Source organism: Carassius auratus, unplaced genomic scaffold, assembly GCF_003368295.1.
Source record: "Carassius auratus strain Wakin unplaced genomic scaffold, ASM336829v1 scaf_tig00215878, whole genome shotgun sequence".
NCBI lineage: Eukaryota > Metazoa > Chordata > Actinopteri > Cypriniformes > Cyprinidae > Carassius > Carassius auratus.
Window position 1 is genome coordinate 397900 of NW_020528288.1, and position 248885 is coordinate 646784.

General features: G+C 36.5%; 12 protein-coding genes across 23 annotated transcripts; 5 read left to right on the top strand and 7 right to left on the bottom strand.

Annotated features, from left to right (window-relative positions):
* Positions 1 to 37620: 37620 nt before the first annotated feature.
* Positions 37621 to 46781, bottom strand: chst3a (carbohydrate (chondroitin 6) sulfotransferase 3a). 2 transcript variants are annotated; one of them, XM_026261515.1, is made up of 3 exons: positions 46217 to 46781; positions 41403 to 41588; positions 37622 to 41318 (listed from the first exon to the last, which is right to left on the bottom strand). In XM_026261515.1, the coding sequence occupies exons 2-3, from the start codon at positions 41480 to 41482 to the stop codon at positions 40154 to 40156; spliced, it is 1245 nt and encodes a 414-aa protein (XP_026117300.1). In that variant the 5' UTR covers positions 41483 to 41588; positions 46217 to 46781; the 3' UTR covers positions 37622 to 40153. The 2 variants fall into 2 exon arrangements, with proteins under 2 accessions (XP_026117301.1, XP_026117300.1); XM_026261516.1 differs by lacking the exon at positions 46217 to 46781 and having other exon boundaries at positions 37621 to 41318; positions 41403 to 41483.
* A 2355-nt stretch (positions 46782 to 49136) lies between these two features.
* On the top strand, positions 49137 to 61450 carry cdhr1a (cadherin-related family member 1a). 2 transcript variants are annotated; one of them, XM_026261512.1, is made up of 17 exons: positions 49137 to 49636; positions 50331 to 50426; positions 50735 to 50880; positions 50967 to 51017; positions 51091 to 51180; positions 51324 to 51428; positions 51515 to 51634; positions 51792 to 51935; positions 52515 to 52593; positions 52712 to 52812; positions 53073 to 53276; positions 53769 to 53921; positions 54382 to 54546; positions 55628 to 55695; positions 58511 to 58739; positions 58823 to 59077; positions 60132 to 61450. In XM_026261512.1, exons 1-17 carry the CDS (start codon positions 49576 to 49578, stop codon positions 60678 to 60680), a joined length of 2616 nt encoding a protein of 871 aa, XP_026117297.1. In that variant the 5' UTR covers positions 49137 to 49575; the 3' UTR covers positions 60681 to 61450. The 2 variants fall into 2 exon arrangements, with proteins under 2 accessions (XP_026117297.1, XP_026117298.1); XM_026261513.1 differs by having other exon boundaries at positions 49138 to 49636; positions 51324 to 51410.
* Positions 61451 to 62776: 1326 nt separating this feature from the next.
* lrit2 (leucine-rich repeat, immunoglobulin-like and transmembrane domains 2) lies at positions 62777 to 66421 on the bottom strand. Its single transcript, XM_026261565.1, has 3 exons — positions 66185 to 66421; positions 65011 to 65786; positions 62777 to 64214 (listed from the first exon to the last, which is right to left on the bottom strand). The coding sequence occupies exons 1-3, from the start codon at positions 66397 to 66399 to the stop codon at positions 63412 to 63414; spliced, it is 1794 nt and encodes a 597-aa protein (XP_026117350.1). The 5' UTR covers positions 66400 to 66421; the 3' UTR covers positions 62777 to 63411.
* A 772-nt stretch (positions 66422 to 67193) lies between these two features.
* On the bottom strand, positions 67194 to 70373 carry LOC113096123 (leucine-rich repeat, immunoglobulin-like domain and transmembrane domain-containing protein 1). Its single transcript, XM_026261564.1, has 4 exons — positions 69884 to 70373; positions 69120 to 69580; positions 68472 to 68777; positions 67194 to 68297 (listed from the first exon to the last, which is right to left on the bottom strand). The coding sequence occupies exons 1-4, from the start codon at positions 70195 to 70197 to the stop codon at positions 67255 to 67257; spliced, it is 2124 nt and encodes a 707-aa protein (XP_026117349.1). The 5' UTR covers positions 70198 to 70373; the 3' UTR covers positions 67194 to 67254.
* Positions 70374 to 72080: 1707 nt separating this feature from the next.
* rgra (retinal G protein coupled receptor a) lies at positions 72081 to 77632 on the top strand. Its single transcript, XM_026261533.1, has 7 exons — positions 72081 to 72562; positions 72801 to 72957; positions 73643 to 73764; positions 74569 to 74722; positions 74965 to 75082; positions 75778 to 75891; positions 77289 to 77632. Exons 1-7 carry the CDS (start codon positions 72484 to 72486, stop codon positions 77430 to 77432), a joined length of 888 nt encoding a protein of 295 aa, XP_026117318.1. The 5' UTR covers positions 72081 to 72483; the 3' UTR covers positions 77433 to 77632.
* A 10832-nt stretch (positions 77633 to 88464) lies between these two features.
* Positions 88465 to 91086, top strand: slc18a3a (solute carrier family 18 member 3a). Its single transcript, XM_026261582.1, has one exon. The coding sequence runs from the start codon at positions 89005 to 89007 to the stop codon at positions 90547 to 90549; it is 1545 nt and encodes a 514-aa protein (XP_026117367.1). The 5' UTR covers positions 88465 to 89004; the 3' UTR covers positions 90550 to 91086.
* A 775-nt stretch (positions 91087 to 91861) lies between these two features.
* On the top strand, positions 91862 to 99687 carry chata (choline O-acetyltransferase a). 2 transcript variants are annotated; one of them, XM_026261569.1, is made up of 15 exons: positions 91862 to 92062; positions 92372 to 92483; positions 92861 to 93052; positions 93168 to 93286; positions 94092 to 94145; positions 94237 to 94417; positions 94567 to 94744; positions 94953 to 95122; positions 95222 to 95322; positions 95607 to 95735; positions 96658 to 96780; positions 96851 to 96989; positions 97123 to 97185; positions 97331 to 97468; positions 97603 to 99687. In XM_026261569.1, the coding sequence occupies exons 2-15, from the start codon at positions 92436 to 92438 to the stop codon at positions 97879 to 97881; spliced, it is 1914 nt and encodes a 637-aa protein (XP_026117354.1). In that variant the 5' UTR covers positions 91862 to 92062; positions 92372 to 92435; the 3' UTR covers positions 97882 to 99687. The 2 variants fall into 2 exon arrangements, with proteins under 2 accessions (XP_026117354.1, XP_026117355.1); XM_026261570.1 differs by having other exon boundaries at positions 92375 to 92483.
* A 449-nt stretch (positions 99688 to 100136) lies between these two features.
* On the top strand, positions 100137 to 101286 carry cunh10orf53 (chromosome unknown C10orf53 homolog). 2 transcript variants are annotated; one of them, XR_003288463.1, is made up of 4 exons: positions 100137 to 100283; positions 100406 to 100525; positions 100619 to 100738; positions 100981 to 101286. XR_003288463.1 is itself a non-coding variant. In XM_026261519.1 (3 exons), exons 1-3 carry the CDS (start codon positions 100190 to 100192, stop codon positions 100681 to 100683), a joined length of 279 nt encoding a protein of 92 aa, XP_026117304.1. In that variant the 5' UTR covers positions 100137 to 100189; the 3' UTR covers positions 100684 to 101286. The 2 variants fall into 2 exon arrangements, 1 of the variants encoding a protein (XP_026117304.1); XM_026261519.1 differs by having other exon boundaries at positions 100619 to 101286.
* A 91-nt stretch (positions 101287 to 101377) lies between these two features.
* Positions 101378 to 127902, bottom strand: ogdhl (oxoglutarate dehydrogenase L). Of its 2 annotated transcripts, none has more exons than XM_026261517.1 (23): positions 127685 to 127902; positions 126853 to 127066; positions 125817 to 125984; positions 121175 to 121277; positions 118054 to 118169; positions 117658 to 117812; positions 117323 to 117469; positions 117146 to 117236; positions 116871 to 117050; positions 116615 to 116743; positions 116335 to 116514; positions 114829 to 114981; positions 114074 to 114176; positions 112661 to 112789; positions 110069 to 110219; positions 108311 to 108438; positions 107880 to 108058; positions 106425 to 106496; positions 105832 to 105957; positions 103093 to 103165; positions 102848 to 103011; positions 102612 to 102763; positions 101378 to 102434 (listed from the first exon to the last, which is right to left on the bottom strand). In XM_026261517.1, the coding sequence occupies exons 2-23, from the start codon at positions 127054 to 127056 to the stop codon at positions 102311 to 102313; spliced, it is 3027 nt and encodes a 1008-aa protein (XP_026117302.1). In that variant the 5' UTR covers positions 127057 to 127066; positions 127685 to 127902; the 3' UTR covers positions 101378 to 102310. The 2 variants fall into 2 exon arrangements, with proteins under 2 accessions (XP_026117302.1, XP_026117303.1); XM_026261518.1 differs by lacking the exon at positions 127685 to 127902 and adding an exon at positions 127453 to 127511.
* A 2553-nt stretch (positions 127903 to 130455) lies between these two features.
* On the bottom strand, positions 130456 to 162334 carry parga (poly (ADP-ribose) glycohydrolase a). 3 transcript variants are annotated; one of them, XM_026261577.1, is made up of 20 exons: positions 162139 to 162334; positions 161491 to 161554; positions 161283 to 161386; positions 161016 to 161079; positions 160290 to 160934; positions 159434 to 159566; positions 158905 to 159027; positions 158255 to 158335; positions 157965 to 158039; positions 154186 to 154278; positions 152944 to 153098; positions 148348 to 148427; positions 148162 to 148222; positions 147592 to 147667; positions 143030 to 143177; positions 134188 to 134266; positions 133899 to 134007; positions 133573 to 133678; positions 132097 to 132225; positions 130456 to 131409 (listed from the first exon to the last, which is right to left on the bottom strand). In XM_026261577.1, the coding sequence occupies exons 1-20, from the start codon at positions 162329 to 162331 to the stop codon at positions 131216 to 131218; spliced, it is 2712 nt and encodes a 903-aa protein (XP_026117362.1). In that variant the 5' UTR covers positions 162332 to 162334; the 3' UTR covers positions 130456 to 131215. The 3 variants fall into 3 exon arrangements, with proteins under 3 accessions (XP_026117362.1, XP_026117364.1, XP_026117363.1); XM_026261579.1 differs by having other exon boundaries at positions 131216 to 131409; positions 161225 to 161386; XM_026261578.1 differs by having other exon boundaries at positions 131216 to 131409; positions 162143 to 162323.
* Positions 162335 to 162882: 548 nt separating this feature from the next.
* myofl (myoferlin like) lies at positions 162883 to 187889 on the bottom strand. The gene is made up of 53 exons (XM_026261581.1): positions 187659 to 187889; positions 186999 to 187054; positions 186807 to 186898; positions 184120 to 184228; positions 183911 to 184010; positions 183281 to 183438; positions 183074 to 183202; positions 182744 to 182806; positions 182356 to 182406; positions 182158 to 182188; positions 181904 to 182019; positions 180728 to 180854; positions 180501 to 180637; positions 180372 to 180428; positions 180149 to 180192; positions 179854 to 179936; positions 179641 to 179679; positions 178715 to 178839; positions 178319 to 178432; positions 177982 to 178159; positions 177776 to 177900; positions 177587 to 177696; positions 176903 to 177095; positions 176607 to 176762; positions 175798 to 175929; positions 175518 to 175681; positions 174151 to 174265; positions 172310 to 172412; positions 171960 to 172096; positions 171629 to 171793; positions 171413 to 171500; positions 170826 to 170903; positions 170564 to 170745; positions 170315 to 170473; positions 169406 to 169507; positions 169164 to 169325; positions 168276 to 168441; positions 167887 to 167960; positions 167526 to 167628; positions 167279 to 167406; positions 166686 to 166841; positions 166505 to 166596; positions 166245 to 166415; positions 165983 to 166131; positions 165463 to 165602; positions 165270 to 165358; positions 165097 to 165192; positions 164411 to 164552; positions 164225 to 164324; positions 163913 to 164091; positions 163709 to 163818; positions 163470 to 163617; positions 162883 to 163355 (listed from the first exon to the last, which is right to left on the bottom strand). Exons 1-53 carry the CDS (start codon positions 187744 to 187746, stop codon positions 163320 to 163322), a joined length of 6147 nt encoding a protein of 2048 aa, XP_026117366.1. The 5' UTR covers positions 187747 to 187889; the 3' UTR covers positions 162883 to 163319.
* Positions 187890 to 189186: 1297 nt separating this feature from the next.
* unc5b (unc-5 netrin receptor B) lies at positions 189187 to 243207 on the bottom strand. Of its 5 annotated transcripts, none has more exons than XM_026261508.1 (17): positions 242550 to 243207; positions 204203 to 204427; positions 203527 to 203670; positions 203150 to 203253; positions 202654 to 202834; positions 200491 to 200658; positions 200221 to 200385; positions 198889 to 198921; positions 196133 to 196327; positions 195489 to 195824; positions 194454 to 194541; positions 193512 to 193680; positions 193172 to 193411; positions 192933 to 193082; positions 191936 to 192100; positions 191673 to 191851; positions 189187 to 191589 (listed from the first exon to the last, which is right to left on the bottom strand). In XM_026261508.1, exons 1-17 carry the CDS (start codon positions 242635 to 242637, stop codon positions 191424 to 191426), a joined length of 2796 nt encoding a protein of 931 aa, XP_026117293.1. In that variant the 5' UTR covers positions 242638 to 243207; the 3' UTR covers positions 189187 to 191423. The 5 variants fall into 5 exon arrangements, with proteins under 5 accessions (XP_026117293.1, XP_026117292.1, XP_026117295.1 ...); XM_026261507.1 differs by having other exon boundaries at positions 195489 to 195851; XM_026261510.1 differs by lacking the exon at positions 200491 to 200658 and having other exon boundaries at positions 195489 to 195851.
* Between the last annotated feature and the right edge of the window lie 5678 nt (positions 243208 to 248885).

Consider the following 248885-nt stretch of genomic DNA (forward strand, 5'->3'; position numbering starts at 1 on the left):
AATGCTGTTTCTCTTTTGGTAATCTGTGCAGGGTTGCTCTGCTATACGGGAGCGCGCCTTCTTCCAGGAGAAGTGCCCTTAGGACCCATATGAGGAAATTCCACTCCATCTAACGTCACACAGAGCCATACTCGAAAAAAACTTTACGAAACTCGTGACAAACCGGAAGTAGTATTTTTGGAACAGAAATACTCCTTCAAACGTACAACTTAATTTTGGAAACTTTGTCCATGTTTAGCATGGGAATCCAACTCTTTAACAGTGTAAAAAACTCAGTATGCATGAAATAGCATTTCACCCCCCCTTTAAGGTAAAGATTTTGTTGCACATGCCATTTCTAAAACCAACACAGAACGGAGCAAGAAACCAAAGAAAGAAGCTACAGTAAATGTGCTCATTTTCCTTTGGTTGTTAACAAGCTTTAATCACTAAATATTGGTAAAATTAGACCAGAAACCGTATTGAATGTCTGCAATAGCCAACCGTGTATTAGGAGGATTCAGCCTGCATGAGAATGAGAAGGACAGAGTGAAAGAGAGCTAGGGGAAGGGAGGGACAGGGATGGAAGGAGTGGGACAGGTAAACAAATTCCTTGTCATTTTCTGTTGTTGTCTTCACTGTGCCACTTGGCATTTTAATGGAAGCGAATCTGATGTAACATACAGTGGTATGGCGACCGCGGCATCATACAAGCCAAGAAAACTTAACTCCACAGACCTATGCATTAAACATATTGTAGAATAGAGTGTAACATTTATCACTGTCAATGGCAGAGAGTTTGTATAAATTTAAATGCAGTCAAGCGTGCTGGTCCCCCCCTCCCCACTGTATATGTGCACAAAAGCCCATTTTCCTGTGTTTTCCATTGTTCTACAGCCCTGTGCCAAAAATACCACTGGAGTATTAGGAATGTGCAAAACCATTTCTCACCATGCAACCGGCTTTTAGTCGTCAGTGTCATAAAATTTCCATGACATTATACATGTTCGTATATGTCACGGTGCATGAATTGCACTAATTATTGTGATCATTTAAAATTGCACTAAATGCTTTGCATGTTATCTAGATGTGTTATATTTAAATATAACAAATGGTACATATATTTAGCTGAACTTTTTATGTAAAATATGATATGCTTAGCACCTCTTTCGCACTATTTTGTCATCTTGCAGGGCACAACACTTTGGTGTGGACAGTGGAGAGCAGGACTGCTGAATTAGAATGTGAGGGTAATTTATGGGGAGCACTTTTGCCAGAAATAAGGGCTGATTTAGAAAAAACAATCACGCCTGTAAGTGTGGAATCTGTCGGGGACCAGTGCATGACAGCAGTGGTAGCTGACACTTTGCACATTAAAATAAATTACCTAACCTTTCCACTTGCAGTGACAAAAACAGGAGAAATGAAAGATAATGGGTTATTATTCACGGCAAGATCCTATACAAAATAATGATATCATCAATAATGGCCATGATACCACAGCTCCTGCGGCTTTTAAAAAACATTTAATGGAATTACTTTTCGGAATCATCACTCCTCGTCCAGTCCCCAGTTATTCAGCTGGAAAGGAGCAGGCGAAGGGAAAGTCTGTGTTAGAGAAAGAGAGGGAGAGAGAGGGGGGAAGAAAGAAAAATGGAGAACATTATATTCCTAGAAGCCTGTTACCAACCGCCAGTCATGAGTCAATTTGCCCAATAATGCAAGCAGAACTGGAGAAAAAGAACCATTTTAGGACCTGCTTGACTTTTTTAGGCAGTGAACGGCCATTAGTCTTAGCCAATACTTTCAACCAACTGTCTGCAAAATGTAATGAAGACAATTGGCTGGATTTCAGGGACAAATATGTTGATGTTCAGTTTGGAAACTTCAGGTACGAGGCACAGACTATAGGACAAGATAGCGTGAGCTGAAGCTGGGCACATTTTGGAGGGCAGGAGGCAAGACTGGCACAGAGACCCAGGGGGCTAGAATGCTCTGCTGCCCGTCACTCTTCACTGTTGCCCTGCTTAATGAGAATAAATCCTTTGAGTGGAACACAGACAAATTGTCCTTAGGTGTTGGGCAGTAGTTAGGCTTTATTATTTCTTTGATATTGGTTGAAATAAGGAGGATAGTTTTTTGTGGAGCTGATTTTGGATCATTTAAAAGAATGAAATTGGATTCTGTGGAGCTCAATTATAAACCTGGCACTTTCAGCAAAACAGAATCTTGGAAGTTAAAAGTGATTTTAACATTCCCTACAATTATATAAAAAACATTTCTTAGTTACTTGAGTACATTGATCTTGTTTGTTTTGTGGTTTATGTTTGATGGACCTAAAGCAAGTTTTGGAGCCATATCTCATATATGCACATATAGCGAAAGTGATAGTTCATTTTTAATAATTGACAGAATCAACAGAATCTGACATCTGTATGATCAAAATGTTTGATGTATGCAAGCTGTTTTCTTAGCTTTGGATTTTTGATTTAAAATAAAAACTGAAAGTTCATGTTAAATGCATAATAGAAGCATTATTTAAATTTGAGTAACACTGACATGCAGTGATGAAAATGTATGTTGTATTAGGAAAGAGCAGCTTTGTCTTTTTATTTTTGTGTTGTTTTGTGAGTTTCAAGCAGTATGAGTGTGGGAAAATGAAAAAGGGATAATTTGCCCCAAAATGTCAAATTCTGCATAATTTGTAAGAAAAAAACTATAGTCAACAGCTTTAGTCAGTGGCTAACATAAACTGTTGTTGTGGTTACCCACATTCTTTGAAATATCTTCTTTTGTGTTCATCAGAAGAAAGACATTTATACAGGTTTGGAACAACTTAGAGTGAGTAAATGATAACAGAATCTTCATTATTGGAAGAACTATCCCTCTAAGCAATTTTTGTCATTATATTATCTCTATGCATATATGTATAAATATATGCATGTCATTGCTAGGAGCCTTGTTTTGTTTTGAAAGTGACATGTTTGTTTGTGCACATTTGCACAAGCTTGTTTATCCTGAAATTGAATACAAAGTTAAGAGTAAGTTCCTACAATAGATAAGATGTCCTGAGCCACTCTTCTCTGAAGAATCACAGTGATTAGCTCTTTTTAATTAACATTAGCATTATGGCATATGTGCTGTGACTGAATACCTTCATTTCACAGAGCATGGAGAGTGGAGCAGTATACTCTTACTAAAGTAAATTTAACTGTCTGCATCCAATATAGTCCACTGGAGATTGCTTTATGCATTTGACTTCATAATTAACAGGTTTCAAACCCATAAACTTAAATCATTGAACACAGATGGCGACCTGTAATTAAATGCATTAAATATTTGAATGAACATCTTCCGCAAAACAAGACAGCAGTGTTGTTACACAGCTTAAACTTCAGTTGGAAGAGTTCATCATTATAGAGATGGTAATTTGAAATAAAAGTTTGTTTCTTTTATAAATCAATCAAACGAGCAGTTTTGAACAGTACCCACGATTCAAAAGTTTGGAATAATTAAGATGTTTTTTTTTGTTTGTTTTTTAAAGCAGTTGGGGGTTCAATGCCTTGCTCAAGGACACCTAAGTCGTGGTGTTGCCGGCCCAAGATTCGAACCCACAACAGGAGTCAACCTCTCTAACCACTAGGCCACGACTTCCCCACTTTTTCTTTTTTAATGCTGTAAAACATTATCATATCATGATTTAAAATAGCTGTTTTCTGTTTAAATGTATTTCATATTTATTCCTCTAATCTAAAAGCAGCCATTATTCCAATCTCCAGAGTCACATGATCCTTTAGGTAAACAAAAATCTAATATATCATCATCCAGCTTACTGCATTTTGCTGTATTCTTCTCAGTTTTTCCAAAACCATTTTGTTTTTAAAAATGTGCGGTTGTTTGCACAGTCTTCTCCTGAATAAGAGCCCTAACAAAAGCTGTGTTGATGGACCACCGCTGTTTGTCGGATCTTTTATTTTTTCTTTATTTTTTTCTGTCTTTCCCCAACCCACCAATGATGCAGGACTCAATGAGATGTGTCCTGGATGCAGTGTGAGATTGGTTAATACAAACGCTTGTTGGTGAAAACAATGTCCTCTCAGTGGTGACAGAGACAAAGTAGCTCCGTTTGGGGGACGCGTGCGCTGGAGACAGGTGATGGCTGCTAGGGAGCCTTTGAAGAGAATTTGAATTTCATGTGCAGGAGGAGGCAGCTCATCATTAAAAAACCTTAATTTCTATGTCAGGTAGTCTTACAGGTAATCGATCATCTTGTCAGATGGAATTTATTTTTTCCACTCCTTCAAAGTGGCCTTTACAACTCTCCAATTAAACTTGCAGGTGAAATGGAAAAATGTCTGATGCTGTTAAAAGAAAAGCCTGGGAATTTACATCTGCAATAAAATATAAATGCACAGGCCCTGATCAGTCAATACAGAGCATCTAATCCTAAATTAGTGCTGATATAAGTCGTAAATGGAGTACCATCTTTACCTTCCATGTTATCAGGATCAGATCATTTATGAGGAGGAATTTCCTTTGCGCACATTGTATTGCAGAAGCGCTGTGTGTTAGAAAGATCATATGAGGTTTTTCTTTTCAGCTCCCATTTTAGTTTACAACCCGTTTTCTACGACTAAGACGTACACTAGGTTCACCACCATTGCCCAGAATATCTCCACATGAGAGCCATTTATTGGTAAATTTCTAAACGTTAACGCTTGTCAGCTCCAATTTCTGTCCCAGACCTTCTTGTACCTGGGGAACAAAATGCTTGTACACTTCTGCTGGAGGCTCTTTGCCTCCCAAGGCACACATTAGATCAGACAAGGAATGACAAAAACCACCAACCGACAGTATTGGACACTCTAATGCCCTTAAAAGACATTTATGGCTCTTGCGAATTTGCACCACACTGAATGAATGAGTATTTGGAAGAAACCAATAATGCTCATTGAGTAGAATATAATTTGGGTCTATAATATATGTTTTTTTTATTTTTTTATTTTATTTTATATCTATATATATAACTTCCAAATTGGTTTATTAATACAGTTTACACCTAAAAAAAATAAAAAATAAAATACTTTGAATAAGCAATATATCATTGCTGCCTTGTTGGTACTTGCATGTTAAAAAGTTAAATTAAAAGATCTTACAATTGAATTCAAATTAACTTATTACTAATTAAGCTTTCCTAATTGACATATGAAGTCGTTTAAAAAATTGCAAGTAATTTGCTTCTATGTTCAGTGCAACAGCATGCAAAAACAGCCCTGTAAAAAATGAACCGAGCATGTTGAGCCGTAGCTATAAGGAACCTTAGAACATGAATGCTCTTATAAAGCCTAAATGACAAAAATGCCAGTGCAGCAAAAATAAAATGGTGGAAGAAATAGAGTTGATTAGCAGAACCTTCCCAGCATGCTGTGCACTGACAAATGATTGACTTGGAACAATATCTAAGGCGATCAGGATAAAGCACCGGCCATTTCAAGGCTCAGCAAAATTCAAATTCTAATTAGACTCTATACCACATTCCAAATAAAAATTGTTCCCTTGGTATTTTACCCTATCAGGTGTCTCTCTCCGACCAGTGAAACAAAACGAATAAAGAAAATGATTAAAGTGATAACAAAGGCATAAAATTTAAATTATTGCGGCATCACATCTGGGATCTGTATGTCACTGGGCTGCCATTTTTGCCCCCACACTCAGCACTCCATTTTTTCTGCATGAGGGCAACTGTGAGAACAGAGGAGAGGGAAGGAGAGAGAGAGCGGGAGGGGAAAAAAGGGTATGAAATTAAAAGGTAGAAAGCGAGAACGCAAATAGGCTTTCAGCTTTAGCGTTATTAATGACTCTTCAAAAATCTCCGACTTTTCCAATCTCTCCGAGAAGCGCTTGAAGGAGCTTGCAGATGAAGCTGACCTTCAAAATGTTCTTTGGTCTTTAGTTAAGAAATTCACTCACCATTATGGCATCATTAGGGAAACAAGGATAAAATTACTCCATGGTTAATGACCTATAGGATCCCCCACCAAAATTTGTTTCAGATCTAATAAAACTGCGCTTAACACACTCGAATGAATTATGAAGACTGTTACGTGGGGTATTAAAATGTGGAAAATAGATTTTCTGAAGCTAGGAGGACTGGACTTTTCAAATCAGATAGTAGAATGGAATTTTCTGGGCAATAAATTCTACCATGTCTCAATTTCATTTTTTTCCCTGCTCTGAATTTTTCAGGCTGTGATTGAATCTCTGAGTGGGATGGCCTCTAAAAATTCATTGCCAATAGCCAGACCCCCCACCCCTCCAAAACTCCTCTTATGATCGAGAAATTGACGGATGCACGGGCAAATAAGTGTAGTGTGTTTATCTCCAAGCAATGAAAAGTATTGATATGTGATACGTGAACATGGATATGGATAAAATGGGAGTTTAACCTCCTTTAACACGCTATGTTTTTTTCTGCCAGAGGACCACTGCAGACGCGTGACACATGTAAAAAGAGCAGGAAATATAGAATAAAGAGTTTAATTAAGAAGATCTGTGTTACTGAGCTTGATAATTTACCATGAAGACCTTTATGAAATTGGATTTGCATGTACATTTACTCAGCATGCTGGCCAGATTAACGAATGCCAAGGTGCTAATTAGCAAAATGTGTCCTAGAACTGAGAAAGCATGCAAAAAGCTGTTAGGGAGGAAAAATGAGGCTGCAGGCTATTGGACCTGTTCTCTTGCACACACACATACACACATGCACGTGCACATACACACACAGTCATTTAGGCAGATATTATGTTATTCTCTGCAGTCTTAATGTCAACTTATTTTGAGAAAAGGGAGGAGAAGTGGAGAGTTTGGCTTAGCGAGAGCTGTGCTTATAGCCACTGAGAGGTGGTTTGTGCAGTAATGGCATTTGCTCTCTTTAAACTTTAATCTTTCCTATTAATTCCCTGCAACTGGAGAATGTGCAAGAGTTAATGTTCCATGAACGTGTTGCTCACTCTGCAATCTCTTCAAGCTAATTACCTTCAGGTGCTAAATGGAGGGAAATTGCAATCCATTTGGATGAGAGAAATTTCACCTCTCTGTCCCCTGTGCAAGATTTTTGGGTGCTTTATTGAAGGAGGGTGAAAAAGATGGGGGGATGGAAGGAAATGAAGTCTAAGTAGAGTAGTTTTCTGGATGTATCGTTTAGTGTGAGTGTTTTTGGGGCGTGCTGGTGCTGTCTGTCTGGTGTGACCCTAGAGATGCTGTGATACTTACCTGTGGAGGTCACTCAGAGGTCAACAGGTGTTGGCTGTGACATGTGGACAGTTTAGCAGATGTTTGATTGACATGAATCATTTGGATGGCCCATTAAAATCTTGTGATGGGGAGAACTGATAACACAGCCATTCTGAAGCGTAAACAGTGAATGACTCTAAAGGTGAAGAGCCTTTCTATGGCTAAGATGTTCAATGCAATGATTACACCTGAAGGTTAATATGAACGCAATTATCATCTTCATTTTTGAGCTCTAATCCTAATCGACCTGCTTCTGTTGTGTGACATTTACTGTATATTAGACCCATGCAATCTTCTTCCATTCCATATGTTGTGTTGTAATGCATATATGAATCAATACACACAAAATAAATAAATATATATATTTATATATATACACAGTGGGGCTCGAAAGTTTGGGCACCCCTTGCAGAATCTGTGAAAATATGAGGACATTTGAGGGACTCAAACACAACTATTTAAAAAAGATTCAAACATTCACTGATGCTCCAGAAAGGAAACAAGATGCATCAAGAGCTGGGGGGTGAAAACTTTTGAAATTTGAAGATCAAGGTAAATTGTACTTAATTTGTGTACCGGGAAACATACAAGTATCTTCTGTTGCTTACGAAGGGCAGAACTAAATGGAAAAAAAAATATATTTCAGCAAAATAAGACAAATTTGGCCATCTTCATCGTGTTCAAAAGTTTTCACCCCCCAGCTCTTAATGCATCTTGTTTCCTTCTGGAGCATGAGTGACTGTTTGAATCTTTTTAAATAGTTGTGTTTGAGTCCCTCAAATGTCCTCAGTGTGATAAGATGTATCTCAAAATCATTAAGTCAATGCTTGAAAGGGTTCAAATATGCAAAGATGCTGGAAAACTGAAGAATCTGCAGGACCTTAAAGATTTTTCTGAAGAACGCTGGTCAGTTTAACTGTTCAGAACAAACAAGGGACTCATGCACAACCATTACAAAACAGAAAGACAGTCGAGGATCATCAGGTAACAGAGCACAGTACTAAGAACCAAGGGTTCCCAAACTTTTGAGTGGGGTTATTTTAATAATTTCAGCTATTTTTTTGTCTTGTGGACTAAATGCTAATATCTTTTATGTACAATATATATATATATATATATATATATATATATATATATATATATATATATATATATATATATATATATATATATATATTTTTTTTTTTGGCAACAGTTTTGCTTTGTTTCACATAACTAATATATGCTGGCTTTTGCTTAAATATGCTTTTGTGTCATAATCCTTGCCTGGGTTGCATACATATGTGTGTGGCGGAGCTATCAAAATAGGGGCGAGACCCTGGGTAGGGGCTTGTTTGTTTTGTTGATTTGAAATATGTGACCCTGGACCACAAAACCAATCATAAGGATACATTTTTCGAAATTGAGATTTATACATTATCTGAAAGCTGAATAAAGCATCTTTCCATTGTTATATGGTTTGTTAGGATTGGACAATATTTGGCCGAGATACAGCTATTGGAAAATCTGGAATTTGAGGGTGAAAAAAAAATCGAAAATCGAAATACTGAGAAAATCGCCTTTAAATTTGTCCAAATGAAGTTCTTAGCAATATATATTAATTATCCACAATTAAATTTTTATATATTTACAGTAGGAAATGTACAAAATATCTTCATAGAACATGATCTTATGTCCTAATGATTTTTGGCGTAAAAGAAATAACAATAATTTTTACCCATACAATGTATTTTTGGCTTTTAGTGACTTAAAGGGATACTCCACCCCAAAATGAACATTTTGTCATCAATCACTTAACCCCGTGTCATTCCAAACCAGTAAAAGCTTAATTTGTCTTCGGAACACAATTTAAGATATTTGGGATGAAACCTGGGAGTCTATGGGACTGGGTCATATTGGCTACCAGAAATTACTTACCCCACCCTTAATTATAATTTTATTTAAAGTTTAGTCATTTTATTGTGTTTGTCATTTTAGTTGTTTTTTTGTTTTTTTTCTTTATGTCTATATACTTTTTATTCATTTTTATTTCAGTTGTAATTATTTTAGCAAATTTTTAAACACAAGTTAACCTAAATTAAAGTTTGAAAGCAACTATAAAAAGTTTTATATTTCATTTTATTTCAGTTAATGTTTTATTTCAAGTAACAATTTTTTATGGTTTCACTTTAGTTTTTTAGTTTTAGTTAACTATAATAACCCTGGCGCAGAATTATTTTTGGATTTATTTTATTACATTTTTTTATTTTTATTTTTATTTTCATGAAACCTTTGGAATTCGACACAGTATATTTAAATGTAGTAGTACAATCTATGCATTATATACAGTTTTTATATACAGAACCTGCAAAGGATGATGCATATAAAATAATTCCAAATCCTGCAGAAATCTGAACTTCCTGAAAAAATATTTTTTTCTTACTGATTCTGTCTGAGCCTGCTGATTGGGTCAGCATGAGGTTACATAAAATGAAAAAGTTGGAAGAGTTTATCTGATTAAAATTAAAAATTAATGTTTTGTAGTAAACAATGCTTAAAGCATTTTCATTCATAAGCATCAGATCAGTGTCTGCAAGATTTTTGACCCAGAGTGACCCAGCGCATCAGGTATTTTAGAGTCAATCACAGAGACATCTCACATCAGACATGTGAAAGGGCCAGCTGGGGAGGGCTGGTCACATTGTGATCACCTTCATCCTTAATTTGTTGTCATTACCTTTATGAGCATTTCAAGATCAAAAACGGGCAGAGAGGGAGGACTGCCATGTGACAGAGTGGGATTGAGGGCTTCAGCGGGAAAGTAAGAGAGTGAGAAGACATTTTGGAGACCCTCTGCTTCATTATGTCTTTCATTATCCCAGTTAGTGATGAACAAAATGCTCTTTCCTACCCAGCATGCTCTCCTCATCTCTCCTCTTTGACACTACTGTCTGCACATGGATCCAAATCCTGTATTTCTAGTGTCTCAGAATTCCAGATTCCTGTGGTGTCTGGGGGCAAATTGCCTTTCTTGCGCTTGCAATAAACCCCAACTGCTAGCTATTGACAGATCTCCCTAAATGTTTGCAGGAGGGGGATGTAATTATCTTTTATCAAATTTTTTTCTCCACCTTGCGGGAGGGTCCTCGGGAGGGGACTAAAGGGAGAGGAAGTGAGGAGATAAGAGCAGAGGGAGGGGGGTGATTATCTGTAATAGAAGAGCATGGAGGGACACTTTGTCCCCTGTTTGATCTGTCCCTATAGATGACACAGCAGGAAATTAAAGATGAAAGAGCTTTACCACCACCGTCTTCTAAGCGACGGGAAAACACGCACTCATTTGCTGGTCGTGCACAACTCCTGCGACGGACCTTAAAGCACGAGACATAGCTGTCTGTCATAGTTATGCTTCTTCTTATTCTATATCTATGAGGTTAGCAAATTGTGTAGAATCTTTTTTTTTTTTTACTAATTTCTCTGTATGCTGTATATATTGTCTGACACATACTGCATATATATCTTTAACTTTATACACAATATTTTAAATTATACATTTTATAATGACATTTTTTCACACAAATACCTAATAAACACATTTACCTTGTCACTTTATTTTACTTAATAATAATAATAATAATAATAATAATAATAATAAGTATTATTATTATTATTATTATTATTATTATTATTATTATTTTGTGTAGGCATATACCTTAAAGTTATGACTACATAAATGTGGGGCATGTTTTCACACTATTAGGGGTTAAGTTGTCACAGTGGAACCTGTACCATTAAACAGCCTATTTAAGGTTATTCAGCAATATTAAACTGGTAAAACAGTTGGGAAACAGCTAAAATTTTAAAGATAATGTACAAAAGTATCAAATTATATTGGTGAACTTTTGATACGATTTAGATCAAATGGATTAAGAAACGGATCTTCATTCATGATCATGTAATTATTGGAAGTTTGTGTGTGTGTGTGTGTGTGTGTGTGTTCTCTTGTTTTTGTGACATATCAGGACACAACTCTGTATAATGACATGGTTATAACACAGGTATTACAAGGAGAGGGTGACTTATGAGGACATAACCCATGTCCCCATTTTTCAAAACGCTTATAAATCATACAGCATGAGTTTTTTTGAGAAAGTAAAAATGCACAAAGTTTCCTGTGAGGGTTAGGGTTAGGTGTAGGGTTGGTGTAGGGCCATAGAATATACAGTTTGTACAGTATAAAAACCATTACGCCTATGGGATGTCCCCACTTTTCACAAAAACAAACGTGTGTGTGTTTCTTTCAAAACACTTCATATATATATATATATATGAAAAAATATGCATGTATGTTATTTTGCACTTACCAAAAGTTAAGCGTATATTGGTATTTAAGTGTGTATATTAGGTCACACTTATATTATGTATATTACTTATATTAGGTGTATTATTCAAAATATTAGGTCGTATTATATTTTAAAGGTCCAATTCTCACTATTAACTTTGACTTTTGTCTCAATAAACTCCTAATTACTGCTTATTAATTGTTATTAACAGTAAGGTAGTAGTTAAGTTTAGGTATTGGGTAGAATTAAGAGATATAGAATATGTTCATGTGTGCTTTATAAGTACTAACAAACAGTACGCTACTACTGTAATTATTAATACGAATTAGTCCTCAAACTAAAGTGTTACTAAATATTATAATTATTAAAATGCATTAAAAAAAATTTAATTCAAGATTTTTTGGGAACTGGGTGTTTTAAATCAACATACATAACCATTGTTTAAGAAAACAAGTTTCATGTTTTTGGACTAAACTTTTAAAACTTTTTTTTTTTTTCTTACATGTTAAGAATTATTGTTGTGTTTTTAATTTTAATTTCATCTAGATTTTTCCAGAGAGAATCTGATTTATGTTACTCATTACACTAAAAAACTGGCATGACGTTCAGAGCAGCCCTCACATTTTTCTTTGGCCATATTTCACTGGGGTAATAATAAATGAATTAGCACAGAGGAGGTTTCCAAACAGCCTGTATCTTACACAAACATGTTGAGTGACAGGGCAAAGCTCCCACTGTGGCAAAGAATCTCCCACAATTAACACTCCCCAACATATATTTCAACAGCTGAGAGGGGAAAGAGAGTCGGCCATCAAGACGGCCAACTTCAAAAGAGAATCATTCCAAATCATCATATATCTTTTCTAGCTTAAGAAAAAAAATCATACCATATCTGTCTTAAATTTTGCAAACTTGTAAAATGATTAATTGGTCTTATGAGCTTGCTAGTAGCTAATCATTGTTGACAATCGCAAAGCTTTGATAAGGATCATATCTCTTTCTCATGATAAACGGACAAGCGGTTTTATTTAAAGAAAACATTCTGAATGGTTTATGGTAGAGGATGTATCGGCTTTCTGGGTATTATGACGCATATATGCCCTTTGAAAAACATACCAGCCACTGATCCTTTGCTTTGAAAAACACTGACATTTTAAGTGTGAGGGGGAAAAAAAACGCTCATAATCTCTTAGATTTTTCAGTCGCTTGCCACTGTATGTGTCAAAGAGGCAAATATTTCTGCAGAAAGCCCTTTGTGTTAGCCTGTGTGTGGATATGAGACTCTTGAAATGAATTGCTCGCTAGTGTCTCTACCCTAGAGCAGTACTTATCCTTCAATGTAGCATGAAATATCAAATAAGAGTAATCGGCTTTGTAAAAAAAAAAAGAAAACACTGAAAGTTAGTTGCTAGAAGTCTTCTCTATCTCCCTCTGCCCCTTTTTCTTTTTCTCTGCATTCAGTTAAAGCTTTGTTTTATTTTAGAACTTTTTCTCATAATGTAGATGTAGCCGTGCAATGTATAAAATAGTTATGTATAATATTTATTATAGATATGACTGTCGTGTCTGTATTGTTATTTTTAAAAGAGATAGTTTTACAGTCAAAACTTACAGACATAAATGAACTTGACTTGATTCATCATTAGTGATACTGAAGACAAAGAAGTGTCTTGTTATTTGATAGAAATGCTTAATATGGTGGATATTAATAAGTTGCTCCCTCTGCTGGCACAGACCCTCTAACAATGTGTAACTGGAAATAAAAGATGATTTGGCTTACAGACGGCTACTTATGGAATACCATATCAAATCCAGCCTTGCACTATATTGTTTTTAAATTCCTCTTACACAGACTGTGTATGTAAAACTGACCAATGCTTTCATCTACAGGTATTAAAAAATTCAGCCAAATTGTTATACATTTCTTGTCGTAGCATTTGGGCATGTGAATAGGCAGGTCGATGTAAATGGAGCAGCTGGCAAAGACTGTGAGTGACTCTCGCAGCAATACTGGAGGTGGCTCACAGCACTCAGAAACATAGATTTACTATTTCACGCTCCAGAGTCCATGCTGTCCTTAAAGACTTAAAGGCATTTCACACCAGGATTACAATTTTACAATCACAGAGAGTGACCTATCACTCACTCCCAGGTCCCACTACTCCAACCAAATCACCTATTCTTTCTTTAAAAATGAGCTTGCCCTCTATCAGCATTATTCATTCTCTCCCTGATGGGAATTAACAAACTTTGTCATGAGAATTTCACTTACGAGATTCCAGCAACTTGTTAAATCAAAACCAGCCAGTAACTCTGTAATAAGTGAAATGAATAAGAATAAAAATCCTTTCTTTTGTAAGATTGGACATAATAAAAAGCCACTGTTGACCTCATAATAATCTTGGATTGTAATTCCTAACTATAAATAAATAATATATATATATATATATATATATATATATATATATATATATATATATATATATATATATATATATATTATGTATTTCCATTTTCAAAGATTTGGGCCAGGGTTCCCAATTACAGCCTTTTTATAATGCATGCAAAACAAATGGCTGTTTAATAGCATGTTTAAAAGTCTTTTTTAATATAGTTTTTGTCCAAAGTTTGGGGTCAGTAAGATTAATTTATTCTTTTCTTTTCTTTCCTATTTATGTGAAAGAAATGAAGAAATAACTTTTATTCAGCATTAAATTGATCAAAAATGACAGTAAAGACAGTTATAATGTCACAAAAAGATTTCTATTCCAGATAAATGCTGTCCTTCAAACTTTGTTCATTAAAGGCTCCTGAAAAAAAAGCCCTTTCCACACTTCATTATGCAACACAACCATTTTCAACTAATAAGAAAAATAAGAAAGCTTTCTTAAGCACCAAACCAGCAGTATTTGAATGATTTCTTAAGGATCATGTAATTCTGAAGACTTTAGTAATGGCTGCTGAAAATTCAGCTTTGCTATTTAAATATAAATAGTTATTTTAAATTGTAATCATATTTTTTTATTACTACTGTATGTTTAATCAGAAAATCTACCCATGGTAAACATTATTTCAACAACATACAATCTGACCCTGAACCTTTGGACTTTGGACTTATTTATATATATTACATTTTATTAAATTTTTTGTTGTCAGCCTACTCTATTGTTTGTTTTCTTTTGTGATTTTCTTTTTTGGTCTGTGACTCTCAGCATTTTTTAAATGATAAGTGGGAACTATTTGCATGTGTCTGATTTAATATTATTGATGTTTTGTGTTGTTGGTTTGTTTTTATATTTATACTATTAGCAGCAGCTATCCCCGTGTCTCTTTCTTACTTTCATCGTCAAACTAAGAAGTTTAACTGTGTAAACCCACTGTCAGTAGAAGACTGCCATGTAAAATAGTACAGTCAGGTGGCTTGAGCAGGTAGACAGACTTCTGTGCCAAGCTGTGACCATTTAGCCACCGATAACGCAGGTAATTGCATTTCTGGAAGAGCAGAAGCAGATGAAACACGACGCGAACAGATACCACTGGCACACCGGCCCCTTCTGTCGGAAAATTTCATTTCTTTCCACGAGGAAGCCATGAATGCGAAGGCTGAATCCAAATCCGTTCCCCCTGCACGTTTATCAGGCCTGGCCCACCAAGTGGGGAGATGGAGGTAATTCACTCAGCTGAGACTCACCACTTTAATCCAATTTACAGCCTCCCCCAGCAAGAGATAATTACAAGTCTTAAACCAGTTAGGAGAGGGGTAGAGGGGGAGAGGAAAAACCTTCGCTCTCCCAAACTGCTCCCGGGTCTGCAAAATATCGACAGAGAATGGGTTAGAAGATTTCTGCTGGGAGGACTCAAGCAAAGGCATTGTTAAAAACTAAGAAAGTGTGCAACTAATGAGGCAAAGTGAATTCCACTGCAAATGGAAGCCTGGGGTAGAGAGCCGAAATACTCCCCGGGTCATGTTTGCACGTTTATGTGCACCCTGGCAAAGGGAAAGCTGCCTTTAAGGTCAACGCTTCGACGCTCAATGTGTTTTTTTTGTGAAGAAAATGGCTGGAAAGCACAGCTAGATGTCGTTTTTTCTTTGTTGTAGTACATGGATTGCATCAAGTGCTTTGTTAGCAAACTGCTGTCCTCACTCAAATCTCATTCGTGACTTGTTGCCTAGTGTTAAAACATAAAATATATACTTTTACAAAATACAAAAAAAGCAAAGCTTTCCACTTTGAAACTTTCCACTCTCGAATTGCTTGAGAAAACCCATTATGTCATGTTGTGGTAAAGTCTTTTTCCACTCTTAGTCTGCACAACTACTTCAGCTGATTATGTGTTCATGCCATCACCTCGCTGTGATGAAATTTATCACTCTGCATATATATTCAATTTTCAATGACCTGTATCCCACTAGCATCTCAAAAATGTCTTTGTAGTGAGCCTTATCGATTTTCAAAAAGACGTTATAACAAAAGAAAGGGCAGGTATTGATTTTTCTCCTCTGAAAATAATGTAACATTTAGCCCTTTGTAAACAGAATTAACCTGGTATCACTGGGCTATCCATGGGAAGTGACACTTGCACTGTCACATTAATAACCATACAGATGGAGTGTCATTGCGTGATCCTGGGGTCATGAATTGTCATTATTCTTTGCAGTCAGATCTTCTGAGTGTCCGTCGGAGAGTGTGTACATGTCTTTGTGTGTGTGTGTTTTTCAGGATGATAAAGCCCCCCCCGATATTCCAGATATCTGGGTCATTTCAGCTGTGTCATATATTTGAGAACAATCAGCACATAATCAGAATTAATCACATGCATTCATTGATTCTTTTTGTGCATCCTTGTGAAGAGATGCAATTTACATTCTGCAGCATTTTACTAGGAACTACAATGGAAACGCATTGTATTGTATAAAATAAATGATTTCATAAGGTATATTATGCTGTATTAACAGTTTATTCATAATATGAAGACTATAGCTGAAAACTATAGTCATGGAAATCTTTTTTTTTTTTTTTTTTCAGATCAGATATCCTGACACATCAAAAATCACTTGTGGGTACCTCAATTGCATAATATTTACGGCAGCTATTTTTATTATTGTTATTAAAGACATAATTCAATATAAAAAAAATGTAAACATTTTAAGCTTAAGTAAATCATAAAAGCAATTCATGGCACCTTTTGAAAAGTATACCCCGGATGCAAATTATGAAGTGGGGAAAAGCATAATATTGACATTCTGTATATGGAATTATATTTAATAACAGCTAATCTAAATATGTAATATATAACAACTGAGGTACTTATAAATGACTTTTGATGCCATCAGGATATCAGATCTGAAAAAAAGAGAAATCAGAATCAAGTATTTCTGATAATTCCATTACAAAAATAAACATGTAATGTGGTCTAATAAAATAAATTAAATTGTATACAAAATTCAATTTGTATACATTTAAAATGTATTTTAAAAAATGCTTTTCCATTGTAGTTTCTACACAAAATCATATATAAAGCAAAATGCCACTCTTTTATAGATGGGCAATTTCTTCTTAATAATTAGTTTTCCTATATTTAGTGAGATATTTTTGTGTAATGAATTCACATCAGGGGTTCTTTTGCGATAAGTTCTCTACATTTATATCTAACCTATGTTTATTTGTTGATCATGTACGTCGGCGGAACTGAAGGATTGAAGTCAAAATAAAAGTACAGTGGGAGCAGCTTTTTAATAAGTGATTGTATACATGCCTGTTTCAGTATTTTTACATCGTAAAATGTCAGCTATGCTACTGTATTCATCTTCTCTCCAAATAATCCAGTCGCCAGGGCTAAAACATGCACAGTATGCAACTGCAGCCAAACCAGTGAGTGACTGTGGGTCCTCTTCTGTTCTTTGATGTGAGAGCTGAGGAATGGGGTTAAGTTGTGTTAAAGAATGTGAGGAAATCATAATGAGGCGGACTCTCAGGGAGCGGAAGCGTCAGTGAGCCCTAATTAATGGAGGCAGAGACACTCCTAAAGTCTCCCATTCAGCGCTTCACAATGGGCATCTCTCTGAAGCAGAACCTGCGGTGGAATATTAAAGAAATGAATGAAAACGGGTGCAAATGCCGGACCCTCTGCCACCCCCGCCCCACCTCCCGTTCCTTTGGCACCCTGGCTCTCATTGTGTGCCTGTTCTCGAGTGTCTCCTCCAATCTTCTAGGGGAGTCCCATTCAGTGCAAACTGCTTCAGAAGATCCAGCCGCGCCGTTTTGTAAATATGGCCCCGGACAATACACACAAAGGGAAGGCACATTGCCAACAAGGATCCAATTTAGTGCTTAAAAAAATGTTAACTCCTCAAGCTCCCCTTGACTCTTTCAGAACAGGCACGACATGAAGAGCGACAGTGCTGTCGATGCAGAGGCGAGTCAGGTCGGGGGGTATTTGAGAGGGGTTGCTGGAGAAGTGTGGGCCCACCTGTCACTGATTATCCCTCCTGTTAAAGGGTTTAGTCTTGACCTCTCCTCCTCCTATCTGCCCCTCACCACTAATCTGTTCATTGCCACCAGCAACAAAGACTAAGAGTTTTGAAGGGGTCCGTGCAATGTGGCAGTATCCGAGGCGTGTGTATGTGTGAAATATGAACACTGAACTTGTGTGTAACCGTGAATGTGAATAAAGGTGACTGTGTGGCCCACCAGAGCGCTAGTTGTGAATGGCTACGTCTTGTTAGTAACATATGGCTTCATTTTGTTCTGTTACTAGTGAATTCCTGTGCTTTTTTAACCATGTGGAGAGCCATAATAGACAGGACATCACCCTTGACCCTTACTGTATTATGGTGGGCCTACAACTGAAGAATGTTTGGAAGGCTTCATTATTGTTGAAGTTCAAAGTGCAGTTCTTTGTTTAAAACAATGCTGATTTAAGCCTTTTAAGTACATATTGGGGTGTGAAATTATAGAATGTATTTTGTGAAAATATAATTTATAACTTAGAATTTTTCATATAATATTTAGAATTACATATTTCCTACAACAACAAAAAAATTACCTGTGCCAGTATAGTGAACAAAAAACTCACTTGTTTATCCTAGACTCGATAAAAAGAAGAACAAAGAGCCTTTACATCATTCTCTAGCTTTTTTTTTACTGAAAGTGTCTCAGATTTATAATGCTGCACTGCCTACCTCATTATTTGGTAAAATTCAATTAATTAAAATAAGTGTTTTATATTTGAATATAATTTTCTTCTATTTTCTTTTTACTTTTATTTGGCCATTAAATTCAAGAGTAAGTAAACCTCCAAGTCCAAAATTCTTCTAGAATAGACACATTCATGCTCCTAATCTTCACCTCAATTTTTTAAAATGTTTTGTGTCCATTTATAATTGCTACTTTTGTTGTCCCTGCTGTGCTGAATAAGCGTCTAAGATGTTAGCCACTTTTTAGCCACTTCCTTTGTTTTTGGTACACTGTAACTCACAGACACCCTCTGTTGTTCTGGAAATTCCTCCTATCACCATTTGTTTGAAGATTTTATGTATATTGTGTCATTTAGTGGTTTTACTTCCAAATCTGTCCTGCGATTGAGAGAACATGTTTCTATTTTTGAAACCCACTTTAAAAATTCACTCACTCACACTCTTGTGTTGTTCCAAACCTGTATAACTTTCTTCCTCTGTGGAACACAAATTAAGATGGTTTAAGAATCAAAATGGGATGACCATTGACTTCCTTCGAAAAAATAAAAAAATAAAATCATTTTATTCTCCACAGAAGGTTATTAAATGATTACAGCATTTTGGGTGAACTTTTTTCGGTAACACTTTAGAATAGGTAACACTTGTTAACTATTAACTATGACATTTTTCTCAATAAATTCTTAATTTGCTGCTTATTAATAGTTAGTGAGGTAGTTGTTAGGTTTAGGTATTGGGTAAGATTAGCGATGTAGAATAAGGTCAAGTAGAATAAGGCATTAATATGTTCTATATGCACTAATACATGGCTAACAATCTAGTAATATGCATGCTAATAAGCAACTAAGTTGTGTTACCACAGTGTTACCACTTTTTTCCTTCTGGGAGGGATGAGACAATCCATATTTTAATATCTACCTTCTGTATTTGTGCAAAATAAATAAATAATAAATAAATAAATAAATAATAAATAAATACATAATAATACAATAAAATACATACAAATTTGTAATCAAATTTTTTGTGGTGTTCCAATAAAAACTGCTATATGTTAGCATGAAGTCCTTGTTATATTTATTTGCTAGGAAGCTGTAAAAGTCAGTTAGTTGTGTGTTTATTAGTTTGTGACAGGCATAAGATTAATTCATGACCCCAAGAAAAATTGGACAACAATTACTGCCAAACGTGTCTGTCAGAGCAGAAAAGTAAAGGTAGCAAAAAGATGACAAGAATACATGCTCAATTCATTATGTGTATTAATGAAGTTCTGCTTGATTACTTGTAGGTGACATTCAACGCCAGTGTTTTTTATTTCACTTGACATAATGGACACTCACATGTAAATAATTGAATCTTCAATGATGAAGCATAGTAACATTTTGAGTTTTATTAATGTCCTCACTGATAGGTCTAGTAATTAAACGCAGTGCAGTCGTTGGTCATAATTAAACTATTAAGCATCTCAAGGTTTGACCTTTTCGCCTCTGACCAACAGTTAAAGTAAATGTAATGACTCAGAGAAACTCGTTTGTACAGGCATGGTGAGGTGACCTTTTAGTGGCATAGGACAGTGGCTTTTATGAGGTTTATACAAAAAATTACTGAATTATTGAGCAGATAGGCTTCTACTAAATAGTTTTAATATAATAGTTATAAAAGTATTTTTTAATAATGATTAGAAATTATAATTAGAAATGTTATATATATATATATATATATATATATATATATATATATATACATATTAAAAATCTTTTAGCTATATATATATATATATATATATATATATATATATATATATATATATATATATATATATATATATGATGCATACAATATATAAATGTTGTATATTAATAATTTATAATTATATATATATATATATATATATATATATATATATATATATATATATATATAAACATTCCGAAAATATATACACATTCACTTTCAATATAAAATATAAATGTGTTTATGTTTATATATGGTATATATAGAAGTGTGTGTGTGTGTGTGTGTGTGTGCATGCGTGCGTGCGTGTGTGTGTGTGTGAATGTACATGTGTAAATAAATGGATGGATAGAACTTTTTTACTCTCCCATTAATTCCAAAGTATCATTTAGAATTCTTGAAGGTAAACTTAAAAATGACCGCTGCTTTGAATCTTGCAGCACCGTCTTTCCTCCATTTCTTCTCATTCCTTCGGTCCAGTAAACAACATCTGCCATTCCATTTGCCCACCTTACACTGTAACCTCTGTCTAGTATAGTTAAGTGAATGCACAATGGAGGGTAATGATCTTCTACTAATGTCTGCTATTACCAGCACTCTCACAGTGATAGATTAGAGTAGATACCTTGTATATTTTCCCAAGGCCGCTGTTGTCTAATGTGCTTGCATTGATGTTTTTCATGGAATGTTTTTGGTCTTTTTTCTGTTGTTTATTTAAGGTTTTAATCAATGAACTGAATTAGGATGCTTGCAGTGGTATTTGAGTAGTTTTCTGAGGACATCCGATTTTTTCACATTATAGGATTGGGCTGTGTTAAGCTGTTGATATAGATAATTGCCCTCGACCCCCGGCTGCATTTGCTTTATAAGTATGCCACTGTGGCCGAGCCGTAGATCAGCCTCTTGCATGCAGATCAATATGACACTACATCCTGACCCCGAGACCTCAGGTCAATACTCCTTAAATCAGTGCGCTCAGAATTAGCCATCATCAACCTCAGTTAATGGAGATGCTTTATCCATGCCAGTGAACTGAATGGCAGTGGAGTTTTTATTTTTCTTCTTTGCTTTGATGCAAGTTGTAGCAGCCCTTCTAGAATGCTTTGTTCCTATTTGAATTCTGATTTAGAATTTTTTTGTTTGTTTATTTGTTTTAACTGTCATGGCAGTTCAGTTAAAGTAGGATATGTGTCTCATCTGATTTTGGCATCTATATTTCTATAAAAAACATGTTGAGAATGTTTTCATTGTGGCTCCTAGCATTTCCTTAGGGAAGTAGTATTAAATTCAAAATATGATGCACTCTTTGAACTCATTTACTCATGGTTACTGTTTAATCCACAGGCGTTTCATTTACACTGGTGAGTAGGAGAAGTCTGAGGGATATTGTTTCCCTGAGGAGATCATTGACTAAAACACTTTGCGTTCCATTCACTGTATGTAAGTCATTTTCAGAGGTTATAACCCAGAGCCGGTGAAGGAGGACACAATTGCCTTTATGGTCCGAATCAAAAAGTCTTTTCAAGTTTGCTTTCATGACTTGATGAATTTTTTCTGTTCTGTGTAAAACAAGTTTTGCGCTTACAACAACTAGACATTTACACTTTGAGTGTTTCACTTCTTTGACTTCTTCTTTTTAGATAAACATTTGAAAAAAGCCAACTGATCAACAAGTGCACGGGATTATTCCTGCCTCACTTAGACTTCCCCGCAGGTGAACAGATCTGAGAGCAGCCATGCGGACCCTGCTGCTGCTCAAACTGACCATCACAATCCCAGCCACAGCTGAGACTTTAACTGAGCAGCACAAACTGTTTTCTCAACAAAGGGATTGGCTCAAACAAATGTCATAAGCCTTTAATGAGAGAGCTGATCTCTCTAAAACCTACTTCTATTCACAGGCCCTATAGCCATTGGAGTCAGTGAGACCAAACAGAGGCTCTCTCTCTTAGCAACCCACTGCAACCAAGCCACATGACAATGCAGGTCAATTAATTTGTTTAAAAAAGTGGGAATCCAATTAATGTGTATCAAGCTGGCATTTTTGCATGATGATAGCTCATTAGTGGGGGTGTTTTGCTGGATTATCCCCCCCTCATTAAAAGGCTGTCTTTCTCAGTAGGGCTTTAGGCAGCAGGGAGGGGATTCTTTATGCAACAGGTCTGAAACAAAAACTCTATGTTATCCTCATTTAACGGATTTAACGGTGTTGAATTTTTAAATGGCTTGGGCAGATGCCTTTTGACAGGGCACTGCAATTCACATTCACTTTCACACTGTTCCTAAATTACAGAGGGGCGTTTAGGTAAAAAGGGAAAGCATACTTCAGTGTACTTTAACCTGTAACTAGTGTGGACTTTTTCAAAACTAAGTAAAATGAATTGATCTACCCATGTTTGGTCATTTTTGTGACATCTCGTCATGGAAAGCTGCTATAAAAGTACAGAAACCTACCAATGAACTGCAAACCAATGTAGATGATCAAGTCCAAAATAATATTATACCACAGTAAAAAAAAAAAAAACTGTTACCAAATTTACCAAGAAAGCTAACTGAGACCAACATCACAGCGATGTGTAGGAATGCATTTTCTTTTCTCTCGCTGCTTTACACATCCTTTGCAAATGAGTAAATGCCATGCAATGCACTGAATTAAACATGAATGATACTAAGTATAAAAACTAAATTGGTATTTTCTTGTAAAACCAATCCAAACCAAATAACCAAAACAAAATGTTATGTTTAAAATTATTTTTAATGCATATATGCCAGGTAAATGTATACTAAATATATCTCATCAATTTAAATGATACTCACTTCATTATTGAACATATAGTGTATTTTTCAAAATGAAAAAATAGCATTTTTCACATTTTGGTCAGTTGTTTTTAGTTTGTCTCTGAGTAGAAGATTGATATCCTTGCCATAACTTCACTTTAATCTTGTTTCGGGCAAAAATTCAAGTGGAGTGTGTCTAGTTGTTTCCGAGATTACTTCATCTTTCTCTCTGCAGCCACTTCCGCCTTTGTCCTCTGGCATTCAATGTCCCATTACCCTTCACAAGCAGCTAGTTTCTGCTGTTTGCCCAGTGCTTTCCACTGAGGCCAACATCACGGCGATGTGTAAGAATGCCTTTTCTTTTCTCTCATCGGTGCCCTCCTTTACAAACTTTGATTAATTGATGATTGTTTGTCGTGTTGGCCATTTTTGTTATATTCACCGCCAGAAGGAAATTAAATAATAAAGCTTTTAGGGCAGTCTGTTCTTGTCTAGGTCAAGTGTTTGTTTTGAGCCATGTTTTTTTTTTTTTTTTTTAGGAAAATCCTGTGTTAGTATCATGTGACATGTTCAGGGAACTGTGAGAAGGACAATTAGTCCAAAGTCATGCGGTGTTGGGAAGTTACTGATCTTGGGCACATGATTTAGGTCACCAGGACAGGGAGTAAAGTTCTTGTTCTTAGAAATGGTGAAATAGAAATGGGTTGTGCTAGTTCTATCCTGAGCTATCCTGTAAGCTACCGTCACCCGTGCATCAAGCCACACCCATGATTCAACCCCTTTGTACATTCATAATTGTTTTAATTAGTTTTCAGTTCCTTTTCCCTTTTCCCCCTATTTTTCCATCATGTTCAACAAACAATCAGTTATCAAATCAAATTGCTTCCAATGGTTTATAATTGAAGTCAGTAATTATAGCCTTAGAACATTAAAAAGTAGTTTTGTATATTTGTATAATATGTGCCCTGAACACTATGCAAAATATAAAACAGAGTGTCTATTTCATGAGGGTATCAAAGTTTAGATTAATTCAGCCTCAAGTCATGGCAAATGTTAATTGTCGACGAGTAATGATGAAGTGGGAAAATAATTAGGAATATGTTAATCATAGTGTTTACTATGCAACCCAAAGCATCCTTATTTTAGCCTTAGATTGCACTGAATGTTTTCCCCCATACATATTTGATCTTTATTGAAAATGTATAATGTGCCGGAATTTTTTTTTTTCAACAATCTATTTCGACAGGAAGTAAGCTCTTTTGTTTGTTTGTGCAGTAGTAATTGAACTGTGTTGTTGACCCACCAATCCGATCTTAAAGACAGTCTGACACATCACAGCATAAAAGACTTTACCTTATCCTTAAGGTTAAACATAGAGCATCAGCACGTGGTACGATTACATCTGTGCAATGTTTTCCCCCTTTTTTTTCCCTTCTCTGAGTATTAGGCCATTTATCCAATTTCATAAAAAAGTTCATTATATTCTATTCTGTTTTATATGTTATTAATTTTAATGTTTTTCCATATTTAAGTTTTTCCAGTTATACCATTCCCTCCACATTTCTTAGATTTAAAATGCTGTAGAAAGAATGTGTTCATAATTTAATCATCTTTTTTAGATGGACAGTATAATGGCAGGAAAAAAAAATCTTTAAAAGAAAGAGGTTCAGTAAAAGCTGACTTTTTATTTTGCAAGTTAATGCTGTATTTATTTGTTTATTTATTTATTTATTTTTTTGGCAATATTTCCCTCTCGTTCATCTCCTCATCATCTATTCTGTGCACCCAGGCGTATACACTGACAAATGTCTCCAACAGTAGGTATTTACCTAGCATAGAAAAAGAATGTTAAGCATTTCCAGTACCTAAAGCATTAGGCAAATCTATAAATGATGTTAGTTATGTTCAAGTCTCTTTTTCTAACTGAATCATTTAAGAACCATGGTTGTTTTATGTGCTGATAAAATGATGTGATTTTGGGTTAATGTTTTAAGGGTTTTAATGCTTTCAGACATACTGTAATAGATGTGGAGTTTCACATGGCTACATTCCACCTAAAGGCCCTTCAGACTGGTTGGGTTATAACCCTAAAAGTAACCGCTGATATTTAAGCACTGTTTTTACCACACAGACCATATATATCCATTTCGAAATCAGTTTAGACTCTAGCAACTAGTCTAACAGTAGCCGTGAGGTTAAATCCTTTTCATTCATTCCCTGTAATATACTGAAACACGGTACAGTATGGCAGTGCATCGGGGAGTTTGATTTCAAACAGATACTGACCCCAACAATGAACAGATTTAATCTGATTAGAAAGCGGCAGTCCCTGTAAAGCAGGGTGCTTGTGCGGGACCAGCCAGTGAGTTTACCCACTCATGCCATCTGTTAAGAGGCTGCTCCAAAGTTCAGCTTGGATTCACAAGCCCCAGGAGTTCTACCAGCTTGCTTACTTCTCCTGTCCGCTGGATCGTGGCGCGTGCGCGTATGTGTGTGGGTTATGTTTGTATGTGTGTACGTGTGTTCATGTGTGCATGTCTGGACCCACCTCTGCTCCACATACCAAACCGATTGTCCCTGCATTCACACAGACAGGTACGAGGCTGGCTGTCTTCAGAACAGGGTAAGCCTGCCGTGATACAGCATACTGCAGAATATCTGAACCATGGTAACATTATTCTGAGAGGAAGTTTCGTTTTATTGGCTTTCGGTGTATTTTTTGTTTCTCAGGTGGTTCAGATGAATTACACTTTTCACTCTGGCTTTGAAGGACAGCGTTGTTTGTGGCCTTTAGTGCAAAAAGTCAAAGCAAAGTCTCTCTTGCCCTGTCATTCTCTGATGTATAGCGCCACCATCATGCTGAGACTGACTAATGAAATCTTTGACAATGCGTTAAGGCCGTATACTGTGTGTTTCAAGTCAAGTTGAGCCTCTGCCCTCTTGTTTTTTTTTTTCTAACCGCTGATAATCACCTCTATTCACAGAGTAGATTTATAGGCGCACTATTTAATTTTTGACTGAATTTATTATGCAGAAGAAACAGTGACTGACTTTTTTATTTTTATGTTTTGGAATGCTTTCAACAGAAGTGACGCACAGAACTTAATATATACACTATGCTTTTGGCAGATATATGATTGTTTTTTACACTTTTAAAGAAGCGATCTAGATGCAATTCACTACATTAATAATGAAATAATTTACTTTACATGGAGGATTGCTTTGGAGGCTGTAGAGATAGGGTTTGAATTATTAGTCTGTGTTGGAAATATGTCTGGATAAGGTTAATAAATCAGAATGGATCTAGAACTGTTATCTCTTACACATAATGTACAAGGTACTGTAGTACGTACTGTCTTTTATATACACTTAAAATTAGCGCATTAGGCTCTTGATTTAACATCTTTATTTTGGATTCCTTTGACTCTCCCCTGGGTTTTTGGGTTAATAGATAACCACAAACAGCTTGTTGAAAAATGATTTAGTTTGACCCACAAAATCATTAAAAAGTCTAGCCGTACCCATACATACTTTACTATTGAAATGCTTTGGGGTTGTGTGATTGAATTTCTGACCTTTATTTGAAACGAGCATGAGTTTTTTTTTTTTTTTTTTTTTTTTTTTCTGCCGTTGAGACAAAGCTCTCAACTTGACTTGTGTAATATGCAGTGTGTAGAAGATAAGGGTGGCCATTTTAGACATACCATTTATGAATGACTTGCTTTTTGTGGCAGATAAATTTTGTAGGTATTAATAGGAATTAATAGGAATAGGTAATTAATGGGAATAGGAAAGTAGGAATTTCTATATAATATATATGATATGTAAATATTATATAAATTCCTACCTTGAATGCCCTCAGTTCATATACATAATTTAATTCTAATAATAATAAATAACTGATTCATCTTAACTCCAGGTTGTAATGTTTGCTGTACAGAATTTAGAAAAATGTTTTTTCGCTTACATTGCAATTCCAGTTGTAACTTTTTGCGTTATTGCATTGTTGTATGTGTTTAGTGTTTTTTTTTAAAGGTACTTGTATGTTAATTATGATAATCCAATAATTCTAGTGGAATATAGAAGAGAGAGAGAGTCCGTAAAGAGTCATTCGGTCAGTAAAGTGTGAGTCACTGGATTGAAGATTTGAGGGTGACTGTAGGAGACGGGATGGCGGGGAAAGTTCGGAGAGGAACCTGGCAGGGCCCGCCAATCAATCGCAAAGTTCACATTAAAAAGTGCTGACAGCAGTGGGAGAGAGAGTTCCCACTTTCATCTAGCTCGAGACCTCCAGCTAACCTTCACGTCACACTTTTCCTCTCAAGACCTTCTTTCTTTATTAAATTGTGTTGCATCCCACATAGGAATTCAAGGCACCGCCTGCTTTGTCACTTATCACAAAACTTTTGACTCATTGCATTTTTCATATGAAAAACAATTCATATGATAGCCTTGAACCAGGGCCTTCTTTTGTTTTTGTTCAGCCCACACACACCACTCCAGTTCAAAACCCCTTTGCTTAACTGAGTTTGCTGATCAAAAGTTAGAATCTCTACTGTAGATCTCTAAAATGATTGTGTGTGTGTGTGTCAGTTTTTACCATTTTAATCTGTATCTTTTCTGTCTTGTTCACAGCAAAATTAGTTTGTCTGGGTTGAGTTGTTTTATATCCTCATCTACACTCATTTTCCAGTTCTTTAGTTTAATGTGACTGAAGGGAAGAACCAACAAGAAACTCTGAAAATCTCAAATGTATAATGTGTGTATTACGGTTTATTTTTATGTCATATTTCTTTAATTGCTTTCTAAAGGTGAGCTTGGCTCTTGTGTTTCTTTACAAAATCTAGATCAATCATTTATAGCATTCACATATTATTTTTAAGATAATGAAATAGAAAGGATATCACTAACAGGAGTATAAATAAAGTCAATATTAAAAAGTATTGTAAATACATATTTTAAATATGAAATATTGCAAATGTCTTATTAATTCTTTAATTTAAAAAAAAATGGAAAAAAAGATATATCTTATATTTAGATAACAGGATAACTTTTTTCCTCTTCTTAAAACAGCATTTCAGCATTTTTAACAAAAACGTATTGAACTTTAGCCTTTGGCGCTTAAGCTCGATTAGAGTGATCTGCAGGAAATGTTACGGTAACTTCTAGTTAAACAAAAAATAGAAAACCACAGTCTTTTGGTGCCCCTTAAGGCTGTATGGAGGGTTATGTCAACATGACTATATATTTAGCTCTCTGTCTTTTTAACTAGTATATTTAATTTTGCTAGTTAACTTAAGCTTTAAAACTAAAAAAAAAAAAAAAAGAAAAGAAAGAAATTAATACAGTGAGAGTTAGTGTGTTTATCTTACCATAAGCATATTTGCATATAAATATCTGTTTAGGACCAGCTTCAGAATTACTTTAGACAAACCACATATCTTAAATCTACAGTGCTAAACTGATTCTTATATTAAAGGACGTTATAAAAAAATGTTGAAAAGTGCTGTGCTACAAACATTTCAAGCCAGTTATTAACAAGACTAGTCTATGAAGTTGTTTTTGTCAAGGGTCAGGAGAGAATATGCATTATATTATAGACATTTTGGGTTATTTATTTTTAATATGTTTTTGTTTTTTTTACATATTTACTGCCTAGCTAAACATGATCAAGTATATATTTAAATTCAAGCAAGAATTTGGGCCAGCGTTTGGAGAAAAGGAATTCGCTGGAGTTGCAGGAAATACTGCCATCAGGTGGTGAAAATGTACTACAGCAACAATACTGTATGGCACATATTTTTCAAGATTAAATATATTTTAGTTAAAACGTTAAATGTACACTGTTAATGTGGTTTTTATGTATATCTAAATTCATTCATATACATTATATACATTATTAAATATGGTTATGTATGCATTAAATTAAACAGTGCTCTTCAATATATTTCATAAGTTACGTTTTTTTTTCTCTCTATCTAACATCTTCACCATATATCTATAAAGATAGATTTAATTGTATAATGTGCTTTATTTAATATGGCTTATCTTAACTGCTCAGGAAGGTTTTTGTGTATAAAATCTCCATATATTTAGTTTGCATGGCTTATATTGATATATTGAATATATTGTATATTTCAGATATATTTTTGACTTTAGCGCACATTTCCTCAGTGCACTTAACCTTGCTTCAATGAGGCGGTCACTTTAGTCTTGTTACCTGTAAAATATGTCTTCTTTTTCTCTCTTTTCCCTGAGCCCCCTGCAAGCTGTCAAGTCTACACAAAGGAAGGAAGTAGGATATTAAGTTGCTGAGCTTTGCTTGTGTGCTGTGTTTATTTGCTGAGAGATTACACTGTTTATATGTGGGGTGGCTGGAATCTGGTCAGGTGTCTCCTCAGGGCTAAAGAGGCAGCTCGGGAGCTAGAGATGCACTGTTGACACTGCAATTAAGAATGAAAGTTTGACTGGACTATTCACTGCGAGTAAGTGGCTGCCATCAATCATTCTGGGAAAAAGTGGATGTATACACTCATTGCCCAGTGGTGTTTGTGGCCGGAGAAACAAGATCCTGCTTTTGGAATTGAGCTTGTGTGATATGATATTTGTTTTCATACACATATTCAAAGGACATATAAATAAAAGGGGAGATGAAGGCTACTTTTTACTTTTAAGTTTTGACTACAAGTATTTATTGAAAATTTCCACTGCTTTTGCCAGGCAAACAGGGATATAGTTCATTGATCAGACTATGACCTTTTGACCCTATATCAAGCCATGTTGTCATACTATAGTAAGGGTAATTAACAGGCTATAAAGAGTTTATGTAATGTAGTTATAAAATAAAATAAATAAATGGAATCTACCATACAAAATATCAAACCACTGTTTTTGCATTTTCCATTATGAAAAATACCATTCTTGTGAACACAGTTAATTAAACCTTTCAGTTAAAAACTAACACTTATTAATATAATTTTTTGTGTGTTTTTTTAGTTAATTTTACCAAAAGTTACTGACAAACTAAAACTAAACTAGGTCTTTTTTGAGATTAGACTTGGGGTGCATTTTAATAAAATCCATTTCCCGACTGAAATGGATCTTGTGCAGTCAGTAATACGTGCTGTAATAAAATACAAAACAGCTTTTTTTTTTCTTTTTTTTTTCGCAAGAAACTGTTCTTATTAAAATCTAAAACAATAGCTTTTGTAACAGTGTTACAAAAACAAATTCTTGCCATTCTTCCTCTATCATTGTAGCAGCATCATCAGAAGCTAAAAATGTTGCTGACTGTGTAGAAAGTTGATCCTGTAGACCGGAACCCACGTGAAAAATTGAGGGCAAATGTGAGCATCTGACTTATTGTCTGTAGGAGTAAAAACACAGTTAGCAGCCTGCTAGTGCTGTATATAACCTGAGGGCAGTATAAACAGCGGAAGTGCCGGGATACTCTCCCTCAGTCCTGGTCTAGCCCCTGTCCTGGCTCCACTGTCTCACTGATGGGAATAGATAGAGGTTTTTGCTTGACATGCTATCAGAATGAATACAAATGTGTATGTGTGTTGTTTTGAATCGTCAGCAAAGCGGGTCTTCAAGGTCAAAGAGGCTGCCTGTTTTTTTCAGGGTGTAATTCTCTTTATATCCTTGCTTCATGTTGCAAAAAGGAAATAATTTAACTTGGCAGGTGCTTTTGAAACTGTCGCGCTGTGAAAGAGGTTAAGAAACAAAAGCATTTGCTGAATGAGATTTCCTCTTCTAGCTCTGTCATTTCATTGTATTTCTCCCTTAATTAAAACAGTCACAAGTTTCACTGAGCTGGATATCAAAGCCTGCGACATTTGGAAATGGACTTGGTGAAGTGTGCTTTCTTTCATGTCAGGAAACTTTACAATTTGCGCACTGACATTCCCTGTGACTTGTAGAAACGAGAACTAAACTTCAGATTTTCCCATTATCAATCCCTTAGGAGCGCTGATCATCTGCATGTCAATGTACACACCAATTAGGGTCTGATTTCACTTTGATTTGGGGACAACAACAATAACGTGTTATTATCAGTGACAAGAAAAGAAAGAAAAGTGTCCCAAGAGTATGTGTTAGGCCAATTATTGTTTTAATCGTATATAATAAAGCTTATATTACAGAGTTTAAATAAACGAGCACTGATTGTTAGAAATGATAACTATTTATTTATTAAAGTATTATAGAGATGGCAGTTTTAAATAATATAATTTTGTTTTTTACATTTAAATATTTAATGTAGTTGTTTGTTCAATTTTTGAATGTCTACTTATTAGTTTTATTTCAGTTTAAGTCTACTTAAGTTTTAGTTTTAGTTATTTTGGTACATCAGTTAAAGCTAAATTAAAATGAGAAATGTTGACTTAGCAAGCAGAAATTTTATTTAGCATTTATTTCAAGTAAATGCAATTTTTTAATATCCGTATAGTTTTTATTCATTTTTATTTCTGTTTAAGTCTACTTCAGTTTTAGTTGTTTCATTATCTAGTACATATAAGCTAAATAAAAATGACGAATATCGACATGGCAAGCTGAAATAGTTTGAAAAAGGTTTTTTTTTTTTTCGCATTTATTAGAAGGAAAAAATCTTACATTTAGTTTTGTAATAACACTGTTATATGCACAAATTAATTTTCTTTATTAGTGTGGGAACCCCAAATCATAATTTCTGCAATAAAAGTTGTTTTGCGTGCATTATAGATGAGTACAAGAAGGAGGTTCTCCGTGTCAGATAAATAGTGATGGATAGAACTCAGCGTATTACTCCACATTGTGCTGACGATGCATTAGGCAATGCTAGAACAATTAAAAATGCAATGTTAATTTAGTGGGCTAATATGCCCTCTTTCTGAGGCTGGTGTGGGATTCCCTCAAACACTGAGGAAAAAAATGTCATGCTATCTGTTACGGAGAACATGAATATTACAAGAGTAGAACAAATAATCCAGAAATTACTAATCATAGTTCAGGTCATTTGAGAAGGTTCTCCCAGGAGAGTGACTGATGGGTCTGCGTTTACGAGGCGCTTTTGGATAGAGTGTCAGTGACGAATAAACTCTCCATTATTAATGTGTGCAAAGTCTTGACCTCACAGCATGCCACTAACCTTTAGAAGTCCTCTGGAACGGTTTTAAAAAAAGGAAAAGTGATGCTCTTGTGGGAAACTGATGTACATCTGTCTCTGTTCTCCTTTTTGGTTTACGTGAGGATTTCTGGAATTTCCCTTTGATTAATGGATATTCTAAATTCTCATTAGGACATTATTAATAAATGTTTTTTTAAAGTTCTTTTCGAACAAAGGTTACAAAAAAGTATGAGCAAAATCCAAAATTGAGAAACTTTTATGTTCATAAAATGTAATCATTTGTAAATCTAGGTAAAGAGATTGACATTGGAATCAAACTAAGTCACAGGGTTATTATAGTTAACTAAAAAGAAAACTAAAACAAAACCATACAAAAAAAAAAAATCCAAAATTCCCACTTCATTCCAGTAAGTTTACTAGAGAAGTTTTCTCAGTTAGTACAATTATTTTTTTTACTTGTACTAAAATAACTTAAACTAAATCTGAAATAAAAATGTGTACTGATGTAAACTACATAGGCTATATATTAAACAAGCAAAGTACTTGCCTGACGAAATTATTAACTAAACATTAAAATGAAAACAGAAAAATTAAACCTAATTCAAAATATAAAACTATAATTAACACTTGGAAAGCCATGGAAACAAAAATATTAAAGTTGAACAAATGTTGAATAAAAGCAATTGGATTGGGGAATAAGAGCAAATCACTTTTTGTCAAGAGTTAAATTATACAGTCAATTGGATGTTCAAGTATGTTACAAATGTTAATGCTATTCGATTTTTTTAATTCTATAACTTCTTAGTGGTTACAAGTCCCCTTTTAGATTTAGGAGCCACAGGTTTTGCAGCACAATGGCAGAAGAAAGCTGGTGTAAATGATAGGGGGTTTATATTATCAGAGAACTGTGTAAAGCTCTTCCTCATTCAGCCAGACGCAGATGTCCAACATCTCACATTACAGTGGAATCCAAAGGGAAAGGTCCACAGCCCACAGGTAGATGATGGACAGCACGCCACTCCTGTGAGGGACCATAATAGACCTGACATGCCATTTTCCTGACAAGCTGCCAAGCATCTCCTTTACTTCTCCCAGTTTGCTTAATTAAAAGAACACAGCCGCATAGACACAAGCGTCAGTCCAACCAGTATTCATGAAGAGACAGCTCAATAAAGATTCCTATGTAATAAAGACAATATCAATCTCGCGATCTTCACACACATAAAAACGATGAAGTTTTGTGTTGTTTTGAAGATGGCCTTATGAAAGGAGTGATCAAATTCCAGTTTGTAAAGGTTGCAAACATGTACACTGCCAGTCAAAAGTTTTTGAACAGTAAGATTTTATTTATTTATTTATTTATTTTAAGAAGTCTCTTCTTCTCACCAAGCATGCATTCATTTGATCCGAAGTACAGTAAAAAAAAAAAAAAAAAAGTAAAATTTTGGAATATTTTTACTATTTAAAATAACTGTTTTCTGTTTTAATATATTTTAAAATGGATTTTGTTCCTGTGATTTCAAAGCAGAATTTTTAGCATCCAGTCACACGATCATTCAGAAATCATTCTAATATTCTGATTTGCTGCTCAGAATCACTAATTATTATTATTTATTTTTTTTGAAAATGGCTGAGAAGATTTGTTTCAGGTTGATGAATAGAAAGTTCAACAGAACAGCATTTATCTGAAATATATATATATTTGTCACTTTTGATTGAATTGAAAGCAGTGATCCTCAAATCTGGCTCGCGAGATCCACTTTCCTGCGAAGTTTAGCTCTAACCCTAATCAAACACGCATGAGTTTGCTAATCAATGTCTAAGGATCATTAGAAAATCACAGGCAGGTGTGTTTAATTAGAGTCGGAGCTAAACTGCAGGAAACTGGATCTCGCGAGCCAGATTTGAGGATCACTGAATTAAAGCATCCTTGCTCAATAAAAGTATTAATTTATATAACCCCCCCCCCCCCCCCCCCCAAAAAAAAGGAAAAATTTACTCAACTGTTTTGAATATTGATAATAATATTGTTAATAATAATAAATGTTTCTTGAACAGCAAATCACCATATTAGAATGATTTATGAAGGATCATGTGACACTGAAGACTGAGGTAATGATGCATAAAATATAGCTTTTTAAAATTAGCCTACATTAAAATATATGAATATGTTATAAAATAAATATATTCAAATAGGGAGTCATTATTTTAAAATAGTAAAATATTTCACAATATTACTGCTTTTGCTGTATTTTGGATCAAATAAATGCAGGCTTAGTCAGCAGAAGAGAATTCTTTAAAAATATTAAAAATCTTACTGTTCAAAAACATTTGACTGGTAGTATATAAATTGGAGTTATTTGCTTTTACATCTAAATACAAATTCAAATCAAATGGCATCATCTTATAATACAAATAGATCTCCCCGTGACCGACATCCGTAGTTCACTGCCCTCAGATTGTGGGCTGGTCTGATTTGAGGACATGCTTGACCTCTCAGCGCTTGGTTTCTACGCATCTCTTTAAAATATTCATAACTGTCTTCCCTGCATATGTCTTTCAGTTGGAGGGTTTAGAGGTGGACCAGGGCTGCTTGGGGAAGCGTTGATGTTTGTCATTCCTCCTATCAGCACACACATGACCAAGCCGCTTGCTTTGAGCTTGTAATTGGTCTCCAGAAAACAGGATCTCCAACCGCTCGCCCCAAGCTACCTTTATCAGAACTGGCCGTTTAAAGAGATGCCGCAAAGAAAATAATCAAAAAGCATATTATCTGAGAAGAGGACATGAACCATCTGTGTTTGCCCTGCCAGCTCATTCTGGGATGGAAATGTGAGCTGATTTGTATCTGTGTATTTTGATTGTTTGCAGTAATAATGAGAAGGACAGGGTCACTGCCACACATTCAAAGAGGCTGACTTCTGCCAAACTTGTAAACATTTTAAAGCGGTAGTGCAAATAATTTATGTATCAGTGACCTCGAATGCTAAAGAAAGAGTTTATAAAAAATAAAAAAGGTCTAGCTGGAGCCCACACAAAACCTCTCTGTGAACAAAACGTTCCCTTCCATGACACTCGCTGATAGAGGCTGCTTCCTTTGGCATTAAATCACTCATTAAAGATCAGACATGAAAGTGCTCACAGAAAGCTACAATGTTTAGAGCTAATATGCCAAATAATAAGAGACGAACAACTCTTTCAAGAAAAGACGAGTGACTGTTATGGAAGAGGACATTGTCTGGATGTTTTTTTCATTGTGACAGTGGTACCGAAGCTTGACCCCATTTTATTAGTTTTAAAAGGCAGCCACAGACCACGGAAATGCTTGTTAGGTCTTTTATGGTCTGCGGTCTTGAGGTTTCTTTGATCATTACTGTGACTTCTTTTCAGCCTCTCGAACAAATGACTAGATGTTAGTGAGCGTCTGAAATGAGCGTTTACAAATGTAACTATCTTTCCTCCTTACCAGAAAATACAAATTTACATTCGTAATTAAATAAAATTGTAACAATAACAAAGAATCCATATTAAAAAGTAGCAAAAAAGAATAAAATATATTTGTTTATCTGAGATTTATAACATATACAGTCAAATCAAAAATTATTCAAGACATGCAGATGCTAAACTAGCGATAATGTGAGAAATGTTGAAGGTGACTGAATAAATGTAGGTTGTTACTAGTATATGTATATATATAATACACACACAGCCATCTATTTGAAGTGCTTTCTGCAGGGGATGCTGGGTATTAGTGCGGTGTGCCCATTAGGAACAGAGCGATAGGGCTGGGCAGCCCTGTCCACCATTAACTGCGGATTAGTGCTGGACCTCACACCCGTTGATGAGCGGTTTCTTCACATCCGCTCTACTGAAAGTTGGCAGGCAGTCACGCTCTTGCACACACACTTTTTCCAAACCTACTGTATTGAAAATACAAACGGTGTGTTTGTCATATTCATTATTCCGTGAAACTGTAACTTGTTTGTGACAGACAATTCTCAATTCTCTGATTTGAGATTAATGATGCCACAAACGCTTAAAAGGAGTGTCAGTGTCAAAGCTTAACTTTTAAAATTTGTAGTAATACTTCTTTTGATGCATGTGTTTAAAGGAGTGAGGTTATTTTAAGAAGCTGACCTGTCTGATTCAGAACTGCTCTATTTTCGTGTGCACACTGCCCTCTACTGTCACAGAGCTTAAACAACTTGACAACCAGCATATGAATAGCGACAAGATGCTGAGGCATTAGGGTGTTTTGTAAAACTGAAGGGAAAAAAAGCATATTTTTTACCAATTATAGTCAAACACCTGGGATAGAAGAAGCTAAAGGCATAATGCAGAAGCATCTCCACAATAAAGTGGCATGGTACACTGCCATTTATAAGTGTGGTGGATTTTTACATGCTTTTTAAAGGAGTCTCTTCTGCTCACCAGTTTCATTTATTTGACCGAAAGTAATCAGTGAAAAACAGTAATATTGCAAAATATTATTATAATTTTAAATAACTGTTCATTATTTGAATATAAATTTAAATGATTATTTCCCCTTGATAGTAAATCTGAATTTTCAGCAGCCATTACTCCAGTCTTCAGTGTCACACAATACTTCAGAAATCATTCTCATATGCTGATTTGCTGAAACCAGTTGTGCTGCTAGATTTTGTTTATGTTTTTGTGTTTATTTATTTATTTATTTTTTTGGAAATCGTCTTACATTTATTTATTTATTTTCAGAATTCTTTGACACTTGGTAAGTTCAAAAGAAAAATATTCATTTAAAATAATTTAATCTTTTTTTAAATTGTCATTACTGAAATTTTTATCAATTTAATGCATGTTAATTGAATAAAATTATTACTTTAAAATTATTTTTACTGATGCCATTTTTAAAGTAGTGTACAATCTTAATGAACTGGTTCAGTGTACTTAATTTTTCTGAATGAAAAAAAGTTCAATAATCTTTTATACAGTAAGAAAAAAAATCCATCAGAAGAATAATTCTGTCATTTACTAACACTTACATTATGTCATTCTTAACTTCATATATACTTTATATACAGTTTGGGCAGTTATTTTGTTAATATGTTGTAATGTATTTTGAATATTGCGGTTGAAAGCACAACTGCACAATACACAATACATCACAATACACTGTAATTAACAGCAATTTTAAGCAATATACTGTAAGTATTTAAATCATGAAGAATGGAAATTTAATCATTTGGAGGGTTTTCCAGGCCCTGTATTTATTGTTTGTTGATGGTAATTATTGGCATAAGCAGACAAGTCAGAACTCTCTCTCACACCCTCACTCTCTCTCTCTCTGGTCCAGCCACGTATTTCCCCCACTTTTCCAGTGCTGTTTTCGACCAGACACTAAAGATAAACATTAGCAATGAGACGCAAGATTGCATGAATAAGCAACAACTCAGAAATATCCTGAAAGGGATTTTTTTCCATAAACACATCCTATTTTCCCCCCTCACAAATACCTTTTTGTCTGGTTTGAGACGTTATTTTTGCATTAATGAGTCAATTCGAGTCAGTGGAATAATCCCTCTGTGTTGCATATGATTAGTCAGCTCAGGCTAGCAGGCCTCCGAGCCGTAAACAGGCAGTGCTGTGTGCTTTAGAGACTGGAAGCTTTGGAAAGACAGTATGAAAGGCCTGTTCAACGGCCGTCTGTACCCTAGTGTGGACAGAGCGCCACTTAGAAGGTGTGGCACATCCTGAGAGAGTGGAACACATGCATATACACATCGAGGCTGATTTCCTGTTGCCCTGACTGCACAACGCTCTCATAGTAGTCCCGAATCAGTCAAGAACGAGTTAAAGAAAAAATACTGTGACATTTGTTTCATTTCATAGGACTTTTATGGCATGTATGAACATCAGAGATGTGTTTGATATTGATTTGTGGAGAAGAAAAGTCCTGTGTCAATGAAACATGCATTTGCATATGTCCTCAAAATGAACTAGCAACAGAAGTCCTGCACGTATAAATCACACTTTATGCTTAGCATTACAACATCACACACTTAGAGAACTGATTTTTCAGTTTGAAGTCAGCTTTCACGAAAGCTACGTGACGATCACAGCGCATACGCTGAAGCAGAGTGGCAGCTTCACTGTTTTATCAATGCAAAATTTCCCTATGGACTCATTAAATCAGGGATTATGATTTCAAGGGACATTACAATAATGGTGGATCATAATAAACCCATATTTTGTGAAATACTAGTGTACAGGCAGACACTCTCTCGCTCCTTGCTTAACAGATGTTAGACTCTTGAGTGCACATTTATCTTATAGTGCCAGTGAATGGAATAGATGAGCTTAAATTATTTATTGTTGCAAACAGATAGCAGCAGTACAATTAAAGAGAAACATAAATTTGTGTTATTGTTCGGAGAAGCAACTCTTTCTGTGAAAAACAATGTATTCTGCATGATGTGCTGCTTCCTTGCAGTGAAAATGAAACCTTTAAATAAAGCATGAAGATACTACTGTATCTCTTTTCAAAGAACCACTGTGTTAAAAATGCAGACATCTAAGCTTTGGCACACTAGATCTCCAAGTCCAGGAAATAGTTTGAGGGTGATGTGAATATTTAGATGAGATAACATTTGTCTTTTATTTGTGCAGAGAGACCATCACTGGTTCTCAGTAAATCTGTTGAGATAAGATTTTAAAATTATGTGGGCAGAAAAAACATCACTGTTCCCAGAATGTCTAGATTTCATATGTATGTAACAATATTTCACAGATGGTCATTCTAAAAATAAAACATATGTGATGTTTGAAATAGCTTTGGAATTAGGGCTGTAGTTGAAACTAAATGCTATTCAGCTATTTTAAGAATGCTTTGCTTTTCAAAAGTCTACCATTAATCTAGCCAGAAAATACTGGAAGGTCCTGAAGAATCTGCTGCTGCTTTTTCCGTTTAAACCTGGTCAAAGAGCAGATGCTCTTGGAATATGTTGGTGTTTTCGTCAGTATTTTGCCATTGTTGTTGTGTTATTTTACTCTCTTATATTTTTTTTGTGTGTGTTTTAAAAAGGTTTAAAATACTAAACTATTACAAATGTGCATGGATGAAGGTCTATTCTGCATTTTTTAGAGAATAATGCTATAATTTTACTCTGGGATCACAGCTGGCTGTCAAAGGCTGCCTTTTATACTGACTGCCTTATACAGTGGATTTTTTTTTTCAGTTAATATCTGGTAATATCCAAATGCATTAAAAAAAATCAACGACAACTCTCAAAGCCAAAACTCCTTTTGGGCTTTAATTTGCAATTTGAAGTGACTCTAGTGACCAGACATAACTTTAGCAGCAGCATAACACATAAATAAGATGCCTGCTTGTTTTACTTCTCTTGTGTAATAATGATCTTTTAGCTTTTTTTGAGAAAAGAGGAAACACTGTTTCCAGACACACACAAATAAGCACATTCACAGGCACATTATGACTCATCTTATTAGTACAGATGATTTTTTATCCTAATCAAACTTTGTTTTTCATATGAAGGTATCTACAATCATTCACTCATAATTTCAGATAGGCTTTGTTTAAATAATTCAGGTGAAGCATGCCACAAGTACCTCAGTATAAGCAGCATCCCAGTGTGCTACAGTGTGTCCCTGCTGTGCATAGTTTTTAGTCCACATATAAAAACAAAACCTTGTCACATTTCACGCTTGGTTTTCCTGTAACAATGTATGCATAAAAAATGTAATCGATGCCTAAATAAATTGTTTTTCTTCAAGCAAACTAAAAGATCTGTTCAATAGTGTCTGTTCACTGTCTACAAACCTATACCCAAAAAGTTTCATGGTCGGCCCACAAACTTTCTGTACAACTTGGGCCAGTTTGAACGGTATACTAAGCCGCCATTTCTCCACCTGTTCTGAAGAGTTTTTTTGGGTGGAATACACGCCACTTGCCTCGGTTGACGCATGCGTGCTTTTGAGGATCCAATCCCGTGCTTGTGTCGTCATCGGAATCCCTGTGAAATTGTACATTTCTGCTGCTTTCTGCATGGGGTACCTGGCGATATCCTCATAACGTACTAGCATATAACGGTTTTTCAGCCATTTGGGCTGGCTCAAGCCCAACTCAGCAGAGATGCGGATATTGTTACAGTTTCCTTCGAGACGTTTGACCTCTTCGTCCTCTATAGGAATGTCTCCATTCACTGCCCAGCTCTTCCAGTTCTGGTACTTACTGGCAAAGGCCACCATCCTTGATGCCAGTATGGCTCGAGGGTCTCTTACCAGCTGAATGAGTGTCATATCCAACCGAGGGTCCTCTACTAGAGAACGAAGTGTGTCTAATTGTCGGACCCTCACTGTTTTGATCACCCTGTGCTGTTTTCCTAAGCAGACCTCAGAAGCCAAGGTCAGATTGAGTGGCCCGCATCGTCTCGTCTTGCAGTGGTACCTCTCAAAAACATCTTTTACAACCGGAGAGCAGACTTGCTCCTCGCACAGGGCCTTGCTGGACTCTCTGCGGAACAGGGCAGGGGTGACGTGGTCCTGTGGAGGAGGGCTGATGAAGCGCTCCAACATTGAGAAGTTACACAAGAAGAGATGCTGTAGGACATCTCTGTATACCCAAACAGAAGTGCTTGCATTCGTGCCACTCGAGCCAATCGATAGCATCCTCTCCACGTGCCAGAGCGGCTCAAAGAGGTAAAACATGTTTCCACCCTGTTGGTTGAAGAACTCGCCCACGAAGGAAGATCCTGTGCGTGTGGTAGCCATCAAGAGGATGTGCTTTCGGCCTGCCTGAATGCCGTCCTCTGGATAGGAACCGTTGTCGTCCATTACTACCAGAGCGCTGGAAGCATTGTAGGGCCCTGGAGGCTCTGTCTGTGGGGTCCGTATTAGTGTCAGCTTGTCTGAGACCCTGTACATTTAAAAAATAATGTCAAATTAAAACATTTTTAAAACACATTTCAATAAATATTTGTATTTTGGGGGGTGTATTCACCTTGAAATAATGTTGTTTTCTTTTTCAATAATGACAAGTGCCACAATGCAGATAATGATGATTGCGTACTTGTTCCTCATTCTCAAATGAACTTTGATTTAGGAAATGCCTCCACAGACTGCTAATTCGTCGCTGCTGCCAACTGTTTTGGGTTCATCTCATGTCAGAACCTGGGTTACAATTCATCTGCAATAGACAAAATCAAGACAGGAGTTTTGGCATCATTTCCACACAGACATAAAACTCACCAACACACCAGCCCTATGTATTGATTCCAAGTGCTGACAGATTTATACAGTTTGGCACAGGAGAGTATAGGCAGACACAGACAATTTCAGCTTTGTTCCCAAACAAGCAGCCTCCACTGTCATCACCTGTCCACTAATTCCACTAATGTAGAATGATGAGAGATGATCCACAGAACACAGTGTCTTTCTTTGGTAACTGCTGTGTTCTGTGGATCACAAAGAATCATCAAAAGTAGTACTTCTTTTAGTATTTACAATATTATTAAAACTTTGTAGTCAAATAGATTACTTTTTAATATGATAGAATTAGATTCAAATAGATTACTATAGTCATATGATGCTTTTTTAAAGAACATTATTTTGTGCATTTTGTGTAACAGATTATGTTGACATGATTTAATGTGCAAAAACATTTTTTTTCAAATACTGTACATTAGTGTAGGTCCTCTATGTCTTGCCTCTCACAAACACATCATTTTCTACAAAGTTAATAATGTCCTTAGTTTTACCATCCAGTCAAGCCTGAAAGTTAACAGAGTCACGTAACAGACACAGTGATGAAGCTCGTATGTGTTTGCAGTACACAAGCCACGGACGGTTAAGACAGCTGACTCCACAGTGTGTGATATGGCCTTCTCTCTCACACATACATGCGTGTGCACACACATAAGCGACGCACAAAACGGTTGCTATTCTTTTGTAAGTAACCTAATGATTCCTAAATGCAACTACTTTCAGAAGGCCAAATAAAGTGCTTTTGCTTTCATCTAGATACACAGAGCATCTCCCGGACATGTCTGCTTCAACACTAACTGTGGTTACTGAAACCATGCCTTCTTTCTTTGCATGAACATTTGGGCGGCATTACACAAATATTTCCACATAGTGATGTAGAGATTTGGGGCTTGTTTGAACGAGCCGTTTTAGGAGGGCATGGCAAAGTCTTAACTTTGATAAAGAATCTCTTTGGATTTGAGACTTTAGTCTTTGCAACTTTACAGATCTTCTTTATGCACCAAGAGCTTGTAAAAAAAAGTTATATTGTGAAATGTTATTAGAATTTTAAATAGATGTTTTCTATTTTGATACAGTATCTAAAAATTTAATTTCTTCATGTGATGGGGAAGCTGAATTTTCTGCAGCCATTACTGTAGTCTTCATTGTCACATGATCCTTCAGAAATCATTCTAATAGGATGATTTAGCTTTAAACAGTTGTCCTGCTTAACATTTTATTTGCAAAACCTGTAGAATTTTTTCAGTACTCATCAAGTGAATATTAAGTACAAAAGAAGATCAAAGAAAAAGCATTTATTTGAAATGATACATAAATTATATTACATTGTCATACTTCATCAATTTAATGCATTTTTGCTGAATCAAATATATATGCATATTTTTTTAGAAAAAGCTTACAGACCCCAAATGTTGAATGGTAGTCTATATTAATCCTGTAATTATTATTATTATTATTATTATTATTTATATATATATATATATATATATATATATATATATATATATATATATATATATATATATATATATATATATATATATTATATATGAGTTTATGGAGCGGAATTTCCTTATATGGGTCCTAAGGGCACGTCTGCCAGAAGAGCGCACGTTCCCGTATAGCAGAGCACAGACATTCACTGATCAGAGCGAGAGCGTCGCGAAATGTCACAAAAGAAGTGTGTTTTTGGTTGCCAGGGCAAGACAACCCTGCACAGATTACCAAAAAAAAAAAAAAACAGCATTAAGGGACCAGTGGATGGAGTTTATTTTTACAGAGCATCAACGGAGTTGTGCAAGTGTTTTTGTTTGTTCCCTGCATTTCGAAGATGCTTGTTTTACAAACAATGTCACAGCTTCCAAACGCTCTCAACAGAAAAGCCTACTCGCGCTCGTGATTCTTTAGCTCCGCCCACATGTCACGTCCCCAGCCGGTCGTGTTTTTCCGGGAAAAATCGGTACAGACTATCTTTCTCTTATGAATATAATAAAACTAAAGACTTTTTGGAGTTATGAAGGAAGCAGTACTACTCTATAGGTACTCAAGATTAACAGGATATTCAGTGAAAATGAGCATTTCACCCCCCTTTAAATATTTTAAGTGATAAAATTTTTATTGGAATGAGAATGGCGTGATCATCAAGCTTCACACACACAAAAAAATAAATAAAACATAAAAATAGCTCATAACTTAGCCAAAGAATGTTTCTGCCTCCATAACCCGCAGAGTCAAAAGGAAATAACCTTTTTTTTTTCTTTGAAAAAAATCTATTTTTTGATTTCCTGTTGCAGCAAGTCTGTAATGCTTTCATTAAATCTTGGAAGCCATATGGTGTGGGTGGAATTTTGTTTGTTTGACACGGTTTTCATTTCTTGAGAGCTAGCTATACGGTTTGAATTGGTTCAGTGTCTTCTATACATGGTTTGAAATAATATCACCAGATTCAGAATAGTAACAGATTTGAATAAAGAGGTTTAAATATGCTAATGACAGTTCCTAAGAAGAGTATTAGTGTATGAATAACAGACTTTATTAAGTATAAAAACTTCTAATGTAAAGAAACTGTTTCTTAAAGGAAATGGTAAATGAACAACACCATTACATTAACACTACAAATATATTGGGGTGTAGTGCAATAAAACTAGTAGTTTTGGGCATGTTTGACCCCAGATAACCCCACCGATTGGCTTTAAGTTAGTGAGCTACCATAACCTGACGTAGCTCTATTCAGAGCTGTCGTTTACTAGCAATAACGTATTGTGTTGTCTTCACAGCAAGGCAAATAACACCAGTTGACAGGGGTTAATCCAGACCATATCAAGATCACATCTTTACAAATAAACCTACTAGACCTCTGCCAGACAGTGGCTTTCATGAATGTGACATTTTCCTAAACTGTGCTAAAAACACAAGGAGAGCCAGTGCAATATTGTAGTCATAAAATAAGACGTGTACCAGTGGGAAAACTGTCATAGGCAAATGCCACGCAATTTGTCTGTACAAAGAGTAGCATTTAGGATATGACACAATTTTCGAGCCGTCAAGGAATGATAGTGTGCAGTCTAAGTAAATATAAACCAATTATGTGGGCTTATTATGCCACAGCCGTCAAACTGTCAGGCACGGCGGTTGAGCTGAGATCTTTACATATTCAAAAACCACTGAAGCATTTGACAAATCTGATGATCTGCTCAAGCAGAAACGGACATCACTCTGTGCATCATTCCCATACAAATTACATTAATGACTTATCTTACAGCCTTATAAATGTGTTAGAATTTATTTTTAAATAAATCCTGCTGTTGCAGTGTTTGGGTTTATTTTCCATTGTGTACAAAATACTTTGATTGATTTGTTCCCCAGAGATGGAAGATACACATCAGTAGCTTGTTAGAATAAACTAGTGCATCTGATGCTTTCAGACTGGTCTGTGGCATATGGTCAATCATTTTAAACCTTTGGGATAGCACCAATTTTTTATCCAGGAGTATTACACGGATATAATCTAGTGGCATTTTCTGTCAGAAAACATTACACAGGAAGTGAGTTAGCATGGGTATCAGAGAGGTGTGTGCAGTCTGGGGCCAGGGAGCATGTTTCATCCTTGTGTTTTTGTCTTGTTTCATTACGGAGCGCTTTGCGGTTCAGCAGTGCGTTATGGCACCTTCTGGGAGATAGGCAGTGTTTAGCTGGAGTTCTTCTATATGAGATAAATCCACTATCACCAGTGACAGGCTCTCTTGTGCCGCCTGGGCCCACGAGTTGCAGCTGCAGCAGCGGTGGAGGAGGGGAACAGGAACAGGCGGTGTTTTTGTCATGGACATATCACAAAATGTAAACCTTAAAGAGACGTGGCACCAAATGGCTTCTCTCTCTCTCTCTCTCCTCTCTCTCTCACACACACACACATAGTAAGGTCACACCATGACTTTCACTTGCTGGTTTGAACTAATCAGTGTGAACTAGCAGGAGACTGAGTATGATGACACCAATATAACGGCTAATTACTAGGTAACAGTGACAGTTCCAGTTAAAAAATAAATGATAATTGGTTAAATGACAAATTAAATGTTTGCAGTTCAAAATGGTGGTTAATTTACAATCTGCAGCAAGAAATGCATTCCTTTTTTTTAACCACTTAAAGTTTCATTAAAGATTCAGAAGATTTGGATAAAAAAAAAAAAAGTAGTTGGAAGCAACAATGTGTTTTAGTTTTTGTTTTCAAGAAATATAGACACATTTAAAAAAATAAAAATAAAAAACAGTTCTGTTCTTTGACTAGTCACACACAATAAATACGTGTTTAGATTCAATTTTGACCACATCGCAGATTAATATGAAGCTAGATTGATTGATTTAGACAGACTGATTGATTGATTGATTGATTGATTGATTGATTGATTGTTCAGTGTGATATAAATAAAACGACAGAAAAGGACAAACTCGAAGAATACTATTGTAATGTTGCTGTATAAGTATTTACAGGTCTTTGGCGAAAGTTAATGCTCTGCGATTGCGGTAAAAAAGCCAGACTGCATGAAATCTTACCTTACAGACTGAACGGGTCTCCAGTAGTTCATCTGGAGCATCCTGAATGATCGCGTCTGGTACACATTGTTCCTGCGCTTAATGTGAATACCCAAAAGAACTGCACTTATGTGCGTGAGTGAAAACGCTAGTTAAACTATAAATACGGTCATTCTTAAGAAAGTTCCAACTTTTGCTGTAACTCATAAGTTGAATGGTCCGAAAGCTATTTCCAGATTCTTACGGCATTGAAGAAAGCCTCTTATTCATTTATCTCCATTTGCGCTTTTCTCCCGTGCAGCTTGCTGGAAACGTGTCCATTTCTCGGCGGTTTCCAAGTTTGGGCTATCCTTGGATACACGTCACGTGGTCAAGAAAGAACCCCCAGTGTCAGGGTTCACAAGGGCTTTTCCTGTTTGAGGAGGGCCCTGGGACACTCCTATGTGGATTCCTGCATCCCCCTTTTGCAGTGGGGAGTCGAGGGGTCTGAAATCTAGGATAAAACACTGCGTTAGTTCACGGAGACTGAACTCGTACACTCACTGAATGAATAATGGAATTATCGAAAATCATGATTTATTATGCTACCACATTTATTGTCGAAGTGTAAACCAGACATTATTATGGTATCTTTTAAACAGTGTCAAGAAGCGTATTTTAGTTTATTTATTTATTTATTTATTTATTTATATAGTGCTGGCAATCCGTAATTAGTTATAATGTATAGCATGTGATGTCCAGATAGCTATAGACAGGCTACCTATTTTTATTTTCGTGTATGTTTCGTGTATTTATTTATTTTTTTCGTTTAGGCTACATTTCATGTACTTGATGCGATGCAGTAGTGCACCGAATGACCCCTATGTGATAACTGAAATAAATAAACTGTTGAAGTAGTCATAGCCATGTCATTCATGTCCGCTGCCACGAGGGAAAGCCGAAACGTTCAGCATTAACGTTTTGTAACCACATGGGGGCGGTGATGTACAGTGTCAGTGACTATAACAGTGATTACAGTGATTTACAATTTTTAACAAACTACAGTGACATAAAATATTAACATGAAATTCACATTCCCATCGCTTTTGATGTCAAATAGCCAAATTATGCTGCAGTTGTAGCATAAAGGCTATGCTAATAGCTACTGCCAAGTTAAGTGTTATCAAAATACTGCCAAAGCAGTATAATTGTGTTTGAGATAGGCTACTGTTCTTATCTTATTTAAACTGAGGTTATAGCTGTTTGTATCTAATTTTATTTACAGCTTAAAAACAGAACCACGTTTGTTTAGGCATCTCCAACTATATTGTGCTAATAGGAGAAACATGAGAAAAAAATTATTGGTTTGGAAAACCATGTAAAAGCTTAAACTCTGAGCTAGAATACATCATATATTTTCAGATGAGCTGAAGTTTGCAAGATTAAAATGACCCTAATATGTTGATGACCCAGACATTGCGTCCAATCCTAAACTTATTTGTAATCCAAGAAGTACATTCAAACATGTGGATTGAAGATTTCAGATCTTTATATATTAAATAGTTACACATTGATATTGGAACTGGGATTTCCATAGTTACTTTAAATTCAATTATTATATTTTAGTTAATTTTCCAAATAGTTGATGGTCCCAATTTAGCCACATAGGCTATGAATTGCACATAGTGTCTTGTTTATGTGTTATTTACTGTAGAAATTTGAATTTGTTGTTTATTTTGTATAAAATAGTGCAATTATAATCGAAAATCACTATAACAGGCCCAGAATGTCATTTGAGGTTTCTTTCCATTGTAAAATATTTTATGTCCCATTTTAGACCATGCCAGGATAATCACAATAAAAAGTGATATCTAAGACCTTTTATAGTCATGCCAGAAACCGATTTAAGAAGATGATAATATATTGCATAAATGGCAAATCTGTCTGTCATTTAGGGTTTCTATTTTTTTCATATAATCCATGCTGCTGATGTATGACTGACGCACATGATCACAATATACAAGAAATTTCCAGGGTTAATCTTGGGATAAAACGGGATTTTTGACCTACTTTTCTATTTTCCTCTGATTGTAAAACCAAACAGGAATGCGAACAGTTTCATGTTTTTAAATATTATTTATCAAAATGATCATAATTCTTTATTATTTCATTATACGAAAAAAAGCAAAGGCTTTGCAACAAATCTGGAAATCATGAGCATTAACAAGGCAAAATTTTCAAAGTCATATAAGGAAATGGATATATCCAGATCTGCCGGATTCCAGTGTTTTCTGTGGTGTACATGCAGAGACGCTTCTAGTTTGTGTGTCCCTGTAGACTGGCTCTGAGCACTACACGATGATGAAGGATTATTGTAGGTTAATCTGCTTGCCTGCCATCTGCCTGCTCCAAACAAATTAAACCTGAAAGCAAAGCCACATTCGCAAATGTAGATGAAGGTAAATTGGCAGGTGTTTCTGATCTGCACAGCTGCTCATCTGAGCAAAAAGTAATACGAAAACAGTTTTCATTCTATATGGCAACTGGATTTTTAAACTGAATTAGAATTTGCAGTCTGATCAATTTGGAAGTCAGTAATACATTTTCATCCATTCTTATTTGTTTAATATATTTTTTTTACTTATATTTTTGAACGCTATATTTATATGCATTTAAATATTTTTTCGTCATTCTTATGTTTTCTACTAAATCATCTTCATTAGCTTCTGACCCAGAAAAACTATAACCTGACTGTAAAAGATTTTGTTGAGCATTTAACTTCAATTTAATGTTAAAAATCTCTAATAATAAAGCTCGTGAAAGAGTGAGATCGAGGCATTTGCTAATGCTGATGATTATGAGATTACATAACTTTGTTTTAAATGTTACTTGAATGTGCTCTGTAATATAAACTGGACTGTCAAAGAGATTAAGACAATTCATCTGCTAAAAGGCCTGTAAAATGTCTAATGAATGCTTACGAACGAGCTATTTATTTATTTATTCATTCATTCACAAAAAAATAATTAAAGTTTTACTCTAAAAATTAGGTGACTGTTTTCATAATATTCCTTCAGTAATCATTAGTGATTGTTCCTTTGTGACAGAGCTCCAGCATTCCGAATGTGGGATTTCAGTAATACTAAGAAGAGTCTCTAACCTGTCATATCAGGTCAGGTGTGCTACAGTACATATGAACCCCTCTAGTGGCCATCAGTTGTTGTGCTGCAAAGATGGGCTTCTAAATATGTGCTCAAGGGTTAAGGCGTGTCATTGGATTAGGCTCTTAGTACCTGCCTTAGCTCTCCTCAATCTGAAATAAACACCCTCAGAAGGACACTGCCGTAGCTCTCTTCACTAGTGCGCTGTCTGGTCTGCTGTAACTGCTTTGCTTTATTAGGATGAAGAATGATTTGGAAATGCAGTTTTCATCAGTTCTTCTGCTAGCACATTTCTGCTTTGGTATGTATTCATCAGCATCTTTGAATATGGATGTGGCCCAGGCGATTAAACAGTCCTTTACTTCAAGGATGGGAAACGTTGATCCTGGAGGACCACTGTCCTGCAGAGTTTAGCTTCAACCTTGAAAATAAAAACCTACCTGTATCCTGAAGACCTTGATTAGCGTGTTCAGGTGTGTTTGATTAGGGTTGGAGGTAAACTCTGCAGGGACACCGGACCTCCAGGATCAACGCTCCCCACCCCTGCGTTACTTGATTGTGTTACACTGTTGACTAATGTAAATAATCTTGAAATCTACTTCTTTGGCCTTTCTGTCTCGTTTGCATCACCTTTATTTCTGATTGACAGTAGGATGTGAGCAAATAGAGACTTCCCTGAAAGAAAACGAACTCTAAATCTACATTTAAATACAAATTCATTTAATAAATGAATTTATATAGTGACATACCTTTGCTAAACCAGGAGATATTGAAGCATGTATGACGTAAGACAACTGTAATCCTAGACAAGTAGATAGAGACAGTCATTAGTATTATTACATTATGCCATGTGTGTTCAACCTTGTGACAGAAAAATGACAAATATTGTAATAGGTACCGTTGCTGAAGGCACATGATGTCTTGTCCTTAAAAGTCTGGTTATGTTACACTGTTAATTGCAGAATTTTATTGTGATATCTCATTGTTGTTTACAGCACAGGCTGACTACGCACCCTATTTCTATGATAATGGGCCTAACAGTAACAACGGTAATATGGCACTGTTAAATCTCTCAGAGGATACACCAAAAGGTACGGTAACATTTTTGTACCATCTGATTATATTAATATCACTCTGGCTAGGTGTAAACCTCATTAACATGGGGACTGCCGTTTTCCAAAGAGCTTGATGCGGGGTGGTGATTTTGCCCTTTGAGTTTGGTTGTTGATTGCGGTATTTTCAAAGGCCCAATGACCATCCAGTAGTTTAAGGTTGTTTTAGATTATTTTACATCTTCTTGAGGCCTCTAATTGAGAACCACTGCTGTAGAGGTCGTTTTGACTGGTGTGAATTATAAAAGTACAGAAATAACTACTTACTATACAAATGTATATAACAGGAACACAGATATATGTTCTTAATGGAACTGACTCAGAAGGCCAGCCAGTAAAGTATGGAATGACCTTTGAACCCGGATCCAAAGAATATTTCCGTGTTCATCCCAAATCTGGAACAGTAACTTTAATAGAGGAACTCGACAGAGAGGTAAATTTCAAAATGTTTAATCTTTTAAATGTGCTTAGAATACTACAGTGATGTTACTGTATAGCACATCTCTTTTATTTTCACAGGCACAAGATGAGATTGAAGTATTTGTCAGTATCTCAGATGGCCTTAATAAAGTAAGCATTTGATGATTTCTGAGTCTTATCCGGTTTTTGAATAGATCGTTCTAATGCTCTTTTGTGATGTCAGGTAACTGAAAAGGTTTCAGTTTTTGTCATGGACGCCAATGATGAGAGACCACAGTTTCAGAACATGCCTTCCATTTTAGATGTGCCAGAGGTCAGCAATTATGTCTCTTTTTTTAATATACTTTATTGCATCATTTAGGTTCCATAAAATATGTTTTCGAAACTACGTGGCCATCAAAAATGGTTTTGATTTGAATGTGATCTTTGTTGAAAACTGTATATGTGTGTGCACAGAACACTACATCTGGGAGTAGCATCTATAAAGTGCAGGCAGTGGACAGAGACACCGGCTCAGGAGGATCAGTCACTTACTTCCTCCAGGTAACATCTGGCATCAGGGTGAGAAATCAAATCTGAAAAATAGTTTTTCTTTTCCCTCCCTTATGCACAGGTTCATTAGAATCTCTTTTTGTTCTTAAATCCAGAGCAGTGAACCGAGCACAAAATTTTCCATTGACCACCATAGTGGCGTGCTGCGGATAAAACCAGGTGAAACCCTCGATTATGAGAAATCCCGCACACACTTCATCACTGTGGTAGCAAAGGTGAGACAACATAATTTTGTTCTACTTATTTTACCAGTTAAAGCTTCGTTTTTCATTTACATTGCACCTTTCCAACTGATCTTCATTTTAATGCATAGGCTATTATTATTTCTTGTCTCCTAATGATATAGGAAATAATGGTAACTTCTGTTTTCAGGATGGAGGTGGCATTTACAAGGGCAAGCAACAAGTGATGTCATCATCTGCCACTTTAACAATAAATGTGATTGACATTCAAGACACCCCCCCTGTGTTTGTTGGGACTCCTTACTTTGGATATGTCTATGAGGTCTCCTCGCCTGTGAGTATCCATCATAACACACTTCAGAATGATTTAACGTGTTTAACTACTCAAACCTAAATGTTAATGTATGTGTCATTTACAAATACTGTAAAACAGGAATATTGTGTATTAAAATATATTTTTTATATATATTTTTACATGTAATTTAATTTTGTTATGCAAAGCTGAATTTTAAGCAGCCATTACTCCATTTTTCTGAATTCTAAATCTATGTCTTATTATTATTTGACAAGCTTTTATTTGAAATATAAATCTTATGTAACATAAGTGTATTAACTGTCAGTTTTGATCAATTCTTGCTGAATAAAAGAAGTAGTAGAGGTTGTCCACATTACAGTTTGCTAACTTGCTAATATATTTGTGGAGCAGCACATGCAGCTTAAATCAGCTGGAAAAGACTATTCTGAACTATTGCACACATGCTGTAACAACATGATAGCTTATCCCCTACCAAATATCAAGAAAAATTACATATGTTTTCTAGAAATACATGTTACCCTATCACTTCAGGTTTTACCAAATATCAAACTATGCAAACGTTACTTCTCCTTGTCTAAGATCTCATTTTGTCTACAGGGATCTGAGATATTTACAGTTTTTGCCAAAGATGGAGACATGGATAATCCAAATCCAATCATATATTCAATAGAATCTGGTATGTATTATTGGTTTATATGAAAATGCATTTGTTTCGCACACTCTATGATGACTGGAATTAAATTACATTTTGATGTTTCAATTCCACCCAATCCAATCTCAACCTATTTATTCAGGAGCAGATGGGGTTTTTGCCATCAATAAATCCAGTGGATGTATCACTCTGAAGGTGTACCCCACAGAACTAAGGAGAGAAATCTTTAATATGAAAGTCAAGGTAAAATCTCCAGCTTCTGTTTTTATTTGGCATCAGATGTTTGGTTACTAGACATTGCTGTCCCTCTGATCTCTGACTTGAGTCAGAGCGTAAGCCAGTTTCAGGAATAAGCCAATTACTAGAATCTATCTACAGTAAAACGTGCATCCTTGTTACAAGAGTATGTCAAGCTAATTAATATAACAATGCTTTTTAAAAACTGCTGGATAGTATAAATGAATTTAGTATTATTATGTAATCAACAATGTCTTAATTTTCAGGCTTTAGAGGTCAGTCCAGAAGGAAAACTCTTGGACTTTGCAGTCACCACAGTGACTATTCGGGTAGTGGATCTGAACAACCATCCACCTACATTCTTTGGAGAAAATGGACCACAGAATGTGTTTGAGTTAACTATGTATGAGCATCCTCCAGAGGGAGAGTTCCTGAGGGGCTTGAAAATTACGGTTAATGACTCTGACCAGGTGTGTAGCATTTTTTTTTTTTCAGCAGTAGATTACAGGCTTGTCATAGATAAAATTTGTGCATGCAGATTTATAAACTTCAGAAAGAAAATCTGTCTATCTGTTCCTTGTTTTAAGAGAATTAAATAAAAGGTTGATTGAATTGCAGTTATTTGGCAGTACAGATCATCCATTATTTAAAAATCAACAAGGCGTCATTAGTTTATTGTATTAGTTTCATGAGTAGGGTTCAGTTGCAATAAACATTGTCATTTATGTTACATAAACGATATGATGGCACCCAAACAAGCAGTTGATCCCTTTTAATCTTTTGTCATATTATGCAATATTTTTAGTTATTCAGCATTTAGTCACATTGAGATGCAGAATTCATTACTCACAATTGCAGAAATGATGATGTTATCCCTGATCATCCTAACAGTCATTGTTTGCCATTCATTTAAAATAGTTTTAACTCATGCCGAGTTTTGTGTTTATATTGTATGTTTTCAGGGATCAAATGCAAAATTTCACCTCAGACTGGTGGGCCCAGGTCACATGTTGCGAGTTGTCCCTCAAACCGTCCTGAATGAAGCCCAAGTCACCGTCCTGGTAGAGGATTCTGCTGCAATGGATTTTGAGAAATCACAGTTCTTGACATTTAAGGTAAATATAATTTTGAGTAGAATAGTACATGGACAAATAGTACATGGATAAATAATGAACTGAGAAATGTGTTTTATATGCTAGGTAACACAGACATGCATATGTTTCATAAGAATTTCATAAGGTCTTCTGCATCTACAAGTACATCTTATCTCTTTTTTTTTCTTTCTTCTTCAAATGTTATGGTGGTATGAACATGAAAACATGACTTAAATGATAACTGAAGTTTACCAAAATTAAATATTTCATTTGATAGCCTGATGCACTGCAAGTCGCTTTGGATAAAAGCGTCTGCGAAATGCATTAATTATTTAATTTAATTTAATCATGTATAGGGACACAAATAAGACGAAAATGGCCTGAGAATTACCCAACACAGTTATAATACATTAAGAAGTATTAATCAGTGTTCAGTTATATGTTACCAGTAGCAGAAATGTATTATGCTTTTTGTTTCCAGCTCCTCGCTGTAGAGATTGACACCCCTGAGAGATTCAGTGCCACGGCAGACATAATCATTCATCTTCTAGACACCAATGACAATGCTCCCAAATTCTCCTCTGATTTTTACATCGCCCGGATTCCAGAAAATTCACCCGGAGGATCCAGTGTTGTGTCTGTGACAGTGAGTACAGAACACTCTAGACAATATATGCACAAAAAGCTTAAGCTTAACATGTTTGTCATCCTCTCCAGACTGTTCTCTGTTACAGAAAAAAGACCCTATTATTAATCTAAATATAACATGTGAGGGGTTGGATCAGAATCCAAAATCATGCTCAGTATGTAAGTGCCTGCTAAACAGTCTATTACGTAGTAAGCTGCCAGATGGCTATCATTTTCATTCAGTTGTGTAACACCAAAATCCCAGATTTGAGCTTTAATAGACAAAAATATCATGATGTGGTCATATCATTATAGCATTCAGGTGGCAATAACATCACATCTCTTTTTGTGTCAAAATACTGAACAAAATTATAATAGTTCTTAAATTACAGTATGATACTTTTCATGCACAAATGTCTTTTTTATTTTCATTTTCTGTAAACCATCACATTATAGTGAATGTATTTTTATCATCTATCTAAAAACAATAGGCCTTAATGGGTAAAAAGCACTATACTAACTAAGATTTAAGAAAAGGTTAGTAAATTATATAAATTATTATACATTTATATTATTTTATACATATATCAAATTTATAATCCTTTATTTAATTGACTAATCTTTTCCTAAATCTTAGTGTGGTGTGTGTGTGTGTGTGTGTGTATAAATTGATGCTGTTCTTTTTTATAATAAGAATAATAAACAACTGATACAATTATCCACCCCTTACTATAGAAAAGTATTAACAAATTTTGATTCTATAAATTGGGTATAAGAATTATCATCCCTCCAAAACAGAGAAAACATCTTTCACAAACATCTACACATCTGTCACTTTTAAAGTGTTTATAGTGTACATAATGAGTTGAATTTGTAGGGTTTATTATAGCACAATTCTTTAACACCCCCACCCCTCGGACCTCACTATTTTTTTTAAAGCCTGGCAATGGCAATGGTCAGATTAACAAATCCCACATTGCTCCTAATGTTCTGCCTTTTGGCTCAAAATGTCATCTGTTCTGTTACGTAGATGTTGGCATTACAGTTATATGTGGGAACAGATGCCAGTGGATGATGTTTGCTCTTTATTCTCTCTGCAGGCCACAGATCCTGATTCTGGTCTTTGGGGTGTGGTCAAATACTCCATCTATGGCTCAGGAGCGGATCTGTGAGTACCCTGCCCCCCTTTCATGTTTATTTCCCTTTTGTTTTCAGAGTGTGTGTGGTCTTTTGAAAGACTAGTAAGCTGTAGAGACCCTACTGATGCAACGCCAGTAGACTGGAATAAACTATATGAAAAAAAAAAAAAAACAGTCGCTTATGCAACATCATTAACGCAAAAACTAACATAAACTGTTTAGTGAGAGGGAGAACAGGAGGGATGTAAGCTCACCCCAATTCATCACACACAGCCTAAAGATACTAAAGCTAGACAGAATTCAACCTCCAATAACTTTTCATGTTGTTGTAAGACAAGCTGTAAGGACTTGCTGTACCCAAGAGGATGCCATTTTCTTTTCTTTTATTATATTCCATAGTCGCCGCACAAATAGTTAAAATAGTCTTGTCGTCTTGGTAGAGGGTTCAGTCCTCTTGCTCTTCTAGATTCCTAATTTAATAAATCCATTTCAAGCTTCCTAAACTCAGAGACAGATTCATAATCTCTGATAGTAGCATACTTCTTATTTTGTAGAGCATAAACACATAAATACAAACCATATGAATGTATAAATAAAGGTTTGTTGGCACATCAGAAATGTTAAATCTTTCTCCTGCTTTCATTGGAAAGGCTGAATGAGTGTGGGATCTTTTCTGTTTGGTTTCTGACAGAAAGACCACACAGTCTGTTAATACCAGCTTGTGTTTCATTTTATTTAACTGACCCCTCCCCCACCCTCCCACACACACATGATTGTAAAGTGCTTTGGGTGTACAACAATACACAATCAAGTGCTACATAAATGCATAATTCATATATTCATTCATTCATTCATTCTATTCATTCCAGTTTCTTTCAACCAATTTTATCTCATCTTCAGTAATTAAATAATATATAATATACTTCAGCAAATGACACCAACATTTATCTATTCAGAATCAGCAGTAGATAAATAAAACTGAATTTCTAAAGCACTGCAAACAAAGAGTTAACTGGCCCTCCATCTTGGTTAATCCACTAATGAGATTTGGGCAGGAAATAGACTGTTCTCCTGCTCATGTAACAGCCTCACTTAAAGGTGCAGCATATATTTTTGCCACCAAAAATAATTAAATATTAATGTAATAAAAATTTAACTAGACAGAAAAATTTAACTAGACAGAAATTTTAACTAGACAGATCTTCCAAAAACTTTCATTTTGACAAAAAAAGTCCAAACTATTTTTGTCTAAGCTAATATTAGTTGCCATAATTGCTGTGTTGGGCTGGTGAAACAGAGCAGTATGTACATACACTATATATTGTTTGGGGTCAGTAAAATTCTATTTTATTCATTAATTCATTAATTCACTCACTCCCTCATTCACTCATCCACATATTCACTCACTCACTCACTCAATCACTCATGCACTCACTCACTCTCATTCACTCTCACTCACTCACTTACTCACTCTCTCATTTACTTACTAATTCACTCACTCTCTCACTCAGTCACTCACTCACTCACTCATTCACTCACTCTCTCATTCACTCACTCTCTCATTTACTTACTATCTCACTCACTCTCTCACTAGCTCACTCACTCACTCACTCACTCAGTCACTCAGTCACTCACTCACTCTCTTTCACTCACTCATTCACTCACTCAGTCACTCAGTCACTCACTCACTCTCTCATTCACTCACTCACTCACTCTCTCACTCACTCACTCACTCACTCACTCACTCACTCACTCTCTCACTCACTCACTCACTCACTCACTCACTCACTTACTCACTCACTCACTCACTCACTCACCCTCTCATTTACTTACTCTCTCACTCACTCACTCATTCACTCACTCTCTCATTCACTCACTCTCATTTACTTACTCATTCACTCACTCACTCTCTCACTCACTCACTCACTCACTTTCTCACCCACTCACTCATTCACTCACTCACTCATTCACTCACCCTCTCATTTACTTACTCACTCCCTCTCTCACTCACTCACTCACTCACTCACTCACTCACTCACTCACTGACTCACGTTTTCACTCACTCATTCACTCACTCTCTCATTTACTTACTCATTCACTCACTCACTCACTCACTCACTCACTTTCTCACCCACTCACTCATTCACTCACTCACTCATTCACTCACCCTCTCATTTACTTACTCACTCCCTCTCTCACTCACTCACTCACTCACTCACGTTCTCACTCACTCATTCACTCACTCTCTCATTCACTCACCCTCTCATTTACTTACTCACTCACTCACTCTCTCACTTACTCAATCACTCACTCACGTTTTCACTCATTCACTCACTCTCTCATTCACTCACTCTCTCATTTACTCACTCATTCACTCACTCACTCTCTCACTCACTCACTTTCTCACCCACTCACTCATTCACTCACTCTCTCATTCACTCACTCTATCATTTACTTACTCACTCTCTCATTCACTGACTCACTCACTCTCTCACTCACGCAAGAATAAATTACATTTCAAAATAAATTCATATAGGAAATAGCTGTTTAAAATTACATGTTTCACAACAGTAGTTTTTACTGTACTTTTTTATCAAATAAATTCACCCTTTCAAACACAAATACAATCTTACCAACCCTAAATGTTTGAACAGTAGTGTATAAACAATTTAATTCTGTTGACAATAAGTATAAATGACAGTTTTCAAATAGATAGAGTACCAGTGACTCATTTGTATTGTGTTCTGAAAGCTTTAAATCATGTTAACATCTCCCTGAACAACAAGCTCTGTGTAATCCTGGTTTTCCCTATAGAGCTCATTTCCTGTTTCATATTTTTCCAAGGTTTCTCATTCAGCCTGATTCTGGAATCATCTACACTCAGCCCTGGGCCAGTCTGGATGCAGAGGTCAAATCCAAGTATAACTTTTATGTAAAAGCCGAAGATACTGACGGAAAATACAGCCTTGCAGAAGTCTTTGTCACCATTATGGACCTCAATGACCATTCACCAGCATTTAATGAAAACTCTCTAGAGAAGACAATGGTGATTGGGGCACCAGTGAAAATAGAGGTTAGCTATATTTGTTGTATTGCGTGTTCTGTTTGCTTTTCTAATAGAACACTTGTCAGTTGACTGTGTTTGATTATTTGTAGGCGATTGATGAAGATGCAGAAGAGCCCAATAATGTCATTGAATACTCTATCATGAAGTCTGACCCAGATGACATATTTGACATTGATGCAGACACAGGAGAAATAAAGTTGAAGCCGTACATTAAGTCAATGGACATAGTCCAGAATATCAGCAATCACAAAGACTGTACCTGGTCTGTGGTTGTTCAAGCCAAAGACAGAGGCTCACCATCCTTCAGCACCACCACGGTTGTAAAGATTGACATCACAGAAGCGGTAAGTGGGTCTTCATAAATGCTTTTTTTTCTCAGAATCCTATTAATTTCAAATATTAATGTATATAATGTATATAAGAAAATATGATTGAGAGACCTTCTCATTTATGCATTTTGACAGTCACGTAATTGCACATGAAAACCAGAAAAGATACCATATTCTAAATCTCTTAAATGCATAAAAGAAAAATACAACTGAATCATGCTGTATTGTAAGCCAACCTCTTATCAAATCTAGTGTGCGTCTTGTGTTATTCTGTGCTTTACAGATCAAATCCAGAATGATTTCATACTTCTTGAGTCTGAGAACTCGGCCCTGGACTGTTTTCGGGATTTGTTTGAGCACTGTAGTCCTCGCCATCTGTCTGACCATTTTCATATCCACCATAATTTTCTGGAAATCTGTGAAAAAGTCCCGGGTTCAGGCAAGGGGCAAGATCAGAAAGATTAATAGGAGGCACTGACCATCAGACACTTTGACACCGACACCAATACTTAGAGTTCTTCTTTATATTTTTCCGTCCTTACATGATTTTACTGTTGTTTAAAAGCAAGTAAAAAGTCTGTAAAAGAGTACACAAGCACAGTTAAAGCATTTTTCAGAATAATAGCTTTTACTTTGTTTTTATGTGGCTGCAAAACAAAATTCAGTCTACATCTTTTTCTTTTTTTTTGAGATGATAAAAATGAGGCTGCATGGTCGTAATTCTGGGTGCCTCATTCAACCCTTCTGATCTTGTCTTACTGTGCAACCAGACTCTGTTTGAACATTCAAATCCATTTAGTCTTTAACAGAATTTATAAATCACCAAATCAATTGTTATCAATCTGTTACAGCTATTGAGATGCCATGCAGTGCTTTCTAACCCATACAGTGTACTGAGTCTACGTACATTTGACTCAAGTATGCTGTGCTAAATGCTGTTGGCCTCTCTGGGAGTTAAGATATTTATTTGCCTCACTTTCACCATGTGTCTCTGACCAAACAGCAAGAAGCCTATAGTACATCATCCTTGGGTCCTATGGACTTGATTTCTTTTTGTGCTCTTTTACAGACTCAACTCAAGGGACCTTTGACGTCCTTTTTATTGAGAAGTAGGGAAAATCCCATGCAATTCCTAGGCTTGGTCAGTGGTGTAATTTTAATCATGGTTTTTGTGACAGTCTTCATCTCTACTGTTATATACATGAGAAATGTCAAGTCCAATAAGATCCTACCCTCCCATCGCATCATACGAAGGAAGCGTAAACCCCGGAGACAAGACGACTTCCAGCAACCATTCAGAGAGGAATGTTGTGGAGGTAAGTTTAGAAATGAGGATCTGGAGATCCCTACAGGAGACAATATCAACTGTAACAATAATGTCAAAGGACGTTTTCATCGAGCCCCTCCGTCGCCTCCTCACGCCCCTGTCATGCCCCCGCCATTGCCAAGTCACTATAGACAAGGTGACCGGGAGTGGACGGTACCTACAGTTTCTGCCTCAGTGGCCTCCAAGACAAAGAAAAGATCTCATAGGGGTAAAGACAATCCTGTCAACACAGCACTGGTTTCTGAACTCAAACTTAGACTGGAGCAGAAAAACATGGCAAACCGATACTGATAGAATGCATGAATATAAATACCAGTGTTCAATGGAGAGAAGATGTGTCCCTCTGCCAATTCTCTGTCATGTTTCTTCTGACAAATGAGATTTCAGGCAAGATTTAAACAAGGCCAGATCTTGAAGCTTCTAACTACAGTATCTTGTCTTATGCATGGAGAGTTTAGCTGGGATTGCTGGTTGAACCTAGTGGACTTGAGGGAAAGTGTCACTAGCCAAGACTAACACCCTGCTCATACTAGGACACTGTGTTCTGCCCTCTTCTGGATGGAAAACAATTGTTAAACATTTACTCTGGTTCTGAATTGTTTTTTTGTTTTGTTTTTTACTGTGGATAACTGGCAAGGAGTGTGAGTTTTCATTCTTCAAAATCGTGTAGTATGCACTAAATGTTTTTATTTTTTAAAAAGGGAATAGTTTATTTTTTCTTTCAAAAATATGTGTCACTGAGGCCAGTAAATATATGCATTCTAGGTCTCATATAATATCTTTTGGACCTTGAACAAACAATAACAATGCCAAATTCTAAGCATTGATTTCCTGGTTTATTTAGTAAATGATTTTGACTGATGGACCCCTAAAAATCACAAATGGTTGCAATATTATATAATGATTTGAGTAAATAGTCATCTTCCTGTCCTTCAGTAAGGAAAAGCAGTGTAACAGTTTTTATCAGTTTTTGCAATGTTTCATCAATTTAATGTACCTTGTCAGTGTTCATGCAGTTCCGTATTAAATGTCAAATAATTGTTGGAGTGATCTGTTTGTATTCATCCTTTTGTAAATAAACTGATATTTAATTCAAATGTGTTGTTTCATTGGTATGTATTTGTAGCTGTGTCTGTGATATGAAACTGCTTTGAATGTTATCTTACAGCTTTGTGTTTGTTGCATTTTCAGTGTTATGTACGACTGAGAAAAATTATATTTTACTTTAATGCTGCATTTTGTCATATGGGCTGATGGTGCCAGTAACTGCAGTTGGTGACCTTAATCTTTTTTTTTTTTTTATCTTTATTTAAAACAGATTTTAAAACCCAGATGTTATTTTAGATACTTTTTGTTTTGTTTTTAACAAAGATTTGTTTTATGAGTAATATGACTCAAACATTCCAGAAACGTACCATGTGCAGCTGTGATTTGATGTGCTTGTTCTTTTTCAGATTTGGTTACTTTATTATTTAAAAGTCAAATTATGAGTTGTCATTTTTTGGCTTTCTGTGGCAAAACTGCTGTGATGAGGAAAGTCTGTTTTCAGATACTAAAAGCAGCACTGGGGGTAAAAGCACAAATGACATGGAATTATACCCTGTAGGAAGCAAGTAGGATTACTGTGTTTTTTAGAGAGGATTACAAACTTGCAAAGTGCGCTGATGGACTAGGATAAAAGAAAAATAGAACATTCAAACCAAGATGTGTACATTCTGACTAGCTGATTTTGGAGCTCTCTGGTTAAGGTCACACAGACCTTTAAAGTGATGTAAAGTCAGAACACTCAAGTTTAACACTGAAATACATAACAAAGATCTGTTTTCTTGAAGCACTCTTCCATTACCAAAAGCATATCCATTAAAACCATTTTCAAAAAGTTTCACACATACATCTATGAGCATGGGTATAAGTATACCATATGCGGAGAACTGTGCCCTGCTTTAGGGACGTAGCGAGTCTGATGACTCATGATTGGTCACGTACTGTATGTTTTAATCCTGGTTTAGCAGCAGCACAATGGAAAAAAACTACGCGTAACTGTCAACCATGCGCAGCCTGGATTGGTGCAGAGTGGTATGCTTCAGCAGCGCTAAACCTATGGCCTGATAGTTATTGCATGCATCTTAACAAATCTCTTGAATTAAATTTAAAGCCTTCAGTTGCACTGTCCACAATCTATCATACAAAATCAACTATAAAAACACAAGTTCAGAAATATACTTTTATACATTTAATAACGGACAAATATTGCACCAATTACAATTTTTTTAAAGAAAAAAATATATAATACTTTAGGAGAAAAAAAAACATACATTTTCAAAAACAGCAATTAGAGTTACAGTATCTTCAAATTAAAATCAGTTTTAGTTTCTTTAAAGGTCATTGTATATCAGTCATTGTTTAGTGTTCATTGTCTGTATATGACATTTTCAGTGTGCTCGTCAAAAGGCTTGCTGGCTGACACCTGTGTCTATTTTAAGATAAGAATTTGGTCCACTGTTAGATTGAACTGATATTGAACAGGCATAAAAAATCCTAATCTGCTTTTTTACTCCTGTGTTCGCATTATGTGCATTAAAATAAATCTGTTACATAAAACATGCCAATGAATTTAACAATCATACAAGTATACATATAACAAGCTGACATTTTATATACAGTAGTTGAATTATGAATGTCGTCCATGTTTTGGGCACTACTAATTGTCACGAGCTGTCAAAGTGCATTTGTTCTCTTCTGATAATAATTGTAATAGAGATTCAGTGTATTAATGGTCTTTGCTTTTATTCGGTAGATTTTACCAGTTTGTTAGGAAAACCCTGTCCAGCAGCAACTGATCCATGAGCTCATGACCAAATGAGACTCTCTTCTGAAGACTGTTGCATCCAAAATAAGCATATTAACTTTACTCGGATCTCCACTCAAGCTGGATAAATGTCACAATGTAATTAAAATGGAGGCTTGTCTGAATCCTTTCATGGGTATTAATGAGTCTATAGCTGTCTTTGAGTGTGTGGTGTCAGTAAAGCTCAGCTGTTGGTCTCCGTTCATTCTTTAGTTTCTGTATCTTTTCAGCAGACCTTCGTCTGGCTTTCCGCTCTTTGCTGGACTCCTTGCAGAGGCCCTCATCACTGGCAGCTTGGAGACTGTCAAATGTGCCCTGTCTCTCATCAGATGTGTGAGAGCGTTCAGATTGTCTCCTGTTTCTCCACATCTCCGTGCAACGCTCAAAGCAGTTGAACTTGGCATCGGTGGTACAGGCATACATTCCCGCGGGCACAGCCAGCACCATGGCAAGTACAATGATGATAATATGAATGAGCTTCTCTCTCTGTTGCATTTCATTGAAATCACTGCCTGTCACAAATACAATGCACTGGCCATTCCGAGGAGCCTGGTTTTTCAGAGTGACACAGATTTCATATTTAGTGGCTGGTAGCAGGTCTGTGACAGAGTATGTGTTGATACCTGGCCCAATATATATCTGCTCCTTCTTTGGTGTGTCATATCGGCCAAAATGGATGGTGAACCAGGTTTCAGCTGGATTGTCTGTCACAGCATGCCACTCGATTGTGATGCCATAGACTGTCTGCTTGGCAATACGGATATCAATGTAAACATTTTCCTCAGCGATGGCAGCAGGGAAGCCTGGAGAATGAGACACTGAGCCTTCCGGAGACTTCACATCCAGTAAAACACTGATGGAGGAATTGCCAATGAAGTTGTTGGCTGTGCAGGTGTAAAGCCCTCGATCGGCCAGATGGAGCGAAGGAATGATCAGCTGAGACTTGATGGTGTCCTCATCCACACGGCTCTGAATCTCTGAAAACACATAATAAACCTTTTTTACCTAAGGACAATTTAACAACAACAACAACATTTTGTTTTTATTATAAAGAAATATATTTAAAATATATTGATATATAATTATTTTATCAAATAAATATACAAAATATATTAATAATTTATTTAAAAAAAAATCTATTTATAATGTATTATTACTATTAATGATGATTGTTATATTGATAATTTATAAATGTATGATATATATATGTGTGTGTGTGTGTGTGTGTGTGTGTGTGTGTGTGTTAATATTTTAATACAGTATAAAAAATATATATAAATATAAAAAAAATGTATTCATTACTACATCTCTGACATTTTCACAATAGAAGGTTGGAATTTTTGTGTATAATTTTGTTTATTAACAATACGAAAAACTATTTTGAAACACTTTTTGAGTGATTTTTAGAAACTTCAAATTTACATCTACATTTACATTTAGTCATTTAGCAGATGCTTTTATTGCAGTTTTAGAAGTCTTTTTATAATTGTATAATAAATGAAAAGAAAATAGATTAGAAAGGTAGTTCGATTTTTTTAAAGAATAGAATTAGAATAGTGAGTGATGAAGATGAGGTTTAAACATACAGTATATGTAATTTTGTAACATACAAAGTGTGTGTGTGTGTGTGTGTGTGTTTACACTTATCGCAAGTGTAATAATATCTGTGTGCACCAAGTGAGGGTTAAGCTCCTCAATTTTAAATAAAGATATCTATTTAAGTGAAGATAAACGTGTAACTATGTAAACATGTTTTACGGGAATATCTCTTACCACGAAATCCTCTTAGTATCTTAAGACCATATATCCACCGAACAGCAGGTTCAGGTCTGGCCGTGGCAAAGCATGTTAGCGTGATGTTCCGTCCTAACGGCGCGGTGATGTTGGTGTCTGGGGAGCTGACCTCAGGCTTCACACACGTCATTAGATCGACCTCATGGAAAAATTTCCCTGCCTTGAATTCGGGGCTAGAGCATGTCAAATATGAGTTCATTAGAATGAATGGTGGACTCAGAGATTTGATGAACTCAATGAAGCCTCCCAGGCGACAGTCGCATAGCCACGGGTTGTCGTGAAGCGCCAGAACAACGTTGGACGCAATAGGTCGCTCGTGCTGGTTTTCTGTGTGATAGAGAGGCCAGTTCAGGAAGACGTCTTTAGAAATGACCGAGAGTTGATTGGAGGACAGATCTAAGTAGGTCAGGCCTGGTAGAAACTTTAGCGCGTGCTCCGGGAGGGCGTCGATGCGGTTGTGCTTCAGGTCCAGGATCTTCAGGTTGGGGGTTTCCTCAAACGCTGTCCATGGTACTGATCGCAGTTTGTTACCCTGCAACCGGAGTTCCGTCAAGTTGCCCAAACCTTCCAGACTTTTGATATTTATGATGGCGATGTCATTGAAGTTCAGCCAGAGATGCTTTAGCAACTTAACATGGGAAAACGCTGCCTTTGGTAGCTCACTTAGCAGTGATTTCTCTATTCGGATTTTAGTTAAATCTCCCGGTATGTCCTCAGGAATGCCGGACAATGGCGCTTCCATACACGTGAGTGACCTAGAAAAAAAAACCCAATTGCTTTTTTTTTAAGTTGGATAACCCGTAACTTTGGATTTATTAAAAATAAAACAAAACATATTTCTCATTTCAAGCTGTCTAGCAGAGGTATTCCCTATGCTGGGCATGACAGTAATGGCAGTACTATCAGACACAATAATTCTAAATAAATAAATATAATATAAAGCATATATATTTATAAACCATTATTTATTCCTTTCTTTAACAAAAGGGGCAAAAAAGTTCCTCTAATCATACATATATTCATATTTACAGACTATAACTCACACATATATACTATAGCTAGCCTTGTTCTCAACACAACAACAAGCATCTTTGCTCAATCCCACTGCTGACGTCTGTTAATACTGTGTGCTCTGAAAAGAGCTGCAACTAACCTCCCATAACGGTCAGTCCCACAGGAGCATCCTGGAAAACACTCTGAGCTGATAGGATTTAATAAAAGAAAGAAAACAATCAAACGAAATATAATTGATGCATCCATAGTCTCCTTTAACATTATATCTGCTCCGTTTCTGCTCTTGACATGACTGCAGGTAGAGTTGACTGCAGGTAGAGTTGAGCAAAGCCTATTATCAGTAATCCTTGACATACCCCGTGAGAGACTGGTTGGAACTTAGATCTGACCTACTATTGTTGTTAATAAAAGATAATAAATGTAACACTTTATTGAAATATATATATACAAAATGTTAATAGGTAAATAGGTACTAAGCAACCTGGGACACAAAAAGTTCTGAATGGTTCAGGTGGCACAAATTTCACATGGTAAACAGAAATAATGTCACATACACAATGATGACAATGTAGGTGCATACACTGTAAAAAAAAAAAATTGATTATATGATATGAGAACATTTTATTTTTGACTTTCTATCCCAAAATGTAATGTTTAATTCTATGTGTTACTTGCTGCTTCAGAAACGTACTTACAATTTCTAAGTGACAACTGTTTCTACACCTTGTTGTTTGTTTTTTTCTACAGTTTATGAAAATCCCAACTGATAATGTGTAATATGGAAAAACTGTGGAAATGAATCCCCAGTTCTTTACATAATAATATCATTGTTACATATTATTATATATTTTTCTACATATACAAATAAACAATAAAATATTTATTCATAAACAATATGAATATTTCCCTTAGAAACAGTTCCTCCTAGCACTGTCTGAATGGGTAAAAGTCCATATATACATCTTCCTGGGATTGCTCAGCCACAACCCCACCACCAGCCAAAGGCTTAGTTTAGAACCAAGTCCAAAAGCACAGTAACAAAGAGAAAAGTCTTAATCTCTGAACTTTGTTACTTATGCTAAGTATCCTGAAGTTTCTTCATGGATGGCCAGTCATGTACTGCTGGTACAGATTATGTGCACTCAGGTACTGCGGCTGGGCCTGGATACTGTGATGGCTGCGTGGTGGAATTGTGGCTGAGGGATATTGTCAGCAGAAGTATTCGTTGGGCTGTCCCTCAATCTTAGCCGTGGACTCAGAGTCTAGGCTGGACCGGGCCGACAGAAGTCTGTTGGATTCCTCTGCATTCAGTCTGTTGAGATATTCCCCTTCCAAGCCTTTGGCCTTGGTGCTGGGAGACAGAGTCTCAAACGTTACATACGAGTCCTGAATGTCTTTGGGCTTTTTGCCCAGAAACTTCTTAATTTTCCTTTTAAGTGCCCCGCAGCACACGATCACAGTCAGAGGTACGGCTATCACACAAGCAACTGTGATTACTACAACATTAATAAGCTTTTGGGTTCCATTAGCGCTTGCTGCAGCATCTGTTGAGAAGATTACACACTGCTCCTTTTTGGGGATCAGCCCCTTGACGCACACGCAGGCGATGTATTTGGTTTTTGGAACCAGTCCCTCAATGACGATCCGGTTGTTGCCTGGATTGACGTTAATTCTGCGCATATCCCTCTCGCCAAACACAGCGTAGAGTACACTGAAAGCAGTTGTGTTCTTGGCAGTTGGTGCCCTCCAGTTCAGACACACAGTGTAGTCCGTATCGCCAATCACTTTCACAGAGCGCACAACCCTGTCTGGATCTTGCTGCAGCGAAGATGTGTTCGCAGCCAGGTTGCTCAGATTGGTGTCTAGGAACCCGTCGGGACTGGCTGTTTGGGTATTCATCCGACTGTTAGCGGCATTGTCGCTTTCCATACCTGGATATGGGCCTGTGTAGCTCACGGTGGCACCGAGTGGTAGTGCATTTTTGGGAGTTGGGGAAACATACGTGGCAATGTGTTTTTCTTGATAGGCTGCCTTGACTATTGGGTTCGGCTTTTTGGACTTCACTTTGGTTTTTGGATCCACTGTCAGGTTCTCATGTTTGGGTGCGTCACTTATGATCAAAGAAATTACGGCTTCTGCACTCCCTGCATAATTTGTTGCTTTGCAGATGTATTTTCCTGTGTCACGATAGGACACTGCTTGCACGCTTAAAATAGACCAAACGATTCCCTCCTTTGAATTCTCCAGTTGAGCTGCAAAATTTAAATGAAACAAGTAGAACGCTTAAGTACATTCACTCAGAATGCAAGAACTAATTAGTATTGTGTAATTACAGTGCACTGTTGTGTCCATGCCAGCAGTGTAATCACTGTGCATTAGCACTTCTGGCTAATGCTGCTTACCCGGCCACCACTGTGCTGACTCACCTGTCCCATTCAGTTGCTTCCCATCTGCCCTTCTCCAGGCCAGCTCGGGGATGGGAACTCCAATGGTTCCACATCGCAACAACACATTGTTCCCCACTGCGCTTCTCACCCGGGCTACGGCTGTGTGGACACGAGGCCCCTGGCATCGCCTGAGCTCAGCATCGGTAAACAGAACTCCAGAGAGGCTCTCTGGATCTGCGCACCTCAGTCTCGTATCAATGAAAGCCACCGACAGACTGGGAGACTTCTGGAACTCGACCAGGTCATATAATCGACAATCGCACAACCAAGGGTTGTCATGAAGACCTGGGGCAAAACAAATGATCAATGGCAAGTTACCACAAAACTCTTAAATTCAGAAAACCTTTATGATTGTTATAAAAAAAGTTATCATTCTGAGAGAATGTCTTCTAAAAGTTTTCTTAAGAAATCAAGGGATGTTTTCTTCTTTTTTTATTTTATGTATTTTTAAAATGTATTTATATAAAAATATATACACTGAAAAATAATTACTGGTTAGAAATTGCTTGTAAATTCACAAATAATTGCAAAGAAAACACAAACAACAGTGAATTAAACATATACATTTATATACATTTTAAGTAGAAAAATATTAAATTAAGAAAAGAAAACAAAGGAAGAATTTACCAAGAATCATTTTTGAACTTTCTGCTCCCTGGGTGGGTTTGACTGTCAACCACATATTGAGGACATCAGATGGCACTGTCAGCAGATTATTGCTAGACAAATCCAGGTAGGTTAAATTGTTTATGTAGGGAGCAGCCTCAGATGGTACTGAGGACAGCTGGTTGTTGTGTATATCGAGTAGCCTCAGACTGGGCATGTCCATGAGGGATTCCCACGGAAACCAAGTGAGCGAATTTCCATCGAGCCTTAGTTCCTCTAAACTGTACAAACCCCGAAAACTGTCCGAGCTGAGAGAGGACAAAACGTTAAAAGACATCCAAAGGAATTCTAAGTTTGAGAGGTAGCTAAAAGCCTCGCTAGGGATCCTCTTGATGGAAGTCTTTTCAATCCGAAGTTTCGAGGTGTCGTCTGGGAACGTGGCGGGCACCAGGGAAATCTCGGGATCATTGCAAATCACGCTCCTGCAAAACGCATTAGAAACAAGAATAAAGAGTGATAATCAGGGATTTGAAAACCAGCGGTCTTTGACCGAAGCTACAAATGCTTTTAAAAAAAATTACAAATTCACAAATCTAAAGTTATTATTTGCGTGAAAATGTAAACACATTGCGAAAAATAAATGAAAAATCTAAATATATCCTAAACTGTATTACACACAATATGTAGCCAGAATGTGAAATGCGCAAAAATCAAAAAGGCACAAGTGCACCACATTTCAAGTGAATTAAAATACACAGCATGAATTACATAGGCTACAGACTCACCTGGCTCTTGATCCATCACTCAGGTTATGATAAAAGCAGCTGCACTGGGAAGGACAGGTGCTCCGAACAAGTGGAAAGCCACCAGATGCCAGTAGAAGACTCAAAAAGACAGTAAGAGACATTTCGCTACTCGTGTCAACAAAACGCCGCCGAACGTAGTTTTTAATGAAAAACCATCCACTTGCAATTATGGGGAAAATAACCAGCATGTCATCGTCGCTCTGCTCCGATGTCCCATAGTGATCTGACTGCTGCGAGTCCAGCAGATAAAAAGGACAGATGAGGATTAGCGAAAGCACGCGCGTTATTTTCATTTAGATGCGGATGCGTCTTGGAATCTGATAGGCTACACAGAGATACAGCTGTTAATTATAGGGAGGAAATATTTCTGAATTGCCCGTCCCCGATTCAGCTCTTGTTCAAACCATCCTCTGACAGCCAAACTATGAAATAAGTTGCATCACTTCTAGATTGTGTAAGCGCTGATGAATGCTTTTGGAACCTGGTCTGTACTTACTGGCTGTACCAGTCACTATATCGCCTATCTTGCACTGAACATGGGGGAGACCAGGGAGTGTTGAAAGATTTTGTTTCAACAACTGATAAAATAATAATAATTAATTAATAATAGTTTATTTAATAAAAAAAAATATTAATTTCTATGCAAATAATATTATTTTTTTCCCTGCTATAAAATTAGTTTATGGATCCTTTCTTGTAATAATTAATGTGCAATGTATCATCTGCATGAGAGTTGGCAGACTAAGGACATCCAAGTTTGTGCACAGCTATCATTGAGTGGCGTATCCAACAGGATTTTTAAAATATTTCCCTTCATGTAATCCTGTTAGGCCTTGGTTGAAAGGCAGCTTGCTCTTCGCCTGTTGTTAGGGTTTATAAATACTATGTTATTAATTGTTGTTAAATTTGTGTTCTTAATAGGCAGATAGAGGCCAGTGTAAGGAAATAAATAACGAAATATCTTAACATCATGAACTCAAAACAGAAAAAAACGTGCAGGAATGATAATAAATATTTGAAAATCTTTCTTGAGTTTCTGGAGCAAGCCAAATGCAGAAGAGTTAAAATTTTCCACACATTTTCTTTCTGAAAGGGTTACATGTAAATCTTTACTTGGTGTAAAACTGGTATGGCGTGTCCCTATTTAATGAGACTGTGCTCAAATAACTTTTGGACCACAAGAGTTATTTTTGCCAGAAGCCTATTTGCTTATGCTACTGTAGGTTTGTAAACACAACATGGGTTGAACCTTGGAATTAGGTCATCTGTTCTTTAGTGCCAAGTTGTAAATATAAAGCAGAATTTCTCTGCTCATGAGCTTAAGGCAAGAAAAGAAAAGCTGTAAAGTCTTATTTTTAGTTTTAAATAATTCATTTTTAATTATTTGTTTGTTTCGAAAACTGTGCAATAAGTTATTATAATATCAGTTCTGATGATTTGTATATTAATAAATAAAATCCTTAACATTTAACTAAACCTCTCTCACACACTACTAAAGTCACATTTGTATGTGGAAATTTGAGTGAAAAAAAAAAGGATTTTGTATGGTCATATGACCATAGGCATTTTTTTTTTACATGTAAATTATATTTCATAACCTCATAATCTTTACTGAACTACTTGACTGAACAATATAGGTCTTGTTTGGGACATGTATGGTATGGTAAGCAATGAATTTGAATTTTTCCATTTCATTTGTTTCACTCAGAAATTATACATTGTATATGTAAGGCCATGTGGAAATGCACAGAACTTCTTGTGATAAAACACTGATGATTGTAGATCAGATTAAATCTATACCTGATGAAAGTAGGTTAGTGTATCAGTGTTACTCTTTGTACCTTATTATTATGCTTTCAGTCATGTATGAATAATGCAATCAGGAAACAAAAGGCCTTTTAATAAATGCAGTTTTGGATTGGCTATTTTGTTTATAATATTACAAATGTTTCTATTTCAGCAATGAACACATTTTAAGATCGGGATTATATAGGATAAAGAATTGATGTTGTAAATGTCCCTAAAATTATATCTCAGAACAACAACAAATACATTTGTGAATACAGTACAAGTGTTATTTTCTCTCTCTAATGTATCTGAAGATATATTCTATTTCTCCAAACCACAGTGTCTCATACAATTGAGATTTCTCTAATCATCCCTATGCAACCCGTCTGGTATACATTGTCCGTTAGTGTCAGGAGTGACAGCTCGACACCTCGACAGAACACGACGCACTGGATTGGCACAGATTGGACTGGTTCTCATCCATCCACCTCGGTCTTATCATCAGAGCGCTCAAGCGTCCGACACACAAAGGCTTGTTGTGTAACTGAATGAGCGCTTTACAGTCGCCCTGTGTAAATACGTATTAGGGGTCAATGGTATTGAGTTGTTATATTCATTAAGACATTCTTGTGCGGATTGAGGCAGAGGGAGAGGGCTTTACATAATTACGTTCATGCTTTTTCACGTGAAATGCTCCTTTAAAAGAAGGCTTCGACTGAAAACACCGAGGCACATCGCGCGCGCAAGCAGACTGTCGTTCTGCATAGTTTGGTATCAACATAGCTTTCAAAATGGTGACGTCGTATCCATTACCAGAGGGATTCTCCGAGTTTGATGTGTTCTCCTTGGGATCTTGTCTGCTCGTGGAGGGTAAGAGTCATGTTCAGGTTAAAAAGAAAAAAGAAAATAAAAAGAATCTTTGTGGATATGCATAGCCTCAATAGGATGCGCTTTATCCAGGAACGATAGCAAAACGGTTGAAAAAAAACGCATGTTTTTGAACTGTCTATCTGAAGCATGTCAATGAATGTATGTTTCTGTTGTGTAACCGATATTTCGGGGCTTCAAGAAGCTCTGAATGTTCACACGTTTTTTGTGTCTTCTGAAGGTCTCCTCGGGTTCTTCCTGAATGCTGTCACCGTTGTTGCTTTTCTTAAAATAAGAGAATTACGGACCCCAAGTAATTTTCTCGTATTCAGTCTGGCCATGGCAGATATGGGTATTTCTATGAACGCCACAGTTGCTGCCTTCTCCAGTTTCCTGAGGTGAGCACGCGCACGTTTGTGTGTGGATGATGTTGTTGACAGAACCCCTAGAGGCGACGCTGCGTCACGGGTGTAGTGTGTAAATACAGCTGTGATGAAATGCTGGTTAAGAGGGGCCTTTTCGTAATGAATGACTAAAGTGCAGCTCTTAAGTTGTAGTGTGTGTGAGTGATAGTTGGGGTAGCATCTAATTTTTAACTGTCTGTGTGACGAAATTCGTAATTTAATCACATCCCTGCGAAAGTAAATAGCATAATCCAGCCTAATGTGATTTTCTGGTTTTAGCTGGTCTCCCTGGTCTGGACAGACTTGTTTGTTGGCTTGTTTAAGAGAAGTTTGGGGCATTTTCAGCTGCCGCTTCTGGCAACGCAGGTTGACCGGGAAAATATAACTTATTACAGCATGATAGTTGGTTTCCAACTGTTGGTTATTAGTTATCCAAATTGGTCATTAGCTAATGCAACAAATCAGCTGTTTTGGGAAACTGTAGCCAGCTAATGAGCAGTTTGGGTCAGAAACCAGCTACCATGTTCCAAAACACAAATATCAAATATTCAAGGAAACAAGTTAGCATAACACATGACTATTCATTTAAAAACTATTAATACAGATAAACAACATAAGCTATGAACATCAACCAGTAAAGTTTTATCTTTTTAAATACTTTATCTTCTTGAAACGCCAGATACTGGCCTTATGGATCAGACGGATGCCAAACCCATGGATTCCAGGGCTTTATGACTGCTCTTGCCAGCATCCATTTTATTGCAGCTATTGCTTGGGACAGATACCACCAGTACTGCACAAGTGAGTAATAAAATAAAAGAAAGAATGAGATGCTTCTTACCAAATCAGCAGGATATTCGAAATGCTTTGTTCTAGTTCAGACCACCCATGTTGCCAAGACCACCTGCTAAAGGCACTAAAAGTGCACATAGGCTTCACCGAAGGCCATTCTTTTCAGAATCTCAGTGAAGAGCCATTTTAAATGTGAACGCAGAGCATGTGAATAAGGTGTGTAAATGTGAATAACAAGAACATACACAACCATTTAAAACTTTGACACTAAAGATTTTATATATATATATATATATATATATATATATATAGAGAGAGAGAGAGAGAGAGAGAGAGAGAGAGAGAGAGAGAGAGAGAGCACCATATCAGAATACTACACTAATATTAAAAATATAGGTTTTAAAAGCATTTATAAAGATTCCATATAATAACTAATTTTCTGTGAATAGTTCTTAAAATAACCATTTTGTTTTTGTTAGTATTAACATTTGTATAACCTCAAGAACCCTTTTCTTCTATAAAGAACCTTTTTTATATGTTAAAGGTTCTTCATGGAACTACAGATGCTAGTGAAGAATCTTGGTTTTTAAGAGTGTAGAATGATTTAAGGATTTAAGTGGTTCTTAAAATATTCCTATTTCTTATTTAAACAATAAATACATTTAGTCTTTTTCTTTTGTCTTTGTTCATATGCATATGTATGAACGTGAATGTCTAAAGACTGTAAGCTATAATGACTAGCTTTAAATGCTGTTATGATACCAGTACCACTGTAATAACTTGTATTATTGTAGTAATACCTTGTGTTATTAGGGACAAGGCTGCATTGGAGCAGTGCCATCACCCTGGTTATCTTCATCTGGCTCTTCACTGCCTTCTGGGCTGCCATGCCTCTGATTGGCTGGGGAGAGTATGACTACGAGCCCCTGAGGACCTGCTGCACACTGGACTACAGCAAGGGTGACAGGTACGATGCACAGTTAATTACTACGCTCATAATTCATGTAATTTTTTATGATTATAACATAAGACATTGCTCACTAGTGCCCGTTTCAGTCACATTTTCACCCATATATTCAAATGTGTGTTCTGACCCACATAAAAAAAGCAAAATTAGGGTCATGGAGAGGTCACATGACTCTCATTTCCTTGTAAATCTGTTGACTGTGAAATAAGACCTATAATGTAATTGTCTGTCCTTTTACACAGGAACTATGTGTCTTACTTGATCCCCATGTCCATCTTCAACATGGGCATTCAGATGTTTGTTGTGCTGTCTTCCTATAAGTCTATTGATAGGAAATTCAAGAAGACTGGCCAAGCCAAGGTAAAGTATCCTCTTTATCATATTAGAATTTGACATGTGAGACCAAAGGGTACATGAAACGGACAGAGTATACATTTCCCCTCAAATTGCATAAGACTGTTATTCACAGGGTTTGAGTAGGTCAAAGAAATGTTTTGCCTCGGAGCACAAAGGCATCTCTGCAACAGTTACTGAACTCTTCTCTAGGACAGAACTATTATGTAACACTAAAAAATTGCATGCACACCAATACCAAAGTGATTGAAAAGGAAGAGGATTTCCTTACAGACAGTTAAGACTACCACAGAACTGGGTTATTATCCTTAACTGAAACTAAAACTATTAAAAACATTTTGTTTATTGGAATAAAGCTGAAATATAATAATAATAATAGCACACAATCAAGTTTGTTTTGATTTTCTCAGTAGTACACATAAAAGTACTACAGCCTGTAGTATGTAGGTCATTTTATTATGTCTTTGTTGAGCCTTCATGCTTAATTGAGCTTATTATATTTGTTCTAATTAACTCTTTTGCTTGTGTGTGTGTGTGTGTGTGTGTGTGTGTGTGTGTGTGTGTGTGTGTGATTTGTGCTTGTTCACTCATCAGAACAGTAAAATGTTTAATGGTGTATATGTTACATCAAAGTTAAATCTGCAACATGTGACTTAGAAATCCAACTAAGACTAAATCTTCTGCTCTCTCTTTATGTGCAGTTCAACTGTGGCACTCCTCTGAAGACCATGCTGTTTTGCTGGGGCCCCTATGGTATCCTGGCTTACTATGCTGCTGTGGAGAATGCAACACTTGTTTCTCCTAAACTGAGAATGGTAAGCAAATCATGTTTGAAGCATAGCAGACACCCAAAAAAAGAGTTCCTCCCAACATGAATCATTTACCTACCTTTATGTCTTCTTGTAGAATACAAAAGAAGATACTGCAAAGTCTGGTTTTGTGTATACAGTGAAAGTCAGTGGGTACCAAAACAACATAAAAAAAGGATAGATTTATCTAAAAAAAGTTTTCTTTTGTGTTCCACATACGAAAATAAAAAGTTCTAATGGTTACATTGAACCTCAAATGAATTAAATTAATACATGACACATCCTAGTCTGATTTAATATAAACAGATCCATATATATTTGGACACTGACATCATTTTCATAATTTTGGCTCTGTATGTTACCAGAGCATAATTAAAAATAAAACAATCAAGATGAAATTGAAGTGCAGACTTTAAGCTTTAATTCAAGGGGTTGAACAAAAATATAAAATTCTTAGGAAATAGAACCATTTTTATACATTTTTTTATATTTTGTTGAGAATTCTTTGCAGTCAATGACTGCCTTAAGTCTGAAACTCATGGACATCACCAAAGACTGAGTTTCCTCCTTTGTGATGCTTTGCCAGGCCTTTACTGCAGCTGACTTCATTTGTTTGTTTGTGGGTCTTTCTGCCTTTAGTTTCTCCTGATTTCAACCTGATTGAGCAGGCATTTCACTTGCTGAACTGAGAATGTTCCTGCTCTCTCTCTCTCTCTCTGATGGATTTGTTCTGTTTTACTTGCATGGAGAGCTGCCATGACCACATGATGTGGGTTCACAGCAACAGCTTCCTAATGCAAATGGCACAGTCCACTCAAGACCATTTACCTGCTTAACTGATGTTGAAATAACAAAGAAATATCCCACGCATGTCCATGAAAAAGCTTCAGCGGTCCAATTACTCATGGTCTTTTGTAATTCCTTAACATTTCCTCCAATTTTGATGAGAATACCTTCAAATTAAATCTCAGACTGTGTCAGCTTGCACTTAAACCCAAATTCATGATAAAACTGTAACTTGAATATGTTTTGGTCAGCAGCTAAAAAAAAAAATACAAATTGTACTTGTGACCAAATGTATATGAACCCAACTATATATATTAAACTATATATTAAAGAATCTTATATAACTTTTTCCACAAATATATTAAGCAGCACAACTGCTGTTGTTGTATGACACTGAAGAAGTAATGGCTGAAGAAAATTCAGCTTTGCCATGACATTAATACATAAAAAAAAAAAAAAAATCAAATAGAGACTAGTTGTTTTAAATTTTACTGGATTTTGAATCAAATACATTTTGAGACTAGTGTAAAAACAGTAACTGAAGCAAAAATTTACTGTTAAACTATTTATTCAATATTGTTTGCAGAAATTAATCTGTTCTGAACATATTCTTACAGATTGCACCCATTTTGGCTAAGACATCACCTACTTTCAACGTCTTTGTTTACTCCCTTGGAAATGAGAACTACAGAGGAGGAATCTGGCAGTTGCTCACTGGCCAAAAGATTGAGACTTCTGCTGTTGAGAACAAGACCAAATAAACTAATGTGATAACAGTTCATGTCCTGGTAGTTTCTAACAGGTATGACCCTTGTTTATTGGAACTGTGTGCTTATGTCATTCTTGCTGTATTTTGGTGGAGTGTTTGTGGACATGAGTGTGGAGTCTGTGTTTGTGGTAGTTTGTGGTCTTTTATATATAATATAGTTAATTTCAGCAACTAATAAAATGTATAAACTGATATTTTGACAAGGCTCCTATAATGGAAATGTTACAAATCGGGGTCCAATTTCATCCTTATCATTGCAAAGAACATTTAAGCACAGAATTTGTGGCCATCATTTAATAACGGTTAAGCATGTATAAACTGATATTTTGACAAAGCTCCTAATGGAAATGTTACAGATTGGGGTGCAATTTAATCCTTATCATTGCAAAGAACATTTAAGCACAGAATTTGTGGCCATCATTTAATAATGGTTAAGCAGCTTCCATATATGCAGTTCTGGAAGTACAGTAAACACAACCAAATATATAACTTATTTTTTAGGTTGTGGGTGAACTTTCAAGATATTTTATTGCCATATAAGTGCCATTACATTGTACATTAAAACTGTCCTTTTAAATGTCACAATTAGAGAAAATTAAAAGTTACAAATAAAAAACACATTTATTTACTGCTAGCTTTAAGAGTGCAATATTTTTTACCCTCTCTACATTATATGAATTTATTTCAAGTTAACCATAATGTACAATTTGGCACACCCAGGAAATAAAGTGTACATTATTTAGCACATAGGGAAATCATTTGCTATGAGATAAAGGTCTACATCAAGCTTATGAGACAGAATTAGGCAAGCAACATTTTCTAATCCCAGAAACAACGGTGCTTTTCATGAAAACACATTCCCTACTGCACAAGATTAGTCAAAAGGAAAAGATTATGCATGAGACTCACTGCGATTGGAAATGTTCAGACTGGTGGTCTCGTTTTCCATCTGCAGATTCTGTCTCTGTTTTAACATGAATCATTCTGACAACTGAAAAATAATAAATGAATCACAAATTATTTTTATGTTGCTATTTTGTACACTGTATACACTGTACACTTCATGTTTTTAATTAAAAGTCTAAGAATTATTTGTAGTTTCACTTTGTGCATAACAGAAATATAATTTCCACATTCACAGATGTAATGTTCAATAAAGAGTCTGAGAATCGCAAGCCAAAGAAGCCTGTAATGCCAAGCTAGAAATAGACTTAAAATGTGCATATTTCTAGCTTCTTTTTGTCAAGAATATAATTTGATGACAGACTACTATGCATGCAAAGACAAAAGGTCACTCTTTTTACACATTTGCACTAAAACACAAATACTAAATATTTATTTAACATCTTAATCAATACACAATAAAAATGATATAATATGCTGACATAATGAAGTGCATAACAAGTTAACTACTGAGTTTTAGTTGATGGATAAAAGGAGAACAGATAGAAGTAAACTGATATAATACAGAATATATATGGCTTTTTCAACTCATATGACAATGTACTGTACAGTAGTATCAACTATTAGCTATTTAGCTCGACTTCCTCAAGTGCACTTTCATTAACCTGTGAATAATGTTCAGTGGATGTATTGTCAGCAACATCTCATATCTCTGTATCTCGGCCAAGATGCACAACAGTGAAATAAACATTGGTGGCTAATTCATTATGTCTTAATTGAGTTCGCTGGACCACTGAACATTTCAGTGAACTGAAGAACTACGAAGATGTTCATTCCATAACTGCAAATCTTACAATGGTCAGCATTTTTAAATTAAAGAATTTTTAAATTAAAATATCTTTACATCATTTGTATTTTATATGGCCTCATTAGTGTATTTTTTCCCTTCTTTCTTTGAAGTCACAAATAATTGCTGACATAAGAGATGGCTTTAGCTTCTACGTATATTGATATTTATATATTACTTACATACGCCTGGTTATTTCTTTAATTTTAATGATCCTGCATTCAGAAATCCACAAAACAACTAAAAAAAAACCTTAAACTTAAAAAACTTACTAAAACTAAAAGCTTAAAGCGTACTTTACAAATTATTAATTTAGGCCACTTATTTGCATACCACTAAAAGATTCTGGTGCATGGAAAGAATGCTTATAAAAATGAAACAATATTTTTTATAATAGCCAGATGTCATCTAAAAATGTGGCAAATTTGTGGAGGGCACCCAAGTCACACAACTGGTTAGCAATTTTGAAACATACAGAGGTTTTACAGAGGTAAACCAATGCATAACTGACATAAATATGGAATCTCATTGTCCAGTTATTTGAAATCTATTTTTCTACTTGGAATAAAAAAGGAAAGATTCTTCAAAACATTTTCTGTATATTAACACGAATCGTCCACAGCTTTGTGCAATCCAAGTGAATTTGCTTTGAGGTCTAGACAAGTGAAATAATAAATCACACATGTGATGTCAGTATGTGATACAAACGGTTCTTTGGTATGTAGTCAGTTCATAACATGTAACACATTGTACTGACATCGAGAGTGTCTGATCCGCTGCCTTGCAATCCAGAGTAATCAGTCACAAGCTTACGATCAGATGTCCGAAAGGTTCAAGAGCAGAGTGAAAGGTCAAAATGGCTGCCAGAAGTCATCTATTTTTTATTTGATTAAACAACATTTGAAGCAGATGTTCAGCAAATGGAATTGGGAAGAAAATGTCTCTCATAACAACAGAACTTGCAGTTCATGCTGGCAGCGTTTTCACAACAAGTGATAGTCAACACAAAACCAGTGGAAAAATGATAAAAGCAAGCTCCATTTATTACATTTAGCACTAAACAAATTGAGATTTTGGGAATTTGTGCTACCGTGTGTTCATAAACATAATGTTTGAACAATTAGACATAAAACAGTAAAAAAATATTTCTGGTGTTTTTTTTGTTTTTTTTAGAAATTGTACTTTAAAGGATTATGGACATAATGTAATCTGGATTACTGATGTGTGCGTCATTGCTCTTTAGAGAGCGCTGTGTTCTCAGTCATTTAAAGTGCTAAAGTCATATTAACTATTGTGGAATAAAAAGGGATATATGCATATTGCCTACATGACTTTTGTTGTAATTTAATCTGACCTTAAAAAAAGACAGGAAAAACCTGGATATCAATAATTAATGAATCCATAAATAAAATAAATTAATCAATTATTTAAATACTATCTCTATACTTTTGTAGTATTTATTAATGTTTTGAATTAGCTTTTGTTCATATTTTTCCTTTTAATTTACAATTTAGACATTCTTAGTGATTTTGTCATTTTTATTATTGAATTGTTTCAGTTTTTATATGTAGCTTTAATTTACTTATGTTTTAGTTTTAGTATCTCAAATTAATATTTATCTAAAAATAGTATAGGTTTTTTTTTTGGGGTTTTTAGTTTTCTTCATCCAATATTTATTTTTATTTTAGCTTTAAAAAAAATAATTTGTAATAGTTTTAGTTAATAATAACAATGTCCATTCATGCAAGCAAAAAAAAAATACGCAATAATTTTTGTCAGGCTATATGCCCAACAATTCGAGCAGCTGAGTGTTTAGCCATCTCCAAGAAACGGCAAAAGAAGCTCTCTTCCATCTACACTTTGCCCTCTATGACTAGCACTGTATAGTCATTTCTATTCTACCTACTTGATTTTTTGTTATTATTATTATAACATATGCACTCTCTATTTGACTTCTATTAGACCCGCTTGTGTTTTTATTTAAAAATAACAATAACATACCCTGCGTGTGTTAGACTAACCGATACTAGTCACAGAACTAACATAATATTGCTCTTCTGCTGGTTTGATTGCTTCTGTTGCCTCAATTTATAAGTCGCTTTGGATAAAAGCATCTGCTAACTGACTAAATGTAAATGTAAATATTAATTTTAGTAATAACTTGAGCCAATTTAATGTAATGGTGTAATAAAATAAAATCTTAAGCAGCCAGCCTGAGAAAAAAAAATGCAGAATTGAGTTTAATTTATTTAATAAACAATGAATTTACATTGTTATCAGTACTTTGTCAAATTTGTGACTCCAGAATCAAAGCTAGTTTTCACTACAAGTGGACAATGGGCGGCATAGATTCCTCAGTCTCTCTAAATTTTTATGTCACATACAACAGATCCCCAATCTGGAAACATGACTTTTAAATGTGAATCTGCCTGTCCATGTTTTCGCCTGTTAATATAAAGAGAAATAGAGAGCTGATGATGTGTAACGATTTCTTATCTTGGGTTAATTTTACAAGTGACTAGCTTGGCTGCTGTCTGAGCCAGCCTCCATTAATGAAATTGAATTTTCTCAACAAGGTTAGTTTAATCCTTTTGTTTATTATTCACTCAGGAGCATGGATTAAACATTTTTAATAATCCCCCCACCCCCCCCCCCCCCCCCCCCTGCATATTTCAATTTCACATGTCCACATGTGCAGCAGGTCTGTGATTTGTTACTTGGCATGACAAGAACACATGGTTTGATGTCAAACACTATATTCTCATATTATACAGTATGTGCATGTAAATGTGGCCTGTATGGAAAAAAAATATATTAAAAGATCAAACACAAATGAAATCATCTCAGAACATTCCCACCAGATAAGTACAAATGTTGAACAAGACTCAAGAAGAAGACTTTACGAGCTTGTAAAAATGTGTTTCTCAAGATTTAGTGATTCTTTTATACACACACACACACACACACACACACACACACACACACACACACACACACACACACACACACACACATATATATATATATATATATATATATATATATATATATAATTCAGAGAATATTGAATATCCTGTCAAAAAAGAATACAATCAGAGCAAATATCTAAAAGTGTCAAAACACTGAAATAAAAGACAGACTTCAGCTTATTACAGCTTTTGAAGCCAATAAAATGGGAGTGTAAACATTGCTTCAACAAACACGGACATCATGAATTAATACTTTTTTACCACAGGAGATTACATGGTGAACTTGTTTTCCATGATTTCAGATCAGATCAGAATGGAGTTTTAGGCTGGAACAGCACAAAAACTTTGATCCTCAGGGAACTAATCCAGTGAAGAAAAGGAGGAGGAGGGATTGGGGATATGACGTATGTGCTTCACGCCAAGCCAATGCAAGGAATTAAAACCATATTATTTCCAGTGAATGAGTAGACTGCAAAGACAGGCTGTAGAGAGAGGGATTAAAAAAGAGAGTGAGAGGAAGACAGAAAGAGCACATGAAAACAACAGCTCCTAGGGGGGAAACAGACCATTTGAATGCATGTTATGTAGTGCACTACAGTCCATGCCCTGAATAAATGCACAACATCATGTGATGCAAAGGTTTATTATAATTCTGTAACAAAGTCAACGATTGGTCGGAAGGAAGAGGACAGGGTCGGAGGGACTGCTTCTGGTGAACTTCATTCACATTCAATAAATAAACATAAACGCTACCAGCGCTCAGTATAGCACAATTCGTATACAACAATTTCACAGGGCTCTCCAGAGCAGGCACAGTCTTCCCACCAGATAGCAGTCATGTGTCTCTCTCTCCACCAGCTCACTCCCAGGCTCTTATGTGGTCTCTCCACACCAATTATTGGAATCAGATACAGGTGTTTGTCATTTGCATTTGACCCACTTAATCCCAACTTTCTCTCACGCAGCAGACCTCGCTGAACCTTGCCTCCCTCACCACATATTTATTTTCTTTTTTTGTGTGGGTTTGTTTATGCTTAATTTAATACATTTTATCATAGTGAAATTATGCCACTTTGTCTATAAAGTAAAAGGGTCAAGTGATGGTGAGAATTTGCAATTTTGTAGATTTGGTTGGCTCCTTCGGGGGTATCAAGCTGGGCGTAGAGCTCAGCATAGTGCCAGGCTTTTGCGGTAGCCACTATCTTTTTTGCTTTCAACATTAGTCGTTGGTATTCTTGCCAGTTGTTGGCTGCCCGAGAGACACACCACCACCTTCTTTGCCTTTGTGGCTTCTTGCACTTCGTTGGTCCACCATCAGACCTGTTTGTCGATGAAGGGTCATCCTGTCTTAGTCATAACGAGGCACTCTCCTGCCGCATCGTGGATCTTCTTGGTCACATTTGCCCAGAGTGTTTGAACAGGCTGGTCATCATCATCATACAAGCCAATAGTCAATCTGAGTCGAACGTCTGCCACTGGTGTAAGTGGCGTGATGGGAGTGACGTTTCTAAAAAATGTGTTGGCAACAACCAGATCGTGGGCCTCTGTGCCATCGAGAATTCAGCCGCCCTCTTTATTTCGAATTAAATAGCCTTGTCCACTGTGTACCTGCTCATACCCATCTCACGAAGCACCGGCATGCCCGTTGAGGTTGCCGACAATCAGGAGATGCTCACTGATGTTGATTGATTGAAGGTGATCATCGACCTGGTGCAAGAATTCCTCCCTTTCAGCATCAGTACACCAGATCTGGGGGCATAGCAGGATCACCGACCTGGTGTTGATCTTAATTAACATGAGGCTATCCGAGATGAAGCGGACTTCAACTACGTTGTCGTGCAGCTTCTTACTGATGAGGATCACCAATCCCTTTTGGCTATTTGTTACTCAATAGTAGTAGAACTTATACCCTTGCCCTATGTCTCTCGCCTTAGCGCATTTCCCCCTTGTTTTTTGTGTATGCAGGCGATATCGACGTTTCGAGTTCCCAATTAATCGGCCAGTTAGCGGGTTTTTCCACTAAGCGTGGAGATATTAAGGGTTGCAAATCTGGATGTAGATTACTAAACATGGCATTAAAAGTATAAAAGTCAGTAATTTTATTGGAAAGTAACACTGTCCAACAGCAACAATTTAAAATTTAAAGTTACAGCGGTGGCTTGCCTCCCTTCAGTCCATAGACTTACAACAGAGACCCCTTAGTGTGCCGTGACTTTTCTGGGTTGTAATTGAGAATAAATGGGCAAAGTCACATGAGAGGAGGAAATCCATCGCACTATAATTGGATATGATCAGTTATGATTGAATGTGATTGGTTTATGCAATAAATCTTGACTCTTTTTTTCGTGCGACCTCTTGGTCTGAATGAAGAAAAATATGGCGTTATTGAATAATTATAAAGTAAACAACTCCCACTTAGATACCACTACTTTGTGTCACATCAAAATAAAACTTGAAATAGTCTGAAAACGTGATGACTGCATCAGTTTTTAGTAAGCATTCGGCGTGATGAAATGAAAAGATATATCTTTGTGTCTGTGGCAGTGTTTACAGAGCTTTTATGATGAAAACCTGAAATAAGTTGACTATTAAAAAGAACAGCTGAACATCAGTTCACAAATAAAAAGAATATTGGTAACATTTTACAATTAGGTGTCATTTAATGTAACTAACATGAACAAGCAATGAACATTTATTACACTATGTATGAATCTTTTTTAAATTAGTTAATAAAAATACTCTTGTTCATTGCTAGTTCATGTTAGTTCACAATGCATAAACTAATGTTAACAAACACAACTTCTGATCTTAATAGCGCATTAGTAAATGCTGAAATTGAAATATTTACTAAGATTAATAAATGCTGTAGAAGTAGGCTATTGTTTATTCTTAGTTCATGTTAATTAAAGTAGTTAACTAATGTTAATTAATGAAACATTATTGTAGATTGTTTCCAAAATATAGTTAAAATTGTTACTGGCTTTAGTTATTATTTTAGAATAAATATTTATATTTATGTAATATTTATTTAACCAGGAAAATGTGACAACATTAAGTGCAACAGGGACCTATACACACACACAAATATATATGGGCCTCCCCATTTCAAATCACCACCGCACGCCATATGTTAATATTATACACAGCATGTTGAGCCTGTACGCCTTACAAGAGCCATCTTGTGGTAGGAGTTAATACAATCATTCAATTAATTGCTGATTTCTATGCCAATAGACCTTAACCAGGATAGCCTTATTTATTTTTTTGACAGGAATGGAAATGAGGCTGTGAGGGATAAAGTTATAGTGCATTAAATTTTTTGCATTGTTGTTCAGCATATTCAGCATATATGTATGATTCATTCCATTGATTTCATGTTTATATATATATATATATATATATATATATATATATATATATATATATATATATATATATATATATATATATATATATATATATATAAACATGAAATCAATGGAATGCAGTCAGAGATCAGAGAAGCAAGAAATTTAAATATATGTTTTAAGGTGGGGTTTGAAATCCTGTATTTAAGAAAGATCACAACTGTGTTTGGGAATAAAATTCCAGAGTGTGGGGGCAGAGATACAAAACACTTGTCCACCAAACAAATGAACTGTAGACCTGTATCTGAAGAGCGTGGTGTGCGAACTGGGGAGTAAGTATGAATGAGATCAGAAATATATATTTTTGGGGTGGAGGGGCAAGGCCATGAAGTGCTTTGAAGGTAATAAGGGAGAATCTTGTATTGAATATGAAAACAAACAGGTAGCCAATGAAGTCTGTGTAGGATGGGAGTAATGTGAGAAGGTTTTTTTTGTGTTTGGTAGACCATAGAAAAAAGAGAAGAACTGTAGTCGAGTTGAGAAATAATGAAGGAGTGAACCAGTGTCTCAGCATAATTGGAATGCAAGCGAGTGATATTACGAAGGTAAAAGTAGGCAGATTCAGTGAGTGGAGAAATAAATGTGAGGTAGGAAGGATTGGTGAACCGACACGTAGTAGATCTGTTTTATCAGTGTCAAATTTGAGAAAGGTTTTGATCATCCAGGCATTTCTATCATTAATACAAGCTGATATGGAGTTGGTGGGAAAGGGTGAGTTGTGTTGAGAATTGATATAGAGCTGGGTGTCATCTGCATAGCAGTGGAAGTTGAGGCTGTGATGACGGATAATATTACCTTAAGGATATGAATATGAAAATATATTAAGTAAATATATGAAAAATAAGTTCTGGAATCCATACATAACATGTAAATAACAAATAACATGACTATATACATTTTAATGTCTTTGAAATATAAAAGCCTTCCAAAAGGAAGGCTAGGGGACAGTTGTGGCCTAATAGTTAGGGAGCCAGAGGTGTCATCCGAAGGTTGCGGGTTTGATACTTGGTACTGATAGAAAATGTAGGTGGGGGTTCTCTTCTACTCTCAATACCCACAAATGAGGTAATCTTGATCAAGGCATGTACCTAACCCAGGCACTACAGGAAATATGGCACAGTGTGTGTTTTCACTACTCACTGCTGTGTGTGTGTGTGTGTGTGTGTGTGCGTGTGTGTGTGTGTGAACTTGGATGGGTTAAATGCACGGGTTACCATACTTGGCCTACATGTCATTTAACATTCAAAGATGTGTTTAAATAACATATTGAGTGCTAATTCATATACAAATGAATGTGTTCATGGGTAGCTAATGCAATGCTGAAATGCACTAAATTGGTATGATTTTTGTAAATCCAGAGTTTGAATGTTGTATAATCTCTAAATTGTTTTGTGTAATTATAGACACTTGACTAGTGAATGGTCTTTGAATGTTTTGTGGACATTCACACAAAGACCACTCACTAGTCAAGTGGCTATAATTACACAGAAAACTGAGATGCCACAAAACTGGAAGACTTTCTGAATGTATATAAGTGGTGTGCTATTTGAGAGAGGAACATTTAAAAGATGGAAATAAAGAAATAGGGAAAATACATATATTTTGAATCATTTAATGCTATTGTGTGAATAATATGCAATCATCTGATCAATAAAAAAAAGTAAATGTAAAAGTATTTTAAAATGTAAATCTAATTACAAGTACTTCATTTTTGGAATTTGATTATTCTTTAACAAGAACACTAACAAGTATCAACCATAGCTCTAACAGGCTTTTTTCTGATTTCAGTAGGCTTTTAAGTTAAATTTGTATCACAAGCCATCAACCAACATCAACATTGTTTCTGTAATAAACTGGAAGACCTTATGTTTAGATTCACATTTGGCACAGGTTTGACCCGCTGCAGTACATCAAATAAACCACTAGATGTCATTAACCCCCAATTATTAGTGTTGTTCAGAGGGCAGGAAATGCCAAACTGAGTACGCTCCCGTGTTTGCACAGCAGATGGCGTTACACTATCACTAAAACCACTGATCATATAGCATACAAGCGCAAACTATACATCCTGGCTGTCAGTCAACTGCAAGGAAAAAAATATTTTTAAAAATGACAATGCTTATTCCTGTCACTTCTACCTTGAAAGCTTCTGGACAAATCTTCACAGTTTACAGCTGATCAATCTTAGCTGCAAAGGATGAGGAGCTGTCCAACCAGCTGTGGTGCTGAAATTCAATGACCTGATTTTTAAACAATACATTAAATGTATCAAATGGAAAACTGTTTGCCTTTTTTTTTTTTTTATAAAATGGCTTTTCTCTTATATCTTCTCTTATACATTCTATAGATATATTAGAAATGCTCGTTTTGATTTTCTACACGATCGTCCCTCATCATAATAAAAATTTTGATCAAACAAATTAAACCCATTTTAAACTTGCATGACATGATTACACATCAATTATTCCACTTCAGCTAAACTATGCATTAGGTGTAAGGGGTAGATTACACATTGTGTGCGTAATTTTTCTTTTCGATTTTTTCTTTCTCCCTTTCCGTCGGACTGAAACCTAAAACCATATTTTGAAATGTAATCAATAATACATAATACAACCTGTCTGGTTTATTAACATACAACTTTCGAGAGTATGTTTATTAAAACAAATGAAAGCGTATGGTTTCTTTTTCAAAAACAAATGGTGATCAGTAAACTTCTCAGTGAGTAAGTGAGAGAGTGAGTTCTTACAGAACTACTAAAATAGCACTAGAAGTCATCTTCCTCGCAGTCAGCATATCTGTCGAGCTCGTTGACTTAAGGTTTGTGGTCCTAAGCAGTTACAGAAGCTCGCTCAATATTAGAAAGTTATAAAGCACAGCACAGCCTGGCGTTACTGGGTAGTGGCTTGATGTGTTAAATGAGCATAAAAGACCCAGCTGGTTGGGGAACCACTTGAGGGGGTAGCAAACAGTGCGTCACATCCTTGGGAAAAAAAGAAGAGCGATTCCAAAGGAATCAACATGTAAGCGCATCTGCATTGGGTGGCATCAATAAGAAGACAGCTGAGGAGAAATGATGACATCGCGCTACAGGTGAATTCATCTATAGATGCGCATTCGCACTCCGTGCGTCCTGCTACAATGACAGCGTGAAGAAGGAGAAAACCAAGAAGGCGAATGTTTTGACCTGACTTTGAGTTTTTGACTCGGCTCCCTCACCCGAATACGATGAAACAACACTGCCTGACAGCAGTCGCGAGAGAGGAAATGCACGCGCAACGAAGGACTGCAAGGTAAAGCAGGAAAAGTTGGTCCGCGCGCCTAGGCTTCACTATTCAGGGAGTGCTGGACAACCCAATGTGCGCAGACTTTCTGTGGGAGAAAAGCACAGTGTAGTAGAGAGTTAAGAGTCTTTTGCTTGAACTGACCAAAGTGTGGATCATGGCTACGGAGGAATCGGGTGGCTTGGCTCAAACCGCCGCCGTTAAACTATCAGAGATGGGGGAAAGAACTAAACAGTTAGGATCCGCGATCCAGGACCCCGAGCGACAAAGAAGGATTATTCTAGTCATAGTTTGTGTGGCACTTCTTTTAGACAATATGCTTTACATGGTCATCGTGCCAATTGTGCCCGATTATTTAGCGCGCTTAGAGAGCGAATCAGAGCAGGCGCATCATGTAACGGGTAATTCTTCAACCAACAGCACGCAAAACGAGAACTTTGACTTGCAGATCGGCGTGCTTTTCGCCTCAAAAGCCATTTTGCAGCTCATTGTCAATCCTTTGACCGGAACTTTCATAGACCGAGTCGGCTATGACATCCCACTTTTAATTGGACTCAGTATCATGTTCGTCTCGACGTGCATTTTTAGCTTCGCCGAGAACTACGCGACTCTGTTCGTGGCGCGCAGTCTGCAAGGGCTCGGCTCGGCGTTCGCAGACACTTCTGGGATTGCCATGATCGCAGACAAGTTCACGGAGGAGGCAGAGAGAAGCCGCGCGCTGGGCATTGCCCTCGCGTTCATCTCGTTCGGAAGCCTGGCGGCGCCCCCGTTTGGAGGGGTACTGTACGAGTTCGTGGGCAAACGTGTGCCGTTCCTTGTGCTCGCCTGTATATGTTTGGCAGACGGTATACTATGCATGACTGTCCTAAAGCCCTTTTCCAGTAGGACTAGAGAAAATATGCCGGTTGGTACCCCAATTTACAAACTAATGATTGATCCCTACATAGCAGTTGTGGCAGGAGCTTTGACCACATGTAACATCCCTCTTGCCTTCCTGGAGCCCACCATCGCCAATTGGATGGAGGAGACCATGCATTCATCCCAGTGGGAGATTGGGCTCACCTGGCTCCCGGCCTTTTTCCCTCACATATTAGGTGTTTATATCACTGTCAAGCTGGCAGCACAGTATCCACACTTGCAGTGGTTTTATGGGGCGCTTGGCATGGTCATCATTGGTGCCAGCTCTTGCATTGTGCCGGCGTGCAAAACCTTTGAGCAGCTGATAATCCCCCTGTGTGGTATTTGTTTCGGTATTGCACTGGTAGACACAGCTTTATTACCCACGCTCGCTTTTCTCGTAGACGTCCGTCACGTGTCTGTGTACGGTAGTGTGTACGCTATTGCAGACATCTCCTACTGTGTTGCCTACGCTCTGGGTCCCATCGTGGCCGGTAAAATAGTGCACGATCTCGGTTTTGTGCAGCTTAATCTGGGCATGGGTCTGGCGAACGTACTTTACGCACCTGCCTTGCTTCTCCTGCGCAACGTAAGCTTAATGAAACCATCTCACTCTGAGAGAAACATGTTACTGGAGGAGGGAGCCACGGGTCTGTACGACACCATCAGAATGGAAGAACGCCAAAGAAAGAAGCACGGCTACAGTTCATCCGGTAACTGCGTGCCCATCGACGAGAACGGGACATTTGCTGGACAATCAAAGTCCTTCTCTGAAGAAGAGACGTCTGAGCCAGAATACATATAATCTGAGTAGTCCGTTCTAGTTCATGTGTTACAATCCTGTTAAAACCTCTGCTGAATATAAATGTTTTTCATCCACTCATTTACATGTTACTCATTGTCCCGAGGAAAACTATTGGTGAACGGCATACAGTCTTACGATTTAATCTATTTACTGAAATGATGAGCTCAATATTTTTTCTCCAATAGAAGAAGTGTAAGAATAAATAATTTCACTGTATAGTATTCCGCTGTATTAAATTGTATTCAGGGATATAAATATGGTGCAAACATATTAAATATGAAGATGCGTATGTACGTATTAAATGGGCCTTCGTTGAAGTTATTCCGCCGATTTTGTGCTGTTACAAATAATATGCAAAATGTCACCTGACACCTTCTATGAAAAAATTATGGAACTGGTGTGAATCCTGCCTTTTCAGTGTCTGTTTCAAGTATTAAATGTTTAGGGTGTATTTCTGGAATGCATTACTGTATATTATGGGATATAATGGTGTACATATGTGCATATAAAATGTACATAATTAAAAGAAAATATGTGAAACGCCGTGTTGTGAGCTTTTTCTGTGACTACTTGCATCTACACGCTTTAAACAGATACATTCACATATTTATATTATATATATATATATATACACTGAAATTTAAATTTCTTTAGTTTTGAATGTTATTTTTCTTTTAAAAAGAAGGAAATTAGTAATTATTGATATTTATAAAATACAAATTAATGTTCAACGTAATGCAATACCGCGGTAGGCAGAACTTTAGTTTTAGTGCATCAAAGAGCCAACAAACAAAAAAAGAAACGAAATTATTCATAAAACGATATAACGTGCATAAATAGGACATTGTTACAAATATAATTAGGCTACTACATGCATATTTATAAATATGCATAAAACACACGGGAAATGAAATTCTTGTGTAACAGGGTCCTCTGTGGTGGGGAGCAAATATATAGCATATATATTGAACTGTGCTTAAAAAAAACTTTTCTTTCCACTCCAAAGAAAGATTCATAAATATAAAGCGATTAACCAAAATGGTTAATCTAAAAATGTACACGAGGCTTTTGTAAATCGAAGCTATTTATTTAAAATAAGACAAACTATTGCTTATGGTGCAAGAGGGTATAAATAAACCTCTCCACTTTTCGTTTTAATTAAATTATCGAGCGCGTTCGTGTACGGATATTTTTTCTTCTCTGAGACTTGGAAGGGTGCTCATAAATTTTGTTCAAGGACTCGAATTAAAGTATGAGGTGGGCTGGCAGATGCGGCATCGAGCGAATGGAGTTTAGTGGGTGGAGTCTGAGAAAGGTACCGCTCCTTCAGCATCTTTCCTAAGGAGCATCCTAAGGAGCTCCTGACTTGCAATGAATGGGACGCAAGTATGCAGCCTGAAACAAGTTAACGCACAACATTAACGGCACATTCCTCTTAATAAAAAAACGACGGAACTATGAATCTGGATAAATCCTTGGAGACATCGGATTCCACAAAGAGTATGACATTTTGGTGAGTATTTCTTAAGTTTACACAATATGCTTACAGACTTATTAAATAAGGACTTACTAAAAAGTTATAATAGACTTTCTGCTTAATTTGAATTCAAGAGGAAAATAATCTGGATTAGATGTCTTTATAAACTTCTAATTAATATTGTTACAGGTTGGCATGGAATCATAGCTCTGTCTAACTGATGTGGCTGATGAAAAAAAAAAAATCCAAATAGCATTTTTATTTTATTTTTATTTTTTTGTGAAGTTTTATGTTGAAAACTATTTGCAATGCAAGCTTTCTCTCATACCTGTATGTCTGTTTTAGAAGAAACTGGGAAAATTATCAGTGGATTTTCATCTTTCTTGACTGAACCTCTACCACTGTGAGGATGCCGGTTTTGAAAAGGGAGCAAGCAAGAGATGTGGGAGATCCAAGTGTAAGTAAAAATACTATTATATATTTGCATGTAAAATGTAAACAATGTTATGTTTCTAATAATGATTACAAACAACATTGTTAACCACAGTACTGCATTCAAAACACACATGATCTAGCTTTATGCCATTATAAAGAGATGATCTATATCCAGCCAGGTGAAACACAGGGCAAAATTATTTAAATATAATACTTATCTGGGATCATTTGAAGCCTGAAAGATTTACTAAGACTCTATAATTAGACAAGTGACTCATTAACTTAAGAACAAATACCATAAGATCAAGGAAACAAATGCTACTTAAGTAGAAGCTGTCCCTGACACTGAAATTTAAGTTAATAAATCCCACTAAAGCTCTGGTCATGATCTCGATTTAGGGCCTCCCGAAGCTCCCAGTGCCACCCTTGCAGCAAACACTGGACATGTACCTGAAGTGCATGAGTCACCTAATACCAGAGGAGCAGTTCAAAAAGACAAAGGTAATTGTAGAGAAATTTGGAGCACCTGGTGGGATTGGAGAATGTCTTCAGAAAAAGTTACTGGAGAGAAGTGAAAATAAGGCCAATTGGGTAAGGACTGCATTAATTGCTAATACTTTTCTGTAAGCAACTTTGCTTTTAATGTGGAGTTACATTGTCTGTTAAATATGTTTTAAAAATTGTCTCTTTTTGAACACTGTCCAAGGTGTATGACTACTGGCTTGAAGACATGTATTTGAGCAACAGATTAGCACTACCTGTCAACTCCAGTCCTGTGATGGTCTTTCCCAAGCAGAACTTCACGAGTCAAAGTGATACCCTCAGGTACGGGACTCTGGGGATACAGTCGGGACAATTTTTACTCATATAAACTGAGGTGACTGATACCACTGCATGTCTTCATTGATATAAATTTGTTTAAATGGAAATGCAGATGTCTACATAAATTAAGGATATCGTATATGCATTAGGATTATGCAAACTGTCAGCTATGTACACTGCATGATTTCATCTACACAACAACTGTGTAGCTCCATATGGCAACGTAATTTAAGGGCCACATTAATTAAAACTTCATTTCTCATTTTGGAGAGTTTCATCTACAGATTAGTACACGTGTGCACAAAGTCTCCCTCCCATCATAAGCTGATGTTGATTTCAGTCCTAAAATGGAAACAATACATCCTACGATGGACATTTCTGTTTTAGGCTTATTATAGAATAGGTTATGTTTTTCAAAATTCTTACACATTTTGTATTAAAGGAAGTAATAATGTTAAGCATCAGTCTTGGATTAGCTTCTTTTGGTTAATTTTGGTGAAATGTATTAGTTTCCACAAAAAATGTTAAGCAACACACCTGTTTTCAACACTGATAATAATAATAAATGTTTCTTGTGTGCCAAATCAGCATATTAGAATGATTGTGTGAAACTGAAGACTGGAGTAATGATGCTGAAAATCCAGCTTTGCAACTTTACAACCATTAAATTACAAATTACAACCATTTTTAATTGTAATGTTTCACAATATTACAGTTTTTATCATATTTCTGATCAAATAAACAACCATAAATGTCTTGTTAAAAAAAAAAAAAATGAAATACTAATGTGTATGTTTTTCCTCTACAGATTTGCTGCTCATCTCATTTCTGGTGTATTAGAGTATAAATCTCTTATAGATGGGTAGGTTATACTCCTTGTTTTCAACAAAACAAACTTCATTCATAATTAATTGCATAGTTTTCTAAACAGGGCTGTATGCTGCTCATTGCAGACGTGCCCTCCCTGTAGACTATGCTCGTGGGCAGCTGGCTGGGACGCCCCTGTGTATGGATCAGTACAATAAGGTCTTCACCTCCTACCGTCTGCCAGGGCCAAAAATTGACACTTTAGTGGCTCAGAAGAGCACAGTTATGCCTGAGCCTGAACATATAATAGTGGCTTGTAAGAATCAGGTAGGTATTACTTCATCTACGTAGTAGTGAACTATATCTGATGATTTTTTTTTGTTTTGCTTGTTCTTAATCTTTATTTTAAAATGAGTCTTAAAAAGACCTAATCAAACAGTGAAGACAAAGACTTAATGTGTTTTCTGCCATACCAGTTTTTTGTTCTCGACGTGGTGATAAACTTCCGTCGGTTGAATGAAAAAGACCTTTATACTCAACTGGAGCGAATCAGAAAGATGGCAGACATTGAAGAGGAGCGTCTGCCTCCAATCGGTCTGCTCACATCAGATGGCAGAACACAGTGGGCCGAGGCTCGCAGCGTGCTGATCAAAGGTCAGACTTCATTTATCCTCAACTATACAAGCTGTGTCTGCTATTAGACCTGCAATGTGACATCAAAATGTTAAGAAACAAAACAACTTGACTTCATCTGGAAAAGCAGCTCTCTCACAACTATAAATTCCCCTGATGAAACAAAAAGTTCTGCACAGGTTAATGGAATTCACACACATGAAAAGTAACACTTCTCAATCGGGTGCAGATTCTACCAACAGGGATTCTCTGGACATGATTGAGCGCTGTCTGTGTCTGGTGTGTTTGGACGAGCCGTCTGGCACTGAACTGACTGATACCAACCGAGCTTTACTGATGCTCCACGGAGGGGGGATGGACAAAAATGGGGGCAATCGCTGGTATGACAAGCCCATGCAGGTAGAAAAAAAAAAAAGAATAAGGATGGAATCAAATTGCATTAATCAAATGACCCTGAAAAAAATTTATTCTAAAATTAAACGACTGTAACGATTTCAGTTTGTAATAGGTGCAGATGGATGCTGTGGTGTTGTATGTGAACACTCCCCTTTTGAAGGAATAGTGCTCGTGCAATGTTCAGAATATCTTCTGAGATACATGTAAGCCAAATTATTATTTCATTCGTTGAAATTAATTTCAAAACAACTCTTGATTACCCAGAATGCACTGTTGGTCTGGCAAATGCAAAGAATACATTCACTTCTGAAAGAATCTGTAATATCTTTCTGCATGCTTATTCTCACTAGCACATCACAGTTACATTTATGTATTTGCCAAAGAGACTGAGATGGAAAACTCTAATGAGACGACTTGAGATATATGCCCACAGCCTGAGTATAGCAACTAAGCTAGTGAAGATGCAATGAGATTGTTTCTCTCATAGGAGAGGAAGCCCTTCTAAGCTTGTGAGGGCAGCCAGCATGAGTGAGCTTCCTGCCCCCAGACGACTGCGCTGGAAATGCTCACCAGATATCCAAGCGTTCCTCACAGCCTCAGCAGACAAATTACAGAGGTATGTCAACATTCAGCTGATACAACAGGGTCTGTAAAGCTCATTCTGACAGCATGCCATTTATTACACTAAACACTGCTCATCCTATTAAAGCATATCTTAGAAGCCATCAAAGTTAATTATTCAATTGCTCATATAAATAAATACAATTTTTACAAATAAATAGTGTAAAATACAATAAATGTTTTAGTATTTTTGGTTTCTTGCATGCAGTACTGTTAAAAGGTCTGGGGTCAATAAGATGTTTATTTTGAAAAGAAAAAAAAACTTTTATTCAGGATTCATTAAATTGTCAAAAAGTGACAGACAAGAATAAAAGTGAAATACATTTCTAAAAGTTATACAGAGGATTTCTATTGCAAATGCTTTTTCAAAGAATCCTGAAAGGCATCCCAGTTTCCAACTCTTTTCATTGATAATAAGAAGAAATGTTCCTTGAGCAGCAAATTAGCATACTAGAATAATTTCTAACTTGACACACAGTAATGTTCCTGAAATTTCAGCTTTGTTATCAAAGGAATAAATTGCATTTTACATTTACATTTATTCATTTAGCGGACGCTTTTATCCAAAGCGACTTACAATTGCTATTTACAATTGCTATATATGTCAGAGGTCGCACGCCTCTGGAGCAACTAGAGGTTAAGTATCTTGCTCAGGGACACATTGGTGTCAACCAGTGGATTTGAACCCAGGTCTCTCCGACCAATGGCATGCGTCTTATCCACTGCGCCATCACCACCCCTATTTTTACATTTTAAAATATATCAGAAAAGAAAACAGTTCTGTACACAAAATGTAATAAATTTCACAATATTACATTTTGTTTTTATTAAAGTGAGCAAAAGAGAATTTCAAAAACATAAAAAAGAAATAGTACTGACCCCAAACTATGTAGTGTATTAACTGTTTATTCCCACAGACTTGTGAAAAATCTGGACATGAATGTCAACAAATTCACTGGTTATGGCAAAGAGTTCATCAAGAAACAGAAAATGAGCCCTGATGCTTATATTCAAGTTGCCCTCCAGTTTACATTTTACAGGTCAGTCTTCGCTTTAATTTAAGATGTATTAGTAATACAGAGTGAAGACTTATGTCTTATTTGCACTCAGATGTCATGGACGTCTAGTGCCCACCTATGAAAGTGCATCAATACGCCGCTTTCAAGAAGGACGAGTTGACAACATTCGCTCCTCCACACCTGAGGCCTTAGCATTTGTGAAAGCTATGGCAAATAGCTCCAAAACCACTGTATGTAGTTTAGTCTATTTTCATTGTATTCTACTCAAACTTCTCTGAATTTTGAAATGTCAGCTCATCTGTAGTCCATGCCATGCATATTGTCAAAACAGGAGTAGCTTAATAACCTGTCTTTTCTATTTAGGATGCTGAGAAAATGGCGTTGCTTTGGACTGCCATTAAAGCCCAAACCAATTACACAATTCTAGTAAGTGAAACGGACAACTGAATTTGAAACTACAATTACACAATCTGCCAGTTACAGGGATGTTTGACTGTGATGATCAAACTGTGATTGTCATATGTCATTTAGTGTGTCCACTCTACAATAAAATATTGCTCTTTGGAAACAGGCAATCACTGGGATGGCAATAGACAATCACTTGCTGGGACTGCGAGAGATTGCCAAGGAGCTGAAACTAGAAAAGCCAGAGCTGTTTTCTGATACAACTTATGCCACCAGCATCCACTTCATTCTCTCTACAAGCCAGGTTCACTTCAAACCCTAACTGAAATCATGAGATAGTCCGAAATTGATTTGTGCATACATCTTTATTTTAATATATGTAGATTTTTTTTTTTTTAACACCAATCAGTTTGTTCAAAAACTCTTGTCTTTGCATAGGTTCCTACCACTGAAGAGATGTTCTGCTGCTATGGTCCTGTTGTCCCTAATGGCTACGGAGCCTGCTACAATCCTCAGACGGACCACATCATCTTCTGCGTGTCAAGCTTCCGTGACAGTGCTGAGACCAGCTCAGATTTGTTTGTGAAGACTCTTGAGGGGTGCCTCAAGGAAATGCAAGATCTATGCCTAAAATGCAACAGTGAAGCTAAACCAATTGACTCCACGGGAAAGATGGACGGAAATACCAAGGTAATGAAGAATGGAAGCAAGTCATAGCGAGAAGCTACATCATTTGAATCATATGGAAGATGCAGAAACCACTGTGACTGTACAAATATCGACATTTTGGGAGAAAATAAGATTCTCAAAAACAAGGCCCATTTTATTACCAACAGATATAGATAGTCACTTGACAAAAGTAGATCTATTAAGTTATTTTGCATTATTTGGCCTATGAGAGCATATACAAATTAAAAAGGAGTAGATGAAATTTAGCAGATATACTGTATAGTAAACTATGTCATCTTCAATATGACCTGACTCTAAGAATCCTACCCAGCTTTGCAGTCTGTCTAAGTGTATATTAATAGTTGACACTGTCAAAGGCAGCATTAATAGGATAGTTCACCCAAAAATAAAAATTCAGTAATTATTTACTTACCAACATGCCGTTCCAAATCTGTATGACTCACTTTCATCTGTGGAACACAAAAGAAGATATTTTTAAGAATGTTTCAACAGTTTTATCAACAACACTGAAAAATTATTATGAGGGCCGCCTTGATGCTTGTAGCTGGAAACTAAATTGGAAATTGTACTAAAAAATGACATTCTCAATTATGCTGCCTTTGAAAAGCTGTACTATATCTACTTGATTAATATGCACATGTAAACTATGATATGATAACCTATAGCTGTTTACAATCTACACCAGTTTTTTTATGGTCATGTCATAGTTACCATAACTTATGGTTATAGATACCAGTCAAAATATAGTACTCTGAATGACAACCCTGTGGAACTGGACCAGAAGCTGCTATTTAACTTTGTCTTTGTGAGTCTCATCTATTGCATTTTAAAGTTTATTTAATGTATTTTTAAAAAAGGATCTGTATATATAGCAAAGTCTATTTTAATTCTGCAGTATACGAACAAAATGTCAGGACCAGGCAATATAATTTATACTCTATGGTATTATAGCTTTAAAGTGTGCTGTGTTTTATGTGTTCTATAAATTGAGAATTCTTACTTACTTGGTCATATTCTGAAATGCTGAAAGGTCCTAAAAACAAGCCAGTTTGCATAAATAATTAAAAAAATATAGCAATATCAGAAACATATGAAGCCAAGAAGAATGGTTTAATCACAGTGTCAAATTAAGCTTTTTTTTTTTTTTTTAAAGTACAATCATTGTTGTGTATGTGAAAATGTGCTTATATTACGTCTGAAAATGATACTGACATGTGTTGCACACTAGGTCTATACAATATTCCTAAAAAATGAACAATACTTGATGTCTGTCTAATGTACATAGATAAAGACTGAAGTGAGAGTATGCTTTATATTGTGAACACTGTAAACAAATGTGTCTAATTTGTATATCCTACATGTTGATCCAGTCATCATAGTAATTGTGAAGTAGATAAAAAACAGTGATGCCTTGAGAAATTCATTTTAGCACTTTATAACTAGATCAAATATGTACTGTAGCTTAGCTAAAATAGACTAATGAAGCACTCAATCATGTTACAAATACTAGAGTACATATAAAGTATATACAAAGAGAGAAAATATGGATACTAGAGAAATTATAGCCTTAGCCCAAGTTTTAGTAATAGAATATGTTTGTTGATTATCATGACATCATGTTAAGCATGAATACTAGTGAACGGGCAAAACAGAAAATTCATGAAAAAATGAGGATGTAACCGAATGTATGTAATGTCTAGTGGTGGAGTGCTGAAACTGTGATGTTATTTAACTCTGGGATATTTATTTTTTCAAAAAGAGTTTTCAAAAGATAAATTGTCTATTAATCAATATCACTGTATCCTAATGATGCCATAAAAAGTAGCTACTAATCAAAACCAATCATGTGTTCACTGAGTATTTACAGTACCACCAACAAACTATGAAATATCTGTATTCTGGCACAGGACTTTCTGTTACCACACTACAGCATAAAAATATTTAACATTTCACATTACATTAATTCATGCCAGCTACAATGATTTAGGCCAAGTACATTAACATTTATCATATGGCAAGTGCCTTTTTCACAGCAATCTACAACTTTTATTGAGAATGTATGGACATCAAGCTCCAAAAACCGTTACATAACTTATATTACATCATTCCAATAACAATAATATTTCATATGGAAATTAAATCGGACTTAAATATTATAAGTTACACTTTTGAGAAAGGAATAGCATTTATAATATTAATTTTCTCTATCTGTCTTCCTGTGACCTGTCTGTATTTTTAGGTTACTATGGTCACTGGTTACTATGGAGAGAAGTATACACAAACGCAGTATGACTACAGCCTAGCCTTTGGGTGGGTTATACATAGATTTATAAATATGCCTATAAATTCAGTGGTAACAGTCAGGTATGGTCCATATGAGTCATGTGGTATTGTCGAGCACAGAACATTTCGCCTGGAAGGTTTACAAGGTAATCCTTAAAATGTGTCCTAAAGTTTCATTCATTTTGTTAAATGTTTACCCAGTTATCCGTTTGTAGTAACAATACATGAAGCACTATTGTCATTTGGTGAAAATGACCCTCACTTCTAGCGGTCCTAAAAGACAACGGCCACCATTGTGTCCTCGAGAAAACAGATGACTGGAATATAGTAGAGCTTATTGTGAATGGAGAGTGCGTCTACACGTGCAACATTACTGACCTCGAGTTTGGTAATTTGCGTCAACATTCGAAAATCTCTGCTGTTTGGATGATTAAAGATGTGTTGCTCACGAGGTGCCTGTCAAACTTCTGTTTGCTCATAGGGGGTGATGGACGACTTGATCCGCGGTGCCAAGAGGCCATTGACGCGGTGAGAGACGCGTACTGAACGCCATGTCTATGACCGTGTGCTCAATGGAACACTACATACAGAATACTACGCGGTATAACCTCTACTATTTTATTTTGGGGGGAAAGTGACTATTAGTGGAAAAACTTTAGGCCTACACTATTCTTAAAGTATAAGTGAACCAGGTGGCGTTATTCCATTCTAAATGGTAAACAAAAAAAAAAAAAAAAAAAAAGTTGTTGTTGTTTGATTACAATGTATGCTGAACTCAGGAGAGTCTAGCTAACATGCTGGAAAATGCTGAATATTTGTAATTTTGTGTAAAATGTCTTACAGATTTTCAGATAATTAGTCAGGAAATCAGATACTGTAGCCCTATACTACCAGTTTATTCATCACACTGGAAATGGAAGGTCGAGGAGAGTGGGATTTGTGGGATACAGAAGTCCAGTAAATAAGTGTGCTGTTATACACTGCTCATTTCAGCAAATTCAGTAAGTCAGATTGTGCATAATGCAGCAATTAAAAGAGTTGTAAGGTACAGCATAGTATTCTTAACTTACCCAAGGTCTTAAAATCTAGTGTTGGCATACTACCTAGACAGCGTTTTCTGGTGTGCTTTTAAGTCCACTAATGTTGTCTTGCTGTATAGGAAGGCAGCACACTGTAGAGAAACCTCTTATGTATGTACACAGGTATATGAAAAATGATATAACAAAGCAAACATCAATCGTTTGTCAGTGACACAAGTTTATTACATTATTGCTGAGAAACGTCTATCATTTATCACAATCTATCACAGTGAACTATATTTATGATCACTTTTTTTTCTCCATGAGCAATTCCTGGTCTCTGTACTATTCTACAACCAAATCTGATATTTTATTTTACCCTTTTTAAGCATTTACATTAAATTCACTATAACAATTGCCTATCATATGAATAACCAAAAGCACAGATTATAGTTGCTAGTTATAGCTGTTTAGTCCAGCTTGAGTGACAATTAATGGTTTAATTATGTAGAGTATAAGCAGCCACAGAATGATCATTACAGATGACCATTTACTGAATGTAAGCTTTAATGTTGCTAAAATCCACTATAAATCCAGTTTGCTGACAGAAAGATTACACAGAAAGGTATTGCATCAGATACTTGTGCTTATCAGATTGGTGGTTAAAGTAATTGTTTAGTAATTTCTTTTTATTTCTTTCCCAGTGTGTATAGCATTTCAAAGTTGTCACAGACATGTTGATGCTGTAAATGTAATGATTCCCACAAGTCCTAAAAGCCACAAGAACCCTAAAACGGAAGCATATTTTGTGGAAGCTACAGAGAATATCACCACTGCCATAGAGAATATTGTTACTTGTCTACATGCCATCTGTTTGATGTCTCAGGATGAAGCCAAGTGTGACAGTTATGGAAGACAAAATAAATAAATAAATAAAAACCGAAAATCAGATTACTTAAGACAGATAAGGGGTTTCTGGTGCAAATCTATGGATAAATGAGCTAAACAAATTTAGATTTGCTGTTTTTTATGCTCAATTTATCAATTGTGTATATTTTGGCAACATGAAAGTGACCTTATTTAATAAATCTTGGTGCGTTGATAACTGTTATATTTAATTTTGAAATCTAACTACCACATCTAACACAAAATCATCAAAAACGCCTGCCCTTGAATGCCTCTAGGTTAAACGCAGTGTCCAAGAACCTCTTCAGCTCAGCCAGATGAGTGAATTTGTTTCCTGTGGCAGGGGCTGCTGCAGGGTCACGGCCAACATACCTAAAATGAATGTGAAAGTTTTTAGTTTGGTGTATATAAGTTTGATTTAGGCTACATCAAAAATTTAGCTCAAAGGAATAATTCACTGAAAAATTTAAATTACATCCAAGATGCACTGTAGATAAGTTTTTGTCAGCAAGTTTTTACTTTTGGGTGAACTATTAAGAAGAGACTCACCAAATCGGATTCCTAGAGTGCACTGTCAGGAAACGTGGCCTTATGTAATCATAGTAGCCCATATTCTTGTGCTCCTCTTGACACCATATGAGTTCAGCATTACTGTACTTCTCAACCTCAGCCTTGATGAGGTCAAAAGGGAAGGGTGATATCTAAAGGGGAAGAATTTGATTGTGAAAACAGTCATTTTTGCAGTGTCATTACACTTTACACCACAGGAAACTATAATTGGCAACCTGCTCCAATCTGACAATTGCAACATCCTCCTCCAACTTCAGCTGTTTTCTCTCTTTTGCCAGCTCATAGTACACTTTTCCGGTGCAGAAGATGACCCTTTTGACTTTTTCTGGGTGTTTGGATGCAGGACCACCATCTTGAATTATCCTTAGGAATTTTGTCCCTGCAACATAGATGAATTAGATAAGGCCAAATTATATTCCCAAAAGCTGGACAGAATTTAAAGTCTACCAGAATCTTGTACCTGTGATCATCTCATCGAAACTGGAGCGTGCCTCGGGCAGCCTCAGTAAAGACTTTGGTGTGAAAATGATCAGCTGAATAAGAATATGAAAATGTGGTCAGTCAAACTATCTTTGATTTATAGTTGCGATCAGACACTTTTAAACTTTAAACTTCCATCTACTGGAATACAGAAGAGTAGTTATAAAAACACAGCTGTGAAACCAAGCAAAACAGTAAATTAAGAGCACTTTCATACAAAACGAACAATATCATCCCCAGACGCTCAGTTTAATTTGCTCAGGAAGAGATTTTCTCATGCTCCACAAACCTCTGCATTTCTCCACAACAGGGAATCACTTTAGACAATTGCAGTGGCACAGAAGCAAAAAATGTTGGGACATTCGTCAAACTTTCACATAAAATCTAAGTTTAAGCTTTAGTTAATAAAGTACATCAAACTACCTTCACAGCAGCTGTGAAATTAATCTTAAGACTAAATTCATAACACCTATGTAGCACAAAGTACTACATCTTTCAGTATACATTTTCTCTCAAATTTTGGGATCAGTAAGATTTTTTTATGTTTTTTTTATGGAGACTCTTATGCTCATCAAGGCTGTATTTATTTGATCCAATTTACAGAAAAAAAAAACTAATATTCTGAAATATTATTACAGTCTCTAATATTGGTTTCCTATTTTGATATACTTTAAAATATAATTTATTTCTGTGATGCAGCTTTTAATTTTCCTCAGCTATTACTCCTGTCTTCAGTGTCACATGATCCTTCAGAAATTGTGATTATTTTTTATTTGATTCTTTGATGAATAAATAGTTAAAAGGGACAGCATTTATTCAAAATCTAAATCTTTTCAAACAATATAAATCTTTACTTTAACTTTTTATCCATTTAACACATCCTTGCTGAATGAAAGTATTAATTTCTTTAAAAAAAAAAAGAAAGAAAAAATGTACTGAACCCAAACCTTTGAATAGTAGTGTATATTTTAAAACAACATTTCTGTTTTTTCTGTATTTTTTTTAACATTTTATCAAAAAATCCTTTAAAAGATTCAAAGGTCCCAATAAATATTAAGCAGCACAGCTGTTTCCAATATTGATTTTAAATCAGCATATTACAAAGCCGATTCTAAAAAAGTTGGGACACTGTACAAAGTGTGAATAAAAACAGAATGTAATGATGTGGAAATTTCAAATTTCAATATTTTATTTAGGATTTAACATAGATGAAATATCAAATGTTTAAACAGAGAAAATGTTAAGGAAAAATAAAAGTTGATTTAAAATATCATGGCATCAACACATCTCAAAAAAGTTGGGACAAGGCCATGTTTACCACTGTGTGGCATCCCCTCTTCTTTTTCTAACAGTCTGTAAACGTCTGGGGACTGAGGAGACAAGCTGCTCAAATTTAGGAATAGGAATGTTTTCCCATTCTTGCCTAATACAGGCTTCTAGTTGATCAACTGTCTTAGGTCTTCTTTGTCGCATCTTCCTCTTTATGATGCGCCAAATGTTTTCTACGGGTGAAAGATCTGGACTGCAGGCTTGCCATTTCAGTACCCGGATCCTTCTTCTACGCAGCCATGATGTTGGAATTGATGCAGTATGTGGTCTGGCATTGTCATGTTGGAAAATGCAAGGTCTTCCCTGAAAGAGACAATGTCTGGATGGGAGCATATGTTGTTCTAGAACTTGGTTATACCTTATAGCATTGATGGTGCCTTTCCAGATGTGTAAGCTGCCCATGCCACACACACTCATGCAACCCCATACCATCAGAGATGCAGGCTTCTGAACTAAGCGCTGATAACAGCTTGGGTTGCCCTTGTCCTCTTTACTCCAGATGACATGGCATCCCAGTTTCCAAAAAGAACTTCACATTTTGATTCGTCTGACCACATTTAAATGAGCCTTGGTCCAGAGAAAACTCCTGCCCTTCTGGATCATGTTTAGATATGGCTTCTTTTTTGACCTATTGAGTTTTAGCCGGCAACGGCGAATGCCACGGTTCATTGTGTTCACCGACAATGTTTTCTGGAAGTATTCCTGAGCCCATGTTGTAATTTCCATTACAGTAGCATTCCTGCATGTGATGCAGTGCGGTCTAAGGCCACTATTTTCCGCCGCAGCATTGGGGGAATTACTCTGCCCATCTTGACTTCTGAGAGACACTGCCACTCTGAGAAGCTCTTTTTATACCTAATCATGTTGCCAATTGACTTAATAAGTTGCAAATTGGTCCTCCATCTGTTCCTTATATGTACATTTAACTTTTCCGGCCTCTTATTGCTACCTGTCCCAACTGGAATGTGTAGCTCTCATGAAATCCAGAATGAGCCAATTTTTGGCATGATTTCAAAATGTCTCACTTTCAACATTTGATATGTTATCTATATTCTATTGTGAATAAAATATAAGTTTATGAGATTTGTTAATAATTCCATTCCTTTTTTACTCACAATTTGTACAGTGTCCCAACTTTTTTGGAATCGAGTTTGTAAAATGATCTCTGAAGGATCATGTGACACTGAAGACTGGAGTAATGATGTTGAAAATTCAGCTTCCCTTCACAGGAATAAATCATATTTTAAAGTATATTAAAATAGAAAACTGTTATTTTAAATGTTTCTCTGTATTTTTGATCAAATAGATACAGGCTTGATGAGCATAAGGAAAACATTGAAAATCTTACTGATCCCAAACTTTCCCAAACAAGGAAAAAGTTTTATCTTACTGGCTTTCTGAATGGCAATACGATTTGCCTTCTAAGCACATGGAAGTAGTTGGCAGGTGTTGAACAATTGACCACGATCCAGTTACAGTCATAGAGCTGCTGGACCTCAAAATCTCCAGTGAATTCCTTAAATGAGGCAAGCAAAGCAAAGCCCATTAAAAATATCATGCAAAAAATAAATACATATAATGTTTCAAAGTAAAAGTTGGTAAAAACAAAAAACAAAAAACAATTCTATCATATTTCAATAGATTTATAAATTCATATATTATTATATAAAAATCCAAAATAACACAAGGGTTTGATTTTTTACGATTTCCACGAAAGACTTCCTTCGCATTAAGAGGAGATTCATGAATTGATTTAATTTCTGACAGTTTTTTTCAATAACCTGTTTAATGATCACATCTTGTAAATACTGATCAGGCTTGTAATTAGAACCATTCTTGTCACCCCACTGCTAGACTAAACAGGAAAACAGTATTAACGAGAACTATATTAAGCATCAAACTAATTGGTAATCAGTGAAGTGTGTCCATTTCAAACTACCTGTGGCCATTCAGCATGAGGCATGGCAGGAAAGGGCCACTTACCGGATAGCGATCAGGGTCATCCTTGCTCATCTGCAGGAAGCGCTCAGGCCGTGCTGACGAGTGCTCCGGGCCCTGCTCATTAGTGCAAACACACCAGCACTAATGAGAGTAGGTCTATCAAACGCCACACTAAGCTAAAGAATTATAGCCTCATTTATTGGCTCAGACCAAACTTGAGTCATCATTATTGATCTTAGTACAGCTATTCTGCCTTTGAGTCAAGGAAAGGACTGACAAAGATTTAACCCTGCAGTTTATCTCTGCAGGAAATTAGATTCAGTGGTCAATATAGGATTGTTATGACCTACTGACTCTAAAAATAGCATTTGCTTTGATATGGTCTAATAGGGCAAAGGCAGAAGTATCTAAGGAGTTAAATAATACATGATATTTATTCTACTGTCTTGTGTTTTTTCAATGACATGCTACTGGAACAGATATATCTGTATTAAGATACAACAAAGCTGATGAGGAAAAATATGCAAGAGTGTATATATACAGTACATTACCAATCGGCACATTTTTAAAAATGTTTTTAAACTAAGTCTTTTATGCTTTCCAAGGCTGCTTTTATTTGATCAAAAATAGAGTAAAACACTAATACTGTCAAATATTATTATGATTAAAAATATTTTTCTTTTATTTTTAATATATGTTAAGATTACATTTATTACTGTGATGGCAAGGCTGAGTCTTAGCTTAGTATTTCAAAAATGATCCTATTATGATGATTCAGTGCTCGATTATTATTAGTGTTCAATGATTAACATTTTTATTTATTGCTGATTTTCTGCTTAATAAACATCTCTTATTATTTTTTATGTTGAAAACAGTATTGCTGCTTAACATTGTTGTGGAAACCATGATATACTATTATTTAAAAGTATGATGCAAAAGACAAAGAAAAAGAAAATAAATTCATAATGATTTATTAATTATTGATCAAAAATAAAATAAAAGGCATTCATAATGCTAAAAAAAGATTTCTATTTCAAATAAACTCTCTGTTCATAAAATAAACCTAAAAAAATAAATACAATTTCGGCATTTCTTCTAAAATATTAAGTGGCAAAAAAAAAAATTCAACATTGATAATAAGAAGAACTATTTTCAATAACTGAGAACCAGTAATAATTGAGTATCAAATCTGCATATTAGAATGACAATCTGACGTATCTGGTGACATTGAAGACTGGAGTAATGATGCTGAAAAATTCATCTTTGCCACCACAGGAATAAACTACATTTGAAAACAAATTCAATTAGAAAACAGATATTATAAATTATAATAATATTTCACAATGATTTAACTATATTTTTGATCAAATAAATGCAGCCTTGTTGAGCATAAGTGCATAAGAAGAAGACTTCTTTCTAAAACATTGAAACAATAATGATTAGTCCAAACTTTTGAGTAATACTGTATAATATGTCAAATGCCATCAGCAGACTCACCATTCCCTCCATCCCATGAGGCAACATTAAAACAATGCCATTGTGGCGGACCCACTTGGCCTGGCCTGCAGAGATGAACTGGTCTATGATGCACTGGGCTGTGTTTTGGAAATCGCCAAACTGAGCCTCCCAGCACACCAGGGCATTTGGACTAGCCATGGCAAAACCCAGCTCAAACCCTTAGCAATATGAACATGTCAGAATACTTGGACAGAAAAATATTGTTACATAAAAGCTTCTTAGTATGGATTTTGCAAATAGATGTGCTGCTGAATATTCGGTGCAGTTTGTTCTGTACAAGCTGATCATTTCTGAAGGTAATTTTACAGATATCAAAAACAAGGAATACCTTGGACGTTTATTTATTTATTTATTTATTTTTGTGCACGCTGATTGATAACCAGATGCAAATTGAGCTCAGTAATTCTTACCCAAAACGCCATATTCAGACAAGGAGCTGTTGCAAACTGTGTAGAGAGCCTGGTTCGGCCACAGGTGGTTCATCGGAATACAGAAGCGCTTATCAACTTCCTGATCATGCAAGACGTGGTGACGGTGACTGCAAAAACATCACACACACATTTATAATAAGAAGAAATGTTTCTTGAACACCAATTCAACATATTATGATCTCTGGAGGATCATTAGACATTGAAGACTGGAATAATGGAATACTTGTGTGTGTGTGTATATATGTGTGTGTGTGTGTGTGTGTGTGTGTGTGTGTGTGTGTGTGTGCGTGTGTGTGTGTGTGTGTGTGTGTGTGTAAAAATTTATAAAATAAAATAACACCTTAAGGATTTTCTTAGGAATCTTTTCTTAAGTTGTAATGTCAGAGGCACTCTAACTCTTTATGTCCTATCAGTGTGAGACATCATGGGCGGCAGTGAATTTCGGAGAGGAGATGTGATGCGTTTTGCTGGCTTACTCTGATGTGATGTTCAAACCAGCCATCAGACCCAGTGCGATTAGACAATCTTTAAACTCCTTTAAATATCACAGTAATGATGTACTATGCTGGCCGTCCCGATTTACAAGGAGTGCATAGACATAACAATAATTTAAATACAGTATTAACACACATATGTATATTTCCCAACAAGCTGGGTAATTCATATTTGACAAATATGGGCTCTTTTGAAAGATAATGTTGTGAAATGGAGAATGTAACCACAAGGAATGTGTTCAGGCTAATTGGGGTCTGTCTGCCATGCTCATTTAATCACAAATGTAAATCAAAAGCGGCTCTTTAAGCTAAAGTGTCCTGTCTCTGTGGGTTAGCTCTGGAAACACAGAGAATCTGGGGAGTAAACAGTTTCCACAGTGCATCAGCTGTGAGTTGGATTCATCAATCAAGGGACCAGAGCACAGTACTCAGTGCATACCCAAACACAGTAGACTGAATCAATTACTCATAGCCATTAACTCCCTGAGTAACAAGCAGAACCAGCAGACTGGAGCACACCAATATGTTCACTCCCTGAGCCTTTGCATGCGAATAAAGATAGAACTGCATATACGCATCGGCAAACAATCTACTTTGATAAAAAGGCTCATATCACACAGAAGCTACTTTGCTGACGTCTTTTCACCTGCGTTTTACCTTCATTATGTTCTAAACAAAGCATAAAACTGTCCAGTGTAGCTCATTGAAAGGAAACTCTAGAATCAAAAACTGTAAAGTGAATCTGTAAATAATGCCATTTGTGGTGTGATAAATTCAGTTGCTCTGATGTCTCAGTGTGTACTATTTCAAACAAACCTGACTGCCAAAATACCTTGCTCTTGACAGTAACAAACAGAAGTGGGAGTATGTGTCTGTACCGACATAAAACGGGTTTTCTTCAGAAGAAGTACCGTGACGGCACCATGTGGGTATTTCTCAGAGGACTCTGTGTGCGTGTGACAAGCTGACGTCATTTGTCAATGTGTTGACATTTTAGTTTTAATGGAGCCATAAGGTGGAAAATATATACTTGGTTATTTTTAGTTACAGAAATCTAGTCACTTAAGGAATGGAAAGTGGCCCAATATGTGAAATCACGCTGTTTAGAAAATATATAACAATAACTGATGGTCTTCCATGACTGCATGTGCCAAACTGCCACTTTTTGCTCCATTCACAAAACATAAAACAGAAAAAGGGAGCAGCCACAGTCATTTTTTATAAAATGGATTGACTGTCTTACCTAAATGTTCCTCTTTCCACATCTTGTCCACTGAGTCTTACATGAATACCATCCTTCAGCAAAGAGCCGAATGCCATGTACTCTGCCAGGGCCCAGTCCACAGTGCGCTTCGCAACCATATCTGCTCTGCCTCGAAGGATACGTGACAAGCCTTGAATAACACAGATACAGAACATACAGAAATTTAAAATTTTAAAATAATTTTGTATCTTTTGTTGAGTGATACTTTGAAAATAAATTACATTTACTAGAAACCAAAAGTTGTAAAACTTCGATATTGGCTTGACAAAGCCCTGTTTGATAGATAAGCTAGAAAGTAGACGTTTTCATTGGAAGTCTATGGGATATTTGTCTGTCATGCAGCAAAAGCGTATAAGAGAAAACATACACAAGTAGAGTCAGAAAAGACCAAACGTCTGTGCTAAGCTTGACGGGTGTAGATTTAAAGTTTTAGGATGAGTTACATTAAAAAAAAATTGTTATAAAAAATGCATCAGAAGAAAAAGCAAAATGTATAAAAGCTTTGTCAAGCCAACATAATTAACCTTGCTGTTTTTATTTACAAACACACACACGCACACACACACACACACACACACACACACACACACACAAATACATATTTATTTTTTGGCTTCATGAAAAAAAAAATTTTTATGCATCTGGGACCATTTAAAAAAAGTTTTTTAGAACAAGGAAGTCATCAGCCCGTTTTTATGACAGTGAAAACAGGGGTACAGTTAGGTGAATTGTTTGAAAAATACTGTGTTTTTTTATGCCAATAAACTCTAGTAGTTTTGTTTTACTTGAGAGTTTATTATGTGAGTCTAGGAGAGCATAAGCCTAAGTGGACATCCATGACATGTGGAGTCCCACAAGGATCAATTCTTGCACTGCTCTTGTTTAGCCTGTATATGCTCCCACTAAGTCATATAATGAGAAAGAACCAAATTGCCTATCACAGGTATGCTGATGATACCCAGATTTACCTAGCCTTATCTCCAAATGACTACAGCCCCATTGACTCCATCTGCCAGTGTATTGATGAAATTAATAGTTGGATGTGCCTTAACTTTCTTCAGTTAAACAAGGAAAAAACTGAAGTCATTGCATTTGGAAACAAAGATGAAGTTTTCAAGGTGAATGCATACCTTGACTCTAGGGGTCAAACAACTAAAAAACAAGTGCATTTATTGAGTAAGTCGTTAAGCTGTGCATTTATTGAATGAGCACCGTGCGATGTCCGAACTGATTGCACTGTATTTTACATATTCACTGTATTTTATGTCAAATCATTTTATATTTTTAAATGTTTTAAATTCATTTTAAATAAGTATATTTTTATCATCTTCAAAGTTTTTAAATTGCTTGTTTTATTTTTGATGATTTTTACATTGTTTTATCTAAAGCACTTTGAATTACCATTGTGTACGAAATGTGCTATATAAATAAACTTGCCTTGCCTTACTGGCAAATGACCAATAACCTTATACTAATACCTACCAAATGTATCAGACAAAAAATCATCTGAAAGATCGATTTTAGTTCAAAGTTCTAAAATATGTTTTATGTCTATGCCTTCTACAGTTCATGTTTATGAGAATCAACCCCATCAGGGTAGCCTGGTTTTTCATACATGATATCTCATTGGACTAAAGCACTGGTCTGTGTCAGAGAAATACGTTTGCCGGTGGGTTGATCTGATGCTTTGAGGTAGTTGTGCTCAGAGGCAGGCCATAAACAGAATTAAGCTGGAGGGCTACGGTGGTTAGGGTGATTTAGCAGAATTTAAGGCAGCCAGATTGGAGTCAGCTCTTTAAGTGCAATGGTCCCATAGTGCAACTCCATCAACCCACTATAGCTCCCCTGCGTCTGCTGCTCAGTGAAAGAAAATGATGACCCATGTGGAGCAATGAGACATTCCTATATCAGGAATGTCTGAGGATCATCTGTCAGGGTTCCTTGATGTTCCACACCATTACCACCATCATCCTGCAATACTTTAATGTCAGTTTCCAGGGCTTTGTCCCTAGTGGTTAAAGCTTAACAGTACATAAGATATAATCTAGTTGATGAACTGACTGCTGGAAAAGGCCTCCGGGACTCCACAGCAATAATTAATGTGATAGTTCAAGCAAAAGTGAAAATTAAGTCAACATTTACTCACTCTCATGTCTTTTTAAACTTTGTATGCATGCTTTCTGTCTTCCATGGAATGCACTTTTGCTCTTTTCCAAAAACACAAAAGTAATCAAAATTTTAAGCAAAAATGTTAAGGATAATTTTTCAGTGATTTTTATTTAATGGTAAAATCATATGGCATCTGAAGATTTTAAAATATCAGAATATAACCAAAATGTTGTATGGACTAGTTTTATGATACTTTTATAATGTGTATTTAGGTGATTAAGTTCAGGGATTAAGCTTTTCTAGTTTTTGAACCTACAACAGTTACCAGCCTAGATTTCTACCCACTGAGCTACAACACCCCAAGTTAAGGAAATCATATCTGTATAATTTAGGATAGAATTGAGGCTTCAACACTGCAACAAACAAACATCCGAATTAAATGCTAAAATACATGAAACTCACCACTGTGAATTGCAAAATCTTTCAGAGGGACTGAGCTGGCTACCTCACCAATGTGCCTGAGCTCCTCTTCGTTTAGTCCAGTGAAAGGGCAGCTCATGCTCTTTGGCTCTCCATCTAGTTTGAAGAAGTCTTAAACACAAGATCTAAATCAGTGGTGCTCAACCAGTGGGCCTTTAAAAGGGCATCTAAAAGAAGACTAAAGAGGACTTAAAATGATTTCAAATAAGACAAAACAAGCATTAAATTCAATTTCCACAGTCTTGAAAACCCGAATAGGCAAGGTAGTGTGATCTCTAGACCTGGAAAACTGTTACTGTATAAATTCATCTTAAAATGCCATTGGCATTTTATAAAGAATATAATTTTAGTTTTATTATTTTAAAATATTACAATATTTTACTGACAATAAATTATGAGTAAAAAGATTTGGTTACACTTTATTTTAACTTGTCCTTCTTACAGTGTAATTATGCATTTAAGGTTTTGAATAAGATTAATTAACTACATCTACTTACTATATGGTTAAGATCGGTTTTTGCTAAGGGTTACTTGCATGTAATTATGCATAGTTTATTGTTATCATAATAGTAAGTGAATGTAATATGTGTAACAAAGACACCTTAAAATAACCTGTTAACAAAGATTTTAGAAATCCTTACACTTTATCTAATAAATCACAAATGGCACATATATTTGTATTATTTTTAATTCCTTTTTTGAATTTACAGAAACTAGGAGTGCCCATAGATTAAAATCTGATTAAAAGTTAAAAGTTTTAAAAACAAAACTAGGACAAGTGAACCCTCAAAAATGATTATGGACAAGAACAAAATTTGACCTGAATCGAGCTGAATAATGACTAAATTATTTTCTCAAATTGGTAAATAATTCATGATTTTTGCAACCAAATCTATTATGGCGTTATTAAAGAGTGATGTCAATAAAGTAACCGGACTCCTGAACAAAAAAAAAGTAAGCTGAAAAAAAGTGATGAATGCAAGATATATATATACCTATACTGTTACTTAACTAAACTAAATCAACACTGAATAATGACCCTACTGTCTTTGATAGCACTGTTAATGCTGAACTGAACTTTTTTCATAATGAATGAACACAATTATTAGACTGAACTGACTGATGCTGAATAATGACACTATTGTCTCACTACAGCTACTTTAAATAAAAAAATGGATTTGCCTCATTTTTGAAGCAAGCATTATTGATTCTGTTATTTTCCTGTTCAATAATGTGAAGCTGCTTTGAAACAACCTGTACTATATAAAAACCGCTATATAAAATCGAAGGTACCATGATTAAGTTGACAATGGGAGGAGAGTCAAAAAGTTAGAGAAACCCTGATCTTATATTTTCAATGAAACTCCTAGCCTCTATAAAGTCTTCAATATGTACCTGGCCACGGAGAGTCAAGCCAGTGGCGGATGTGTAGGATCTTCTCATCTTTAGAGCTGGTATACGCCTCCTCACAGATCTTGTCATATTTAGCAACCTCCTCCTGAAAACAATTCACAGTACAGCGCTACCCCGCCATCCACTATATTCATCAAAAAAACCCAGACACATGACACATTCGTGACAAATTATTAATTAATGATTCATGGCACCTATGTGCTACGGCGTAGAGAAAACAGCAAGATTCCAGTTACAATTTATTCTCTAAGTGAAATCCCCTGAGCTATGTCAGCGAGTGAAGAGTGACAGGGATGCAGTTGTAAATAAAACGAGCTGTCGCCGGGCGAGACAAGGTGTCAGCTATCGGCACTGGAGGGATGGTTTGGTCCGACGATTGTGGTTTCTACGGCGACACAAATCTGAGGGTGGTTGGGGGGGAAGGGGGGCTAGCTCTGAGCCCAGGGAACGAGAGTCCGGGTCAGCGGGTGAAGTATGAAACGTGTCATCACCAGAGCGAAAAGACATTGGCTGAGCATCTGAAGGCAGCCTCCATCAATTGTCAGGAAACAATACACAAACGGCACAGGAAACCCATCACTCCCTAATAGGCCAGGAAAACAACAGCTGTGGAAAAGATGCTTTAGATGAGTTAAAAAGGTCAGTTAGGATGACCTGTGGGAGGAACAACAGCAGGTGGACATTTTCACTTTACATAATGACACAGTAATGAGATTTCCATAGAGTGAGACGCAAACCTCAAACTCTTGCAGTGTTACAACTCCCTCAGAGATGAGCTTGTCGGCGTACTTCTTCAGCACATGTTCCTGTTTCCGGATCTGCTTGTACATGAGGGGTTGGGTGAACATGGGCTCATCCATCTCATTATGTCCAAACCGCCGGTAACACACCTATAAAATACACCAGCAACGTCAATACAGGTGTATAAATAGGCAAATTCAGTATCATTAATCAACCAAACATTTTCTATTGTCTAAAACACTATTTCCACTGCTTACAAAAAATTTTATTTAATGTCTATCCTTTTTTAAACTGATCTGTTCTGTTCTGCATATTTAACAGTAACAAATGAAAGTTGCATTAAGATATTTTAGATGTTGTTTAATTCCCAAGTGAGTTCTCAAATACATTTCGTCAGTGTTCAAAATGAGTCACTATGCCGTGCCACTCAGGATCATGTGATCGCAAACGCAAACCTAAATTACTTACTTGAAGTGATTAACACATAAAACAAGTAGCTAAGGGCGTTCAGGAATGCTAGCATTATCTAACCCTATCTGTTCAGGTCTATATTAACCAGAGATATTTAAAAACATATTTAACTATTATCCAACCATGTTGTTGGAAACTGGAATCACAACACAAACCCAAATATATACAAAGTATTGCTGATGAAATCCAAAGCTTTCTGACCATGCATAAACAAGGAAAACTACCATATTCAAGGCCCAAAGAGTTTTTTTTTTTTTTTCAATTGTACACAAAATTTATTCTTGTAGCTTCTTGAAATTAAGATTGAACCACTTATGTCACATGGACTATTTTAACAATGTCCTTACTACCTTTCTGGACCTTGAATGTGGTATTTGTGTTTTCCGAAGAAGAAACAAAGGTTTTATGGGTTTGGAAAAACATGAGGCTGCGTAATTAATGACAGATTTTTTTGGTGAAGTATCCTTTTAAGGGTGTGAACAGGCCTTTAGTAGTGAGGACACTTCAGTGAGCTTTTCTGCATGGTTACATTGTTATACCAGGTCGTGAGAAGAGAATCATTAAGACAGATTTGTTCAACAACTCATTCACTGAGTCATTCAGGAATGTTTTTGAGTTCAAAACCAATTCATTTAGAACCACTGATTCATTCACAGACAAAACATAACTACTGTACAGTATATTGCTCAGGGATGCACAACCAATGATAATGCTTTAGCTTTGCTATGTAAAAGCTGCCCAAGTAACTGGCCATATTGTCTCAAATATAAGTGGCCACTGAAGTAGAAAAAAAAAAGTTAAAAGTTAGAGTTAAAAGTTTTCAAATTGTGTTTAAAAATAATTAAGTTTTAAATATCTGTGGAACCCGTGCAGTACCTTCACCAACTATTGTTTGACTTGACATCCCTAAGTTTAAGAGAAAACATAGTGATTCTTGTTGTGTGATCGAGCAGTCCTTTCCAGTAAGTAATTTACCGTAACATTCAGTGATATTTTCTGTGATATGTAGGATGTGTCTTCACAGTATTTACCAGGTCTATCACCACATCCTTGTTGAAAGTGTTTCTCCATTCTGCAGCAACCTTACAAACATACATCACAGCCTCTGGGTCATCAGCGTTGACATGGAAGATGGGTGCATTGACTACGCGAGCCACATCCGTTGGGTAGTGAGAGGAACGTGCCATTCGGGGATCTGTGGTGAATCCAATCTGGCAACATCAGATAAGACTCATCAATCTACAACATACTAAAAGGTCAAAGGTTAAGGTTTTATGTAAGTCGATTCTAATAGGAAAGTTTGATGTTAACCTGATTATTGACCACAACATGGATGGTGCCATAAGTGGTATATGAAGGCAGTTCACTGAGATGGAAGGTTTCGTAGACGACTCCCTGACCCGCAAAAGCAGCGTCACCATGCATTAAAATAGACATCACCTGTAAAGAAAGGAATTGATGGTTTAAAAAAACATTCCAAACAAATGAGCCACTATACAGCAGAAAATTTGTGGTTATATTTTACAGTGACTCATCCTAAAAGATAATCTGAAGATAAATGTAGTACCCTCCTTCCTTCAGTGTCTCCTCTGTAAAACTGCTCTGCCTTGGTCTTGCCCTGAACGACAGGATCTACGGCCTCTAGGTGAGAGGGGTTTGCCATCAGAGACAATGTGATATTCTTATCTGTTTCCCTGTTTATCCGTTCATGGTACATCCCCAAGTGATATTTCACATCTCCTGAACCCTGAAGAAAATTGAAGTGTGAAATGTACATTAGAAATGCAATAAGAGAACGAGAATGAAATGAAAATCATCTTTCATCAGGTGAAATTGCATTACCTCATCTGCAGCCTCAAGTTTGGGATCGAACTGACAGAATATCTGATCCAGGTCTTTGCGAACTACATTGGCCAGGACGTTCAGTCGGCCTCTGTGTGAATCAGACATTGTGTTATTATTGCTAGGGTGGATTCATAAGAGCAGAGTGAGATTGAACGGAGCAGGTTTTGGAGGTACCTGTGAGGCATTCCCATAATTACACTCTCTATACCAGCTTCACTGGACTTGTCAATGATCATCTTCAGGGCAGGGATGAGAACCTCACAGCCTTCCAAACCAAAGCGTTTCTCTGAAGACCATTTCCGAGCAAGAAAATCTTCAAACCTAGAACAATGAACCAAGTTCATCGTAAAAATACTTTTAGTGTCAGCTTTACTTTACTAAATTAAAAGGAAGAAATAAAATGCAGTTTGGTTCCAATATAAAAATGGGTTTAAGCATGGAGAAATAATACTCTAATAAGAAGACAAGAAAATAACACAAATGCTGTACTTTATTTTAAAGATATGCACCGTGTTGAGCGAACCAGCCTGGCCAGCAAAGTCCTCTTCTCTCTGTCAGAAAACGTCATGATTCCTGGAGTTTCAAACTTCTGTCTGATCCACTGGCACTGCTCCATATTGTTGATGAACATGAACTCCACTCCAGTATGACCACAGTATGATGTCTGGAACATTCCACGCAAATTCTCTTTACTCTTTCATTCATTAATGCATTCATTTTAGAAGGATAATTAAATATCGGCATAATATAAGCTTGCCATATTTGCCCAAATTACATCCTTTCAGAAAAGCTAGTCAATGCCGTATCTGAATCAATACAAGCACAAAATCAGCTAATGAGGAATGAGGAAAGAGTGTTTCTACTCAAATACTGGGTGATATCAGAGTAATCCGGCAGCTACCCACCTCAAGTCTGTGTATGATTTCTCTCAGTGGGAGTGTGCTTTCATTTCCCCCGATAAATGTGGTTAGTGGCAACTGGAATGATTTATCCAGATCAGATTCTTCCAAGCCGTAGGACCCTAAAGATTAAAGAGGAGAAGCATATTAAAGCAAAAAAGCAACATAAAAATACTGTAATGAATGTTAATAAGATCCCTGCAATGGTTCTTTTTAAACCAAATATTATGCATTACAGTGATGTAAAGATGTATTGATTATGGTTCCAAAAAATCTGTCAAACATTTAATATTAATGATACGCAGTATATTATAAAGTACTATTATTCATTTACACACACAAAAAAAAACTTTTTTCTGAATTATACATAAAGTAATGGTTTCCAGTTTGTTTGTTTTTAAACAGCCATAACTGAGGAATGACGCACAGTCTCAAAAATGGATAGGAATGATTTATTGAATGAATCTGATTCAAACAGCTGCCTTACAACACTCACTAAAAAGAAGCATTCACAAATCAGACATCTCAGCTTGTGCTGTGTTAGATGATGCTTCCAGGAAACGCTGCCACAAGCGAAAGTGTCCTTTTTGACAGAATGGGAGTTATTGATTTACAATGAAGAGTAGTATGGGAGCTGGTGGAATTCAGATTATGTTCGTATATGTATAGTTTGGATGCGATCTGAGCTCCGCATGCGTTGAAATATTAGAATTTTTGCATATTTAGGACTATAAGATCAGTGATTAAAACAAAGCGAGTCATTGTTTTCAGACAAACTGGAGATTATTTGTTTTGTGCAGATCTATTCAGACTTTTATTAGTCATTAATTTTACCATGGTGAATAAGCAGAGGGTAACAGCTGCTTCACAACCAATTTTAAAAAGAAGATATCCAAAGAAACCGCACAGCGACAGACACTACATTTTCTAGATTTGAAATTAATGTAGCACATTTTTATATTTCACCACATTTTCAACCATTTAGTCACAGCCTAGAGCCCCGATATGTAAATCCTAACTAACATGATTACCAATTTCATGGTTAGTTACACCCCGAAACGGTGAAAGAAAACCAGGCAATCATAGTAGGTTGTAAATGCTTCCTGTAGATAACACTGGGGTCTATCAGTAAGACTGTGTCTCCTCAAGAGAGGAGCACACACAAGAGGAGACAGGTGCAAATTGAATTAAAGCCACAGTACAGATAAAGAGGAAAGATACATCATACCTAAATTAAGAGCCTCTGGTCCACTACAAGCCCTCATTAGCTGCACAGGGGCTATAGGAAAATCTCTGATAAAACCTGACCTGACCGACACAATGAGAGTGTACTGAGGTAAAAGAGGCATGTTTTGAGAGGTCTTCTCATCAGTTATTACTCTCTCTTTTTCGATCTGTTGTGAATACATGTCCTACATCCTTCTACTCTGGCGACACTAAAGGCAATAGGACCCGACAGGAGCAAAGGGGAAGATTTATGGGCCTTTATCTCAGATAACATTAACCTGTGCTTGCGATTGAGTCTGGGGCATAGCTCTCCCTTCCAGCCCCTGTCGCTGTCTGAGACTGGGGAATCTGTAATGGCCGAATGAGGAATGGTTTGCTGACCACATACCGCCAAAAAGCGGACACATACGCACTCTCTCTCCCCTTTTCCATTAATCGAGCACTATGAGTCACCAAATTACCAAAACGCAAGCAGCAGTGTTACTAAACTTCATTACAATAATCTTGATCCTTATATAATATGAAGTGCTATCAGCTCTGATTATGAGATTGGGAAAGCAACTTCCAATGATCTTCGGAAGCCCTGAGCTAAAATGAAAAGACTGATCTAAAAGATTAAACAGAGGAACATCTTAGAAATAGCACGGCATTGGGTTTTATGTGCAGAGAATCCATATATTCTATACATTCAGCATATTTAATCGTTAATGTTTTGCATTTTAATGATATAGGGGTCACAATTTGTCATTTGATAAATGGTCTAATAACTGGAAGTCCTCACTTTGCAATGAAAGTGTTTTTTTCCAGTCGGGTCCAACAATCTAATTTTCCTTTCATAATTAAAAAGGAGATGTATGCAGCGGAAGGGTGCAGCTTTGTTGCTACAGTGACGTATAAACACAGTGGCTGGGGTAGGCAAAGTCAGCCACCAATTACATTAGACACAGCTCCGGTAGCTTGAGCTGCCTTGTAAAGCAAGATAGAACTATAGCGCTGATGGTAGACAAAATAAACCGCAAAGACAAGGATTTAAAATAAAAGTTAAAAGACAAATATTGTTGTATATTTTTGGAGGCCTGAAATATGTTGGTCAATGACATAAGAGTGTCTATGATAAAAAAAAAAAAAGAATAATAATGATAATAATAATAATAGTCGATTTTAAACATTCTTAGAAATATATTGTTTGTATTAATATTGGTTTCATATGATGAAAATATCTAAATTTTATGATATATATATATATATATATATATATATATATATATATATATATATATATATATATATATATATATATATATATATATATATATACTTTTACAACCTGAACTAACCTTTCCTTGGCATAAAAAATATAAAATTCTAAGACATTTTAAGAAATGATCTGGACACATTGTCTCATGTAGTTTTTTTTTTCAGAGCATTTTTTTTTTTTTTTTACATTTTATACAAATATGCATAATTGATTTATTTTTGTTGTTAATTAATAATAAATATATAAATATAGACAGGTCTTACTTTTTTTTACATACATTGTGATACAGAAATGCTTATCTTAGCAGATGACAATGTCAACATATGTGTGATTTGCATTATAATGACTAGACAAATATGTCACTGTCATGTCATTAAATCTGTAAGATGCAATGTATTTAGCAATAAGAAGTTCCTTTTCAAAGAGAAGTGTATTACTCAGCAGGTGAGGTATTGAATGGTGCTGAGGGGGAGGCTAACAAAGAATAATAACAAAAGCACTCTTAAGGATGAGCCCCAAGCAAGGAACTAAGTCAGCATTTACTGGATGTTTTCATAACAAAGATCCTTCTTAAAGTAGGACACTCAAAAATAATTGAGTGTTTATTAGAGTCATCTTAAATATGCTAAATAGGTATCTCACCAAGCTTGTCAATTGACGTGATTAAATCTGAGGGAACGAAGGAATCCAGATCGGCAGTGAGGATGCCAAGAGGGTCCAGCCTGGCCACATGGTGACCACGTACCTAAAGTGAGCAAAATGCATATGATTGAATGTGACTCGCCATCTCCATAACCACAGAAAAACAAGAACCAGAAGCAAGACTGAGCCAGGAAGTGCATTCCGTCAAACTAGGGGATATCTGACCCACACAAATATGAACCAGCGTGACACATGACTAACAAATCTCACAAGGATTCACAACAAGTTGAATATACAATCCCATCAGGCTGGCAACAGGAGATGGAAAGAAAATGCTGGCTTTGCCAAAAGACGAAATTTAATAAATCCCTATGATACTTCATTTAATTAATTAGAGGAAGCAGGGAAAATGTTACCACCTGTTTTGATTCAAGCAATCTCTTTGATATTTTCATTTTCAAAAGGGAAAAAAAGCTAGCCTAATTAGGTTAGACTTAATCACGTGATTTGCATAACTACACAGGGACACTATAAAATGTACGGCTGTACAGCCCCGTCTTTGATTTGTTGCGGCACAGTCCCAATGTTGGAGAATATGATTTGATTATTTGATCAAAATAATTTATTGTGTATCAGATTCTCTCAACTGAAAAAAATAAATAAATGAATAAAAAAACTACTCAGAAATTCTATATTTCTGTCTCTAATCTTCAGTTTAAAGGCCTATTCACTTCATAACACCCACACCAATACATGGAAATGTTCTGTTCAAAATAAGCACACACTGCTGGAAAATAAAAATGTTATACCTTCAATATTGTTCCTCTGTGCTGTTATTGTTATAGCTGTGGTGTAGACTTTGCTATTTTGATACTTTATTATTTTTTAAAACTTAGTTATGGTTATCATTCAATTTATCATTGGTGGTTAAATGGAATAGTTCACCCAAAAGTAAAATATTAACTGGAAATTAACCTTCAGGCCATCCAAGATGTAGACATGTTAATTTCTTTATCAGAACAGATTTGGATAAATTTAGCATTACACCAGATTAATGGGTGCCATCCAGTGCTTTAAATGGGTCGGTACGCACCGGTACTCAGTACCGCCACTTCCATATATAGCTCTTGAGCATACCGCCACCTCTCTGTGCTCCCAGAATCTGCTTTTAGCGTCCCGGTACGCTCATTTGGACATCTGTTTTAACCCTTGTGGATTGTTCAAATTCACTACCCTTTCGAGTTGTTCGGAATGAAAACATCCACTCAATTAAACTGCTGAAAAAATGTATCAGATTCATTTTTTTTTTTCATTTATTATGCATAAATCTGTTAATCAACCTCAGTCCTGATCAAAACTACCAAATGTTTTTTAAAAAATCCAAGATTTTAACTCTTTAATTGCCAAGTTCATAAATGATGTCACTGATTTGGGGGGAAAAACACACAAAATGACTTATTTTCAATATAAAAGTAATTGTGGCTGGATTTTTTTTTTACTTTTTATAACAGTCTTGGGCATGTCAACGATTAGTAGCAACATTGGCTTTGAAGCATTTTTAGTTTTTGTGCAGCATTAGATTACATTTTTTTCTCCCTAATTTGTTGTTGGTGGCTGTTTTTGCCCATTTAACTTCCATTATAATTAATTTTTTTGATTGCAAAGCCATGAAACCATGTAATCATGCATTCTTGATTGTTTGTGGTTTTCCCTTTTGGGAAGAGGTAAAATGTGTTAATTTTACAGTTGATCACTAGGTGGGACCATTAACCCTTTAGATAGGCCTGTGCAAAAAAAAAAGGCTTAGTTTCTGGCTTGTATATGGAGTTATATGGAGTATAACAGCAAATTATAGTGTTTGTGTGTGTGTGAGATTCTTGATTGTTGGTGGTTTTCCCTGTTGGGAAGAGGTAACATTTGTTATTTTTACAGTTGATCACTAGGTGGGACCATTACCCATTTAGATAGGCCTGTGCAAAAAAAGCTTATATGAAGCTATATGGAGTATAACAGCATATTATATTGAGTGTGTATGTGTGTGTGTGTTTGAAAGAGAGAGAGAGAGTGTGTGAGAGAGACCTTTGCACACTTACCTTAATGTATTTCAGAAAATCACAATATACACCTCAGCTCTGAGAACTACATGGAGTAAACAAAAGTGCATTTATGCACCTGCTGCCTTTTAATGGTGGTGAAAGTATTCGATTGTTAAGTGACAACGTAAGAAGCGCTGTTTCCGGGTCCAGGCCTCAACTCGCTTCACTTGAGATTTTACCTCTTCCCAAAAGGGAAAACCACAAACAATCAAGAATCCATGATTATATGGTGTCATGGCTTTGCAATCAAAAAATGTCGTTATTATGGAAGTCAATGGGGCAAAAACAGCCACCAACAACAAATTAGTGAGAAAAAATGTAAATCTAATGCTGCACAAAAACTAACAATGCATCAAAGCCAATCTTGTTACTAATCTTGGTCCCACTTTATATTAGGTGGCCTTAACTACTATGTACTTAAATAAAAAAATAAGTACAATGTACTTACTGTGTTCATATTGTATTGTAAAACACTTTTTCTGCTATTGACGTGGGATAGGGGTAAGGTTAGGGAGAGGGTTGGAGGTATGGGTAAGTTTAAGGGTGGGTTAAGGTGTAAAGTATGGGTCAACAGTGTAATTATAAATGTAATTACAGAAATTAAATACAGATGTAATTACATGTCGTTTTTTTTATATATATAAGTACAATGTAAAAACATGTATGTACACAATAAGTACATTTTACTAAATTATTAATTAAAATGTAAGTACATAGTAGTTAAGGCCACTTAATATAAAGTGGGTCCCTAATCTTTGACATGCCCAAGACTGCGATAAAAGGTCAAAAAATATCCAGTCCACTATCACTTTTTATATTGAAAATATGTAATTTTGTGTGTTTTTTTTCCCAAATCAGTGACATCATTTATGAACTTGGTAATTAAAAAGTTAAAATCTTGGATTTTTTTGTTTTTTTAAATTGGTAGTTTTTAAATTAATAGATTTATGCAAAAAAATGTGAAAAAATATTTATCTGATCCATTTTTACAGCAGTTTAATTTAGTGGATGTTTTCATCCCGAACAACTCGAAAGGGTAGTGAATTTGCCCACAGTGTACCGTTGAGTTTTTGAAAAATTTCAAAGTGGTGTAGCAATGTAAAAATGCTATATAAAAGCAAAACTATAAAAAAAAAAAATCAAGTCAAAGAAATGATACTCTAAACCAGGTGTTATGTTTGATGCTGCAGTTCAGAGCAAAGTGTCCGACTGCAGTACCGCATGCAGCACGTGCGTGCGGATTATGGGACAGATTGACATTGGAGAGATTATAGGACAGAGAAAGCAAACTCCAGCCTGAATCAAACGACATAACGCATTTGAACTCAAGCGGACCATCTTCATCTGCACGCAGCCAAGGTGAAATATATTTGTTATGACGTAGAGGAAGAGCTATGTGGACGCCGTTACGTGTGTCGCGCGAATAGAAACATATAACCTATGCGTAAAAGCTGTAACCAATCAGCAAATCGATGCATCTTTCCAAGTGTCTTCTTATATACTTACATTAGATGAATGTATTGGAAGTTAGCTCAAACACAGAGAAAGTTGTGGCCAAAATAAGACTCAACTCTACTCCCTAGTGGACGAAAACGTCCCCAACAACCCACAAGGGTTAATAGAGGGTTAATTTAATCCTTTGCTTGCGCTGCCGCTTTCCAGAGCGCCCTTCACAATGCACGCTTCCTAATTCGTCCCACCGAGAGCAGAGACTACATTAGCCATACACCATTGAGTTTTACAAGTGAAAAGCGCATGCGTCGCTTTCGCCGCTGTCAGTGTGAACAACTCAACGTGGCTGCAGAGGGTGCGTGAAACGCGCACACTCGGCTCGGTAAAAATACAAATACAGTGAACAACACTTAATATGATCTCCTGGCTTCAGACTCTGAATACTAAAAGAACACGGTCAGAATCAGATGGCTCTATGGTTCTGTTATGTTTTAGAATTTATTTTATGTAGGCTCCTTTTTTTTAAAAATTCAATACCCTTTTGCACATTTTATTTATGTTTAGTAGCTCTTTCTAAGGGTATTTCTTCAAAATCCTTTTGCACATTTTATTTATGTTCAGTAGCTCTTTCTAGCTCAAGCAAATCCGCAAACTAATAAAATTATTTATCATTTTTTATAAGGTTGTCTGTTGACTGCTGTATATAAAACCCCTTCAATATAGTTGTTGTTACCTCAGGGGATGAGGGGAGTCATCAACAAAAATAAAAATAAAATAAAATAAAATAAAATAAAATAGGCTATAATAGAGTACCGGCACCTCTTTTTGGCCACTTAAAGCACTGGTGCCATCAAAATAAGAGTTCAAACAGCTGATGGAAACATCACAATAATCCAGTTCATCAAATAACACCTTGTGAAGTGGAAAGCTGCATGTTGAAAAACAAGTGATGTAATAGGAAACTTCTCCAAAATCTGTTCAGATGGGGCAAAAAATGATATCACTATATCTTGGATGGGCTGAGGGTGAGTACAATTTCAGCAAATGTTAATTCTTGAGAGAACTAGACCTAGACCTAGAGCTCCTCACTTTACCTGATAGGCTCTGATAAGAGTGTGGACTGCCAAATGATCCTCCACCACCTTCTCTGACATGGCAGGTGTCTGGGACATGGTTCGTCCCTGGAGCAGCGTGGACAGACGCTTCTCTCCAGTCTCCTCTGAACCGCTGGCTTGGGCGTTACGAAAATATGCATCCCAAGACTGTTGCAAATATAGTAAAGCACATTTCAAAAGGTCACATTTTCTTATTAATTCAAAACAAAATGTTTCAGTGTCTTCTGACATTGAAAACACCATTTACTCTCACTCTCACTAATATAATTTCAATTCCATGTGTCAAAAGGAGAAATTTAGCCAAATGTCCAAGCTGTTTATTTTCTCTAGTCCCCGTCCACTTTTACTGTATAGAGGAGCTAACACTTTCTGCTAAATAATTCATCCTGTGTTCCAAGCAAGAAAAATTACATTAGGGAGATTGAATTATCACCAAAGCCATGGGTCTGAGTCTCAGGCAAAACATGAACTGATCAAATGTTTACCCTGAAAGCAATGTAAGTTGTTTTGGATAAAAAAAAGTGTATGCCAAATGCATACTGTCAAAGAAGAGTTCAAATTTTGAAAGTGCCTCAACTTATTCTATTTCTATTCTTATTCTACTAAAAAAAATACATTTTATAAAAAATAATATAAAAAATGACTAAAACAAAATTACTAAAACTTTCAAATTTAAATTAAAACATCAAAGAAAGAAAAATTAGAAATAAAATAATATGAAAATGACTTAAACAAAACAAAATTACTACAACTTTAACTACAAAGAAAATGAAAGCATCAAAGAAAGAATTAATTAAAATAAAATGTAATTCAAAATATTAACAAAATATAATAGCATATCAATGTTACTACCATAACACTTTGTAACACTTATGTAAAGTGAGTGTAAAGTGAGTAAAAGATGTTTATAGATTGAAATTTTAGCATTTTAGCATTGCATTGCACTTATCAGCAAGCACACTAGGTTTCTGAACCATGATGGAGTTGGAGTGTCTTTAGTAGATGTTCACTGCACCTCATGGACATTTTTGTGATCCTCCAGCCAAGCGTAGTACATCTCCACGACATAGCTGGAGCTGCAGGCCGCCAATGAGGGCTCAGCAGCTCTGCTCGAACAGTTACGAAGTGGGTCACAAACTCGCCTCCTTGACCCCACTTGCCCCCTCATCCATTGGCTACTGTTTCTTAGGGCACCAGCTAAGGACCTCAGCTGACTCATGTCTGAAAAACTTCATAAATAGGAAACACAAAGGTATTATATACATAGACTATATATATATATATATATATATATATATATATATATATATATATATATATATATATATAAATATATATATATAATATATATATATATATATATATATATATATATATATATATATATATATATATATATATATATAAATATATATATATATATATATATATATATATATATATATATATATATATATATGCTATAGATAGAGCATCATTTTTATGCGTGATATGGTTACAGTAATCCATATATACTATATATATATATATATATATATATATGGATTACTATAACCAGATCTCGCATAAAAATGATGCTCTATCTATAGCCTAGCTTCGAGTACCGGCAATTGACCTTCATGTCCACCTATTCAATGACGAATTGATTTGAACAACGTAAATGCCCGTTTCCACAATCACTACCAATACATTCGTCTAATGTAAATATATAAGAAGACACTTGGAAAGATGCATCAATTTGCCAATTGGTTACAGCTTTTACGCATAGGTTATATGTTTCTATTCGCGCGACACACGTAACGGCGTCCACGTAGCTCTTCCTCTACGTCATAACAAATATATTTCACCTTGGCTGCGTGCAGATGAAGATGGTCCGCTTGAGTTCAAATGCGTTCTGTCGTTTGATTCAGGCTGGAGTTTGTTTTCTCTGTCCTATAATCTCTCCAATGTCAATCCGTCCCATAATCCGCACGCACGCGCTGCATGCGGTACTGCAGTCGGTCAGTTTGCTCTGAACTGCAGCATCACACATAACACCTGGTTTAGAGTATCATTTCTTTGACTTGATTTTTTTAAATAGGTTTGCTTTTATATAGCATTTTTACATTGCTACACCACTTTGCACTTATGAGCAAACATTCAGTTCACTACAATTGCTTTAATGGGCACAATTAATAATGCACGAGTATGCACCTGATCTGTGGTGCCTATATGGAAAGGATCAGATACTACTTGCATTATGCATATCAGAGTTAGGTACCAATCAGAACTAAAAAAAGTGAGAGTGCCTTAGAAATCACAAATTTTGAATTGCAGAAGTAGTTGAGATGAAATTGCATAACCCTGAACTTAATATGAGTAAATGGGAAAATGAATTCAATTCAATTCAAGTTAATTTGTATAGCGCTTTTTACAATACAAATCGTTACAAAGCAACTTTACAGAAAATTATGTTTCTACAATATTTAGTAGTAGCTAGTAGTTTGTGCACGTTTGACAGGATTTTAGAAAAAAAAATAAATAAAAAAAAATAATAATACAAGACGTACTCAGCTAGACGATGAACTATCAATATTATTAATTAATAGTTATTATATGATGCAGTCACACATATAGCAATAATTGTTAGCATCATCTGGGGTCCTCTGAGGGTCAGCATCATCTCTTCTCAGGTGTTCTGGATCCAGACTGGAGCTTGTGTAAATCCTAGTTACCACGAATGAATGAACAAAGTGGCATAATTATTAAACAAAAATATTCAAATGATTACAAAACAGATCAAATGATTACAATTCATTATATATTATGCAATTATATCATATTTATTTTAAAAGAACTATAAACCAAAACCATCAACCATCATTATTACAGAGCTGGGTGACTCATCAAATTCATGCTGAAAATGGACACTGAAATTAATGCTTGGCTTTTCCACTTCCTATCATGCTTTTAATGCACTTTCCTTTTAATAAAAGGTTAAACGCTAATTAACAGACAAGCATAAACACCGGCAACCACAGCGTTTAAAATTCAATGCAATATTTATAAAAATGACTTCAAATTAAGTTGTGCCAAGGCTTAATGAGAACATTGATATTTTCAGTAACCTCTGATTCTTAATCACGTTATTAGACAATTACGCTTTCCTAGTTTTCTGAGGGATTGTGCACAATACACTTGACCATGTGGTTTCAGTCATCTAGATTGATGGTCTTTATGTTGGCGGATTTTACAGTCTGAGCTAATTGCCTTCCCTCCCCCTCAGTACCTCAAAACTAGTTTCATCACTCTTAGTTGCCAACAACCAGAAAAATAAAGCATTGTCATTAATCATCACTGGGCTGCTATCATGGTCGTTTCAAAAGTAAAACAGGCATGATTAAAATGCAGCATTAAGAAAATGCCAAATGCATGATTTTCAGGATCAAAGTGTTATGTGTGACCTTTTTATGTGTGGAAAAATATACTATCAATTCTGACTCTTCAACAGAGATATTAAAATTAGTGATAGTCTGCACATTTGTACTATATGGAGCAGCATTCATGCTATAAGCACAAGAAGTGCTGCATAACAGCCGAATATTATAGGATGACATATGTGCCACAGGTTCATATTGTGGTTCTGTTATACATGTCGTTATAATAAAACATCTACATTTGTCCCTCTCTGTTCTTGATCAGTTTCATAATCGAAACTCTAGATTGAAGGACTGTTAGAGCAAAAAGCGTCTTGTAACCAAGCATAAGTAAGGTCATGCAATTATAAGTGAAAATGCCATTTTGGTGCTCTCTGACTTCAGCTCTTGAAACAAACGTAGCTAAGAGCCTTCAGTAGCAGGGATCTTATTAAAGTCAGCTGTCATTTAAAAAAAAAGGAAAAAAAGAAAAGAAATATAATTTGATATTTCCATGCCCACATTTTCATTCTTCATGAAACAAATGTTGACAAGAATGTAATGCTTCTTAACTCATTTCATTGACATTTAAATTTCTATTAAAGTCTGGCCCTTTATTGACCCCAGTATTTGGTAAAACAAAGGGATACTGCATCTGTTATAAAACAATAGTATGGTTATAAGGGACCATCTTTTGGTCACAAAGTGGGCTGAACTGATGAAAACCTTCAAAAGCACTTGAGGTTGATTAGGAACAGTCTTGACAAAAGATGGGGATCAAAAGAGGTCAGTTAGATCAAACTAGAACTATAATTTATAACTCTAACATGGTCCACTTGAGCAGCATTATATACAATGCTGGACAACGACAAAGCCAAGCTACAATCCTAGGTCTATAAGCTCAGATTTTGCATAGAATCTGAGTATTTATATATATATATATGAAATTTCAAAAAGAACAAATATTTAGCTCAACTGAAATGTGACTTAAAAGTGAATATACAAGATACAACGTAAAGATAAATCTTGAACCTTGCAATAATGCAGCATGGCAAAGACTGAAAGGATCATATTTTGTTGTGATGACTTTGATAGACGGCATTGACTTTAACTTATTTACAGTACTTAAAATTTATAAATAAAGTAATTAAATACAGTGCATCCAGCTGTTGTTAAAAGCTGAGGTTTGCGTCCACATGTTGAAAAAAAACCACTGACAAGTGTCTGAATCAACCATTTTAATTATCAAATCAGAATTAAATAAAGAGCAAAACATATGAAAATATTCACTACCATTAAATACCAACCCCATTTCTTGAAGGTGCCTTTAATCAAAACAGTGAATGAAACTGTAAAAACCTTGAGCGTAATAAATCGCTAAAAATGTCATGCAGATACTATATTTTTTTCCCACAATCTGATTAGCAGTTGTTCCATTAGTGTTTCCACAAGTTTTTCCAACAGGTAATATTTCCTTTTCACATCTTTCATTATCAAACCTTTTCATATTTCAGAAAAAAAAAGGATGAGTCTTGTGCAATACATTTCATAATCAAGTTTCAAATGGGACTTAATTGTGTTTTTAGAGGTTCTCATGCATATTTTGTTATTTATGTCTACACACTTTTTTTTGTGAATCACTGTTAGTTCTTGAATGAAGAAAAAATTAAATAAATAAAGACTACACCTTGGATCATTTAATTTCCTAAGATCATGTAGTAAATTTGAACCTAGGGAAGCTTGGCTGGCATTCCAGAAAAACTATCCCAGGATCAAACCTAGATGATGTTTACAAGAAATAAGGATTTACAGTCTATTGCTATATTTTCTGTCCCCTTATTCATAATGACTTGAAACTTACTCACTGGTTAAAAAAAAAAAAAAAAAAAAGGAAAAGAAAAGAAAGGCATAATGTGCTCTCTTTCTAAAGTAATAGAAAGCACTACGGCATTTGGACAAGGTTGAGTTATCTGTTGACCAGCATTAATGGCAGTCCGCAGGACAGGGGGAAGGCGCAGTGGTTAAGTTGCTGTCGCTGTCACTGGGGCTGGGGCAGGGCTCGGGGTCTGTACTTGTATTGACCTTATCATAGATGTACCCATAGAGGCTGATGTTAGGCCTCTGGAGATGCTTAGACACCACACTGGAGTACTGCTTTAAGTAGAAGTACAGAGTGCCTGAGAGACAGAGAGTAAAGGAGAAAAAGAGGGGAAAAAAGATTTGAGGGATGGTGAGCATCATGGCGTCAGCCGACTCTAGAGCCATTCATAAATCACAGAGAGCACGAGTTTACTGCCGTCTCCACTTTAGTACAATAGATGGCTGACAGCGTTTTCTCAAAAAGGTTTCAATAAATGTCACAAAGAAAAAATGGGACAGAAACAGTGGGGTCAGTTGAAATTGAACTTCACAATACCAGAGAGCACTAATGGTATCATTTAATTATGCGAAACAAATGGTTTACTATTGCAGTCATTTCAAAATAAGCATATGTACTGTATGGTTTTCATATTTATTTGATTTTTACAGACACATACACAACCATTCGAAAGTTTAGACAGCAAGATATATGTATATATAATTTTTTTTATTAACATTTATTCTCTAAGTTTATATTAATTTAATAAAAATGTCAGAAAAGGCTTTTACATTGAAAAATATTTATTGAAAAATATTTTCAATAAATACCAAAATAGTAGCATAATTTCCACTAAAATATTAAGCAGCAAATCAACATATTAGAATGATTTCTCAAACACATACACACACACACTTTTTCATTTTCACATTCATTTTTAAAAATGTGCACGAGAATTCTGAAACCGATCTGTCCAAAAATGATGCAAATGTAACAGGCCCCTTACCGACAGTGACACACTTGTCTTTAAGAAATTTGTACATGGCATGCACGTCCCTCATGAGTTCCTCATCTCCAAAAGTGAAGTAGGCCACATCTCTCCCCGCCTCAGAAGCTGCCATCAACTGCAGCAGAGCTGGAAGGACAAATGGACACAGCTGACAGTGAGCAAAAGTTTCACTGGGCCTTAAGCCATAAACACCATTTAGGAAGCCTTACATATTTCACATTCATTTCTCTTTAAAGCATGCATCCATAAACAGAAATGACATGTATGCATTCAAGAATGGATTCCTGTCATTAATGCATGGGAATATAGAATACAAAAGAAGAAAAATGCTATATAGATACCCCTCCCACCCCCATTAGCAAAATGAAGGGCCAATCAACCGCTGCATGTTCTATGTATGACTGATACTCTCGGGGGTTCCGGGGTAAATACTGACAGCTGCCCAACTCAAGTCACTTAACATGGTATAATACATCACTAAAGGCATAGTTGGGATAATTCTGTTTTGCTCCATGTTCCTAGCTGTAGAAAAAATAACTGACATCCAATTTTTTTTAAAGGTAAATAATCCATGTCTAGCAACCCCTATTAAGAGACTCAATCTTAGTCACCCAGCTTCAAATTGAGTCTAAAGATTTTAAATATTTAAAGAGGTTGAATGTAGCCCACTGATGAATGAATGTTTGTTCAAATGAGAGCAGCCAATTACAACGGGTAATCTGTAGTCAAACCAGTGCTAAACTAAACGGATTGGCCCCAAAAAATCTCAGGCTCAAGATGAATTTACTGTGTGGCAAGTCATTGGGAGAAACTCTACACATACAGACGGCTCATGGTTCAACAATGATGAACTATCAAAGATGGAATCATCTTATGAAACGGTTTCCAGCCTTAAAACAGAAAACGATCAGCTGGCACAAGCTTGCCATGAATTTATGGATGAGGCTGGAAAATCAGTTGCACTTTTAATGGAAAACATAAATGTGTGTCAGCTGATCAATAACAGGAAAGTGGAAAAACATGTCTTGGGTCAAAAAAACAAAGTGAGAGAGCTTCTCTGTATTGTCTGATTGCTAAAACACAACAAAATCATAAATTATTAAAACAAACAATGAAAATCTAGAAATAAATATGCGCTAATAAATAACTGACTATGAAGGTTTATTTCTCATACTCCAAATTATAATGCGTTGATGTCTACATTCATTTGTAGCATTTAAGATGCTGATTTAAGGTTTTATTTTATTAGACAGCATAGCAATATAGACTTTAAATATCAATTAGAATATCAATATAATATCAATATAGAATGTCATTAATGAGTTGGCCATAAAATGATAACAAACAGTTAGAATCTCAATAATGGTCATAATTGTAATATTGGTTCAGGGAACTTCAGACTGAAATGTCATATAAGAGTCCATCTTTAAAACAGTTGATGGTTTTATTTTCCACTCCCCGACCTGCATGTACCTTTGAGTCGCGTGTCGCCTCCAAACGCACCACATCCCCAGTTTCCTGTGGCAACGGTGGAGAGGTTCTCAGGGTTCACAGCAGGTCGCATGAAACCACAATATGCCTGAAAATAGGAGACAGCCTTATATTGTAGAGGAACAGATACAAGCTAATCACAGAGCGTCACAAGACGACTCATGTCATGCCTCATTAAATCCTCTAAGCAACGCAGACTGGCAAGGTTAAGGAAATCTATGGCCATTAGAGTTTTGAGGTCAAGGATTTGCCATTTCATGTCATTAGTATGGAACACAGAAGAATATTTGCTTGAAGACTTTGCTAACCTTGTTTAGCTCCCGGATCATTTTCTCAGGCTGAAACTGTTCCATGAAATTCCTGTATTTCAGTGCATCCACAGCCACAATTTCGGTGCACCTCCGCTGCCACCCATCTCTGAAAATGGGAAAAGATGTTTATTTTGTTCGGGCTTTTTACCATCTGTAAACCATGGCATGTGTGTCTTGGTTGCTTGGTTATATTCGGGATAGCTAACTACATTTTTAAAGGTGCAGGAAGCCATTTAAGAGGTGTTCACTAAAGTTGTTATAATAAGTAATCCTTTATTGCCATTACCTGGGAATCTCATCTTTGTGATTGGCTTTCCATCTGTAGCTCTCTGCATAGCCAGTGTACTTACTGTACTGCTCTGTGCCTAAAGGAAGACCAAATAAATAAAAACAGAAATACATAATTTGAGGGTAATTCCTGCTACAGTATCCATAACATCTTCTTGTCCCCAACATATTACAGAACCAAATAAGATAATCACAAAATCAATTATTTATAATAAAATAGGTTTTACCTAAGCAAAGACTCTGAGAACCTGACACCTTCTACTTCACATTAATTCTTAATTCATGTGTCTTTTCTTCTCAACCTGTTTTTTTTTTCAGACCCTGCTGACCCAATGAGCATTTAAATCTGGCCTTAAATCAACTTTAGTACTGCATTACCATTGCATCTTTCTCATGGGCATTTCATATTTTTATTTTTATTTTTCAGCATACAGGACTGTATCCTGATGGAAAAAAATGCTTCCAGACACTGCGCATCTCCCAACTATCATGAAGTCCTCTAGAATCCTCCACCCTCACCTTGATCTAATTAGCGTTTGTGGCCGGTTTCAGTGGCACTCTGACAAAGAGCAATTTCCAGATTAAAATCCAGCCCCTGTACCAATGCTTCAGCATTTCTGCCAAGTCTACTGACGCAGAAAGAGTGCATTAAGGAGCGCGTGTCATGATGCATTACTGGCGGGATATGATTTGCTGCAAAGGCTAGCTGCAGTGCAATAGAAACGGAGATGACGATGAATATTTAGTTTGTTGTAATAACCATGATGGAATGGCTGGATCCATTAGAGAAGGCCGTTCCCGCAGTCATTCATTGTGGCCAGAGGTAATACGGTTAAGTGGAAGGAGGGGGCATCAGGGGTGAGAGAGAGAACGTAAGTGAAAGAGAGAGAGAGAGGACTGATATCTGAGGGTATTTTGAGACTGGGGTGGAAAGCTCCAAGTTCACAGTGACTTTGAGGCTGATTTACAGAATTATAACTCACTAACAAAGCTTTGACTTCTCAGTGATGCATAACAACTTCTGTGCCTTAACTATCAAACCTTTCCAGACTTCCAGGAAATGAGTTTGAAAGCCACAATATTTTGATTAACAGTTGTACATCTATGCCTTGCTTGGAAGACGACAGAGTGCATGGGTGGATGTGAAACGAGAGGGAAAGCAGGTGCGTGAGTGGGCAATAGCCAATCACAGCGCAACATTTCTACATGGTTGTGACTGCCGTCATTACTTAAAAATAAGGAGAGCATTCAACTACACAAACAGAAAGAATAGATTTGACTCTCTTGTTAACCATTTAAACCAACGTTGTTCTAATTGATGTCTATCTGACTTTGAATGTAGGTTTTAAGTAAAGCTGGATGATATGGAGTGATGGAAAAGTAAAATTATCAATTTTAAAAATCCATTTTAGTAAAAAAATAAATAAATAAATAAAGACAAGAGGAAATGCAAAGCTCACTTTGTATCCTGTCTGCATCAGCAGATGGGAAAACAAAGACACATTGCACATCATGGTGTCAGCCTTGGAAGAACCTTTTTATATAACAAGGTAGGTGGTCATACATTTCAGTTTCTCCAAGCCGTCATAGTTTTTCAGGCTCAAATTTCCCTTGAGAGATACTAATAATTTAGAGAAACATTTATGACACATCAGGGTTATTACAGCAACTAAAACTGTACAAAACAATGGTTACCTGAAATAAAATATACATTATAAAATGAAATAAAAATGTCTAATGTTTATTTATTCATTATTATTTTAATTAGTTTTATAAGTGCATTAAGTTAAACAGCATTCTGTATGAGCTGCAACTGTCTAATGAGACGTCACTTCCTGTTTGTTGTTGACGGCTGAACTGCGTTTGAGCTCCGTCACTATATTCTTTTCATTGACTATTTTTAACTTAAAAATCTATTTTATACACCATCGTTTCCGTTTATATAACGCGTGAATATATCCTCTATTGTATTCTACAACAAAAACAATTAGAGCGACTCGCTATCACTAGATTTATTTTGATCTCCCGGGTCCGCTATTAGCTTTTAGCCAGTTAGCATCAGCAAGCGTGGTTGCTGCTAACTGAGCTTACATTGCTAATACTCTATTCACACACATTACCACTGCTGTACTCACTGTTACTTGCTTTAATGGCGGATGAATGTCTCCACTCTGTGCAGCTCGAGCTCGAGGCCGTGGGGAAGCAGATTCGCGACCTGGAACGGAGGCAGGCCGAGCTGAGAGAGCGGAGAGCCGCGCTGGAATCATCCCGGGCTGACGCTCACAAGTCCGGGGTAAGTATACAGCGTGCTGTTAACAGTCCCACCACGTCTACTCCGTGTGTTTCTCTGCGCAGGCCCGGTGCACCCAGGACGCGATCTTCCCAGATGTCCTTCACTGCGACGCCGGGACACCACGGACCCTGGGTGCATCCACAGCGGAGGATGCGAGCCGGGTCCCGGGCGACGACATCTCCCCCTCCTGCCTTCGAGATCTCCATCCAGAACCGCTTCGCTCCCCTCCGCGAGACAGGACGCGACGCTGTGATCATCGGAGACTCCATCGTCCGACACGTAAGTGCTACGTTAGCCGAAGGTAAAGTGCACACTCATTGTTTGCCTGGTGCTCGTGTTCTCGATGTTTCTGCGCAGATACCCGCGATCCTGAAGGACGACGAGAGCCCGAGAGCGGTCGTGCTTCACGCCGGGGTTAACGACACCACGCTGCGGCAGACGGAGACGCTGAAGAGGGACTTCAGGAGCCTGATCGAGACGGTTCGCAGCACGACGCCCGCGGCGACGATCGTCGTGTCAGGACCACTGCCCACGTATCGACGAGGACACGAAAGGTTCAGTAGACTTTTTGCTTTAAATGAATGGTTGTTGTCATGGTGTAAAGAACAGAAACTGCTATTTGTTAATAACTGGAATCTTTTCTGGGAGCGTCCTAGACTGTTTCGCGCTGATGGATTACACCCCAGTCGAGTCGGCGCGGAGCTTCTCTCTGACAACATCTCCAGGACACTTCGCTCCATGTGACTAGTAAGTCAATTCTCAAATAACCATTATGATGAGTTTTGTTTCACCCGCTTAAATGATAAAAGTACTTGTGCTGTAAAACCTATTAAGACTGTGTCTGTTCCCAGAATAGTGAGGTCAAAATATAAATATAAATATAATGTAGGATCTAGAAAAAATCTTATCGTAATTAAACCAGAAAAATGTAAAGTAAATGAACAAAAACAATTTTTAAAGTTTGGGCTCATAAATATTAGATCACTCACACCAAAAGCAGTTATTGTAAATGAAATGATCACAGATAATAGTTTTGATTTACTCTGCTTGACTGAAACCTGGCTAAAACCAAATGATTATTTTGGTCTAAATGAGTCTACTCCACCAAACTACTGTTATAAGCATGAGCCCCGTCAGACTGGTCGTGGCGGGGGTGTTGCAACAATATATAGTGATATTCTCAATGTTACCCAGAAAACAGGATACAGGTTTAACTCTTTTGAAATACTAATGCTAAATGTTACTCTGTCAGACATACAAAAGAAATCTAATGTATCTCTTGCTCTGGCTACTGTGTATAGACCACCAGGGCCGTATACAGAATTCCTAAAAGAATTTGCAGATTTCCTCTCAGACCTTCTAGTTACAGTTGATAAGGCGCTAATCATGGGAGATTTTAATATTCACGTTGATAATGCAAATGATACATTAGGACTTGCGTTTACTGACCTAATAAACTCCTTTGGAGTCAAGCAAAATGTCACCGGGCCCACTCATCGTTTTAATCATACACTAGATTTAATTATATCGCATGGCATCGATCTTACTGCTATAGATGTTGTACCTCAAAGTGATGATATTACAGACCATTTCCTCGTATCGTGCATGCTGCGTATAACTGATATTAACTATATGTCGCAGCGATACCGTCTGGGCAGAACTATTGTTCCAGCCACCAAAGACCGATTCGCAAATAACCTGCCTGATCTATCTCAACTGCTATTTGTACCCAAAAATACACATGAATTAGACAAAATTACTGACAACATGGGCACTATTTTCTCTAATACATTAGAAGCTGTTGCCCCAATCAAATTGAAAAAAGTTAGAGAAAAACGTACTGTACCATGGTATAACAGTAATACTCACTCTCTCAAGAAAGTAACTCGTAGTCTTGAACGCAAATGGAGAAAAACTAACTTAGAAGTTTTTAGAATTGCATGGAAAAACAGTATGTCCAGCTATAGACAGGCTCTAAAAACTGCTAGGGCAGAGCATATACACAAACTCATAGAAAATAACCAAAACAATCCAAGGTTTTTATTTAACACAGTGGCTAAGTTAACAAATTACCAGACGCCACCTGATTCAAATATTCCACCAACGTTAAATAGTAATGACTTTATGAATTTCTTCACTGATAAAATAGATAACATTAGAAATACAATAGCGAATGTAGATTCTACAGCATCTAACACTTCAGTTTCATCCATCGCACCCAAACATAAACTGCAGTGCTTTACAACCATAGGACAGGAGGAGCTAAATAAACTTATCACTGTATCTAAACCAACAACATGTTTATTAGATCCTGTACCCACTAAATTACTGAAAGAGCTGTTACCTGTAGCCGAAGAACCGCTTCTCAATATCATAAACTCGTCGTTATCTTTAGGACACGTCCCAAAACCATTCAAGCTGGCGGTTATCAAGCCTCTTATTAAGAAACCAAAACTAGATCCTAGTGTACTGGCAAATTATAGGCCTATTTCAAATCTTCCATTTATGTCTAAAATTTTAGAAAAAGTTGTGTCTGCTCAATTGAGCACCTTCCTGCATAAAAATGATCTGTATGAAGAATTTCAGTCAGGTTTTAGGCCCCACCATAGCACAGAAACTGCACTTGTTAAAATTACAAATGACCTGCTCCTTGCGTCAGACCAAGGCTGCATCTCATTTCTAGTCTTACTTGATCTTAGTGCTGCGTTCGACACCATAGATCATGACATACTCATAGATCGATTACAAAACTATACAGGTATTCAAGGGCAGGCTCTAAGATGGTTTAGATCCTACCTGTCCGATCGCTACCATTTTGTTTACTTAAATGGGGAGTCATCTCATTTATCATCAGTAAAATATGGAGTGCCACAAGGATCCGTCCTAGGTCCCCTTCTATTTTCAATATACATGTTGCCCCTTGGTAATATTATTAGAAAATACGGAATTAGCTTCCACTGTTATGCTGATGATACTCAGCTATATATATCAACGAGACCAGATGAAACTTCCCAATTATCTAAGCTAACAGATTGTGTTAAAAATGTAAAAGATTGGATGACAAAGAATTTTCTCCAATTAAATTCGGATAAGACGGAGATATTAATTATTGGACCAAAAAACACTACACAGAATCTTGTAGATTACAATCTGCAACTAGACGGATGTACTGTTACTTCCTCTACAGTCAGAAATCTGGGTGTTATATTAGACAGCAATTTGTCTTTTGAAAATCATATTTCCAATGTTACAAAAATTGCATTCTTCCATCTTAGAAACATTGCCAAGCTACGAAACATGTTATCTGTTTCTGATGCAGAAAAGCTAGTTCATGCATTCATGACCTCTAGACTGGACTATTGTAATGCACTTCTAGGTGGTTGTCCTGCTTCTTCAATAAACAAGCTACAGGTCGTCCAAAATGCAGCAGCGAGAGTCCTTACGAGGTCAAGAAAATATGATCATATTACCCCAATTTTACAGTCTCTGCACTGGCTACCTATTAAGTTCCGCATCAGTTACAAATTATCATTACTTACTTATAAGGCCCTAAATGGTTTAGCTCCAGCGTACCTAACTAGCCTTCTACCACGTTACAACCCATCACGCACCCTAAGGTCACAAAACGCTGGACTTTTGGTAGTTCCTAGGATAGCAAAGTCCACTAAAGGAGGTAGAGCCTTCTCACATTTGGCTCCCAAACTCTGGAATAGCCTTCCTGATAATGTTCGGGGTTCAGACACACTCTCTTTGTTTAAATCTAGATTAAAAACACATCTCTTTCGCCAAGCATTCGAATAATGTATCTTTTAATTGTGAGTGTAGTTGCATCTGATCAAAGGTGCATTTTTATTCATTAGCTTGGGTTAAACTAATTTTACTTTGTTGGATCAGCAGCTATGCTAATGATGTCTGTATTTTGTTTCTATGTGTTCTATGTTTTGCCACGGGATTCACATCCCGTGGTAACTAGGATTTACACAAGCTCCAGTCTGGATCCAGAACACCTGAGAAGAGATGATGCTGACCATCAGAGGACCTCAGATGATGCTAACCCTGAATGAACAAACAGAACTAACAATTATTCCTAAATGTGTGACTGAATCATATAATAACTTAATTAATAATATTGATAGTTCATCGTCTAGCTGACTACGTCTTGTATTATTATTATTTTTTAGTTTTTCTAAAATCCTGTCAAATGTGCACAAACTACTAGCTACTACTAAATATTGTAGAAACATAATTTTCTGTAAAGTTGCTTTGTAACGATTTGTTTTGTAAAAAGCGCTATACAAATAAACTTGAATTGAATTGAAACTAATTTAATTACAAAAAATAATAAAAGTTAAAAAAAGTAACTTAAACCAAAACAATTAAATATAAAAAAATATAAAAAAGTAAATATATTTTTTAAAATGCCCGTTTTTATTTTTATTTTTTGTTTTTCATACATTGTAAGTCAATGGTCACCAAAAAGAAAATTCTTCAAAATATAAGAAAAGTCAATATTACTGCTTAACATAATGCAAAGTGGCAGCTCTTGTAGGATGTATTTACGTTGCAGTTTTTGACAAATAAATTTCCAATGACATTTCCATGATTAATTTTAAAAATTACTTTGAGCCAAATTAATTTTGATTCTTATCAATGAATCGCTTAAACTGCTTCACAAACCAATTCATTAGCAAACTTTACTCTCAAAACAGTGCTTAAGAATCCATAACTATTATTCAAAACCAATAGCCATCAGCAAACCTACTAATAATGAATTAATGAGTATTAAAGCTTCTTTACGTTATTATGTTATTGATCAGCGCTAAAGCCCCACTTCTTTCTAATTTCCTCTACGTGTATCATTCTGTAGCAATAGAAGTAGGAAAGGCGCAGCAGTGATCACATGCTACAAACAACAAGTGATGAGGGAAAGAGACAACCTGTTTGAAATGTATCGGATGCAGGACATTTACTCATGACCTGGGCTCCTCTCCAACCCCGCCGCTCAGTCAAAAAAGCACAGTACATGAAGGATGAACAGAGTGATGGAAGAATAGCACAGAGACAGAGAAAGACACCGAGGAAGAGGGAGAGATTTGTAGTGTGAGGAAAGGGGGGTTGTCACTTAACGTGTTGACTCAAGCACAGTGAGTTGGAGGGTGAAAAATAGGGCAATTCAGCTAGAGAGAAATGAGGAATAACAGGGCTGCCCTGAGTCCAGCGTGAATCAATGTAATGGATTTACGTTCAAATTGGATGAGGAGGGAAGATGGGGGAGGGGGGTGGTAAGGATGGAGCTGAACGTATACACAAGCTTCTGCGAGGAATGGCAAATTGCTAGCGGCAAAAACATGTGAGGTGCTATCCAGCTCACTATAAGTAGTGTAAGAGAAGCGTGATTACAGTGACTGACTTCATTAACGGCTGAAATCAAACCCGATCCTTCCCAATTATTAGACCCGTCATCAAACATACATACCTAACAACATCTATGATTACTTTACTCTTATCTTCAAACTCCACAAAATAAGCAGAGTAATTTTATGATGTTTGTTTCTATTAATGGTTTTTGAATGTCTACAATATTGCTTCAAACAATGTGCTAAAACACTGTGACAGTATCATCTACAGTAGTGCCTTCCAAATTGTGAATGAGTCTTCTAAAATGAATGAAGTGCAATCTAATTATTCAATGAACCACTGAATTACTTCTGGCCATCTCTGATGACTCAAAGTGAACCAAAATCTTCTGCGGTGTTGTGCAAAACTTGTGATGAATAGTTCACATTAAGTACAAAAGCCAAAACTAACTAGCGAAAAAAAAATTATAACAATAAACGCATGCATAATGGTCTTGTTAAGGCAAAGGCTTTCACACTGGATTCACAAGGAGGAAAATATTTGTAAAAAATAAATAATAATAGTTTGTTTTGTCAGTTGTTGTTTACGCAAATTACATTGTTTAGGCAATTTAACATGAAATATTTTAACTAAGAATTGATTTCATTGCAATAACTAATACATATACATTAAAAACATTATGCTTTCTAGTTTCATTATTAGTTTCTATGCTTTTTGGTGAAATTGCTACATAACTGAATTTTAACTGAATTTAAATGTCTCTTTTAATGTTTATACATGATAATATTGTTGCCTTTGCTTTAGAACAATGAAAATAAGCTAATCATTTTATTTAGGAAATAACACTCTTTATAACATCACGCTTTATTTTTCCTCACACAGTATAAATGCAGCTGAAAGACATCCCCTTGCAAAAATATTGCCATAATTGGGGATCTTTGGCATTTAAAAGTTTGAAAACTTCCATGTTAAGAAGGAAGAATTGTTAAATTCCACATGATTCCTAAGCCATAGGTTCATCTAAGTACAAAAAGGTAATATTTTCACACATTTTAGATAACAGGTGTTCGAACAGCTAGAAGGGAGGAACAAGACACTTCAGTAGTGGCTGAGATCAATCAGACAGAGGTGCGTGATGGTGTGCAGGACAGACGGGAGGGAGGAGCGGACCTCATGTGTGTGTGCTGACCTGTGATGATGAGGCACTCGTTGTGGTCCAAAGCTTCTGTGAAGAGGCGTGATACCATGAGCTCAGGGTTGATGATGAAGCGTATCTCCTCCTGGACCAACCCCATACCTGTCACCCCTCCACCCACGAGCTTGTTTGCAAAGTCCACCTGCAGCACAAATAAAATCACATATTCATCTTCTGCAAAATTGTTCAACTGGTCTAAAGTGTAAAAAATATTATTTCATCCCTGGTGTGAAATGATGTTACGGTACAGAGATCTATGATACTTGTCTGAACATTCAAAGTGTCAGACTGTAAGCCAGGTTGTCTGTCCAGCTTGTCACCAGAGATTATTGGTTCTGGGTAGGGGACCGGGTGCTAAAATGCACAGGGGTGGAAAATAGAATGCTCTACCCGACTGTGCGTAAAACTACAAAAGATGAGAAAAGTAAAAGGAGGAAAGAATTTTCGGTGCATGTACAAATCCCAAATGAACTTTTTGCTAGACCTGCTGATATTTCTCATCTGCCATGAAATTGTTATTGTAATTAAAACAAAACAAAAATTAAAATCTTTGGGTATAAAAAAACAGCAATGAGATAAATAATCAAATAATCAAAGCATGAACATTTGTTTTCCACTAATGTAGAACACATGCATAACAGACTTCTGTCCACTGTGACCCTGCAGGCTGCTGCCAAGGCCAAATGTCCATTCCCTCTTTAATGAATAATGGATCTTTAAAGGACTAGCCATTAGCCATGAAGCTCAGATAATTCAAACTAATTAGTAAATATGTTCACAGCTTCTAGACAGACCATTTAAGCTTTGGTCTTATGTAATAATCTTGTATTTTTATTTAGAAAAGTATTTTATACTACTACAGATTATATGTGACAATGGACCACAAAACCAGTCATAACGGATCAAATTTTAAAAAATTGATATATATATATATATATATATATATATATATATATATATATATATATATATATATATATATATATATTTTTTTTTTTTTTTTTTTAGATATTTGGCTGAAATACAACTATTTGAAAATCTGAATTCTAAAAGGTCCAAAAAGATCAAAATATTGAGAAAATAGTCTTTAAATTTGTTCAAATGAAGTCCTTAATAATGCAGATTACTAATCAAAATTAAAGGTGCTGTAGGGAACTTTTGTAAAAAAATATTTTTTACATATTTATTAAACCTGTCATTATGTCCTGAGACAGATAATAATAGAATATGAGACAGATAATCTGTGGAAAAAAAATCAAGCTCCTCTGGCTCCTCCCAGTGGTCCTATTGCCATTTGCAGTTACAGACCGCTCCCAGTAAAAATCAACCAATCAGAGCTGCGGTCCGTAACTTTGTTTGTGTTCAAAATGTAGAAAAATTTATATAATAAGCGAGTACACCATGAATCCATTTTCCAAACCGTGTTTTTGGCTTGTCCTGAATCACTAGGGTGCACCTATAATAAGTGTTTATATTCAGACTATTTTAGATTGCTTCGGGGTTACCGCGGCGGAGTAACCCAGTACCTTTGTGATTCTTCAGAGACATAAACAAAGAGAAGTAGTTCCGGCTACGATGTTCTTCCGCAAGACGCAAGCAGTTCTGTTTATTAACAGCTAGAGCGTCAAAAGTTCCCTACCGCAGCTTTAAATTTTGATCTATTTACAGTAGGAATTTACAAAATATCTTCATGGAACACAATCTCTACTTAATATCCTAATGATTTTTGGCATAAAATAAAAATAAAAATTTTTGACCCATACAATGTATTTTTAGATATTGCTACAAATATAGCCCAGCGACTTAAAACTGGTTTTGGGGTCCAGGGTCACATAATACATTAAACAACCAGAGTATATTATACATACTACTGGCATATATATTAGTATTGATATAACATATCAGGGCTCAACAATAAGGGTGGCCTGATGTTTTCCAGGAAATCATATTGGAGATTTTTTACAGAATTTTCTGACATAAAATTGATTTGCACTGCTATTTATCACATTTGTGGCACTAAAATGTTGAAAGGGCAAAAATGAAAAAGTGCAGGGGAAAATTAATAAATGCATATAAAACACATAAAATCAGTCCCTCCAGAAATTTTTTTTTTGTGATTGTTGCGGGCAAAAATCCTTGATTTTGCGGCACATTTTCTTAAAAAATGCGATGGAATATGGGGGCTATTTTTGCAATTTTATGCAATGAAATTGCGTGAACTTGCAAAAACTGCAGTTTGATGAAAAAGAGAAAAAAAGGTGATTCCCCCAACACCTTTGTCTCACTAGGCTACTACCTTAATGTAAAGAGTAATTTCTTATTATTTCCTATGATAAGCGAGCATACTAAATCACAGAATATTTAAGTTGCAATCTCTTACTGCAAATTATTTTACATTCTGCTAATATAATTACAACTGTAAGTTTTTGGTACTGTTCTGGAACAAAAAAGTGCAATCTTACAACTGTAAAGTTGCATCAACTTCTGAATGAAACTACAACAGTGTTAGTAGCCTAGTGAGAAGGGGGTGTTGGGGGAAATCACCTTTTTTCTCTATTTCATCAAACCGCAGTTTTCGCAAGTTCTCGCAATATAATTTGGCTCCACTGTCATGTAAAAAATCGGCAAACTGCTTCGCGCGTTTTTTGCACTTATTTTTGTTGGAAAATAAGAATGATTTGCGCGCTTCAAGTTTCACCGCGGATTTTGCAGATGATGTTCACGTCACATAATTACGTCACTTTATAAGGTTCCCATGGCAATAGGGGGAAAATGGCGCTTTACTTGTGTGAAGTAAACGCAACATTTTTCAACTTTCTGCTAATATATATGTGAGTTTTTTGCAACTAAAATACCGGGATTATGAAATCATGCTAGCCCCGCATATTTTGCTTTCTGAAATTGGCAATTTATGCAGCAAAATAGCGGCGTATTTGAAAAAATGCGACCCCGCATAAATATGCGGCCTTTGGCTGATTATGTATTAAATCAGGTGATCGCATAATCACGTTTTTCTGGAGGGACTGTAAAATACATAATTATATGAGTTACGTGAGTGGCTGACTTGTGGCACCGCTAAATTCTGTTGTGGAAGCCATTTCCTCAGTGGAGTCTTCTTTGTTATGCATGTTTATATTTCAAAGACTGGGAGTGTGAGCAGCAGTGCTAATACTGGCCCAGGACAGCTTTGAAAAGGTAAACAGGGGAAGTGTATGACCCCTTTGAGGCTGTGTTTTGCAGGCTGTCAGGCTGGACTCACTGGGCCACAGCCTCCTCAGTGAGATGGAGGAGAAAAGGGGAGGGAGGTTGGCAGGCTGCCAGATGATCTCGCTGATCAGGTCACTCAACTCCAGCTCCGACCGCCCCGCCTCTCCTCAGCACTACTGACAACCTGTCAGACCGTCCCACCCTTCCGGAAACATCCGTCAATCTGGCCGGCAGGACCCCAGGCTCCTGGGACCTCCCAGGGCTGTTCATGTGTGCCCATCAGCTGTCAGGGTGTGCCCTGCCCCAACTGGGGAGAGATGGGAAAAGGAGAGCAGGGCAGAAGACCCCGGCAGACAGACTCTGCAATGAACTCGAGAGGTGCCGGGAGGAATGTGATCGGGGCCAATGGATCTGCCGAACCTCAGTCAGCTGGGTCCACACTGAGATGTTTAAGTTGTTTTTTTCATATTGCGTCACAGACTGAAATCTTTGACATGTTATGCCCAATATGAATATGATATGCTACAAAAAAGGTGCCATTTATACTCCATAAAAACAAAACAAGCAGATCTAGATATATCAACAAAAAGACTCTCCTTGCTACAGTATATTATAAAATATGCATATTTGGATAGATATGCATACTAATGGTAACAAATCTACTCTTTGGGCCCATTCACACCAAAGAGGATAATATATAACTAGTGTTAAAAATCGCTCTGAATGTAAAAGAAAAGCAGAATCCATATGACAACTTATGATATTTTTGAAATCACTTTCACATCCTTTTTTTTCAGATGATGGAAGCTAAAATCACTGAAAGCCAATCAGAATAGATTCTGCTTTAAAGAGCTTAAGCACTTAAAGAGACAGATGACAAAACTGCACGTTTATAATAAACAGAATGGTATCCTAAGTCAAAATGGCATTATCATCCATTAAAAAACTTTATTTTTTTCAAGTACAAGTTAAAGCCTCCTCTTCTGCAAAATAACGAAACTTCATTTGTCTTAAAAAAAATAAACATATAGAAAAAATAAAATAAAATAAAAAAACGGTATTGCCAAGCTGGAAGAGACAGCCATTTTATAGAATGTCCCACTGATCTGATAGTTTTGGGGAAATATTATTTATTTTTATGTTCTCATTCAAGATAAACTGCCAGAATTTCTCACAGCTGGAAAAGAATCGGTATCAGCAACAGAATCGTACAAAAAAGTATAATTAACAACTATGCAGACAAGCCATTCTTAAGGATTGGGGAGGATGGCAGAAAAGGTCTTTTGTGTCACAGTAATCTCCAATCTGACAGATATCACGGTCAAACTATGCATGCATGACATTCTCACCTGAAGCATCCCGAAGCCATCATCCTCTATGGTGCCCTTAAAGGTGATATGAAGACGGGTGAGCTGTTTCTTTGAACTAAAGGTCAAAAACAATTTCATCAAAACACAAATAGCAAAATAACCACCATTCACTTAAACCTTCATTTACAAGTACTGTTAAACAGATGCATCATAAATAATGGCAAGCTAGAAATGCTATCGTGAACTAGGAGTGAAAGGTTACAATCGTGGCTTAAGCAATTTGAAATACAACCATCTCAGTGGTAAGAGTTTTCTAGTAAGCAAAACAGAGAGGTGGTTTGGCCTCGTCTGCACTGCCAGAAGAAGCAATTGGCCAAAGTGACTACACATTGCCAAAGTTCATTTATCAAGCACAAAGCGTTGTGAAGGAGTGATCTCAGTGAACTACTTTAAATGTCAGAGAGCCCTCTAGCTGTAGCACATTCAGAAATGAATCTGAGATTTATATAATAGTGTATACTCTTTTTTTTTTTTTTTAATCACTACAGTTCTTGACATCATTAAATACAGCCAACAACACCACTGGACCAAGCACTATAAATAAGGTACCTTTCCCATTTTGGAAAACCACTCAAGCTCTGTCGTGTGAATGTGACAAGACCAGTAGGCACTGAGAAAAAAAAAAACAACAACAAAAAAAAAAAACTCAGATATATAATAAACATCAATTACACCACTTTAAGAAAGTCTGAGCGTTAAGTGGATATTCGTATGGTTTGGCAGGTCCAGACATACTTGATTCTGTGACTCTCCTGAAATAGCACAGCAGAGTTTTGAGTTTCTCAATCTTGCGTGAGGAAGGACCTTCAAACAGTCTAGAGAATGAGACAGATACACAAAAATGTTGATTAGGTACATACACTTCACATTCACTTTCAGAGGATGTATTATCAACGCAGTCATAAACGACCATTAGAGGGAGACGTTTAGTTCTCAAAGTCAATGTGACGTCTGAACTTCAGAACCAACTTCTGCAGGTTAGTGCGTCATTCTTTGGAACACGTGAGGAAAAAGAGGCCTTCCGTGTGATCGGACTTTGCCGCTTCATCTCACAAAGTCCTGTTTGCTCAGCACGCCTGCCTGTGATGGCCTCTCTGTCGCGACAACAATGATACGGACTCACGCCTGCGGGCTCAGTGCTGCGCTCGTGTCCCATTTCACAAAAGACAACGAGGAGAGAAGAACACTTCTTCATTCCTCTAAAGACCATTAAAGAACTGCAGGCTTGCTTTTAAAAGTCCCAAATAACAAAAGCCTTACAGTGATCAGCCATGATGCCCCCCCAACACCCCAACCCCCCCCAGCAGCAATAGGCTTTCTCCATTTAAAATACTGCAGTCTTCAAGCTAACCATTTTCCACTTACATTCATCCATCCTCTTACTTGATGTAAATGGAATAAGCAGGAAAAAAGGGTGGAACAAATGAAATGACAGAGGAAAAATTGATGCACTAAAAGCCCTTTGGGAAGTTAGAAAGAGTTATTGAAGCCTTCTATATATAGCTTTCTTTATGGTGGAGATGATTTTATGTAATGTTACCCAGAAGGAAACCTGTTATTGACAGAAAATAGCTGCTTTTTAGTTAGAAACTGACTGTTGACCTTTAATATGAGAAATATGTAAAAAAAAAAGTGATGTGATTAAACAAGACAAGCACCTATTAAAAGATCTTATGAACCTGATTTCAATAAAAAAAAAAACAAGCTTGAAATTGATGGATGATTTTATTTTTTTTATTACATTTAAATATTAAACTTGTTCCACAGTACATGCCAGGCAAAATGAGTTTTGTGTACAGGTGAAAAATGGACATTCTGCCGATATATAAAATGCATGTTAATTATTTCTGCCATTAGTCATGAATTTTAAAATGTAGTGTTTTTCACTAAATGGTAGCTATGAGGGTAAATTTTGCCAGAAGATTTAGGGGCAAGTCGTCCGATCGGCTCAATCACAGTGAGTCTTGCATTAAAATGCATGAAAATACTAATAACACATCTAATTACTAAACCATTCTAAAATGCTGAGTTGGTGCTCATGTAACATCTATTAGTATTAAATGTTAAAAACAGTTGTGCTAGCTAATAATTTTGTGATATTAAACGTGTATAAAAATGAGATACATTTTCAGGATTCTTTGATTCGAACGTTTATTTGGTAAGGAACATTTTTTAATAATTTAATGCTTAAATCTTAGGGACCCCCAAACTTTTGAAGGGTATTGTATGTGAACAAGGGCTTCCCCCAAACAGTTACCCACTGCAAGTCAAAAATGTTAAATTAGTTTTAAATTTAAGTTGATAGTGGACATCCAGAATTATAACGGATTTCTTCTTGACAAAAGGACAGTTAAGTAAACTGACACGGGTTTACCTCATTTACACACAAATGTAATTCAATAAATGCAGTCGATGTACAACACGATGTAAATCTCACATAATCGAAGGTGACGAACACGGCAACAGATGTCAATTTGGCGACTCCTAATCAATCTGAATCTTTACAAGAAACAATGACAGAGTTGTTCGGATCTCACTGGTGGATCTGTATTCATAGTTTTGCAGGTGTACCGCTGGAAAGCTTGCTTTGATGTGCACATTTTGAAACTAAAGTAAATATATCTTCAGCAAGCCTATATGTCATTTCCCAGAGGGCAGACTTTGACAGCTCTGCCAAACAAGCAATCTCTAAATTGCCTGGTGCTTGATAGCAGCAGTGCTCAAGCCAATGAGTAAACTGATGGACAGTCACTCAATTAAAGTGGGCTGCACCGTAACGATCCACACGTCTGGATCCTCTGTGTTTTTGCTGAAACTTGTTTTCTTCAGCATGGCTGAAGTCACGGCCCACAATGTCCTAACTAGTACTACTTAAAAAAAAAAAAAATACAGTGGTACTTGTTTGTTAGTGTATGATGCTTGTGCACACTTTGTGTCCCCGTGTTCACCTAAATGACCAATTAGATTTAATGCTGATCTCGCTCAGAGCTTCATTATTTAGAGCATTTTAACTATGTCCAGCAGGGAAGAAAAAGGCAGAAAAAAGACAATGGCTGCAAATGAAGTGAAATGTATTAAATCTAGCTCCTCTGTATGCCTTGGAGTTTGTATAAGTACTTGAAGTGCCTGGGGAATCAATAGCCATCTCAGCATGACAGAGTAAGACTGAGGGCTGCTGCTACGTTTTTCAGAAATTGTGCGGCACGATGAACCACAGGCAGTTGTCCTAAAAAGCTTTTAAAGGATAATTCTGTTACTCTGACTTGCATAAAAATGACTTCATTAAAGCAGAGACAATCTATGACTGGCATTATTACAGGATAAGTGCTGTAACTAAAGTTATATTAAAGATGAAGTGTCTAATTTCTGCACCACTACCATCATCAAATTAAAATAATGCCTGTTTTCAAACAGGTTTCCTGATGACTTTCCTAAACTCCCATTTTCAATTAGTTAAAACAAACACAGTGTCACTGCATTATTACTCTTCTTTGAATGGTGTACAGTTGTCAGTTTTCACTGTTTTGCTGTGAAGAAAAAAATAAGGAAAATTTTATTTATTGATGATTTATGATTTATTAACATTGTAGTATGAAGCAGGGTGAGGCTGAAAACTGTTGAAGCGAAACAAGGCCGTTGAACGAGCGTGACACATGGCTCGAAAGCAGCGAAGCTTTTATTATGCCAAAGTCGACCGCTTCCGCACCTTCTGGTCATGCATATGTCGGGTGGTTAAGTTTTATCACACTAGATAAATTTGAAAGTACTGTTACAATGCTACTCTGTGCTGTCATCAACTGTCTAATAAAACGCATAACATATTAAAGCGTCTTTGGCATTTCCATGTTTTCTACAAAACCAGAAATCAAGGGTGTATGACATCATTTGCCAGGCAACACAATGACACTATGGACAAGGTCCATGTCTCTAGTTAAAATTGCTTATTTCTCCAGATTTAAACGTTCTTCGAAATATTAAGAGATAATGCAAGTACACATCAGCAAAATATATAACACCTTTCCAATGGTTTTTGGAGATTTTAATAAAAAAATGAAAAAAATTATTACATATTGTACCTTTAAGACATTTGACCATCTACAGCTTAAACATATATTGTTTTTATCATGTGACATGTGGAAAGCAAAGCCCACTGACACACTCTCCCCACAGCTAAATATACAACTATATACTATAGTATTTTAGTATTCACCATTTTTCTTTTTAATGAGTACATAAACATTGTAGAAGTATGTATGTTTGTACGGGATAATCAATGGTATGCTGCGCATTATAGGATTGTAAATGCACAACGTGGAGGCAAAAAAAACACATGATTTGAAGCGGCAAGCCATTGATTATCCCTTACATACTGTATATACATACATATAATTGCGCTACATCAAAAACAGCGATTTTACCACTCTGGCCACATGACAAAAATCTATGTAAAGTTAACTAGATTAAAATACATCTTACTTCTCTGTCAACAATATGTACTTTGATATACTGTCGTTGAATACCAACAACATCTCCATGTAGTGAGATGAGCTCTGGCTGCAGAGGGATCCTGCTCATCAGAGAAAGACATCTGAGTAGGCACGATGACAGATGAGAGATGGATGGCAACGCACTTCACATCAGTCTCCCTAGCATCTCAATCATTTGTTTTAATCAGCCCGTAAAGACTTGATTTAAGTATTGTACCACATGAGTGGCTTTGTTGTACAGCAGCAATTTAAGAGAGGAGAGAAACTCCTACACGTTGTCTCCTCTACACGCTGTGTAGACGATATCTATCAAACCAAACAACTGAACTAGGTGATGCACAGTCAACTGAGACCTTTTTTCTAACATTAGCCATATAAGTCTTAAAACTCTTTAAATTTTTTAATTTGGTAACCATTTTGTTCACAACATATTTCTAAACCCATAATTGGAGTCCGAAGCATCATCGCCCCCTTATGGGTGATCCAATATTAAAATATTTAATGATGGAAAAGTCAGAACAGTGCAAATGGTCATTGTAAATGAAAATCACATTGTTGATTTGTGAATGTGGAGGAGTGTAATTTTGATAAAGAGGAATCTTCACTTAATTTGATAGTTGAGGCCTCCACATTCCACATTAACAGGACAAAATCCATTGTAAATGTAATAGAAACAGACTACTAGATAATGGGAAGCTAAATTAAATCATGTCGTGACTTACCTAACAGCCTAAACATAAACCCTAATTTGGATGAAAATCTAAAAACCTCAGACAATCAATAACTAGACAGGCAAAATATGTAACGGGTGTCCAAAGCGACGCCACTGAAAAGGAGGTAGTACCTGCAAAAATTGATATCGGGGTAGTTGCCATACTCGGACCTGCGCGAGTTGCGTCTGGGAAATGTACAGAAGAAGGCATTGGCAAGAAGGCAGGCAATTTGTTCCTGTGACATGGTCAAGGACTGATTCATCCTCGTCTTAAGCAGCGGGATTGGCTGAGGAAGAGGAGAGAGAGGAAAAGATAATTAGTTTAGCAACTGACCAAACAGGGAGACAGAATTACATTAAGCAAATGGCCAGCAGTAATTAGGGTGCCCTGCTGTATCCCACCATCAGCCAGCAGCATTTACACCGAACGTCATCCATCTCTACTGATCAGACTTAAAGACTCTTCAGGGCAGTATAGATGACTAATCAATGCAAACATTAATAAAAAGTACATAAATAAAGAGTGGATCCGAGCAAGAAGAGATTTTCCTTTTTAAGGGCAAAACCTCCTGAATTCTTAAAGGCTTCTTATCTGTGCAAGATCTTACATAAACAGAGATTGAATGGCTAAGTAGAAACTAGCTTACTGAATAGTTTGCAGCCTTGTCTTGCCTAAATTTATTCAGCTTAAAGCTGAATTGTTTATTTTCTCAATGTTAAAAATGCTTTAATCTACTCTATCTTAATGTGCAATAAGTTAGTCTATCAAACATGGTTTCTAAATGGTACTTCAGAATCTTACAGATAGATTTAATAATAATATCTAAAACTGGTTTAAAAGCTGGAAGTAGCAGGTTTTAGCTGGTCTCCAATCCTGGCCAATCTGGTTTTAGCTGGTTGGTACCAGCTATAGAATTGGTCAAACCCCCACTAAAACAAGCCTGCAAACTAGTTATGACCAGACTTTAAGACCAGCTCAAACCAGAAAACCATCTTAGCCTGGTTTTAGACGTTTTTTCTTCAGAAGGGAAATGAAAAAGATAACACGAGGCTTAACATAGAAGTACATTTGTGAAAACTTAAAGCATTAAATTTAGATGCATTTAAGAACATATCCCTCAACAGTATTGCTCTGATGTCAGAAATTGGGATGATGCACGTCTACCATTGGCCTTCATTAGTTCAGATGATAATGAGGCAGTTGTGCTCATGTGGAAGTGCCCTTCTCTAGCCACTGGTTTTACACTGCAGCATGCTGGGCCCATTGAGCTTTACCAGCCACACATGATTATCAATACTGATCTATTTTTGCCCCAAACCTGAGCGTCTCTCCAAGCCAATGTGAAGGCAGCACATCATTTTGTGTATATTTACCTGGGTGCAAATCTTGGGCGTATTCAAAACCAGCTTCATCATCTTTGGCAATGTGACATTAAAGAGATGCTGTACTTCTTCATTTTCCATACCCTGCATGAGAAGGATTAAATGTGTTTGATAGCAGATTAGGATTAACAAACAAAGGAAATACAGGTCTGTTCACACTTTAAATAAACACAAATATTTAAATTGGTTTAAGGTCTGTAAGATGCATTTATTTAATCAAAACAGTAATATTGCTAAATATTAAAAACCTTAAATAACTGTTTTGTATTTGAATACATTTTAAATTGCAATCAATTCCTGTGGTGGCAAAGCTGCATTTCCAGCAGCCATTACACCAGATCCTACAAAAATCATTCTAATATGTTGATTTGCTATAGAAAAGCTATTTATTAGTATTGTCAATGTTAAAAAGTTGAATCCATGATACATTATTTCTTAATTCTTAGATTAATATAAATAAATAGTTTATTTGAAATAAATTATTTGTAACAATCTGAGTCTTTGTCACCTGAAAGAAATCCATATTTGTCTATTAAATGAAATTAAAGTGACAGAGAATGAATCATACTTTTGACTATTATGGATTAAAGATTGACAACATTACCATGTTATGTCCTCAATCTAATAAGAAAGAAAAAATAATAATAAATGTCAACTGTCTGGTACAAAATTAGAATTAATAATGAAGCCTTTTCAGCTCTGTTCCTGAGGCTTTTTTTCCACAAAACACCATTTAATTTCAGCACACAATGATATTATACCACAAAAGTCTATATAGTACCATATTATCCAGTAACATTTTAGACAATTTAGAAAAAGGGCACTGGTAGGGATTCATAAAAAGCAATTACACAAGGAAAAGTATGCATTCGTAAGCACCGGCATACATAATCACAGCTGAAAGAGTGAGAACAACACGGAATTAATAGCTATATACAGACATAGATAACAAGACTGTGTTCTTAAACATGACAGCACTTGCCATCTCATCAGTGAGGACAGGCCTTAGGATTGATGTATGATCACCAAAAGAGTGAAATGAGAGTAAAATGAGTATGGCAAAAGCAAACAGATGGAAAAACACTGAGGAACGTGAAGATGCATAGTGCCAGAGCTAAAGAGCAGAGGCACAGCTCAAGCTCTTAAGTGGACAGTTTAAGGAGCGGGTCCACTCAAGCATGCTTCATTAGAATGCGGTGCACTTTGCTAATGGCTTTGATTGGCTCCCTTATAGATTGAATGGCTGTGGTTAATTAAATTTGATACAGCCATAAAAAGGCACAGACCGCTATTGATTTACGCAGGTCTGAGATTATTCTATCAAACCATCTTAAGCAAGGAGGGGACGTTCTGATGTCTTGGCTGAAGCCAGAACTATAAGAATAACACTGTAATACAGAAATGGCTTTTGACTATTAATCTAAGATATAGCATAATTCAAAGTCTGCCATTTATTGCACACTGGAGAAAGACTAAAGGCAGTTAAAGACTTTCTTGTAACACAATGTGTTCTCTGGAACGGGAGAAAGAGTACCATTGCCAAAACAGCGACTGTACAGGTATGGAATGTATTGTCACTTTGGAGAAGAAAGAAACATTGTGTCTCATGTAACAGTAATATAGCACAATAAAACCAATGCCTGGTGGGTTTATTCTCCACCTACAGTTGCAATCAGTGATCAAACTGGGCCAGTAATATCCAGTAAAAGAAATTCATGTGCGATGATGTTAGAAATACTTTGAAGTTATTATCTATTGTCAAATGTGCAACCGCCTCACACAGATGTCACTTTCAAACAGTAGGTTCCTGTGTCTGCGTGACCAAATGGAACCACTGTGAAATCTGCATGGGCAAATCTTCTGCCCTCATGAGAAATTCCTATTGAAATGTCTAGATCTTGTCTGCAGAATAACAGTACATGTGAGGACAGCTTTAATTTTACATATAGGCAGTTTTCATGAATTGATAGGTGTTCTGAAAATTTGATCAGTGATCTGATCCTTTTTTTATATATACAGATATTAGGGCAGGTTATTACATTAATGTTATTTAAAAAAAAAAAAAAAAAAAAACATTCTTAAATGTACAGAATTTGATTATGCTCCTAATATAATTTCATTATATTTTAATTTGACGGTTACACTTTAGCATAGTTTTCTCACTATTAACTACTTGTTTAAATAAAGCAACATACCTAAATTTAACAACTACCTTACTAACTATGAATACGCAGCAAATTAGGAGTTTATTGAGGCAAAAGTCCTAGTTGCAGTTTGTTAATAGCAAAATAATTAGACCTTAAAATAAAATGTGACCAATTTGAATGTTTTGGCCTGATTTTGTCTAAAGTAAGAAACCTTGACAAAATTGTATTACTATTTATTATGATTTTTTTTTTTTTTAATATCTTTCAGATTTGTGGTTTAGATTTAGCATGATAATTAAAAAATGAATTATGTATACACTTCTAATAATACTACCAGCACAAAAAGTACCAATGTACAGTAGCAGCTTTATATTTTAGAAAGTGGGTCCGCCACAAAGGAATCATCATATTTAGGGATTCGTGGAATTAAAAAGCATGAAAATAACTTGTGTTGGCAGAACAAAAACCGAGCATAAGTTGTATGACTGCAGCGTGTACTGTAGAATCTTCTGTACCCATAGAGTTCAACAAAAGTTAGCTTAGTTAAGATCGAACAGAACAAGTACTGTGGCACAAAACAGTAAACAAGCCCTCATTTAAGTCAAGCTCTTGGTGGAATAGGAGCATTCAACCTCAAGCGTTCTTATAAGTCATCTGCCTATCAGAGCCACCATCAAGACCAGCTTCTGGCTACGCGGAAGACCATGGCCCATCTGTTGAGTGTGTTTATTTGCAGTAAACAGGAGCCTCATCTCCCTGGCCTTCCTCTGCCAGCTGCTGCTCGTTATGCTGAGTGCCCACCTCTGTCTTAATTGACTACTGCTGGATGCAAAGGGATCCCCGGGGATGAGGTAGCAGAAGGGGCAGACGCGGACTGCTTGGTGCGTATTCACTCGGAGGCTAACCTGCTTCTTCTCTCTGACTGCAGAGAGTAATGCCTTTAGTGTGCCAGGATATTCAAACCAGTCAGACTAAACAATAATGGAACATTTTTAGTATCATGGGGCCTTCTGGTCCCAACTGTGACACACCACAAGAAATCAGACTTTAGGATGCTCACTTCATTAACACCACAAGATTAGAGCTTCCTTTTTATGGCAGCTGCGGTTATGATATAGTCAAAAATGCATCATGAAATGAAATGTAACCAACTGGGGCCACTTGACATACTCTTTAAGTAAAATGGTTTATTCTAGCATTGGCAGAGACGCTGATTAAACTTTTTTTTTTTTTTTTTGGCTGAAGTCAGTTTTACTGCACAAGCATAATGTAATGCCGTTAAACTGAATTACTTATTATTTGTGCATGTACAGTTTGTTTAAACTCATTAGTGCTTTGTGCAAGTTGTAGATTTAATTTATTACTTTTCTGATTTCATTTCCACTAATGACACTATCAAATGCAAACCAACCATCTGCATGCACATTATTTGGGGTGCACTGAACTACGTCCAGATGGGGTAAGTCAAATGCTTTGCACATTAACACATGATATCGACTCACGCAAATCCAATGGACAATTGAAAAGCAAGCTTGCTTTGGCCATCTCTGATTTACACAAAAGAAAACATGGAATCTCCATTTTAATTATTTTTCCTGAAGGAAAAAAAAAAGTACTTCTTACCTCAGTGCAGAGATAATTCAAAGCTGTGAAGTCCCATCTTTTGGCATGTACGGTGTTGTAACTCAATATCGCATCCTGTAAGATTATGAAACAATTAATTTTTAGAGGCCTTTCATATAGAAGAAAAGGTAAACCAACAAATCACATTCAAATAAGTCTATAACATTTATTAGATAACTAAAACCAAGAAAAGAAAAGGATGCATCTCATCTTGGAGCAATTCTGCCACCCTCTGGTGGAATTCATTACTTATTCTTATAGCACGATTTTCTCAAGAAAACAAAGCATACCCTAATGTCAAGTGAACTTTTGCATTCTCCTTCCAAAGCTGAACGAATCAAATCCCATCGACTTTGTACTTCTCTTCCATCCTGAAAAAAACACATCACACTATACACATCAAATAGACATCATACACACGATATCATTCAAAAAAATTTAGCAAGATGCAAAAAGATGAATGAAATAGAAAGAGTAATAGTAAAGACGTTTGTCATAAAATTATGGTTATTTTAAATAAATGCTCTTTGAACTTCGTATCGGCAAAGAATACTTCATGTATCATGGTGTACACAAAAATATTAAGCAGTGAGACTATCCTCATTAATGATAAAAAAACAAAAGTTTTTTGAGCACCAAATCAGCATATTAGAAGGATTTATGAAAGATCACTTAAGAACAGAATAATGGTGGTAAATTCACAGGAATAAATTACATGTTAAACAAACGTTATTTTAAATTATATTTCAATAACATTCAAAAAATCTCTGAAAGATGCGGTATGATGTAACTATGACAAACGATCATTTCATTTTAAGCCTAATAAATAGTTTCAGCTATTCAATAGAAGTCCACTCTAAAAAAAATGAAAGTCTATATAATTTAAAGGCAATTATTTTTTATTCTACATGGCACCACCTAACATAAAAGAAGACATTACCTCATTCTCCACAGGAAACAGGTTCTTTTCTGAACAAGGCATCTTAACGGTCATTTCATCCCAGGAATCTCTGTATTTGCTGGGGTATGGATGGGGGACTTGACCTTCTTTGAGCAGGTCTGTCTATAAACCAGAGCAGAGAGAGACTCTAGGTATTTACCAGTTCATTTAACCTTTGAATCAATACAAACATTTTGTGATCAGGTCAGTATAGCATTCTGATATTTTAAAGGGTATTTTTTTTAATGGTTGCCTGAAAATAAAAATAAAGCCTGCAACAGACTCAAATGCCAGAGATGTAAAATATGAAGTAACTACTTTCTGCAGGGACATTTAAGTACTATCCAAGCACTTCAGTCCAAATCCTTTCAATGAAACATCAAAACACTGATTTCTATGTTGTGCAGGCCAAGCGTAGAGCTGCTTGGACATCCACAGCAGCATTAGACTCAAACTGACAGGAAGCCCTTAGGCGCTGACCGAGAACATCACAATGTCGCTGCGGAGTGCTGTGGAGAGCTTGGCTTACCCTGATGAGTACTTTGTGATTGTCTGTTGCCCTGAGGTGTGGCAGGGACTGTCCACACTGAGGCATTCTTCTAAGCTCCTTTATTGGGGTCCCAAGCCATTCCTGTTCTTTCTGCTCTGCTGGCACTTGCTCACTGGAGAGATGGAACAAATGATTTGATCTGCATTATTATAGTTCATTGCATATTAATAACTATATATTATCATTGCATTATTATTATTATTGTGCATTTTATATCTTTTATAAGATTTCAGTGATATTGGTACAATATCGATTAATGGATTCATATCAGCCAGTATTGCATATTTAACTGCACAAGCTCATTTTGCCTACTTTTACATTTAGATTGCCTCTGTCATCTAACATACACACACACACACACACACACACATATATATATATATATATATATATATATATATATATATATATATATATATATATATATATAATTTTTTTTTAGAAGAAGAAGAAATGTTTTTTGAGCAATAAATCAACACACTAGAATAATTTCTGAAGGATCATGTGACACTAAATACTGGACTAATGGCTACTGAAAAGTGGAATCACAGGAATAAATTACATTTTTAAATCTATTCAAATAGAAACAATTATATTTAACAATGAAAATAAAACAGCCTTGGTGAGCATAAGACTTGCAAATCTCAAAACTTGCTAACTTAGTTTTTATAATTTTGTAATGATCGATTTCAACAAAATACTATAGAATTTCAATCAGCCATATATAAAAGCAGTTATCAGTAAAAGCCAAACTTTTATTACCAGTGCATCTGAGTAGTGTTTGATAGTGTGGTAAAAACATTATCTACAGCAATATTTCCCGAAACAACAATACCTTTCTGAAGGAGACACCTGTGTCTGGTCACTTTCAGGTTCAGTCTCAACAACATTTTCAGGAACAAAAGCATCAGCACCAGAGCACCCCTCTGTGTCATCTGTTTCCATGGGTGTCACTTCAGGTTCGTCTTTGATGCTGTCTACAGCTTCTGGATTGGGGACTAAGGGTTTGGGCTCCACCACCATTGGGTCAAAACTGGAACAGGGGTCTTGCAAATCGTGGCAGACAGGAGAGTTGCTAGGCAGAGACTCTTTGCATGCTGGACTCTCTCTCATCTCCACATCTTCATTATGAGTGTTACTTGTATTTACAGAGGAACTGAGGTTTGTCCCTGGCATCTCTGTAGACATGCAAGTCATCTTGACCAGCTTGGCATCTGGTGAAGCGGATTCAATTGCCTTTTCTCCACTGCTTGGCTCTATTGGAATGTGTGCATCAATACTATCAGGAGTTTCATTATAAGTGATGCCCTTTGTGTCCTTGTCACAGTTCGGCAAAGAGGTCTTCTGGTCCTCTGGTTCTTCATTCTGCTCCTTACGTTTTCTTGTTGATTCACACAGACTTTCATTATCTTTCATGACTGCCTGACTACTTTTCTTGATTTCAAGAGTTTCATGAAGATCACACCCTGCATCCTCATGGCTGTCAAAGACAAGAATCGAAAAGTGCTTCAGTTATTTTTTTTTTACCCATTTTAAAAACAACAACAACAAAACAACTTACCTATCTGTATCTGTGTTACAAGTTTCCATATTCATCGTAAGCACACTTCCTGCCTTACTACTTGCTGAAAAAGGAAAATGAAACTTAGAACTGAAAGTTAGATCTTAGAACTGAAAATAAAAGTTATAGTTACAGTCACAACCCATTAGCCAGAGTAATCTAAGGATTACAGCAAAACGAGAAAGCTAGCATTTCAAATGACATTTTACTGTAAAATGTGAAGCAAATTCTTTCAATGGTCCTCTGGTTCTTCATTCTGCTCCTTACGTTTTCTTGTTGATTCACACAGCTTATCATTATCTTTCATGACTGCCTGACTGCTTTTCTTGATTTCAGGGGTCTCACAAAGATCACACCCTGCATCCTCATTGCTGTCAAAGACAAAAAAAAAAAAAAAAAAAGAAAAAAAAGAAAAGTGCTTCAGTTTTTTTTATTTGTTTTTTTTACCCATTTAAAAACAACAACAACAACTTACCTATTTGTATCTGTGTTACAAGTCTCCATATTCATCGCAAGCACACTTCCTTCCAAACTACTTGCTGTGAAAAGAAAAATGAAACTTACTGAAGATAAAAGTTAGTCATAACATTGGCCAGAGTAACTTAAGGATTACTGCAAAACAAAAAAGCTAGCATTTCAAATGACATTTTATTTAAAATGTGAAGCAAATTCTTTCAAATTATTCTCGAAATGTATCTTGCGCACACACACACACACATACTTATCCCTACTGAGGGTCCTTGGTTTGGCTGAGAATCTGACTTGATTCTAATGATTGACACCAGAATGATTCTAGTGTCTAGAACGGTTATATTGATATTACATATAATTTTATATACTTCTAAGTGCATCTTTCAAATCCATATATGTATTATCATATCTATAATAAGTATTAGAATAACTCTAATAAAAGCTAAAGCACACGTTCATTTTTCTTAGATGAAGCCTTTACATCTCAGCAAAAACCTACCGAATACATTTTAATACACAATAGGTTTCCGGTATTATTACTGCAAGAAAAACAACAATAGTCCTTCAGTACTTCAGGCTAATATTTGTATATTAGACAGACTGCTTAACTGTCAGTCTGTTCGCTTTTAAATCACGGATCAAATAATCATACTTGCTCTCTTTTTCTGCTTTGTCTTCGTATCGCTGTCAAGCTCACACACATATTCGAGCTCTTTTCCAGGAGACGGGAAACTATACCTATTTATGCAAAGGTTTCTTGCTTTTACCACACAATCGAAGACAACTAGATCACAATGGAATAGAATTAAACACATAACAGAAAGGATCGCTGGTAGAGGAGGCATCAGTTCCGGGTCGCAAAGTCTGCTACTGATTGGATGGATTCTTGTCACGTGTTTGAATGAAAAGCCTCTTCAACAGGAATCGGGTACTCTCATCTCTTTTTATTAACGCAAGACACATATATATAATATAATTTAGTAGATAATGTATTTGTTGGGTCAGAAATTGTATTGCAACTTAGAATGAAATTCCGTCAATCTGTTTCTTCGGGTTCTTCCGCTTAATGTTATGTTTTAGATTTTTATATTAAAGTATGGGTTAATCCTCAGCGTTTTATTGGCCTAGATAAACTACTATGTAACACACAATTAACCTAGCAAGAAATGTAGCAAGTACACATACATTTGTAAAGCTCTTATATATCGAACATAAAATAGAACAACTCCTTTGCAAAATGTAGTATGAGGTTGACAGTCAGCATTTTCCATAACGAATCATTTATTGAAAAAGAAAATAAGATTTGTTACTCTGTTCGTGGAAATGGTCTAGTATTAAATATCATGAATTTGTATATTATCAATGTATTTCCTAATGTTGATATTATAAACAAGTATACAAGAAATAGTTGTTTAATGTATAATTAACAACAAATGAGCAGATACATCTGATTTTAGTTAATTAAAATGGCATGCTTAAAATCTCATTGTAAATAACTTCTACAGTATGCACTCTATAAATCACATAATTGTACAACAGTGCAATTTAATCTTGGTCAGTGCAAATTAATCTTGTATATATATTATTAACAAAGAAAATAATTATAATCAGGGATTGGAACTCAGACAAATATAATGTAACTTTTTGCATCATTGTAATCTGTCAACCCAGTGTTGTCTACAAAAAAAAAAATAGTACTTGGTCTAGGTTGTACATTCAAGTATTTTTGGAGAGGAAAGTAGAGGAAAATACATAAAAAATAAAATTTCTGCTGGTTCTCTATTGGTTGTGTCCCACTGCAGGCTTCGGTGCCAATATCTTGTAATTTTCCAATTAATACGGCTTCACGATTTTCATGGAAATATAGTTCTGTAAGAATAAAAGGGTAAATTTAGAAAATGCACATGATATAGTGATTCTTACAGGTATTTTGCTTATAATAATTTGGCTGTTTACTAATTATAATATATGGAAAAGACTTACAGGGAGGGAATACAGGAAGATTCCAATAAACAGGATCACCAGTATGAGAACAATGAGTCCAATGAAGAGACATCTGTATCTGCGCCATATAATGAATTTCATGGACTTGCATGGATTTGTGAACCAAAGGAAGGACGTATCTGGACGGCTGTTTGAACATATTACAACACACAGTATTACTCACAGTTTATATAATCAAACATGATACTGAATGGCCAAACCTCGATATATTCTCATACTTGGGAGGATCTAGTTTGGGGTTCATGTTGGGTTCATCTCTTCCTTTCCCAGCTGGCCTCTCTTCTGCCTCCTTCTCTTCAACCACTTCCAGAGTCATCTCCACTTTACCCTAACACCGCAAAGAGAACGGTCTTTATCATTTGTATACTGTAGATATGCACTATGCATCATGTATCTTATTTTTATCAGTAAGCTACGCTCACAGCCAGGATTCTTTTGCCATCTTCCTCCATGGCACAAGGCCACCAGCCTCTCACTGACTTCTGGGAGAAGAGTGATGTAGGTGTGACGTTTTTGCCTGTTTGGGTTAGCATGCTTAAAGAGCACTTTTCCGCGGTCTTAGCTGGAGGGATGAGGTGAAGCATATCCAACTCCACCGTGCCTGTTTGAGAAAACCCCCCCAAAAAAATTCAACAACATAAAGGAAACCCTAAATAATACATAACAATAATCCGTGAAAAGGAAAGATTAAACATCTGGTGGGTATATAGGTTGATTCGAAGAAGATAATTCACCCAAGTAATCATCCAAGGAGAATTTGTCATTGTCCCAGATCTGAATGATCAGTTTAGGAGGAATCCTGAACTCAGTTTTGTCTAGATTCCAGAAGTGTTCCTGGAAATGAAAACACATGGTTTGAGACTACCATTGATTGAAAACACCTCATCTAATATGTATTTATGCTTTTCCAAACCACTAACCTTTCTAGACACCATGCACAACTGTTCTGCTGGCAAATAATCAAAGCCAAAAACAAATCTCCAGTTGAAATTTCCATCTCCATCAAGAGACCTGTAATGGACATCAGTTTTCTGCTTGTCCTCCTCCATACCTTGCATCCACCTACAGATATACATAAAATCATATATAATATAAATAAATACATATATACTACTACTAATGTTTATAAGCTTGGTGCATGTTTAATCTTTTATGTCTTTGAAAGTAGTCTTTTATACTCACCAATGTTGCATTTATTTGATAAAAATACAGTAAAAACAGCACTATTGTGAAATATTACAATTCAATATATTTTATCTGTCTATTTTAATTTAGTTGAGAATATTTATTTCTGTGATGGTTAAACTGAATTTTAATTCATTACTCCAGTATTCAGTGTCACATGATACTTCATAAATCATTCTAATATGCTGATTTGGTGCTCTTTTTAGTATTATCATCAATATTATAAACAACTGTGCCAATTAATATTTCTGTGGAAACCCTGAAACATTTCTGTCAGGATTCTTTTACTGATTAAGATACTGATACTTTTGATATATTTAACGCATCCTTTCTGAATCCAAGTTTTAATTTCTTTCAAAAAGTACTTAATGACCAATTTTTTTATGTTAGTACTATGCTAATATTGTAATCAACATATTACCCTTTCACATAGATGTCACTCATGTTTTCTCCTGTGATGCTGGTTTCATCCAGAATGACTTCAGTCGTATTCCAAACAATGACTCGCAGGAAATACCTTCAATGTAAAGGGACACATTACAACACCAATCCCACATAAGTAGTTTTACAGTTGTGAGGAAAAGTAGGCTGTACTTCTTGGGTTTGCGAGGAGTGATGTCACAAAGGGGTCCTGGAATACCATGGCTTTTAGGGAATATTTCAACCCACATCTGGATTTTGCCCTATGAAATCAAAATGAACATGAGCGACACAGACAGTACTTCTGGATAAACCAGTGCAAAGTCTTTGAGTATGTATTAGAAAAGCTGAGGATGTGGGGACTGACCTGAGAGAGAGTGGGCTGGTAGGTGCTGTAAAGGGTCCTGGTCTCCACATGCTCTGGGACAAGGCCTTGCCTCCTTAACACATGCAAGCAGATTCGCTCCTTAGGTGGGCCCAAATGTGGATGGATGGTTTTATTGGCCTCTATAAGCAAAGTAATATCCATTGTGTTTTAGTGCTTATTTACTTTATCATAAAATGCTTGTTTAGCAATATATGTTGCTGCAAGTTCCACACCAAAGTATAAATGCAACATACATCATGTACAGTTGTGCTGAATCAGGTAAAACAAAGTGTTACTTTATTTACTACATAAGGGGTTCTTAAGTTCATATTCAGACTACTGTTCAGAAGTTTGGGGTTGTCTCTTATGCTCACCAAGTCTGCATTTATTTGATTGTTTGATCAAAAATACATTGAAATAGCACTTTTTTTTTCTTTACAGTTGACATTTGAGTTGTAGTTATTTACATAAAGTTGAGGCACAAGTTGAAGACAAGGTCTAATAATTTTTATAAGCACACCCAGTTCATCTAGCCTGTAGTCTCGTCCTCCAAACGACAGGAAACTTCCATCATCTGCGATTTGAGGAGCAGGAATTCCTCTCATCCTGGCCAGATTCTGGAGGATCTGTGATGGTTTGAGCTGGTCCCTCCACTGGTTCACTCCAGATCTTTTCCAAACATATTTGAATTATCAAAAGAGTAAATGAATATGCCTAGTAATAGGGAATGATATCATAAAACTGCATGTGAAAAAGTAGCCCCTAATAAGATAAACACTTACACACAGTATGATTTAGGGATTCCACAATGTGAACCGAACCGAGAAAGAAGTCGATTCTCCAGGTCTATAATTGTTTCCCCAACCTTCTCATCAGCGCTAAGCAGGTCATAATCATAGATGGAAATCTTCAAGTCCTTGTCTTGTGGAATGTAGCCACTCAGTTCAAACACTCTGTGTACATATTTGAAAATATTTGTAAAAAATCTCAACAGGAATACACAAATATCTGTATATAAATGTATTACTTATGATATTCTCACCTTCCAAATTCTGGATTTAGAGTATTTGGTTTGTAGTGATCTCTGTCATCAATAATTTTCTTCCCCAGAGAAATCTTTATGTAGGGATCGCACTTCATGAGGAAAGCATATGCTCATGTTACAAAAGTGATGCTTTGTGAATCATTTATTGTTTTACATGTGAACTGGCTGTATTTCCCACCATGCCATTGTTGTCTTTGGGCTGCAGGTCAAGGCAGCGTATGATGTGGATTCTGACCAGGCACTCTTGAGGACAGCTCTCAGGAAGCTCCCTAAACTGCCGAGGTGGGTCTGAGACATTTGGGTCATCTGATAACGGATACATTCGAAATGATCCCTGTAAATATAGTCATACTTTATAATCAAGTAAAACGTTCTTGGTTAGACTACCACTAGATGGCAGTCTAATATAACATATACTCTTTTTGCTGCTTTTTTTATGAGTGCTTCCAAATTTTTTTCTCCAACTGTTTAAAGTTGTCCAGAATCCACTCTATTTTGAAACTTCAAAATGTTGTTATTATTACATGATACTTCACACAAGTAGGAGAACAGTTCTTTCTCAACAACCTGAAATTGAATTCCTCATACAAGGTCATACTAGTGAAAGGGCGGGTTTGTAATATCCAAAAGTCTCTTCTACTAGGCTGAACCGGCAATCTTTGTGTTAGCAGCCTAGATATTTAATGTCAAGGTAACTTCCACCACATATAAAAAAGGCATTCGATTCAAAAGCAAAGGAAGCTCAGTGCATAGCTGACTGGCTAGACTTGCCTTGAACTCTCCCACTACAGAGGGGTCTTCCTCCTCATCCTCGGTTTTGCCACGCTGTAACTTGAATGTAGTGCAGAAGTCTGTCAGCCCTCTGAATTCTGGGACCGCCTCAAGCTCGGTGTTAAAACCTGAAGCAGATATGTACTTTTAATACTGTAATTATACAACAATGGTCACACTTTATCTGCTTTGAAACATAAGCAGGATGCAAACATCCACACAGGATGGTAAGATCGGCCAAGTAAACTCACTGTTAAAGTGTCATATCCTTTCTGGAGATAAGGGCCGCACTTTTCATTCTCGTTAATGGAGGCATAGAATTTGCTCCACCAGTCCACTGTATCCTCTTCCTATAATACATGCAATAAGTATAACAGAAGTGAGTTTGCTGTAACAATCTGCAGCTATTTCGCACCATAACAGCATAGTTCCCAGACTGTTAGTATAACGACAGAAAAGGCTACAGATTTTACTTTCTGCTGGCACTGGGAAAACCACGAATGAGTAGCAACAGAAAAGAAGATTACCTATTAACATATTATCATAAGACTTACAAATGTATGAAATTACTCTGAAAACAATTATTCTTTCAGATCTGTTCACTGTACCTGTTTAGAAGGGCTGGGCATTCTGTCCCCCATGTCAATGACCACATCTCTGGGAGCTGATGCCATCATGGCCACTGAGACATAAATTATGCAGGAGATAACTCTATTGTGTATTCCTTTGAATAATGGCTGATAGAAATTTACCTTTGCAGTGTGTGTGTGTATGTATTTATACATACATATATATATATATATATATATATATATATATATATATATATATATATATATATATATATATATATATATATATATATATATATATATATATATATATAAACAACCCTTTACTTTTGTTACCCTTGGTGAACATAAGATACTTCTTTCTAAAACATTAAATTATTATTATCATTTATATTAATTAAAAATACATTTGAATAAAATGTTACCCTTAGCAGACATAGCCACTTCGACGGTGCTTATATAAGGATCGCATCTGAACTCTTCCAGTGAATTTATAGTACACTGTCCAACGACTGGTTTCCGACCAAAGGGCCTGTGGTCAATAACTTTGATCACAATAGGGGGAGTGTATATCTCATCTTTAGGAAGAAGCTGAAGAGAGAGAGAGATTGTTAGGATTCTGCCTGTCCAAAACCAACAAAGCTTCATTTAAAAACAGAACTATTGAGTGATGTTTGGTGTTTTTATTTTCACTGTATGTTTTGGGATCAAAAACATGTTTAAATCTGGAAGCAGGACAGATTTTGTATATAATCTAGACTCTTGGGGCACGTGGTCTTTTAAAATCAAGACTTTTGATTTGCCACCACAGTCCCAGTGTGTTCTAAGTTTGGAGCTCGCTGTTGTCTGTGTTGCTACAATGTTCCGGACGGTTGCTAGGTGATGGCTAGGGTGTTCTGGGTGGTTTCTTACTGCCCTATGTTACAAAAACTGCCACTCTAAACTCTTAGTATTCTTAGTCTGTGGGGTTTGTTTCTAGCCCATTTTATCATTCGGAAATATAATCACTTAGAAATTTAGCAGATCTATACACAATAACAACATTAATGTCTCATAATTTATGTGAGTACAAAGGACGTGGGATGAGATACGCATCAAAGTTTATTCAAATCTCTAACCATTAAAATGAGCAATAGCACAGCTTAGTTTAGCAAACACCACTAGCATTGTGGGAAGCTGGAAAAACAACTGAAGGTCAGATGTGGCAAAAATCCTTCTATCTTTTGTTTTGTATACAGAGGGATTTCAGCAGTTCTGATTTCTTTAGGCTAGCCATAGCTACAGTATTTCTTTAGGTTAGGGAAGTGATGTACCACTTTGAGGAACAGGATAGAGCTTGGGAAGTTGGGATTTTTCTTGATGTTTTTGATGATGGCAGTCTGAACGGTCTGCCCTCCACATTCAACTATAAGACTGGGGGAAGACACTGCAGCCAGCTGATATGCCTTCATGTTTCTTAAACCCCAGGTCAGGATCTGTCAAAACACAAAGTATGAGACACTGGCAGTAATTTGGTTTGGTTTTACCGCATTATTTGTGAGGATGACTGCATTACCTCGACTGCGGTGAGCTGCACCACAGGCCTGATCCCCTGAGGAACCATGTACAGATTCTCTCCTCTTCGAGGAGGGACCAGGGGAAGGTTAACGTCATTTGCCTGAGGTCAACGATGAACAGTACAGTGGATAAGCAAATGATAATAGTGCTGTGGTTAAGAAACACGCTAATGGCGACAACAGTTAGGTCATTGGGTAAAACTGCTATTCTGCAGTTGCATGTTTCCTTGGTAGTGATGATTCAGCTAAATTTGACAAAACATACTGGCTACACCCTGCAAATTTGAAACTGCAGACAATCCTATGATACAAACAGTATTTAAATTATACTATATGAGGATAGATGAAAGTGACTTGTCTGCTAATATATATATATATATATATATATATATATATATACACATATTTACTGTATTCGATACATTTTTAATAGCAAACAACCATTTGTGTTTAGGTTTGCCCTATAAGAAAAATAAATAAATAATAATATATGATGATATATGTCAATAATTACATACATTATGTCATGTTTTAAAGTGTTTACTAATGTATGGGTAGCTGGGTTTTTACTAACTAAAACTAAAACTCTTAAAAAGCTGAAATAAACTATTAGAACTATTTCATTTAGTTGCCAATGCAACATTTTAGATTTTTTGTTTAATTTAAGTTGAAACCTCACTAAAACTAAAACTTTCTAATATTAAAAGAAAAGAAAAAACAACATAAAAATGACAAAAGCAAAAAGCAAAAGCAATATAATATTTAACTAAAATGAAAACAAACACTGAAAATATCAAATTAAAAGCTAATTTAAAATAATAATAAAACTATAATAGTATAAAGAAATGACTACAATAAACCTGACGTGTAGAGGTAGAAAACACATGGCAAGTAAGAATGTAAACAACCTTATCTTTAAGCAAGAGCTCTGCTGCTACCAGCATTTCTCCTGCATTTCGTCCCTTCACGGTGATGGGGAACCAAAGGAGTTTAGGGGTTAATGTGGTGGCAGGATTCAGCTTCACTACTGGAAGACAGGTGCATCTGCCCATCGGCTCATCCTTCCCCTGCAACACATTCACATGGATCAAGATCAAAGCATGAAGTGCTTTTTGAAGACTCTCTGAAGGCCAGAGTTGGGATTAACAGAGTCATACCACTTGGTCATTATCATAGACTTCCAGAACCACACTGGGTGGGTTATTAGCGATGGTCCGAGGGTCTCCGTAGATTTCAATGTCATCAAAAATAAGAGTTTGGTCCCATGTGGGGTTGAGACTGGACTTAATGATCTCTGTTGTCTTGCTGACATGCAAGAATGACACATGCACATAGGGATCTGTGTAAAACAGTCAAATAAAAATTACAATAAAGCATGTGTAAGATGAATGTGTTCATATCAGATGAACAATACCTTACCAGAAAAGCTGTCTTTGTCCATAGGCAACAGATTCTTGGCTTGATAAACATAGACTCTGAGATGGTAGATGAATGACTCTGTTGAGACACATGGTGATTTGGGTGAAACTTGAATGATGCATTAAACTGATCAAACGTGACTGACCGCAAATACATTTATAATGTCACAAAATATTTTTATTTCAAATAAATGCTAAACTTCATATACATCAAAGAATCCTTAAAAATGGATTGCGATTTCCATAAAGATATCACCATATGACCATATTAAAAATAAACTGAAGACTGTAATAATGGCTGCTTAACTTGTGAACGGTAATGTACAGTAACCATTTAAAAGACTATTATAGTTTCCATGGAGATTCTGCCATGCAGCACAACTAGGTGTTTGGTGCTGAATTTGGTATAACAATAGCATTAATCAGCACCACTCAGGACTTCTATTTGCTCCCTGACTGTTGTTGTTGCTGTTTTGTTTTGTGCAGATTGTTAGGAAGAGGAGGGGTGTGTTAGTCGCAGAGATATAATCAGTGTAAGGAATTTAGAAGGAGTTCTTTAATTAGCAGGGTTGAATAAACATTACTCACTGTCAAATCTGCAAAACACAGTGGGTGTGTTGGCACCAAAGAGTTTAGTCGTGTCCTTTTTGCTGCCTTTTTCGTCATCATCTATTCCCTATAAACAAGTGAGGAAGAGGTGGCATTTGAAAAAGTTCTAAATAAAATAAGTCACGCCATTTTTTTATTATTCTAGACATTAAACTACAACCACAGGAAGGCATTCAAGACAGTAAATGGACTAACCAAAGCCCCTTCCAGGTTAAAGATGGCCGATGCGCCCACACGTTCAGCTGGTGCCATTTTCCTCCTCCAGCGCCTGCGGCGGAATGTGTCCGAGGAACGCTCTTTCCTGTGGAACTTCCACCCAATCAGAGACGAGTATTCCCAGCCTTCGCCAATGTCTTTCTTCTGTTGTGAAAACATTGAATATACATACTGCAGACAATATTTGACTAATGTATTTCACTGATGCTCAGTCAGAAGTGAAAGTCAGTTGCAGTACAAGTTAACATGGCACAAATAAGAACAATTAGAAACTAAACATCAGAAAATAACAGAAGTGAGGAGGTCTCACCTCTGTAGTTGGTGCGTCTGATATCTTCCTGCGTGGTCGGACCAGTCTTTTCCTGCGATGGATGTGGTACATTTTCTCAGCAGCAACCCAGGACCTGGGCTTATCATCAGGAGGAATGGTGACACCATATTCCCATCCTGACATTCAATACAAACAATAGAAAAACTGATAAACGCTGGCTTCCTGAATTACTCCAGTCTTCAGAGTCACAAGGTTTCTTATCATTATTATTGTTGAAAACAATTGTGCTGCTTAATATTGCAATGGAAACATTTAAGAAGAAACAACATTCATTTGAAATATAAATCTTCTGTAACTGGCTTTTAATCCTGGTAACCAGAATTCCTGACCTTTCTCGTCCACTGCCCTGTTGCTGTCAAAATTCCAGTCATCTTCCCAAATCCATCCTGGAGGACACTCAAATTCTTGAGGCTTCTGGGCCTTCTCTCCATTCTGCACAGAACAAATCCCATCATTCAATACCTGAAGTGGTCTTTCACTCAAAAATGACAATTCTATCACTATTTACTCACCCTACCAATAACTTTCTTTATTCCATGGAGAAATGTGATATTTTGAATCATTTCAAGAGCATTTCAAGTACACAAAGTCCATAAAAGTACCATGAAGGTATCATTTAAAAGTATTTGTAAACCATACAATACAATAGCTTGGTGTGATGAAAAAACTGAATTGTTATAGTTTTGTGGGGCATTAACTCGAGAACCGCTTTGAACTGAGTCAGTGAGTTGAAACTTACAACTTGAAAACCAAATCAGACACAATGTAAATAAATGAATCAGAAATGGATAAACTGATTAATTAAATGGAATCAATGATTCATTCACCACTGCTTATCTCGTGAACTTACCCAGATGTTCATATAAAGCTATTCATATAGTTGTACAGATACTTTTATGATACTTTTATTGGGCTTTTTAATTAAAAAGATTCCCATGATATGAAAGAATCATCAAGAATTTGAAAGAAAATTCATTGGAATTAATTTAAAAATTAGAATGAGTCAATAATTCACTATACTCTAAAAAATCTGGGGTTATTTATTTTAACCCAAATGCTGGGTTGAGCCTTTTGGGTAATTTTTTGGGGATATTTTTTCAGTGTTTGGGTAGTTTTTGTATTACCCCAGCCCCTGGGTCAAACAACAACCCAGTGTTTGGGTTGTGTTGCAGCTCCTGGGTCAAATGTGACAACCAAATGTTTGGGTAGTTTTTGTATTACTCAGATCCTGGGTCAGACTTAACCCAGCGGTTGAGTTATTTATCACGGGGATTTGCTTCTCTTCTGGAGAGAGCAGTTCTTAGCACCATCGAATTGACGCATTCATCTGTAAAATACAGGTTTGTTTAGATTTTATTTTATCTATAAAATCATTACTGTGCTGAATATCGTTCAATTGTATGCAGAGCAACAAGCGCGTGGTATGAATCACCTTTTAACGAGTGTTGCGGTCTTTTCGAGAGATGGAAAAGCCTGATTATAAAGGTTATAATGGCAATCGCAGTATATTTCGACTATGAGTGAAACGCAGGGGGGGGCGGCCTCAGATGTGAGCAGTTCCCCGCCGAACATCGGGGAATTTGAGAACCAGTGCGACGCAGCGCCGGTGGAAACAGAACAACAAAGACTGATTAATAACACGCAAATTACTTATGTTTAACGTTTATTTTATCTTTTTTATTGTTTGTTAAACGAGTTTAAATATTGGCAATATGTAAAGCCTATTAAAACGATATAAACAATGCTGGAAATGATAATTAAAGGAAAATAAAGGAAGTTATTTTAGAAAAGTTTAGATGATTTAAGTTAATCTGTAAACATTATTTAATGTATGAAGTAAAAAAAATAAGCTAGTTATATAGTAAAAATGTAAACACTTTATCTGCGTTAAATCAACCCCTTATGCTGGGTTAAATAAACAACCTAATTTTCTGGGTAAAATTAACCCAAGATGAGTTCTTTCCTATATTTACCCAGCCCTTGGGTTAATAACAACACAAACTGGGTTGTTTTTAACCCATTATTTTTTTAGAGTGTAATCAGATTTTTGTTGTGAACTTCGAATGAACTTTATATGAGGCCACAGGAAAAAATACATCTGCTTTAAATTTCCATACTATTTTCAGTATGAAATTCAAAATGTGACATTAAATGTTGTTGATTTTCTCACCACGTCAGTAAAAGGTTCAGTGGCAGGTTTCCATTCACCACCAGGGAAGCGGGTTTCGTTTTGGTAGACCTCATCTGTGAATTCAGAATGTCCTGCATCAGCCTCTGTAAGCAGACTGAGTCAAGCACAGAACACACAGATGGGGTGTTAGCGACACATTTATATCAGCACACACAAAACAGTCAAACAAGCATTGAGCCAAGGCCATGACACAGCACAGGGCTGAGAGTGGGGTCAGTGCAAAAGGCCCGGAAGAGTAAAAAATGAGCTGACTATATAAACACAGTAGAGAGGGTCTGGCAGAGAGACTATGTTAAGGCTACAGTAGGGCCGACTACGGCTGTATGCCAACTACCACAGTGTGCTAGAAAGAGATAAATAGACTCTAACCCACTTTACTTTTACCACAATGTCACTAATCACATAGACTAGCATTCAAAAGTATGGTGTCAGTAAGTTTTTTTAAATAAACATCTATGTAAATAAATACTTTTATTTAGCAAGGATACATTAAATTGATCAAATGTGAGAGTAAATATGTTTATAATGTTACAAATTATTTATATTTCAAATAAATGCTTTAATTATTTATCAGTGAATAGTGCTTTTTTTGTTTAAGTATCATGGTTTAAAAAAATATATATATAAAAACAAATCTTTAAAAAGTATATTAAGCAGTACATTGTTTTTAACACTGATAAATGATGCAACAAATCAGCATATTGCATTTTTAAATACAGCATTGCCATCACATAATAATTACATTTTAAAACATATTAAAATAGGAATTGTAATAATATTTCTAATTTTTACTGTATTTTTATTTTATTTTTGTAATTTTTTAATAGGCTTAATAGGCTTTTAATAGGCTTTTTTAAAAAAAAATAATACAGAAAAAGCACAGTACATTAGTATAAAAGTATAAAAATCTTAGTATTCATTATTCAGTTTTGATTTTAACATTCTTAAAAATCTTAAAATTCAATGTTTCTTTGTAGGTTTTTTTTTTTTTTTTTTTTTTTTTTTTTTTACCACATAAGCAAATTGTTTCTTTTTTTGTGCAAAAAGGTAACAATCTTTAGTAAGGTTTATTCTTAATACAAGACAAAATATTAGGCCAATGGGATAAGAAAATATGTAAAAATATATTTTTGTATTAATTTACATAATTTTGCTTATCAAGTGAATTAATGGTGTATAAATAATTTAGATATCATTTACTTGCAAAAGACAAAATACTGATTAATACACTTTTGCAGTGCAGTGTAGTTTAAGCTGAGTGGGTGCTAAAAAGTAAAGTTCAATAACCATGCTAATCATAGCAAAATACTTATTCATATTGAAATATGCATTCATATATAGCTTACCAGCGCTCGGGGGCAATCAACCAGTCTCCTTCCCACTCCCAGCTCAGGGGCGGCAGGAAACGTTCCTGCTTCAGTTTTACTTTTCCTGTCACGTCCGAAAACTTATGTCGGCCAACCAGACCTGTGGTTCCCCACTTCCCAAAAACCTGAGCCTGATTCTCGTACTAACACAAGAGAACAGAATGGGTCATCTTAGTGTTGCTAAGGGAAGTTCCACACAACAGACCACAACAAACATCAATATTATATAGGTTTCACTTCAGTGTTCACTTTTACTAACCATCTCTGCATACACACTGAATGTTCCCTCTGCAAAGCTGTTGAAATTCTTCTCATGTGCAGACAGACCCAACCACATGTTCACACGCAGCTGCACAGGGATCTTGAGGCCTTTGTTTTTGTCCATTGGGTACTGAAAACAACAAGTTTACATTTAATCTTTATTTTTTTTAAATGAATCTGGATTATTAGGAAATAGTAAATGTGATTGGGAAATGTGAATTTGACACAAACTGGTATTGCATGCATGTCCGTTTACTGTTGAATCTTAATCAAAAATGAAATCCTTTTTTTTTTTTTTTTTTTTAAACATATGAGTATATTTTTTTCTTTCTCATATGTCAAATAGATAGCCACAGGTTTATTCTTACAGCATGTCTACATATATATATATATATATATATATATATATATATATATATATATATATATATATATATATATATATATATATATATATATATATATATGTATATGTATATTAGAAAACTGATAAATGTCAGAAGATTGGTGAGTCTTTGCTTTAATTAAAAATGATTATTATACTTTAATATTTACTTAATGATAAATAACAGTTAGTGTGACGTATTATTTACTTACTACACTGAATATTTGTGTTAAAAACTTTTAATTGTGAATGGAACTTGCAGAAAGAAAGACTGACCAATATACAGTACATCTTTATACATACATGAACATTTAAACCTGAAATCTTCATGTTAAGTAATAAAACAGCCATGGATATGAAATGTGTCAACTACCCTCGTGTTGTACCAATCTAACTTTCAGTTTCAAAATGGTCCTCTTTACCTGCATGAAGATGCTTTGCATCCTGCCGCAGTACTTGCCGACAGCCTGCTCGCTGTGGGTGGAGTAGAGAACCTGATTGGCTGGGATTCGGGCGTAGGCCACTCGTTTCTCTCCTCTTAGCATCCATATGATAACATCAGGCATACTGTTCTGAGGCTGTATTGTGAATGGAAACAAACCTGAATGTTCATAGGGCTTTTGATTATGTATATTTGACTTCTGGATATACAACATTCCCTTCTGCACACAAACTCTAACTCAGTACAAGATTAGTGTCGCATGAGGCAATGGCAAACCTCCTCTGTGATCTGCTGTAGTCGCTCCAGCCAGTCCTCTATATCAGGCATTGTGGCTCTAACATCAACGGCCTCCTCCCTCATGCGAATGGCCGCCTCTTTGACCCCGGCCAAGGTTTTGTCCCGCAGATTCTTGATCTGAATATCAAGCTCTGTAAGATTCGACTTGCCCTCCAAATTTGGTAGCTGGTAACTAATAGCAACAAGATTCAAGTTACTCGCGTGTCTGACATGGTAAGCAAATAAAGTTAGTCACAAGGCAGTGTTTGTTTTCTCATTTTTACATTTGACCTTTTTGTTGTTGTTTTAGTCACCGTTTTTGTTTCTTTGACAAAAATGTTATTTTAACTCAGTCAGTATTTTTTTTATGTCATTTTTCTTCATTTTAGTCCATTATACTTTCTCTGAAATGGCATATAGTTTTTTTTTTTGGGGGGGCTATGTGCAAATTTTTGTTATATTTTTATCAACAATATGGTTCAATTGTTTAATTAAATTTAAATCCAGATTATTTGATTATCATCACAATGCATTCATTATTATCATTAACAAAATAATAAAAACATCCTGAAAACAAACAAATTCTTCAGTAATTTTGTTGCCGAGTTCAACAATGCCCTGAGTGCAACTAACTCTAAGTAATAAAACAGAGGAAGATAAGAAAGTTTAGCTTCTGGGATTTACCTGGAAAGGTCATCGATGAGTTGGGTGATAAGTTTCAGCCAAATCTCAGCCAGGCGAGAGTCAGACACTTTAGCCAGGAGCGCCGTCTTCAGAGAGACAATGTTGGATTGCTAAAGAAAGAGATATACAAAATATGTGACTGCTCTGAATTCTTTATCTGATTGGCATTAAAATGCATTCAAATCGTACCAGTCGGTCAGAAATGTAGAGAATGATGTTCACCGCATCCATACGGTGATTTATGTCCTCCCAGAAAGATGTGAGGATAACAACAGGCTTAGAATCAGCCCAGGGCAAGTAATAATAGTGATTACCTATGGAGAAACACAAACAATTTAAGAACAAAACAATGCAAGTCTCAAGTGGCTCACATTTGTATCTGTTGAGAAACTCACCATCAAAAACAGCACAGCTAAACTGAGTGGTGGAGGCCAGAGGTTTGCATGTGGAGTCCTGTTTATTTCCATAGTTTCCAATGCTGACCTCGAACTGAATGGGTTCTCCAGGCTCCTGAAGCATGGAGGCACTGTGGAACACGGCACATAAGGAATATTTCCTTCTCCGCTGGTACTTCTGCACAGTAAAAGTGCGTAAAACAAGAAGTTTTAGTTCTGTTGTGCAAAAACATGGATTATGATTTCAGGACTGTAGTCTTTTGTAATCAATGTAAAAAATATATTTAGAAGAATGTTTACTCCATGAAGCAATGGTGTGAAAAATGTTTGTCGTCACCTGTGCCACCAGAATGTCATCGTTTGAAATGTCTTCCACTTTCTTGTCAGTTTTGTCATCGAGTTGAGTGGAGAGCTCGATCAGAATCCTCCCCCGATACGCCACCCCTTCACCCTGAAACACACAGACCGAGTTTAACAGCTCTGACAACTGCCACGGATTGTGCAACCAACAACTGATGGTGTGAATTAAAAATGGCTGCATGTATTGTTTGTTCAGTTTTTTTATGCAAAGCAAACAGTTCATATAAATAATATTGTCTTTAAAGTCAATGTGTTGCAGAAATGGTTTCCATCTCAGATTGTTGCTGGGCTTTGGTCAGTATTTATAAAAAATTATTGTAGCTCTCACCAATCCCCCAGCACAGGATTTTTTTATTTTTTTTTCAACACTCACCTTGCCATAATTCAGATCCTCGTATGGGTCAAGTAGACCAGTAAATTCTCTTGGACTTCCATAAAGGTTAACATAACAAGGCCCAAAAGCCGGAAGAAATCCAACCTCAGATTCTGTGGTGTCCACTGAAAAAAAAAAAAATTATAATTTTTGGTTAGAGATACTTTGAGATGACCATTGAATCAACAAGACAACTGATACATAAGAAACATAAAAAATATTGATATTTCATTTTATTAGGAATGCTAATATACATCCAATATTAACAAACAAAAGTGTGTAAATTGTACACCAACATAGCCACCAAATGTAATTGTAAAAATAATGACAGTTTTCAAACAGTTTCAATGTTGCTGTTTGAGCATAAAAAGGATCTGCAAAGTTACAAAGCTCAAAGTCCAACTCAAAAGGAGATATTTTATTTAAAAGAAACTACAACGAACAACTCGTTTGCACTACCACACATATTTTCCGGGATTTGTGATATAACACATATCGACGAATGGGACAAGACCTGGTTGAGCTGCACTAGAGAAGGCAACAAGTGTTATCACAATGTCGGAGAGACGCTAGCTTTCCCAAGGCAGACTTAGAGCTTAGAGTGGTTACAATCATCTGGGTTTAAATCGCGCTCAAATTGATTTGATTTTGATGCAATATTTACACTGAAGCTTACAGGTGGCTATGGTAAGTGGCGTGACATTTCCCGACCAGGGGTCGAGTGGTGCCAATCACAACACACACTGGCACAACTAACCAATCACAGCGCATTTTGTGTTTCAGAAGGCGGGCCTTCATTTGATACAGGAACTATTTGAGCCATTTATGCCAGACTGGGGAGAGAGGTCTCGTAACAATGTAAAATATGTAAAAAATAATGTATATATATGTAATACAATTTAGAGATTTAACAAGATTCACAATACCATTAAAGGAAGGAGGCAGTCCATTTTCTGAGGGTGATTCTGGTGAAGAAACAGGATTTAGTACAGGTTTTAGACAGGATACATTCTGTTCGACAGTAAGCCTTTATCCGAAAGTTCTATTTTATATAATATTCTAATATTCACTGATATTCAGATCTAAAATTGAAATGACTTCAAACCTGCACCCAATAAGACACAAACAGATAACCCTACCCTCAATTTCGCCCCCAGATGATGCTATTTTCGTCAGATTAAGGAATGTGGTCCCAATAACATCATTCCTTGACAGCCGATCCCTGTGAAAAGCATGAGTCAAAAATTCAGCTTTTCCATTACAGGAATACATTAAAACAAAAAATGGTAATTTTAAATAGTAATAATATTTCATAATCTTACTGTTTCCCTGTATTTGTAATTAAATAAATGCAGCCTTGGTTTAGCATAAAATAATTATTTCAAAACATTAAAAATCTGAGCTGTAAAACGATCAGTCATATGAAGAACTTACCAGTCAAATACAGTAAGTTTGATGCGTTCACACATTGATGGGAACTAAAAGGAAAGATTGAAGAGTTATTCACCTAGTTTGTGTGGTAGACTTCAGCCACCGCTGTTTAATAAAGCATTCTAGGCATTTTCCATAGAAATTGTTACATTTGATTTAATAAATCTGATATGTATTCAGTTTTATTAACCGATTAACCTAGTTTCCAGGTTAGCGCCCTTCCTACCTTAACCTGCAGGTGAATCAGCTGATTCCACTCTGGATTGGCATTCTTCTCTACGATCTTGTACACACCTTAAAAGACCAAAATGAAGCAAGTCATCACAATTCTTTAACAATCAGGCATATTTTTAACAATAAGCATCAATAACATCTGTTTTGTTGTCACCTTTTTGCCAGCAAAACTGACTTCTAAAAAAGGATCCACCAAATTTTTCTTATCATCTGTTCCACCAAATATGTTCTTTACTGTCTGGGCAAATGCATCATCCACTGAAAATCAAGTGACAAAAGATGCATATTACTGATACTGACTATGGGAATAGAAATAGGAGTATATAGAATTGCAGCTGTGATGATTACTTTGTGGCATGTCTTCAGCACGGTAGATTTTTAGACTCAGCGTAGCACATCGTAAAGCGACTCCAGCTGGCAGCAGCAAGTTACTTTCAATGTCATCCTGTTCCTCAGTGGCTTCTTGCTTTTCCACCTGACCAACAAGTTAATCATAGGTATCACACAATGTTATCACCCAGTCACAGCAAAAGATTTTAATTAATTAATAATTATATGTTTTCTTTTCTTTTTTCTGAATAGATAATTTATAATATGTGACCCTGGACCATAAAACCACTCATAGGGTCAGTTCCATCTATTTGAAAATCTGGAATCTTAGGGTGCAAAATAAATAAATAAATCTAAATCACCTTTAAAGTTGTCCAAATGAAGTTCTTAGCAATGCATATTACTCATCAAAAAATAGGTTTTGATACATTTACGTAAAATTACAATATATCTTCATGGAACATGATCTTCACATAATATTATAATGATTTTTGGAATAAAAAAAAAAATCAATTATTTTGACCCATACAATATTTTTTTTTTTTGGATATTGCTAAAAATATACCCAAGCGACTTTTAAAATTATGTTAAAATGGCACTTGAATCTTTACTTATATTTACTAGGGTGGATGAACAAAGAACAGTTCATTTCCTAATTTCTTAACTTCCCAATTAATGCTCTAATTTCCCCCAAATATAAATGGCAACATTTTGAAACGTTTATTACAATTCATGCTGAAAATTGTATTAAAAATGTCCATATTTGCACAATCCATTTGGTTCCTCATTATAAACTGAATTCAAATTCGGGAACTGAAAACTAGAAACAAATTATTATATTTCTGGCCTGGCCTTTTTTTTTATCTACTAAAATATTTTCCCCTTTCTCAAATAGATCTGCAGCTTCACCAACAGAAATGTTTTTTTTTTAACAAATCTTTGCAAATCGCCTTTCCAAATAATGAGATACTTGGCAAGTTTCATGGTGAATGTGGCTAAAGTAAACAGTCTTGATAGTGGCTCGGAAAAGAGGGGCAAAAAAAAAAAGGTGTTTTTACACTGCCATTAAAACATTTTAACTAAACTTTGTAAAATAATTTTCATTAAGACCCTAAAGAATCATATCAACTTGTGGGAAATGTGCATCCGATGACCCCTTTTAACATTTAGAGTGATGGGTACTTGGGAGCTTACCGGTGGCTCGTCTCCGGTGCCTACTATGAACATACTGACTTTCAGGTAACCTCTGGCTCCAGAGACTGAATCATCAAGGTCACTTAGCAGTAACCATTTCCTCATGATTGCATGGCCTGTCAGAGACACACCACAGATTACCTAATATGAATGTGTACTGGCGTGATAACTTTTTAAACTTTTAACATTACACAATTTTCATTATGTTGCACAATTTAACAGTTCAGAATCCAAATGCCAAACTCGTCACATACCAGGCTCATCATAGACATAGCCAACATCCAGCTGTTAAAACAAGGTTTGTAAGGAGTTTGTAAGGACATATTGTATGCTCAATATCAAAGCATTCACATATGCTTGATATGAAGATATTAAGATTCTAACCAAGTCATAAAAACATGGTAAATATATTCAAATGACATTAGGATTGCATGGATTATATGAACGCATACCTTAAACTCCCCAACAAGACTGTCTGCTCTAAGGGAGTAGGCATTATACACCTACATTTAAGAGAGAAATATCTATTAAAAGACAGACCGTAAAAAGTGGCAACCATGGTCTACATATAATGTGAACTAGAGATGAAAGTACAAACTCTCTCTCAAATATAAAACTATTTACTTAACAAGATTTGCAAAGGCAGGACATGTTCCTGTATCCTCATCCTGGTTTGATCCAGGAACAACATTGTTATAAACCAATCAGTGTCTTCAGATTTTAATATTAGTCATAGGGTTGGGGGCTATGATTGATTGGTTGATAGAATGCTGATCAAGATAAACATTCTCTACTTTTGGAGATTGTGTTGTGCCAGGATCATATAAAGACTCATCTTACCCGAATCATGATGCTCTCATCAAAAAGTTCAGAAGGCAACATGTTGACATTGTAGAAGAAAATCTGTGGAAACGTCATCTAAATTAAATTATATTCACAAGACAGGCCATGAAATGCTAACAGAAACAAAACTTTTGGTTCAAGTAGCCGCAACCAAACATGTACGTATGAGAAATTAAGAGATTGTAGACTCACTGAGGCAAGTGAAGAGAGACAGAAATATCAGGAAAAAAGAAAAGAGGAAAAAGCCAGGAGGTTTTTAGCCAAAAAAGGTACAGTGCAGAGTGAAGCGGAAGCAGATACAGATGGGCACGTTAAAAACCAAAATACCTCATCAAAGAATGGATTGTTTCCTCTTCGGATCCTCGTTCTGTGTGTCTGTCCACACACACTTGCTTTGACGACTGGCTTTATGTTATTGCCGGGTAACTGCCGACCCTCAATTACTCGAATACGGATCTAAGTAAAGATAACAATGTCAGCAGATTAAAGCTCACCAACTTCTCAGATAGGATGTTCAGCAAGAGGAATACGTACCTGGAAATCTTGGGGTTTGTTGGCCAAAGTTCTTTGTCGCTTGCGAGTTGTACGGACCATCTTTTTTGGCTGTCCAGAAGGAGAAACTCCAGGTGCCCCTGGCTCAGCCACATAACCTGCATCTTCATCACTATCAACACCTTTCTCCTCTTCACCAACTAGAAGCATAGCCAACAGATATATATATACATGTATGTATGTATTAAGACACATAGATGTAAATGACTTATGTTAACTTCACAAAACAAAAAGATTTGCCAAGGTGATGAATACTGTATAAGTCGGTGTTGATATGTAAATGTGGGCGGTTAGATGTTAATGTGTTGATAGATAACTTTTTACTGCAATATTGCATTGATTTCTGAATGACCGAGTTTTACAGCATAGTTAAAATGGGAATCATTATTACTGTTAAGCATAAAGAGACAATGTGGCAGGCTCTGGTAGAGTGTCCTTTGTGTTTGTGGGTGTTCCATGTTCTGTCCTCATTTGCATCAATCATTTCCATACAGTATGTAAACACAAATGCCTAAAATCTTCCTGCAGTTCTGTAGGGCAGTCTATCCCAACTGGTTAAAAAAAAGAACAACAGTTTATATAGGAGAGTTATATGCACGAAAGTGAAAATACCTGCAGTTTCTCCGGTTTGGCCATCTCCCATGTTTTGATCATTTGGGTTCGGGACAGTACTTGCAGGAGGCTCATAACCGATCGTTAAACTGATAGTTGCCTAAAGTAGGACATGCAGAGGAATGCAGTTTGAATAGTTATACTCAATTATTATATGTTTGTCAGCATCATTCTTGTTGTTGAAGTCCATACTGTACAAACATATTTACCCCAATTTCCTGTTTCTTCTCATTAATCAGAGGAATATTCTTGGAAGGAAGAGATCTGGTCTGACCAGCAGCCAGTTCTTTAAGAGAGATCTTTGCCGAACCAATAAATCTAGAAAGCAGAGGAAAACAATACTAAACAGAGACGCAAACTCCAATATTTACACAAATTGGACATACAGTTTAAGCGATTCTCTGCTTTTGTTTGTAATGTTGCATATAGAGTAGAGCATAAAATCAAGTATAAATTGATTTTAAGCAGTGAAACGACAGCAGAAAACATTTTCAGAATAGGTTTACATTTCGTTTTCATTTCTGCTTTTCTCACTCAGGACATGTCCAGTCAGAACTCTCTGACAAAGACCTGAAAGAGACAACTTATAGTTTTGCAATGGCTGATGAATCAGGGTGACTTATCTTGGGTGGGCTCAACCACCAGATTTCGAAATGGGGAAAATATGGATTGTCAAGAATAAAACAGCATCCTTGTATTTACACAACCCTATTACAATTATGTCACAACATTTAGAAATTATGTCTTAATCTAAAATTCCTTCAAGAAGAAATCCAAAACTTGCAGTGGCTTTTTCATTGTACATACATGTACAGAAAAAAATAAATAATGAAATATTACTATAAAAGTTGCTTCTTTTGTCCACAAATGTACATACAATACCATTCAAAAGTTTAGGGTCTGTATGATTTTTTTAATGCTCAGAAAGGCTGAATTGATATGATCAAAATACAGTCCAAATATTAATATTGATAAATAAATCTTCTATGATATCAAAGCTGAATTTTCAGCATTCATTACTCCTGATTTTTCAGAAATCCTTCTAACATGCTTATTTGGTGTTCAAGGAACATTTCTTATTATTTTGAAAAAAAGTTGTGCTCTTTTTGACCTGACACCTTGGAACGGTGATGTACTGCATACAGAGAGGTGGTTTTGTAGCATTTTCTGTAATATTGTGATGTATAATAAACTGTGCAGAAAACATTAAAGTATGTCTGTACATTCTATGATACGTCCCCTTTCAATCCTGGTTACTGTACAGCAGATCAAAAAAGTTGAAATAAAGAGGGAAAACAACTGGAAGCAAGTACACTAGGCCAGAGACTTATGTGCCAGGCAGAGGGGAGAAAAAGAGTAACTTCAGAGGGGGGACGCCTGAGAACACAACTTATCTGTACTATGCCTTCATTTTATGTACAGCTTGTCTACAACTTCTGTGGAGACCCACATAACGTGAAGTGAGTAAGAGTGTAATATAAATAATTTACATCATGAATGATAAATTCACCATATGGACAGGACTCAGCATCATATGGAGATTAACATGCCTGTTGTGTAATACCTGGAAATTCAACAGTCATGATCTGTCATAATCACTAAATCATAATCAATAAATCATACTGTTTTGTGTAATAGTCCTGATCACCCAAAATCAAGGTTTTTTGAAGACTGGCTTATTGCATTATAAACATATTTGAGAGGGCTACTGACATTAGCTTGTCTGTTTTGGAACATAATTTTGGATTATTTAAACACTCCCTGTAAATACTCAGTAAACATCCAGTACCAGCACTTTTTTTTCCATGCCAAAAATATCTGCTGCCATTTCCTTTGTCAAATCCCTGTGGTCTTCTGAAACTGACTTAACATAGGCCTAAAGAACATATCCAAGAGATGAATATATATATATATATATATATATATATATATATATATATATATATATATATATATATATATATATATATATATATAAAGAAACCACGCACATGATTTACTTATGAGTCATAAACTATGATGAGGATAAAATCAGGATAAACTTCCTGAAATTCCTTCAAAGAATATCCTTTACAAAATCACATTTAAATTCCCAAATTAAGCCAAAGCCAATTGTGAATTTAATTATTTAATGCTTGTAAACACTGAAATCAAGCAAGGTGTCACAAGTTTATATTTGTAATGTTTTTTTTTTATTTTTTACATTTGTTGCTATGTTACTCTCTAGCCCGTGGCAACAAAGAATACAAAACTTCAGCAAGTATGTGCTTACATATGAAAGCCTGCAAACTGAAAAAAAAAAAAAAAAAAAAAAGCTGTGGAGAAGTCATCTGCATGACTCATGGAAAGTTCACTATCATGGCAGACTTTGCACAGTAACACTTGCCACATGGAAGAAAAAACAACCTTCTGATCCAAACCAAATGCTCACTCGGTTCGGTTTGGCTGCATGTGAATCTAACAAGCCTTTTAAAGGACTCACCGATGGTGCTACTTTGGACTGCTCAGAGTTTCTCGCCACCATAACTCAGCAAGTTTAGACAAGGTGGTTGGGTGTGGCAGTGGCTTTTAAAGGCTTTTGTGTCTAACTCTGCACTCCACTAACTAATCTCACAAACCCACTGCTGCTCCTAAAAGTTCACAGAGCTTTAACAAAAGCACAAGGCTCCCTTAGGTTTATCATTTACACTGCAGTGATTTCAACTTCAGTGATATTTACACAAAGTGTGAAATGATTGCAGGGAAACCTACCACACCCATTTGGCAAATCCAGAATACCACATAAACCACCTTCACCAGCAGAAATGTAAAGAAATATATTTTCTTTCACCATGCTCGCCATTTTATGGCTTGTTAGAATCCACAAATGCTCAAACAGTGGTGGATGCAAACATACTTGTCTTTTCCAATGGTTTCATAGTCTTTCACAACCACATCAATGAATGAAGAGGAATCCAGTGGGGTACCTTTCAAATCAAACTCAATAATCTGAAATGGCAAAATCAGGTCTAGGTTATCTTCACATCTTAGATGCATTGATTTCAATTACATCACTTTCAAAAAAGAAACCACTATGACTTGTACTGACCTCATTCCACACAGGATTTAATTCTTTGTCAATGGCTTTTGTTTTCTTTTTTTCACCTGTAAGTTGAAATATGTAAGCCGTCAATACACTAGAACTATCTTATTACCAATCAAACTACATCAGCTTTGACTCTGAAAACATATTTAAAATATCGTTTTATTAATTTAATTCTTTATTCATTAGCCTATATTTAGTTTTAGGGACTACAATGTAAATGTTCTATATACAGGAGTATCTAAAACAAAAAAAAACAAAAACACCAAAGTAAAATCTTATACTGGAGTTAAATAAATGCACATTTCCATGTTTGTTTTTTTTTTTTTTTTTTTTTTTTACAGTGTATTCTATGGGAAGGACGTTTCACTAAGGATGGGTCATTCCAAGCCCTTATAAGGACGTTTGCTGTACTTTACATGTAAACAAACGCATCTCAAACGTATGAGAGAAAAAAAAATTACGATAAAAACGTCATATTTGTACATAGGATATTTAAAAAGACTCAACTTTTTAGTTACATTTTAATTAAGTTTAATTAGGTTTTCAAACGCACAGTTTAACTCATTAAATGCGAATAATAATTATTATTATAATAATAATAATAATAATATTATAATAATAATAATAATAATAACTCATTGAGGGGAAAACGTGAAGGCTTACCCTTAAAGATGATTCCTGCTATTGGATCCGGAATTCCAAGTGTCTTTTTGGGAATTCCTTTGGCGGATTCAACAACCACCTTCAACATGTTGCCAATTGTGAATTCGGCTCCTGTTGCACAGAAGACATCGACCTAATAGATAAACTTCATCATCAAGAGCAGAAACATTGACCATCAGAGAAGGAAGTACTGCTGGAGAGATGAGAAGCGCTGAATGAGAGGAGGGACCATGTGTAGTCCAGTTACAGGAACCTCAAACAATCACTTTTTCCCCTTTATATTTAAACTGTTAAACTGATATTTTATTTATATTATAATTTTATTTGGATTCTTAGAATATATATATAACCCCACAAACTGGGTTTAGCAGATCCGATGGAAAAATAGTGGCCATACAAATGAATAAGAGCGAAATGAACGAACAGTGAACAGTCTGCGTCTAAATTCACACACAACAAACAAAAGGCAATTATTTGAATAGAAATTTGAAAAATTTGAATAGTACTCAGTCTCCACCTTGTGGTGGAATATTAATTTACATCGATTAATTTAATATTTGTGAGACTGACATTTATTAAAAGCGATGTAAAACTGTAGAAAAACACATTTATTTTTGAATCCAGGGGAAATATTATTATATTTAAAACAGAAATATTGTAGTTATTTGATAGGCTTACTTTGTATATACTATTTGACATTGTTCATAGAATTACAGAAGACTTTTTATAACTTGTAGTTTCTTTAACTACCAGACGATGGTGGTAAATGACAACTTACATAAAAATTGAGTTGAAGCGCTGTTTTTCTGCCTCGTCTCAAGCCAAATATTCTACGTGTGTATTTTAAAGAATTAATTTTTATTTCACCTGGGGATATACAATTTTACAAATCTAAAGACGTAAATCTTTATTTAAATAACCTATCGTGCGGAACAGATTCTTAATAAAATTGGGCTGAATGAATGTCTGGCAATTTATTTGGTGTATTGTTAAGTGCTGAAAAAGCATGTGAATTGCTCTAGGGAAAGAATATGGAGGGCACGATTACATGTCTATTCAACCAGTTTAACCAAATGATAAAACGGGTCTCTTGCTCAAACCAAAAAGCCCACTGCAGCCGCCGAGGGCAGGATCCAGACACTGAAAACCTTTTCACTCTCTCTCTCTCTCAAACGCTCTTACTTTCTCCTCCAGGGCATTATGTACACTTTTATCTCAGAGATAAACGGAAGAGTGCATCCTCTCCACATCTCTGTAACAAGTCTATAAAGACTGAGGGGAAAAGGTTCTTCACCCTGTGATGCATTTAATATGTCTTTAAAAAGCTTCAATTTGCCATACCACAATCTGATTAATGAAATAGTTAGCTCATGGCTTCAACTTTGTGATTTTATGATTTAATGCAAAGATGATCCAGAAGGCAAATAGCTTTAAAAAAAATAAATAAAAAAAAATTAAAAAACAAACTCACACATACAATTTTAGCTGTATGATTATTTTTTTTAAGTAACACAAAAACACACTTGTCTTGTTAAACTAGGAAATATAATTTATTGCATAAAAATTATATTTAGTTACAGTAAGAAGTCTAAACATTTATGTACAGTATTACTTTACAGCATTACATGGAAAAAAACGCATGACTTCTTCTGTACCTTCTTTGATATAAAATAACATCTGAAAAAAAAAAAGGTTAAATTCGGCCACACTTGAGTATCCATAAACAGCAACTACCATCCAGAGAGAAGCTTTACATGAGACATGTCAAAGGCGTTTTCATGTAACATTGACCGAAAGAGACTGGAAACATTTCAGAGCCATTTCAGAGTTCATCAGGGATTTTCAATGTTCTTTGCACCCTTCGTCATGAAGAGGGGTTAAAAATAACCCTCCAAAAAAAAAAAAAACACCTTCGTTGTGAGGGCACAGGTGACAAGCCAAAAGCTTCCTAAACAATTTATTAGGAACGTCACAGAGGTCATGGATCCCTGACCCGCAATTAAAGTCAATTTGTTTGCATTTATTACAGCTGAGAGGCCTAAGAGGTCCAGTTTTCCCCAGCTTAGTTACAGCAGTGATCAGAAGATGGAAAGCAGTAAAGAATCCCATTCCACGTACTTCATACACACGAGACATCAAGACGTCCACAGATTCACTTTTTGTTGTGCACTTGCATAGTACTTATAACGGGAAAGGAGGAACAACAGATATGATGAAGCCTGTTCATTCATATACACTGTAGCACTGACTCATAGGTTGGAACAAACAAGCTCTCTCACGCTGTTTTCTTTTTTTTTTCTCACACACACACCTCAGTTATTTAATTCACACCTTTACAGACATGGACAGATACTGCACTTTCTTTTAGTTTTGTTTGTTGCCAGACATTTGAACACTTGTGAAGAAAATGTAAAAAAAAAAAAAAAAAAGAAGAAGAAATGGACCAACATCCACTTCAACTGATTATATGACTTCTGATAATAAGCGGTCCATGGCTTTCAGGCTTACTAAAGGGAAACCCATTAAAACCTGAAAGTCAAAACAGACAATAAAGAGCAAGTGGGTCATACTGCAATCAACAGAGCACTTACGCCACCTCTCAAGGCTACTATTTATAATTTAAACAGCACGACTGGCTGGAATCAAACCCCGAAAAGGGCTTTCTGCCATCCGCACAATTTTCATCTTATTTAACCAGTGCAGTATATTTGCAGTACGCTTTCCCAAGAAGGATCAAAGCACATTTAACCTCAGCAGAACATTTCAATTTCATCCCATCTTAGTTTCAATGACCAAAAAAAAGTCAGTAGATCACAAAACCTTTGAATGCACATATTAACTGCAATCCTGCCCAAGAGACAGACGAATGCAACGACGCAGCAGATGCATAACAGCAGAAACAAACAGAAAAGTGAAAAACAGTGATCCACAAATAGGGATAATAACTTAAAAAAAGTCTGTTCCCTATAGGAAACTAATATGTGTTTACCAGAAAGCTGTCCTGTGTTACAAATGATCAATAGAATATAAAAAAGAGAGAGGCTAATGAAGGTATGAAAACCAGAGAAAAAAAGATGAAAATCCAGCAAAAAGATTGGTCCTCTGCTAACGAGGACGTATGCCATTGCAAAAGACACACAGAAAACAATGCTTCAAACTAAAGCCGAAGTGAAGCAACTCTCTGAAGCATGTGGTTTGTTTCAAGTGAAATCATCATGAAAGCTCATTTTAGGGCAGATGATCTGAGTTCCTTGTTGGTATCCCGGGTTTCCATCTATACTCTTGTTTATTTCTCTGCGAGCGTGTTTCCTGAGGAGCTTGGCGCACTGCTGTTTTACCGGATGCAGAATCTCAGTGTCTTTTAGCATCTAGCGGTCGCTAGGAAACAAAGCCAGCAGCTTGATGTGCGATGGCATTTGATCGTGTACTTTAACACTTGGTATGTGTAGCAGAGAATCAGTGTGTATCAATATGATGCAACTATCATTTAATCATGAGCCGATCAGGACCGTGCCAGAAAACGCACTGACTTGCTTTTGGAACAACATCTCTTTTTTTTTGTGCATCGTCATGTTTGCTACATTTCGATATGTATTATTCGGAGATCACCCAGAGCGCTTGACCCCGTTGTGATCCTTGGAATATTCTGCATGAGCACAAAGGAACTGAGGTAACGATGCACTGGAACGCAGTTTCCATCCGCTTGCATGAATTCTAGGTTTTTAGTGGCAAATATGTCCCCTCGTCACACTTCTGATTCGCCGATCAGCAATCTCCGTCCGTCGTCATGACAACCAAGACCTCACTCTTGCCCATTTCTTCAAGAGCCGTCGCCAGAGAGACCAGGTCTGCGTCACCCTGGTGACAAGCTTCCCACAGGTCTAGCAGCACACCTGTGGGGCTGGGTTTGGTTGCAAAATAGTTCAGATACCTGAGGGAGAGACGTGGAAAGAGATGAAATTATTCTGTCGTGTAGAAACATATATGCTGATTATTTTGGTGTAGGTAAAAGACCTGTCAAAGTCCAGCCTGCGAGCCAGCATTCTCCAGTCGCAGCCGCGGGCGCTGGGGGCATCCAGACTGGCACATATCTTCTGGCGTATGGAGACGGGCAGGCGGAAAGCATACGGGCCCACCTGAGACGAGGGTAGACATGAACCGCCTGCTGGCAGAGGTGAGTGGGGGGGCAGGGTCTGAAGAGGATGAGCAGAAACAAATCAGTAGTTATTAAATCATGCACTAGTGACTTGACAATAAATAATAGATCTTCTCTGTACCTCTTGAATATCCGTGTTAAGCTGGAATATCTGTCCTTCTCCCTCCACCTGTCTGACACAGATCTTGCAGGTGAGCTGGGAAACCACCAGGCTTCCTCTCTCCAGACTGAAGGTGCAGTGCAACGGACGCTGACTCCCACTCCAAATGTGGTAGAACGGGATTTCCTGGGAAACAGGGACAGAATTCATCAATTCCATCTGTGGATGCTGAAATTGGTAACATTTGATCATTTAAGAAAAATTTACAGATAGACTTTTATACATTTATATATTTGAAAAAAATATATATTATTTACTGATACAAACATTCAAAACCATTCAAAAGTCTGGGATCAGTAAGATAAAAAAAAATGAATGGATTGCTGATGAAAAATACTGAAAAAGTGATGGACTCAAATGGATGAATTCTATTCATCAAAGAATCTTGAAAAAAGTGAATTTTCCCTACAATTTGGAAATAATATATTATATATATATATATATATATATATATATATATATATATATATATATATATATATATTAATCAGCATGACATTTTCAACAATGAAAATAAGAAATGTTACCTAAGCACCAAATCGGCATATTAGAATGATTTCTGAAGGATCATGTGACGCTCGAGACTAGAGTAATGACTGCTGAAAATTCAGTTTCAGTTTCTAAAATTACATTTTTAAATATATTAAAATAGAAAACAGTTGTTTTAAACTGAAATAATATTTCACAATAAAATATTTTTACTGTATTTGATCAAATAAACGCAGCCTTGGTGACCATGAAAGACTAATTATTATTATTTTTTAAATCACAGACCCCAAACATTTGCCCAGGCTTTAACCCAACTGATTTGTAAGATTTATTTTAAGGTATTTATCCCATTTTTTTTTAGGAAAGTTGTTTCAGAGTTTGAGAAATTTACATTTGCATTTATCCCAAAAGGTTTAAACATAAAAATAAATTCTACCCGTATAACCAATAACAACATGAAATCTCTCACCTGATACTTAGCCAGGAGTTTACTTCTCCAATGAGAATGAGGAATGTCATGGATTGATAGCCGCAGGTTGTGGTAACTGTCCTTAAAGAGGAGAGGTTTGGGATCTTCCAGTAAAACCCCACCCAGACTTCGCTCGACCTCTAATACCTCCTACGGGAAGAGAATAACAAGATTTTAGCCTGTTTCCAAACTAAATGTATTGGCAAAGTAAAGCCGCTAAGAGAGGCAGGCAGACTGACCTTTAGGGCATGTGGGGTGTCCTGTATGCAGTAGACCCTCAGACTGTAGTCCAGAGAGAGGCACGGAGCCCGGGGAGCAAAGAGGGCCAACTGCAGCCTCTTACAGGCTGGCCGAGGGGGAGCCGACTGTCCCACCAGACCATACGTCCCCAGCTGCTCCATCAGAACATGACAACTTTGCTCCTCCACCTGTAGGTAGCATGGCGTTGACAGACTCTCCTCTCCCACTGTTAGCACCTCCTAGTGGACGGGAGGAAAGTAGTGTGTCACTAAATGTCTCACTTATTCCCCATCTTTGTTTATGAAATGAACTCTCTCATTTCTGAGAACTCATCCTCACCTCCCAGGCGCCTTGATGGTTCTGTGTTTTGAGGGTGAGGGTCCAGTCTGGGGGCTCTAGCTGGGCGCAGTGAGGGAGGGTTAGGACCACAGGTCTGCTCAGCAACATGCCAGAGGGTCCGCAGCTCACCACCGGACTTAATACGGTCTGACTTCCATCTGACGGCAAGCTGACACAAAACACAGAGCAAGAGAGGTTAGCAGCCCTAATTCACAATGACATTCATGCCGCTTGACAAATTCAATAAAAAAATTAAAGAGCACATCATCAAATACACAGTGTCCCAAAGTTTCTACTCTCTCGTTTAAAGTAATCTGAGATTGAAATTTTTGAAAGAGAAAATAGCTTTTTTTTTCTTAATATATTTCTGTCCTTCTACCACAGCGGGATAAAGAAATGTTGCAAGCCATATTCAGACTTGTGTCGACCACATGCGCACCAAAGCTCAGTGTGTGAAAAGATGTAGGATGTGTTAACCCAGAGCCTATGGCTCTGACATTAATTATTAGTGTTATGAGAAAACGTATGGCACCTACAAATAGTGAGAAACACAAAGCTTGCAGTCTGTAAGCTCTGAAGGCACAGTGATATTTATATATTTCATTTTTGACAACAAAAACAAACACCGTAAAAAAAAAAAAAAAGAGAGAGAGAGGGCCTCAGCAAAAAAGTCAGACAACCATTCAGTGTTTTCAAGACATTTTTGTTTGTTTGTGTTTTTCCACTGTGTCACAGTTTTGAAATGTTATTTTCTCCCTAGCGCTGCCACTGGGGTCACAGCGTTTGTGCAGTCAATATTGTTCTGCAAAGGCTGTTGAGATGTCTTGAACTGGACTGTTTGCTAGTGCACAAAGTGACAGATAAATGCAAGCGGTATAAGTGGGGAAATGACAGTGTGATGGGGGCAGGGCACTGAGAAACTGTTTTAAGTGGCTGACTTACGTTGTTTTCTCCCATTTGTTAATAATGAGATACATCTCGTAGAACTTGCCCTGAGGAATCGTCCCTGGTGGAACCAGCAGGCTCACCCCTGGCAGGGGAAAAGGAGGACAGAGGGAGGATAAAAAAAAATAAAAAAAAAAAGCTTAATTTATTAGTTTAAGAGAGTACATCATTACAATATTTTGCACAGTAATGTGAGCCTAAAGGAGGAGGGAATATTACTGTATTTAAGAGTTTTCTGTTTCAGGTATGATTCTGTATGTCTATATGTCCATCAATTTACACTGTAATGACGCTTGCAAACTCGTGCCCTGCCAGAAAACAGACATTTTTTCATGCTGAGAGATAAGCAGATGTACTGTATGTGTGTGGCACGTAACATCGGAACATTTTCTTGTCGTTCACTGTTGCTATCAGGAACTATTTTTTTAGCAGAAAGGACAACTTTTTTAAAAAGTAACATATCAATACATAATTTTTTTTTATTTTAATATCTTCTACTGTGAATAAGTCATGCCTGAAAATATTAAAACCAAATTTTTGGTTTTAATATTTTAATATGAATAAGTCAAGGCTTTATTGTGAATAAGCTCGTACCTTATCGCTTACATTTTAAATATTCTATTTATTTAAGAAATAACTAAAACATGAATAAAATTGATATTAAATATTTAGTTTTTATAATTTAATTTGATTTTATTTAATGACATAATATAAATAATATAATTATAAAATTATATATATATATATATATATATATATATATATATATATATATATATATATATATATATATATATATATATATATATTAGGTTTTTTTCTCGTTATATTAAACATACATTAAATGTAGTTAAGAAATATCTCATACAAAATATTAAAAATATTATTAAATATTTTATTATTATTATAATTTTATTTTTTTACAAATTGTGCATCAAACTAGAAAAAAAAAATATCCAACTTTAACATAAGCGGACATTATCAAAATAACACTAGAAAAGTGTCAGATCCGGCTTCTTTAAGGTCTATTACCTGTATTAGGGATGGTGAGACGGCCCCCAAGGGAGCCTAGTGTGGCGCTGGCACTGTGACTGGGCTCCCTGGGCAGCGTATGCCCATGATGGTCTTTAGGTCCAGAGCCCACAGTCTTCAGGCTCATGATCTCCCCATCAGTGGAGCCCGGGCCAGTTGGCAGCTCGAGGGAGGACATGGTGGAGGAGTTGTACACCTTTATCTTCAGGCTAGGAAGTGGATCCAACAGGGGAGATGTGGTCATGGGGATCTTATGCTGAGAGTCCAGGGTGGCCTGCTGCAGTGAGAAAAGCGGCCCGCGGAAGGATCCGGCACTGGCTGTGAGGTCGGGAGGAGCTGTCGGATGCAGGAGGTGTGGATTATCTAACAAAGTAGAGAAGCAAAAAGAGAGAAAGAAATGTTTCCGGCTAGCTGCAAAGTTAAGAGAGGATTTGCCTAAGAAATGAGAGTATTAAAGAGGAGAGGATTTAAAAATGGAGCCATATAAACAAGTTATAGCAGATTAAATAGTTTCGAGAGAGCAGGTGACAGCAGGAGAAAGGATTAAAACTTAACATACATCGAGTTTATATAAGGAGTGTAGGTGTGAGAGAAGGAGTGAGAATGAAAAAGAAAAAGAAATTGAGGAAACACTGATGTCTCACCCTGTCGTGGAGGTTTGTAGTTGCCGGGGTGAAAGGCAGCAGTAAGGGCCGAGGACGAATCAGTGATTTCACCGTGAAGATGGCGACAGCTCCGACGATAGACCAGGATGCCCACACACAGCACGAGGATCACACACAGCAGTAAAGCTCCCACCAGCCCCGCATACACCGCTACACCAGCGCCAGAGCCCAGGGCTGAGACACATACAGATACACACTTATTCACACATGCAAACATATCACAGATGTAAATCAATACATTATGCAACACAAAAGTGTGATCAAAAGAAAATAAGTTGGAAGGAGAAGTTGATACTCCGACATTTAACATAGGAGCTTGTTCTAACCAAGACTCGTCCACTGCAAAATGGCAGTTTGATTGACACAAAGTAACCATTCACAGTTCATTTAGTTTTTATGTGTCATTTATGGAGGTTTACATGTTTTCCTTCAGCTGCTTCATTTCTATGTGGCACTGGACAATCAGATTGTAACTGGTGAATGTAGACAGCGATTGCTATTAATACAACCTTTATTAATAATAACCATTATTTAAATAGTAATAATAAATTCACAATAATAACAAGAAATAATTGTATTGCTGCAAAGCTGCAAAAAGTGTCATTTAAAAATGAACTGTTTATTTAAATAAGTAAAAGTATCTGATGCATGTGAATAATTTAAAAATGGTCTGTTTATTTAATTCATAGGTAAGTAACCAATAATCAGAAAGAAAGAAAGAAAGAAAGAAAGATGTAAAAGTTTCTCATACTTTTCATAAGTTTCGTAGCAGCAGCCTATCAGAATGTAACTAGTGATTGCAAACATTGGTTGATATTTTTGTGGTTATTAAACAGATTTAAGGTGCTCTGAGGATAATAATAAGGGTCTAAAATCCGAAACATGTAGCCTATGAACAGTTGGGGGTGCTGTGGATCTAACAGTGCATTGTGGGACTCTCTTTGTGACTCTTGATCCCTAGATCTTTTTTATTCAGTCATCACTGAATTAAGTCCTATATTTACATACCATAGTATGCTATAAAAAGGCTTCAGGAGACGAGGGGAGATAGGGGTGATCACATAGGTGCTGCACTCAAGAGACACAGAGGCGAAAAAAAAAATGAGGAAGAGAGCAGATGCGTGTGAAGTGTGCGAGTAGGAAAAAGGGCTCACGTGGCAGGACAGAAGTGAATCTGACAGCCGTCTTAACTTATTATAGCAATAGGTACCAAGCTGAATTAGGTGCGTTACTTTTTGGTCTCTCAAGTGCTGAATGTCACATTGATCTCAGAATATTAGCATCACTTGAACTGTGAGCTACACTATTGATCGCTCTGGGCCAGTAAGATGCACAGCCATTAACTTAAATGTCTTCTGAACCCATATCACATACTGTATGTATTATACATCATCTTCCAGGAATTCTTATGCACATTTTCCTGTGTGTTATGTGAGTGTGTGTTAATAAATTGCATATGCTATTTAGAATTAATTAATGTAAAATCACAAGTACATTTGTAAGCTTTTAGTAATTACACAGAGTCTGAGATAAAAGTCTGAAATTTATTAAAATGTCCAACAGTTAAGGAATAGTTTACCCCAAAATGAAAACGTTGTTTTCATTTACTCACCCTCATGTCATTCCAACCCTGTATAAGTTTATTTTTCACGTTGAACACAAAATAAAATAATTTGAAGAATTTTTAAGAAAAAAAGTTGTTGGTTCCAATTGATTTCCATTATAGGGAAAGAAGTACTATTGAAGACAATGGGGACCATCAACTCTTTGATTGCCATCATTCTTCAACATATCTCCTTTTATGTTCAACATAATTAAGAAACTCATTCAGGTTTGGAATGACATGAGGTTAAGTAATGAGTAAATGATGACAGAATTGTCATTTTTTGGGTGAACTATCCCTTTAACTATATTTGCCAACAACGTCTTATGACTAAAAGTAGTATCTAAATAGTAAAAAAAAAAAAAAAAAAAAAAATTATATATATATATATATATATATATATATATATATATATATATATATATATATATATATATATATATATATATATATATATATATATATATATATATATATATATATATAATACATAATATATGTAGACACACACAGTCACACACACACACACACATATACATAGAAGCCAAGTCAATTAAATCAACCAATATTTGATTATTTTTAGATTCTTAGCCAATAAATAATAAATAAATAGTTGTCCCATGTCAGTTCAAAATATGGTGACATCCTACATAATTAATAATATAATATAATATAATATAATTACTTTAACTGATTAATTAAAATTAGAAATGGTAATTATAAATAAATAAATAGTCATTTTAAAAAACAAGCTGTACAAGTCTTCACAAGCTGTACAAGTCTTGTGACTGTATACATTTTAAAAATGGACTGTGAGGTGCTATCATCTATTTCATATTCTCAGTTCATATGAAGTTTTGACTTCATTTCATGAGGTTCAGCTTTATCATGCAGGACAGTGTGCTGCATATCCAGAGATGAACAGGACAGAAGTGACAGAGTGAAACAGTACACACACACACCCACACACGTACTTCATGATCATACTTATATAGCATCTATATAGATTCATATTTCCAGTCACTTTTCCTTGGGTTTCCCAGACACAATCACGTGAGTAGCCAGACACACAGAGAGAGAGGGTTAAAAGTGGATGTCAAATAAAAACACTGTTATTAAAAGTAAAACTTACGATGGGTTGCTTGTTCAATAGAAACCTTTTTATCTGTCAGAAAAAAGGCAAAAACAAAGACAAAACAAGAAATAATGAACATGAGGATGGATGAGCAAAGTTATGAGCGTAGATCAGAGATGACTGCAAATGAAAGTGGAACAAATAATCCATAAATGCAAATACAAGACTCAAATGATATATCAAAGCATAAACTCAGAAATCACAGTAAGTTTATGGCAGGCAGAGCAAAAGTAAATATGTTAGCGTTCTCAAGGGATGGTAGGCACTAGAGGAATCATTTGTGAGGAGATATATATATATATATATATATATATATATATATATATATATATATATATATATATATATATATAAATGTATGTATGTGTGTGTGTTTGTGTGTGTGTGTGTCAATGCTGCATTATTGATGCTTGAATCTGGGTTGTGCTCCAACTTTAAGCCCAGACAGACCACACTTAAACTTCCAGTCTGCACTGTGTTCTGGCTGAATAGTGTGTGCATATGTGAGTGTGAGTGTGTGTGTGTGAGCATGCTATTGATGTTCTCCTGAGATAATTCACTGCTGTCAGTTGTGCTCTTCCAAAATCAGCTCTGGGTTGAGCATCCAGTGTCAAGATGAATCTGGCTCACCATCACATGGCTGATGTGTTTCTTCACTTGCTAGTATTAAAGTACATTTTGTCTGGCTGCCCATACTTCACCGTTTACCCTCTTGCCCATCTGTGCTCACAGCCATGTGCTAACTCATTTTCTGAGGGTGTGAGGACCAGTGACAGTTTATTTTTTATTTTTATTTTTTTTACTAAATGAAAATTAGAAACACTGCCCTGGCAACTAGAAATATTTGTTAGATATATTTTACAGTTACATGTATTTTATTTCAAGTAACATGTTTAATGGTATTAATTTTAGCTTTAAGTACATTTGTTCTCCATTTGAATCTATTTTAAAATATCAATTATTTTTGTGATAGCTAAGATTTTTGTGATAGCAAAAATTTTAACTTTAAGCTAATTTGTTCTCCATTTTAATGTATTTTAAAATATCAGTTATTTCTGTGATGGCAAAGCTGAATTTTCATCAGCCATGATTTTTTTTTCAGGATTCTCTGATGAATAGAAAGTTCAAAAGATCAAAAACAGCATTTATTTGAAATATAAATATTTAGTAACATTACTTTAAAATAAGTTGAAGTTTTAGTAATTTTGTTGTGTGCTTATATATCTATATTAGTGCTGTCAAACAAAATTAAATCCAAAATAAAAGTTTTTGTTTACATAATATATGTGTACTGTTTAATTATATATATATTTCGGTCATGTGACTTACAGCGAGCACACAGTCCTTCTGTGCAGTTCTTGCTCTCCATCATGCTGCCGCTGCAGTGACGTCCTCCGTTACGGGGTGGGGGTGCCTGACATTCCCGGCTTCTCCAGTGTGTGCACTCTGTCCCACACGCTGACCACTTGGCCCACTCAGTCCAGCCTCCGTCCACTAGAAAATACATAATGAGCATTTACACAGCGAATCATGAATCTGTTAGTGGATCTGATATGAATATAGTGTGTCTGTAAGATTGTGACAGGTGTCAGTCTTCACCTGGACAGAGGGTGGTGCAGGTGACCCTCTGGAATGGTGGGCCGTCACAGAAGGCTCCTCCATTGAGCGGTGCTGGATTGGTGCAACTGCGTGTTCGTCGCTGCCAACCCCGCCCACATTGAGCATTGCACTCTGACCACTCTGTCCAGGATGACCAGCCCCCACTCACTAAGAAGAGCCAGATAAACATATACATGAGCCAATATACACTGATATGCAGTTTGCTCTGAGGAGAATGAAGCCTGTTAGATCCACTCACTGGACTATTCAAAGAAAAACAAGCAGCAATGCAAAATGAACTACTTTGAGCAGTACAACAGGACACAATGTACAAAAGAACTGCATATTATGTCAAACATAAGAGATAATGTACAGTGAGTCAGCATGTCATAATATTACAGGACAACCAGGACCCTAATTTAAAGCAGAGAGTACCTTGAAACTTCCTCAAGGTTTTTTTTTTTTTTTTTATAGATTAATGCACTCATTACACAGATACTTACCAAATTATTTAATAAATTAACATAAAATATTGATTTTGTGCATAAATATTATGTAACCTACCATTCTAAAGTTTGGGGTTGGTAAGAATTTTCAGAATATAAGTAGAGTAAAAACAGTTATTATAAATATAGAATTATATAATATTATAACAATACAAACCAGGTCAGGATGGAATTGAAAGGCCTCAGCATCTCTGGCCCTAGCAGAAGGAAACTTAATGCTCAAAGACATCATAGAAGCACCATCCATGGGAAGGCAAGGCCTAGGAATGACCCACTTCCAAAGGTGTGGGAGAGAAGAGACATTTTCCAGGCAGAAATAAGGGACCTAGCAGAGGGAAGGAAGGCAAAGTGGAGCTAGGAATCCAGGGAGCCTGGACAAGGTGGTATCTCCCCAAGAGGAAGGTGACATGGGCTGACCTTTGGAGGCTCGACTCGAGCCATACCGGATCTCATTCTTGCTTAGGGCCGTCTTTGACACCATTCCAACCCCTGTGAACCTACACAAATCGGGAATGAGGGATGACCCAACATGTAAGCTCTGCAGGCAAAAGGCAACGATGGCACACATCTTGACAGGAAGTAAGACCGTGCTTGCCCAGGGCAGATACAGATGCCACACTGACAAAGAACTGACTGTGCTAGCTGACATCCTAGAGCAGGAGAGAACCAGGAAATGTCAACATAAGAGAAAGACGCCACCTGGTATAACATTCGTCGAGGAGGGGACAAAGCCACAAGGTTCTCCTGCAGTCTGCCCAAGCACGGGAGCTTAGGGTAGACCTGAAGAGAAGGCTTCAGTTCCCAGATGTCGTCCACACAACCTTAAGACCTGATACGGTCCTTTCCTCCACAGAAGGAAAGAAGATCATCCTAGTGGAGCTTACAGTGCAGTGGGAAGAGGGGTGGGAGGAGGCATTTGAAAGGAAGTCAGAACACTATAAAGATCTAGTGCAGGAGTGCAGGGACAAAGGTTAGCAGACATGGTTGTACCCAGTTGAGGTTGGATGTACAGTAGGGGGGCTTCCCCACCCAATCAGCCTGGAAGCTGATGACAGACACTGGAGTGAAGGGGATTGAGAGAAAGAAGGCAGTGCGTAGACTGGGGGAGGCAACAAAGAGAGACTTGAATGGCTGGCTACAACTGCTGACCCACCAACAGTAGAGTGTTACGGTTAAGGGTCGAAACACTTCAGGATCCTTGGTAACCATCTGATGACACAACCTCCTGGAACAAAGGCTCCAGTCATTGCAAAATTACTGAAGGAAAAGCATCTGAGGATGTATGTTATCAATGAAAAATAAATATTTTATAACATTATAAACCTTTTATGCATCCTTAATGTACAAAAATGGATTCTAACAATAAAATTAACTGACCCCAAACTTTTGAATGGCAGTGAAAATATTTGAACTATTTAAATTAAACTGGAATAAAAAGAGTGCAAAGTAAGACAAAAAAACATGAAACTTTGGTCAAATTTTAAATGATCATTATAGACTGCAAAATGGCGAAAATGAGTATTTCAGAAAGCTGTATGATAAATATTCATAAACACTAGGCGTGATTCTAGTTTTCTTTTGTCTAGAGAAATTCCCCTTGATAGTTTCAATCAATGATTCGGATCACTGCAGGGATTCTGATTGGTCAAGTGGTTACCGTAGACGATGAGTGTGGCAGTGCTGCTACGTCGCTTAGCGACCACATTGCGAGCCACACAGGTGTAGTTAGCCGTGTCAGAGAGTCGAGCCTGCTTGATGATCAGGTCATGGTCGATGGTAATTAGAAAGTTTGAATCCAGCGCTGGGTCAATGAGCTCTTCGTTCTTCAGCCAGTCCACCTGTGGCATTATAAGAAATCAATCCATTCACTTTGAAGTAGAATGATGTGCATCAGGAACAAAACTGCACTTAAAACCATTTGAACAGAAAATTAAAAAGCACCAGGCATGCTCTGAATACAAAAAAGGTATAACTGGATGAATATATACAGTGTAAAATATCCTGCGTGGTTGAAAGTTTTATCAAGCCAGTGATATTATAGTACAGCCACAATCAAAGATTGTATGTTAGTTATTATGCATGAAACAAACTGAGAAAAAAACCCAGTTGGAGGTTGAAACAATAACAGAAAGCATAGGAAGGCGATATTGCACCTCAGCAGGCGGGATGCCCTCTGGTGGACGACACTGCAACAAGACTTCCTGCTCCAGACGCACTTCCCTGCCAAGTGGCTCCTGTTCAAAGTTCTTCCTTAGGTCTGATAAACACAGAAATATTTATTTTTTACAAAAACAACAACAACAACAACAACAACAAAAATCTAAGTGCTTCCATTTTTTTTAATTCTAAGCAACAAAACAACAACCAAAAAAGCATGTGTTATGAATTAAAATAGCACAAGCAAAAATAGTGAGTGTTCTTTAGTCAGAATACTAGGTTCTCTTCAGGTTCTGTCTTTTAAATGCAGAGTGCCTGCCTAAGAAGGCATTTGACACCGACAGATCACATAAGCTGCTGAACACAAACTCACAGGCGATGCGGACGTAAGCCCGCCGGCTCTTTGTGGTGCCTGCCGAGCTCCAGGCAACACACTGGCACCAATAATCCTCCAGTCCAAACAACTCCTCTACCTGCGTCCGGGAGACAGAGATATCTACCTCTCTCACCACTAGACCTGAGACAGAAAAAAACAGGAACATATCAATCAAGTTTTAAATGCATGCATCACTTCTGACAGATGTAGTGAAATTGCAAGCCCCAGACTGTGCTTTTTTTATTTAAAATAATACATTTTTGGAGATGTTTTTAGCACAGTATGTTTGTCTTTAAAGGTTTATACAGAACGTTCGTTCAAAATCAATTCCCCAGTGGAGAAAATGAATGGGATCGACTCAACTGTCAACTTTCTGGAATCAATCTCTGAAGTGTAGCCTATTCTACAGTACATAGAAACTTCACCAAGCCAACACCTGTACTCCAACAGACATGTTTGAGATTAATTCTAACCTCTAACTACCTATTAATGTCTATGGTTTTACAAGTCAATGTTCAACAATCACATATGTGAACCTGGACCACAAAAAATGACAAAAAGTCAAACCATACATCACTTGAAAGCTTCGAAAAATTGACACTTAACACTGGTTTTGTAGTCCAGGGTCACATATGGCGTCCACATACTTTTTGTCCATATCTCCACACTTTACCTGTGATTGGGTCTAGACTCTCCTTGGTCACATGGTCATTCTGATTCACCCATTCTCCATTGCATTTGAAGTATATCTGCGTGGCTGGCGCAGCCTTGCAGGAAAGTTTGACCGGTCTGTTTTTCACTATGAAGGCGTCCTCCGGCTCGCTCTGGAATTCCGGTAACGGTTCAGCCGGGGCAGACGGAAATGAGTCCGGGAGAACTTCGCTGTAATCGCTGCCATCTACAAAAACAGAGGCAGAGAGGTAAGAACATGTGTACAGTTTATTCACAAGCATGTCTCTGTCACAGCAAATGAGTTTGGCCTGAGGGGTAATGGTCGAGACAGTCAGTGTGTGTTGAGAAAGACTCGGTCCGTGACATTTCAAGTGTACAGTACTCTAGTAATACAGCGTCTGCTCAGTAAAGCATCCCTGGGGAGTCCACACAGAGCCACGATGAAGGTGGGGGAGCTTGACCTTCCATTGAAACGCCCAGTGATCACACATTATCCCCTGACATTTTCCCAGTGACAGATCCCTCCCAGCACAGAGCTCATCCAGGGGCCTTCGTGTTTCACGGCTCCGCACCCAGGCCCTGTCACCTCCAACACGACAATGCTGTTAACCTTTCGAGCATTAAAAGCTACACAGACTATTGACTACAGAGTGAAAATGAGGTCTGTAGACACTGGCGCCGCGGGGCAAAACCAGAGAGCTGTTGGTTTGCACTTTCTGTGATTTGTAGCACACACTTCTCAGAGCGCACTTTTTTTTGGTCGGGGTGGGGCTGTGAAATGCTATTTTTCTTGACTAACCTTAATTATACTAGAGTGATAATGTGCTTAAACTTGATGGCATGTGTTCAGATAAGTAAACATCCTTGGGGTTTTCCCCCCAGCTCAATGCACTACATTTGTTTTCAATTTCTATTCTTCCCTAGTCTGCAAAATGGAAATAATAGTCAATGTCAAGCCTAAAAACTCATCCCAGAGCAGCTCTCTCATTGGCAGGCATAATCACAAATGACAACAAAGGCAATTACAAACAAAAATCCGACTCCGATGGAGATGACACCTCCTTTTGGCCGTGACGGGGAGAGTTCACCCATTAAACTGCAAAGGCTCTCATGGTTGAAGGCACTGCTTGAGTTTAATTATCACGCATGTACAACTGTCATCAACAGGCATTGTAATGATGTGACTAAAATATTTCTGACGGCACAGCTTATCTTGCTGCAGCGCAGGAACATGATTAAGTTCTCATTCATATCCTGTAGCAGGTTGGGCTCCAAAATCAGCAGCTTTGCCATCACAGGAATTAATTAAATGTTAAATAGTTTAAAACAGAAGTGTTTTTTTAAACAGATATTTATATACTTACTCATTTCTCTTATCTGATCCTTTCCATGTCAGTGAAATCACTACATAAAATGTAATATACCATCAAAAAAAAACAAAAAAAGCCAGAAATATTCTTCTCATGCACATCAGCTTATGTTCAGGTTGTGGGTTAATTGCCCCTAAAACTCGCACCTGTTCAGAATTCAATAAATGGTAAAATGCAGATCCAAAGAGAAAGACTGAAGGACAGAAATGGAGAGAGCGTGAGAGACTGGGTGGTGAGGAGACATCATAAGTGCTCTGAAGGCTGACATGCGGGTCAACTGTCTTTGTGTGCCTCTGTGTTTGATGGAACAAGCGTGTGTGAGAGGTGCAGGGTCTGGACTTGTCCGCTGACTGCAGAGGTGAAAGAGGTGAGGGAAGAGCAAGTTGAAAATTGGATTTGGGAGGGTGTTTTCACATACAAAGGAGGAGAAACTCTATACAGGGCAGGTCGAAATAGAAAGGGCAGAACAGAGGAAGAGAGCGGGATAGAGAGAAAGAGAGCAAAAAAAAAAAAAAACTAGGCTTGACCACTAATGCATTATCACAAACATTTCCAAATCATTACACCTTCAGTGCTACTTCACAATATAGTCAAACGAAAATGTCTCAATGTTATTTATTACACAGAATCTTGAGATTTTACAACTAGGCAAAGTCCTGTGTAGTGTTACTGTGTGTGTTCGTCACAATCAAATCTAATTTACGCACACACACATCAGATAGGTCACACATAGAAGGTCCTATAGCTGAAAGTGTCAGTCCAACTTTGTGTCATTTTATGACAGCTACGTCCTTTCTCCAAGCTCACAGTGAAAAACAAAAAACATTAGGACACACACTCAGTATATATATATATATATATATATATATATATATATATATATATATATATATATATATATATATATATATACCTAAAGTACAGATTAAAATAAAAAATATATACAAAATAAAAAAAATAATGAAATATTAAAATAAAAATAAAATAAAATCGTTAAAATAAAAGACAAAATAAGAAAAGAGTTAAACAAAAAAGTGTTTTATCCATTAGTCACAGACAACACAAAGCATCCTCTTGACATTTCAAGCAATATCTTAGAGGATGGTGTTCACAAAATTGTCACCATTATAAACTCTGCACGTCATAAAAAAGCATAAAAAATAATAATACTTTGTTAACAGAGAGATTCAATCGTTTCAGCACTTTCACAAATATCGCTCTCCCTTTCAAGACATGAAAGTGCATTGTGCCAATGACTAACTCTGCATCTCTATTTTTCTCTCTCTCTCTCTCTCTTCCCTTTTCTCCTTTCCTCCCTTTGTGTCGCTCTCTCCTCCGACAGCTGTCAGCTTGTCTTTTTCAGACTTTGACTTCTCTGTCGATAAGCAATTGTGTTTCTCTTTTTCCACACTACCTCCATATGGCATCGATTGCTACAGAAAATCACCAGTCAAAAACATAGCCTGTCATTCCCTGTCACACACACACACAGAGAAGAGGAAAAAAGAAAGACATTTTGTGGAAACAAGGAAAGAAGCTGAGAGAGAATGTGTGCTGGAGTTCTTTTTGTGTGTGTATGTGTATTTGTGTGTGTGTGTGTGTGTGTGTGTGTGCACGTGTGTGAATGCAGGATCTTTTGGGTGACAAAACATGTGTGAAAGTCAGTGTGAAAAAGATAGAATCAGTGAGACAGATACAGTCCTGAGCATATGGAAAGGAGATGATGGTTTTTCTAATCTATCTATCTATCTATCTATCTATCTATCTATCTATCTATCTATCTATCTATCTGCCTGCCTGTCTAAATGTATGTCTGTCTGTCAATCAACAAAGCTTGATTTCTTAAATTGTAAAATTAGCTTGATTGTTAAAAATAAGGTGAAATAAATGTAGAAAAAAAGCACACAATAAAGACTAAATCAAAAAATGAAATCAAAAAATCAAAAATAAAACAAGAGGCTAAAAATTAAATAAGGAGGTTTGTGTATATATATATATATATATATATTCATACTCCACTGGGCTGGACACTAACTTTACAAAGAAGGCTCTCAAACAGTTTGAAGAGCAGACATGAATACCCATCAGGCCCTTTGGCAGCCCACAATTTAGCTGGAATGGTCCTGGCACTCCTAAAAAGAGGGAAGCTCTTAAGAGGCCCCCGACTGCAGGTCTTTTATCACTGTAATGATAGACAAGACACAGCCGGGACCAAAGCCTCCCAGATCTCAGTCTCTGGGAAGGGTGTAAACATCCACACATATGTGCAAACAACCATGCACACTCATGAACACAAAAACAAGACCGCGTCCAAAGCAGAGGCAGATGCACTTTGGGATGTGCGTGAAGCGATTCTGTTAAGATTGCAATGGAAGAGAAACAGAAATGCTCAAAGGGACAACACACGCACAAACAAACACATGGCTAACAATGATGTGGCCTGAAATCAAAAATGTTCCTGGACCTGTCTCGTCTCTCTCCCACGCAAACGAACAATGCAAGTCACAATTATACACAAAAGAATGGCGACGCTCACTGAAGAAGCCACAGAGGGTGTCAGACAGTGCAATTTTGCTAGCTCCAGAAAGTCTGCAGCCATGGGAGTCACACTTTATCATTAGCTTACAAAGGCTGTCATTACAGTCCACATAATATATATTGACTACAGCTTTACCCTCAACTTTGCAGCTCTTATAATGATGCTTTGAAAACTAGAGGATCTGGACTTCATCAATGCTGAGAATCAACATTTCTCACAGTCAGACCTCAAGCGGTGAAAATGAGTGGTGAAAACCTGCCCACAGAGACTCTAAGTACTAGAGTGTTCAAATCTTCTGCCCTAAAGTGGTTTTCACTACTTACTTATTAATATTTTTATTGACAGAAATATAATGAGGATGTGAAAAGAGTATGTAAAGGGATAGCTCAGCCCCCTTAAAATATATTTTAGGTTCAGCAGCAGAAGGAAAACCAGACTCCTTTAAGATGTTCTTTCAAACCCATGTAATAGCTCTCAACACAAAACAGGTAGAAAAACACAATTTACAAATTTTAAAATAATTACCACTTTACAGTAATTTGCACAGCAAACAGCTAGTGTTACTGACTCATCAGCAAGTGTTTGATATAACCTGTGTTACACCAACCTGTTATGTTTCATCTTAACTGACAACAATAACCGGTTCTTATGATTGTGTCTGATTTGATGAGGTCGAAAACTGTTGATTAATGGAAACCTGTTCTCACACCTTCGTTCAATAATCTATTAATGGAACACGTTGCCTGGCAACTTTAATCAGCCTACAGTTAATTTATTGCACAACACTGTTTGGCAGAAGAACTGTGTTTGTGCTTATTGCTATTAATAAATATAATTATATACTGAACTTATTATTATTATTATTCTATATCTAAATAAATATGTAATAATATTTCACTTCATTACTGGTTTTGCTGTGTTTTGTATCAAATAACTGCAGTCTTTGTCAGAATAAGAGGCTTCTTTCAAAAAAAAAAAAAAAAAAAAAAAAAATTACCAACCCGGAACTTTTTTTTTTTTTTTTTTTACCAAAAATATAATACAAAAATATAGTTTCATGGGCACTTAGAAATATTTACCCACTGGCAGGTGTCAGAAAGTTCATTTTGGACCGCACACACCTTATTTCAATGGCACTACATTTTTTTTTACCAATTTTAACAGCACTACAGAGAGAGAGAGAGAGAGAGAGAGAGAGAGAGAGAGAGAGAGAGAGAGAGAGAGAGTTTGTGTGTGTGTGTGTTCTAACCACCACTACCATCATCATCATCATCAAGTTCTCCACAGGAACACTGTAGTAATGGGCACACAGGTTGGACTAAAGAGAGACAATGAAGGATGGATAATAAAACATCCCCTGGTGCTTCTCATAGGACAATTATGAGTGATTAATATTCTGAGTAAATTTACACAAACATAATATCTGGATTGGAGCAAGGACAGAAACATGAGCTGGACAGATCTGTTCTACACATTTTTCACCCTTCCATGTTAGTTTATTCAATATTTGGCCTTATTGATATGCTTCCAGCTGCCAATAAATGTCTATCAATCTTAGTATTACATAATAGGCCATATATAAATCCATTCCATAAAATTCTGTAAATTTCGCCTAAAAAATTCAGTGAAAAATTCTTGGTGAATCGTCTGGGCCTACACTAAGAAGAATCAAGGGTAAAGGGAAAAGGAGATGGGGAACAGAAGTGTCATTGAAGAAATCAAGAAAATGGTGTAAAGAAGACAGGAGGAAAAGGACAAGATTGAGTGAGAACAGATAAAAACCACTGGAGACAGGAAGAGAGAGTGACACAGCCTGCTAGAGAGTGTGTTTTTATAAACACCGGGCGAGTAAGGTGTATATTGACAGGTTTTGGCGGTCCATTAACACATCTAACGTAAAGAAAGCGGGAACATCGCAAATCTACAAGGTCACAATGAGTTCACTGCACGCACACACACACATACACAAACTGTCTTTACTCGCTAAATTGCCATGCACAATGCGTAAAGAAAAAGGCAAAACGTGTTTAGAATAACTGAGTGATGTTAGAGGACAAGAGTTACAAAACATAAAAGAACAAAAACAATCAGTAAACATGAAAGACATATTTCACCCTGGATGGATTTCCCAGAATGCCCTTCACTTTATCATCCTCTTTTTCCTCTCTAATCTGAATCAGAATCAACACTTCTTCCCTTGCAGGACAGTTGAGCTTGTTATCACTTGGCATTCTCTCACCGATACACACAAAAACACAAACTGCAACATGTAAACACTAGCATGTACAAACACACATGCGTCTACTCAAATGAGGTGTGAGATGAAGATCTAAGAATAATGGCTCGAGAATCATCATGGCAACAGAAATGTCACGCCTTTGATTGAATCTAGCATGTTAACAAGCTCTAGTGTGACAGGGCTATTTCTGTCCTCTGTGTATGAGGGGATGTGTGCGGACTGAGTCTCAAGGGTGGCTGGCAGATTGGCATAGGTGAGGGTTTGTGGGAAGCAGATATTTGAACTGACAAGAATGCTGCTCTCACGCGTTCAGCACATTTTAAGAGCCGCCGGACAAATAGGCACATGTACATGCATTTTCGCAGACGCTGAAGTCCCTTAGGAGATATATGTTGGTGTGTAAACAGACACAAAGAAACACATGGCATGAATGTTTAGACATTATTGCACAAGGTCTTGACTCCGCCCCTCTGGTGCACATCCACTCCATCTGGCTTCATAGTTACCATTGAGAATATTAATGACGGCAGCTGTGGTGTGTGTTAGTTCTCAATATCAATGATTGGTGGTCATTTTCAAAAGTCCAACATAAACCTACTAGACCAGAAAATCTACCAAATCACACCACACCAACTGAAATATTTCAGGTCTTTTATTGTTTTAATACTGATGATTTTAGCATACAGCTAATGAAAACCCAAAATTCCTATCTCAAAAAATTTGCATATCATGAAAAGGTTCTCTAAACAAGCTATTAACCTAATCATCTGAATCAACTAATTAACTCTAAACACCTGCAAAAGATTCCTGAGGCTTTTAAAAACTCCCAGCCTGGTTCATTACTCAAAAACCGCAATCATGAGTAAGACTGCCGACCTGACTGCTGTCCAGAAGACCATCATTGACACCCTCAAGCGAGATGGTAAGACACAGAAATAAATTTCTGAACGAATAGGCTGTTTCCAGAGTGCTGTATCAAGGCACCTCAGTGGGAAGTCTGTGGGATGGAAAAAGTGTGGCAAAAAAACACTGCACAACGAGAAGAGGTGACCGGACCCTGAGGAAGATTGTGGAGAAGGACTGATTCCAGACCTTGGGGGACCTGCGGAAGCAGTGGACTGAGTCTGGAGTAGAAATATCTAGAACCACCGTGCACAGGCGTGTGCAGGAAATGGGCTACAGAGAAGCAGCACTGGACTGTTGCTCAGTGGTCCAAAGTACTTTTTTCGGATGAAAGCAAATTTTGCATGTCGTTTGGAAATCAAGGTGCCAGAGTCTGGAGGAAGACTGGGGAGAAGGAAATGCCAAAATGCCTGAAGTCCAGTGTCAAATACCCACAGTCAGTGATGGTCTGGGGTGCCATGTCAGCTGCTGGTGTTGGTCCACTGTGTTTTATCAAGGGCCGGGTCAATGCAGCTAGCTATCAGGAGATTTTGGAGCACTTCATGCTTCCATCTGCTGAAAAGCTTTATGGAGATGAAGATTTTGTTTTTCAGCACGACCTGGCACCTGCTCACAGTGCCAAAACCACTGGTAAATGGTTTACTGACCATGGTATTACTGTGCTCAATTGGCCTGCCAACTCTCCTGACCTGAACCCCATAGAGAATCTGTGGGATATTGTGAAGAGAAAGTTGAGAGACGCAAGACCCAACACTCTGGATGAGCTTAAGGCCACTATCGAAGCATCCTGGGCCTCCATAACACCTCAGCAGTGCCACAGGCTGATTGCCTCCATGCCACGCCGCATTGAAGCAGTCATTTCTGCAGAAGGATTCCTGACCAAGTATTGAGTGCATAACTGAACATAATTATTTGAAGGTTGACTTTTTTTGTATTAAAAACACTTTTCTTTTATTGGTCGGATGAAATATGCTTATTTTTTGAGATAGGAATTTGGGGTTTTCATGAGCTGTATGCCAAAATCATCAGTATAAAAACAATAAAAGACCTGAAATATTTCAGTTGGTGTGCAATGAATCTAAAATATATGAAAGTTTAATTTTTATCATTACATTATGGAAAATAATGAACTTTTTCACAATATGCTAATTTTTTGAGAAGGACCGTTATATATATATATATATATATATATATATATATATATATATATATATATATATATATACATACACACACACACATACATACAAACATGTCTAATATTTATTAAATTATATTAAAGTTTATTTTATTACTTATTGTTTTATTTATATATATTATCATGAAAGTAACATAAAAGTGTCATAAAAAGAGCATGATGGTAAGACGCTGATGGCAAATCTTCACATTTGGCTGAATTGTCCTCTTAAATCAGGTAGTTCCTGAGTTTCTAGAGTGTTTATATGGGCATTTAACACATTAGATGGGAATGGCATGAAGATGGAGAGCCCATCAGTGCTCTTCTTCCTGTGCTGCTGACTCTGTATTGGGGCGCAGCTAGAGGGCGCCACCCCCCACTGAGCCCATTTATCAGCCACCATCAATAACTGCCCCATTCCGCAGCACCCCCCTCTGAAAACCACTCTCCCCCAACACCACCTACCGCATGGGAACAGACAGAGAACCCCCAAACCATCAATCACCCCCAGACAAACACCAGGAGGAGAAAGAAAAAGTAAGATCAAGTGAGGGATTTTTACTCATGTGAATGCGATCGCTGAAACAAACAGCTCTTAAAGTCAGTCAAGTGACAGCAATTCATGGGTGTGTATGTTGTGCAATGCAAGGTGGCACCGGTGCCAGTCACTCTGTATGTGTGTGGCTGGTTGCCATGACATTCAGTCACATGGACCAGATCCCCCTGAGGACCTTTAGTTGATACACAGATCTCCATGGAACAGCATATTACTGAATTCAACACCATCCAGTGCTCCCTTCCTGTTAGTTTCCTGTCAGAACTAAATATTTCAAGATAATTTTTCCAAAGGACAGAAGCAGTGTCATATCTGGATGGAAGAAGCTTTTCATCTCGGATTCAAGCTGAGCTCCTTTATCATTTATATTTTTCTGTTTTAATATTTTGGTGTCATGCAAAATAAAAAATAAAAAAAGGTATTTTTCATCTGACATACCAGTAATTATTTAATTAAGGTGTCTATGATGATTTGAAATATATATATATAGCCTATTTTACTACTATAGTGAGTACACGGGGAGTTCTCCATCTGTGCACCTTTACCCCCAACACATACCCCACCCCCTTCCTCCTCGGGTTGAGCCGTGGAGCCAGGCTGCTTTAAATGGGTGTAATTAGATGAGAAGATGAGCAGCATTCTTTCCTGAGGGCAGGGTGATTACAGGCCCTCTCTAGACTCCCTACAATTACCCACTCTATTCCAAACACACACACAGGAATGTTCTCTCCCCTCAACAAACTACTCCACCTGATTACCACTCAGTAGAAGGACATATAGAGGACGACATGCACACACAAGCACTCAAACCCTAAAATGCCAATTTTGGAGAGGTGAGCTGAACGCTCTGACCTCTGACCCTTGATGTCAACACACACGTCTCAGGCAGTGATGGAGTAATGCCCAACAATACCTTCGCCTTAAACCATGGACACAGACCGTTTCTTTGTCTTTCTTTCAATGTATCATATCAGAGAGACTGTGGTAATTATAGAAAATGGTATGTTGAGAGACGCTCACTCGCTGTGGATTATAATGAAGACCAACCTGTAAGTCATTAAGTCTTATTTTGCGCTTGAGAGAGTCAAAGACTAAACACATTTCTTTTCAAACCTCAGATTTCTGAAACATTCATATCACACTCTCAAACGTGTATCAGTTAGATCCAATATTTCCCAGACATTTAAACAGAAAGAATAGGCAAACAGATAAATATTGTTTGTATGTGCATGTGTATTCGCCAGGAAAAACATTATTAAGAAAAATAAAAGATTAACACGATGCGATGCATTACATTACACTCACAAAACACGTTGAAACCAGTCTCGTTTTCTGATTCAGAGCCAGTGATGTGTGGTGGATTGTTGTTTGTCTATAATCACATTCTTTTAGAGCAGAGTCAGCTAATTTCTTTGCTAAATACAAAGATCACTTCCACAGATGTGCTCAGTTATAGATCTTTAGTTCATTTTTGATTTAGTGGTCAAGTTGCTTAGTGGACCAGAATAACCCTAACCTGTCTTACGAACCTCTAAAAAAAAAAAAAAAAAAAAAGGTACACATGCATTGGGAATAATTACAATAATAGTAAACTAATCACACCACAACAAACCAATATGCTGTATTGTGGAAACATAGACTTAAGACAATAAGCTGTCATCATTTACAAAAGAAAATTCAAGCAGCCAAAAGCTTATAATTGTGAATAATTCTATTCAAATATGTGGCAAAAACAAGTTCTCACTTTAAAAATCATGTTAAATGGTACAGCACTGTATACATGTAATGAGCTTTTGCTTGGTTGTGTGTGTGTGTGCGTGTGTTTGTGTGTGTGTGTGTGTGTGTGTGTGTGTGTGTGTGTGTGTGTGTGTGTGTGTGTGTGTGTGTGTGTGTGTGTGTGTGTGTGTGTGTGTGCGTGTGCGTGTGTGTGAACTGCTGCATCATCAGAATACCAGTGTTGGCTTTGAGATATGTGGCTTCACACATGTAATGAGGGAAAGGAGGAGCACTGCAAGTTAAAACTATGAAAAAGTAAAAGATGAACAAAACAGAACAATGCAAACAAACATACTGTTAAAAAATCCAACAGAATAAAAAGATCACAAGAAAGTAACATGAAAAAGGAAACAACAAAACAAAAACAAATAAAAAAACAACAAAACAAAAACACGAAATCCAAACAAACAAAAAAATGCAAACAAAACACACAATAGAATAAAAAATGACAAAGCAAATATCAGTGTGCTAGTGAACATCAGGACTTTATCTGCGGCAGGGTTCTCTAGAGAGGGATACGATTAGATGAACCTTCCAGCAAAATTTCATCAGGACTCAAGAGAAGATACTAAAAAAGATAGGAAGAAAAGACAGACAGAATAGAACGAGAGATGGAGCAAAGGGGAATTTACCCAGCAACCCTAGAAATCACTGGAGAACACGAGGATGTGCAGCGCAGCGGCTAATCCAAAGAATCTTACTTCCACACAAAAAAGAGAAAGAAGAAAGTCTAGTAATGAAACGACATAGTTTGGAGACCAGGCTGAGAAAGAGGTTGATTGTTCAAGTAACCAAGGAGAAAGGAGAAGAGTGAAGACAGAATAAGGCAATCTGTTGTAGAGGAGGAGGACAGAACCAGGAAGAGGGAGGGAATGAAAACATGTGTGCCGTGTCTTAGTAACCATGGGAAAGACTGGAACATGGAGAGAGAAAGCTAGAGGAAAATAAAGAGACAAGGTATTAATGCAATTCCCTGAATGAGTTTAATGCGGCCAGGGGTATGTTGGGCCGCTGTTGTCTTCGGCGCTGAGCTGTCCTTACGAAATGTGTTGTGACAGCCCAGCATCTCCTGAAAAAATGCTTCAGCAATGCTGCACCCGTCATGTTAATGAAGACGTGTGAAGACGTGCAAAACCGGCAACCAGTCGACACATCGCGATGGTCTTGCACACGAACATATCGGTGTATGCACAGATGCACAGCGGTAAGAACAGACAGCCGACTGAAGCTCGCTGATGAGCCGACGCAATGCTGTATCACTCCGATATTCCACGTACATAACAGATGCTGAAAGACTGGCATGATCACTCGTGCCTGTGAATGGATGGGATGTGATATATTGGCTGTAAACAGCCAGACACACACAAGCAGGGGGATTGGCATCACTCTGCTCTATCATTGCGTCCCCTTGCATCAGAGTGTTCCCCTGGTGCTCACTCAGGCAAGAACAGGTACAAAGAGCACCAATGGCGCTCCTTACAAAACACTCCACATGTACACACAGTTAAGATGGAAAGATGCTTCGAGTTGGAGCCGTAGGGTGAAATTAGCAGACAAACCTAAAGTTTACTTAAGAAGACGAAAGATAGATAAAACAAGAAATAAGGTAATACTAGAGCGCTTCATCGATCTCCTGACCCTACATTGGCTTTGGCTAAGTGAATGTGTCCTGGGTTCAGATTAGCAAAGCGTAATGCAGTTTACAATCTTTATCTACCCTGCTTTTTGCTCTTTCCTACTGATTTATTTTCCATCCGCCATGCCACTATCCATCTTGTAGATTTAACTTATTTAACCTCTGACCCACAACCCCCTCATTACCTCTAATTTTATCCTGCACTCACCTTGTAGATAGACAGCACAGAGTTCCTGTCCTTCACCTCCATTAAAACAACAGTAAAAAAGCTCTTATAGGCTATAATGCCTCTCACTTACATTACTGGTTGTTTTCCCAGTCTAGTGACTCGGCACTCTGATGTAAATTATTCATAAACAGTGACTGACATGCTGATGGTATTTTCATCATAAGCAGACATGAGCGAGTGTGTATGAACATGATATGGCATCGCTAGATTGTAGCTAGCAAGTTGAAATGCAATATTTAGTGCACAGTGCATAGAAAATAAGTAACCAAATCTTTTACAAGTCTCAAATTTGTCAGCTCACATGGGTTGTCTGAACTATGGAAGTCTAGAATTCCTGGAGAAACGTTATGACAGTTATTCGGTTGGAAAAAAAATACTGCTGTATATGCATTTTAGTTAAACCCACGCTTGCAGCATTTACTATGAACCAAGCCACTCTAAAATGCTGAAAACACTGGATCATGAGCTGCATGCGTGTAAATGAACACAGTGCCGCACTTCACTCCGAAACACTCAATGCATAGACTATATTTAATTAAATTACATTCTTGCAATTTAATAATTGCACTTATCCATATTGAGATTTTGGTTTTATTTCGATTAATTACACAGGCTTAAGGCACGACTTAAGTTGGACAGTCTCTTCCTGTCTAAATAATGTTCCTTGGCCAGAACAAGCTGAGTGTGGACCAGATTTTATACTTAAAGTCAAAGTCTGACTTAATTTGTACATGAGGCAAAATATTGTAACCTCTGATGAATGAAATCTTCACAGAACGTCAGTCATTTGATGTGTCACGACTGATCTAATTCCTCTGACTAACTTTATTTTGGCAGAAGGGTTTGATCAATTTTGTTTGAAACTGTTATATTGCATCATTAATTGAAAATACATTATCAGGGGTCCTGTCAAATGAAAGCCTTCCACTTGATGCATAGCAAAATGCAGGCTGTGTGAAATCACAGCTGCACTGCAGTGATGGACAGATAGTGACAGTGTGTTACTGGGAGCTGTGGTAAAGAAAGACTGGTCCTGTCACATGTCCAGAGCCCTGGGCTTGGATGTTTTCTTCTCTGATGCCTAGACACAGCGACTGGCGTGACGAGCCCCTGTGCCTGCTATGACGATAACAAGCAATGACATCCCCTGTCTCTCTCTCGTCTCCTTCAGCTGCTCTTCCCTCCTTCACGGTGTCTTTTCCCACTCGTTTCACACAGCCAGGGCAATGGATGAGGACTCCAGTCTCTGTAACAGTGGCAGTGCTCTGGAGTGCAGAGAGGATGCCAACTGTGTGCCTCTATCAGTTCAAGCATTCCTGCTGTGCATGTTATCACAACCCTGCATGATTGATTCATTAGCAGTCTGATGAATTTTACAGCTGTTTTGTAGTGTTTACATAAACGCCAATAATAGCTAAATAAGCACATAAGTGGTCCGCAGGCGCAACCAAAATAAGAAAATTGCATTCAGAGCATGCGTTTGCGTAACGACTTGATTGACAGCTGTTAATGCACAATTACCATTTTAGATTGACAAATTGTACTGTATAAGATTTCTATTCAAATTGAAAACATAAATCTTTATGATCTTTAGCTACATGACTAAATGTAAATGTAAATGTAGGCTACCCACTAAAGTATTCAAAGCACAATCCAAAACTGTGACAATTCATTCACTGACGCGCCGGCAACCCGCCAAAATAAAAGTTTACAGATATTAAGTTTGAATATGAAACATTTAAATAATTCAAATTAAAATAATAATAATCAAAATATTAGCATTTTATTTTTAAGTTTACTATAAACTATACACTATATTTGTATTTAATACTAAAATTAAAATTTACTAAAATTAAAACACACTTTATTATGTAATTTATTATTTTATAAAAAATAATAATAACCCCTTTAAGGATCATGTGACACTGAAGACCACAATAATGGCTGCTGAAAATTCAGCTTTGCCATCACAGAGAAATTATATTTTAATATTTTGAATATTATAATTTCTATTAATAAATTAATAAATCTTACCGAGCCCTTTTTAACAGTAATATATAGTATTCTAAAAATTTATTCTGTCAGCTAATTTTTAACGGCCATCAATGGAGAAAAATGCTTTTTACAGCAAAATGGTGTAGTTATGATTCTCTCCTACCAGAGGCCAATGAGGTCGTGCTAACCAGCCAAACCATGACCCCTCTGGTACTGGTACATGTACTGAGCCTCAGACCCTAGGAATTTAAGCGTTTCTATATTTGTTGTTTGCAAAGTTTTCTTTTACACATCTACATAATTTTACCATTCCACTCACTGTGCATCAGTATTAGTGGCTTTGACATGCCGCATGGATCACATGCTGTCTCTGGGTCAGCTGTTTGAATGCAGCAGCGCTCTCTAGATACTGTGGCTGCATATGGACACTGTCTCCAGAGCAGAGAGGGGCGGCGTGGGCCTGACTATTGCGGAGCTTTCTGTTGTCCCTCACCGCATTCAGGCAAGCCCAGAGCTATGTGGCTCCCATTAGGATGATAAAGAGACCTCTCATCAGCTCAGTCCCTCTGGCCAAGAGCTGACATAAGATTTACCTTCAAAAGAGCTTCGTATACGCCAAACAGCCTGCTGAGAGACTGAACAGACGGAGATAGAGTGGGGGAAAACACAGAAAGAAAGAGTACAAAAGCACTAAGGTTTTAAATGTAGAGAGTAAATCAATAGAAAGGCAGGGAGACGGATGGGGAGATGCAGTGTGGACTGATAGAGAGAAATAATGAGGAAAAGGTAAGAGAAAAATGATGTAGGTTGAGTCTGACCTGCATAACAGAGAATAATATTGATTATTACTAAATTAGTGCTGGACTGACCAAGAGCGCAACGTTTAAAAGAGTAAAGACTAGACTGAACAGGTAACAGTTCACTAAGAAATTAAAATGTTATCATTTACTCACCATCATATTTAAAATGACATAGATGAAGACAAAAGCATCAATGTATCACTAAGAAAAACTATATTCAACGCACTATTATTATTATTAAAGGCACAGCTAAATGTGACATTTATTATAATGGGTTTATGTGTTCATTCTGTTTTCATTCACTTTAATGGTACAAAATCAAATTTTGTTGCAATGTTGAATGGCTATATTTACTCATTTTATCCGAAAAAACTGATTAAAAGAAATCCCATTAAAAAAATGCCATTAAAGGGCTCATATGATGCAATCTAAATGTTTTCCTTTCTCTTTGGAGAGTAACAAGCTCTTGGTCCATAAAGAAGATCTGTAAAGTTGCAAAGACTAAAGTTTCAAATCCAAAAAGATATTCTTCATCAAAATTAAACACTATCACTTTCAGGCTTGACCTGATGGTAAAACTAAGGACATTATTAACCAGCCAATCACAATGCACTGGGTCAGTTGGCCAATCAGAGCAGACTGTGCTTGTCTGAAGGAGGGACTTTTTAGAAAATGAAGTGTCTGAGAGACGCGGGGCATAGAGGACATACAATAATGTACAGTATTTGAAAAATTATGTGTTTTTTGAACATTAAAGCATGTCAACATATTCTGTTACACAAAATACACAAAATAATGACACAATTATTTAAAATAGACTTTCTTTCTTTCTTCTATGTTCATTTGGAGATGCAATGTAAGAATATATTTAGGATTACACATTTTTATGTTAGCTGTGATTAAACACAAACGTGCTTGATTAATTAGCTATTTTTTTAATCGACTGACAGCATTACTTTATAAAACCTTATCTTTATTTACTCATCTCTATGTCATTGCAAATATGTATTACTTAATTTTTTCTATAGAACATAAAATACATTTCTATGCAATTACTATGGATGTAGACAGAAGCTTTCAAGCTTCAACAAGGATGTTAAATTACAATAAAAATGTTATAAAAATGTGTTCAAGTGAACTAAAAGAAGTTTAATTCATGTACTATTTTTTTGAATCCTTTTTTATGAATTGATTTTTTCATGAATTGGATTGATCGTTTCAACTCTCTGACTTGAAGCAGTGGCTCAGCATATTATCAGTGATGACTATTACTAAATAAACTTCAATTTAGTTCTGCTTTCATATAAATTACTATTTGGATTCAGAAGATTTGGAATATAGTGCACAAGTCATATGGAGTTCAATGATGCATTTCATTCCTTTTTGATGCTTTAAAGCTCAAGTCCTTGTGCATCAAGAAGGAAAGTCATAGAAGTTTAGAACAACATCAGGGGGAGTAAATGAAATTTTTGGGTGAACTATCCCTTTAAACACAATGTCAAACACAATTAGAGCAAGCCAGCCAGCTTAGAAGAGAGGACAGAGACAAATAACATGAGGTGCTTTAGACAAAATCACTTTATCTATGAATGTGCTGTTACAGACAAATCCGTACGGATTCCACAGCAACACGGTGACCGTTACTAAAGCCAAAATCTGAGAGAGTGGGTAAATCCACTTACAATTGTCATTAACATGAGCAAAGGCAACATATGGGGGCTCTAACGGATGATGTCATGGTCGGGGGTGGTCTACAGGAGTATAGGAATAAACAATGCCGCCCATACTCGCCCCCCCTCAGACCTTCACCAAAGCCCAGATTATTGCAGTCAATCATAATAGATTATCTTTCCACGAGAGCCTATAATCGCTTTGTGAAATCATAGCTAAATCACATGCAAGCCAAAAACATTTTTTCCCGGGAAATGCTTTAGAAAAACATACTGTAGGTGAAAAAAATAGCCTCTATTGTACATGGAAACAGAGAATAGAAAACCAATATGAGTCCAAAATCATTTCCATGTGCACCGCAACCGGCATGCACACACACATCCTCACACACTCAAACCAATATAATATCCAAGTGTCCCTGTGGGACGCTCTCAAACCTTTTAGGGCCAATGAACCTGCTATTTCAGTGGAATGGGTGTGTATTTTTTGAAAGCGCTTGTCTGCTATTAAGAGAAAAGCCTGTCATATGAATGTTGCATATCTCAGGGGTCTTGTATTAACTGACTCTTCACACTTAGCTGTCTGAAACAATACCCAGGACAACTACTGACAACAAGCCTGAGTGGGCCTTTGGCCATGGGACAACTCAGAAAAGACATGAAAGGTTACAGCAGGGGTAAAAGGGGCAATCAGAGCTTCACATTGAAGGTACAAATGGATGGTAAATGAGGTGCGTTCAGAGCAATTATGCCTGACTCAATAGCAGTTTCAGGTATAGTTCTATAATTTACACTTCCATAAAAGTTTGGGGAGAGTAAGATTTTGTTTTTTCCCCCAATAAATTATTACTTTTACTCAGCAAGGATGCAGTGAATTGATCAAAAGAACATGTTTTAAATAAATGCTGTTCTTTTGAATCTTCTATTCCTCAAAGAGTCATAAAAAACATCAGTTAACACACAATGGTTTACATCAATGATAATATTGTTTCTTGTGCAGCAAATCAGCATATTTGTTTTATTTCTGAATTATCATATATATATATATATATATATATTACCACAACCGCCATAATTCCTTGTAATTATACATTAAAGGAACAAGGAAAAAAAAAAATGCAAACATTTAAGGAGTCAATAATGGCTCCTTAAAATATTAACAGCCAGCCCATCAAAATGAATTGCTTGAATGAAAAAGAAGCTGAACAAAGTATTATATTTTTAACAGAATGGTAAGTCTTTTGACTTCTGGGTATTTAACTTTGGCTGAATAGTTACTCAGCAGTTTCCCTGGAGCAACCTGAGGTTAAGTGTCCTGCTCAAAGGGCAAAATGGTAATAGCATTCTCTTAATAATTGCCAGTTCACAGGTCACCTCATCCTGGGATCAAACCTGTAAAAGAACCTCGCCACTAAGCTGCCATGTGCACAATTATACTACATTGTACTTTTTGATGAATCACTATGAATTACATTTACATGTGCAAAGTCTATGAACTTAGAATTTTAAGGAGCAATTTTAATTGCAAATTTTGTAACAATACTTTAAGAAAAAAAAAAATTCACTAAAGATTTTTAACAAAAAGCAAGTATAATACCTTGAGGGAAATTAACAATCTAAACCAAAATTAACAAAAAATGTCTAGGGGCTATTACTAAAACCACAGTACGAATTAAAAGTATAAATACTATTAAAATCTGTTCATTTTTATCACCTCACATAAACACGTTCGACTACTTAATGTACTGTGGAGAACACCAGTCAGCTTTTAATGTAATGAAGTTCTTTAAGAGACTATGAAGTACTTAAATAATATCACACCTGTGTATTTGTACATAGTTTAAGAGGCTATATTTTAGCCTAGAAACTTTATTACCACTACAAGGCAACCATGAGTCACTTACCGACATGGAGCAATTTATCACTTCACATAAGTGCTATATATTTAATAATACTGTACAGTAAAAACATAAGATTTCTCCCTAGTGTACAATCTAAACCATATTCTGTACAACATCCAACAGACGTACACTGCATGTTGTATATTAATGTTCTTAGTTAACTTTTATGAAGTAAAATATTCAACAACTAGTCCGCATCCACTGTGACTCATGCATACTTAAAATCCATCCCAGAAGTCTGAAGTGAACCAGGGCGTTTCAAGTCATGCTCGTATCTCACTGTACCATGAAATGCAATTCGTAAACATCACATGAGGAAAAACAGAGAGAGTGCGAGAGAGTAAGGGAATGATAAACCAAGAGACATCAAGATCGCTATCAGCAAACCGAACTAGACGAGAGGAAAATGCAATGAAAACGCAAAGTAGCGCGTGTAAATTGGATAACATCACTGATGCGCTCAAGTTGGGAAGGTGATATTAAAAGAAGTGGTGACCAATTACCTGCCAGCACCCTAAAATCTTCCAGCTCATAATCTAATTGCGCTCTGTTTAGCCTAGCCCACTAGATCCTCTCAGGCGTTCCCTGGAGGAGGGAAGAATAATGAAATGTACACTGCAGCCAGAGCCAGGCCCCGGCTGAGAGGAAGCTAGTGTAAACACACAGCAAACCCCTCAATCTCCCTCATATGAGCAATAAAACCAATTCTAATATGCAGTTGGATGCATGCTTTTATTTGTTTAGCTCAGGTGCATATTATGTGGTCCAGTGAGAATAGATGCATTAGTAAGCTAAAGGAGAAGACAAAGTCTCTTTCTATCTCTGTATCTCTCTCTGCCCGGGGCTGAACACCTCAACGCTCACTTGCTGCAGCTCTCTGCTCCCTCTTCTTGCTTCATAATTCATCTTAAACTGGGGGGGGGGGGCAAACAAGCAGTAAAGCAACATGAGGATGCTAAAAGCAAAGCCCATCTTTCAAAGGACTGTACTGTATGTTAGGGGAAGCAGAAGAGGACAGATGCGTGTGTATGTGTCTATGTCTGTATTAAAGATGAGCCTCTGCTATTACATAACAGCCCAAGTGCCCAGGTACAGCTGAATGACACAATACTAAACATTCATTGAATAAGTGATGTAATTCTTCATCTCAGACAGACAGCATGCCTGATACTCACTGCAGCCTCGAGCACACCTTTTGACCAATGAATTTCCTGACTTTTTTATAGATTAGTAATCAGTGAATAAAATATTGTAATTACTAAAAATAATTTCTTGAAGATAAGGTACACATAACTTTCATTTGAATGTTTGGGTTCAGTATGGGGTAACATACCATATTAATTTCAGTTGTTAAATGAAATGAACTCTTATTGAGGATGCCTGACACCAAGACGAATTCCTTGTGTGGAAATAAAATGCTTTCTATTTCTGATTAAACTGAATAATATGACAGTAAAAAATATTAATAAATGTTCCACAACATTTTTACTTCATATTCAAAGAATTCAGATTTTTTTTTTTACTATTTCAAAACTTAATATTCTCCACAAAAATATTAAGAATTAATAATAAAATATACATGTATATATTTATTTATGCACACACCAATTCATCATATCAGAATGATTTCTGAAGGACTATGAAACACATCAGCTTTGCCATCAAAGGAATTTTTTTTAAATATATTAAATTAGAAATATTTAATATTACATTTTAATAATATTTCAAAACTGTAATGTTTTACTGTATTTCTGATCAACTACATGCAATTTCGGTGAGCATAAAATACTTATTTCAAAAGCATTTTTTTTTTATCTTACCAACCCTAACCTTTTAAACCTTTATATTTTTGTTTCACTTTGATATCATGTTCTTTTTATACAAAATCCTAAATAAATAAAGTTATATTAATTTAAAAAATATATTAATTTAATCTCAATAATTCTTATAAAATATCCAGATCTTTCAAGACCATGGAAACCTGTAGCTCAATCTGGCCAAAAATAAGAAAAAAGAAAAAAAAAAGGCAAAAAAATGTGTAGACTTTGTGATCAGAAGTTGTGCAGTCAAAAAAAAAGAAAACACTCTACTTCACAGACACAATTTCAGCTTTGTTCGTGGATACAGTATGTAGTCACCTTGCTGCTAAATGCCTTAAAACTCTGAAGACTATTCCCGGTTTGTTCTTCCTCAAAAGAGACCACTGTACGAACTTGGTATCTTGCCTTGATTTAGGAGTGATTAAAAAATATTCTGTGTGCACTTAAGTTGCACCAAATAATCAGATTTGAACTCAGTTGACATTTGTGTGTAAAATATGCATCAAGTGGTCAGTGAACAGCATGTGTCAGAGGCTATGTAATCCCTAATCTGTTTTTATTTTTTGCCGGAATCAACACACACACACACACACACACACACACACAAAAAGGGCAGATCAGGCCATGTATGCAGTAATAATCAACAGAGAAAATATGTTGAAGGGGGAATATGTATGATACAATGACAGAGCTCATCATCAAGTAATCTTCTCAACGCTGGCTTGTTCCCGCTCTGTCTCAGTCGCTCCGCACTCCCCGTGGGCATGCTTAAATGTTCACATGAACAACAACGCAAACATGCCAACGAAGAAATCAATAGCGGTGTGTCATAAGTGGTGAAGTGATGAATACATGCGCTGTATGCTGATGGAGTCTGTCTGTTTAGATCATCACTCTGATGTCATGTTTTTGGAATCTAGGACAGTGGTCAAGCATTTTAATACATTTTCTATTAGAGTAACATGGTCAGTAAGAGCGCGAGTTGGGTACAGGACCGGCCAGGCCCTAAAAATAATACAGAATCTAATCTGAATTATGGTTCAAAGAGATTAGGGGTCCGTAATCCCTTGAATAAACAGGGTAAAAAAGTGAGCATGAAAAAAAAAGCTTAGGTGGGGGTTGAACTCCCTCCTGCGGACACCATTTGATAATAAGTCCGTTTGTAGGTCCTCTGAGATGGACAACACCATTTCATCAAAACCACGCTAATCCCTATGCCATCCCTCTCTCTCTTTCTCTCTCTCTCTCTTCTGTGAGCCTCCTCAATCCCATCCTCCTTTCCCTTTGACCATCCATCTCCCAAAAGCCTCAAAGCTAATCTGAAAGCCAGGACTGAAAATCCATGGCTGTGATCCAGGAAACCTGGAGCTCCAGAATTGACGTGATTACTGGAGTAGTAAGTGAGATTGAAAATTAAAGGGATAGTTCATACAAAAATGAACAAAAATTGAAATTGAACAAAATCTCAATGTCCATAGAGTGGAAGTCAGTGGGGTTCAAAACAACACTGAACCCCACTGTCTTTCATTGTATCGACAAAAACAGTCTTCAAATAAATGTCTTCTTTTGAGTTCCAAGTCTTTGGAACAACATAAAAGACAATTATGGGTCAAATCTCTTTAAGGTATGGGTGGTTAAAAATCACTGTTACTAAAATGTGGTTGAAATAGACATAAAAATGACTAAATGTAAGGCTGTGAATGGCATTTATGCAATTGTTGGAAAAAGGGACCAGTCCAGTCACAGCATGGGGACACTGAACATGATATAGATTTTGTGCTTCAGCTGTGAGCGATGCACCACAGGAGACAGCTAATGTTGTGAGGAAGACACACATCAAAATTGGTGGGAACATTAATAAATTATAATTGAATGATAAAAATGTTAAACAAAAACTGTTGCAACTGATCTGCACTGGTAAGATATTTTTTGCACAGGCACATCTTCCATGGCATTTTTATGTCTATGGCAATGTTTTATCTGCTATAGCTGCAACATTATTCAACACTGTCTTGTGTTTCATATATTAATCTGTCTTTTGTTCAAAATCTGTCTTTTACTGAAGCCTTTGTTTTCTGACCTTTGGATGAGTTGTGGTGAAATGCCATTCGACCATGCATGACATCAATGGCTCTTAAATCTTACAGCAGACTGCGGTCTGACTTTATTACGCTCAATGAAATCAGCTAATTTATAGGCTAGTTAGTCTGGAGAATATTTTCAATCTACAAAGACCTAGCATTATTTCTTTTTGAACCAAATTGCAGATATCAAACGAAAATCCCTTACATTTATTTTATACTTCCTTCCTCTGAAGAACAGCCGCTCTGAAGACCTCAGCTTGGTTTATAATAGACAAGAATATTTAGTTTCACAGTTCGTCTGGTGGTAATTTTATTGCACAATGTAACATTTCTGAAGTTAAATGTTAGTTTCATCTCTCGAGGTGATAATTACCAAACAATTTAGGGAGAAAATGTTCGGGAATAACAGTATCGGCCATACTTTCTATTACCTCACTGTGACTGGGTGGGCAAAGTTTCTGAACACTCAAAAGGTGTCACTGACATTTAAATAAGGTCATATTTTAAATCTGTTTTCTTTTTTTAGGGAGGAAGTTTTGAGTAAAGTTACAGTACTCTTCAGTTACATCTGAAAATAGAAAATCTCACATTTTTGGAGTACTAAAAACAGTTCACAAACAAATATTTTAATCAAATTAGATTAATACTAAGCTACGAAACCACACTGCCATTGCATATTTGATTAACTTGGGCCTCTTTTGGAGTTGTCCTTCATTTTTGAGAAGCCTATTTCACACATCAGACATTCTGTAACAGAAACAGAACCACATTACGGAATAATAATTAGTGTTAATGTTTCTGACAAATCACCAAATCAGATTGAAAAAGAGCCTCTTCAAGAAACAGAAGAAGCCTCAAGGTTCGAATTGATCAAAGAGTCAGACGACTCTTTTTATGTCCTTCAGAGGTATTTAAGGCTGTATCTCTGTCACAGGGTGCGACAGACACCCTTATCCAGGACGTCTCTGTATAATTACATGCAAGAGGGCCGTCATTTCAACACTGCTCCCCTCACTAGATGAAAGACAGGTAAGACATAGTCATGTAATTGGCCCTCTCGCTGAGGGAAGAGGAAAAGAGGGCAGGTGGGTTTGTTTCAATATGTCCTATTCATCCTTGTTCCCACCATTTCTATCTGACTGTCTCCAGTCGATTGTAGGTCATGTTTTCCAATGCGTCTGTGTCTTCGAGACATATCTGTGGCGCTTAAGCGTCCAGATTTACACACTCCACACCACTGTATAACGGTCACTCAATGTAAACACGTGCACAAACAAATAAATGCTTAAACGCAGATGTATGCAAGCGTATGAGACAAGGGTGGACACATCAACTAACAAAGACTTGCTTTCAGTAACACTTGGTAATTTAAATCAATGAAACAAAAGCGTTCTTGCACTTAATAGCAAGAGCGTGTGCACAACAACATAATCGTTATTTGCTGCTGACAGCAGAAGATGTAAGCAGCAAATGACTGCGAGATAGGCTTCATGTGCCTTCTTTTCTCCACCATTTCACCTTCAATTTATTCTGGAAATAAAAAATTAAAAGGGACAAATGGTGTATTTATAAGTGATTATGAGAGACTAGAAGAAGGTATTACAGTGATGACACCTCAAATTAAAACAAAATATAAACAAAAATATAGATGAATTAATTGATCAATATTAGTGAATAAAATAAAATCTGTTAATAGGAAAAAGTTTAAAAAGTTTAAATGCCTGGGAATACGTTTACCCTTGCAGATCCCCGTAGAGCTTTTGTTGTGCCCAAATCCCTGTTCTGGACAGATGGCAACATAAAGACCTCCACCAAAAGTATTCTCTGACCCCAGAACAGAAGTTAGTCTTTCATGCCAGTTTGTTTCTTCCACCACCTGTCAACCCCTGAGTGACATACTGTAGGGTACAGCTCTTACATCTCTCCTGACAGACCGGAGAATACACACAAAGACTTCCTGTGAGCCTGTCCTTCCAAAAGCATCTTCTGTCAAACCTCTCTATCCCATGGGCTGCTGGTTGTCTGTTTGTCCCTGCTCAAGTCAGCTATTAAGATTCAATGTTTGGTCGTTTAATGTTAAAATGCTACACTTCAGACAAAGGAAGAGGGTTTGGAGGTTTAGGTTAACCTTGTGCGCTGGCACAAAAGGTTAGGCTTTGAGGCTTAACTGCACTCTACGTGGCTTACAGTAGAGAAGGTACAGATAGAAGACTGTTTTTTCCTGCTATAGAACGAATGAGAATCTTATGAAGTGTAACTGATTTCAGCTCTCTCATTCTGTAGTAAAAGACAAATTTATTGTGTCATCTTCAGTGCTAGAAACAAAATTCATTCTCAAAACAGCCAATGTCATTTTTTTATTTATTGTTCTCAACTGCTTGCTAATGGATATTTAATTGTTAATTCTAATATCCCCTGTTTTTAAATTTTTAGGCACCCATTATCACACTTGAAGTTTATCTCTAAAAACGCAAATAATTTAATACACACTGTTAAATGTAATCTTCATATAATGTCATAATAAAAATCTAATTTTCCATACTGTATGTTATAATGTTGTAATTGTAGTATCTTTATTTAGTTATTTAATTAATTTGATCAAGATATTAATATTAGCCATTTATCAGTTTTCGGTCATAACATGAAAATAATTATCTGTTTATTAGTATCTGATTATTTCAAACTGAATTGTATTTTCCATAACTACTTAGATATCTTTCATGATTGAATTCTTTAAATGGGTTATATGAAATTGCTAAAAATAACATTATTTTGTGTAATTTTAAGGTAAAATTTTTACAAAGCTCATCGGTCTGAAAAGCGAGGTGTACGCCGATTGGCCAGTTATCCAGTGCGTTGTGATTGGCTGAATGCCTCAAGCGTGTGATGGAAATGTTACGCCCCCTTAACATACTGTGATGCCGTGTGTCCCAGTTCGACGACAAAATAAAACCCATTACAAAAGAGGCATTGGTTTCGTCCAATGGGAATATAATTACTGATTATAATGGCTTATACTGTCTTTTTACGCATTGCGTATGGCGCCACATAAACATAAAACCATATCTGCATTTGTGATCAGAGAAACGACAAACAACAAGCGCTACTCTACACTGCTCAAAATTTGCGTAAGTGATTATATATATATATTAGTGCTGTCAATCGATTAAAAAAAATTAACTAATTAATCGCACAATTTTTTAAATTAAAAGACTGAAACTTTTTGGATATGTAAATGTAAATGTAAATAATTAATGTAAACTCAAGACAAAGAAACTATTTAAATTCAAAATATGATTGTTTATTGGAATTTTTGTTTAACTTGTAACACAGATTTTCTCATGTAAACAACATACCTGCAATAAACCATCAATATCCTCCAAATTAACTGTTGGCTTGAAAGCCATATTTATTACAGAAATAAAAACAAAGGCATGTAAGTACCATTTGAATTTCAAAACAATCAATGCCAATAAAAAACAAAAACGATTTCCATGTTGAATTCTAAGTGGACTGCAAAAAAATTCCAAAGTATAGTCATTGGCAGTGCTTTAAGTGGGCTGGTATGCACCAGTACTCAGTACCGCCACTTCCAAATATAGCTCTTGAGCGTACCGCCACCTCTCCGTGCGCCCAGAACGTGCTTGTAGCGTACCGGTACGCTCACTTGGACATCTGTTTTAATAGAGGTTTTAATCTTTTACCTGCACTGCCGATTTTCAGAGCGCCCTTCACAATGCAAGCTTCCTAATTCATCCCACCCAGAGCAGAAACTACATTACCCATACACCATTAAGTTATACAAGTGAATAGCGCATGTTTCGCTTTTCCCACTGTTAAGTGTCAACAACTCGTTGTGAGTTATACTAAAGCAAAATCTTGAGTATTTATTGTCTGATAAACATTAAAAACTGTCTGCGGAGGTTGAGTCGTCCTGCAGCCCCCGCTGGCTGTTCATTGGCTGCAGCATCTTTTTTCTAAGTTCTAAAAAAAATACCGTAGACGGCAAGGCACAAATTTAGATATTCATTTATCTAATTAATCTATAGCCTATGCACAAAGACAATATGATCTTTTTGTCCCCTTTTTGTTTTAAAGCTTGATGAAGAGAGAGAGCGCAAGTTGCTGCAGCTGAGGAGGACAGCGAAGCACGCGCACAGGAGTGATTGACAGTTCGCGGCACTGTGTACAAAAAATACTCCGCTACACAATTATTTCGTTATTTTCGTTTAAGCTTATTAACGTTAGCGTTACAGAAAGGTCTGATTTACGCACTGTTACAGTCATTGTTTTTTTTTTTTTTTTAAACAATGACATTTGAGTTCATGATTTTAATGTTGCTGTTTCTTGTGGCAGACTAAACGAAGAGTAATGTTTCTTGTGGCAGACTGAAGAGTAATCCGGCAGAGTTTTATACTGAAACTTTCCATCTAAAAGTCCTTCCTTGGTCTTATCCATATCTCTTTGCACGTTGAACACACATAGGCCACAACTGGAAATAAAAAAAACTGCAACCGCGTTAATTGCGTTATTTTTTTTTAACGCGTTAAATATTTCAAATTAATCGAATGCGTTAACGCGCTAATTTTGACAGCACTAATATATATATATATATATATATATATATATATATGTATATATGTATATATATATATATATATATATGTATATATGTATATATATATGTATATATGTATATATATATATATGTATATATGTATATATATATATATATATGTATATATATATATATGTATATATGTATATATATGTATATGTGTATATATGTATATGTGTATATATGTATATGTGTATATATGTATATGTGTATATATGTATATGTGTATATATATATATATATATATATATATATATATATATATATATATTAGGGGTGTAACGGTTCACAAAATTCACGGTTCGGTTCGATACGATACACTGATGTCACGGTTCGGTTCGGTTCGGTTCGATACGTTTTAGATACAGCAAAATGTAAAAACATCTCAACTTTTCAGAATGCCGCAAGCGCACCGCGGGTCATGTGACAAGAACCAACCAATCAGCTTCATCCTTACCCGTAACAACGTTGAGAGCTCAGCCAAGATGAAGGATCAGCTGATCATAGTTGTATATGGATTGCAATTTTGAAATAAATTTAGTAGCAGAGCTACTGCAAGCGATTTTTAGAGCTGCAAATCCATTTATCCTTCGCTGAAATTTCCGCGTCTCATGGAGAGAGCACGTCATTGTTGCTTAGCAAAGACAGACGCCTCATGAGCGCTTCTGCCCGAGCGCTTTGGAAAGGAAACCACTCTCTTGCCATCACCATTATAGCTTAAAGGGAATCCAAAGTGCACCCAAACACCAGACCTGTTGGTTATTGGAGGATCTTCTCATTTCTAGTCTGTTAAACGCATTGGCTATTTTGCAACGAGCCTTCAGCGCGTACTGAGTGAGCGAGCGCCTGCTGAGTAGCCTAACATAAACATATAAGATGGTGTTTTTTTCTTCTTCGGGAGTGTCAGGGGCGTTGCCTGTTACGTTGTTTGGGTTATTGGGCTACCTTGTTGAACGCATATCATTATATTTCTCTCTCTCTCTTTTTTTTTTTTTTTTCAAATATAATTAAATACTCCAACGAACCGTTCGGTATACATAATGCGTACCGCGTACCGAACCGAAAGCGTCGTACCGAACGGTTCAATACGAATACGCGTATCGTTACACCCCTAATATATATATATATATATATATATATATATATATATATACACATACACACACACAAAAACACACACACATATATATATATATATATATATATATATATATATATATATATATATATATATATATATATATATATAACTTTTATAAACAATATCTCTTTGGCTTTGAGACTTTAGTCTTTGAAACTTTACAGATCTTTTAACACTCCAAAGAGAAAGGAAAATTTAAATAGCATCATATGACTTAAAGAACATTTTTTATAAAAATTTTAAAATGTAAATTTCATTTTATTTTCAGTTTTAAATGCTGCAATAATGTAGTAAACTATCAGATACTGAGATTCATTTTAATACCTGCAGAAGATTACACTTTTCTATGTAACTAAATTCATGTTTTAAAAGGTTAACTTTAAGCGTAAGACAATGGCAATGGTTGTTTATATATAAAATTGGAAAAATTAGCATAAACATTAAAAAATTAAAAATGTAAATATGTATTATCTAAAACCATTCAATAAACAATGTTGCTCTTAAATATCATGCATTCACAACAAAAATCAGAAAGAAACACTTTGGATCTTGACAAATGTGTGGTCAAATAATAAAAATAACTCCTATCAGTCCTGATGTACATTTTAAATCATGTTTGTTATTATTATTAAGCTTAATCTCAGTCAAGTCAAATACAGCCATAAAAACCTTAAGAACCGTCATATACTGAACTGTAGTGGGATAGAAAAAAAAAACACTCTCCCACCGATGGTCTGACAACATGATGTCAGAAATCATTCTTAAAGAAAGTCCCACTGCTTCACTTCAACATTAATCAATCAAAGAGAAACACCCTGCCCACATCTCAGCTTTCAGATCGATAAACATCTTCACAGCCTTCATGAGTGCAATCCTGCTCCCCCTCCCCACAGACCTCAGGTCTGGCTGGGCTCTGTACGGAGCGCTCCGGAGCGAGACGTGCAGGGGCGGCAGAGTTTAGAACGGTCGCGCAGGGAGTTAATGAAGCCACACCAGTCAGCATGGCCGTCCATCTGTTTCCTTAATCCTTGTAAACATGAGCCACACTGTGATAGGGTGCTAGTCAACCCCATTGCTGTGATTTACACACTTAAGGACAGTGCTCACTGTGAATGGATGGATGAGCAGGCGGGGATTGGGAAAGTGTCGGCCGTGACAGCTTTTATGAGATGTCTCCGCAAAGTATCAGGGTCTGCAAGTAGCCATATTAGAGAGGTGAAGCGGAGCTGAGTGAGCAGAAAGGTGAGAGTGAGGTCGGCCGTGCCATCCATCTGTCCATCAGTGGGTAAGAGGCTTGGGGAACTGAAGAGGGGGCATAAGTAAAAAAAAAACAAGTGAACGCAGAAAATCCAAACATTGCACTAGCAATAAGTGCGAAGATGCCAATCTAGATTAAGGTAAAGTGTCAAAGTGAAGCTTGTTGAGTTTGCACAAGTGAGGTGTGTGAAAACACACCTGATTGACAGGCCTTGTGAAAATGGCCTTGCTGTGAACCCCAGTTAGTAGTTTAAGACCCCCTCTGCTTCACTTCACTCTCCAATTGCTCTTTCGCACTCATCCCATCACCCACAACCTGTCAGGTTCAGCTACCGCTCACATTTTTAAACCATTCTTGTGTCTGAACTTGCTATGCTACTACTTAACCGGCTAACTAAAAGATTTGAGAACATATTTAAACATCTAAAGTAATTTGGAGATTAATTGAATATATTTCCATTATAAAACCCATTTGTGTATGAGACTCATTCAAATCAGTAATTTGTATTTTTTTTAACTATTCCTTAAAATAAACGTATTGTAAGAGTCATTCGTTCGGAATCAAGCGGGTTGTGATGTTTTTTTAATTCACTAAAAAGAACTGGTTTTAGACATTTTCAGTTTTGTTTGTTTTTGCCAGCAGCCCATTAGAACAAGTAAAAAAAAAAAAATGTTTCTCACCGTTATGTGGCTGGTATACTGTAGTTTTACTGCATCAAATTCAATACACGCTTCATACTATTCCAATGAAAACTGTGATTATTTGAAGAAGAAAAAAAATCTTTATATTTACTCAGCCCTAAAAAGTTTTTTAGTTCACTGTCTTTATGCAATCATACGCTTTTTTAAATGGAAGAGACTGCTCAAAAAAAAAAAGTGTCTGAAGCCTTTGTGTATGATGTCTGTAAAATAAGCGTGCATTGCACCTCTGCATTCCCACTTCAAACAGCTTCCAGAAGTAGTCACTATAACTATTACAAGTAAAACTTTACTTGGTGTACGACTGAAAGTACCCCACCCCTAAAAGCAGATTTCACAGGGAATCACAGAACCAACTTTTTCCGATTAACCCTTTTCTGCATTTAAAAACATTAAATGGCTCCAGAACCTTGTCGGTGGGGACGCATCACCAGAGTCTGGGAGTCGGGCCAGAGGGTGTGGAAGCGGCAAAAACACATACTCCATAGGGATTAAGCATCACTATTTTGCTTTTTCCAGAACAAGCCCAGCAGTCAGGGTGCAGCCAAAATCCATGACACTCATCCCAAGGGCGTTGACTGTGGAACTGGGCCTCCTTGACTAGACATGACCTGCTTTAGATGTGTAAAGAGTGCCTTTCATTGGGTTCATTTGTAAAGGTCAAATTCTACACAACAGCTCCAGTGGATAAAACATTTACTGCATTGCTTTCCCTGTGAACCTCTAGACTGGATATATTTATTAACATTTATACACTTCTCTCGGGTGTCATACACTCTCAAACATTCTCATTTCCAAGTCAGGCAGAGTCAGGGTTGCTTTATTACAAAAGCACATTGTGTGTGGCCTTCTACATCTGGCACAAAGAAAGCTACAGCGACGCCACAAGAGGACATTACTCTTTGGTCACACACCATCAGACTGCCTTTACCAGCACGCCACACACACAGGGGACGTTTCGTTCCAGCACTTCGACATTGAAAACCAGCCGGTGAGCAAGCATGTGTGTGTTCTCGGATAAGACAGGCCACATCCCTCCCAAGAGGCCCCCTGTAGCATGCAAACCATGGCAGAACCCTAATAAAAACCCCAAGAGATCTCCTCCACCCCTGGGGCAGATGGGAGTCTTAATAGGCGTTAAACTAAAGCCTCTTTCACACAGAAATTCCTGAAAACACATGGATATTGTGTCCCGGGATTTGTCCCGGTATCGTATAATTGTGGTTCATTCACACTGCAAGTGATTTTCTGTTCAAATCTTCACACACATCCACACACACATCCCGTAAAGACACGTGACATTACGATGTGACATGTAATGTGACGTGCAATGTGGCGTGTTTTGTTTCACTTAAGCTGGCGAACGATTACAACTTCAGCGCGGATAGTGAGTAATTAACTGATCTCTTTTTCATTACAGTTTGCACATATTTTTCGTCACGAATTTTAGATCTGCCTTCAAATCACAAAAATGATAGGATTCTCCACACCAGCTTTCGAAAAGGGAATGCAAACTCCCCTCACAATAAAGGAACCAGAACAAATGGGAGCACATGAGGGAGTGGATAGGAGATGAATGAACTACTAAAAAGAACAAGAGAAAGGTGTTTGACAACAAAAACAATCAAATATTGGAAAGAGATGCCATATTTTGTCTCTGTATGAGATACAGAAACAAAACCATAGCGTCACACTTGGGCATAAACCACAGGTTGGCTGTGGTCTAATCTTCAGGCATGGACCGGGTTGAACTTCCTTTGAAGGCTAAGAAGATGAGGGAAATCTCCATGGCCTCAGAAAGTCTCTCTTTCAAGGCAGAAAGCACAAAGGCAGGTGGACTGCAGGAGAACTATTCACGTGGCCCTGGCACCACCGCTTCCAGACCCCTGCCGAAAGGAATCTGACATGCTACCCAAACCCCCACCAGCACCATCAGGGGGTCTGAGCTGAAGGCTCTTCATTCCTTCATTCATTTTCATAACTCTTTTAACTTTCACATATTACTTTCAAGATCCTGATGCAAGCCATCGGTTTGCCAGTCTGACTCAGAAGAGAGGCTTAGAGAGAAAAAAAGACCAACTTTACAAGTCACATCCATCTATCAATCAAAACGAGGAGTATCGTTTCTCTAGCCAGCAACTCAAAGCAAACCCTGAGAGCGAGCGACTGACACTTCTAGATGTCTGTCATGCAGTTGGGTTTGGAATGGATGCTACTGTATGCAGCCATAGCTGGACCTTGCCAGACACAGCAGCCTGGGGAAAGGCTGTCCGCCAAAGACACTGTTGGCTTGGCATGAGCCTCGGCTGCAGGTCTGGCTCATTGTGAAATATTCAGGAGTCTCCTACAAGGGAAGTGTGAAGCTTGGAGTCGACTGGCTGGCATTAAAAAGAAGAAGATGAAAGACTTGGTCACATGTACAGTAAAGCCCTACGACTTTAAACTCAAACATGACGGCTCATTGTTCGGGAGAACTGAAAAACAAGTGTGACTAAGAATGGAAAGCCGGGACAGGAAACGCAAACATACACCGTCAGTCACTCTCTCAGTGCCTAAAGGAGTTGCGAGTACACTGACCCCTCCTCCCCATCGCCCTTCACCCCACAAACACCCCACACACGGTGGCAGAAAAGAGCCCCATTCAGTTCTCTATTCAGCCCGCCACAAAGCCACCCCACCGAGTCATTCTTCTACGGACCCTGTCACTCTCCGCCCCTCCGACCCACCACCACCACCCAGCTGCCGTAAACCAGGGAGGGGTGAAGAGTCTCTCTCTCTCTCTTGTATTCTCATTCAGCTATCCACTCCTCGCTTTGACTTCATTAAGTCTCTTTCTTTGCTTTCCCATCATCCACCCATTGCTTTACACACAATGTTCCCCCACAACACTCTCTGAACAGATTCTCTGTTCTTCTTGTTCATGTATCCTTGAAGTCAGTCTTTCTGCTATAACTCACATAGTATGTGTAGTAAAACTGTGACAATCAATCCCCCCCACCCCCCAAAAAAAGTTTGATACACTTTTACTGTAATAAAACCATGGTTATTTTGTAAGGTAGTACAAAGACTACTTACCAAATATATAAATAAACAAATACACCCATATTAAATATTGATTTGAGCTGAAATTAAATATTAACTTAAATTAGAATAAAGCTTTTAGTAAATTACAAAGTAAAAAAAAAAAAAATCAGCCTAGCAGCAAGGTGAACACTATAAGAAAATTCAATTGCATATTTTATTCATGTGCAATACATATTTATATGGACTAGTAAGCCAAAACAAATTCCTTCTTAATTTTAAATAATCTCTTATTCAGCTATTTGTGGGTTTTTTTTATAAACAGTATTTTCTACTTCTATTTTCTTCTGAGCTTAGCAGAATTTATGCCCACCATATATATGCTAAAAGTCTGCCAAAAGTGATTTTTACTATAGTCAGCTATTCTGGCATTAAAAGACAATGACAGCGAAGTCATTGGCAGATATGAAAGTTGCATGAGCAACAGTGAAATTAATAATTGAATCTTCATTACACATAAATAAAAATAAAAAAACGATGAATATAGCAATGGACCAATCAGAAGCAGTATTGCAGAGAGATGTGCAATAAATCTTTTTAGTCTAGTGTCCTTCCGCTCCCACACACTCCCTTTCCTGTTTGTTCCAGATTTATGATATTGTACATGCACAGTATTGGCAAAGCATTAAAAATGTCCACCATTAATATAGATAGCTCTAGGCATCGATAAGAACCTTAAATAAAAACTTCTCCACTCAACGATCTGCTCATCACTCGCTCCTCTCTGTCGCTGTCCCTCACTCTCCCTCCTTCTCTCGTCCTGTCGCTGTCTTCTTCTCTCAGTCTGTGCCAGGGACTTAATGATGCTTGAATGCCAATGCTTCTGACTCCTGACTTTCCACTCTCACCCTCTTTTTTTAATAAAGTCTATTTAAAAGGCAATCCCTATGCTTCTTCGATCTACATCTCTCGATGATATCTCTCAGGCTTTTTCTTTATCACTGCTTTTTACTCTTAAGTATGAATACAGCTGCACTCCATACTTCACACACACATATCCACATAAAAGAAAAAAAAAACATATCTATTTTAATGTTAAGGTAGATAAACAACAAAATACACCCACTCTCTATGTCCCTATGAGTAAATAATCAAAATGAAGATTACAATATATATATATATATATATATATATATATATATATATATATATATATATATATATATATATATATATATATATATATATATATATATATATATATATACTTTATACACACAAACTTAAGTTTGAGGTCAGTAAGATTCTTTTCCAGAAAAGTCTCTTATGCACACCAAGGCTACATTTTTTTAATTAAAAAATAAACATAATGTAATGCAATGTAAAATAACAGTTTTCTATTTTTAAAATATATAAACAAATTTAAAAAGTTATTTATTCCTATGATGGCAGTGCTAAATATTCAGCAGTCATTATGTCAGTTTTCAGTCTTACATGATCCTTCAGAAATCATTCTAATATGATATTTGGTGCTCAAGAAACATCTCTTATGGTTAGCCATGCTCGAAACAGTTGTGAGGCTTGATATGTTTTGTAACATTATAAATGCCTTTACTGTCACTTCTGATAAATGTAATGCACCCTTGCAGAATAAAAGTTAGTATATATCAAATACCGGCTGAAATAAATGTTTAAAAAATAATAATAATAATCTGACAATTCAGCATGTAATTCAGTTAGGCGATAATGAAGTGTTACTAACAACCCTCAACAAGTTTCTGTACCACCCCTCTCACACCTGCCTGCACAGACGAAACATGTCCAACACCACTTCAGAAATCCATTGCATCATAAACAGATCACACGCACAACCATAAACTGCTTTAAAATATTAAAGAGGGCCACTTTACAGTGATGAATAATACAGTTTGGGGGTGAGTTGAAAACCAGCAATCTCCTCCAGTGCCCTCTCCTCACCCCTCTCTCTGCCTCCCACAGCGGCCATAAAGCTAATGCACACCACAAGACTGGCGGTTCAGATCTCTGCCAGACCTCTCACCGATCCATGCATTCCTTCCTTCGCATTTCCCTTCCTCTAGACCTAATTACAAGCTGGTTCTCTTCCTACCTAAGTTTTCTTCTCTATGCCTTTTGTAGATTTTGCATTCATGACCGAATTTAACAACATGAATCTTACCTTTCACAGCAAGCAAACTCAACCACAGTTGACCTATTCTCAGACATAACCAATTATCCCCCCATGCCCTGGACTACCGGCAGAGAATTCCGGCAGCCTTGAATGGGGGGGATCCGACATGTTATGCTCTCTGAACATGATAGGCAAGCAAGAGGACACCTCCCTACTCCATCTTGACCTTAGGCACTTCAGCTTGACCTACATCCGCCCACTTTTCACTAGGCCTGAACTTAATCCTCTTGAAACTGTCCAAACAATACGAATCAGAAGTTTAGGTGTTATTCAGCGTAGTCTCGAGAGTGGAATCTTCTCCAGCTCCCAAAACACACAACCCGTGCACGACTGCACGTGAATCCAGACAGTGCGACTCCATTGCGTATACAACAGCACACGTCTGCCGTCTCGATCCAGCTCAAGAGTGTATACAGGGACGTTCTGCCAAACAAACACACATGCATAGACACACAAACAAACAGGGAGGAGAAAAGCTGATTGGGCAAAGGAGCCAGAAGTGGGTTCCTGGCAGTCTGGGTAATGAATGTGTATGTCAACACTGAGAGAGCTATACCATACAGGAAATCTGAGCTCAGCACATCCACAATACAGACAGACAGGAGGGGCAGAGGAAGAATACAGGACTGGACAGAATGAGAGAGAAGATAAACGTTATCCATCTTGAGTCTGATGTTTTATGGATGATATGAAATATGCGCTGACATCTCCGTCTCAACGAGAGACAGGCTTGGAGTACTTCTGTCTGTAAAATCTAGACGCTAAATGTATGCAGAAGCAGTTTCTCACATACTGTATAGGTGAGATCAGGGCAAGTTGTCACTTTTTTATACACTACAATGAATAATTCTTTGAGTGGGTTTATCTAGTTATTTCTTGACTACAAAAAAGCAGCTGAATACTTTCAATATTTATTGCCCAAAGGAAAAAAAAATAGTTTGCTAAACACAAATCCAATAACATGGCATGTTGTCTCATGATGATTAATTTAGAACATTTAAAACAACTTGTTCCTACACATATCCTCAAAACACTTTTTTCACCTTTTCAGTTAAATTTTTTAGACAACTTCCCTGTGTGACAACTAGGCCTGATCTAGTCTATATTAAAAACCTGATGTCCAAATAAGCATGTTTTCTAAAATGGTCTCCGCTGCTGGTAGATCAAGGGCAAGGACAATTAAACTGCAGTTCACATCCGTCTCCAAATCTGACGTTAAATCAACCTGTCCTTTTTCTTTCCGATTTCTCTTTTCCATTGGAAAACCAATCAGCCAAACCCTTAGAATGTGCACTTCTGATTACATACAGTATGTGGCCAGAGCGCAGAGAGGGAGAGAGATTTCTTCGACGCTTCATTGCTTCCCGTCACTTTTAAGGTCAGACAGAAGGTATGCTAGCCTTCATACAGAAACAAAAACATGAAAAAAAAACATCTACTCATGAATATTTCTCCTTTGTATGACAAATAATAATCAGACAAGAACTTTTTAAATATGTCAGTGAATGGTTTGGTTATTTATATTAGGTCATTTTCAAAGGAATCCCTATATGATCATTGCTGCCAATTCAACACTGTTTCTTCCAAATTCTTCTGTAAAAAGTACTTAAACCGAATGAACTTCAGACCACATTACCGATTACAAATGAAAACAAAATTGAGCTACTTTCAGCAAAATTCATTACTCCACAAAATTAAGCTTTAAAAACATCTTCAGAGGAACTTCCGCCACCGCTTAATCAAGAGCATGTGCTTAAAGTAACCCTAAACTACATCAATCGGAAAAGTAAAATACCAGAGAGGAAGACATTTTAATTCAGAACTCTCTATCTCTGCTTTTCTTCAGATGTTGTTTTCTTTTTTACAAGGTTTATTTTTTCTGTCTTTCAGGAGCCAGGAAGGCATTGAGCTAAACCTTAATTACTCCAAGAACACCAGGGGTTCTGCTTTTTATCCGCTGCTTGGAAGCTCAGCATGGCAAGCAGAAAGAGAGGAGATCAACTGAATATTCCTCTCTGAAGGCAGAGAGAGACAGAGAAAGAGAGAGAGTCACATCCCTTCATCTGGTTCTTAGTTATCTATATCACGGCATAGATAGATAGATAGATAGGTAGGTAGATAGATAGATAGATAGATAGATAGATAGATAGATAGATAGATAGATAGATAGATAGATAGATAGATAGATAGATAGATAGATAGATAGGGTTTTATACAGGGTTTACTATTTCAAATGAACAGTGCCACCTGTTATATTTCAGTGATAATGCATAAAGACATTTAGTAAAGTGGATCAACAAAAACATTATTCAATATATTTTCCCCCATAATCCCTCTATTAATGCTTCTATCTCTTGTAAAAGGTTGCAGAAGCTTCTATGCAATTTTTTAAAAAGCAGGCCAGAAAAAGTAGCTTGCTTTCTTTATAAAGGATCAGTGAGTCATCTGCTGATGTGTAAAACAAGGCATCACTTAATGGTCTTGATAGTCGACAAATGTTGAGAAACACAAATCCTGCTCGACGACCTCGTTATCTCTAAACTTATCTGTGTTTTGGGTGTGTAGCCTATACGTGAGTGCGCGTGATTAGAAAATTAATTCCACTCCTCTACTCTCTCGTATGTTTCAGACCGAAAGTATAAGGAAGTGGTTTATTATTAATACGTACACTGTGCATGTTAATATGTTCTTATTAAAATGGCTCGTACCTGCGTGGATCACAAAGGTTGCGCAGAGTAGAACTAAACCGAGCAGGGAAGCGGGAGTTTGGTCGCGGTGTGTCCACGCTGAGAGCATCTTCACCCGGTCACGCTACTGCCAAACGCCCCCCAGGTGCTCTCGCTCCAGTCGGCTGAACTCTCGCTGAATCCTCTGAGAAGGACACTCCAAACAGAGTGTAAAACGTGGAGGCGGGGTTTTCCTTAAACTTCACAAACTCACAAAAGATCGCACCGTGGTTTATAATAATAACCCAAATCGCGAAGCGACAAATTTTGAATTACAGTTACAGAAAATGTTCAGTCATGCACATTGCAGTCTCCCTCCGTAGTGAGACACAAAATAGCCAACAACCTGCGTAAAGTTCATCTCATTCACAACTCCACTGAAGCAGCGAATGCGTTTTCTCTGGTACTGTTTGAAAACAACTGGATTTTCCGTTAACAAGTCGAAAACAAAATTATTTGACAGCTTTATTCCTGTTGGGACGAGTAGAAAAAGTTGTCCGCAAGCGTTAAATTATAATGCCATAGTTGTGTGGTCTCCGCTGTTATCTGTGGAGCGCCATAATCAAGACGCTGCCGCTCTTCTGTGTCTGGAGTACTGAGTGTAAACACACGGACACGGGTATGAAGCGCGAGCCTCCAGACTCTCATCTCCATCAACCAATCATCAACCTTCACAGACCCAAACTGAGCGCTGGCGAGCAGAGACGCGAATAGAGATGTGGATGGAAACACGGAAATCACGGAGACGGATTCAGGGATTCACGGGGAGGAACAATATCCATTATATTAATTATAGCTGAATTAAAATGATTTTTTAATTTTACAAGGAATTGTATTATTATTATTATTATTATTATTATTATTGTTGTTGTTGTTGTTGTTGTTGTTGTTGTTGTCATTATTATTGTCGTTTTGTTGTTGTATAGATCATATTTTATAAATATAATAAAAAAAAAATAATTGTTTAGTTATTCATGTAACCGTTTTTTCTAGTAAGGTGAGCTGCGTTCTTTGACCTTTACCATGTACTTAATCATGATCTTCTGTTATTATGATTAATAAAGGGTGGTTTGGATGAAGGGTGTTTAGAATGTGTTAATGTTAGCTTTAGTATTAGTGTTAGTAACACAATCACAATTTACTGTGATGCCTCCCAGCACGTTTTATTCACGTTCAGTGCATTAATGAACGTGTTTTTGGGAAAACCACAAGAGGGCGACAGTTTCTACATGTGCTTTTGAATCATTTTAGATGCTGAATATGGGCTGATTGTTTAGTGTCCATTTGGTTTCATTGTTCCCCTTCAGAAGGCTGCAGTCAGAGCTCTCAAGTTTTGGTTGTGTAAGCAGGAAATAAAATGTAAACAGGTTATTCAAATTGCAGTCTGCTTACCACAGGAAGCAAAATCGTTTGTAATGCAGATGGAGGAGGACCATCATTTAGGGTCCGGAGAGGGCAGCAGTTCCTGATCTGCAGGTAGCAGACAGGGGAAATGCTCTGTAAACAACAATTAAATTGATATTTAATGAGAGTTTATACTGATTTGTCAATGTTAAAAAGTCTAAATGTTTACAGATCTCAAATCGAGAAAATGTGAAAAGTTTTTCATGGTTTACAGGCACAGCACTACAACTTTTTTACCCCATATATCAGGGTTAAATTCTTAAGTTTATAATATGTTCTATTTACACCTGCTAAAGTAGCTAATAGGAAGAAAAAAAACATCCTGTGAAGACATACTAAAAATGGTGCTTGTAAAAAGAAAGTCTCGTTAACTGTCAGACAGTGTTCATGCTAAAATGACTGTGTCTGGCAGTCTTTAACACAAATCTGACTTTGAAAGCTCATAATCCCAGCGGACCAGTGATGATTCGCCGCATTTTTCCCTCTTCAGTTTCCTGGAACCTGGATGTGTTTCAGAATTCAGAGTTTAGTCTGGTCATAAAATACAATAAATAAGATTTGTTAAGCAAAAAAAAGAGTGAATGGTTACGGGATTAGTTCATCCAAAAATGAATACTTGCTAAAAAAAATATATATATTCACCCTGAAGCCATCCAAGATGTAAATTAGTGTTTTTCTTCATCCGTACAAATTTGGAGAAATTTTGCATTTCATCACTTGCTCACCACAGTGGTTTCCTCTGCAGTAAATGGGTGCCATCAGAATGAGAGTCCAGACAGATGATAAAAACAGCACAGTAATCCATATGACTCCAAACCACTAATTAATGTCTTGTGAAGTGTTTATCCAATCCATCAAGACGTTTTTAATTACAAAGTATTGCTTCCAACTAACATGTGAGTCTTCTATCTGCAATAATGCGGTTTCTCATGAAAAAGTAATCTTGTCTGAATCATATGTGCTTTTACAAGGTATAACAGTCTAAAACAGTTCTAAACAAATGTGATGTTAGAAGAGAACAGGGGATGGACTGGATCAAATTTTGGAGCAATGGAGCAATTGAGGAGCAATGGTTTAAGGTTAAAAATACCCTTAAAGATGGATCTGTTTCTTACAAACACGCATCTGTTCACTTCACAAGACATTCGTTGATGAACCAGAGTCACGTGGATAACTTACAGATTTCTGTGATATTTTTATCATCTGTTTGAACTCTCATTTTGACGGTACCCATTCACTGCAGAGGATCCCTTTCTCCAAATCTGATGAAAAAAACGAACTCATCTATATCTCGGATTGCCTGAGGGTGAGTCATTTTCAGCAAATTTTCAATTTTGGGTGAACTATTGGTTTAATACTCAGGTTCAAGAATCAATTAATAATGATGGCAGATTTGTGAGCATGGACATAAAGAATTACTCTGCTGTATCTTTAATTCAATCAAGAAGACACTGCAACTAGCTGAGCAAACTGTCAAAACGATTTGATCCTCTGTGTCATCAGCTCAGATAAGTTTGCAGCCTACTAATGGAACACGGTTTTGCTTTCATTACTTCCCATGCATATCTCAAACATATCTTCAGTTGCTGTGCAGATTGGCAATCGCGATAAGATTTGCGGTGCTTCAGACTGAATAATGTTGAGATTAATTGGAAATGTAACTCATGATGAGCCGTGTAACAGTGAGCTGAGTAGGTAAGGAGTGAGAATGACAGAAGCGTGGCGGGTAAAGAGGATGAATAATGGAAGATGATGCTCGTCACTGAAGAGAGACAAAGAGAACATGCACATTCTATTATAGTCATTAGAAGAAAAATGCTTAAATATATGTCTAGCACTACTCGCATTAAAAATCAAATTTGAAAAGCATATAACGGTGTCCCTTAAATTCATGAAGGACACCTAAAATAGTCTGTAGGTAATAGAGTGGGATAACAGAAAATTATTTTCAGGAATTATGGAGCTGCCCTAAACCACAGACTTATTATTAGAAATCTTGTAGAAAGGAAGTCATGCCATAGATTTCAAGTAAGATATGTTTTTCTTCTTCTGATCATACTATTCAGTTTGATTAGGATGGTAGCATCCATGTTCTCATCTAACATCATCATGCTCCAATGACGGTATTACATTACAAATGAGGGCTGTGTATGAATATGAATCTAATGTATAAAGACAAATACAGTACATAACCTTTAGACAATATATGTAATCTTTTTTTTTTTTTTACATAAAAATATAGTTATTTTTACTGTATACATGGTTTAGTATGTATAATGTTGAGAAATTATTTGTGTTCACCTCATTATTTCTGTGTAGGTTCAGGTTTTGTCATATTTGTGGGAACATCCCTAGAAAGTTAAACCTGAATACATTTACAACCTTCCCACGTAAAGATGAATAATGTTTAATTAAACATTACATTTAAACGTAGGTGTAGGGTTAGTGTATAGACAATAAATAGACAATAATTAGGTCAATATTAAATATTTGGTTCCCACAAGGAATGTAAAACCTGACACGAACCTTCCAATGGTCCCTCGAGGAAAATGGCTAAGTAACATTTTAATTAAAATCCTCAAATTGCAAAAACAGTCACTGTAGGTTAGATTTAAGGGTAGGTGTTGGGTTTATAACATACAGAAACATACTAATAAGCTCATTATGAATAAATGAAAAGGCCCTATCAAAATGGGTGCAGGGTTTATAAGTATGACTTGTGAGTGATTCCATGCTGAGTTCACCTGTCCCGCCTTGTTCTAATCCCCGGGTACCACCTGGGCCCCGTGGCCGCAGAGCTTTTAGCAGATTGCATGGGCAAGACTATTATCTGATTGTTGTCCTAGAAACTCAGCTCTCCTGCGGGGGCTATGGGGAAAAGCTAATGAAATTAAAGGTGCCACACAATTGGGAAAAATGAGAATTTTTCTGTTCGCATGTCTTTGAACCCTTTCCATCAGCTGGATGCTGAAATGTAGGAGTTGGCCTTAAGCTAACAAAGTAAAAAGCATGGCAGAGAGGTCAACAAGGTTTCCAAGAGTCTTTACGCTTCTGCTTTTTCAATTTCCGAATCCCCTTGGCCTTGTAATATTGTGGAACCGTGGACTGCTAGGATTCATGCACGAGGGAAAGCAGAGCAATAGTTTCTGCGAACTTGCTCAAAAAGGAATTATTTATTAGTGATAAAAGACCCAAGAAATTTCTCATGGAAACAGCTAACGTATCTGCTAAAGGTTCATTTAACTTTGAACAATACAAGCAAACAAGCAAGTACACTACTGGTAAAATGTTTGGAATAATAAATGATTTTATGTTTTTGAAAAGAAGTCTCTTATGCTCACCACAGCTGCATTTTTTTTGCATTTAATCCTCAAAAAGACATAATAGTCAAACAGAAAGCAGTTGTTTTAAATTATTTCAAAATATTTTTATTATTGTTTTTAGAAATATTTTAATTTAAAACAACTGCTTTCTATTTGAATATATATAGAAAAGTGATTTATTCCTGTAATAGCAAAGCTGAATTTTCAGCAGCCATTACTCAATTCTTCACAATTCATTCTACTAAGCTAATTCGATTCTTGTTCATGGCTTTTTGTAGATTTTTGATTAACAGAAAGTTCACTGAACAGCAAACATTCAAAACAGATATGTTTTGATTATAAATGTCTTTTTTGACACTTTTGATCAATTGAATGCATTCTTGCTGATTTTAAGCAATATTTATTTATCTTTAAATCTTACTAACCACAAAACTTTTTAATGTACAGTGTTATATTACTGTACTGCAAAAAATATTAAACCGTTTTCAACAACAGATCAGAAATGTTACTTGAGCAGCAAATACAGATTTGCCATCACATGAATAAATTACATTTTAAATGAATTCAGATGGAAAACAGTTCATTATTATATTCACAATATTACTGCATTTCTTTTATCAAATAAATGTAGTCTTGGTAGCACAAGAGACTTCTTTCAAAACCATTGAAATCTTAATCATTTCACATTTTTAAAACAATGTAGATGTTCTACAAGAAAACAGAACTCAAATGTCCATACTATAATTTAGCACAGCATACCATTAAAATAAAGAAGACAAGACAAATTACTTCAACAACATTTTCAGATCTCAAATAGCTTCCAAAACCCTGGCATATCTCATATTCCTGTCGAAGAGTGGTGCGGGTAAACAGAATTTAATCGGAAATGCATGTTTTTGTTTGTAATTACATGCTGACAGAGAGAAGCACAATACCTTTCAGAGCTGTCAGTTGTACTGAAGACCTACAGTATTCCACACAAAATGCAGGTTTGCCACTAAATAGCAGGTTATTTTTTTATGAGAGGAGATTCATCCTAAATTGTTTGCAGGGTAAACAGACCCATTCAGAATGAGTCAGCGCTCCGTGAAATAGCTGGCTTCTGGTTGATGCTTACACTATGTGGCATTTAGAGCACATAAAAGCAGCGCAGATCTGAGTAATCCAGTCCTTACATCTCACTGTCACCTGTGTAAAGACCTGAGCATGAAATATGAGATTTGAGAAGACGGAACAGTCTGCTGAGAAGAAGGCCTCTGCATCTGACAGCTGAGTTAAATGTGAAGAGGACTCACTTACAATATTTATTCCTCCAAATACGCAAATATTTAAGGCAGAAACATGAAATGATACATTGTTTTAATTATGAGTCTGATCATCTATAATTGATTTATAAAAGTAGTAGCTATCTGTTATGGCTCTGATTGCCATAGAAACATATTAGTTCAATTAAATATGGTTGCTTCTTTAAGTATCCACACAAATTGATCTCCATGGAAACATATTTATTCCATTAAACAATCTTGATTGAAGTATCCAGACAATTACTCCACATTTGCAGCATTCATGCAACAGAAGTGATTTGAAGTAA

Excerpts from the sequence above, each read along its gene's own strand:
- myofl (XM_026261581.1), bottom strand. The coding sequence starts at position 187,746 with ATGTTGAAGGTGGTTGTTGAATCCGCCAAAGGAATTCCCAAAAAGACA. Across the intron at positions 168,442-169,163 it reads CTATCCTGTTCCTCAAAGTG|CTTCTTCCTAAAGATGAGAT; the intron begins GTACATCACTTC and ends CTCTCTCTTCAG. Across the intron at positions 167,407-167,525 it reads ATATGACACTTTAACAGTGA|GTTTTAACACCGAGCTTGAG; the intron begins GTTTACTTGGCC and ends TATCTGCTTCAG.
- chst3a (XM_026261516.1), bottom strand. The coding sequence starts at position 41,482 with ATGAGGAACAAGTACGCAATCATCATTATCTGCATTGTGGCACTTGTC. Across the intron at positions 41,319-41,402 it reads GAAAACAACATTATTTCAAG|GGTCTCAGACAAGCTGACAC; the intron begins GTGAATACACCC and ends TTAAATGTACAG.
- chata (XM_026261569.1), top strand. The coding sequence starts at position 92,436 with ATGCCGGTTTTGAAAAGGGAGCAAGCAAGAGATGTGGGAGATCCAAGT. Across the intron at positions 95,736-96,657 it reads TCAGCAGACAAATTACAGAG|ACTTGTGAAAAATCTGGACA; the intron begins GTATGTCAACAT and ends TTATTCCCACAG. Across the intron at positions 97,469-97,602 it reads TCATTCTCTCTACAAGCCAG|GTTCCTACCACTGAAGAGAT; the intron begins GTTCACTTCAAA and ends GTCTTTGCATAG.
- ogdhl (XM_026261517.1), bottom strand. The coding sequence starts at position 127,056 with ATGAGTCAGCTGAGGTCCTTAGCTGGTGCCCTAAGAAACAGTAGCCAA. Across the intron at positions 116,744-116,870 it reads GAGACACTGAAGGAAGGAGG|GTGATGTCTATTTTAATGCA; the intron begins GTACTACATTTA and ends CTTTCTTTACAG. Across the intron at positions 108,059-108,310 it reads GTCTGAATATGGCGTTTTGG|GGTTTGAGCTGGGTTTTGCC; the intron begins GTAAGAATTACT and ends CATATTGCTAAG.
- rgra (XM_026261533.1), top strand. The coding sequence starts at position 72,484 with ATGGTGACGTCGTATCCATTACCAGAGGGATTCTCCGAGTTTGATGTG. Across the intron at positions 72,958-73,642 it reads GCCTTCTCCAGTTTCCTGAG|ATACTGGCCTTATGGATCAG; the intron begins GTGAGCACGCGC and ends TTGAAACGCCAG. Across the intron at positions 75,083-75,777 it reads AGAAGACTGGCCAAGCCAAG|TTCAACTGTGGCACTCCTCT; the intron begins GTAAAGTATCCT and ends CTTTATGTGCAG.
- unc5b (XM_026261507.1), bottom strand. The coding sequence starts at position 242,637 with ATGCTCTCAGCGTGGACACACCGCGACCAAACTCCCGCTTCCCTGCTC. Across the intron at positions 200,659-202,653 it reads TGCCACACTCATCGTCTACG|TGAGTGGGGGCTGGTCATCC; the intron begins GTAACCACTTGA and ends GGCTCTTCTTAG. Across the intron at positions 192,101-192,932 it reads AACTCCTGGCTAAGTATCAG|GAAATCCCGTTCTACCACAT; the intron begins GTGAGAGATTTC and ends CCTGTTTCCCAG.
- parga (XM_026261577.1), bottom strand. The coding sequence starts at position 162,331 with ATGCCTCCTCTACCAGCGATCCTTTCTGTTATGTGTTTAATTCTATTC. Across the intron at positions 133,679-133,898 it reads TGATCCGGGAGCTAAACAAG|GCATATTGTGGTTTCATGCG; the intron begins GTTAGCAAAGTC and ends TCCTATTTTCAG. Across the intron at positions 131,410-132,096 it reads AGACAAGTGTGTCACTGTCG|GCACTCTGTACTTCTACTTA; the intron begins GTAAGGGGCCTG and ends TCTGTCTCTCAG.
- cunh10orf53 (XM_026261519.1), top strand. The coding sequence starts at position 100,190 with ATGCCTATAAATTCAGTGGTAACAGTCAGGTATGGTCCATATGAGTCA. Across the intron at positions 100,284-100,405 it reads TCGCCTGGAAGGTTTACAAG|CGGTCCTAAAAGACAACGGC; the intron begins GTAATCCTTAAA and ends CCTCACTTCTAG. Across the intron at positions 100,526-100,618 it reads CATTACTGACCTCGAGTTTG|GGGGTGATGGACGACTTGAT; the intron begins GTAATTTGCGTC and ends GTTTGCTCATAG.
- lrit2 (XM_026261565.1), bottom strand. The coding sequence starts at position 66,399 with ATGTCAAGGATTACTGATAATAGGCTTTGCTCAACTCTACCTGCAGTC. Across the intron at positions 65,787-66,184 it reads GGGACTGACCGTTATGGGAG|GTCACTCACGTGTATGGAAG; the intron begins GTTAGTTGCAGC and ends TTTTTTTTCTAG. Across the intron at positions 64,215-65,010 it reads GATACTAAGAGGATTTCGTG|AGATTCAGAGCCGTGTGGAT; the intron begins GTAAGAGATATT and ends ATGTGTTTTCAG.
- slc18a3a (XM_026261582.1), top strand. The coding sequence starts at position 89,005 with ATGGCTACGGAGGAATCGGGTGGCTTGGCTCAAACCGCCGCCGTTAAA.
- LOC113096123 (XM_026261564.1), bottom strand. The coding sequence starts at position 70,197 with ATGAAAATAACGCGCGTGCTTTCGCTAATCCTCATCTGTCCTTTTTAT. Across the intron at positions 69,581-69,883 it reads AGTGATGGATCAAGAGCCAG|GAGCGTGATTTGCAATGATC; the intron begins GTGAGTCTGTAG and ends TGCGTTTTGCAG. Across the intron at positions 68,778-69,119 it reads AAGTTCAAAAATGATTCTTG|GTCTTCATGACAACCCTTGG; the intron begins GTAAATTCTTCC and ends GTTTTGCCCCAG.
- cdhr1a (XM_026261512.1), top strand. The coding sequence starts at position 49,576 with ATGAAGAATGATTTGGAAATGCAGTTTTCATCAGTTCTTCTGCTAGCA. Across the intron at positions 50,427-50,734 it reads CTCAGAGGATACACCAAAAG|GAACACAGATATATGTTCTT; the intron begins GTACGGTAACAT and ends TGTATATAACAG. Across the intron at positions 58,740-58,822 it reads GGGCACCAGTGAAAATAGAG|GCGATTGATGAAGATGCAGA; the intron begins GTTAGCTATATT and ends GATTATTTGTAG.